The sequence below is a fragment of the Zalophus californianus genome, chromosome 7, assembly GCF_009762305.2.
Source record: "Zalophus californianus isolate mZalCal1 chromosome 7, mZalCal1.pri.v2, whole genome shotgun sequence".
Taxonomy (NCBI): domain Eukaryota; kingdom Metazoa; phylum Chordata; class Mammalia; order Carnivora; family Otariidae; genus Zalophus; species Zalophus californianus.
In genome coordinates this window covers 26,825,449-27,113,806 of record NC_045601.1, presented here as the reverse complement: position 1 = coordinate 27,113,806, position 288,358 = coordinate 26,825,449, and the positions used below count along the sequence as shown (strand labels likewise).

The 288,358-nt window shown below is 41.3% G+C and overlaps 3 protein-coding genes and 2 pseudogenes across 10 annotated transcripts; 1 reads left to right on the top strand and 4 right to left on the bottom strand.

Annotated features, from left to right (window-relative positions):
* Positions 1-17,875: 17,875 nt before the first annotated feature.
* On the bottom strand, positions 17,876-31,420 carry LOC113926916 (p53 apoptosis effector related to PMP22). The gene is made up of 3 exons (XM_027602304.1): positions 31,039-31,420; positions 20,959-21,099; positions 17,876-19,350 (listed from the first exon to the last, which is right to left on the bottom strand). The coding sequence occupies exons 1-3, from the start codon at positions 31,250-31,252 to the stop codon at positions 19,124-19,126; spliced, it is 582 nt and encodes a 193-aa protein (XP_027458105.1). The 5' UTR covers positions 31,253-31,420; the 3' UTR covers positions 17,876-19,123.
* A 43,709-nt stretch (positions 31,421-75,129) lies between these two features.
* On the top strand, positions 75,130-259,095 carry ARFGEF3 (ARFGEF family member 3). 7 transcript variants are annotated; one of them, XM_027602305.2, is made up of 35 exons: positions 75,130-75,349; positions 83,451-83,502; positions 121,415-121,496; positions 124,491-124,622; positions 150,053-150,121; positions 156,278-156,409; positions 159,346-159,468; positions 162,850-162,892; positions 165,142-165,220; positions 173,728-173,832; positions 174,724-175,057; positions 184,772-184,884; positions 185,659-186,569; positions 199,307-199,473; positions 200,494-200,659; positions 202,418-202,525; positions 202,873-203,088; positions 203,226-203,336; positions 205,126-205,276; positions 206,571-206,891; positions 209,015-209,148; positions 211,201-211,346; positions 212,938-213,117; positions 218,977-219,121; positions 220,653-220,775; positions 225,147-225,250; positions 226,959-227,103; positions 231,416-231,544; positions 233,707-233,883; positions 235,199-235,313; positions 236,086-236,188; positions 236,417-236,548; positions 238,702-238,823; positions 249,907-251,125; positions 255,929-259,095. In XM_027602305.2, the coding sequence occupies exons 1-35, from the start codon at positions 75,265-75,267 to the stop codon at positions 256,118-256,120; spliced, it is 6,666 nt and encodes a 2,221-aa protein (XP_027458106.1). In that variant the 5' UTR covers positions 75,130-75,264; the 3' UTR covers positions 256,121-259,095. The 7 variants fall into 7 exon arrangements, with proteins under 7 accessions (XP_027458106.1, XP_027458111.1, XP_027458110.1 ...); XM_027602310.2 differs by lacking the exon at positions 255,929-259,095 and adding an exon at positions 251,382-251,509; XM_027602309.2 differs by lacking the exon at positions 124,491-124,622.
* On the bottom strand, positions 85,303-86,718 carry LOC113926918 (annotated as a pseudogene). Its single transcript, XR_003521449.2, has one exon. The product of XR_003521449.2 is annotated as a 26S proteasome regulatory subunit 7-like (transcript).
* PBOV1 (prostate and breast cancer overexpressed 1) lies at positions 139,571-140,517 on the bottom strand. Its single transcript, XM_035728537.1, is given in 5 exon segments — positions 139,571-139,677; positions 139,680-139,770; positions 139,772-139,962; positions 139,965-140,051; positions 140,451-140,517. Coding segments are annotated over 5 exon segments (543 nt in total).
* LOC113926919 lies at positions 181,932-182,409 on the bottom strand (annotated as a pseudogene).
* Positions 259,096-288,358: the final 29,263 nt, after the last annotated feature.

Here is a 288,358-nt window from a genome sequence, read left to right as displayed (position 1 = left end):
TGTACTATGGTGAGCACTGTAAATTGTATAAGACTGATGAACCACAGACCTGTACCCCTGAAACAAATAATACATTATATGTTAATAAAAAATAAATAAAATAAAAGATTAAAAAATAAATAATGAAAGTCATACCCCACTCAATCCAGTTCTCAGAATTAACAATTGTTAAGACTGGTATGTATTGGGATGCCTGGGTGGCTCTGTCAGTTAAGCATCCGCCTTCAGCTCAGGTCATGATCCCGGGGTCCTGGGACTGAGTCCCGCATCGGGCTCCTTGCTCAGCAGGGAGCCTGCTTCTCCCTCTGCTACTCCCTCTGCTTGTTCTCTCTCGCGCACACGCTCTCTCTCTCTCTCTCTCACACACACACACACAAATAAATAAGCAAAATCTTTTTAAGAAAAGGATTGGTATGTATTATTCCATGGTTCTTTCTTTGTCTATTAAACATACACACAAATACACACACTATACATATATGTTATATAACATATCATATATATGTATATATGCATGTGCAACTATATATGTATATATATTTATATATGGGGAAATAAGATCACAAAAATCAAATTTGCCTTTTGTATTTCAGAATATATTGAGATCTTCCCTTGTCAGCACATGTTGAAATTTTTTAGGGCTTTTTGATCTTTAAAATGGCTGCAGGGTAGGGAGAGAGGTAAGCCAACAAGAGGCAAGCTGATTCCTGCTTCAGAGAGATTCAGGAATTAAAGACAAACCCTATCCCTGAAGGCAAGGGCTCAGCATGTGGTTGAACACAGGAGGATAGATTCAGTGTTTTACAAGAAGCATATTGAAGCCCAGTTTCCCTTCTCGACTACACAGCTAAAATCCTCAACCTTGGCAGGAGACTAGAAATGTGCCCAGAGAGTATTGAGAACAAAGCATAGCTGAGAGCAAAATAAGGCACATGCTGAAAATAGGTGGATTAAAGTCTACATATTCAGTGGTGAAAGTTCCAGCTCATTCTCCCACTGACTCCTCAAATAATACCAACCAGGCTCTGTCTTCTAGGCAAGAGATAGGAAAATTCTGCTGTAGGAAAACTGACCTGCCCAAGAAATAAGACTTATGTATATTGGCAATTAGGAGTCTTTCAAACCAGATTCACCCCTTTAACCAATGGTGAGTCCCAACAGTTGAGCCCAATCAACATTCAAGGAGCTTTCAAACTAAAATGTTTTGTGTCTTACTCTGAAATATAAATGAATAACCAAGGATCATCAAACATCCAAGAAAAGCCTCAAAATTGAAAAATAGAGACCAAAACATATGCATAAGCAATCAAAAAGTGGAGCTCAAAGGAAAAAGAGACACGGATGGGACCAGAAAAAACTTCAAAAACTTATTAATATGGGAAATGAGAGATTTTGCTTCCACAAAATAAGTCAGAATAATTATTTTTTAGAAGAAGAGAAATAATTAAAGAATAAGAAAAAGCTCTTGGAAGTTAGATATATGTTAGAAGAAAATTTTTTAGATTCCAGGAAGATTGAAAGATTAATACTGAGAAAATCCCTGCAAAGGAAGCATAAAAAACAGATTGGAAGAGAAAGTAAAGTAAAGAGAAGAGATGGAACAATGAAAAGAAAATGAGAGAAAATTAGAAGATGTAACAAAGAGGTCCAACAAATGACTAATAGGAGCTACAGAAAGTGAGAACAGAGACGTGAAGCATGACAAGTGGCTACAAACCAACAGTAAGGGACATCATAGATTTCAGAACATGGAAATAAAAAGAAAATGCTAAAATCTGCCAGAGATGAAAAAATGAGTTACAAGCAAAGGAAATCAGAACGGCATCTGACTTCTCAAGAACAATATAGAATCTAGAAGGAATGCCTTCAAATCCTGAGAGAAATTATTTCCAACTTAAAATTCGCAGCAAATGAAAAATGAGTCGAGAATTCATTACAAGAAAAACAAAAAGTTGTAGGAGGAAATGAAATCATTTACTATGAGACTTGGCTGAGAACTACACTTACATAACCATAATAATATGAAATCTGAACATTGATATAACCAAAATAGTGACATAACATCACCAGGAACTTGGGAAGAAAAGGGTCTGTATGTGTACATACGTGCCTGTGTGTGTGTGTGTGTGTGCACGCGTGCACGCGTGTGCATGCACGTGTAGGGGTGAGTGAGATGGATGTAAAATATGGATGGATATATCCTTATCTTCCATGGTAAAATGTCAATATAAAATTAAAAACTCAAGGAAAAAGGCACATTATTTGAAAGATGGAGGGAAATATCAGAAGAAACAACTAAAACAGTTTTCTGTGGTTATTGCTTTAGGAGCCTGGACATGAAGGGCAAGGAGAGAATGGGTAGGGCCCGCTGTTTTCATAAGTTTTTTGAGTTGTATGACTTTTAAACTCAGCATAGGTATCATTTTGACTTGTCTTTTTAAAGGGCACAAAAACTTGGGAAAATATTTGCAGTGTCTCTGGATAGGATAAATGTTTCTTAATAGGCATTAAGTTTCAAAAATAAATGATACTAATATGTTTGCCCTTACAAAGCTGTCATGGAAAGGCTTTCACAATTTTTGAAAAGTGAGAATGTTTGCAAACTGTAACAAAATTTCAATTTTGTCTATTATAAAACCCATTTTTGTTTTTGTTTGTTGGCTTTTTTAAGATTTTATTTATTTGAGAGAGAAAGAGAGAAAGAGAGAGCACAAGTGGGGGGAGGGGCTGGGGGGGAGGGAGAGGGAGAGAATCTTCAGCAGACTCTGTGCTGAGTGCAGAGCAAAGGGCGAGGCTCCATCTTAACGACCCTGAGATCAGGACCTGAGCTGAAACCAAGAACCAGACGTTTAACCAACTGAGCCACCCAGGTGCCCCTGTGACTGCATTTTCTACAAAAAACTCCTTAAATTTGTCTATGTTGATACACATAGATTTAGGTCACTAGTTTTAACTGCTAGATAGTATTCCATTGCTCAAGATTCATTTATCTAAAATGTACTTATCCATTCCCCTATTGACAGACATTTAGGTTGTTTCCAGTCTTTCAATATCACAAAAATTTTTTCAATGAGTTTCTAGATGTGTCTGGTATGCACAGCTGAGAGTTTTTCTGGGGTTAAACCCAAAAGTTGAATTTCTGGTTACAGAATATTCACATCTTCAGCTTTTCTCAATATTACAAAATTGTGCTTCCAAATCACTGAGGCCATGTGCACTTGCACCAGCAGTTTATGAGCAGTCTAAGTAAGACCATGGAGTTATTTAAACCTGGCATTGCCAAGATTTCTGATCTTGCCAGTCCAGCGGGGGTGAAATAGTGTATCATTGATTTGATTGTCATTTTTCTGAAAATGAGGGAAGTTAACCAACCATCTTATGTTTCTTGGCCATTCAGTTTCTCAATTTCTGAATTACCTATTCACATTCTTTGCCTGTTTTTCTCTTGGGTTATTTTCTTATTGTAATTCATTTGTAGACATTTTTTAAAGTATATTCTGGATAATACTAATAATATTTATGTACATTTATATAATACCTTGTTTTTTTTAATGACTGTATGACAAAGAGGAAATTTGACTAATATCTAGAACTGGTAGTACCAGAAGGCCTTGGAAAACAATATGGCAGTATATTTCAGAAATGATAAGCACTTTGAGTATTTATTACATGGTAGGTACTGGAATATCTCAATTAATCATTTTAGCAAACCTATGACATTGGCATATCTTTCCACTCTGCATGCACACAAACTAAAGGTCAGCAAGTCCAACCAATTGCTTGGGCCATGCCAATAACTAGTGAAAGAGGTAGGATTTTATTTGATGACAAGGGCTGTACGTTTCCACAGCACTACCCTAGCTCTCATTAAAATACAATCCACTCCTAACAGCCTATACCCAAAGAAATAAATCTAGCAGATAAAAGCAAATACAAAAAAAAGTTTATTGCAGCATTTATTGATAGTGGCAAAATATTATAAAAACCTAGGCTCCAGTATAAGGGAATAATTTCCTAAGCCTTCCCCCATAATGCAAGCGACTGACAAATGAACAACCATGTCCTCTCAAGGAGATTCCCCGCTAAAGCTGCTGCCGAGGAACAAGAAACTAGTTCTTTAGTGAATGAAGACAATCTACGGTGATGGCTAAGAAGTTGCTTAGAGTAACTTTTTGTGGACGGAAGAGGCAAATGCTGTAAGGGATTCATTTGTTAATTCATCTGTTCATTCATTCATTTGTTCAGGAGGCACGAGTGAAGCCCTCTGTGCACCAGACATTATGTTCTGTGTCAGTAATGAAAACCAAGGCATGCTCTCTGCATTTAGGGGGCTGGGAGTTTAGCGATGATGAAATGGAAGCATAGAGACAGAGGAGTCAACATTTGCACGCTGCGAGGGATACAAGTGTGCCACACAAATAAAACTTAGCTCTTGTGCTTTCCATAACTGATCTCGCTTTGCCCCTTGGTGATGGGAGGAGATGGGAGGAGGGAGAAGTGGACCTAAAGTTCCCCGGAAAGGTCACTTACCTTGTTCTGGTTTAAAGTCTGTCTTAGGTGACCTTCGCTCCTTTAGAGTAAACACTTAGTTATCCAAAGTTCACACTTCTTTGTTTCAGCCTATCCTCAAACATCTTTCATCCATCCATCTCCCCTTTCATAGGAAGACAACAGGGAGCATTTACCTCTTTGTGGGAAGGTGAGGACTTCACAATGAATTAATCCTAATCTTCCCCACTGAGTCCAGTTTGCCTCCGTCTCCCCTGGCAAAGGCTCATCCCTGGAGTGATGAACTGTCTGTTTCTTTGGTTCTAACAAGGCACAGAGGCAATTTCTCAGGGACGGCAGCCATCAGCTGCTGCTGACAGGGTCCCTTCTTGGCTTCAGCAGGTGTTGTGGATACCTGGAGCCCTTATATGGCCATGTGACAGACAGCCTAAAAGCATAGGCTCTCTTGCCAGATGACCTGAGGTGGAGTCCCAGTCCGGCCAATTACTAGCTTTGTGATTTTAGGCAAGTTCTTTCACTTCACTATGCCTCAGTTTCTTCATCTGTAACATGGGGCTAGGAAAAAAGATTATCTATCTTGCGGGGTGGTCAGGAAGATGAAATGAAGTAATGCATTTAGAGGCGCCTAGAACAGCGTCTGGGGTTCTGGGACTGTTCCGGCACTACTGTCTGTTGGCAGGATCGTGCATCAGCTCTCCTCAGCAAACAGAGCCTGGAAACTCTGGATCTGGGCCAGAGTATCTTGGGGCAGAGTGAAATGATGGTGCTCTCTGAGGCTTTAAAACAAAATAATGACTCCTTAAAGACTTTGCGGGTTGAAGACGGATGGATCTAGTGTGGAAATCCAGAAGCTGTTAAAGGATGTGAAAGACCGCAATCCAAAACTGACAGCCAAATGCAAAGATGCGAGAAGAGCCAGATCCTCATGTTGTCACTTCTGTTTCCTGGACATGCTGAGCTCGTTTTCTAGTAATTACAAGTCTCAAAGAGGGTGCCCTGATATCTCTAAGACACCTCATTAATGAAGACCGGAGGGTCAAAGGTTAATTCCTGGTCGAAATGTAGAATTTAGACCTGGCTTTCACTCTCTGGTTTCTAGTAAATTCTGTACAAGTCACGTGCCCACTTTATGTCAAAATGTTTGTTATCTCTCACAAGGATACAAGGGTAATAAAAGGCAAGCACTTTGTTTGAAAAACAAATGTTCAATGAATGTGAGCCGTTTTTCTAGCCTCTGACCTCATCAGATCATCAGATGGCCCTTTATCCCCTCCTTGGCACTGCCCAGTACAGGGTGGGAATGCGGGGGGGGGGGGGGGGGATTTGGATCACTTCCATACCTGGCGAGTTGAGAGAGAGGGCTTCCTTCTAAAGTTTTCCTCGGGAAGCTGGGCACATGATCCTACACACACACCCCCATGTGTGTTAGCTTTCCTCTCTACTTCTCTGTGACTTCTATTCCTCTTTGATTCCTCTTTTCAACCCAGAGTTTTATCCTAAGAAGAGAAGCAGGATGTTTAAGCTAGGCTCTTCTTCTACCCATCATTCTTCTTTTGTAGCAAGAGGCTCTCTTGTTCTTTCGGTTTAGTGGGAACTTGGCATGAATCATATCCTGAGTTCTGTCTACCTAAGGCTTAGAGTAAGACTTTGTAATCAGGCCTCCCCACTTTGCTCTTCATATGTAGGGGAACTTTTAGTATAGAGAAATTCCTTTTCTCTTTCAAGTCGGCTGATTTCACAACTAGGAGAGGCTCAAGAAAGTCAGCCTGGAGATTCAAAGCTGGCCAACTACTTCCTTATTTTGTGTTTCTTATCCTCTCTCTAAAGGGGTGAATACCGCATCCACCCCTACACATTATTAGCTTCCCTATTTTTCTCTGATTTCTATCCCTCCTTGATTCCTATTCTCAACCTAAGGAAGAGCCCCCATAAAACAAGGTGGATGGGGGGAAAGCAATGTTAGAAAGTGTTCCCCAAAATCATCCCATATATATATATATATATATATATATATATATATATATATACACACACACAAATAACAGTAGCTCCAATTTCTTAAATACTTAGTATGTGTCAGGCATTGTGCTGGGCTCTTTTCATATAGTCTTTCAATTCATTCTCGCAGCAACTACAACTAACCCCCTTTTAACAGATAAATGAACAGAATCTTAAAGATACTATTTGCTGAATGTCACACAGCTAGTAATGAGAAAAGATGTCTGACGCCAGAGTCTACTCACAATCACTGTGCTATTTGGCTCCGTAAATATGCAATGCTGTGGCCTAAGAAGGATTTGGTGAGCCTAGAGGCGCCAGAGCCTGGTGGCTAGTTAGTGTCAGGGCTTCAGAGAAAAGGAGAAACGATTTAGATACTAGGAAAGAATTCAGATCTCTGGGGAGAATCCAAAAGGGAGAGAATGAGGAAAGATAAAGACAGTGGTTAAGAGAGGAATTTCTTTCAAGATAGAAAAGCAGACAGAGCCAGAGTATGGAGGGTTTTGTGAGCCATGATACTTAGTTGCAACGTAATCCTATGGGCTATGGGAAGCAATGGGAGTGATGGGGGTAAATAACCCAGAGATGGATTTCTCAGCCAGATTTCTGCTAAATGACGATAGGGCTGTGTAACAGATGCGGTTGATGCCCGCCTTGGAAGCCTGTTGACCCGCTGCTGAGTTCACCCCGCAGCTGTGGTGGACCGTTCCTCGGTACATCCCAAGCAGCAGTGTCTCTCTGCCTCTTTGCCCGAGGGATTTGACCAGCTTGTTAGCTCCAGCAGAGGACTCCTCCGAAGTGCTGAGGACTTAATCCTCTACCATTCAGGGACAGAGGTCAGTTGATAAAAATTCCGGCTTCTGCATCTGTCATGGGACAGTCCTGTGTGGTTGCTCAGAGGGTCCGTAGCAGGATCAAGCCCCAGCTGCCTACAGCAATAACCAGGAGCGGTAACATTAACACGCACTTTGCAGGCTTTTCTCCCTTCTCTGTATTACTTTCCTCACTTCCTCACTTGAGATTCCTGGGATCACCTCCCAAATACTACGTATATACCTCAATTCTTGTCTCATGTTTTACTTTGGGGAAAAACCAGCCTAAGACAAGTGGTTCTGGGAGTGGCCTCAAGATGGAGCCTGCCATTGGCTCGCTCCAGTCAGTGGGCTGACAGAATGGCCCAGCTGGTGGTATGTGCCCCTGCAGTGACTCCTGACAGCCTGGAGCGCCACAATTACTAAGACGCTTTCTGTGATTGTTGGGCGGAAGAGCATGTGCTGGCTTCTGTGCTCTCTGAAGCCCTTGAAAGAGACGGGGGCAGCAGTAATGACAAGGATAGTGGGACTGTTAACTGGAGAGAGGGAATTAAAGGCTCAGGTCAACCAAGCATCAGTTCACTGTGGCACCGTGTGAAAGCCAGAGATCCTCCCGGAAAACATTTAAAGAGATTCTGTGGGAAGAACCGAGGTGCCCTCCCACAGACGAATGGATAAAGAAGATGTGGCCCATATATACAGTGGAATATGACTCAGCCATCAGAAAGGATGAATACCCAACTTTCGGATCGACACGGATGGGACTGGAGGAGATGATGCTCAGTGAGATAAGTCAAGCAGAGAACGTCAATTATCGTATGGTTTCACTTATTTGTGGAACATAAGGAACAGCAGGGAGGACATTCGGAGAAGGAAGGGAAACATGAAGGGGGGAGAATCGGAGGGGGAGACGAACCACGAGAGACGATGGACTCCGAGAAACAAACTGAGGGTTCTAGAGGGGAGGGGGTGGGGGGATGGGTTAGCCTGGTGATGGGTATGAAGGAGGGCACGGACTGCATGGAGCACTGGGTGTTATACGCAAACAATGGATCGTGGATCACCGCATCCAAAATTAAGGATGTACTGTATGGTGACTAACATAACATAATAAAATGAAATTAAAAAAAATAAAAATAAAATAAATCTTTGGTAGAATTCCCCTGTGGGGAAAACAAAAATAAAAAAGAGGTCCTTATCTCCTATATCTGTAGGGCAAGCTGTGTTGAAAAATCCAGCCTAGGATTTGCTGTAAGGATGACAGAAATACAAAGGAGACTGAAAGCACAGTCCTAGGTCTTCCCTGTTAAAAATCAGGCTCTTGCAGGGAATGAGTTGGACTCTAAGACCTGGGTTGGGGGCACTGGTGGAAAGCTCCACACTAACAGAGAAAAGCTACCTCCCACTGCCTAGAACCACACAAAGTTCCTTACTTGACGCAGATGCCTCATGAGGTAATAGTGTCCTTATTGTGTTCCCTCCCTCATTGCTTCTAGACCAAAAGCTGGGGCGAGGTTTTAGGATATCCTCAATGGGAGCGTAAAGTTCATGCCACAGAAAGAGATGGCCTATCCCAGCAAAAGAACTACAAGACCTGGTTGATCTATCCAGTCAGTATCGAGGGAACGCACATGGGAATGGATGTTAGATTGAGAGACAGGTTGGTGGAATGAAGCACCCCTCAAAAAAATCCACCACCCACTTAGAGACTCAGACCTTTCCATCCTGGAGGAGGCAGTAAATCATCCTACCAGGTTGATGTCTACTTCTGTTTCCCTTCCCTGCCTACAGGGCCCCTACCAGCCCCATTATCCAAGGACTTAGGGAGTTGTTGAGTTATTGACATGAGATCCTGTCTCACATTTCCTTAAACTAAGGCAGCCAGAGGGACCAAGAGGTCCACTGGTCTTTCCGTATACTATCTCTCCCAGAAGCTGCCAGACTGATAAAATATTAAAACAGCCTTTTACAGTCTCAGCTAAGATACCAGCTCACAGACCTTTCAGGGCTGGGATCAGCCCCTTGAATCTTTACTCCCAGTGTCTTATTTGGGGGAATTTGTGACCCCCTCTAACAGAAAATTTGGGCTCTACAGAATTAGAGGGCTAGGTCTCCAAGAGGGGATGAGCCTCAACCAGGGGGCATAATAAGGATCCCCCTGAACCTAAAGCTACTGCCACTGGTCCCTTGGGGTTCCTCATGCAGGTAGACCAACAGGGCAATAAGCCAAGTTAATATACTGGTGTTAATTGACCTTCATCATCACAAGGGGATATAGTCGTTGTTATGAAATATCAGTGAAAGCCTCAGCCCGAGTTGCAATTATGGGGACTATAATTGATTTCACTAATCCTCCCATTTTAAATTCTGCTTAGAGCCCATGGCCCACAACTACCTTGAAGCATTAATACCGGAGTCTACCCAATGCAGGGCAGGGATGATCTAAACAAAGCCAGGAGTGAGTGACTATTGCAGACAAAGCAGAGGCCCACCTGCATCTCCCTGACTCGTCTCCTCTCTGATTTAGACTTACACAGTTGCCTTACACACTGACAGCTTCCCACCCACCCCAGCGTCCGTCTTTCTGTCTGTTGGCCCAAGCGCTTTACCTGGCACCTTGAAAGCTTACTCAACCTGCACATAGGGCCAGCCCAGACGTGCCAGGATGTAAATCCCAGGAGCGAATCTCAACAGTGAAAGACAGAGTCATGAGATAAATAGCCAGGGTGGCTTGGCCTTCAGTACAACTATTTTGAGAGGCATTGTACAGGCTCCTCGGCAATATTGAGCCCCAGTTGCAGTGATCTGATTACACACACACTTGTCTTTTTTCCTAAGCTGTTTCTCCTCATCCCTTCATTTGTGCTTCCTGGGATCACTTCCTAAATAAACTCTGTATCCCCAAGACCTTGTCTCAGGAATCCAAATTGAGGCCATGTGCCATGAAAAAAAAGGAAGTGTTCTGATTTCAAAACCTCTTGATGACTTATAATTCATTTTAGCCCATTAATAGTTCCAAAATTTACATGATAATACAAAACAAAAAGCAAAAAAAATTACTTTTTTAATTTTTTAATTATTTTAAAGATTTTATTTATTTATTTGACAGAGAAAGAAAGAGCACTAGTAGGCAGAGCGGCAGGCAGAGGGAGAGGGAGAAGCAGGCTACCTGCTGAGCAAGGAGCCCGATGCGGGGCTCGATGTGGGGCTCGATCCCAGGACCTGAGCCGAAGGCAGACGCTTAACTAACTGAGACACCCAGGCGCCCCTAAAACATAATTCTTTAAACCTTATTTACCTCTGTATTTCCCAAATATATTTGTGTGTGGTTAAGAGAATGGGCTTAGGAATCGAATGCACCTGGCTTGAATGATGGCTCCATTATTTCCTTTGGAAGGCACTAACCTCCCTAAATCTCAGTATCCCAAACTCTGACATGGATGTGATCATGTGTCTACCTAATGGGATTGCTGCTATGGTCAAATAAGAGCCTGGCACACAGTAAGGAAGTGATACAAGGTAGATATCGTTGCAATTACTTGACTGTAGAATCCTTTTTAGTAACATCTGCTAATATCCAGAACAAGAATAGTTTTTGGAACTTTCTATATGCATTTCTCTTGTGAAAATCTGACCTCTCATCTTGTGCAGAGCGTATTAGGTCAATTCTACATGGGGACTTCTCTTTCATATAGAATTGACCTAATATTCTCTGCACAAGATGAGAGTCTTAAATGCATTTGTAAAACTCAAAAGAAAAAGAGCATTCTTACTAGTTAATTCCTGCAATTGAGAAACCTATGTTTAACATGCCAGTTTGGCACAGAATATAAGCCCGCCAATGCCGCTTTGAGGATTCTCATTTTGCCTGGTTTTGTTTTTTTTTTTTTTTCAACCTCCTTTGTTCAGTGGAAAAGGTGTTTCAAGAGAAAGCTGTGTTTTAGAATGTAGAAGTTGCCTACACTTTCCCACCAGTCCTAACTCATGCTGTGATGACTTGTGGGACAGGTTGAGGGACAGATTGGGCTGCTCTGTTATGAGAACAAACATAGGTCCCCAAACGGTGCCTTCCCCATCGAGGACCAACTAAGAGAAAGACCACAGCAACAGGCTGCTTCATGTTTAATAGTCTGCCACTCTTCGTGTAGTTCCCAAAGTGGCCTTAGGACTGCACAGCCATCAGTTCTGAACACTTTTCTTACCTCTTCTTAGAACAAAAATCTGTTGTGTAAAAGCATGTGAACAGCTAGGCATGTTTTATACAGAAGCTACTGAGGACCAGACCAGCTACACTGAAGTGACTCAGGTGGGAGGTTAGCAGCAGACTCTGTGCTTGAAATGGCTTTTCCTTCAACAACTTGGCTCTCCCAAGGTCCCAGGACAGCGCCCCCTTATGCATGCGTGACAGACAGCTCATGCAGGGGTTCCCAGAGAGCCCCACTTCGACAATTAGGCTAAAAATCAGCCAGTTGTCACTGGAAGCTTCTTGTTAGCCTGCTCAATCAGGAAGTGTACAGGTGGTGTTCCGAGCTGAGGAAGATCACTGGGGTATTTCTTACTTTTTAACATAGAGTTCAATGTGTAGTTTCCCTTAAGGTCTGTGTATCTGCAGCACGTGTGAATAGAAAATGACAAACATCACTTGACTTAGCTTCGACTTTAATTGGTGATGTTTCTGAATGTTGCATTTACCCTCTATTGGAGGACGGGGAGTGTGTGCACGCTGCTAGTAAGTGCTCGATGTCGATGGTGAAAGCTGTCTCTGTTTCTGAGCCCCCCAGAAGAAAATCTGGGGAGGCAAGTGGGGTTGGGGTGTGCAGGGAGAGATGGAAGAAGACTTGACTAACTTCTCAAAACAATCCTGGTAGCAATTTTCATTCCTACTGGATCTTTCAGTCCTCCTCCTTGAAGTGAGGACTGTTCCACTGTGGTATCTGGATGCCCTGATCCCACAGTCAGGGCTGCTCAGTGGAGCTCCTCCCAAGGGATGGCGTGCCGCCCACCCAGAGAACCACCCCAGAGGGCAGGCTGGGAGGTGTCCTGTGTGGTCAATATGCTGCTCTGAGCCAAAGGCATTTGTATTTGTTTGGAGCCTGCCGAGAATTCATTTTTTTTCACAGTGATGTCTCTAGTCTTGTATCCAACTTCTGACCACCTAGACATCTTCAGAAGAGGTGATTATTCTAATGGTAAATTCTGTCAACATGAAAGTCATCATGGCCAATGCCAGCCTCCTATATGTACTTCAGTTTTTCAATCTTCTCTGTCTGGACTGAAATCAGTTTTTCTTTTTGTTGTGTTTGTTGGCTTGTTTGTTTGTTTTTTCAAGGAAAAAACATTTAGGCATTGTGGTGTTACTTAACTAGAAATTGGGTGGGGTGGCATTTGGAAATACGCCTTGTCAATGAAGCATTTCAACTGAAGAAGATCCACTGAGTCACCCGAAAAGAAAGCATAGAACAGACAGAGGATTCACCTATGGAACTTGCTTTCGAAGTCTCCCTAAATTGACTTGTAGTGATTTAGTTCGGTTTCTGTTTCAAATCGAAGTGTTCCCTCTTAAAAGTAACTAATCCAAAAACAGTTGACAATCGCAGGCTAATTACCTTGAATCTTCGTACTGGAAAAACTGGCTGAGCAAACCATTATGCAACTATCATTATTATTTGGTGACTCATTATCACTAAGACAGCCTTATTCCAGTTAAATCAACCAGGTTCCATTTCTTCGCCAGAGAGCTATGTTTACACACCACACACACAGACACACACAACTTCGGAGTTTTCCTTTATCTCCACAGCTAAGGAGACTACATTCCTAGATCAACAGTGAAGTGCAGAAGAATACAAGTGGAACATCTTTAATATGGCAGGGTCTGAACCTCTTCTAACTTCCCTTTTCGGCTGTCTTTGCCCACACCTGAGGTGTGTTATCCTCCCGCTGCCACACCCAGAAAATACACCCAGCCACTTAGCAGACTTGTGGAATCCAGGAACAATGAGCTGTGCAAGCGACAAGGCAAGCCCAGCTTCCGAAGAATGGTCTCAAACAACAAAAGACTCTGAACATCGACTGACGGTCCCAATCTCAGTCTGTCCTCAGGAGTTTTAAAACCTGAAACCATATCCACAGGGGTGAGATAAAGCAATCTTTTGACCTCGGTAGATCTGTTGTTAACACTCCGTTGCAAAACAAAACAAACCAAACAAACTAAAACAGTTGCGGAAGGCGGAGGAAATGGGGGAATTCAAAAGAAGGAGCAGGAAGTCAGTCTCTTCACCCCCAGTTCCCTGAGCAAAGTGTTCTTGCCCCTGGAGGAGACGTGGGCATCCTTACTGCATGAGTGTACGAAATATTCTTGTTCAGAGTCATCCCTCTTTCACGGCAATTTAGATTTCAAAGTTGCTGGAATTTCTGTTACGGTTTTCCTGGTAATACTGTGAATTTCTTTCTACAGAAGGGAATTAAGTACTAGAGGACTACTACAAACATTTACTTGTCTCTTCCGCCTAAATCAGAGTCAAGGTACTGGAAGTTCAGACAATGGCTTCTAAGGAGACAATGATGTCCCCAAATAGGTCGAGCTTCGTTCACATCTGCTCCATTTTATTTGAAGATTTGGGAAAGGGAGGTGGAGAGTTAAGTAACTGTGATTTAAGATATTTTTATACTAAAAGAAGCATGGCTCTATTTCAAATTAAACAGTTGCATAGAAAATCAGGTGAAACTGGGAGCTCTGCCTCACCTTCCTCTGCTGAGAGTCCTTGGGTGAAAAAGGTTTACACACAATGAGGCAGGAAAGTGAAAAGGAGCCCTTTTTCTATTTGTTTCTATTACTGATGAGGAATACTCTAGAGCATAACAAAAACTGAAAGGACGAGATATGGTCTGTCTGTATCTAGGTACTCTACAGTTTATGAGAATACCATGTGTTCAGTACATACTTCAAGGTAGTCTATAAACAGTAATGAAGACTCACGACATTCTGTAGTGTATGGATGGTTCTAATGTCTAAAAAAAGTTACGACCAGTCATCTGCAATATCAAAAGCAGTACATGTTAAAAAGCCTAAAAATAAGTGCTTCTGAAAGATGGTCCTGGGTTTTTATTCATGAGGCCTTCCCCATCAAGCCACCAAACCAAGACTGGACCCTCTCATTTCAACCACACCCCTGGGATAATCTGGAAAATGGCTTATACCTGCAACACTTGCAAAGTGATGACTCACATGGTCCAATCACAGAGAAGTGATCCAAAAGAAGAGAGCATGATCATGAAAATTCAAAGCAGTGTGAACTGCATTTCTCCAACTCCATGCAGGGAGATACACAGACCCTAGAAATCTATTTTTAAATCTCTTTTTTTCCTTTCTCCCATTTATTTCCTTTAGCTGCCCCCACCAGGCCTAGCCCTTTATACTTCTGGCCCTCCACCTTCTCCTTTACTCCTCCCCATTATACAATACCCCCCCCCCCCGCCGCCAATCCCCCAAACACACTGCGAAGGCACACCCTTCCCTAGAGTATGGAAGTGGAAGAGGTTGAGGGCCCCACACCTACACAATGGGAGGCGAGGGACACCCACAAATACTCGTCCAGTAATATTACCCACTGTACTATTATTCCCCACTGCACCAAATACCATAACACTGTATTTTGCACTTATCATTCCTGTTATTTACTAGCTGTCTGACCTTGAGAGAGTTACTTCACGTTCCTATGTTTTCATTCTTCCTTTGAACAATTAAGAATAAACTAAACCCATATCAGAGGGTCGAGATAAAGTTTGTATGGGTTAGTACCTGGGAAGCCCTTAGAACAGAGCATGCTATTTAATAAGCGTGACCATCATCTCTGGGTTGTGCCTACAGGTCAACTGTTCCCTTCTGTAAGTGTAGGAGTCTGGCAGGAGGAAGGGGACCAGACCAACTGGCAAACTCTTCATGGAGCAGACCATTTCCCCTGATTTACACCCTCCCCCCTTTCTCAGTGTTACTCTTTTCTCTGCCAACTCCAAGCTCGGCACCTCTTTGCCACTTATCAAACAATATAGCTGTTAATTCCCCAACAGCCACCTTGAGTTTATTCTGGGTGGTGGCTTTACTCCACTGTTGACGATGTCACTCATTTTTCATCTTCTCAAATTTGATAAAGCCTCTGGTTAGCTAATGGACCCTTATCTTGTTATGGATTTAATCCCTCTAGTAGTTGTTTATTTTTCTACATTTTTTCCCATATTGGTCAGAAATATGGATTTAATGGAGTCCGCTCCACCATCTTGAATCAGAAGCTCCCTGGAATACACATAAAGCTTTTCTTCTAAGCTTTAGAGTTACCTAAGCTCATGATAGAGTTCACATTCACTTATTTAGTGGTTCTTTCAACTATAGGAATCTTCCTTCATTTTCAATTAAAGAAAAAATTCCATCACAGTATTAAGATTTTGGTCATTGTCTCTAGCTGTGAAAGTCTGTTTGAAAAAAGACGCATAAAAAAATAGCGTCACTTTACCCTATTTCCTTTTTCCCAAAAATATTTAAGTAAGTTAACAAATGAGCAGATACACATACAAACACACCGAATCAAAGAATTTTGAAGGAAAAAAGGATCATTGGGGCGCCTGGGTGGCTCAGTCATTAAGTGTCTGCCTTCGGCTCAGGTCATGATCCCAGGGTCCTGGGATCGAGCCCCGCTTCGGTCTCCCTGCTCGGCTGGAAGCCTGCTTCTCCCTCCCCCACTCTCCCTGCTTGTGTTCCCTCTCTCGCTGTGTCTCTGTCAAATAAATAAATAAAATCTTAAAAAAAAAAAAAAGGATCATTTGCAACCATTTTATGAATGGGGTTATAAGGTGGGGGGCAGTGGGGGGGAGTAAACTGCCCCAAGCCTGCACAGCCAGCAAGAGCCGAAGTTGGATGAGGTTCAAATATGGCTTTTTCGGGTATGCCTAGAAACACAAGCTGATTCAGCACTCGTGTTTATTATATGAATAGGACTATCTTTCATCAGGAGTTTGTAGCAAAAATGAAGATATTAGGACTATATTCTCCCATCGTTTTCATTTTCTTAGAAAAGGAAAGCCTATGAAACTTTATCGTCAGTCCTGCAGTATATGCTTTTGAAGCTAAAAGTAATTACAATCCATAGTTACCTTGTATGACAACTGAAAGACCTTGCCATATTACTTCTTTGTTACATTCAACAGTAGATGGTACCGAGCATATCTGACTACTTATAGTGTGAGCGTGAGATAATTGTTCGGGAACCTACAACTGCTTATTTAAAGGGTGGGGACTCTTAATATAATTACAGAGCCAAAAGCCACCCAGCTTTACTAGGGGAAATATCACACAATGTATTGTTAGTCTTCAGATGGTTTCTTAGTCAAATTCTTCATTACTCTCCAGAATGCTCGGGAATTCTCCAGCTCCGTTCATGACATAAAGGTATACCGTCCTGGTGAATACGAATCAACAAGGAACGGAGGATCTCTGTGCCTGAACAAGGCTGAAAGAAGTAGAACATTTTAGCCAAAGTAACAATGCTCAGTGTGTCTTTGTCACAAACATTTCAAATTGAAATGCTTCTGTTAATATAGACCATCGGTCCCAGGAAGCCATATTTTTTCTAAATGTGCATCATTAGAATCTAGTGTGTAACTTATTAAGGAGGGGAAGGAGAAAGTTGGACAGGGAAAAATCCGAAGATAGGAGGGCTTGCTTTAGAGAAACTTGTATCTGAGACTTGTTTTCAGGTATAATGGGAGCTCTAGTTGTTTAATGTCTAGCTACTCATTACCTTTTTGAGTTACCTGTGCTATTATTTTCGAAGACGACATTTTTGGCATGGTCAATTATCACTTTGAGTCCTCTACCTGTCACAAAATTTTAAAAAATTTTTGGTGTAATCACCCAGGTGACATTCTTCTAAATTTATGATGAGAAACATTCACCTCATATTTTGAAAAACACAGGAAAAAAAATTGACTGCCAAGAGCCAACTGGTCAAAAGAGGCACTAAGAAGAAGTATCTCCAATCTCCCACCATGCCACTCGACAACCCGTCTTCACATTTCCACACACACTAGGGGAGAATTAACCTACAAACCATGCTGGAAAACCATGATCAGATGGGAATGTGGACAAGGGGAAAAGAAGAAACCTGAGTGGAAGAAGATCCCATCTCAGGCGGGAAGATGAGAGAAGAATGAATCTTCAGCTAAACCACACAAATATTCCGTGGCATCTGGACCTATGAGAAGCCTCTTAGTCCATTTCCCTCTGGAGGCAGCACTGGATAGAGGCTGAATGGGATCTGTGTGCTGGGTAGTGGTCATTGAGGAAGCAGTCCAGGGAGCAGACTACTAGAATCCATGAAAGTCCCTTCAAACATTGTTATCGGAAATGTAAAATCAGCAAGACCCTTCAAACTAAGAAAAAGCTACTTTTCATTTTATCCGATGTTCTTACTATTTTGCCCGACTCAAAGCATCTTTTAAAAATTCCCTTCCCCAGAGTGGAAAAAGGAAAAAAAGCAAGACCAAAAACTACAAACTAGAAACAAGATTAGAACACCTGGTTTATTGGGGGAAAATTCATAATGAAAACTGCAATTGTTTATTCTGCAACTTATAAAATAATAATTTGATATATAAAATGAATTGGTTTTCATTATGTAAGTACAAATGGTAAAAAAAAAAAAAAAAATCATAGCGCGATATATCCTCTATTTGCCATTCAGAGAAATCCCACATCCCTGAATTCTCCTGTTGTATGTCTTATATCAGATATTTTATATCTCTTTTTCCAAGGAAGACCAGGTTTGTAACTACATTTAAGGTGTTGTTTACAATTGCAATCTACCAGAAGCTGTGTCTATATGATTAGAGCCCAGTCAAATGTGAGATGAACAATTCAAGCCAATTCCTCTCCTTTGGCTGTTTTAATGTCACTTTCTGAGAGGAATGGAGCTCCTAACGCTTTACTAAACCACCAACTCATGCCTATCAGTCGTGATGAATTAGACCCAGCCCATCTTTCAATCCATCTACTGTGTTCCTGACCACATAGACACAAAAGAGTACAGATTCATTAATACAGCATTTTCCCACACCCCAACCCTATAAACCACTTTAAAAGAAAAAAATTCCTCTTAACCTTTCACTACATAAGGAGGCCTTACAACTGCAGCAGGCTTTGGCTATGAAAGAATACTTTCCTACATGCCATATCAAGTAGACGTGAAGCTTCGCAAAACAAATCAGGATATTAGTGAGAAATTCTCACAAACGATACGCATTTAGGAAACTATTTCACTTCTTTAAATAGGTGAAGGCTTGGAAAATATTTTTTGCAATTCTTTTAGGATATTGGGTCACGGACAATTTTTACTAATATCTCTCTCTTCTCGTCGGCTCTTAATAGACCCAGTCCATTCCATCTGGGAAAACCAGAAACTTGATCAGGTCAGTCCAATCTTTGAAGCCTTCTCATTTTTGCCTTATACAGTGGTTAAGCTTCATATTCATATTCTTTTACAAATGTCATATAAATGGTATGAATAGATATTAGGGGATATTGGCATATTAGAGGTCATTAGTTAAAGAAGTTTTGTTTACAAAACATATATAAAAGATGAATATGAAACTATAACACCATGTAAGTAATATTTTCTCCCAAATTATTTTAGCATTGACTAGTTTAATGATAGGAACACCGCCCACAAAATGGGTTCAAAGGATGCTGGAGAAGACAGTTTCTTGCTCTGGGATCCATCTTGGCAGCAGCGATCTTCTGCTCACTCCCCACCTTAGGCGGATGTGTAGAAGTACCTGGGCTTGGCATTGCCCAAAAGGTCATCTTCGTAGTTGGGAAGGCAACAGAAGAAGAAGGCACAGCCAATCAGGATAATCGTGGCCGCCCACCCAAAACCATAGGCCCAGTTATAGATGTAAGTGACACCGGGGTTGGCATGAAGGTTGAAGGTCTGCGTGTACTTCACAGGGTAAATTACCAGGGAGATGATCTGGAATACAGCTAAAGGGAAGAAAAACATCCCAAAGTGAATATGGACACATGAATGAATGCACAGGGACAACAGATTAACTCCGTCTTCCACAGCTGGTTTTTGCCATTAAATCAGTGTTAAATCTACTTCCGGCTAATGAAAGAGACTGGCGGGGGATCTATTCATCATGAGCCAAAACAAGTTATTGACTCTTGTATGTCAGAGAGACCTGGCACTGAGCAGAATGCTGAATATATGAAACACGGACAGAAAGCAATTAGAGAATCCCTCTTTAGGACATGTGTGAGCATTGTATTTACTTAAGGTCAAAGTGCAAAACGGTGGTGTACAGCCGAAAACAGGGTGGTACAAAAGAGTATCTTTTCTTCTTGGTATTTCCTGTGCCAAACACAGTTAATATTTTCAGGGCTAGCAAAAATAATATATACACCTACACGTGTGTACACGCACACATGTACATATATTTGACAATATTGATATTTAACAGCACACCACCGGAATATTCATTTAATAAATGAGTAACTAAATGACACAACAAGCCAGTGATGTGAATGATCAACGTAGAGAAACACCAGAAAAGCCTGAAGAGGAGGTGGGACTCTGAGGAATAAATGGAAATGGAGAGATGGAGGTCAGAGGGAACAGCATTCCAGGCTGGGGGAACAGAAACAGGAGGGGAATAGTCCTCCTGCCACGGGGAAGTGTAAGGAGGAGATAAGCAAGAAAACACAGGTCGAGAAGACTTCTAAACTCTTTGGTATAAGAGTCACCTTCTTACAATTACTATTAATCATGTTAACATTTTAAGCAACTTAAAAAAATAAGAACTTGATTTAATCGAATTTTGTATTCTTTTTCAATGAACATGCATAACTCCGTGAAGCTATAATGACATACACATGCTATGTTGTGTTCTGCATTCTTTTCACATAATATTTCCCATGTCTGTTGTCACGTCATAGGGCGGGAACACATTTTCACTCTGTAACATTAAGACTCTAGTCTACACCAAGCGGTACCTGCCGGCTGTGCTCCTAGATCCCTAGTTCTTGCATTCCATTAATAAATGTACACTCTGACCACACCCGCCTGCATCACTAAATCCCCCATCCCGCAGAATCAGCTCTGTGATGCAAAAAGGCAGTTCCGGAGCTGGCCCCTCCTAGGGTTTCCTGTCACACTGCAGAAAACCTTTCTATGACCCGCCACATCATAAGACTGTAACACTCCTTCCGTAAGTAAAATGGCTCAGGGGCATTCCAGCCCCCTCAGCAAGGGGGCTCACAGGAGGCCAGCACTGGGGCTACTATGGAAACAGTGCACTGAGTCAGCCCTGTCTCAGCCCTGGTCCCTCAAAGTTGGGGTGTCGCTGGACGTGGGGGGTCACCTCTAAGAGAGAGCAGCATGCAGCATGGATGGGAGGCACGAGGTACCATCTGAGACACAGGAGGAAAGGGACCTAGACCTCAAAGCACATGTCTCTGTTACCTCTGCCTGTGGTGACACGTTTTCGGACAATAGATCCGGAAGTGTAATTATCAAGGATCGTGGGTTGGACAGGGCTATCGTGAGGTCTACTGAAGGGTACAAATGAAGAGCCGCTGACTTAGTCTTACCAGCCAGGGCCAGGAGGCCTCCAATCACTCTCAGAAAGACGAGCATCTGGGGTCCGCAGAGGGCAAAGAAGGACAAGATGAAACAGATCACCAGGATGATAAAGCCACAGAAGAGCATGGCGGCCGCTGCCCTTCCCCACGCTGCAAGAGAAAAGAAAGTAAGAAGACACACGGGCCAAATTTTAAAATCACCTATCAAAGTATCAATAGGAGTTTTTTTTTTTTTTTTAATTGTCTACTACTTTATTTGGGTGGAAGGACAGTCTTTTTGACAGAACCTCAGCACCTCCATATGTCAAGGGAGGAATAGGCAATTCACAAGGAGGGCATGGATATATTCCTTGTAGTAATGCCCTCTCCCCTCAGACTTGGGGCAAAGGTTTCTATCTCTGACATGAAAGTTAAAATCCATTCAACTGTTCCTCATATAATAAAGAAGCCATACAAACAGGTACATTTAAAAGGTTCTCTCCCTCTGTCCCTCCCCCTGCTCATGCTCCCTCTCGCTCTCTTGCTCTCGCACGCACTCTCTCAAATAAATAAATAAAATCTTTTAAAAAATAAATAAAATAAAATAGAAGGTTCACTCAAGTTCAACATAAAACAACCATAACAAACAACACTTTTGCTATTGAACAATTAAGTTATAATCCCTTTAGGAAATGGTTCAAATACCTTTAAAAAGATCTTTGGTTCGTATTAATGTTTGGTGCTGTGCCAAAATAATCTTGGAAAACGTACTTATGACTAGGCAGAGAGGTGCACTAAAACAATTTAAAGAAGCTGTGACTTTTATAACAAGCTTAGGTACAAACATATGCCATTGTTTGTCTAAATTTTCACTTCTGAAGTATTCAGAATTGATAGCACAAGACTTCTTAATAATGGGTATGGGCCTTAAAAGCAATCAGGATGAAGTGAAAACTGAGTTCTGGGTTTGAAAGTCCGCATGGGCACCTCCAGCCCTGTCTCGTTCTACCTTGAGCCTGTGGACATAGGGAGAGCCAAGATACCCAGGCTAACAATTCTAGTCAGTAATTCCCGGTGTGCAACCGGCACTGATTTCAAAAATCTCTTCCAAGATAACCTGCTTTCTAGAGGGCATAACTAACACTGATGATGGAATTACTCTTGCCAGGCACTGCGCTAAGAACTTGACATGCATTCGTTCACTAAATCTTCACACTAACTTTTAATGTTCTCTTCTTTTTTTTTTTTTTTTCTTTTAAGAGAGGGAGGTGGGGGAGGAGCAGATGGAGGAGGGGAGAGAGAATCTTAAGCAGGTTCCACGCCCACTGCGGAGCTTGAAGCAGGGCTCCATCTCACGACCCTGAGATCATGACCTGAGCCTAAATCAAGGGTCGGATGCTTAACCAACTGAGTCACCCAGACGCCCCACAATACATTTTAAAGGTTCATACTATCATCATTTCTTTAGTGGGGCACCCGGCTGGCTCAGTAGGTAGAGCATGGGACTTCTGATCTCAGGGTTGTAAGTTCAAGCCCCATGTTGGGTGTAGAGATAACTTAAAAATAAAAAAAAAAAAACTTTATCATCATTTCTTTAGAAATGAGGATATACTAAGGCTTTGAAAGTTCAGATGACCTGCCCATAGCCACACAGTTGGTAGGTGGTTCAGGCAGAGTTTGATTTCCAGCCTGGTTAAACCCAAAACAGGATTCTTTCCAGATACATAATTTACATAAAATTCACTCTTTCAAAGTGTACAATTCAGGGGTCTCTACTATATCCACAGGGTGGTGCAACCATCACCTCTTACAATTCCAAAATTTTCATCACCCCCAGAAGAAGCCCCACATCCATTAGCTGTCACTTGCCATTCTCCCTTTCCTCCAGCTTCCGGCAACCATTAATCTAGTTTCTGTCTCTACCAATTTGCTTATTCTGGACATTTCCAATAAATGGGATCCATACTGCGTGGCCTTTCGTGACTGTCTCCTCTCACCTAGCATAATGGCTTCAAGGCTCACCCATATTTGCAGGTACCAGTACTCCATCTCTTTTTATAACCAAAAAATATTCTGTTGTACAGATCTTCCACATTTATTTTAACCATTCATTCATTCATTGATGGACGAACATGCGCTCTTGACCTATTCCTCTGTATTGCACTCGAAAAAAGTAAAAAGCAAACTGCTCTGGTTTTACTCCTTCTCCAACACAGCTTGGCTGACACCTGCACCCTCCCTTCTGGATAGGTCATTTGGCTGGTCCAAGTAAAAGATATCAGAGAGCAGAGGTGGCCTGGGCTCTGAAGCCAGCCGGACCTCATTTCTACCCTGCCTCTGCCACTAAGTAGCCACTGTCGTCTGCACAGCTGTTAACCGGGGCAAAAAATGCCTTCTTTCAAGACAAGTGTGAGCACGACAGCCCTTGTGTGAAAAGTCAGGGAGCTAGAAATTCTCCAGCCTTCACCGTTCAAGAAGTTACTTGTGTATGCCTATGAACTTTTCTCTGGGATCTCGAGTTTTTCCGTTTTCTTCCTATATTTGCAAAGTTCTGCGCTATCACATCCTTGTTCCTCAGTTACCCACCACATGTTTACATCTTCATCTGTTATAGACAAACCTGAACTAAGTTCCCCTGTTGCTTTCTCCAATCCCCAAGCTCCTCCCAGATCTTCCTCTAGGTTTATGAATGACTGGGGCATGATAGGTTATTAAGGAGAAGACACATTTTTTAATATGCCTCAGAAATACCATGTTTCCCCACAAATGATGCCTTAGTATCCCTGCAGGACAAGGCTGAGAGTGCATGAATGGGCCTGATTTGATATTTATAATTTTCATTACTTCCCTCCAGATCTTTTTGTGCTTTCTGGAGATCAATAAGAGACCTTAGGGCCAAGATAAAATAGAAATGTTTTATTTTAAAATAGAAATGAATAAAGCCAGAATGTGAAACATTCTCACTTTTGCCTTGTCCTTCAAGTAAGGGAACTTGCAAGAGAAGCGGGACCATGCTTTGGAAAGAACGTTAATCAGATCATCTCAAAGCCGAGCCCAAAGACCATGGTGTCAAAATCATCAGTGGTGCTTATCAAAAATATAGATTCCTGTGGTTCCCTCCCAACCCACTGAATCAGAACTCAAGAGGTAGTACCCAGGAATCTGCACCTTACTGACATTTCTTACATCCATGCTAAAGTTTGAGAACTAAGAGAGACGGTTAATCTCCTTATAAAAACAGATGCAGCACTGCCAAAAACAAGAGCATATAATTTTCTGGATGTGACCCACTGTCAATTACAGTCACATTTCTATAGATGTTTCTGGTTACTGCCAATGATTATATTCAATTAAATCCAATTATTAATTCAAAGAAGCAGATACTGATTTTTCCTTTTGAGTTCATAGGTTCAAAACTGCATGCAAAGGAATGCAAACGTAGGGGAAAACTGCATGGCCGAATGTGAATTTTCGATAATAAAATCTCCTAACAAAGAATATATTTTGATAACCAAATTGACAGTCACAGATTAAGGTTTTATAAGTAGAGCTAAATAAGTCATGTATGATGTAGCTATGGAGAGTAACATTATTCTTATTTATTTGAGGAAGATGAATACAGATTATTGCTATTACTACTTCCTCTAACATGATAGCTGAGGTGTAATTTACACTGAGTTTCAAGTATTTGAAAGGAATTAAGAAAACGGCAAGCCAGTTCACCTAACCTGAAGCCAACCAGTGAGCACAAATATAAACACAGCCCATTTTAAGCACTTGGCCTATGCTATGTGAAATAATTCAGTCACGGATTGTTTGCTTAAAATGCTGAGTCTAAAGAAAATCAAAATGGCAAATTAAGTGGCATCTTGTCCAGAGAAAGGCTTCTCTGGAAGTAGAACATGTGTAACCTGCTCCTACAGCATGGAAACGCCCACACTGAATCACTTAACTACTACTGAAGACCCAAACCTTGGCACGGCTTTGAAGATCTGGCTGATGAATAATGAGTAAGCCAAACTGCCTTCTCATATCAATGACTATGTTGCTATAAAATGATGAGATGGACCCTCCTGGGTCTTAGCAGGGTCAGCCCAGCCCTATATTCTGTCCGAGAAGGGGACCGAAAGCCATGTAGACTTATAAGATGGCAAATCTCCATGATATACATTTTGAAAAGTTAAGGTAAATCTGTACCCCAAGTACCTGTGGTCTCACCTAATTAGCCAGAATGAGCCTAACACCTACAAATTTACCCAACCCTTTGGGGAACTATTCATATTTTTATACGATACCATGGTCTAAATTATACCATATCTACCAACCCCAATAGAAAAACACCAATTTTTTAAAAACTTATCCTACTACTTCTTCCATGATTGAACAGATAGATGGTCCTTGGCTCTTCACAGGCAATATGTACATCTTTATTGTGAAGACAAGTCTGTCCTCCATTATTATTTTATACGCAAAATTGTATTGCCTTTTCTAATTGTGGTTTGTGATAGGGAGCAGGGAGGATTCTCGCTGTCAGTTAGCACTCTCTGAACCGAGAACACAAATCATGCAGTACTCCAGGTAAACAGACGCCGTGTTTCTGAGCGGGAATGGTTTCTGTTCGTTCTGTCTCCTTAAGGGAAGATGAATTTGGTGTTATATATGATCTACTATGCCCTAAATTTATTTTCTAAGTGCCATTTGGAGAAGTTCCTATTATCAAAGAAAACAGCAGCCTTATAAATCCACTTGTAAACAAGATTCATTGAAGATCCATTTGGATGAAGAACAGCTTACCTAATTTTGCCATCACTTGCAAAGATGCAACATTAAATCAACACAAATGGTCACTAATGAAATTCTGAGTTTTTCCTAGGAAATGCTTTTAAGTTATTTTGTATGAGAAAAATGCTGTATCTTTTTTCCAGTGACGACATGTGAAAATAGAATGTTACAAGGCAAATACAGCTAGGAAAAGACCAGTGAGGTCAACTGATAAGAAAGGAGCAAAATAGATGATAGATGATAGATAGATAGATAGATAGATAATAGATAGATGATAGCAGAAATAAATAAATACCTTGAATGCCAAGCGAGAAACCATAAAGCAAACTGAAGCTTGTGGAAAAAAGAAAACATCTTTCTAAGACGAGAGCACTACTCATATTTTTAGTATTGTGGGTAATGTTTTGCAGACTGTCACTAACTATTCCTCTAAAGTTAGTTTTTCTTTCACTGGATATGCTGCATTCTTCAGTAGTTTTACATGTGGGCCCCAAATACCGACCAAAACAGGCTGGCCTAGCCCCTTACTCAGTGCCCTGCAGACACCAACCTGCCACCCAATTCAAGTAGGGTCCCTTTCCAGAACAACAGATTCATCTATTAATAGTACGAAGGCCTTAGCTAGTAAATCTGAGATTTTGTCAGATCTCATACTGTTTGTGTAGTGTTCTTTATGTCAGACAGAATCTTTATGTCATAGAACTGAAAACTGGATAAAATCATGGCTGAAAAAATTAAAAAGATCGTATCTACAAATAAAGATACACATGGGTGGAATACATATTCAAAAAGACTGGGGCATGTCCAATGAGGAGGTGATCCGCAGGAACACAGGCCAATGCCTCTGAAACCAGAAAGCGCTTACAAATCACCTGGCGATCTTGCGAAAATGCAGATTCTGCTTCAGCAGGTGGGGCCTGAGACACCGAGTGTCCAATAACCTTCCAGACAAGGCGGATGCTGCTGGTCTGGACATGTTGAGTAGCAAAAATCTAGAGGACAACTTGTCACAGGCCTCCAAAAAACTCTACGTCGGAAGAAGTGATTTTGCAGAAGCGTTAGAAGGCAGTAAAGCAAGGTCAGGATCACATGGGATGGCATCCAATCGGTGTGAGATTCTTTACATACTCTACATTTTCTCCTGAAACTGAGCCTGATGGTAACTACTTACCGCTGGGTTTTTATAGAACCCTGACACATTACCTCTTTACAGTCTTGTTTTAAAGTCTCAGTGGGGAAAAACCATCCCACCCAGGAAGATGTGGACATGGGGATTTGTACCCTGAATTTAGATAACTAGCAGGGAATCGGGGAGCTATCCTCACAGACTTGAAAATCTGTCAGATGAAAAAGGCAGGGAAATTGAATTTACATGGAAGCATACTTGCTCTCCATCAGTATAAGACAAGTACTTTTAGACAAATAGCAGCATCCAGGGAACCGAATTAAGATGCAGAACAAAGGGAAGAGGCTTAGCTCGTCACGGGGGTGTTGATGAGCACAGGCTTTGGTGAAAGCCCTTCTATTATAGCCTCCCTATTATGGGAGTCTGTGTCCACTAGCAGGGAGAAAACAAGTTAGGTCACTTAAAAGGGAGTGAGGTTCCCAGGCAGTTCCTGCTAAGCCCAGCAAGGGGGCCAATCACTGGTTCCGGAAACACGTCTGGATTTTATAAATCAATACACACATATATATATTTTTAGCTATGACCAATTGAGTGGCCAACTTTTTATTTTGCTAGGTAAAACCATGAACACCCACCCACAAAGAATAATCTATACATGTTTCCATAAAACAATGACATTGCAATACCTCTCCCCGCCTCCCCTCGGAAGAGCCTCAAGAGCCTAATCTCAACATGAAGTCCTTTGAGTTGAATTTTCTGATGTAAACCTATTCACTTGGTACTTATCTTTCTCATTTTCTGTACAGTTAAGAACCATAGGGCTAAATGATCTAAAAACATTTCATATAATACTCTGATTCCTGGACTTACCCGAGACTGATTTCATGTAAAAACAAAACAAAACAAAAAAACAAAAAACAAAAACAAAAACAACACATTCAATGCACTGTGCGGTATTCAGAGGCATCTGGTAAAAAGGAAGCTCTGTATTTCTAAGTTCAGAGCTGAGGCAGGCACTCTGATTTGGCTGCACTGGGTCCCCACTGCCATTCCTGGCGCATAAACTCATTACAATTAGTTTCCACCCTGACAAGTAGGCACCTGCTTGGGATTTGAAATCTCCATCATTGATATTTAAAATATCCTTCTGATGTATTTTTTTTCCTAAAACTGGGGAAGAAAGGGTGCCGGCAGAACAAAAACAGTATGCGTGAACATGCACGCAAATGCAATTTTGCATTTTATTTATAGGTGAAATTTGACCGATCATTTCAATGTTCTCTTCCTGTTTGGACAAATATAAATGTGAGATTCTCTCCATGCTCTACATGCTCATGATTTTGTTTAAAAATCAAATGAGTATTTGTGAAGCTGGGTATTTCTTTAGTTGTTAATATCATGTAAAAGCAAATATTCAGTGTATAATTTAGTTCATTTATAAGGAAAAATGAGGTGATGCAGCAGTCTGAAATTCTTTAAAAAACCATCGATAACCATGGGGAATATAATATTCTGCATTTTACATAGTTCTAATGGGTAGTATAATCTGCATTTTACATAGTTTTAAGGAACTATTTCCCTTTATAAAAACGTCTCTCTTATTAGCGTTATTGCCAAGACTTGCCAGGAATAATCTGTGTTTTTAATATCAAAATGAACATACTAATGTTATGAGTATTAATTAATAGAAAGAGATGGTCAAGCACTTTGTAATAAGAAGGTATACTTTCTTAATAGTTACAATGTAAATCACAACGTTTACACTCTAGAACATAGAAAGAAGTTTTTAAAGAGGGATATACACTCTCAATCCCCTATGTTAAGGTATCATTTTAATTAGAGTCATCCACCTTACCCCTTGTTGGGTTTGTACATATGTGGGAGTGTGTGTAAACTGCTTACCCTTTAGAGAGACCTCCTGTAAACATATTGTTTTCCACAAAGCCTTACTGAGCTTATCTGAAAATCTCCAGAGCTAGAGATGCCTAGAAAATCACCCTACAGTGTAGGAATCCACAATTTCAATATTTGTGAAGCAAAACTAGCCAACAGTCCATGGCACAAAATGAAGTGAAAGTATAATAAACACTCCAACTTATCTCTGACCACAGAAGCCTGAGATGGACCTCTCTTCGGGGAGCTCACATCTATATTCTTCTTCCCATGGACACCTAATGACAGTGGATCCTGGATTCATGATTTGATTCTAGGTCTTGCGCAAAAGCTGCATCTAACACATTATTGGCACTTACTTATCTTTGCAAAGGTCATAGGAATAACTTAACTGAGATGATAAAGCCCACTTACGAAAGTTCAGTCTTGCTGCATCATAAAGGTAGTAACAGATTTTTTTTTTACTTGGAAAACTGAACTTTACCAAAGACCAATTTCTACATCAACTTGAAACATAGTTTATACACCGGATCAGTGGTGTCTTTACAATTAAAAGAGTTTATGCTTTAGACTTCTAATTAAAAAATTAAACCAACAAAACCTGCTTATTCCCTTCCAGATACAAAGCACTATAGCATTGTGAGGCTGGAGGCACCACACCCTCCTACGAAGGTGAGCTCACCTTGCAAGTCAAGAAAAATAAAAACTGCATTGTGTGAGTTTCCCAAGAGAGCTGTAGTCACAGCCAGAGCCTTGCAGGCCAGCTCATGTCCCAGGGATAGTGCTGCTGCTGGAGGTTCTACCAGCACCTCTCCTCCCGTGCTGCACTAACCTGACTGCACATGAGGGGGACTGCAGACTGCTCTTTGGGTCTGTACTAGCCTTTGTTCTGAGTATGATAATCAAGTCTGTTTAAAGACACACCTGTTTAAGCAGTCCTATTAAGTTCCCCTACAATAAACTGAGCTCCAATGCATTTTAACTAAAAGATACAGATACATTACTTCAAAGAAATTAATTCCCTTTTAAGACCTAAAAGATCTGAGATAGAAATGCTGGCAGGCGCTCTGTTTGTTTTAAGAGAGGAAAAACACAGACTTTAAGGAAAGCAGGAATTCCACGCAGTCTTTACAATTTATTAGCTGCTAATGAGGACCATGCCTCCCTTTGCGGGGAAAGCTCATGGTGGGAATTTCCAAACAGTTCCACAGTAGATAAGATACAGCACCAAGCTCTGGATAGGGGCCCCCAGAACCACAAATAAACAGTGTGCTTGGAAGACATGGGCCACTTCGGAGTGAAAAATCAAGTCAATGGTCCAGGCAGGGAATGAAAAAAAAGGCAGGGTAGCCTTCTTTCTGAGTTTAAAACTATTGAACTCAGTTGCTAAAGCGTCATTCAGGAGCATTTAGCTTTAAGTTTCGGATTATGCTCATACTTAACCCCTCCTCTCCCGCACCCCAGGCACACACTGCTAATCACAATAGATCCCCGCTATTCTTCAGGACTACCCTAAGCAGGGGTGGCCCCCGACAGGACTGGGCTCCTCTCCAGTCCCGCGTATTAAGTAAAACACCCGGGCTGCCTCCATGCTGGAAAAATAAAATATTCCATCAGCAATATATTAAATTTGTCAACTCTGCTTCATTTTGCTGGGGTAGAAGATGAGTTTGCTGCGTAGATTTCAAATCAGATTAGAATAAGTAAGTTTTCTAAACAACAATGCCGGATTTAAGTCAAAAAGACAGCCCCTAAAACAAAAGCTAACAAAACTAGCCCGCTGCTTAAAAAATACTGCAGTCCCTATTGAAATCATAACTGCTAAAACTTTGATGGAAAGGGTTTTTTTAATGGAAGAAGAGTTGCTTTCACTTAGTTCCAGTTAAACGAATACACCGACCTTGGGGAAGGCACATATTTGAATATTTATATTTTAATCTTACCAAGAATCACAGGAGGAGGGGCAATGGTAAGAGATTTCAGTAGGTCTCCAATGAACACTTTGTTCATTATATTTCCTCATCTAAACCTTTTCAGTGGCTGAAAATCACCTTTTGCATGTAACTGACAAACCCTACACGAAACATAGTTTAAACTAGGTCCGTTTTCGACCAGTGTTGGGCCTGGTTCTGGCCACTCCAAAGCAGCTACTGCTTTCTTTTGTTCAGGTCGGATGCTTAACAGACTCCCCCCTACCCCCATCACTCACTACCTCTGCCCCAGTTCAGTCCCTTCACGTAGGGCGGTTTCCGAAGGCCGTGCACGCCCAGCCGTAGCCCAGAGGGCTTCCCGGAGGCGGCGGCACTCACCGTAGTCCATGAGGCTCTGGCAGCCATCCTCGTAGGACCCGCTGCCGCCGCCCTCATGGAAGCATCGCCACCACAGAGAGGACGTCTGGATGTGGTCACTCGACTGCAGCCAGCCGCGGCCGGCCAGCGCGATAATGTCGAAGGCGATGGCGCTGAGCAGCAGCAGGGGCAGGATCCACCTGCAGCGCTCGCAGGCCAGGCCGCAGCGCAGCATCTCGACGGTGGCGGCGCGGAGGAGAGGAGCGCGCGGGGCTCGGACGCCGCGGAGAGTGGCCCGCGAGCGCGGGCAGCGCGACAAAAGGGAAGAGGCCGCGGGGAGGCGGCTCCCGGGAGGACGCGGCTCCAGGCGCCCGGGCCCCACCTAGATTCCGGTGACTCACGGCGCGCCGCCCCGACCTGCCCGGCCAGCCCCGGGGAGCGCGCGGGGAGAGGCGGGGCCGGGCTTAGGTTACACGGGGCGTGGGCGAGCCTAACCCGCCCGCCCCGGGCCTGGAGCCGAGTGGGGGCCGGCGCCCGGCCTGGGAAGGGGGCCCGGGGGCCCGGCTGCAGCCACGCGCGCCTCCTCGCCTCGCCACTGCCTCCTTTCCCGCTTCCTGGAGCCTCTCACGCTGCATATGGTTCTCAGTGCCTCACCGGGTGCAGGTTTTAATCTGCGCAGACCTGCTAAATATTTAATCCCTGCTGTCCGATAATGGTTTGACTTTCAACAATCCCATATTTGAGTTTCAAGCAGTTTGGGATGAGTGTTCACGTTGTACCTGTGGATCAATGCTGCGCTGCGTTTGAACGTGTGTGCACAACCCAGGAGCCCGTCCCTGACCCTCCTAGGCAGAGGTGGCCACTTCTTCCTGGGCTCCACCTTTGTACCTTGTACCGTGGCACACTTCATACTCTTCTCTGCTTCAGTACCCGCCTATCCTGCTGGGTCTGGAGCTCTTCGACGGCAGAGGCCGTATTTTGTTTATCTGTGTATCCCTGGTGTCTAGCACTGTGTCTGGGTCTTGGGGGAGAGCTCAATACACATTTAATGCATGAACACACTGAATTTAGCAGATGCTCACTTCGGTCTTGGGAGAGCTTCATCTGGCTTCCCGGATACCTTCAGGTCCCGTGTGCGGCAGTCCACCCCCTGTCACAAATCTGTCCCAATTTAAGCCCACGTAATCTACTCTTTTCATTTACTGTTTTGAGGTTTCTCCAAATAAAAACCGTATGTCAACATGCAACCAGCACCTAAAATCCCACCTCCAGTGTCCTGGCCCTGCTTCTGTCACCACCATGACTCAAGTGGGGGGAGGGGTGGCAGCTGGGAGTGGCACCGAGGAGAAACAAATTCCCAGCATCAGGCTCCAGGATGGCCTTGGGCAAATCATGAAAAACATTCAATAAGGGACACATCTTTTTTTTTTTTTAATGGGGGGGGTCACATCTTACCTTGTACCTTCACAGATCTCCTTTGAATCCCTTGCTTTTCCCACCAATTTAATATAAAAGAAGGGGGGAATATTTAGCAATGTTTAAAATTTAGTTCTCTGTAATTCCGTTTGGTACTCTCAATAGAAAAAGAATACTATTTTGTCTTATGCAGTTCTCTGGCAATTTTGGGGAACTAATACAATAAAAGTGCTGAGAAAGTTAATGTTTGAAGCCACATGAAAAAATATCTCCAGCCTTAATTTTGCATAAACCACGTTCACATATTTTCCTTAGAGGCAAATATTTTCACTTTGAAAGAATAGATTGGGTGGGGGGCGGCTTCTGCCAAGAGTTAACTGCATACAGTGTAGATTGTGTAAAGAAAATATGCTCTCAGGGTTTTCAATAGTAACGTAAATACTTGTTTAATTAGCTGTGTGTGTAATATATTTGTGAGAGAAAAAAATCACATTCTTACAAATAAATAGAGTACTGATCAGGAGCAAAGTGGTTTCAGACAAAAATCAGAGTTTCATGGGTCTTAATATCTCTAAAGGATTTTGGACTAGATATACCTTCTTTTTCTTGTTCCAATAGATTTAAGGAAGAGAGCTCATTCATGTTGAGGTGAAAGCAAGGAAAGTAGCTCTTCAGAATTTCTGGAAGAGACTAAACCCACCCTGGTTGGGTTCCAATGAGAATGTGCCTAATATATATCTCACAGACTGTAGAACCAGATAGCTCGGGTTCAGATCCTTTCTCATACCAGCTGTGTAACATTGGGATGCTTAGCTTCTTTGTGCCTCAGTTTCCTTATGTCTAAAATGGGTAATGCTCACCCCTTAGTGTTGTAATGAGTATTAAAAGAGCTAATATGTGTAAAGCATGCAGAATAGCACTGGCACATAGTAAACCACAATAAAAGGGTGATGGTGACGATTTTCACACGAGTTTCCCGCTTTACTAAGATTAGAAAGGGGGATTTGCATGTTCATACGGAACAGATTCTTTCAAGAATACCAACTGTAGATCATTAAGTTTTCTCAGACAACGCAATCATTCCACCTTGCCTTATTAGTGAAATGATGGATTAGAGTGGCGAGTAGGCAACTCAGTAGTTCCTCCTGCTGGATAATCTAGGGATCACAGAGTGCCTGATGATGTAAAGTGTATCAGAAAAAGGTTTTTATTTATATAAATTTGGATTTTTATGGTTATAAAAGCAATAGATATCACAAATGAGGTATATACTATTATCATCTTCATATAGACGAGAAGACTGGGCCATAAAGTTCAGTAATTTGCTCAAAACCACACGGTCCCTGAGTGGCAATCCCACACACATCACACAAAAGCCTGGGCCGTTTGTCACCAGAGCCAGTGCTATTCACCATAATAACCATTTGTCAGACTTTGGAAAATATTCCTCCAAAAGTTTCCTTCTTTCTTCCCTTTTCTCTGCCTTTGTAAACATCCAACCCACTGCCAATTCTCTCCTGAACTGTAATGAAACGGTCCCATTTAGGCTGCCATGCTCTCACTAGTAAACCGAAGCAATCACTGTGCAGGTAGAATGAGCACGGGACAGGAAATCAGGCAGTCGGAAGTTGACTTCTCACCAACCCTGTGTTTTACCGCTAATTCTTGTGGCAGCTCTCTCCTCCCCTGTTCCTGCAAACGTCTAATTGCCTCTACTCTCTCCCCTCCCATTCCTTCCAGTCTAGTCTACCCAGTGGTGTGATGGTAAATGTTTACCAGCTTCCTGACCCTCCAAAATCCTTGATTTGTAGCATTTGCCAATTTCTACCGTGTAAAACTCTCCCAAGGCTGATTTCCAGCTGCCACCTGAGGTCACTGCATGGAATTGGAAAGAAATATGCATAATTATTTCCATCAAGCTAGTAAAAGCACACCCCTGCATCTACCCCCACTATCCTACCAAAGCTGTTCTCACAAAGGTCTAAGCTCATATTTGCCAAATTCAATGGACATCATTGGCCTCTTCATTCCACTAGATACTGTGATGTCTTCCTCCATAAAACTTTCTACTCTTTTGGCTTCTATAAAGTTGTTAAAGCCCAGTGCTCAAAGGTCATCAGAAACACACCTATCCTGGGGCACCTGGGTGGCTCAGTCAGTTAAGCGGCTGCCTTCGGCTCAAGTCATGATCTCAGGGTCCTGGGATTGAGCCCCATGTGGGGCTCCCTGCTCTGTGGGGAGCCTGCTTCTCCCTCTCCCTCTGTCTGCAGCTCCCCCTGCTTGTGCTCTCTCTCTGTCAAATAAGTAATTAAATATTTTTTTTTAAAAGAAACACACCTATAGTCAAATAAAGTTAGATTTATTCACTCTGCAGCATGGCACCTGGCACACCACGGGTAACTCTGGGGATTTCCCAGAGAGAGAATGTTAGGAGAGCCTAGTCACAAGATTAGGGTTATGTCAGGTGATTTTAGAAAGGGTTCAGGGATGTGGGTATTTTGTTCCGAGCTATATCAGGAAGGATGATATCTTATTTTGTGGTTACATGGTGGGTTGTTTCTTTTTTTTTTTTCTTTCTGTGTTTAGATATGATTACGGAGTGGTCTTGTTTTTGTTCTGTTCTATCACAATGACACAGTGACCTTGTCTGATGTTAATATTCTGTGAAGTTACTCATGCTCAGCATTGGATTATCATGGCCTAGCTATTGGCTGCCAAAACAGTAACCAACTGCAAGGGACTGGCTTTTTCTTTCTCTTTCACTGGGTCTCCATGAACCTCTGCACCCACTCCATAACGTGCTCGCCCTCCTCTGACCCCCGCCCTCACCCAGTGGTGGATTCTCTGGAATTCTTTCCCATATCACTCTTCTGTTCATTTTCTTTGTGTTGCATCATCCACTTTGATGATTTCAACCCCTATCTATATATTCATGACTTGCAAATATACACACTTTTCCTCTGTGCTTCAGAATGTTGCATCCAGCCACCAAAGTTGGTGCCACCTAGATTCTCCCCCAACCACTTTAGCATCAACCCGGACAGACTTCAAGCTGCTCTCTCTTCTACACCGTTATCTTCTTCCCATAGCCCCCATACCACCTCCATCATCTTGGCCACCAAAATTAAAACTTCAGGATCATCCTTTTTATCCAATTTAAATCCGGCAATTTAAAGTTTTGCCAGTTACCTTAGCTCCCAGGTATTTCTGCCATGCACACTCTGCCACTCCTCCGCCTGCCCCAGGTCATTGGCCTTCACTGCCACAGCTGCCCTCACTGCTCTCCCCCCTCCAGTCTGAACACTCCCCTCTCCCTAATCCATCTTCCACAAGACCACTAAAGTGATCCAGCTAGATGCGGATCTGAATCTGACACTCTCCATGATGCACCCCTTACTGATTCTTCATTGCCTCTACTCTCAAGAATGAGAGTCCTAAAAGTGACACACAAATTCTTCTGTGGCCTGGCCCATTTGCCTCTCCAACCTCATCCGTCCCCTCTGCTTTCCTTCTCATCTTTTAGGTTCTCCCCAACCTATCACAGTCTGATTCTGCTCATGCCACTCCATTAAAACAGCTCTTAATAAAAATATCCGAGTGATGACTCTGATAACAGATGATGACTTCCTCCTGGAAACCCACACCTCCCGCTGCCATGGTGCTCTCACCTCTTACTTTTCTGACTGTCTTTCTCATTCTCTTCCACTGTTCACATTCTCCTTGGGTGATTTAGTCCAGTCTTCTTCTTCCTCACATTCATGATACCATATTTGCCTTTATTCCTGATGTTATTTCTGGAATATCTTTCTTCCTAGCCCCCTCTCCATTCCCCTAGTTATTTCCTACTGATCTTTAAAGATCTGCTTCAGACCCCATGGCCCCCAGAAAACTTCCCTGAATCTTGGCATATTCCCTCTAGCCCCACCTCCAACCTAAGGTAACTATGTGCTCTTTCTCTATGCTCCGAGAACACGTGAACCATGTGTAGTAATCACGTCATTTTATAGTAATCTGTTTTGTGTTTCCATTAGACAGTGAGATCCTTGAAGAAAGTAACCATGCCTTATTTGTCTTTGTATCCCCAGCACCTTTTCTAATGCAGGTGCTAATTAATTGAAAAATACATGAATGGATGAATGGATGGAGGGAGGGAGGGATGGTTTTGTCAGTAGCTATGAGACTCAGCTTCTCTGAACTTTAGTATATTCATTTATTTGTTAAAGTGGCTAAAAAATAAACTTCAAGGAAACCTGTAGCTCTAAAATGTTACGAAAGTATAGATAAATGAAAAAACTCGAACTCAAAATTGAAAAATATATACTTATTTGGAACAGTAGATGGCAGTAGAATACTGTTTCTAGCATAAGCATTTGCAAGACAAAATTGATCAAATATCCATAGAAAAACTAATAGCCATATAGTATGGTTTTTTAAAATGTTTCTATACTTTAGACATAATAACATAATAACAACGTGTCCATATCGGTTTCCTAACTACAGAAATGTACTATACTAGTGTAAGATGTCAACAATAGGGTACGCTAGGTACAGGGGTTTAAGGGAACTCTGTACTATCACAAGTTTTCTATAACTCTGAAACCATCCTAAAAAATAATTTTTAAACGCCTCTATATTGTTTAGTATATCATTTTTCTCATACAAAAACCCCAATATCAGTCGATTCCTCATAAAAAATTAAATGCAAAATCCCCATAATCAATCATTAATCTTTAAGTTTTAAAAAATAAGTTTTTGATATTCAGAAATAAAGCCTATTTATTTATTTAAAATGTTATTTGTTCTGTTGTGATTATAAATGTATTATTTTAGAAAATCTGAGGGAGACAGAAAGTATAAAGAATACATCACCCATAGACAATTGCTTCTTTCTTTTCAATCAGAGTCAATTGCTGCTAACATTTTGACCTTTTGTTTTAGACTTTTTCCCTGTGTACTCCGATAGTTGAGATCCTCCCTTGGCTCCTACCAGCGCATATTCTTCTGGTTTCTTCCCACCCTGTCACAGGCTTCTTCCCTAGCACCTGTGGTTGACCCAGTGGGGTTCATCAGGATTCGGTCCCGGCACCTTCTTCTCCCTCTGCATTCTCTCTTTAGATGACCTCAGCTACTTCTGACTTAGATACTATGCTGGAAACTTCCGAGTTTATTTCTGGGCCAGACTTCTCTTCTGAACTTCAAGTTGAATGTCTCACAGATAACATCAAACATAAAACAACCCAAACTGAGCTCTTTCATCCCCAAAGTGTCTTCCACCTCCTTCTTTGTCTTACCCATATTAATAAATGGTACCAGCATCTTCTAGCCTCTTAGAAGCCATCCTCTATCTACTTGCTCCACATCCAACCCATCAGAAAATCTTCAGCTGCCACCTGCAAAAATGTACCTCAAATCCATGCGGCTTTTGCAAGTTCATTATCACTACCCTACTCCAAGCCACCACCCTTTCTCACCTGGACTACTGTAATAGCTTCCTCATTGATTTTCTGATGTCCATTCTTATCCTCTTAGAGCAGCCAGAGAGATGTTGAAAGATACAGATCACTTTGCTCCATAAGGTTTTAACAAAACAGCGATGCCCATGGCACTTGGAATGAAACGTGCCCTGCTTGCAGGGGCCTTCAGCAGCTGGTTGGCCCCTGCCTGCACCTGTTAGAAGAATTGGAGTGCCTCCCTCTTCTGCTCAAACTCTGATACAATTTTTAATTATTGAAAATGAAAGAAAAATGTTGAATCCTCCTAGCGCTGTCACCTACTCAGAGAGAAACACAGTTAATATTTTTATACATTTCTTTCTACTTCTACTCTTTTTTTCTACATGGATACACTCCTACATATACATGCATATACAGTATATTACATATACATATGTTTTTAGAAGATTAGGATTCCACACTATAACTTTCTATCCTGGCTTTTTTTTTTCACTCGATAGGTAAAATATGAGTATTCTGCTAACACACATTGACATTTACACTGGCCACTAACAAGCACTTAATACCTGACCTGTCTTCCCTTTGCTACTTTTGATTATTTCCCCATTTGGATTTTTTTATTCCTGCATTGCACTGCTTATCACATTCGTTTCTCCAGGAAGCGTTTATTGAGTTTCTCTCAGGCACACAGCACTGTGCCGGGAAATAGTATAGGAACACGGAGGACAGGCCCCATAGCCACCTGCTCAGTGCTCAGGGTTTGGGGAAGATTCTGCCGGCAAGTGATGCTGATGCCCGCGCAGACTGTCCTGTTAATGGGGGCTGTGCCTGGGGCTGTGGGAACAGAGAGGGGAGGCGGCACTCTGGGCCCTGGAGTGGTTGCTGTGTTTATTAAGAGTGGGAGACGGGGCTGGTTTCAGGCCCAGGGCTCTCTTTCACCTCATTCTACCTAAATTCCAATGCCACACCCCTCCCTAGGGCCAGTGTGGCAACTTCCCAAAAGGGACTCGTTGATAGCCTTCCAGTGGGTAGGAGCAACTAACATTTGTTCAAAATTGCTGTGACCCAAGGACTCCCGTGAGTTACATGTGATATCTCTTTGAATTCTCCTGACTATCTGCAAGTTAAATACTATTATGCCCATTGCGAGGTGAAAAAAACTGAAACTGAGCTAGTAAGTAAATCGTCTTAGCCACTATTCTCATGGCTTAGATACTACCCTGGAAATTTCCAAATTTGTTTCTGGTCCAGACTTCTTTAGTAAATAAGGGGACTCAAGCCCCAGTCTACTTGCACCACATCTGTGCTATGTCCCTTCCAGGATCAGTGATTTCTTAGGTAAGCACAGTATTTGGAACAAACAAGGAAATAGAGTTAATGAAGGGTTAGCCTAAACATACACTCTTTATAGAAAGTGGTTACATCTCAACATCACTTCCAAGCTTTGAACATCATTGAATAGGTAGAGAATGAAATACTGAGCTCAAATCATGTCATCTGGAGCACAAGACTTAATTAGAGATAATAAACGCTAACATTTATTGAGTACTCCAGGGTGTGTGGCACTGTTCTTTGTACATGATATGTATGAATTACTTTATTCTCAGAACAATCCTATGAGGTGGATACAATGATTACATCTACGTAGCAAATACAGGTATTGAAACAGAGAGTTTGAATTGTTTAAAATCACCCAGCAAGTTGGGTTAGCTGGGATTAAAGCCCAAGCCAACTCTCTTGACCTAAGGTCTCAGCACCTAACCACCGTGCGAATAATAATAATGGCAACTAACCGTGCGAGTAATAATCATAGCAACCAACCCTTACCATGTACCAGTGCCTGCTTCAAGCACCCATGAATTTCTCTTATCTTCACAGTCCCATGAGCAATGGACAACTATTGCTGCTATATCACAGATGAGGAAACTGAGGCACAGAGAAGTTAAGTGACTTTTCCTGGACAACTCAGCTAGGAAGTGGCAGAACCGGCCTCAAACCCGGACATTGGGCTGCAGAGTCTGCCCAATTAACACCTAAAACTCACATTTAGTGTGCACATTCTTAATCTATTGGGGTACATATGAAATTTGTAGAGCATATCCCGTCACTGGTCTATATTTGAAGACTACTTATCTTTCCAAACCAACCGCAGAGTAGGCTCCGTTTCTCCTTCTCCCCGCCCACACTCCAGTACAAAGACGATTATTGTGCCCCTGGGACGATCACTAAAATGCACGTTGTATATTCTAGGGTTATTTCAGCCTGGAAAATTTCCAATAAATCTTCAGCAAAGACCTCAATGTGTCAGATGTGCTCTTAAAATACACTTTTTTAAAAATACACTCGCAAGATAGGGAAAGGGTTGAAAAGCCTGAACCCAGGCTGCACAAAATTGTATTTAAAACCACACAGACTTCTTTCTTTAACAAATTGAAGGGACCATCAAGGTTTGGGAGAGATTTTTTTGTATTTAAAATTCACACATTTCAATCCGTTGCTGATGTGGACATTTCGTCTTATTTGGAGATTTCTGTGAGTTCTTTCCCGTTTACGACTGAGCCACTGTGTGAGACAACCTCAGCCCAGCCCCTACTGGCTTCTCAGAGACCACTTGGTCTTGTCTCTGGCTTCCATACAGGTCCCTGTGTTATCTCTCCAACTGACTGGCAAAACCTCCGGGGGAAGCATTGTACTTCTCTGTATTCCTACAGTGTCCACTTAACCTGTTAGACTCTGTAGCTCTTCATTTCTGGAAATATGACTGCCAAATAATAAACTGGATTGCCATAAGGATAGAGATTAGAAAGAAAAATATATTCTTAAATATATGAATATTAGGTAATATTTAGTATCTCTATTGAGGACAAAACAGTCATTCTTCAGCTCAGGGAATCAGCACCTGACTCAGCTCTCTCTGTGATGCAGAGAGAGATGGCATGGAGCAGCAGTCCAAGGTTATTCATTTATTCACTGATTATTTAATTATTAATTAATTATTATTTATTATTCATTTATTAGCGTTGAATTAGAGAGTGTTGAAAGAAGCCTGTTGGCTCTTAGAACTCACATAGAATATTAAATAGAATACAAGGGTAACTTCAAATTGTTCTGACAAATTTGCAGATTGATTTTTCTGGGGATGAGCTTAGCAAAATGACTTTTCTTGTCCATTATTGTATTGTTGTCGCTGTTTCCATTCACTGGACTCACATGAAGATGTCTCTTCTCTTCATTCTTTCTTTCATCCTGTTGCCCTATACATACACCTATGCATCACACACAATATATGAAATAGAAATGCTCTGTTTTAGTAAGCCAGTGACAGATTTCTGGTTTGAGAAATTTAATAAATTCGTGATTATGTCATTTGCAAAACTTACAGAAATATATCACATATCCTATATGATCTTGGCATATAGCTGGAGAATCCTAGAGGACTTAAAAAATCATTGAGATCTCAAATGGTAAAAATTAATTATGGGTTCTTCTGGATTTGTTTGGTGCTTCCAAACTACTTTATGAGTTACAAAATAGTTTACAAATGATGCGGCAATTTGCAGTTCAATTTCTTTTAAGAGGGTTGCTATTTTACTTTTCCCAAGATGTAAAGCAGTGTTTCTTTTAAAATAGCTATGAGTTGGTCAAGCACTTTATCAGTTGGATTTGTGGCAACTAGAAAGAAATATAGACCCTCACCTCTGTTTCCTTTGAGTTTACAATTTAATTTGGAGAACAGCACATACTGGAATATACGTGAAAACAAGTAGCATTAAAAAGTATTTATGACTAAGTGCTCAGTGGAGACCTATTGAGTAGGCATTCAGAGAAGAGCTGGAAAGAGAATTATGGGTAAGCAGGCATATGAGTTTTCTGTTGCTGTATAACAAATTACCACAAACTTAGTGATTTTAAACAACAAATCTGAAGCTCTGAAGTCCTGGAGGGCTCACACTAATATTCAGACTTTTCTCTACTTAGGGTCTCCCAAGGTGAAATCAGGGAGTCAGCCCAGTCCAACCAGGCTTGTATATGGAGCTTGGGGGAAGAGCGGACTGCCAAGCTCATTCACCTTGTCGGCAGAATTTGGTTCTTTGTGACTGTACCTTTGAGGTTCTCATTCTCTTGCTGGTTGTCAGCCAGGCCCCTCGCTATTCCCGGGGCTTCTCTATTTTCAAAGCCATCTTCAAAGCCACACTGCATGGAGACCTTCTTAACCCTGGAGTCTCTCTGACTTCTTCTGCGGCCAGCTGGAGAAAACTCGGGTTTTAATGGGCTCCCCTGATTAGATTGCACCCACCCAGATCACCTGTCCTTGGCCATATGAGGTGACACGATCACAGATCACAGGTTCCACCCACACTCAAAGGGGAGGATTATCCAAAGGTGAGGGTTATTGGGAGCCACTCTTAGAATTTAGGAAACAGTTCACGAAGAAAGTGGGACCAAAATGCACCTTAAAAGAAAGATAGGTTCTAGATAAATAAACGTACTAAAAGGTTTATTCCAGAGAAAGGAACTGTTTATTCATTCAATAGATACTTATGTAATACATTGGTATCTGATGATTGGGATATAAATGATGAGCAAAGCCCAGTGGCTTTTGAAAGGAAGAAATAGAGACACCTAACCTTTCTTCTAGAGACCTAAGCTGTTAAAAGCGCCGGGGTGAGCTGGACTCCCCTACCCCAGTCCACTGGCAAGGATGACCAACAAAACCCAAAATTTGCAAACACCATGAAGACAAAAAATGATGGCTCAGCAGGCTGGTCCCCACACTGAATTGCAGGGTCAGAGGCAGAAGTGGCTCTGGGCACATGTGGTGATGGCACCCAGCTCACATCCCACCCCCGCCTCCTGGTTGGCAAACAGGTGCCCAGGGACAAGGTGATGTGAGCCAGGAGTGTGGGAGCCTGGCTTAATTTGGTGTGGAGCCTATGTGATTGAGCTGGACACTGAGGGGGAAAGCGGTCCTTGATGAAGCTCCGCGGCGAGGATGGAGGTCTGCAGAAGGGGGTGAAGGGGTTCTCAATGGGCGTTCCATCCCAGCTGTGGTCGCTGCCTGCTGAGAATGTTCTTAGACATCAAGTTCCAGCAACTTGTTCTGGCAGATAATGACACTTCTCTAGCTTCAAAAGAATACAAGTTTAGGCAAATATGCTTAGCATCTATTTCAAAATTTCCCTGGGGCACTACAAAGTATAAGGAAGGAGATGATGACCTCATAAGAAGCACACTTAATGAGTATCCACGGTGAGTCAGGAGTTATGACAAGCAATTCTCATGCATAGTCTGCACTCCTTCCTTCTCCAAACCCTAACACACAGATACCAGAACTCTCACACTGCAGATAAGAACACTGAGGCTCAGAGAGGTTCAACAACATGCCCAAGGTCTCACAGAGAAGAATTGGTAGCCAGGACTCTGCTCAGTCCATTTAGTAAAGCCTGTGGTCTTTTAACTTAAGCATCACGGCCTCTTGAGATCATGTTCTAAAAAGAATGAAATGTGCTTTTTATGATTCCTAATGTTTCAGCTATCTAAAAACTCATGAAACAGCATATGACCTATGTTATTAGTTGCCTTAATGGCAATGTTGGAGATGAATTTACTGATCAAAGCATAATATAAGTAATTTGGGGTGAAAAGGATAATTCCAACTATCAAGAATGTCATGAAGACATCACTAAAGAAATTCTGGGGCTTCGCCCATATTGCATCTTGCAAACACCAGGACCAAAGCATTGGATTACTTAGGGAATCTAGGATATAACCCAGTTGGGGTTCTAATATGCTGGCTATTGGCTCTCCCGGCCAGAGTATTTGGGAAGTTCTGGGACCTGAAGGACAGCTACCCCATGGTGGAGTGAGGACTAGAATGGGTCCAGACTAGCAGTCTTCTGAGAAACCCGCCCTTCTGAGAGATCAGAGAGTGAAGATAATCCGAGAGGAGAAGGTGGGGAGGAGATACTTTCTCAGTGTGCCTCGTTAAGTAATGGTCTAATGGATTTATAGTCCCCTTCTTGGGCACCTGGGTGGTGCAGTCAGTTAAGCGCCCGACTCTTGGTTTCGGCTCAGGATCATGAGATTGAGCCCCGCATTGGGCTCTGCACTCAGCACAGGGTCTGCTTGGGTTTCTCTCCCTCTCCTTCTGCCCCTCACCCTCAACCCCTCTCCCCCCATCCCCCAACCTCCGCCACTTGCGAGCGTGCAGGCTCTCTCTCTAAAATAAATAAATAAATCCTAAAAAAAAAAAAATAAAGTCCCCTTCTAAGGGTCCGGATGGTACCATCCCCTTAAATGCAGATTCTACAAGGTATTTAGCTCTGTCCCAAAGTCTCAGAGCAGTAGGCCAGATTTCAGCCCTCTCGATTGATCTCTGAGGCAACATTTTGGAGAGAGAATTGGACCAGGAAGTAGCTGGACTTTCAGTCTTGATTTTGCAACTAATTCTATGTCTTTGGAAAACACACTAAGTCTCTCTGCCATTCATTTTGCTCATCTGTAAAACACGTCACTAACACATAGTTATAAAAATGGAATATAAGGTGAAATCAATTATCCAGATAATCTTAAGCTGAAATAGTTTTCCCCTGAGATATCAAAAAAAAAAAAAAAATAGAGCAAACATGTTGGAGATGATTCCTGAGATTCTTCTAGATAATTACATAAATTTACCTCCTTATCTTATATGTTTATATACAGTCAATATACAGTAAAATTTTGTTGATGGAAAAAATAAACATGACACCCAACAGACCTATACCTGAATATTTGGAGAGCCTGTGATGAGACTAGGAATGGAGGCCAAATAACACATTCTAAATATGTAAAAGTTATAAATCAAGGCAACAAACTGAAATAATATCTTTTCTATCCTATTTCGCCAAATATAGCTTCCTAACAATCTGGAAGGACAGGTTTGAATTTAGAAACCATGGAATGTTGATTCCCAACCCACCCCCATCCTTTCCCACCTCTGGCTCCTTCCTGTATTGCCAACACCTTGTGCAACCCCATGTGCACACCTCATCCCACACGCCAAGCTCTGGCCTGAGCCCTGGCAAACAGCTGGCCCTGGCTACCATGTAGACCTAACAGTACACATTGGGATCTTGGGAGGATGTACCCAAGCTCAGGCTGATTGGACAGGGAATTTATGGAACATGGTGGTCCAGAGAAGTCGCAATGGGTGGTCATGTGCCCTTAGCCTTGTGGATTCTTTATCCCAGGTGGAAGGCACAGTCAGGGGATGGGCAGTGTATGGCCCTTGAAAGCCAGGCCAGGGCAGGGACCTCAGGTGCCCTACATCAAGGTTTTGCAACAGACCCGACACATCTGTCTTAAAGACTGACATCCAAGCACATCTATCTCCTGTGGACCTGGTGAGAGCTTCTGGCCACACTCTATAAAAGCCCCACTGCTCTCAAGAGGAAAATCATCTGAGAGACTGATGACCCCTGAGGCTTGCATGCATCTCTCCATCTTCTCTGATCAAGCTTGGGGAGGGGCGGCGTTACCCACCTGTCCCTTCCCTGTTTCAGGAAGTCTGTTCTGCCACCATTACCTAATTATAGCTTTTTTTTTTTTTTAAGATTTATTTATTTAGTTCAGAGAGAGAGAGAGAGAGTGCAAGTGACAGGGAGGGGCAGAGGGAGAGGGAGAGAGAGTATCTCAGGCAAACCCCCTCTGAGGGCAGAGCCTGACACGGGGCTCAATCTCATGATCCTGAGATCATGACCTTAGCCGAATTCAAGAGTCCGACACCCAACCAACTGAGCCACCCACGGACCCTTTATTGAATCTTTTAATTGAGTCTGGTGAAGTTTTCTGAATTTTGTTTTAAAATTTTTTTTTAAAGATTTATTTATTTATTTGAGAGAGGTGGAGGGGAGGGGCAGAGGTAGATGGAGAGAGAGAGAATCCCAAGCAGACTCCACACTGAGCTTGGAACCCAACCCCAGGCTCAATCCCAGGACTCTGAGATCATGACCTGAACCAAAAATCAAGAGTCAGATGCTCAATCAACTAAGCCACCCAGGCGCACCTTGTTTTAAAATTTAAAGCAGTATCTTTGTATGCCTGAGAAAGGACTGGAAGGATATAAGATATATGTTAACAGTGGTTATTTATGAGTGGAAAATACAGGTATCAAGAAATTTCTTAATTTTTAAAATGGTTTTTATTTTCCACTTTTAAATTTATCTATATTTTCTGCGGTGAATGTATTAATTTTAAGAGAAAGAAGCACAAGTTATATGATTCCTTCCGCAGATCATTTAGGCACATAGAAGTATATGACACACAAATGGTGTGATATGATACATAAGGCTCAGCTTTTGTGACTTAATTCTTTTGATACTTGTAGACACAGTTCTCATTCTCTTTTCATTGTATAACAGAATTCCATGATATAAAATAGCCATAATTAAAGCAACCATTCTTCTATTGATGAATAGTTTTAGTTGTTAGCAGCTTCTTACTTATTATAGGCAATGCCACAACAAACATCCTCTTGTGTATTTCTGCAAGTATTCCCTTGGGATGAATCTCTAGCAGTGGAAAAAACAGATTAAAGATGATATGCCAATTGATTGATATTAACAAATTGCCCTTCAAAAGGTGGCACCCATTTCCATTTCCACTAAGAGTGTATGAAAGTTCTGACGAGTGCTTGCCAACATTGCATTTTATAAATGTTAATCATTTTTGCAAGTCTGGTAAGTAAAAAAAAAAAAAATATGGCATCTCCTTGATTTGATTTTCAGCTCATTTTGAGTAAGGTGGAATGTAGGTATGGGGCATTTGTATTTCTTAATAATTTAAAATTGGGATTCTGTCCAGCACTGAGCTTAGGGTGACCACTACTCAGAGTAGAAAATATGGGGAAAGAATAATGTCTGCCTTCTCTGAATGCATATTCAGTGCCCAAGGGCTCACTTTATTTGGTGATTATTTCTTGTAAGATTTGCATGCCTCTGCAACAGGACTGTGAGCCCCTTGGTAAAAATGACTTCACGTATCTGAAGTTTATGTGTAGTAAAATTAGCAGAAACAGAACTGGGTGTAACCTCACCAGGTAAGATTCATTTGCTTATAATAAAACCTAAACTCTTTTCTGAGACCTAAAAGCCTCTTCTGACCTGGCCCTTGTTAATCCTGCCAACCCCATCCCACGCCACATTGCTTCCCCTCAGCAGGCTCCGTCCTGGCCTCCTACTGTCCCTCCAACGCACCGACTACTTCGCTGTCCCCAAGCCTTCATAGTTATTATTCCCTCCACCTGGAACACACCTCCCTATGCTCTTCACATGCTTGGCACATTCTCATCCCTCAGGCTCCAATCCATTCCCCATCTTAACGAGGCACCTTCCCTCAGTTAGTCTAACACATCACCCTGTTTATTTCATCGAATATGGTCATGGTCAGACCCAGCGATTTGCTGGAAGGAATCATGGGCCTCAAAGAGTTGTTTTATTCATGGTTGTGCTCTATTTTCTTTTTTTTATTTTTATCTTTTAAAGATTTTATTTATTTATTTATTTGAGGGAGAGAGAATGAGAGAGAGCACATGAGAGGGGTTAGGGTCAGAGGGAGAAGCAGACTCCCTGGCGAGCAGGGAGCCCGATGGGGAACTCGACCCAGGGACTCCAGGATCATGACCTGAGCCAAAGGCAGTTGCTTAACCAACTGAGCCACCCAGGCGCCCATGGTTGTGGTTTATTACAGAGAAAGGATACAGATCAAAATCGGCAGAGGGAGAAGGTGGATGGGCAAATTCAAAGAGAAACCAGGGGCATGCTTGCAGGTGTGCATCCCAGTGGAGACGCATGGAAATGCCCTTAATTCTCCCAGCAACAGTGTATGCCAGCCAACATGTGTGGGTATTGCCAACCAGGGAAGTGTACTGAGCCCTGGTGTCCAGGGTTTTTACTATAGATCAGTGATGTAGGCTTGTAGTACCCATGTGACTGACCTTATTACTCAGTCTTCCAGTCGCACAGAGATCAAACAGATATAGCATGGCCCAACTAAAAACACTGTTATCAGGCAGGATATTCTAAGGGCTCAGGGGTTATCTCCCAGGAGCCTGTCAAGGGTCAGTCTCCCTGAAGACACGCCTTTTTTGGCGGGGAGGGGAATGTGCAGGGTTTGAACAACCTGGGCCTGCTGAGCTGGGCCTTTACTGTCCGGTCTGAAATGTCTTGTTTATTCATTCATTGCTTGAGGATTGAGCATTTCCCTCCCTAGAAGATGGCTCCCTGAGGGCAGAAAGACCTTGTCAGTATGCTCCAATGCTGCTCACCTGGAAATTAGCCCAGTGCCAGACACTCAGATAGTTGGTGAAGGAATAAATGAATGAGTAAATGAAACACTTAAGTATTTACAATAAGCTCCTCTTACCTCTGCTTCTTAGAAGAATTTTGTCACACTTGTACACCTTGAGAGCTTAGAAGAAATTTATAAAACATAACATGTTCACAGAAAAAAAACACTCCTCTAAAGCAAAGTCTTTATTATTTATTTATTATATTTATATTTAATATAAAATTCCAAGCATTCCTTCAAGCAATTTTTAATTTCATAATTATTTGACTTGGCATGAGATTCTATCTAAATATGTCAGAGGCTTGAAAAATAATTTTGGCTTTGTAATGAATCTCACTTTATTACAGAGCCTGCCTTCTCTCAAATGATAGTAATAATTCTGCTATAATGTTTTCTGAAACATTTATGAATTCCTTTAACTTACACTTCAGTGCCATCTTAATCTTTTGAACTCCTGATGTGGAAATATCTTTTTATCTAATGTCATAACTTCTCGCAATGTATGCCAGTGGAATAAAAAAATTCCTTCAATAAGTGAAATAAGTTTTCAATATAGAACATTTCTACTTTTTTGAGGGGTGGGGAGAGTGTTTTATGATGACATTACCTGATGCTTAGCTCTTGCCATCTGCTCTGCCCACAAATTATAAATGACGGGAGAATAAGTCACAAACATATAAGAGATAAAAATGATTTAAAATCCCTGTATCTGTTTCTTTCATTAAAAAATGCTGCTAAGAAGACATTATTATTCATGATTATTCATGATTCAGGCACAAATTATAAAGTGAACTAGTCATACACGACAGACCAATTTATTTCCTGGACTAAAGATTTCTCCATGCTCACAGGATGCTGGAGAATGCACTGAACACTCATAGCATCTTCTGCATTAAGGCACAACAGAAAGTGAATTATTTAAGAGCTGTTGCTAATGCAGGGTTGATGACACAGAGATAAATAGTTTTGGCTGCATTCATTTTGTGGTAATCTGTGTTTTGAGATGAAAGAGAGTATTAAAAAAAAAGGAGAATGGGAAGTGAGGATGTATATAAGGAGATTTGCATAATCAGAATAATAATAAATCCTGCTGTAGTAAAATAAATCCTCCAGTGGCAATGGCTCTAAGCCCTAACTGATAAAGCCAAGTCTCATGATAGCCACACTGCTCTTGTTTAGGCAGGTGTAGGCCCGTTGCTTTTGGAAAAATCATTGCTCTACCTTGGTAGGTCAAATATAGATAGAATAGGCTCTATGCTAACCCTATACTTTGGTAATAATAAGAATCACCTGGGTGCTTATTACAATCATGACTTCCTAGGCTCCATGCCTATAGAATATATTTCTGTAGTAAGGGAGGGGTGTGTAGAATTTATCTTCCAAATGGTATGCTGAGCCAACAGGAAATGTCTGGACAAACCAGGCCATATGGTTATTAACAGTAGGTCTGGGTGTATATTTACCAAGAACTCCACGTGATTCGTGTGAAGAGGGAATGGGAATCCTCCTGAGGGAATAAATCTCCTTCTATCCCTCAGGACCTATAGCACTTCTAGGAAGGCTTCTGCCTGGAGGGAACCATCTGCTATGTAACAAGGAGGGGCCTTTCAGATAGAGTCACCAAATGTCCCACTTTGCCTGGGGCCGAAAGGATTCCTGGGACTCAGGACTTTTAGTGCTAAAACCACATCCTGGGCAAACGGGGATGTGTTGGTCACTCTATCACAGGGAACCAGGCAAAGTAGCAAAGGAGCTTTTCCAGAGCCTGGGAACAAGAGACATCGATGAGAGAAAAAGTCAGAAAGAGAACTGAGAACTCTCACAGGAGTAGACTATCATTTCTATCCAAAGGTATAGGGAGAAAAGTATGCGAGCATCCCTTCCTTCCTGACTGTTTATATTAATTTCCTGGGGCTATCATAACAAAGTACCACAAAACTGGGTGGCTTAAAATAACAGAAATCCCCTTGCAGTTCTGGAAGCTGAAAATCTGAAATCAAGGTGTTGGCAGGGCTCCAGAAGGCTCCAGGGAAGCACTGGGTGTTACACAAAAACAACGAATCGTGGATCACTACTTCAAAAACTAATGATGTATTGTATGGTGACTAACATAACATAATAAAATAAAAAATAAATAAATAAAGGCTTCAAGGGGGAAAAAAGATTCTTCTTTGCCTCTTCCCAGCGTCTGGTGGCCACAAAATGTCTAGGATTGCAGATAACCATGAGAAGCTAGGAACTCTGCACTCATTATCACATGACCATCTCCCTTGTGGAGTGTGTATGTATGTCTCCAAATATCCCTCTCTTTTATAAAGACACCAATCCTTAGATTTAGGACCCGCTGGAATCCAGTATGACCTCACCTTAACTGCAAAGACCCTATTTTTCAAATAAGGGCTCATTCTGGTTTCTAGTGAATGTGAATGGTGGGGCAGAGGGTGGGGAAACGATTTAACTCCCGTCTAGGGTGTAAGCTACATTAATGAGAAAAGAACTAATGATTTTCAAAGATGGTTCCTGCAGTCCCTTTTGTTTGGAGACCCCACTACCTAGGGTTCCTCCTTGAAGAGATTTCCGTACCTACCCAGAGGTCCACACTTAACATCCCCGTTGCACAAGCTCAAAACCCTGAAAAGACAAACACCACTCCCAACACACAAAGAATGGAGGCAACTTGGTGGCAGTGACACCATCTGAAACATTGAATTATGTTTCTCGGCAACACTGTGCCCTTACAGAATTTTGCCGCTGGGTCCTCAAACATGAACTAAGAAGTGTATACTGAACAAGAAGGCAACTAGGTTTTTTCACATATACCTTTGGAGTTTGAGAGGGGAAAAATAGAATGGAACTAGCCTTTATTACGCATTCAACTCTACTAAGTACTTCTCATCTCTTATTTCATTTATTTTCACAATAACTGTGTGACAGGCATTATTAGATCTCTGTTCTTTCCTCAGGGTTGTTTAACAGTTCTTATGAACTCATTTATTCCCAAGACCTCTTCGGAGGTCAGCAGGGATTGGTTACTATCTGCTCGGAAGCTTAGAGGAAGAAAGCTCAGTAAAACACAGAAGTTCAGGTATCTGTTAGACTTGTTTTCCTAAGTAGTAACGAAGCTGTCGTCCCTTCATTATTCAAAACACTATACTCGTACTGCAAGCCTCAGTGAGTCTGTAGCTCTCCTCTCGCGTTGGGCCATCAGTTGTCTGTGAACAAGTCTGTCCCCAGAGAGGTGTGAAAATGGGATGTAGAGGCTAAGGAGGGGAGAGGTCAGCGGAGAGAAAATTGGGCGGGAAGGCAGGAGTACACCTGCGCAAGCTTGAGCCCCCCCCCCCGGGGGGGGGCGGTGCGCATGCGCCTGAGAAAAGAGCTGTGGCCTGCCGGACTCTGGTGGAAGATGCCGCGGGGCTGTGGTTAGAGCCCCTTAGCCTGGGGTTCCAGGTGCGGTGGCCTCGCTCAGCCGCTGCAGACTGCAGAAGCAGGGATTTCAGCTCCCGCCTGCCTCCCAAGTGGCAAGAGCAGTAGCCGTCAGCATCCGCAATGGTGGTACGTGATGGATGGCAACAGCGCGGCGTCTTCACAGAATGTGGCACTTCACAAAGCTTACTGAACGAAGTAGTGCATACTTTCTTTTAAACTTTCAAACAGTTTTTCTGTATTTTTTCCAAGATTTCAAAAGATACTTTCTTTAATGTATGGAATGAGAATGTTCACTAAATCACAGCCGATTTAACTTCTTATAAGGACATCGTAATACCTCATTCTGACATATCTTTACGTGACCGACTGGAAAAACAGATCAAGTCTGAGGAAATTGTAATCACTTTTTACTATATATATGAACCAAGCCATGGTTTTTTCAGGATTCAGTTTAAGATAGTTTAAGTTGAAGGTAAGAGAGTTTCAAATATACCTAAGAAATAGGCATGTAATGTCTTAAGGAGTTTTCTGTTTTCTTATATATAGCAATAACTTTCCTCTGCAAATATTTTTTTGAAGGAAGGACAAGTGCACACCGGCGAATTTCATAAACTTTGGCTCCCATGTACAGTGTGTTAACTATTTGAGAAATGACAGGTTAAGGGCACTGGTTCAAAAAGTCAAGATTTCTGGGTTCTCACTCAAAGTCTCTTGGAACTAACCATGTAAACTCAAACTTCTCTAATATCTTTGTGCCTTACAAATCTTTTCTGTAAAATAAATATATTCAGCAAAGCTAGTCATTTTCAAAGTGTGCCTCCCTGCCCCCACACCCCAGCTAAGCTTTCGTCCTGACTTCTCACTCATTCTCACTAGGAATTGCAAGAGGTTAATAAACAACCCTACCTTCATCCCTTTCTGTGTTTGTAAACAATTGAGTGATCAATGCAGGAACCAGACAGATGGAGGGCAAAATCAGGTTTTGGTTACTGATAGGAGCTGGACCAGTAGAAGGGAGCTCACGTGTGCTATAGAGGGCCACCTTGTATACTTATCAACACGGGCTACCGAGCCACCTCAGGCCTTATCAGATGGAGGGACAGAGAATGTATGTGTCCCGCAGAAGGGCTGGTTCCAAAAGGAACAGAAGCCCAGACAAGGCTGAGCCGAAATAGTCCCTTTTTCTAAGTGTACCAATCGCTTAGGTCATCCTCTTGCCGTGGGATGGGGAAATAAGTAGACAGAAGCTGGGCAGTTGCCACCCATAATTCTCCCTCCTGGGAGTTTGTAGTAATGATGGTATAACCCTGTGAACATCTGAAAAATCAGTAAATTTTACAGGTTAAATGGGTGAATTGTGTGGTATATGAGTTGAATCTCAATAAAGCTATTATTTTTTTTTAAAAGATTTGTTTATTTATTTTAGAGAGAGAGAGCACAAGCAGGAGGGGCAGAGGGAGAGGGAGAGAGACTCTCAAGCCAACTCTGCACTGAGCTCAGAACCCGACACTGGGCTCCATCTCATGCCCCTGAGATCATGACCTGAGCTGAAACCAAGAGTCTGACGCTTAACTCAATGAGCCACCCAGGTGCCACAGTTCTTACCATTTTATGTGTTCAGTTTTGAACATGCAGCTTAAACACCTTTTCAAAGGTTTGTTGGTCATTTGTATTTCTTCTTATGTCATCTCCTTTTTCTCCTTTCTCATTCAATTTTCTCTGGTGGTATAACACCCCATTATTAGAGATATTAAGCCTTTGTTGTATATATTGTAAATGTTTTTCTCAATTTGTCATTCATTTTTGGTCATTTTGTTTTTATATTTATTATTTTCTATAGAAGGAAACATTTTATGAAGTCTAAATGTTATAAATTCTTTCCTGAACTTCAAAATTTGGAAATGAAGCCATAGACATCACAGAAGATTTCACTGTGGTTACCAATCAGACTCTTTATCCCAGGAATTCATATTTTTAAAATCTTCTCTGCATAGGTAGAAAAAAAAAGAGTTCACTTCCATGAAGGTGTGGATAACCTTGTATACAAGAAGGTCAAGAAGTTGAATTTTCATGGGAAACATCAACTTTGTCATTTCTTCACATGGTATTTAATATAGATGGGTAATAACTTTCCAATAAACAAGTTAGAACTCTCCCATTCCTCCAAATCGGATACTTACCAAAGTCCTCAGAGTCAAATTATCTGCTCTACAGCACCTGTCAAATGCTGATATTCAAGAGAAGTGGTATACATCCCTCAGTAGAGGGGGTGGGGGGATGGGTAAAATAAGTGAAGGAGATCAAGAGGTACAGACGTCCAGGTATAAAGTCAGTAAGTCACAGAAATGAAAAGTACAGCTTACAGACTACAGCGAGTAATATTGTAGCAATTTTGTACGGTGATAGACATTTTAAAAAGAATGAAATATTTAAAAACTACTATATGTACAGACATCTTCTGACTTGCAATAATACTTACAAATGAATGACCACTACCACGTACCCACAAGTCCTCTCCTGTGACTGATATCCTCTTCTCCAGAAATCTTCCTCAACCATTGACACCCTCATCCAGGAGTCCTTCCCCACCATTGCTGGGGAGACCACCAGGCATGACTATCTGGGGCCTCTCCAGCCCCTGGCATCTCCCTTCATTCTTCCCTATGGACAAAATCATCAGGGATCTAGAGGTCTCATGACTCACGAGTCTTAGGGCTTAGGATTCAGAGTATGAGGTGGTAGTCAGGTCTCTCTTTCTGGGACTACTAAACTACACTTAGGAATATTTCATCTTCATGATGGATTAAATAAGATTTTTGTGAGTTTGAGAATGTAGCCATATTTATAACATTTCCAAGCATAGACCTAACAAAATATTTTGGGGTTTATAAGCCATTCATAAGTTGGTGTTACCTGTACAGTGAAGATTAATAGTTATAATAATTTGATTTTTATTTTCACTTGATAAAGTATTAAATCAAGTGTACATATTATCTTCAATATTAAACCCCAGTCCAATTGTAAAAATAAAAAGGAGTGTTCCTTTTTGGGCATGCCTGCAGCTAACTCAAGGGACCTCCCAGCCAGAAAAGCAAGCAGAATTTCTTTCCCCTTCAAACATTGCTTGTTCCTTCCCTTCTACATTTGTTTGTGTAGTAAACCCATAAGCTTCTGAGGGACATGACCTATGCTTAAAAAGCATGTTCCCCCTAAATCAAAAAAATTAGTCACAGAGGAGAAATATTCAGCCTCCTCTCCTCTGAATTTCTTTAAAAATCTCTTCAAGGTTTTTAAAAACAGAACATTTCTGCAGCATAAAATTTTTTCTTTTTTTTTTTTAAGATTTTACTTATTTGACAGAGAGAGAGAGCACAAGCAGGGGGGAGCGGCAGGCAGAGGGAGAAGAAGGAGCAGACTCCCCGCTCAGCAGGGAGCCTGATGTGGGGCTCGATCCCAGGACCCCCGGGATCATGACCTGAGCTGAAGGCAGACACTTAACCCACTGAGCCACCCAGGCGCCCCATCTGCTGCATAAATTTCTAAGTGTGACAGAGGCAGGTCAGAGGATTGCTCTAGAGGACATCCTTGCACAGTTTCCGGGCCTAACACGCAATTTTCATTTCCTCCTACTCCTAGGACCAAAAGTGTCTCCTTTAAAAAGCAGGCCCAGTGGGGTGCCTGGATCACTCAGTCGGTTGACCTTCCGACTCTTGATTGCAGTTCAGGTCGTGATCTCAGGGTCATGTTCTCAGGGTCATGGGATGAAGCCCTGAGTCAGGCTCTGCACTCAGCTCGGAGTCTGCTTGAGATTCTCTCTCTCTCCCCCTCTGTCCCTCCGCCACTAGCGCTATCTCTTGCTAAAATAAATAAATAAATAAATAAATAAATAAATAAATAAATAAATAAATAAAATCTTTAAAAAAAAGCAGGCCCAGGATTCAGACTTTGTTTTCAGAACCTGTCCTACCCCCAAGCCAGTCAGTTCCTACAGCCACTTAGAGTGCACACCATGTTTCACCATCAGTCAGGGACCCCCCCCAGAGCCTAAGCCGCACCCAGCAGAGCTGTCCTCTGGAGTAGCACCTTGCTGCCCAAGTTCCTACCAGTCAGGTATGCCTGACTGATTCTAGTTCTCTTTCCCAGCCTCCCTGAGGGACCCCTCCAGGTTAGAACCATTGGAGATTGGAGAAGTGAGGTCCATTTTGCTTGGTTCTTTTTTTATTATTATTTAGTTTTCAATTTTAATTCCAGTGTAGTTAACATGTAGTGTTAAATTAGTGTCAGGTGTACAACATAGTGATTCAGCAATTCTCTACATTACTCAGTGCTCATCACGATAAGGGTACTCTTAATCCCCATCACTTATTTTGCCCAACCCCCCACCCACCTCCCCTCTGATAACCATCAGTTTTTTCCTCTAAAATTAGGAGTCCATGTCTATTTCTTGGTTTGTTGCTCTCTCTTTTTTTCTTTGCTCATTTGTTTTGTGTCTTAAATTCCACATATGAGTGAAATTATATGAGTGTGTGTCTTTCTCTGACTGACTTATTTCACCTAGCATTATATTCTCTAGCTTCCTCCATGTTGTTGCAAATGGCAAGATTTCATTCTTTTTTATGGCTGAATAATATTTCATCATATATATGTACCACACCTTCTTTATTCATTCATCTGTTGATGGACACTTGGGCTGCATCCATAATTTGGCTATTGTAAATAATACTGCAATAAACACAGAGGTTGAGGTATCCCTTTGAATTAGTGTTTTCATTTTCTTTGGGTAAATACCCAGTAGCTGTGGAATTACTGGGTGCTGTGGTAGCTCTATCTTTAACTTTTTGAGCAAACTCCATCCTGTTTTCCACAGTGGCTACACCAGTTTGCGTTCCCACCAACAGTGCACAAGCTTTCTTTTTTCTCCACATTCTCGCCGACACTTGTTGTTTCTTTTGTTTTCTATTTTAGTCATTCTGACTGGTGTGAGGTGACATCTCACTGTAGTTTTGATTTGCATTTCCCCGACATTGAGTGATGTTGAGCATCTTTTCATGTGTCTGTTGGCCATCTTTTGTCTTCTTTGGAGAAATGCCTGTTCATGTCTTCTGCCCATTTTTTAATTGGATTATTATTTTTTTAGGTGTTGAGTTGTATCATTTCTTTATATATCTTGGATACTAACCCTTTATCAGATATGTCATTTGCAAATAATCTTCTCCCATTCAAGAGGTTGCCTTTTAGTTTAATTGATTATTTCCTTCACTATGCAGAAGTTTTTATTTTGTTGTAGTCCCAATAGTTTATTTTTGCTTTTATTTCCCTTGCTTCAGGAGACTTATTTAGAAAAATGTTGCTACAGCCGATGTCAGAGAAATTATTGCCGGTGTTGTCTTCTAGGATTTTTAGGTCTCAGGTCTCACATTTATGTCTTTAATTCATTTAGAGTTTATTTTTGTGTATGGTGTAAGAAAGTGGTCCAGTTTCATTCTTTTGCATGTTGCTATCTAGTTAAATACATTTGATCCAGTGTGTCATCGGAAGCCACTCTTGCCTTATTCATTTTCTGTCCATTGATGTAAATGGGGTGTTAAAGTCCCATACTATTGCTGTACTACTATTGATTATTTCCTTTTTGTTTGTTTTTAACTGTTTTATGTATTTGGATATGCCCATGTTGGGGTACATAAATATTTACAATTGTTATATCTTCTTGTTGGAGTGTCCCCTTTCTTATTATATAGTGTTCTTCTTTGTCTCTTATTACAGTCTTTCCTTTAAAGTCTCTTTTGTCCAATGTAAGTATTGCTACCCCAGCTTTCTTTTGACAACGACTTGCTTGATAAATATTTCTCCATCCCCTCACTTTCAAGCTACTTCAGGTCCAAAATGAGTCTCTTGTAGGCAGCATATAGGTGGGTCTTATATTTTATCCACTCTGTCACCTTATGTCTTTTGACTGGAGCATTTAGTCCATTTACTTTCAAAGTAATTATTGATAGATACATATTTATTGTGAATTTGTTACTTATTTTGTGGTTGTTTTTGTAGTTTTCCTCTGATCCTTTCTTTTCTTGCTCTTTCATGGTTTGTTCACTTTCTTTAGTGATAAACTTGGATTCCTTTTTCTTTATTCTTTGCATATCTATTACCAGTTTTTAATTTGTGGCTACCTTAGATTTGTATACAACATCTTCTGCATGTAACAGTCTATATGAAGTGACGGTCATTTACGTTTGAACTCATTCTTTACTCCTCTCCTCTCCATGTTTTAGCTATATGGGTGGAGGGTGCAGTTTTTTAAACAAGATTTTTTTATTTATTTGAGAGAGAGAGAAAGAGAGAACAGGAGGAGGGGCAGAGGGAGAGAGAATTCTTAAGCAGACTCCCTGCTGAGCATGGACCCCCCCCCCCCAACATGGGGGACTGATCCCAGGACCCTGAGATCATGACCTGAGCTGAAATCAAGAGTTGACTGAGCCACTCAGGTGCCCCATCAGAGGGTAGTTTTAACAAGGTGCTAGTGTCCTCTGCAGGAGGTTGGGAGATGCAGTTTTGGCAAGGTTTGCACCAGTCTTCCTGCAGAGGGGACCTGTAGCACCAGGACTGAGGCAGGTCCAGCTGGAGAGGGCAGGGCGCAGTGCAAGCAAGTTAGATAGTGAATGCCTGTGCAGGGCTGGTTCCTGCAGGAGGCTGTAAGATTATGCTGGGGGAAGCGGGAGGGAAGTGATGCCCACCAGCTCCTTTGTTCCTGGAGAGGTCCCTCAGTGAACTCTGAGATTAGTAACTAACTCTCTTTCCCATATGCTCCAGGAGTTTTTGAAACTACTGCTTCTAAGCTGTATCTCTGAGGGCTGTTTGTTGTACTGTCTTTTTAAGGGCAGGGACTCAGCTTCCTATCGCCCTCTGGGCTCTCCCAGAGCCAAGCCTGTTGATTTTCAAAGTTCCAGACTTTACGTCCCACTGGTTATAAGTACTCATGAAATTTGGCCCTCTGATTTTCAAAGTCAAATGCTATGGGGATTTGTATTCCCTGTGCAGCCTCCTGGTGTGAAAGTCTGATTCTCATCACTCTCTGCACCCGCGGCTCCCTGTGTCTAGTGGCCAGATCCATGGGGTTTAGCTCCCTACCCCATCTCTGCCCTTCCTATGCTCTTCAGTGTGGCCTCTTATCTACATTTAGTTGTGGAGTTTGTTCTGCCAGTCTTCATTTTTTCTGGGTAATTTGCATGGATGTGAGCGTTATAGAGTTGTTATCTGTGGCACAAGGTGAGCTTAGGGTCCTCCTACTCCACCATCTTCCCTGAAAGTTCATTTTATTTGCTTTTGTATTCACTCCTTAGTTCCAAGAGAAAATTGCTTTTCTTCCAACCACTAATTAGTGACTCATTGAGTCTCTCAGAGTTTGCTAACCAAATGCAATCCTTTATCTAAAAGATGGACTTCAACATATGAACAGATGAAGAAGATGTGATATATATATATATATATATATACAATGGAATATTACTCAGCCATCAGAAAGGATGAAATCTTACCATTTACATTGATGTGGATGGAACTGGAGGGAATTATGCTAGGTGAAATAAGTCAATCAGAGAAAGACAATTATATAGTTTCACTCATATGTGGAATATAAGAAATAGTGCAGAGGATCATAAGGGAAGGGAGAGAAAACTGAATGGGAAGTCATCAGAGAGGGAGACAAACCATGAAAGACTCTTCACTATAAGAAATAAACTGAGGGTTGCTGGAGGGGAGGTGGGTGGGGGGATGCGGTAACTAGGTGATGGGCATTAAAGAGGGCACATGATGTGATGAGCACTGGGTGTTATATGAAACTGATGAATTATTGAACATTACATCAAAAACTAATGATGTACTATATGTTGGCCAATTGAATTTAAATTAAAAAAAAAAGAATGTTCAGCCATTAAAAAAAATAAAAAATAAAAGTATACCTACCTCCAAAAAGATTTCCTATAGTTTATTTGTTCCCATAGTAAATGGACAGTTAAAGTTTCAATATAAGCCATAACATCTAATAGAAACATAAAGATAGATGTTTCCAGACACCTGAAGTAATGTAAGTATAATGATTCACTCAAACATTTATATATATTTGAATTGAACAACCATCATGGACCAGGCACCATATTAGGTATTGGGCATTTAACAGTGAGCAAAACAGACATGGTTACCTCCTCCTTGACTCTTAATAAACTTCTTGCACCCAGAAGAGATACCTGAGATGGAAAGTGATCAGGTACAGTGATATCAGCACAGTGAAAGCTTTAAAAGCTCTGAGAAGAGGGGCACCTGGGTGGCTCAGTTGGTTAAGCAACCAACTCTTGATTTCAGCTTAGGTCATGATCTCAGGGTCCTGGGATTGAACCCTGAGTTGGGCTCTGTGCCATCATGGAGTCTCCTTGTCCCTCTCCCTGTGCTGCTCCTCTCTCTCTCTCTCAAATAAATACATAAAATCTTTTTTTTTTTAAAGAGAAGAGATGTGATAGCCTATGGGGGGGCGGGAGGGGGAGATAAAAAAGAGAAGGGGCAGAAAAGAGGGAAAGAGAAAGAGAGAGAGAAGCGGAGAAAACCATGAGAAAAAGAAAGCTAGGATTGAGGTGTGAGGTTGCTCTCATGAGAGTCAGTAAAGAAGATAATTAGAAGTACACTTAGAAACTACAGTCAGAAAACTTGCAAGAAAACAAGGGAAATGTGGTTTCACGGAATGCAATAGAGGAGTGTGTTTCAAGAAAAGATGGGTCATGATATCAAATGCTACCGGGAGATACCATAAAATGGAGGGCTTATCTAAGGTATCTAAAGAAAAGAGACCTACCAGGAGGGGAGGGGCAGGGCAGGGATGGCAGTCAAACAAACCACATGGCAAGGGAGGCATTGGAAGAGGCTTAACATGAGGAGCCTGGAACCCCTGTCTTCCACTCTAGTCTCCTGGTTCTCTTCTACCTATCCTTCAGGTCAGGCTCCCAACCCCATCTTGGCGAAGTGCCCCCCTGGATCCTCAGGTAAGCACTGTTTACTTCCTTTCATGGCCATGACCATATTTCTTTACTGATTTAAACAGCAGCAACCAATTCTGATAATGGAATTTCTCTGGTTAAGGAGAAAGACAATTTTTTGGAAGGATATCTGGTAGTTCACAGCATTTTAATGGAAAGGCAGAAGAACTTAGGCTTAGAAAACAGGCCAAATCCAAAGGAGACCAAGTGAAGAGGTTTCCAGGTCAAGTCTCCAGGTAGGGGGTGGGTTAACCAGCCTCGCCACACCCATCTCCATCTGGCTATTGCCACCAGATGCTGTGGGAATCACTGCATATCAGTGCGGAAATGAATTCCAAACTGTCCCTTGCTCCTTCACTTTGTTAAGTTGTAGGGGAAAATCATAACCCCCCAAAAGAGGGGATATAACATTTTTGAACAGTTTAAAGAATAATAAAGTGAACGATTTTGTAGCTACTGCTAAATCATGATTTTGAAGCTCCTTGAGTACTTCTCTAATAACTTCCCTTATCTTGGAGGTAACTGAAATCCTGGATTTTTTATATAGTTTTATTACATATTTGTGTCCCCAAACTCTATACAGCTTGTTAGTGCTACCTTTTTTTTTTTTTAACGTTATATAAGTGAAATCACACTTATATGTTCCTCTGTGACATGTTGTGAGATTGTAATTTATAAAAAGAAATATATATATATATATATGGTCCTCCTCCCATTTCTAGGATAGAGCTCTTAAAACTCTTAGAATTTCCTAAGTGGTGAGAGCCCTAAAGGTGTCTTTTGTTACATTAATGCATTAATGCATGACTTCTGGCCCCTATCTCAGGATGAGGGCTGGTTGCCAGGAGACCTAACCATGTGACTGGAGGATGGGAATTTGCAGTCTTCCCACCCTCACCTAAGCAAATGAGCCAGGAAATCCTCCCCCCTCCCTTGGTCATCTGGTCATCTAGAATTGGAATCAATTGCCAATGGCCAATGATTTAATCAACTGTGCCTATATAATGAAGCTTTCATAAAACCCCAAAAGGACAGGGTTCAGAGGACATCCGGGCTGGTGAACACGTGCAGATTTGGAAAAACTGGCTTGCCTACAGATGGCATGGGAGCTCAGCACCCCTTCCCACCTACCTTGTCCTATGCAGCTCTCCATCTGGATGCTCCAGAGCTATATCTTTTTACAATAAACTGGTGATCTGGTGAGAAAGATGTTTCTCTGAGTTCTGTGAGCCACTGTAGCAAATTAACTGAACCTGAGGAGGTACTCCTGGGAACCTCTGATTTATAGCCAGGCAGTCAGAAGTACAAGTAACAACCTAGACTTATGATTGCCTTCCTGAGTTGGAGAGAGTCACTGGAAGCTCCATCTGTAGCTGGTCAGAAACACAGATAATGACCTGAGCTTGGGACTGACGTCTGAAGTGGGGTGGATCAGGGAGGGCAGTCTTGCTGGACTGAACCTTTGTTCGGGTGGGATCTGATGTTTCCAGGTAGATGGTGTCAGAATTGAGTTGAATTCTCAGACACCACCTGGGTGTCTGAGAATTGCTTGTTGTATGTGTGAGAATCATCAAAAGTGTTGTGGGTTTTAAGACCTTTGGTTTTTACAGCAACATGCATAGCTAATTAAATTTGAGAAAATATTTTCCTTTAATTTGATCACATGATCTCACAAACTGTTTTTACTTAAAAATTTTTTTTTTATTTTTAAGTTTTTTTTACCCATTTCTCCCACCTCCAACCACCTGTCTCTGGCAATCGCCAATCTGTTCTCCATATCTATGAGTTTGGGTTTGTTTGTTTGAGATTCACTTGTAAGAGAGATCATATGGTATTCATCTTTCTCTGATTTATTTCACTTAACATAATGCATTCATGATCCATCCATGTTGCAAGTAGCAAGATTTCATTCTTTTTTATGGCTGAACAATATTCCATTGCATGTATATACCACAATTCTTTATTTATTCAACCATTGATGGGCACTTGGGTTGTTTTCATATCTTGGCTATTGTAGATAAAGTTGCAATGAACATGGGGTGTATATTACCTTTTTTTGAGTTAGTGTTTTCATTTTCTTTGGGTAAATGCCCAAAAGTGGAATTACTGAGTCATATGGTAGCTTTGGTTTTAATTTTTTACAGAAACTCCAAACTATTTTCTGTAGTGGCTGCCCTGATTTACATTCCCACCAACAGTGTACAAGGGTTCCCTTTTCTCCACATCCTCGTCAACATTTGTTATGTCTTTTTTATAATAACCCTTCAAACAGGCATGAGGTGATTTCTCCTTGTGGTTTTGACTTGTATTTCCCTGATAGTTAATGATGTCCAGCATCTTTTTATGTATCTGTCAGCCATCTCTATGTCTTCTTTGGAAAAATGTCTATTTAGATCTTCTGTCAATTTTTTTTTTTAAAGTAGGCTCCATGCCCAGCGTGGAGCCCAATATAGGATTTGAACTCATGACCCTGAGATCAAGACCTGAGCTGAGATCAAGAGTCAGATGCTCAATTGACAGAGCCACGCAGATGCCCCAACTTCTGCCAATTTTTAAATCAGATTCCTTGTTTTTGCTATTGAGTTGTATGAGGTATTTCTACATTTTGGATATTAACCCCTTATCAAATATATTATTTGCAAATATTTTCTTCCATTTAGTAGGTTGCCTTTTCATTTTGTTGGTGCCTTCTTTGTTATGCAGAAGCTTTTTAGTTTGATGTGGTCCCATGTGTTTATTTTTGCTTTTGTTGCTGTGTTTTCAGTGTCAGACTCAAAAAATTATTGTTAAGACCTATGTCAAGGAGCTTACCACCTGTGTTTTCTTCTAGGAGTTTATGGTTTCAAGTATTTAATGCATTTTGAGTTAATTTTTGTGTATAGTGTAATATAGTGGTCAAGTTTCATTCTTTCGCATGTGGATGTCCAGTTTTCCCAGCATCATTTATTGAAGAGACCCCATTGTATATTCTCGGCTATCCTACATTGGCTATATAACAAAACTAAGGTAGTTAAAGCAGTGTGATATTGGCATGAAAACAGACAAATGGATTAATGGAACATTATAGAATGACCAGAAATAAACCCATGCGTATATGGTCAATTAATTTACACAAAGGAGCCAAATGAATTTTAAATTGAGCCTTTTGTGCTCCATGAAAATACCCGTTGGGAATTTTACTAGAATTGTTCGCTGTCAAATATTTTGTCTTTATAGAAGCAAGATATATCTCTCCATTTACTTGATTCTTCTTAAAATGTTTCAATAAAGATATAATATTCTGTACAAAGGACCTGAGCATATTTTCTTATATTTATTCCTAGATGCTTTATGTTATTTTATGCTACTAAAACTCTGTTTGTTTTTGCTAATGAGTAGAAATGCAGTTGTCTTTTTATATTGATACTGCATCTAGAAATCTTACTAAACTCTTATTCTGACAATTTTTTCTGTACATTCTTTTAAATTTTCCATGTAGGTAATTATATCATCCATAAGTAATGGCTGTTTTATTTATTCCTTTCTTAACTCATGTACTTTCTTTCTTGTTTCATTGTATTGCCTATAATCTTTAGTCAGTCCACTGTTGAATAGAAGTGGTGACAGGAACATTCTTGTCATGGACCTATGTCTTTTCCTTCTTTTTGGTGTTCGCTTCAGAATCAGAATCTCAAATGGTCTCATTGATAAGGAAAAAATTGATGCCATACATTAGCATCCACAGGATGACAGGGCTCTTTCTCTAAACTTCTGAGGAAATGCTCCCAAATTGGAAGAATATTCAGATGTCAAACAAAGCAAAGTAACCTGTAAGTGTCTGGATGCTTGTCTTTATCACAGTGTTTCCACCTATAAGAATGTGCCTGTAGGAGAATATATTCTTTATTTCAAATTGAAACTCTGAGAGCACATCTCCTTTTGCTGCACACATGATATCAGAATTAGGGTTTCTTCCCCTTCTAGATCATTAATGGAAGCTGCTGTGACCTACTACAGGATCTATTTAAGAAGCTAAGACTTGGAATGGATGAGAGTGAAGTATGGAGCATTCTAAAGAACTGGAATTTCCTATTAGTATAAAGCCTCAGAGGAGACTTTACAAAGTCACATCTTCAGTAATTCCCTTTCTCTTCTCCCATGGATTTATCTATTTCTGTCATCACCACATTGCCTATAGTAGCTCCCATGTTTTCTTCTGCCTTTTGTGCTGAATTACTGATGAATTCAACACACTCTCCTTTGTTTTCACATCTGTGAAGAAGTTCATGTTTCTTCACGGTTTTCTAGAAGATTACTGCTGGCAACAATGAGAAAGAGACTTAATAAAGAGGATTCCGCTACCAAATTCTCTCTCTCTCTCACACACACACACACACACACACACTAACGATTTAAAATGTCTATGTAGTGAATCATAAACAAAGTGAAAAAACAAATTACAAGTTTAAGAAATACATTTGCATTCTATGTGACAAAATTACTCTCCCTGATATAAAATCAGCTCTTACAAATTAATAAAAAGAGGTAATATCTTAACTTTTTAAATGGGCAAAAGACATGAACAGGCAGAGATGAAACAATAAAAATAAGATGTTCAACTTCATCTTGTAGGTTTAGTTATAAACTAAAACAAAAATTAGATATGACTTTTTCACCACTTCAGTTGGCAAAAGGGGAAAATATTTTCAATATGTTGTGATGCTGAAGAGTAGAAATACAGGTTCTCCTGTGCACTGTTGGTGGAAGCAAACATCCGTGTTCCTTGAATCTCGTTTGCCAATATGTTGTCAAACACTTTAACTGTGTGTTCCTTTTGACTCAGTATTTCCACTTCTAGAGGTTTACTCTAGGAAGATATTCTAATAGGGAAGTAATATAATAACCACAGAAATGTTCACTGAAGACTTCTCTATAATAGTAAAAGGTGGAACCAACAAATGGATTGATTAAGGTTTGCTAAAATAAACAGCCATTTAAAAAGAAAACTTGTCTGTCACATACCACTGAGTGAAAAGAAGCAGAATGTATAAGAGCATATATAATATTACTTCACTTACATAGAAGTATATGAACATGTGCATATACATATACATATCCACATACATATCACAACTATGAGAAAGGCTATTCATTAAATTTTTTTAAATGAGCAGATGTCAAGCCTTTGAATCATTTACTTTATTGTTTATAATGTTATCTATAACTTTATATAGCCTTAACTCTATGTGCTTCCCTTTTCCCTGGCACCTTGGTTCCTCAAGTTCTAATTGCCTTAATAACTCAGAACTCCAAGTTTTGTTTTCCCAGACTTTGGGAACTCTGACCCCTCTAGGCCACCATTTTTTACTTGGCTTCTATGCACTGTGATGTACCGGCGAGTGCTCCAAGGGGAAAAAGAGAACATCTGGTCCTCCTCTATGCATTCCCCTTCTCTCCAGGAACTTGACCCTTAAGTCCTGGCTGCCCTGGTTGTTTCTGATGCCTTCAAACAACCAATCTTAATTTTTTAAATTCAGTTTTATAATTTCTTTCAATAGTAAGTTTGTTCTGATACAAGGTGCTGAATCATAGCCAGAAGCAAAAGTTCAATTGTATCATATTTAAGTACACAGATACATTAATTTTTACTAAAATAGAAACTTCTTTGCAAATAAAGGAATCATTTTTCAATGTTAATAATTGTTAATGTTATCTATTTGGGGGGTATTTAAAATTTTTCGCTAAAAAAGTACGCTATATTTTATTCAAATTAGTTAAAATGTATTACAAATAATCACTTGCTTTTTTAAATATTCAAGATCACAAATGATTTTATAAGCCATCTTCAAATTAAATGCTATTTTCCTAGGCTGAAAACAAAACTGAATTTAATCCAAAATCATGCTTATTTTACTTTTAGATTATACTGGTGCATATTTGGGTTAAACAATATTGCCAACAAGTTTCTTCAGTATACTGTGAGTTAGGTACCAGAATAAGGGAAAAGATCAATGATTTGCATATTAGGCAGAATAAACTTGAAAGGGAAATTTGAGCTGGAAATTTGGATTTAGCATCATCAATGTGGGTGGTCAGCATCTGAAGCAATAATAGCACATTTACTAGATATCACCAGACTTGGAAATTTTGCTGAATTGGGGCTGCTCCATAAATATTTATAAACAGGGTATTTCCAGGGCCCTCGTCACTTGAAGGAAGCTTCCTATGCATCCTCGGTCACCTCTCTTTCCCATTTCCATACTTTTGGTCCTCTATTTACATCTCCTACATTCACCAAATGTCTTCCTGTTTCATAAGGAAAACAAGCTATCAGGTGTAAGTCCCACAAATCCCTAAACACACCAAAACCCAGTCTTCAATCTTCCCCTCCTTATTCAGAGATTGGCCTTCAGACCCTCACTAGACTGATGACTATCTGTACACTAAATGCTATCTTTCCCATCTTCTAATGATGCCTATTTCACCTGTTAGGCTGGCTGTCCCCTACCTATTCAACTTCTACCTTTAAGTCTCTTTTCTTTCACTGTATAAATATAGTTCCCACCAAAAGACTCTTTAAATCTCCCACTGGTCTAGCGTTTTCCAAACTTCAGTTCCACCCATTAATGGGTTGTGAAATCAATTAGTCTGTTTCACCAGAATGTGTTCTTTTTAGAAATGAAGTAGTATGGAATCTTCAATATTGGAATGTGACTGTTATATTCTAAGTCATGCTGTCCACATTGTAGCAAATACTGGGGTCAACTGAGTTGAGTGACAGCTGATGGAGAGGATGTAATGACTATGTGCATTGGCTGGGAGCCAGCCAGCCATTTGCTCTTCTGTTCACTGGTGTTTCATTTGATTTTCTGGATTTGATCATAATGGTATCAGGAGAGTTAATGTTTTATAGTTTAATTTGTGTCAATGTAATTTGCAGTTAATTATGAAGTGAGGTTTAGAAGAATTTATCCACTGTTGGCAAGGGCAGCAAGAGTTCCTATTAACTTTTGGTTGTGAGTTAATAATTTTCGGTGTGAATTTTTGGAATAGGCATAATCATTAGGGATTTTTTGACTTTGCAAATAATTGTACATTTTAATCAAACTTGCATAAATTCTTCTTAAGATAGTTTATTTTATTATTAGAAGAAATAAGAATGATGATGTGAAAAAACACAGAAGCATGTTTTGGTTGAACTGCCAGATTTGGACTTATGAAGAGTGACAACATTAGGAAAAATATTTCTTCTCTTCAATACATTTTTTTTATTTGAGCTTAGTCCCCCTCCAAAAAAATAAGCCTTTTAAGAAAGGTTTAAGTATAGCTTTTCAAATGCTCAAAACCACTAAAAATGTATTATTTACAGTGATATTCTTTTTTAAGAGATCATTAGGTTATGTAAACTTTATCAGATAGTTGAAGGTATTAACAATATTAATAACCCAATATTAGCTGATTAAAATATATACTAATATATTAAGTAGTATTTTTAGAATTTATTTTTATTGAAGTATAATTGACAATACCATATTAGTTTCAGGTGCAACATCATGATTTGATGTTTGTACACATTGCAAAATGATCACCACAATAAGTCTAGTTACCATCCATCACCATACAAAGTTTGTGATGGGAACATTTAAGATATACTTTCTTAGCATCTTAGCATCTTTCATATTCGTAATACAATATTATTGACTATAGTCACCATGTTGTACATTACATCTCATGACATTTATTTTGTAACTGGAAATTTGTACTTCTTGATCCCCTTCACCCATTTTGTCCACCTCTCAACTCCCCTCCCCTCTGTCAATCACTAATCTGTTTTCTGTATCTATGAGTACTGTTTTATTTGTTCATTGGTTTTGTTTTTTAGATTCCACTTAGAAGTGAAATCATATGGCACTCATCTTTTTCTGTCTGACTTATTTCACTTAACATAATACTCTCAGTGTCCTTCCATGGTGTCACAAATGGCAAGATTTAATTCTGTTGTATGGCTGAGTAGTATTCCATTGTGTAAATGTAAATACCACATCTTTATCCATTCATCAGCTGATGGACACTTAGGTTGCTTCCATATCTTGACTATTGTAGATAGGTAATGCTGCAGTGAACATGGGGTGCCTGTATCTTTTCCAATTAATGTTTTCATTTTCTTCAGCTAAATACCTGAAAGTGGAATTGTTGGATCATATGGTAGTTCTATTTTTAATTTTTTGAGGAAACTCCATACCATTTTCCATAGTGGCTGCACCAATTTACATTTCCACCAATAATGCATTAAGATTTCCTTTTCTCCCTATCTTCACCAGCACTTGTTATTTCTTGTTCTTTTGATAAGAGCCATTCTAACAGGTATAAGGTGACATTTCATTATGGTTTTGATTTGCATTTCCTTGATGATTAACAATGTTATGCATATTTTTACGTGTCTGTTGGCCACCTGTATGTGTTTAGAAAAATGTCTATTCATATCTTCTGTCCATTTTTAATTGGATTGTTTAGTTTTTATTTGTTTGTTATTGAGTTGTATGAGTTCTTTATATATTTTGAATATTAACCCATAATTGGATATATGATTTGCAAATATATATCTTCCTTCTCCCATTCAATAGTGGCTTTTTTATTTTACTGATGGTTTCTTTTGCTGTGCAGAAGCCTTTTAGTCTGATGTAGTCTCATTTGTTTATTTTTGCTCTTGCTGCCATTGCCATGGGAGTTAGGCCCCCCAAAATATTCCCAAGACCAGTGTCAAGGAGCCTACTGCCTATGTTTTCTTCTAGGAGTTTTATAATTTCTGGTCTTACATCAAAGTTTTTAATTGGTTTTGAGTTTATTTTTGTGTATGGTGTAAGCCAGTGGTCCAGTTTCATTCTTTTGCTTGTGCCTGTCCAGTTTTTCCAGCACAATCTATTGAAGAAACTGTCCTTTCCGCATTGTACATTCTTGCCGCCTTTGCTGTAAATGAATTGACTATATATGCAAGGATTTATTTCTGGGCTCTCTATTCTGTTCCATTAATCTATGTGTCTGTTTTCATGCCAATACCATCCTGTTTTAATTACTATAGCTTTGTGATATAGTTTGAAATCAGGAAGTGTGATGCCTCCAGCTTTGTTCTTCTTTCCCAAGATGCAATGATATTATTGCAAATGAAAATTTAAAATCTTACAAAAAAGGAAAAAACAAACTTGGATATTTAAAAAAAAAAGACAAATTTGTCAACACATTTCACCATTTACATTGGTTAATGAGAAAGTGTTACTATCATATTTAGTTGTATATGTGTGGCCAAAGAGAAAATTACTCACATAGTTGCGGAGAAAATTTTTTTTCTTGGCATGCATGGTCATGGTGAATATGATTCTTGATGATAAATCAGCTGAGAAATTTAAAACTGTACTGTTAAGTGATAATACAGTCCATATGGAGTTCCCTAGAATATACAGAATAGAATTAATACTTATTAGCCAGGTATGAGCAGACATAGGTTGTATAATTCTACCTAATGAGAGCACTAATACTTCAAGTTATTATACATTCAGTTTATGTCAAATATATATGATAATTTTTATGAAGGATTTATTGTGTTGTTTAAATTTAAGCTAACATATAACTGGTTTGAGTAATTTGATAGAATTGGGAAAATACTGTTTGAAAAATATAAATTAAACTGGCAAATTGTAATAGAATTGCAAGTGATTCAGAAGTAAATATGACCAGGAAACATAGCAGAGTAATTTAAAATATTATTAGGAATTACCTTCTACACTGCCACTTGAAATCACTGTTCACACATGTTCATACATTTGGCATCCTAACAATTCTGCTGAATCTCTGGAAAACAATTATAGCAATGGTTGTTTAATTTCATTAAGAGAACTGTTACTTTTTGATACATTTTGTTCAAATTGGAGCTGTCACTGATATTGATGGTCATCCACCAAATCCTTTTCCTTTGCCACAGGAAGAGATCTGTGGTGGGGGCCCTGAGGTCCCAGATAAACTATATTGTATCCAAGTGTGTCTCTGCAACTGTCCTCACCAATGGAATATAGGAGATTTGGGATCTCCTATGTGTAAGAAAGGGAATGGAAGAAGATGGAAGAAATGGAATAAAGGGATTTGCAAGACTTCTACATCTGAGGCCTGGGCTCATATACTCTCTCTTCCTCTCCCTGTCAGCTAGAATGCAACCTGCCTAGGACCCATGTTGGGAGAACAACTCCTTCCAGGATGGTGGAGCAATAAGATGTGAGGTACATGGTCTTTGAATGATCTCCTGGAACTGCTATACTAACACGCACCCCTGGCTCAGGACTTAAACGATAAATAAAAGTCTATGTTCTGGAAACCACTGTATCATTGGGTCATTGTTGAAGCAGCTTAGCCTTTCCATTAGCTGATATTTGCATATGTTATGTCATACTGGAGTTACTGGTTGTTGTGAGGAAAATATTAAGTGATATGAACTCAGAATTGGGATTCATGTTTTTCTGTTTAAAAGCAATCTCATTTGGCTAACATTTTTGGAGATCGCATTTTAGCAACAAAATTGGCACATATAACTCATATTTTTAACATTTTTTAATAACTGGATTTGGAAACTTAGGGAAAAAAGTAACACTATATTTCAAGATGCTGAATATATGCAACAGTTACAAAATACATTTTAAGTAATCACCATGGTTACCCTATGTCCTCAACATTTTGTGACACAGAAAGAGAACATTATTAGTAAAGACACTCTGAATGGAATAAAATTAAAGATATTAGTGATATTGCAAGTCTCTGTTTCAAACTTTAAACATTTCCAATAAGGAAATTTGAAATATCAAGAAAAAACATTTGGATAAAAGAATCCATTTGTTTTACAAAATCCTGAATCCATATTTGCATTAAAGTTGATGCCCAAAGAAGAAAACTACTTACTAATGTTTTGTTATTCAAATACATTGAAGAATGATTATAAGTTCATCACCATTTTGGATTAAGTTAAAGAAGAATCTGCTGAAATTTGTAATTTCAGTTGCTAATTAGAGTATATTGTTATTAATAGAATACACAGCGACGTGTTTGTGTGAACCAGAATTTTTAACCAAAATAACTGAGAATAGTGGGAAGGAATAGATATCAAGCACAAAGCACCTGGGTTGTGCATGTAGCATTTTCCTCCTGTCTCTAGCCTGGAAAGAATTTTAAGAACAGGCAAGCATGCCTGTAACAATGAATCAAATCCTATTTAATAGTAACTCTATTCTATTTAACAGTAAGTATTGTTTTATAAGCAAAAAATTTTGTTTCAGGGGGCCCTGCTGGCTCAGTCCGTAGAGCTTGCGACTCTTGACATCGGGGTTCTGAGTTCCAGCCCCACGTTGGACGTGGAGATTACTCAAAAAAATCTTTTGTTTCAGTTTCTAAATCTATCTAAATGTGTATTTCTGGGTACTCTGGGTGGTGATGCAAAGGGCATTTTCTACTGAGTGGATGTTTAAAAAAAGAAAGTGTTTTGACTATTTTACTCTTTATTTTTTAAGATTTTATTTATTTGACAGAGACACAGCGAGAGAGAGGGAACACCAGCAGGAGGAGCGAGAGAGGGAGAAGCAGGCTCCCTGCTGAGCAAGGAGCCCGATCCGGGGCTCGATCCCAGGACCCTGAGATCATGACCTAAGCTGAAAGCAGACGCTTAATGACTGAGCCACCCAGGCACCCCATTGATTATTTTACTCTTAAGTTCCTTCATAGCCAACAGTTTGAGTGGGTTATTTACACATGTAGTTCTACGGCTCTTCATCTACTGCAACCAGGCTCTGCCTTCATTATTCTTCTCAGGCAGGCTACCTAGCTAAACTCTTGCATCCATTTGATCCATTTCTGTATTTATCTTTGTCCTCTCTGTAGCCATTGTCTGTATACTACTTTTATTTCTTTTTTCTACCACTTAAACAAAATAACACTTTGCAATTGTAAAAAGAAAAATGTTTATTTTCCTGTGTGTGCATGTGTATTTTTTAAAAAAACTTGTATGTACATCCACATCAAATATTTAAATAATAAAATTGGGATCATTTAGTGCATGGATGTATGTAGTAGCATTTTACAACCTTCTTACTTCATTTAACTATGTAGTAGCAACCTCTTTTCATGTTATTCAATATTCCTCTCCTACAGTATTCTTAAAGGCAATTATATAATATGCTGCTTTATGGATACATCATGGATTTTTTTTGTCCATTTCTCTACTGTTGGACATGTGGATAGTTTTCAATTTTTTTAAAAATGATTGAACAGCACATTGAAATCCTTGTAGAAAAATCTTTATCCACTTCTTTTTTTTTTTAATGTGAATATCCACTTCTATAATCACTTGCTTAGGATGAATTCCTAAGAGTAAGATTGCTAAATTGTAGCCATATCTATGCTGTCAACACATCCAGAATCCTCCAGGATTATCCTTCCACCAGTACCCATGACATGGGAGGATCCAGTAGGCCAGCTCTTAGCCAGTTTGATTGATTTTTTAAAAATCATTTTTTATTGGAGCGCCTGGGTGGCTCAGTCGGTTAAGCGTCTGCCTTCGGCTCAGGTCATGATCCTGGGGTCCTGGGATCGAGCCCCGCATGGGGCTCCCTGCTCAGCGGGGAGCCTGCTTCTCCCTCTCCCTCTACCTGTCCCTCCCCCTGCTTGTGCTCTCTCTCTCTGTCAAATAAATAAAATCTTTTTAAAAACATTTTATTTAAATGCTTGTGTTCTTTTGGTAAGTAGGTGCTTGAACATTTCTCATAGGTTGTGTAAGTTATTTGTATTTCTTTGTGGACTGACTTCATAATCATTGCCCATTTTTTTTTTTTAGACTGTGCAAATACACCTGTTCTTTAGTACTCTGTAAAAGTTTTATTACAAAGCTATTTAAACTTTATATCTCTAAAATTACTATTTTTTTAGTTTGTAGCATAATTTGTTTTTAATCATAAAGTAATAATAAATACTCTTAAAAAGAATAAGGGGACCCCAACTTCCTTCCTGGTATCCTGCTCTGCCCATTCCATCCACTGCCTCCTACAACCTTTGCCAAACCCCAGGCATCAATAACTCAATACCTGAAGGCTTTCAGATCCTCATTTCTATCACACAGCACTGCCCTGGGTTCCTGCCCATAAGTGAAACACGCTGTGGGTTATCTCATTATCATTTTCCACCTGAGTATGTTCAAAACTGAACTCGTATACTCCCCAGATTCCAAACCCTCTCCTTCTCTTCTTTAACTTGGAAGATGGGGCCCACCATCCTCCCCTTTTCCCAATGGAGAAACACGGAAGTCACCCCAGATGCTAACCACCCCAATCGGTCAGTAAATCCTACGGCTTCGACTCCTTAAATATCTCTTGCTATATTTTCCTCTATTCCTTTCCACCTACTATTGGCTTAACTTATTTCTAGATGACTGCGGAATCTCCTTACTGTTCTCCCAGCTGCCAGTTACTCTTCTGCAATTTTTTTTTCATTACCACTACAGTGACATTTCTAAAGAAAAACGAATATGCTTAAAATCCCTTCTTAGCTCCTAGTCACGGTTTTCACAACAGGGAAACAATGAGATGCCAAATGAGATGCCTGCTTTCCTCTCCCTCCTTCCTTCAACAACCATCCCGGGGCCTCCATCAGCGAAGGCCGTTAAGTTGCGGAAGCACAGCGCACGCTCTCTCAGGACCTGAGGCCCCGGCTAACGCTGCCTTCCTCCCGCATCACCCACAGTCTGTTTCCCAAGTTCAGCCTAAGGGTGCGAGAGAGGAAGGAAAAAGGGGTTTGGATTCAGGAATGCGTTTTGAGGCTAACTCTGGTAGGTGTGGGAAGCAACTTAGCCTCTCCGGCCTGGTTTCCTCGTGTGTCTAATGGGGCTATGAACCCTCTCCCCCGGGCCCCCTCCACGAGATCGTGTTGGTACACGGTGGAGCAGAGTCAGTCTATTCACAGGTAGCGCCCGAGCCTGTCACAGAAGAGTGGCCCAGAAGGGCTGTTAACTGAATAGTGAGCGGCGGACAACAGGACGCAAGGGCGCGCCGCCACACCGCTCCCGGCGCTCCGCGAACCCGGCGGGGCCTCCCCCACCCCGCACCGCGCGGCGCAGGGGGGTCGCGGGTCGGGGATCGGGGTGGGGGGCGTACGGGGGGGCAGCGGCTAGGCCCCTCCCCGCCGGCTGCCCGCCGCCGACCAGAAGCTTCCTCGGGCCGCGCCCGGCCAACGTCCTGCCGGCGAGCCAGCTCCGGACATCCGCTTCCACCTTCCCGCGGAGCCTCGTGGCCCCGGGGCCTGCCTCGGCTGCGGGTCCGGGCCTCGGCCTCCGGGCTCCAACCCGCTGCCGCCGCGCGCCGAGCGCACCTGACCCTGGCGGGCGGGGCGGCGGACGGGGCGGGGCGGCAGGGCTGACGTGGCCCGCGGCATGGAGCGGGCGTGATTCATCAGTCGCCGCGCGGGGCAGACGGGGGGCGAGCGCAGCGGCCGCCTAGGCGCCCGGGGCCCGGGAGTGGCGACAGCGACGGCGACAGCGGCGTCCCCGGCCCGGCCTCGCGCGCGCTCATCTCGCTGTCGGTGGCCGAGCCCCTGCGAAGGTCAAGATGGAAGAGATCCTGAGGAAGCTGCAGAAGGAAGCGTCCGGGAGCAAGTACAAAGCCATCAAGGAGAGCTGCACCTGGGCCCTGGGTAAGCGCGGGGCGCGGGGCGCCGGGCACCTGCCGGCCGGTCGGGCTCCCGCGCCGCTGCTCGGCGCCGCGGGAGGGCCGCGCGGGCTGGGGCTGAGCCGGCCCTGATGCGTGGGGAGGCTTCCGCTGAGCTGCTGTTATGGATGCATTTCGAGCGATTGCGAGAGTTGCCTCGGTGAATTGATGTGGGATATGAGAATTTTGGTTCGGGCTTTAACATCCATCCTCCTCCTCTCTGGTCTCTGTCTTCTCCCAAACCTTAATGGGGAACCGCCGTCCTCCCCGCCAGGAGGCCCCCTTTTCCAGATTCCCAGCAAGGTGGACGATGGTCACCCATCTCCGAGTTAGACAGGACCACCAGCCGGTGCAAATCCAGGGGCCCGATTCCAAGCGCCTGTGGGAATAAAGGAAGTTGAACCATCAACCCGAACTCGAAACATTGGCGAATGTGACCAGGAAGGAATGGCTTCTTTAATTCGATTTTTCGGATAGAGGCCAGCTTGTTAAGTATTAACTTCCATGGTTATTGTACCTGAAACATTACATACGGGTGGGATTGCGTTACCTCTACAATTCTGCAGTGGTGTACCCTTCAGACAGGTGGGATTTTAAATTTGTGAGCTGTGCAAGTATTGAAATAAGTCCCAGGTGGCACATTTGTGTTTCCCATCAGACTCGGGTTTGCAGAACTCCACCTCAAAGAAGACTGAAAGACATTCATTCCAGTTCGGCCCGAATTTGGGCAATCAGAATCGTCTGGATGGGAATGCAGAGGGATCAGGAGCATACTTTGGGTGATAGTGATAGAAACAAGGAAAGGCGGAGGAGAAACCAAGGCAGCCTTGGGTGCCCCTGGCCTGGCCCAAGCCTGCATGCGATTCCTCATTTGCCATTCAATTACAAAATACAATTGAATCTTTTTCTCTCTTAATCAGAGAGCAATCAGTGCTTGTTATGACACCCCTGTGGTACAATCTGAAAAGAGTTAAGTGCCATTAGCAGGTTTTCCACTAAATGTGGAATCTGGTGGTGTTTTAGGTGACTCAATATTTAGAAGATCGGAATTCACATATATTGGGTGTATGTGCACAGACAATCCTAGCAACATCATTTTTCTTTGACATCTGCATATGTCAAGGAAGTTTATCTTGTAGGCAGAACTTGACCATTGTTTACTGTTACAGGAATACTGGACCAGATATAAATGAGCAGCTAGGCTCTTAAAGCCACAGTACTATTTTTGCATTGCCATTGTCATTCAGCAGAGCGATTCAGAGCTAGATTCCCAAATGCCTCTAATGAAGGGTCACAGATGGCTGAGTAACACAATAAAGCGGGGCCTGACTGTGCTTTAAACATGCCATTCCTGTGTTCATTATTATTTTGCTGTAAGTTAAGCAGATTGAGATAACAGGGAGGAGAAGAGTAATGGAGTATTTTTTAATGTTTAAATTTTGATACTCAACATTTTGTTAGGTTAAACAGCCGTGTTGCTGAGTTTAGATCCTTGAAGCTACCTGGGAAGCCCAGAGGTGAGACAGGTACCTGAGCCAAGCCTGGAGTCGGACCTGATCGCATGAGTGGCTGTGATTCCTTTCCCAGTGACTGTTCTTCTCTCGTTACCAAGGGGAGACAAAGTGCATGAAATAGTTAAGTAACAGTACCTGACACTGATTGTGCAGGTTGGAGTGCGTAAATCAGGAAAACAGATCTAAGAAGAGGGCATAAAGTATGGGGTCAGGGGTGGGGTGGGGAGGAAATTGGTGTGAGCTGGTGGGGCTTTTAAAGTAGATTTGCCATGAAGAATGGGTACGCTGTGGATTTATGAAGGCCTCCCCTGTTCTGAGCATGGGGTTATGAGGATGAGTACAGTGCTTCCTCCCTATAAGGAGTGTGTTAGGAGGGCATGCAGAGGGAGAAGGCAGCAGGAACAAAGGCTATGTGGTTTCCTGCTCTTTTCCACTCCAGTCCATTTTCCACCATTCCATCATTTTTTTTTTTTTACTATAAAACACTTCCCCCCCAGCCCCCGTAATTTCTTTCTAGATTAAAGTGTAAATTCCTTAGAACACTCTTCAGAATCTACCCCCCTTTGTTGCTTAGTGCACCCCAAGGGTTCCATAAGCTACAGCTGTTGGGGAAGCACACCGCGCACGAGCACACTGCTCTGCCTTTACTTATGCTGGGAATTCCCTTCCTAGACTCCTAAGGCCTAACTCACACAGGAAGTGTTCCCTGAGCTCTTCAGTCATATCCGTTCCTCCTCTGCATTCAGAGCCCTGCCCTCATGACTGTCTTAGAGCACCTGAGACTTTGGATTATTTGGCCATAGCTATTCTTCTAGGGGCAGGATAATTGAGAAATATTGTATTCAGGAGACCAAACCCTCCCGCCCCCGAAGCGACAGCAACAACAAAAAACCCTAATTCAAGCTGACTTCAGCAAAACAGAATTTACTCACTGTATTCACTAAATACCCCCTGTAAGGCTAGCTGTAGGTTGAATTTGGCTCAGGAATTATACACTATTCAAGGACCTTGCTCTACTCTTTTTGGGGGAGATTAACACACTCTGCATGAGTCTCCACAGCTTTGGGCTTGTGAATCATCACGTTGAGACCATCTCATGAGAAAGAAGCATCAGCACACTTAGACCATCTGAGGGGAGAGGGATCATTTCTCACTAAAACCATCATGGGAAGGAAAAGTCATTTCCACACTTAGTCCATCTGAGGAGAAAGGGGTTATCTCCCACTTGGACCAATATAGGGGAGAGGGGTTACCATGACATCACAGGAGAGAGGAGTCATTTCCCACTGAAACCATCACAGGAGATGGGGGTGGTCATTGCCACACGTAGGCCATCACAGGAGCAAGGGGTCATCTCCTACTTGGCCCATTATAGGGGAGAGGGGTTATCATGACATCACAGGAGAGAGGAGTCATTTCCCACTAAAACCATCATAGGAGATTGGGGGCGGGGGGCGGTCACTGCCATACATAGGCCATCACAGGAGAAAGGGGTCATCTCCCACTTGGCCCATCATCAGATCATCTCAAGAGAGTGGAGCTCTTCCAGTCCACTCTCCCCAGGCTTTGGTGTCACTTGTTCTCTCTTGGTCCTGATAGGTCATGTGTGTACCTGAACCAGTCTTCTAGCTAAGGACTAAAATGAACTAACTGGCTTAGATCTAGGCCACAAGGCTTACTGAAATCCCTGACTCACAAAGGGATGGTTTCCTCAAAACAAATTTAGGATTCTCTTTCCGGAGGCTGGTCAGCCAAAACAGCAAATGTTGACAGTGTAGACACGTGCTTCTTGAACGTAGGGACTGTCCCTTATGCTTCTTTGTGGTTTCTGCAACTACCATAAGAGGGGCAGATATGTATAAACAGATCAGCCCATTAATGACTTGCTTGGGTTTTAAGTGATACCATCTTTTTTCTATTTATAAAAGTTATATACACTCATTTTAGAATACTGAAAAATATTCGGACAGTATAAAGAAAAAAATAAACATCACCTGTAATCTCAACACCCAGAAAGAACACTAATCACTTTTGGAGTATATTTCTCTTCTGCAAAGGGTTATACTCTCTATGGCAGACTGTCATTTGGTTTTGTTTGTTTGTTTGTTTGTTTTTAGCTTTAGCATCTTCTATGTTGTCATTGATACTTCTCTGAAAATCGGTTTTCTTAATGGCTGCATGATAACTGGCAAGGGGTATATATGTATCTTCCTTCTATTTTGTGCGATCTAGGTTGTTAGATATTTTTCTTGTCAGTGAGGAAATGGTCTGACAAGGAGATAGAAAGAATAAGGGAAGGGGTCAGTTTGTGGAGAGCGAAGACCATAGCATTTTCCTTCGAGAACCTGTGATCTTGGAGGCATGTGAGCTCTTCGGCTGGATGACATAGAATGTCAGAATGTTAGAACGGTGAGGGACCATGTCTTCATTTGAGAAACTTGTGGTGTTTTACATATATCAGGGGACTTGTGTGAAATGGAGGAGAGGAGAAAAACAACTAGAGGCTGGAACGCCAGGTAGGGGAAGAAGAATAGTCTACCCCCCACCCTCCTTCGCTCTACCTTCCCGCCTACTTTTCCTTCCAGCCAGTTTCTGTTCTGTTTACAGCTGGAGTTCTCAAAAAGTCTGTAGTGCTTGTGGCCACAACCCCACTTTCCAGTCCCCCTTCCACTCACCGCTGTCTATCTGCCTCCTCCATCGTGCCGCCAGCTGGCGGTGAAGAATGAGGTACACAGACCTCCATCCAGCAGGGCATCCTCAGCCGTACGGAACGGTCCCAGTGCCCGTCTTTCCCTGGCCTCCAGGACCACGCCTTGCCCGTTGTTATCATGCCTCCGAAGCAGCTCCTTCTCCTCTGCCAGCTTCAGCACTTCTCCCTCACCCAAAGGCTTGAGTTCCTCAAGAGTCAGCCCTGAGCCCTCTTCTCTTACTCCCAGCCCCACTGGAGTCGACCACACCCATCCCCCAGCTTCAGTTCAGTTTCTGAGAAGGTGATGCACCCATTTACATCACTAGGCTGCGCCTGGGCTCCACCATGCAGACCCCAGGGCAGATACCTACTCAGCGTCTCTACCTGAGCAGGATGGGCTCAGTATGGCTGCTCTGCAATTTTCCTTTGTCCTTTTACTTTCTTCGGGTTCTTGGTTAGCAGTTGTAGGGTTGGGCGCTATTGAACATCCTGAGTTGAATATAAACACGCCTCTGTCTGATGAGGAAAACTGCAATGATTTGGTTGCTTTGTGTCAGCACCTCCCCTTGGAGAACGGCTTATTGTCCTGGGCGCTGGCTCCTGCCCTGCAAAGAGCTGGGCCACGCCGGCCCGAGTGGCCTTTGATCTGCTCCCCAGCCCTGCATCTCAGGGCTTTACTTTAGGGTTATCCTGTCTCCTCTTAACGACTGACCTCAGTTCTTCCACTTCGGCCACAGCATCACTGACCCTACTGATCCCATCTTTCTGTTTTGCAGATTGCCTTTTCTTTTTTTTTAAGATTTTATATATTTATTTGACAGAGAGAGAGAGAGCACGAGCAGGGGGATTGGCAGGCAGAGGGAGAGGGAGAAGCAGGCTCCCTACTGAGCAAGGGGCCTGACACGGGGCTCGATCCCAGGACCCTGGGATCATGACCTGAGCCGAAGGCAGACACCCAACCGACTGAGCCGCCCAGGCACCCCAGCGGGTTGTCTTGCTTACACCCACTATTTGCCCCATTGGCCACAACATGCCCAGATCCTATCATCATGTTTTGGACTGTTCTTACTCCAGAGTCTCAGGGATACATCTGGTGTGCATTTTCCCTTCTGATCTTTTAGCAGACGGGGAGAAATATTTCTCCTTCTCCAGTGAAAATGGTTCACATTGACAGGGCTTATGGATTCTAAGCAATGAAGAAAGGAGTCAACACAGTTTGAGCTGAAAACCTGGGAACAAATCGGAGCTTGTGATATTGGGATTTCTAATAAGAAATATGTATTTGTTCTTTGTCCTTGTTTCTGGCACAGAGCCCCTAAAATCCTTGAATTTCCCAGGTGAAGAGGACCAGAAAGTGTTTTTGTCATGTTAATGATGCAACCTAAGGATGAGGGCCATTGCTAAGAGGACCAATCCTGTGTTTAGAGAGTTGGAATTTTCAATCCCACCCCAGGCCTCCAGGGAAGGAAGAGGGGCTGGAGATTGAGTTCAGTCTCGAATGGCTGATGATTTAATTAATCATTCCTATGTAGTGAAGCCTCCATAAAAAAACCAAAAGGATGGGGTTTGGAGAGCTTCTGGCTTGGTAAACCCATGGAAACTTGGGGAGAATGGCACCCTCAGAGACGTGGAAGCTCCTTGCCTTTTCCCCATACCTTGGCACATGCATCACTTCCATCTGGCCCTTCCTGAGTTTTGTCCTTTTATAATAAACCAGTAATGTAGTAAGTGAAATGTTTCTCTTCTAGCAAATTAACTGAACCCAAGGAGGGGGCTCATTAGAACCTTCAATCTATAGCTGGTCGGTCAGAAGCCCAGGCGACACCTTGGATTTGGGATTGGGGTCTGAAGAGGGGGTGCAGTCCTGTAGGACTGAGCCATTAACCTGTGGGATCTGATGCTATTTCCTAATCTATGGTGTCAGAACTGAATTAAATGGTAGGATAGCCAGCTGGTGTCAGAGAATTGCTTGTTCATGTGGGGAAGCCTCCCCCAACCACACATGTTGGAACTGGGTACAGAATTGTTAGCACGATTGAAATAGAACAGCTTTTCCGTGGGGGTTGGGGGGAGAGACTAATGTTTCATTATCTTTACGATTGGAGGCAGCAGCCACGTGAATAATCCCCAAAAATGGTAGAGTATTGAACATCCAGGTTGGGTTAATGAGATTTGAGGGTGAGCCTCCTTTCAGTATTCCTAACTATAGGACGATTAAGAAAAAAAGTTTAATCTACCGTGTCTTAAATGTATGTGAGCATAATGAGATGTTGCATAAAGTGCTTTGTGAACATCAAGTCTCTCACAATTATAAATTATTATTTAAGGGTATTGAAACAGTATTTCAAGGAAATAGCTTTCCCTTCTATATTTATTATTTTTTAAATTGAAGTTTAGTTGACATACAATACTATATTAATTTCAGGAGCACAACTTAGTGTTTTGACCATTATATACATTACAAAATGCTCACAGTAAGTGTAGTTACCATCTGTCACCAAGCAAAGTTGTTAAAATATTATTGATGATATTCCCTATGCTGTACTTTTCATCCCTGTGACTTATTTATTTTGTAACTGGAAGTTTGTACCTCTTAATCCCTTTCACCTATTTAACCCATCCCCCGCACACCCCCCTCTGGTAGTCATCAGTTTGTTCTCTGTACATATTCATGAGTCTGTTTTTGGTTTTTCTTTATCTGTTTTTGTTTTTTAAGTTCCACATGTAAGTGAAATCATATGGTATTTGCCTTTCTCTGCCTGACTTATTTCACTTAGTATAATATACTCGAGGTCCATCTACCCTCTCACAAATGATGAGATTTCATTCTTTTTCTTATTGCTGAGTAATATTCCCTTATATATATTATACCCCATCTTCTTTATCCATTCATTTATTGAGAGACACTTAGGTTGCTTTCATATCTTGGCTATTATAAATAATGCTGCAATAAAGACAAGGGTGCATATGTCTTTTTTAATTACTGGGTTTTTTTCTTCTTCAAGTAAATACCCAGCAGGAGTGGAATTATTGGATGCTATGGTAGTTCTATTTTTAATTTTTTGAGGAACCGCCATACTGTTTTCCACAGTGGCTGTACCAGTTTACATTTCCACCAATAGTGCATGAGGTTTCTCTTTTCTGACATCCTTGCCAACACTTATTTCTTATCTTTTTGATTTTAGCCATTCTGACAGGTGTCAGGTAATATCTCATAGTGGTTTTGATTTGCATTTTCCTGATGAGGAGTGATGTTAAGCATCTTTTCATCTGTCTGTTGGCCATCTGTATGTCTTCTCTGAAAAAAATGCCTATTCAGGTCCTCTGCCCATTTTTTAATTGGATTATTTGGGGTGGGTTTTTTTTTTTTTGGTGATGAGTTGTATAAGTTCTTCATATATTTTAGATATTAATCCCTTATTAGATTAGATATATGATTTGCAAATATTTTGTCCATTCAGTAGGTTGCCTTTTGTTTTTGTTCGTTGTTTTCTTTGCTCTGCAAAAGCTTTTTAGTTTGATGTAATCCCAAGAGTTTATTTTTGCTTTTGTTTCCCTTGTCCTTTGTCTATTTTTATTGCAAGAATATAGCATTTTAGCCAGTTGTAGCTAGATTAAATTGGCATTTTGGTTCAGGTTAAAAAATTAGCTACTCATTCTGTGTTTCTGTAGGGAAATGTATCCTAATTTTGTCTCCTCCAAGGAAGTCTTTTGAGCTATCAAGGGAGGATTTTTAAGTATGAGTGACTTGCATGCAGATAATTGAGAACTGACTAATTTGTAATTATAGGAATTTCCAGGGAAAAAAGAAACTAATGGAAATTTATCTGCAGATTCTCAGTCTATACATATTTATTTTTAACTTTGGAATTTTCCTTTTGCAGAAACCCTGGGTGGTGTGGATACCATTGTCAAGATCCCTCCACACTTGCTAAGGTAAGGAGACTGGAGTTGTAAAATATAGTGGGAGTAAAAATCACCCACTGTGTTTTCCTGAAGGCCCAGATAACCTCATTGGCATATAGCATCTTGTTGACTGAACGCTCTTTTTAAATCCATGAACTGGGATAGTTCATGAGGTTAGCATGATGGGAACCTGACTGCAATGATTTCTAGGCATTCGTGGAATGAGTGAAGTCAGTTATCCAAACAAAGCAGCTGAAGAATAAGGTGAAAGTATAAAATTGGTCAAGGAGAGAAATGACCAAACCTAACGCAGAGTGTACACAGATGACAAGATCTTCTACTGCAGACTAGGAAATGGCGCCCCCGCTGGGAAGAAGCAGTCCTACACCCTGTCAGGGGGCTTTAAACTCCCACTGGTCCCTTGGCTGGACACCATCTCTCACAAACTCGATAGCCACATAAAACAGCCTGGAGATAGTGAGCCTGTTTCCCCACCTTCCTCACCATTCCCCATCCCCCTTTACCATGAGAGAAATGCCTTGTGTGGGACATTTGGAAAGAACAAATAAGAAAGTTGTCCATAATTACACTACCTAAGGATAACCGCTGAGAACCATTTAACAGATTTTCTTAACAGACTTTTTCCTACATATACACATTTTTACAAATTATTGTGAATTTTATTTATGTTTGTTTCCTGCTTATTGTTTCAGGCCACATCATATGAAGAACATTTTCTAATGTCAATATATGTTCTTCAAATTAAAATATCGTATATTCTTCCATTATATGGCTGCTGTAATGTTTATTTAGTAACTTTTTTATTATTAAACATTTGGATGATTTCCACATTTTTTGACATTATTAAAAATATTGAACTTATGGTCTTTTGTTGAAGAAAGTTCTATACTGTCAGGATATTATGATTTATTAGGTGTTTTTCATCTCTACAAGTAGAATGAACAAGAATTATGATCCTGTGTTTTTAAAAAATTTATTGCCTCTCCTATAGTACCTGCTGCAAGCTGATATATTGTAAGGAAATTCATGTATTAATCAAACCAAATGTACTTTTATGTATATAAAGCTAAATGGACAGAATGCCTGACAATAACACTCTTGCCTGGGGGGGGGGGGGGAGGGCGGTATCCCAGCTAGGGAATCCGTGCTCACAGGAGAACATGAAGACTGTCCAAGACATATGAAAGTATAGATGGTTTAAGGGAGATGGTTTCATGGTCCCCAATGTCTATAGGTACTCTTTCTGAAAACTGATTTTGCTACATGTCTTTTTCTATCTTACCTATTATAATCCCTCTTCTTGACCAAGGAAAGCACCGCTCTTCCCCATCCCATTCCGAATCTTACTGTGGTGTGTTGTCCTGGGGTACAAAGATCTCGTCCCACCAACAAAGGACTATGAAAATGCTAGTGTTTGTGTCGGTAAAGGGGATGAATATAATGACCAGACCACACATCTTTTTGTAAGTTAGTTTTTACTTCTTGGCTTTCAACAAAATTGAAGGAGGACTTAATCTAATTATAGGATAATAAACAAAAAGATGTTTTGATGATAAGTCTCCTTTATTATCTTGTTTATATAAATAAGTGTTCTTACTGCTTACATCTAGGAAAGTGAAAAGGTATGGAAATAATGTTAAATTCCCACCTGAGCAATAAGGAATACTTCATCCATGGGTATATTCTTGAAGTAATTGAGAAGAATAAACAAGGCTTATTTGTTTCTTTAGAAATGCATTTCTAAAGAAACAGAGAAAAATAAAATAAGAAAATAAAATTATATTTTTCATGTTAACTACATTAACATTCTTTTTTTTTTATAATTTTGAAGTGCTTTATTTTTGTGTGTGTGATGGTTATTAACAAGTCTATTTAATAAAGTTAGGATTCCAATGAAAAGAGGTGTTTTCATGAAAGCCTTCGGGGATCAGTTGTATGTCATATAGCGGGCAGTAGCACTGAATTTGGCATAAGACTTAATGACCTTATTTACAGCCTCCAAGAAATCCTTTTAAGTAGCAATTTTTCGCCGTGCTCTGATGGCAAACATACCAGCTTCTGTGCAGACGCTTCTAATCTCGGCACCAGTGCTATTTGGACACAGTCGTGCTAACAACTCAAATCTGATATCTCTTTCAACACTCATTGAACGAGCATGAATCTTAAAAATGTGAGTCCGACCCTCTAGATCAGGTAAGCTAAATTCAATCTTTCTGTCCAATCTCCCTGGCCTCATCAGTGCTGGATCCAAAGTATCAGGTCTGTTAGTGGCCATCAGCACTTTAATGTTACCTTGAGGATCAAAACTGTCCAACTGATTGATCAGTTCCAGCATCGTTCTCTGCACTTTGTTGTCTCCTCCAGCACCATCATCAAAATGAGCCCCTCCAATAGCATCAATTTCATCAAAGCAGATAAGGCAGGCTTTTTTTGTTCTGGCCATTTCAAAGAGCTCATGAACCATTCAAGCCCCCTCACCGACATACTTCTGTACAAGTTCAGATCCAATAACTCGAATGAAGCAAGCGTCAGTCCTGTTGGCAACTGCCCGAGCACAGAGGGTCTTGCCTGTACCCGGTGGACCAAAGAGCAGCACACCCTTGGGAGGCTCAATGCCAAGGTTAACAAACCTCTCTGGATGAAGTAATGGGGTTTCTACTACTCGAAGTTTCTCAATCTGTTCCTTACAGCCACCCACATCACTGTATGTGACATCAGGTTTTTCTTCCACCTGCATCATGGTAACTGTTGGGTCAATCTTGGGAGGCAGCAGAATGTGAATCTGATACTTACTTCTGTCCACCCCAACTCTCATCCCTTCTTCAATGTCAGTAGGTGCTACCTGATCACTGAGGTCCACCACAAACTTGGCAAACTGCTTCACATTGATAATGTACCTCGGGTCCTCCGAATCAGCATTGATTATCTTCGTACACCTCGCAACCTGGAAAGGCTGTTCACTCTGCAGTGTTTGCTTGTCTGCAGCCAAATCCCAGAGTGCTGGTGGGGCCAGGCCAGTATCAGGTTCTTTAATACCAGTGAGCTCATTAATTTTCTTGAGAAGTTGCTGAATGTCATCTTCAACCTGCTTTATCTGCCTAGAATAAGTGCTTTGACCATAAGTTTTCAGCAAGGCAATATCCCCCTCATCCAGAGCTCAGATGGGCTTGTCGTCCTTCTCATCCTCTTTAGTTTTCCGCTTATCGGCACGAGGTAATCCGGCATTTTAGATGCTCCGAGTGCCTCAACACCTTACTGATTACACAACACCTCTGTCCTACATTAACATTCTTATAAATATTCATTAATGCTGTTTGGATCAGTTGGGTCCATTAGTAGTCACACCTCAAACCAGAAGAAAATTGAACACTTTCAAGCCTTATGGCCACAGGAAATTTTTTAAAAATGACTTTATATACCTTTTGTTACACAGAAATATAGTAGGGAGATTAATGAAAGCCTCTCAAGAGTTAAAACATATTATATTGAGAGAAAATTAAGTTGGGGAAGTAGAATGAAAATATAAGTTCAAGGAGAAAAGAGAACAATGTAGCATTTTTTACTGTTAAAGAAGAGTTTGCTCAAAGATTTTTTTGTTGGGTGAAGGTGATTTTCCAAATTGGTGTGGTATTTAGATTTCATTAGATATATTTAAATAACTGATATGTTTTAATTAAAAAATTGTAGTATTTCCAATATTCCAGAATCATAACCTTTTCCATTAATTAAAATTATGATGAAGAAATGTAAATGTCAATTTAAAATACGTGAAAAACAGAACTTTAATGTTTTCTTAGTGGCTGTTTGAACGAAAAAACGTTTGGTAACAGCGCCTTAAAGGCTAGTTCCTAATCCAGAGCGTTGTTGAACCTGACAGCTGGGCTTCTTGTGGTTCTGGGTCTGTGATGAAAGTTCTGCCTGTAGTGTTAGGGGTGAGAAGCTGGCAATGATACTGGAGGAACCTCCTGGTTAAGAACGTTCATCAAAAGACAACTGGCATTCTCCAACTCTTGGTGTGTATGTTGGGGGGGGTGGACAGATGAGTTAGATAATGCAGCGTTAATGGGACCTAAACATGGCTGGTCCCCATTTAGCCATGCCATTTAGCTTTCCTTTCACCCGTGGCCTTGAGATTTCCCCAGAGCCAGCTTGCCATCTTGTACCACCTGTAGAAGGAGGGTCACCAAACTGGTGGGAAGGATGCTGGATCCGGAGCTGTGGATGGATATATATCGGTGTCATTTCATGTCTTCACCCCTGTTAGCAGATAATTTGGAGTGTTTATCCTAATGAGAAAGAGCTGGTGAGGTCATCTTGTGTATGTGTATTGTGTTCTTGGTGTGCAGTGAGGTCTATCAAACATCTTTGTAGAGAGAACTAAACCGTATGAATGAGATAAAGCAGATGGGAGCATTGCTTTCAAGGTTTTATATTCAGAGGGAGGAGAATAAAGACATGCATAGCTGGAAAACAGTGTTTATGGTAGAACTTTATACATATAAGGTTTCAGTTTGACCATGATTCACAATAGTTGGGAGGCTTTTCACGCCTCTTTTAGGGAATGGGAATAAGCCATAATTAGAACAAAAAGAGCTCTTGAATCAATATTTATCTTATTTATTATTTCTTTTTATTGTAAAAGAAGTGATATAATGAATTATGCTGTAGTGGGCTGTTCTCTCTGTTTTGAAGTCAGTCTTCCTTTATCCTTTGATTCCGCTGCTAGGAACTTTTAAACCCAGAGAGTACTTAACTCTGTCCAGTCACTGTGTTTACCAGGGCATCCTTCTATTGTTTGAGTACCTGCTCAAAAAAAAAAAAAAAAAAAAATCTAGTCACTGTAAATATCTGTACCCAAGAAAGAGTTTGGATATGTTAATTATTTTTCTTCAATTATATTTTAATTATTTTTCTTCAGTTACACTTCTATGTAGTACATGAGACAGAAACCAGATTCATTAACTATGTCTTGCATTCTTCTGATTTTGTATTCAGATTCAGTTTCCATTTCTGATAATCACTTAGAAGTGATTATTTACAGATTTTTTTGTTGTTTCAGAAAGGGCAATAGGGAATAGTTCAAATCTCAAATACTTTTGCTGTGCTGTTTCTCTTAATTTTTCTTTTGCCCCTGACTGATTGCCTTTTACATTAAATATATTAACGTTCTGATAAATACATTGTTTTGCTCAATTGTGTACATTAATAATGATAGATCAGAAGAAAACTGAAACCTTGAGAGACATGTGGTTACATTATCCTCTGCTTTTCTTTTACCACTGATTGCTCTGTGGACTTCTTGTATGAACTGAAGTTAGACCAGGTGACACATGAAAGATTTTCATCATTCTAGTGACTGGGCTCAGTCATGCATAGGGGCCTTGCAGGGGAGAACCCCACGGTAAAACATTTGAGGTGAAGATAAGGAGTGTTCGGAGGCATTGCCTGTTCTACCCCAGGCTTTCAGCAAGCAAAGGTTCGTGGTTGGTAAGTGAGCCGCTGTAGCACCAGGGTAGGGATTCACGCAGAATGCTGGTGAGATTCCATGTCAGCAATGGAGGAAGGTCCAGGGATTCTGTCCTGTGGAATATTTCTGAATTTGTTAGTAGAGAGTTACATGAAAGTCATTCTACCTTCTTGCCCTAAGTCTTGCTCTTGAGCTTGGCAGTGAGTTTAAGAGTTCTTACCTTCCACCATGAGGAGCCTGTTCCCTCACTGCCTTTGCTCCTCTTTTCCTTCTTCTTCTTAAATTTCAGGCCTTCCATGTCTTCCCAGGGTTGAAAACCTGTGAATGAGTGGGCCGTCGCAGTGTTCCTAGACTCAAGAAGGAGGTCTTCGATAGCTCAGGCTCTTCCTTTGATTGGGGTTATCATTTCCATATCCTACTTGTTTCATAAGCAGAAGGCAACTGAGGGTGCTCCCTAATTGTGACACACTTGGTGAACCATCTCTGACCAAGTCAAGTGAGCAGGAAAAGTCATTGACTTCATTTGTTGTTAGCCACGCGTTTTTCAACCAAGTGATAAATAAGACCAGGAAGCTACTGGTCAAGAAGTATTAGTAGTTAATGACGTGAAATGTTTTCTGTTCTCGGACATTTTTCTACTTTATCCTCTCACCCCCTCTACCTCCCTGCTTTTTCCCTGTGGTTTGGGAATCAATGACAGAAGCAAAATAACCTGGTCATTTCTGGAATCTTCAGGGCTGTGGTCGTTTTTGTTATGAATACTTAGGGCTGCTGTCGGTGTTTTGTGAAGCTGTCGCCAGCCTTGCTTGGCATGGAGCAGCTGGCTTAAGCCTACCTGGACTTAACCACAACATCTGGAATATTTAGCTTCTTACAAATTGACTCATTGGCCATCCCCCACCATGCCCCCACTGTCCTTGTGATGGCTTGGTTATGATGATAACCTGGTTCTGTCTGATCATCTTTCTCTCAGAAACGTTGAAGGGTTTATATTATATCCAACCCTAATTGTGAAAAAGACAAGGGCTCTTCTGTGGACCCTTGTTGTATGCAGTCACTGCCTCTTCCAGATCATTCTTGACCTGCTGGCACATTCCCCAAAAATGTTCTTCCCTGTCTAATGGAGTTTTGCAGTGTTCTTCTGCTTCTGAGTCTCGGTTGGGTGTGGTCAGTCTCTCTGCTGGCATCTCGGCCAGAATGGCTTGCCTGCTGCCTTCTCCAGTGGATTTGAAACTCCAAATTTTGGTGACTGTGGATCTGGATACTGGATATCCTCACATAGCTCTACATAAATCTGTAAGAAAGATACTTTTCACCCCATGCGAAGGCCCAGAGACCTTAGGCCACTACCAGTTTGCTGTCATAGTTGAGCTGCCTGGCTCTCTGACATGCTACTCTGTCTTTCCTGTCAGATTTCCAAGAGGTTCACTCCCCTTCGACTGGGACCAGTGGGGTGAGTGAGGCGGAGTCAGGCAAGTACAGGGTCAGATCTCGTCTTTATTTAAAGTTTGGTATTTTTTTCATCTTGGAATTTTGGCATTCATTTTGAGTTTTTTAAAATGTGGCATTAAAACACCTCACACCCATCAGAATGGCTAAAATCAAGAAACATGAGAGACAAGTGTTGGTGAGGACGTGGAGAAAAAGGAACCCTTGTGCACTATTGGCAGGAATGCAAACTGGGGCAGCCACTGGGGAATATAGTTGAGAGGCTCCTCAAAAAATTAAGGAGAATTACCATATGATCCAGTAATTCCACTACTGGGTATTTACCCAAAGAATATGAAATCACTAATTCAAAAAGATCTATGTACCCCTGTGTTTATCACAGCATTATTTATGATAGTCAAATTATGGAAACAACACACATGTCCATCAATAGATGAATGGATAAAAGAAGATGTGGTATATATGTATACAATGGGATATCACTCAGCCATAGAAAAGAATGAAATCTTGCCATCTGCAACAACATGGATGGATCTAGACGGTATAATCCTAAGCAAAATCAGAGAAAGACAAACACCGTATGATTTCACTCATGTGGAATTTAAGAAACAAAATAAATGAACAAGAAGAAAAGAGACAAACAAAAAACCTGACTCTTAACTACAGAGAACAAACTGATGGTTATGAGAGGGGAGGTGGGGAGGGGGAATGGGTGAAATAGGTGATGGCGATTAAGAGAGGCACTTACAACAAGCATTGAATCACTGCCTTGTACGCCTGAAACTAATATAATCCTGTTAATTATACTGGAATTCAAAAAAGAAAAAAGTGTGGCATTAAAATATTATTTATCTTGCTGACTGAGTTTTTTAATACTCCCTAAAATTCTGTGCCCAAGACCAGTGCCTCAGTCACCTCACCTGAGTTCCAGCCTTGTACTCCCTGTGCTCTCAGAAAGTTCTCATGGCTGCTGGGGTCATTCACATTCAAGTCAAGCTTTATTCTGCCCCCTCCAGATTCCACAGACTGTTTTTTACTAAGGACGTTGGTTTCTGTCCTGCCTTGAGTGGAACCTCAGTGGCAAGCACCATCAGGGACACAAGCTCTTTCCCACGATGAAGGCTGTGATTAGTAAGAACCCCACTTCTGGGATACCCTGTTCCACGTGTACTCGTGTTTTACTGAAGGCATTTCCCAGCCCCCATTCCTCCTCCCTCCTGGGCCCATCTCAGAAGCTGAAATAAAGCATGCTGTTAGAAATCTTCTTCCTTCCTCATGCCAAAACTTAGACCCAAATGGCAGGTCTGTGGTGTTTGGTTACCAGTCCCAAACTCCCCTAAATGGGGCATTAAAACACGAGGTGGGTATTTTCTGAGCTGCTCATTTCATCAAGATTGTCCACGGGGTGTCTCATAACATGCAGCCTTTCCCACTTCGTCATCCCGCTTATCCTTGAAGACGGGGCTGTGTTTGCTAAAAGAGCTCCTTCTCTCTTCTGTGCCCTCACGATACGCTGCATAAATCTCTCATGGTGCTTATCCATCAGGTTGGCATTTGTCTAGGGGTTCTGTTCTGAGACCCTCTCTTCAAGGAGTTCATATATATAAATTATTCATCTTTTTAAGATTTTATTTATTTGAGAGTAAGAGTGAGAGAGAGAGATCACGAGCAGGGGGGAAGGGTAGAGGGAGAAGCTGACCCCCGCTGAGCAGGGAGTCTAAGGAGGGACTCGATCCCAGAGCCCTGGGATCATGACCAGAGCCGAAGGCAGATGTTTAACCAACTGAGCCACCCAGGCGCCCAAATTATTCATCTTTTCATCCTCTTTGGTGCTTTGTAAATGTTTGCAGGATGAAACTCCTTCTCCAAATTGCACTGCCTTTCCCAGGGAACCTGTGCCTCATCTCCTGGATTCTTAGAAAACACAGTGTTTGGAAGAACCCATGCCAGAATGGCATCTCAGCTTTGGCAATAGGACTTCTCACATCTCACTGACTGAAGGGGGAAGTCCCAAAGACCAGGACCAGAAGCCCAGTGCCCAATCCATTGACCTCACCTAGTATAGGCTGAGATTCCTCACTCTCTCCTCAACCAAAGCCCTGACTAGCCTGGTGTGTATTAGACCAGGGGTTAGGAGTTGGTGTAGTTATTGGGACCCTGATTAATGTTCGTGCCAAAGGACATTGACTACGCAAGGGTTCCAGCTCTCATTGGCCCACCTGGAAGAGGCAAGCTGCCTCCCCTCCCACACTCCCCACATGAACTCCACTTGGAGTATTTATGTTCTAAAGAACTAAAGAACCTTCACCCCCATCCTGCTCCAATCCAGGATTTGCCCCTTCTCTTAGCCCAGGTTATTTACAACAGGAGTGGTATAGATGAGATAAAAATGTCAAGGGAATCCTCGAGCTGTCTTGTTAAAAGGCAGCCATTGGCAATGAACCTCTTGTTGGCATTTCTCAGCGCCCCTTTGGGAACAATGCCAGACATGACTCCAGCCACGGCCCAGCTGCCTTTCGCTTACCTTCTCTGTAGTTGTTCAGAGCCAGCCTCAGCCTAATTGCTTTTCTCCTGCCAGTTGTTCCCAGAAAGACGCTAACCGCACTTCTTCCCACTTCCTTGTCTGTGTCCCCCACACCACTCCTCCCCCCGCCCCCCCCCCCCAAGCCTCTGCTCGGCCTTCTGCCTGGTCCACATACTTTTTTCAGCTCAGATGCTGGCACGGTCATCCCTTTCTTGACTGGGGGACCTACTGATCTTTCATACAGGATGGGAGCACATTCATCAGCATTTATGCTTTGAGAGAACCTTCCACAGTAGCTTCCTACTCTTTGTATGGTGTTTTCTGTTTTGTTTTTCTTTTGTGTAGTATAACCCTATTTTTTAATAATTTTTTATTATATTAGTCACCATACAGTACATCATTAGTTTTTGATGTAGTGTTCCATGGTTCATTATTTGCATATAACACCCAGTGCTCCATGCAGTCCGTGCCCTCCTTAATACCCATCACCGGGCTAACCCATCCCCCCACCCCCTCCCCTCTAGAACCCCCAGTTTGTTTCTCAGAGTCCATAGTCTCTCATGGTTCGTCTCCCCCTCCGATTCCCTCCCCCATTTTTCCCTTCCTTCTCCTGATGTCCTCCGTACTATTCCTTATGTTCCACAAAGAAGGGAAACCATATGGTAATTGTCTTTCTCTATTTGACTTATTTCACTTAGCATCATCTCCTCCAGTTCCATCCATCTTTATGTGGTTGTATTTTAATTGCTTTTCTGCTGCTTTTATCTGTTTCAGTGTTTCAGTTCAATGCTTTGAACCCTGGAGCAACATCTACAAGATGTGCAAAATTTTTATTTTTTCATTGAAATAAACATATTCACATAAACTGGGAAAGACTGTGATTTAAAATGGATGAGACCAGCAAATACCTCAATAGTGGCGTTTAGCAGACAGTTTCAACCTCAGCGTTGTTGTTTCTGCCTTTCTTGTATCATGGAGAAGGGTTGGGCTCCCCTTGCTAGCTCCTGCGGTCAAGAGGAGGAAGCAAAGGATGCTCATGTAGAATTCCCAGGTCCTGTCTTCAGCTGTACTAACTGAACGGAGGCTGTTAGCATAAGCGCCAGACAGGTGCTTCTAATGAGGCTTCCACATTATTCCAGGTGAATTGCAAGCATCTGTGCTTCTCATGGATTTAAGCTCATCTTGAGGTCTTATTTCTTTCTGGTTTCTACCTTTCATCCGGAGTACAGCTGACCTCCCTTTGCAGAGGTAGGCAAATGTAAGTCAATTTTGGCTCTGTAGATCTTTTGCTGGTTCTGCAATAGGAAAATAATAAGAATAAGAATAAGAATAAGATGTTTAAGGCCCTTTGGTTAATCTACGCCTGGCTCATTTTCAATTATAGAGAATTCTTTATGTCAGTGAGTCATGAAAGAAAGGAGGGAGACTCTGGCAACCTTGCTGGAGGTAGATAGGGACCATTTAAGTGAACAAGGACTTGCCCTGGAGTTGACCTGATGTTGCATCTTCCTGAGATCAGGCTTGCCCTAAACAGGTGAGCAGAATGACGTTTCCGTTTTGGCCACAAAAACCCACTGGCAAGAAGAACGAAGCCTTTAGCAGTGGGGATGCTGAAATCCATGTTCCAAATCAAGGTGCCTCTAAGATCTAATTTCTCTTTTTCCTTTTCCTGCTGCTAGGGAAGACAAAGAGTATTCCCGTCACCTTGTAACATAGCATAAGTAACAATACCATACTATTTCCCAGCTTAGAAAACAGCTTCTTCTTTGTGTTATCTGCCAGCCCGTAGGCCAGTCCTAATGGTTTTCTTGTTCTATTCCCTTTGATAAGGAAGACCTACAATTAGCTCTCAATTGTAAGTCTCCTCCTTGTTAATAGCCCCTGACCTAAAAGCACTTTTAAATGATCAGTCAATTAAAGAAGTGCATAACCCACCCAAACTAGGGTGCAGGGAATATTGGGCTTGATTGATATTTTGGGATGTGAGCAAGATATTAATGTTCAAGAATAGCCATGGCCACTCATCATTCCTTTATGACAAGTGGTTGATGTCTTTATTTTATAGCCCTTAGTTCTAAAGGGAAATGTTGGAAGGAAACATAAAACTCCATTTTGAAAAAAAAAAATGTAACTATCCAATCATGAATTTTCTTTCTTAAGCCTCTTTATTCTTTTTGAATGGAATGAAGGTAGGCTTTTTATTCTGTGTTTAGTTTCTATAATTAAACTGTGCCTTACAGGCAATTTAGGTCCAAATTTCCTACTTTATTTCAAATATGCCTCTGAGAAATTGTTTCTATTGATGGATTATAACCGTGGATTCCAAGAGATAGGTAGGGACTGCAGCTTATTGATTCCATGATATAAATGGTTCAGTGAGTTGTTTGTATCTCTCTTGTTCACACTGTAGGGCTTTTTTTTTTCCTACTGGGGAAGGCATGGTGCAAAGACTAAAATCATATTTAGTTTCTTTGGACATCTTCACTTATTAAATAGTTTATATTTTTTTCTGTTTTCATTTTACTGCATATTTATGTGTAGTTGAACTGTATAAATTAGTACAATTATGTAATTAGGCAATAATACCCTGGTGTGTCTTTTTCAAGTTGAGGTTCAGTAACTTTGACACAGGAGATCTCCTTTACCTGCTCATAGTCCAGTACTCTGTTAATATGATGCCTCATAGCGTGCTTGATAACCTTCTGATTCATATTTTCTCAACTAATTTTGGGACGCTTAAGAAGACAAGTTAACATTTTGAAAACCTTTCTTATGTGACAGGGCCTCTCCTGTGCATCCCGGGCTCCATCCTGACAGCCTTTCCGTGAGGCAAGGGAACCACTGAGGTTTGGAGAGACCATGTAGCCGGCCACACTCCTCAAGCCGGCCTGGGGCAGTGTCAGGACCGCTGGTCTCTAGACTTTACTGTCTTAACCCACTATGGGGTATGCCCCCCACCAGTATTGATTCATCACAGAGGTTTATTATTTCTTCTTTGTGACTTCTGTGAAAAGCTGAGATATAGAATACTAAATTTCATGCGGTTAGATTATTTGATGAAGCACCAGCATTGAAAAGAGCTCTTGGGAAATCTGTATTTAGCCACTGCTCATTCATGAGAGCAACTTAAAAACCTAGGAGTAGGTACTGAAACGACTTTAAATGCAATTTCCAAGGAGCTAGAGGTTTTAAAAGAGAGGGTGTCATATATTCAGGCTAAGGGAAGAGCCGTGAATTATTAGAACTGTTGAGATTAGTGCGTATACAGAACTTTGCCAGGAAATGACCTAAATTGACTTTTCCTCTTTGTAAGGCAGAAGGAGACCTTAAGATAAAAGATGCTGGTCTGGAATTGATGTTGAGTACCCACTAGGGAGGCCTGAGTGATTATGGAATCAACTAACCCTTACCTGTCTGAGCTTCTGCTCACCTGAGTGAGCAAGAAGCTAAGCAGCAGCTAAGGTGGTCTTTTTTTTTTTTTTTTTTTTTTTTTTAGGGAGGGTTACAATGAGCGAGCTTGCAGAATTCCTGAGAGGGGATTTAGCATAGGCCTGATTTTTACTGAGTTAGGCCTAAACCAAACAAACGCATCCAGTATAGATCATATTCTGAGTGGGAGCAGACCTGGGCTAACTTTTAATTTAATGAAGTCCAGAGAGAACTGTTGTATTTTAAAGATTTTTTTTTTCTCTCTGAAACCATAACTTCCCCATTGCTTGCTTTATTTTGTAAGCCTCATTTTGTTTTTCTGTATTTACCAGCTGGGAGAAAAATCTTTCAAAGACAAAAGGGGTTTTGTATGTTTATTTCAGAGTCTGTTGGTAGAGAAGAAGCCAGGAAACTGTGTCCAGCTGGGGTTGGCAGGGAGGGGCTGAGCACAGAGGCCACCTGTGTTGACCTGGGGAGGGTGACTGTATTTATCCTATGAGATTTTAACTCCTATTCTGAAATAAGGCTGGATGTGGAAAACAGGGCCCGTAACATGACATTGGTGAAAGCGGGGAGGAAAGCGCTCATGTGTCTCGGACATAGTAAAAATATAGCTGTAATTTTAAAGTCAAATTTGATTAAGAAAGAAAGTGATGGTTAGTTTAAAGTGTGTGCACCCAAGCACCCAGTACAGTGGACGCCTTCATGAGTATTTGCTTGTGATGACGCCTTGCAGCTCTGTCTTGAACGCCAGCATCTCTATTGGAGGCGCCTGGAGCTGTGATCAGTAGTAGGAGGACAGTGTGCGGGGCTCTGGGCTGTGGTGGGAGAGGCAGTAGCAGTGGGGGGCAGGCATCCTGGGTTCGGAGTCAGCCAAGCAAGCCACATTCTGTGGGCTGGGAGTAAAACACAGACCACCGCCCCTCTGAGAGCACACCACTTGAGGGGAAAGGAAACAGGGAATGGTATAATACAGTAGGTCCTGAGTCCAATCCTGGTTCTTCTGCGTATGACTGTTGGGACCCTGGGCTGGTCATCTTGCCCGTCGGCTTCTATAACTGAAGATGGACACTGAAAGGTGGTACGGTGCCTCTGTTCCCCCACTGTGAGCATTGCCCAACCAGGAGATGCAGAGACCCTGTTGCAGACCACAGAAACAGACTCAGTCTCCCCGAGAAGGGCTTAGCGTGCTTGCATGTCCCCTCCCGTCGGGGCAAAGAGCCGATTTACTGCCTCCTTTCTTCTCTCTTCTCAGCATCTGAGCAGGAAAGCAGGTTCTAGCCCATAGGGCTTGTCGCAGGTTCCTCCATGTCGCAGGTATATATTGTTTCCAGCTTTATTGAGATATAATTGACATAACATTGTGTAAGTTTAAGGTGTACAACAGGATGATTTATGTTTACATTGTAAAGTGATTACGACATAAGGGTACTTAATATCCATCCCCTCACATAGCTACCGTTTTGTGTGTGTGTATGATAACTTTTAAGGAAGATCATACAGTATTTGTCTTTCTCTGACTTATTTCACTTAGCATAATGTTCTCAAGGCTCATCCGTGTTGCTGCCAATGGCAGGATTTCCTTCTTTTTCATGGTTGAGTAATAAATATCCCATCATGTGCACATTCACCACATTTTCCCAATCCATTCATCTGTCCCATCAATGCAGCAATTCTCAAACTTTTGGTTTGAAAGTGCTATATACTTTTCAAAGTTATTGAGGACCCCAAAGGGCTTTTCAGGAAAAATATTGAATTGTATCTATCAATATTTACCACATTAAAAGTTAAAACAGAAAGCTAAAAAAATTAATTCATTAAAAGTAACAAGAAACCTATTACATGTTAATATGAATGACATTTTTTATGAAAAGTACTTTAAGAAAATTTAGCAAGAAGAATTTTATATTTTTTGCATATCTTTAATATGTGGTGATGTAGAAGGAAAATAGCTGGAATCTCAGCTCTGCTGTGCGTTCAATCTGTTCCAATATGTTTCTTTGGTTGAAGGAGATAAAGAAAATCCTGCCTCATACAGATAAGCGGTTTAAAATGGGAAAGGAATCTTAATCGCCTTTTCAGATAATGGTGGATATTCTTTTTTGAAAGAGTCCACCATATACTCCTGAGAGATTGAGAGTGAAAATAGTTGTGAGCTCGTGGGCCCTCTGATAGGGTTTTGGGCATCTAGGTTACCCTTTGAGAACCACTTCTTCCCCCATTTTATTTATATATATATTTTTTTATATTTTTAAAGATTATTTATTTGAGAAAGCAAGAAAGAGGGAGAGAGAGAGTGCATGCAGAGGTGGGGGAGGGGCCGAGGGAGCGAGAACCTCAAGCCGACTCCCTGCTGAGTGCAGAGCCTGACATGGGGCTTGATCTCACGATGCTGAGATCATGATCTGAGCCAAAACCAAGAGTCAGATGCTTAACGGACTGAGCCACTCAGGCGCCCCTCTTCCCCATTTTAGATGTCAGAATCTTGAATCCTTCATTCTTAAGATTCACCAACCCGGTGCAGTTGGGGTCACTCCCAGCATCAGGCTCTATGCTGGGTGGGGAGTCTGCTTGAGCTTCTCTGCCTCTCCCTCCGTCCCTCCCCCTGCTTACATGCTCTCTCTCTCTCTCTCTCTCTCTCTCAAATTAATTACTTTAAAAAAAGAAGCCACCAACGCTTCCTCTTACCTGGGATTAGGCACTTCTCCCAACCCTGCCCTTTCCAGGCCTGTCCTTGGGCTCCAAGCTTTAGACCTGCACAGCCATCAGGTTATAATGCTTTGTAGGGAGGTGGGCCTGTGTTGTGCCACCCAGGCCTGTGGAACTGTCACCTGGGTCACACTGTTACACTTCTGTTATCCCCTGAAGCTGTGGAAATTGCCCCGGAATAGCACTGCAAATAATACTCCTTACTGGGGTCTAATGAAGATTACTGAAGATTTTAAATAAGGTGGTACTCTGCAGAATGTACATGAAATAATAAGTGAAACCTCACCTGATAAAATAGGCTCCTGGTGTTTCGGCAGTTTGCAGCATGATTCAAGGTTTTGGGTTTGTTTTTCCCCCACCTTCAGTGCTGAGTTTCAAAGTGTGATTTCTAATAGAAGAACAGATTTCAGGTACAAAGGAGCAGATACGAATCTGAACTGAAGTAATGTTATTCTGATTCCTCCAGATCCGGAGAGGCCTAACTGGTCCTTGGGGACTAGAGACAAAGGAGCCCCAGCACGCACGATCAGCGAAACTTCACTGTGGCAGTTTCAAGTGTTGTTTCATAAATTCTAGCATCTGAAATAAGGAAGCTGAAATCTAATGCCTCCTTGTCTTCCTCTTCCATTTTTGCTTCTAGACTCAAGCAATGTCTTTTAGTTCTCTTTTCTGGCAGTCCATGATGAAGGTGGCTGTTCACGGAATTATGGGGGCAGGGGGGAGGACCCAAGTTTCCAGTAGTACTGCACCTCATACCTGCCTAAAGGTAATGGTTTGGTTTGGTTTTGAACCAGAAGACATGCAGCAGGGGTTTTCCTAGTTTAGGAGGTAATTGTCCGCATGTGTAAATTCTCTGCGCCTTCCATCACTCTCCCCCAGAACAGAGACCTCTGGTGCCTTACCCAACATCCATTCACCCCCTACCTTAACCAAGAGGACCTGACTGGGTGTCAGGATCTGCTTTTATTGTCAGCCCTGTGCTTCAGAGGAGCCTGCCCCATCGCAGGTGCGACTTTCTCGCCTTGCCATGGGCGTGCCCTATGGCAGGTGTATCAGAATGGAATGCGAGAGGGATGCTATCTCAGACTCGTGAAGGGAGAGTTCTTTCTTCCCTGAAAGTTCTCATCTTCAAATGATGCTTCCAACGGCCACAGCTTGCTTTGCAGCTGCGAGGGGAACCAGTGGAGGGTGGAATGGGGTCAGAGGTGGGGTGGGGTATGTGGGGGGGATGACACTTAAAGGGTAGATCACTGGAAAAATGGAAAGAACCTGGGTTCTTGGCTGTGTCATCGGAGCACTGAATCACCTAAAATTGGGGCCAACCTGCCTCCATGTTTAAGCCACTTAGGGAGTTGATTTCCTGTCACTTCCTGTCACCTGCAGCTGAAAGTGTTCTCCCTGATACACCCACTTTAAAGGCATCCACATGACCCCCAGGGACCCAGGGGGGAGGGAGCCCAGGCCAATGTGGCAGCCTGGAACATCTCTAGGTGGAGTCCCCTTCCTGTTGTCTGGCTGCATTTTGACCATTTTGCTGACCTTTTAATTTCTTCTGCAGGATAAGGGTAAGGAAATTCTAAATTAAGTATTTGGTAACTCCCGTGCAATAATAAGGGCATTTACATCTGTGGCATTTACAAGGTCTGGGGGCCTGGAGATGGGGCTTTGGCACCCTCTCCCACACCCTGGGCATGCTGGTGCATAATATAGCCTTGTTCTTCTGCCACAAATAACTGATTTACTCGTATGCTTCCCTGCAGCTAGACTCTAAACTCTGTCATCCTTATTCCTGGACCTGTGGTGTAATGTGCCTCCCCACAATATTGAAAGTGACCAAGTATGAAGCATCGACCTATGCCAGGAATTGTGCTGATGACTTTATACATTATCTTACTAAATTTTACAATAAGTACAATAAGTACAAATATAATTTATATTTGAATAAGAAAACTGAGGCTGGAGTGATCAAATCATTTGCCTGAAGTCACACAGCTAATAGTATGGGATAGGTAGAGGTTCAAATACAGGTTTGACTTAAAAGTTGTTCTTTTAACTCATATAATCTATGTCTTCAATGGATATTTGCTGAATACCCATCACTTAGATATGTTACTGTTTTCCCTTTCTATCCCTTGATTTCCCCTTTCACCTTTGGGAAATGTATTGGGACAGAAGGCACACGTGATTACTTGAATATTGGCTTTTCTCTAAAAATTGGTTTTAGGGGGTGTCTGTAATCAGTTCGTTAAGCGTCTGCCTTCGGCTCAGGCCATGATCCTGGTGTCCTGGAATCAAGCCCTGCCTTGGGCTCCCTGCTCAGTGGGGAGCCTGCTTCTCCCTTTCCCCGCCCCTGCTTATGTTCTCTCTCATTCTCTCTCTTCCAAATAAATAAAATCTTAAAAAAAAAAAAAGAAATCGGCTTTAGTAGTATATAAGTTACGAATGCATTCAGCTATAAGTAATGGAAAGCCTAACTATGGTTTAAACAAGATGGGGCTTATTTTCCTCCTGTAATAGGCAATCTGGTATGTCTAGGATACTGCCGACCTTCCATTATATTTGGCTTTCTGAACCACAAAATGCCTCTTGCAGCTGTAGTCAGCACGCCCCCACCCAACATGGAAGGCAGAAGGGCAGTGCCAACTGAACCGGTCCTGCCCTTTCCATCAGGAAAGCCAAAGTACGTCAAGAGCCACAAGGGAGGCAGAAAAAGTAGGAAACAGGTTGGTCGGGAACAACTTAGACCAATCTTGATTTACCACTTGAGGCTGACCATGCTGTCAGCCAAAGGCAAAGTTGCAGTCAAGTTGCTAAGAAGAAGGCCACTAAACCTGCAAGCCACACATCTCAAAGAAGCAGAGGCTACGAGAACTTGAAAAGGTGATAGAGCTACCCCATCTTGCTGATAAGATGACTGAGATGTACAGAGACCAAGAACTGGTTTCCTTAGACTCTGCTGTTCTTCTCGGTGTGCTTCCCTCCTATTTCCCATAAAATGTTTGCTTTCAAAGCTCTTTCGTATCCCTACTCAGGTGATCCTTCCCATCCTTTCAAAGGAGTCTAGGAAGCTTCTGTGCTTGTCTTGTGAACAGAAATTGCACACCAGAGAGACCAAAGTAATATACTTAGGATTATCCCTGACATTTGTTAGCCAAAACGAAATCACCGATTTCCAGGTTGGGCCAACGATGTTCTTTTAACAGACTCCATTGCCTTCCCTGACACTGTGATCTTCCCCGATAGCTTTATACTTAATCCAGAGCAGGGGGCCTTCCTGCCCAGATACCCTGGGCTTTCCAATGGGCAGGCCCAGCTACCCTGGCTCCCCAGCATGGATGGCTTTGACTTTTCAGGGACAACTGGGTGGAGCCCAGCCTGCATAGAGATCTCAGGTCCCTCGGAGTCTCCAGGGAGAAAGGACAGCCAGCTAGTGCCCACAAACTGGAGTATGAACGTTTTTCCAAGGTTGATTTAACGCTGTCTTTCAACAGCGGGGTTCTTGGTCATTTTGAGCCTGGTCCACTTGTTCTTGCCTTCCCAGGCTAGAACTGAGAGCGTCCTGGTGCCTTCTGACACACGGGGAAGAACAAACACTGTGATGCAAACGCTGTGTTGAGTCACCCTAGTGACAAGGCATCTGAGTAGCTGGAAAGGTGTTTCGGGGATAGAGTGTTAATCTCAGCTTTCCATAGCGGGGACCTCTCCCATCAATATTAGGCTAGAAAATGAATGGGGGTCCCTTTTTTACCTTCTAGAAGGAAAGACCCCTTTTCTTAGCCAGGGGTTTCTACGTAGGGAGATTTTGCCAATACAAATAACAATTATAGGAGAATTTTAATTATAGTGTTTAAAATACTTGAATACTCTGTAGATTTATCTACAAATTTCCCTTTCTTCCATGTGAACATCTTTATGAGCCTGCAGGATCTCAGCTTGTTTTCCCAGATTTTGTGAGTACCCATATATATACTTTTGCAAACTAGGTCTCTATTTAGCTGTAGGCCATTTAGAGCCAAACCTGTAGCCACTGGCTGTGTGGCATTCGCTCTCCATGATCTCTGGTGGCTGTGGCTGGTGACAGAAACACCAGGCTGACTCATGTTTACACCCGTGAGGCGGAGGAGCGCCACCATGGCCCTCCTGGCTTGGCCAAGCCTTCAGTCCCTTGATGTCCCATGTTCATGCCCTGGGCTGGGATTGTTGTCAGGCAGCGTTTGCTGTCTTGCTCTTCAATCATCTCGTTAAGAGAGCAGTCCGCTGCCGCTTTTTCTCTTCAGTACATAAAAAAAAAAAAAAAAAAAAAAAATAGGGGGCATATTTGTTTTTCATCCAGTACGTGTTTCATTTAGGAAGGTCATGTGGGTGTGTAATAGATTCAACACCACCCAGAGCGGAGTAAAGCAGCCCCTTATTACAAACACAGCCGTTTTCAGGATGACTGGGCTCTGAGGCCGTTTAGCAAGGCTGAAGGGTAACTAGCATGCAGACCCAATGCCAACCTTTAAAATTAAATACATCCCGAGAAACAGTCTTGTCTGCACATCAGATCGTGCCAGACCTGAGGCTGCTGAGTGGCCGATTAATGTGGATTTTATCCAGCTGAGTCTACGGGTAGGGCGAGGGGAGGTATAAAATCTATAATATGTTTAAAGCAGACAGCTAATAAGGAACCTTTTTGGCTCTCACCCAAGGCCTGTTTTTAGAGAGTGCTTACAGAGCAGAATCTTTTGGGATATTCAGTGGTTGAAACACCACACACACACACACGCACGACTGTTGGGAGAAGTTGCTATTTGTGGGAATATAAAATTTTACATCATTGTTCTCTGTCTGATGCTTATTGCCAAAATGTATTGCTTAAGGGATGTGATCTTTGTACGCGGATGGCCGAACGTGATTTTTGATGCCTATGGGGACCGAGGGGGAGACAAACCATGAGAGACTATGGACTCTGAAAAACAAACTGAGGGTTCTAGAGGGGAGGGGGCTGGGGGGATGGGTTAGCCTGGTGATGGGTATTAAGGAGGGCACATTCTGCCTGGAGCACTGGGTGTTATACGCAAACAATGAGTCATGGAACGCTACATCAAAAACTAATGATGTAATGTATGGTGATTAACATAATAAAAAAAATAAAATAATTACTGATGCATATGGGGAAAAAACTGTGGGGCGTTTAACGGGACACAGGCTATAACTTCAAAATATAAAAAGGCATTCAGTTTCTTTTCCCAGCTTTACTGACAAATTTGTATCTATTTCAGGCGTATAGCATGATGATTTGAGATATGTATACATTGTGAAATGATGACCACAATCAAGTTAATGGACATATCCATCACCTCCATAGTTACAATTTTTTGAACACTTAAGATCTACTGTCTTAGCAAATTTCAAGTATATGATAAAATATTACTGACTATTGTCACCATGTTGTACATTACATCCCCAGAATTTATTCATCTTACAATTGAAAGTTTGTACCCTCTGACCAACATCTCCCTATTCCTCCACCTTTTAGCCCCTGGCGACCACCATTCTACATTCTTTGAGTTTGACTTTTTTAGATTCCACGTATAAGTGAGATCATGCAGTGTTTGTCTTTCTGACTCTGGCTTATTTCACTTAGCATAATGTCCTCAGGTTCATCGATGTTGCACAACTGGCAGGATTTCCTTCTTTCTACAGCTGAGTACTATTCCATTGTGTGTTTGTGTATTTATGCTAAGTATCTGAAGTACAGGTATCTAGGTATATCTGATATATATGTAGATATCTATATAAATATGGATATCTAGGTAGATAGATATCACATTTGCTTTATCCATTCATCTGTTGATGGACACTTAGTTCGTTTCCATACCTTGGCTATTACGAATAATGCTGCAGCGCATATAGGAACACAGATACTTCTTTGAGATACTGGTTTCATTTCCTTTGGTTATATGCCCAGGGATTGTTGGGCCATATAGAAATTCCATATTTAATTTTTTGAGGAAGCTCCATACTATTTTTCATAATGGCTGTGCCAATTTACATTCTCACCAGCAGTGCACAGGGCTCCCTTTACTCCAGATCCTCCCCAACACTTGTTATCTCTTGTCTTTTTGAAAATAGCCATCCTAATAGGTGTGGGGTGATGTCTCATTGTAGTTTTGAATTTGCATTTCCCTGATGATTAATGATTTTGAACAACCTTTTAATGTACCTGTTGGAAATTCATATGTCTTCTTTGGAAAAATGTCTTTTCCATTTCTTTGCCCATTTTTAATAGGATTATTTATTATTATTAATATATTATTGCTATTGAGTTATATGCATTTCTTACATATTTTAGATATTAACCTCTATCAGGTAGATGATTTGCAAATATCTTCTCCCATTCTGTAGGTTGCATTTTCATTTTGTTGATTGTTTCCTTTGCTGTGAAAAACCTTTTTAGTTTGATACCCCAATTGTTTGTTTTTGCTTTTGTTGTCTGTGCCTTTGGTTGTTATCCAATAAATTGTTGCTAAGGCCAATGTCAAGGAGCTTTTTTTTTTATTCTAGGAGTTTTGTGGTTTCAGGTCTTACATTTAAGTCTTTAATCCATTTTGAGTTAATTTTTGTGAGTGGCATAAGAGAGGGTGTTTAAAGGAATCCTTTGTGTCCTACAGTATGAAATAGACATGTTTTAAATTATCTAGAAAGTAAGAGAATACACAAATGACACACTTGTGGGGGGAAAATGAATGTTTTTAGGTTGTGAAGTATGTTCATACTGTAGAAAATTCAAAAGCCTAGAAAATGTAATTCTTGACATACAGTGCCATGTTACTTGAACTATTCATAGGTTTCATTACATCCATAGTTTATAGATGAGGACACTGAGGCATGCAACAGCTAGGACTTGCCTAGGGTTACCCAGTAATAACTTGTAGTCTGGACTCCCACCTTTGACAGTTGGATGCAAAAGCCAGATCATCTAGAGATAATAAATCTTAACATTGGTTTATTTTCTTTTGAATGTATGTCATGACAGTTAGGTCACAAGGTATGTAATGTTTTGCAACTTGCTACTTTCACTTAGTATTGAACACAATTTTCAAGTGCCACTAGGAGTTCTTTAAAAACATTTTGAAGGCTATTAAAATTCCATCCAATTGATGTACCGTAGGAAAAATCATTTTAATATTTCCCTCATTGTTCTAACAATTGATCAAAAATTGGCATAAAATGCTGGAGACCTCCTCTTCTTTGAAGGTATAGTCTCGGTTTTAAAATTTAGTATGCCATTGTAATATTAGTAAGGCAGTTCACTTGCTTAGTAGCTTTCACCACCTTCATTACCAGTTGATTGTGAGCCAAGAAAGGTGAATACGTTCCCCCCCACAGTTATTTAACAATATCCCTAACCACCTGTGTCACCAGCTACAATATCCTGTAGGGTGGGGGAGGCCCTAACCCTGCCAGGAGGGGCTCTAGAAATGCGAGTAGGGTCGAGCAGAAGCATGGAGGAGGGTAGCGTTTGTAAAGATGGATGGATGTGTAAATAGAGAGGACATGAGGTTTAAAAGCACTGAGCGTGCCTTTGATGAACAATTGTTAGACTTGAATGGTACAGTCTGTCTTGACACCGGAGATTAAGCTTTAATGTATTGTTCTTGGCCTTTGCCTGTATTCAAGCTAGCCAGATGCTTAGCTTTTACATCTTGGACTAAAGTTGACAGTTTAATGCTGAAAATTTTATTGCTGTAGATAAAAAGTCAAAGGAATAGAGGATACAGATTTTTCTATTTTCTGTGACCTATAGGCCTATACATTTTATATCTGAGTGTGCCACTCAGATGGAACCAGTTCTCAGATGTACCTGTCCTGAGAAAAGTGGGGATTATTGCACTGGCTTTCCATGTGCTGGGTTGTTTGGGGGGAGAACATAGGTCAGCTGGAAAATAAAAAATTTTTATTACTTTGGTTAATTTGCAGGGATGCCTGTGCTTGTCTCCATATTGTAGATGCCTTTCTCCTCTGCTTTTAGCTTTTGCTTCCTCATGATGGAGAGGTAGTACGCTGCTAGGAAAGAGAGAAGACTTTTGTGTCACGTAGTCCTTACATTTGAATCTGGACTCATCCATTTACCAGTTCTGTGAATGGGTACATGACTTTGGGAGCCTCCATGACTTGAACTGAAAAATGAACTCAATAATGCCCACCATCCAAAGTTCTCACAAGGATTAAATGAGTTCTAACATAATGGGGAAGTTCCCAGCTCATAGCCTCCTCTGATGGATGGGCTTACCACTTCTTCTTTCCACATCTCCTCCTCTAGAGCCATGACCCAAGTGTTCCTTGTTTTTCCTGTTTTAACAGTAGGGTTAAGCTTCTAATGGGACCTAATGTTGTATAGTAGCTGGGTGACATAGGACAAAGTACTTACCGTCTCTGAGTCTGTTAGCTCATTGATCACGAGGAAATAATCAGTTTTGTAAGTACTCAATTAAATGAGATCATGTATGTATGACCAGTCCTTATGCCTGGTGCAGAGCGGGCACTCAGTGACTGGTAGGTACTAGTACTGAATGGACATGTCTCTGAAAGACAGCTTTCCTTCTGCCATCTTTCTATGCATCACAGCTTCTGTGACTTCTTTGCTAGCATCCTTTCTTCTCCTCATTCACTGGCTGGAGGGATTTTTCTGAGCTCTGTCCTTCTGCTGTCCTTCTTCTTGTACTTTGCCTTAGAAGTTTCAAGCACTTCCAAGACTTCAGCTACCACTTGAAGATGGCTAGCTTCTAATTCCTGAGCTCCAAACCAGTACATCCAGTTTTCTACTTACCAACACTTAGATGCCCAAAGGAAACTGAAACTCAAAATATATAAAAATACAGTTATTATCCTTCCCATTTCCATCCTCAAAACTGTTCTTTCAGTAGGTCCTCTCTACTCCACTTCTGTGCTATCTCTAGGTTCCATTTCTTCCTTTCCATTCCTGAAGATGGCCTAACTGCATTGTATTTTTAGCACTGGGCCCTTATAACAGTGTAGTCCCTTCCTCCAGGCTTTGCTGCCTCCGGTAAATAATGATGACAACAACAAAACTATAGTAACAAGACAGGGTGACAGTGAGAAAAAGTACCATGAAAATAATAATTTGTTGAGTATGTGCAACATGCTAAACGCTATCATACCACCCTAAGTCCTGGAAGAAGTGGTACCCTTCTCTGGGCTCATGTTGTAGAGGCCCCATTCTTGTCCTCTCCCACGTAGAGGGAATATTCCCACACAGAGCCCACCCCATCCCCTCAGCTCTTGCTCTGGGCACTTGAGACCTCAGACTTCCCTACTTAGACTACGCTGAGCCTCCTTCCAAAAACTGCACGTGGACCTCTTTCCTGGCTTTATCTTTCAGAAAGCAGATAGATGGTGCCATTGATGTCTACATATCTAGGCCCAAGGGCTGACTAAACAGCAGCTATTTGCATAGCTTGTAGTCTGAGACCCATGCCATGAGACCCTGGTGGGGTAGGACTGAGCCAGAGGTAGGAAGAGAAGGGGGTTGGGCCAGGAATCTTCAGGAGTGCTGTAAATGTTAGAATGGGAAATCAAGAACTTTTCTAATGTAGCTTTTTATCGAATAATTTTAATACTTCTCCAGGTAGGTAATATTAGATCCATATATAAAGTGAGAGTTGCAGAGGTTAAATACTTAGTGTACAGATTGTAATTGGCAGAGTCTGAATTTGATGCAGATTAGTTGGACTCCAGAATTTTATTCCATGATTGTCTATCCATTCCCTACATTGTAGCCAGAGTTCCATTTTGTAGAAAATGTCTGGGGTCACATTGTTCCCTGGATTAAAAATCTTCCATTAGCTCCTCATTTTCAACTGGCCTAAAGCCAGTTTCTCTGGGATAACATGCAAAGACCCTTCAAAAGCTGCCTCGAATCTACCTTGCCAAACTCCTTTCTCATCAGTCTTCCCACTGGGACTTATCTGGTCATAATGAACCCACTCCGTCCCTTTGTACCTACAACCTCAGCTGGGTATGTCTTTCCCACTTCTTCCCTGGCTTACCAAGTCCAATACTACACTCCCAATTTCAAGGCCAAATGAATATCACCTTGTCCATGAAGACACTTGAATTTTTCTAGACAGGATCTCTCCTATTCCTGTTATACGGTCATAGTTGATTATTTATACCTTAATAAAGTGTGCATTGCTTTATTACCTATGTCTTTATATTGTCCCGTGTCTGTTACTTCCCTGAGGCTGTGGCTTCCACGTGGACATGAACTTATCATTATAGGCCTATGTTTTCATACAAAGTCTGGACATATATAGTAGGCTAGATATTTATTTTTTTTTAAGAAAGACCCTTTTATTACTAAGAATCTTATGTACTTTTCACAAGTGCATTATTAACAATTGAGGAATACAAATTTTAGTTCTGACAGTTGTGCTGATCTGCTAATGCCTGGTTTTTTAAGGCATTTTGACATCACAACTGGCAATTTCTATTTAACTTTAGAAAATGCTACTTTACTTTTAGCCCTACAATTTCACTATCATGGCATTTAAGTGATGAGAAGTCATAATTAAAAAAAATGTGTGTATCTATATTACTTGTGAACTTTAACAGGCCAGTGAGTTCTGAATAAAGCATAAATCACAGTTTTGTCTCAATGTGACTAGTTTAGTTTTGCCTTTTTAAGTTACCTGTGTTTAGTTACATAGACTTTTCTGAAAGATATTTATACCATTAATTGTTATTTTTCAAGAGGTAGCTACCTGTTTGCATAAAGTTGTCAGCACATAAAAAAGATTATGTTGTGGTATTGTCCAGATACCTTTTCTTCTTCCCTAAGATTTGAATATTTGAGTTAGAAATCCTTTCTGTTTTGGTGGTGTATTGCTTTTTGCCTCTTCATGACAGAGATTCTGGGCAGAGTCCTACCTCTTGATTGCCAGCTGGAACACTTCCATCGTAAAAAACCATTAAGTAACAAAATGCATGAGGTTCCATGTTATGGCACAGGGCAGAACCATTCCCATAGGCAGGTTTCATGCTATTGGTATATTTACATGCTAAGCCTGAAAGTTTAATTGTGGGGAAAACCTGCCCTAGAAAGAAGCAAAATGAAATTAAGCATACTTATTTTAGATTACATGACTAAGGTAATTATATTTTAGGGTCATAAGCAAGCCTATTTTCAGTCAAAAAGGCTTTAGGGCGAAGAAAGAATTCACGAAGTGTTTGAAGGATAGTAAAGGAATGTCTTAGAGGAAAGGAGAAGAGAAACTATTGCAGGAATATGGCCTAGTTTTTGATAAAGAGGGAAGGGTGGTGACTTGACAGAGTATGAGAAGTTGGCACAGCAGAAGGTCAGGAAGGATTAGATGAAAGCTGTTTCGGGAAACATGGCCGTTCAGAGTTCCAGGCCAAAACTTTGAAGGAAAATAAGAGGGTGTTTTTCCTTGGGGTAGTTTCCCTTTTATTTCTAAAGGTAATATATTCTTGAAAATTTTTTAAATGTAGAAACATATAATAATAAATCCAAGATCATCTGTATTCCCAAAAGGCAGAGAGAAATTCTGGATATGTTCTGAGGAATTTCTTACCAGCCTCTCTCTCTCCTCCACCCATTCTGTAATTGTATGTAATGGTTTATTTAAGAGGGGGGCCATGACATGGTATATATATTCTCCATTGCATTTTCATTTTTAGATTTTTTGGCATAAGATTTCAAAGCACTTTCCTGTGTCAATGAAAACTATTCCAGAATACTTTTAATTATTGTCTATTATTCCCTTCTATAAATGTGCCATGATTTCTTTAACCTTATTTATATTATAAATAAATAAAATGACAATAAAAAGTCTTTGCATTGTGTATAATGATTTCTTTAGAAAGGTTTCATGGAGTAGAAAACCCTCGGCGAAACATACTCACGTTTGTAACCTCTTGATAGCTATTGACAAATTATTTTTTATGGAAGTCTTGAAGAATAAACCTTTATGTGGTGCCACAAGAAAGGTTATATGAGGAATTGCTAAGCGTGTTGATGGAGGTGAGAAAGAGTTTGCAGTGTTTCACAGTGGAAAAATGTACAAGTCATTGGGTAAATTGTTGACGTGGGAGATAATGTGAGGAAATGTAAGGTTGGATTGACAATGGACAAGAAGAAAGAAGGCTGGGCTGTTTGTTTGTTTCTTTGTTTGTTTTTCCCAAAAGATCCTTCACAGGCTTACTGGGTGTAAAATGCTTAACCCAGTCTTGGAACAGGGTTTGAGAGCAACAAAATGGTAGCCGTTAAGGTCATCTGCTGCGGAGGAGCTTGGGTTCACGGCTCCCGTTGCTGCTCAGCCTCTTTTCCAGGACTGAGGTTTCCTCTCTTATCCCCTTGTCCTTCATCGATAAATGCCCATACTTTTTGTCCCTCGTAATTGGGCTGGCATGAAGCTTAAAGTGTAGATCATGTGTCTGAGCTCTTGAAGTGGTGCCTGGCACACTGAAGGCTTTAATAAATGGCGTTTCTATACTTGCGTGGCTCCTCTCCCGTGTATCAATCAGGCATCATCTGGTTGACAGTGACAGAACACTCAAGCCAAAGAAGAAAGCCAATATGTTGTGTCCAAAACAACGTTTGTGTCCGATGGAAGGAGAAGGCCACTTGCTTTGATCTTTTCATTGGACTCGCTCATCTTGATAGGCTCAGCTGACCTTAATAGCCCTGATGCTAACAGTTCTCAGGTATTTTCCTTCTTTTTGATGATCGGAAGGTGAATTGACACTTGCCCCTATCTTGGACAGGAATGATGGCTGCTTTTCCCTCTGTAATGCCCTGAACATAATAAATGCTCAATAGTTATAGAACAAATGAATTCCAGAGCAGCCTCCCTTATGATTAGCATGGACTTCATGTCTCTTTTTCTCAGAAATTAAAAAAAAAAACTTTAGTGTTTTTCTACTGAATTATACAGAATGTATATCTTATGGCAGAAGTATTAATACTGATAAACCCAGATTGTAGGGAAAATATCAAGCCATGATGTGTCTTTAATTTTTTTCCAAAGATAAATAAGGTCTGAGATGTCATGTACAGCATGGTGACTACAGTTAACAACACTGTTGTATATTTGAAAGTTGCTAAGAGAGTCCTCTTCCAAATTCTCATCACAAGACAAAAAATGTAACTATGTGAGGTGTTAGATGTTAACTTATTGTGGCAATCATTTTGCAGTATACACATATATCAAATCATGTCATACACCTAAAACTAATATAGGTCATTAAGTCTCAGTAAAACTGGAAAATGGTATTTTCAGAATGAATAAAAATGCACTCTCCTTTATGAACTGTTTTCTTGATATTTAATGTTCTTTATTTTTTAAATACTGTAAGAATATTAGATGAAACTGAAATGAAAAAGGTAAATGGGTTTACCATTGTCTCCTCACAAGAATGGAACAAGATATTTTTTGTGTTTATGTTACTTTTTTTTTAAATTTTATTTTATTATGTTATGTTAATCACCATATATTCCATCATTAGTTGTTGATGTAGTGTTCCATGATTCATTGCATGTAACACCCAGTGCTCCATTCAATACACATTATGTGTTATTATTTATTTTTAATCTTTTATTTATTTTTTTAACATATAATGTATTATTTGTTTCAGAGGTACAGGTCTGTGATTCATCAGTCTTACACAATTCACAGTGCTCACCACAGCACATACCCTCCCCAATGTCTATCACCCAGCCACCCCATCCCTCCCACCCCCCACCACTCTAGCAACCCTCAATTTGTTTCCTGAGATTAAGAATTCCTCATATCATACCATACAATCCAGCAATTGCACTACTGGGTATTTACCACAAAGATACAAATGTAGGGACCCGAAGGGGTACGTGCACCCCAATGTTTATAGCAGCAGTGTCCACAATAGCCAAACTGTGGAAAGAGCCAAGATGTCCATCGACAGATGAATGGATAAAGAAGATGTGGTATATATATACACAATGGAATATTATGCAGCCATCAAAAGGAATGAGATCTTGCCATTTGCAACGACGTGGATGGAACTGGTGGGTGTTATGCTGAGTGAAATAAGTCAATCAGAGAAAGACATGTATCATATGACCTCACTGATAGGAGGAATTCTTAATCTCAGGAAACAAACTGAGGGTTGCTGGAGTGGTCGGGGGTGGGCGGGATGGGGTGGCTGGGTGATAGACATTGGGTAGGGTATTTGCTATGGTGAGCGCTGTGAATTGTGCAAGACTGTTGAATCACAGATCTGTACTTCTGAAACAAATAATGCAATATATGTCAAGAAAAAAAAAAGAAGAAGAAGATAGCAGGAGGGGAAGAATGAAGGGGAGTGAGTCGGAGGGGGAGACGAACCATGAGAGACGATGGACTCTGAAAAACAAACTGAGGGTTCTAGAGGGGAGGGGGGTGGGGATGGGTTAGCCTGGTGATGGGTATTAAAGAGGGCACGTTCTGCGTGGAGCACTGGGTGTTATGCACAAACAATGAATCATGGAACACTACATCAAAAACTAATGATGTAATGTATAGTGATTAATATAACAATAAAAAATTAAAAAAAAAAGAATTCCTCATATCAGTGAGATCATATGATACATGTCTTTCTCTGATTGACTTATTTCACTTAACATAATACTCTCTAGTTCCATCCACATTGTTGCAAATGGCAAGATTTGGGGGTTTTTTGATGGCTGCATAATATTCCATTGTATATATGTACCACATCTTCTTTATCCATTCATCTGTTGATGGACATCTTGGCTCTTTCCATAGTTTGGCTATTGTGGACATTGCTCCTATAAACTTTGGGGTACATGTACCCCTTCAGATCACTACATTTGTATCTTCGGGGTAAATACCCAGTAGTGCAATTGCTGGGTCATAGGGTAGCTCTATTTTCAACTTTTTGAAGAACCTCCATACTGTTTTCCAGAGTTGAATTGCCTTCTTTTATTAAAAAAAAAATGTGAAGAAAATAAACTTGTCTCTTAGAAAAATATGATTTTCAAGGTAAATTCTAGAGTTTGAACAAATTTAACCTACCTCCATACATATACCCATCTACTATAGAGTAGGAGCCATTAGACCTATCAGATAGCAAAGGTAAAATCCAGATAGTAATATAGCTTAAAGTCAGGCATCGTGATGCCCCCAGCTTTGGTTTTCTTTTTCAACATTCCCCTGGCAATTTGGGGTCTTTTCTGGTTCCATACAAATTTTAGGATTGTTTGTTCCAGCTCTGTGAAAAATGCCAATGGTATTTTGATAGGGAAGGCATGGAAAGTGTAGATTGCTCTGGGCAGCATAGACGTTTTAACAATGTTTATTCTTCCGATCCATGAGCTTGGAACGTTTTTCCATCTCTTTGTGTCTTCCTCAATTTCTTTCATAAGTGTTCTGTAGTTTGTAGAGTATAGATCCTTTACCTCTTTGGTTAGGTTTATTCCTAGGTATCTTATGGTTTTTGGTGCTATTGTAAATGGAATAGAACCCAGCAATTGCCCTACTAGGTATTTACCCCAAAGATACAGATGTAGTGAAAAGAAGGGGCACATGCACCCCAATATTCATAGCAGGAATGGAATATTACTCAGCCCTCAGAGAAGATGAATACCTAACCATTTGCATCGACATGGATGGAACCGGAGGGGATTATGCTAAGTGAAATAAGTCAAGCAGAGAAAGACAATTATCATATGGTCTCACTCCTATGTGGAACGTAAGGAATAGCGAGGAGGACCACAGGGGAAGGGAGGGAAAACTGAAGGGGAAGAAATCAGAGAGGGAGACGAACCCTGAGAGACTCTGGACTCCAAATTGAGGATTACAGAAGGGAGGGGGGTGGGGGGATGGGGTAGCTGGGTGATGGGTATTGAGGAGAGCACGTGCTGTGATGAGCACAGGGTGTTATACGCAGCTAATGGATCATTGAACATTGCATCAAAAACTAATGATGTACTCTGTGTTGCCTAACTGAACATAATAAAAAAATTAAAAAAAAATAAAAAAAAATCCAGATAGTATTTACAAGTTTTCAGATGATTGTTAAGCCTACTTAATTGCCTGTAGCTGTCCTTTCACTGCAAAAACAAATCAATTAGCATAGTGTGGCCCATCATGTAAACGGAGGCTTTCCTTATGGACAAGAAGACAGCAGGTATCATTGCCGTAAAGAATACACGGACCATAATGGGGCACCCGGGTGGCTTAGTCAGTTACACGTCCAACTCTTGAATTTGGCTCAGGTTATGATCTCAGGGTCATGAGATCAAGACCTGCGTTGGGCTCCATGCTGGGCATGGAGCCTGCTGAAGATTCTCTCTCTCCCTCTCCCTCTGCCAACCTCCCTCCTCTCCCCCCCACCCCGCCCACTGCCAGCCACCCCTGTGTGTGTGTGTGTGTGCGCACACTCTCTGTCTCAAAAAAATAAAACAAGAATACATGGACTGTCAAAGTGAGTACCAGGAAGAAATGGGAGGAAATTAGTTCCATGTTTAATATTTTGCCTGTATACAAGCAAAGGCACTCACCTTTTTGGGCTGAACAGAAGGAAACAAAATGATGGTTATTTTGATAAGGAGCCAATGGCTTTATGGCTTTAAAAAATATTTTGTTCAGACTATGCAAGTATATTCTAGAGTTATTTTATAAAAATTGATACAAATAGAAAGTATAAAAAACAAAAGATTCCCCCATGCCACGGTCTGAAAACACCCATCGTCAACATTCAGCTCACTCTGTCAGAGAGTACCCTAATTGACTTTCATTGCTATCTATCCCTCTGTACTATTTGAATGTTTTTAGGTACATGTAAATCTTTTATAATAAAATGATAGTGAAAATATATATTTTGAGAGAAAATATAAACATAACCATCTTATTTGGGATTTTAAAAATAGATTAAATCATATAAAATCGCTGATATTCAACCCTTTCCAACCTGCAAAAATGGCAATTTCATGTGCTCAACTTAACAATTGCAGTGGGCTTGCTAGGAAATCTTGAAAGCCTGCAGGAGAGAAGGAATTTTATGTTGTTCATAGTTGCATTCGTAGAGCCTAAAAAATTTCCTGGAAGGTGAATCTAATCTTTATTATGAAATATAAAAGGATTGATACTGATAAAAATAATTTTATGAAAGTAGAAATAAAAATCATAACACAATGGAAACCTTTTTAACACCACAGGGAAAGTCAATTAAGGAACCAATTCAATTCCAGTTGGTTCAATAGAATTGGCTCTGGCGAAGCTTAGTCAATGAAAATTCATCAGTGTTGGTACAAACTGTTTACAGCCTCAGTCTTCATAAACACGAATAATAAAGTCCCAAGTGTCACACAAGGGGGGAGGGGAAGCGGTGAAAAACCTCCTGAACTCAAATTAGGAAGGTCTGTGGCTACTAGGAAAAGTAGATGGCTGTAGCTTAAACTCAGCAACTGGGTTTTAAAGCCACATTTTCCCATTCATCCAAACTGTCTATACCTTTTCATAACTACATACCCTCTGTCAATATAATGCATTGCTTCATCAGTGGTCACTCAAAATAAGATAATTTACATTACTTGTTTGATGCCTGTCCCTAGTCTTTTAACCTGGGAGACATTTGAACTGCTGTTTTTTAAAGTCATGTGTCTGTCACAGTTGGTGGGGAGCTGTCTGCTGGTGAAGACATGGTGGAGGCCTAGGCTACGGGTTTTGAAGACCCATATGGTCCAAGTTTAAATCACAGCTGTTTCATTTACAAACATGAGACCTTGGGCAAGTAATCTAATATTTCTTTGTCTTGTCGACAATTCAATCTCTACTTTCAAAAGTTGTAATTAAATAAAATAGGAAAGATGAATGTGTGATCATGTACGTTTGCACATAGGTGCCTCTGATTTTCAACCAGAGCCATGGTTATTATATGAAGCATTTCAGACCATTATTGAATAAATGGCTCAGATCCTAGAATCCTAGAATTGGAGAGTGTCGGCAGACCTTACAGATCTAGAGTGTCTCTGTGTGCTTTCCCATGTGGTTCATCAAAGAGTAATCAGCCCAACATTCAGGAATTGATTTGGTTTTACTTGAAGTTCATATTGAAGTTGGTATTGAAAGCTAGTTTTTGGTAAATCCTAACTTTCCCCCATTCACCTATTTTCATTTCCCTGTGTTCATTGCTATCTTCTAGCCCAGTAAAGTTGGTCTTGCAACACAGTAAAGGAAATAGGTTTAGTCTCCTTGACACAACCAGACACAGTGTCACGGGATGATGTCCTCCTCATGCATATGCAACACTGCCGATTCTTCTTCTTTAAGAAATAATCGCATGTCAGGACATGAAACCTGAGGCCACTGCCCTTATTTAATTAGGCAAGAGGGAACTTGCACATATGTGCCTGTGCATAAAAAATAATCACTTAATGTAACTGAATATTGATATCTGGTATGCCCTTTTCCCAATGAGGCAGCATCTAGAAAGATCAAAAGATGATTTATTCTAATATGTTATGTGCAAAGGGGACTGGTGTGTGCCACCTTGCAACTTCATTATAAATGTCATCCTGAGACCCAATTAACAGGCCTGTTATTCTCTTTTATTAAAATCTCTTAAAAAGGAAAAAAAAGTAAGGCAGCAGAGTTTTTATGATACCACAGAGCAAGCAATGAAATCAGTTGTGCCTATGAGCTTCTTTCATTTCCCATGTGTTCATTTCCTGTTGAAGTCAGGAGCTGAGGCTTGTGATGCTAATCTAGGGCACCGCTAGGTCTGAGGGGAGCAGAGACCTTGGATCCTGAAGAGTCATCACACACACACACACACACACACACACACACACACACACAGAGAGAGAGAGAGAGAGAGAGAGAGAGAGAGACAGCTCCCTCTCTGCCCCAGGGCTCAGCGTAACATCAGTTCAGAACCTATCCTTCTGGAACTTAAGCCCAGTCAGGGAACATGTCCCTCTTCTCTGACCCATCAAAATTTCCACCATGTTGGGCAAGGTCCTTTCCCTTGAGGTCAGGGGCTTTTAACTTGGGATCCATATGAAGTTGGCATTTGGGGAGTCATGAGTCCCCTGAAATGATTTCTGTACTTCCCTAGGAAGAGGGTCGTATGCCAGGTATTTTATGTTCGTGGTCCAGAAAAGCTTAAGAAATAGATCTATCCTAATTTTGCTTTGATCTTTTGAGACCAAAGGGTGTTGGAAGGAACTTGGTCTTGGGGGTCAGATGGATTTCCACTTGGATTGTCTTCAGCAGATTTTAGCTATGTAGCCTTGGGCGGGCTACAGAACCTCTCTGAACCTCCAGTTTCTCAAATGTAAAACGGTAAAAATGCCTATTTTAAGGTTGAAGTGACAGGTACACTAAACAGAGAAATAAGTGCTAATTTTATTTTTTTCTTTCTTTCCTTGAATGAAATGAAAGCAAGTATCTGTTCAGTTGTGTTTTTGGCCAGATTTTTCTGAGCATCCGTGACGGTGTCTTGCTGGTGCTCAAGTGTTGGTTGAATAGATGGTTGGATGGATGGAGTGCTTGGCTTAGATGAAATCTAGATGAAATCTCTGTCAGCTTTCTGAAAACACTTATTTTCCTAAGAGAGATCTTGGTTCTGTAAGATCTCCCTCTAGGAGAGAGCCTGGTTTTGTCAAAACCCTCCCAGGACAGTTAGCTCCATGTCCTGTCCAAAATCTTTCTACATATTCTGACAAGATTAGATCTTATTATCCTGTGGAGCAAATCATGATCTGTGCTGCCTTTGTCTGTATCAGGACTGGGCATACTATAGCCTGTAGGCCAAATCTGGCTTATTGCCTGTTTTTGTAAATACAGTTTTATTGGGACATAGCCATGCTTATTGATTTATGTATTGTCTATAACTGCTCTTGAGCTATGGCAGAGTTGAGTACTTAGGACAGAGACAATGTGGACAGAAAACCTAAAATATTTATTACCTGCCTCTCTATGGAAAAAGTTTGCCAACCCTTGATATATTATCTGTACTCCTTCCTGCAACCCTGCAGGATTGGTCATCAGAAGCCCTTTTTATGGATTGGGAAGTAAGACCCAACAAAGTTAAGTATCTTGACTGAGATCATCATACAATTTATAGTAAGGGTTTGAATCCAGGTCTATGTGGTTCCATAGCCCATGTTCTTTCCACTAAACACTGATACCTTTCTATTCAGCCCACATTTAGCTGAACCACTTACATGTTTCAGTCCTGTCCGTGACCATGACTAGCACAGGGAGCAGGCCATTCAGTGGTGTCCCCTAGAATCCTGGTGCAACCTGGTGGCCCTGGCATTTGTCCCCAACCTGGCTGAGGTCTGCAGTACAAATTGTGTGAATGTGGAAGTAGATGAGAAAATAGAATGAGGATTTCAAGGACTCTTTCTGAAGACAGCAGGGCGATATGAGTCTGCAGTTGTTTATATGCAAACATAATACTGCTTCCCAAGGGTCGGGAGGTTCAGCATTTCCAGAGTATCCTTGTGGCTGCTGAATGTGGCCTCCACTCTTGTTTGGTGCCCTTGGTGGGTAATGTGTGCTCCCTGTGCATTTTCAGCACAGGGCCATTTAGCAGAGACTTTCCTTCCTCCAGGCTGTAAGACCGTGAGGGTTTTGGACCTCCATACTTGCTCATTGGTACTGCGCCTTCATTGGCAGATCTGACCTCAAATGTGAGCTGAAAGTTCTTTCCCAATGAATGAATCCTGTTGGAAATTTGATGGTTTCAAGGGTTTACAGATGAGATTCTATGGTTCTTCTGTTAATACTCCATCTGCCTGTTATTTCTACTGCTCAACATTCACCCTTCCAGTTAATTTTTCTGGCTTATATACTGGTTCTGATTAAAACAAAAGAAAAAAAAAAAAAAAAACTTGGCAACAATCAGCAACTCCTGCTTTAATGGACTGCATAGCCGTGTTTGCCTTGTAATGGAAGTTAAGCTGCCAGTAACAGTATGGTGACAAAATTTCAGCCCCCCCCCAGCTGGAAGGAACACAGTTGGGTAATTTATCCATCTGTCACAGGATGTGTCTAATGAAAAATGGCTGCAGTGTTAATCGATTGTCATGTAAAAATGGCCACTGTAGCATTGGGTTGGTGAGGGGAGAGGTGAGAAGGACTGGGAAGGCTAATGTTCTCTCTGATGGAGTCTGTCTTTGTTCTGTCTTTGTGGCCAGCATGAGAGAGGGCCTGTGACTCTTGCTTCATCTATCGTGGAGCTGCTGTGGAGGATCCAAAGAAAAGCAGCAGAGCTACAGGGTGGATAGGAAGGACTCAGAGCTATAATTAACTTTCTGTTTCATTGTGTTCTACAACAGTGACCCTTATTTCTCCAAAGACGAAGTCCTGTAGTCTCACCCTGTAGCTTTCAGTTTATGCTGAAAATATAAAATAGATAAAAATGAGGTTGCTGTGGTTTAAATGGGGGGGGGGCGGGAACCTGGTAAAATTAAGTAACATTCCATTTGTTGTGCCAGTGTAGTTCCATGGGGAAATAATAGGTTGATTAAAATTCTTGGATATTGTTTAATTATTTAGAGTGAATGTTCTAACAGAAAGATGATTTTTATAGCTCTTTTGGTTTATTCCTAACATATTTTAGTGCCCAGTTATTTTTTTAAGCTTTACAATATCCAGGTACCTCCCCACATATTTCTTTTTCACCTCTCCCATGGTACCACGTACTTCTCATTGGTGAAAGCTGCTGATATTTATATTTCTGTCTTGGAAGCATGTTTATTAGGAACCCATCACAAAACTCAGCTCTACCTGATGGGGAATAAAAAAAGAATTTAAAAATTATAAATGATTGTTGAACATTTTGAATTGGAGAGAAATTGACAAGTTAATAGAATTTCGATTTATATTGATGAGGTAGAGTAGTGGTAGTGATGCATTCCCTTTGTAGGTGAGAGAGAGGTATGAACAAGGCATTGAAATCTATATAAATGGTGCTTTCTAGAGTAGCTCACCCCAGATGTACTGGGTACAACAATTGTATTTAGGAAAGAGCAAGGCACGTGCGTGCATGGACTGCTGAGAGTCCCACCATGTAATAATTTGTGCATCAACACAATTGGTTGAGGCTGGCTCTTCCTGTGGCCAAGGCAGGTGCTGATATGCTGTCATTTCAGCACAGATTTTTTTGCTGTGTTTTTTTTCAAGTCCATGTGCATTTTTATTACTGGCTATAGTTTTTATGTATGTGTGTCACAGCATTTGGGAGTGGGTGTGCATAAGGCTTGTTATCACTTGACTGTCAGCTTTGCTGAGCTCATATGTTGTCCTTATTTATGTGTTTGCCAGGGAGAAATGCTTGCTTCCTCTCCAGTTGGCTTTGGAATCCAGGAATGTGAAACTGGCCCAACATGCCTTGGCAGGAATACAGGTATGGCTCTCACTGGGCGCAACCAGGTGACAGAAATTGATGGGCTACTTTGGCACTGAAAGAGCAAATAGTTAACATTTTTAAATACTAGCTGTTTAAAGACTGGACCGCAATTTGGTTGAACTAGGTGATAACCATAGAGGATAACAGAATTTTCTTGTATTTACCAGCATTTCTCTGGGCATAGCATTAGCTTGTTGAGCGTTTGTCATCTGACACTGATTTCCAGCTAAGCTCACACAGAAATTAAGTATTTGGAGGAATGTCCAACTTTAGGAGGGCAAAGGATCCCAAGAGAGACACCTCAAGTTCTGTACCAATCAAAATCTTGTATACACCCAACATCTTTGGTTCTGTGTAGGAGAATTAATAGTAAACTGGAAAGATTTTGTCTTATTTTCTATTTTACAGCTAGGCGGGTGAATGAATTCATGTGTTTTGTTTCCAGAGCAAGGATGGGAGGAAAAAAAAATCGGCCTAATGAGAGAAGCGAGACTGCTTGAACACTTTCTTCTCTGAGCATTTGTTCATTTGTATTTTACACCATATAGAATAGGTCTAATTCCAACAGTGCAAAGGTGATGACTGTATAATATATTGACTTTTAAGTGGCTTAGTTTCTAAGTGACAAGCCTGTGGGGTTTATTCAGGGTGGCCATGGATTGGTGGCATTTGTCAGATGTCTTTTCACATTAGCGTGTACTATTTCATCCTTTAAGTGTCTTTCTCATACATATGAAAGAGTGAGAAGACTATGGCAATATTCTTTCTCCAGTGTATTGAAATTAGATAATGTACATTTTAATATGCTTTAACATTAGACCTTTTTAAACATTGTCAGTGTTGTTAAAAACTCTTTGCTTTCTCCAAGGTGATTGGGCTGACTGTGACTGTGAATGGGAGTTTTTTTGACCTGCTATGTATGTTCCCTTTTCTCTAGTATTGTACAGAGTTCCCATTTATTTTTTTTGAGATTTATTTATTTTAGAGAGGGAGAGAGAGTGTGCAAGAGTGGGGGAAGGGGGAGGGGAGAGGGAGAAAGAGAATCTTGAGCAGACTCCCCGCTGAGCATGGAGCCCAATGCGGGACTTAATCCCAGGACCCTGAGATCATGACCTGAGCCGAAATCAAGAGTCAGCCGTTTAACTGACTGAGCCACCCAGGTGCCCCCCATTTACTTTTTTAACTCCCAAACACTCTAAGCTTACAGAACCATGTTTTCAATGGCTTGCTTTATCGTGTTAACTCCAGTGACTTGGTGGACCATGAGTCTTCCTCTTGCCACCCTGTTATTTCCTCTGAACTTTCGCATTATTATAGGGCTTTCCAGTCCTTATCACTTCAAGTAAAAGCAAGTTTGTATATAAACTTAACTCTAGGGTGCCCGGCATGCACTGCATGATGGTGAAAAAAAAATCTCTTTTGAGAGGATGTGGACAAAATGTCAGGGAGTCCTAAGAAGGTTTGAAATACTTCTTTTCTGGATCTGCAGTGACATTCCACTAAGAGAGGAAGTCCTTACACTCTCTTTGTAGAGAGTTCAGAATTCCAAAAGTTCTTCATGGCTGCAACTCTACGCTGAAGGGGACGAGGAGAGATTTAACAGGGATAAATATAAAATCTTACACGAAGCTCTCAAAAATGGACAGGATGAGAAGAATAGCTTAATTGCAGCCCTTGTGAATGAGAATTAGGGATTTCAGGGTGAGTCAGCATAGAATGTACTGTGACTTACAACTAAGCTCATTTGATCTGAGAATATAATTAAAGTTATGCATTGCTGTTTTTTGGCTTTTGGTTTTAGGCAATGAACACATTTAATTATCTCACATAACTAGAATTCTAGAGGCAGGCAGTTCTAGGTTTGGTGTGACAGCTCAATGGTGCCACCAAAGACCCCATTTCTTTTTGTCTTTCCCTTCTGCCATCTTAAACATTTTTAAGACATTTTTTGTTTAAGAGCAGTGTTAGATTTACAATAAAATTGAGAAGAAGGTATGGAAATTTCCCATATGCCCCCTACACCCACCCATGCCTAGCCTCCTCCATTATCACTCACCAGAATGGTACATTTTTTACCAAGGATCAACCTACAGTGACCTATCTTAATCACCCAGAGTTCAGAGTGTACCTTAGGGAGCGCTCTTGGTTGCACTATTCTTTAATATCAGACCACCCCTTAAAGTGTGACAGTCACTCTGGAGGCCACATTTTAAGCAGGAGAGGATCTGTGAAGCCATCTCACACCAGGAACATTTGAAGATGCCCAAGAAGAAGAAAAGACTTAGGTGGACTTCACAGCTGACTTCTGATATTTTAGCTTAGTCCTTGTGGCTCCAGGAAAAGATGAAGGAGTAGGAGTTCTAGGGAGGGTTTTGGTACAATCTAAGACAGAATTTTATGAAAAATGAGAGTTGTCCCCTCACAGAAAAGAACTGTGAGGTGTAATATCTCCTGAGAGACCTCATGAAAGTGAACATCTTCTCATTCTGGTTTTTGTGGGGTTCATTTTCTAATGAAAAGTGCATTAAGACTTGTGAGTTCATGACTACTTCTTGGGTAAATGACAGTTCATGTTAGGAAGTAAAAAGGTAAATAAATATCTGAAAAATGAACTTGTTGTCTACAAGATCTTCTCCTTTCCTGTGACAAAGCTATGCTCAGAAAGGGTATGTGTGAATGTACCTTTGCTAAGGTGCTAGATTCCCCTGAGCACAGTCATCCTCCATCCCCACCAACCACACAACCTATATGGTCGCCATGTTATTTAGAGTGAATTATCAATAGCAGCAAAAAGTCTTTGCCCACACTGTTTGCAAAAGGTTTGATGCATTTTTCCTTGTTTGTTGGCACATAACATGAATTCTTTCTGAATGGCTTCCACCTCCATGGCTCCTGAGTATGAAAAATTATCATCAGTACGTACTAAGGTACAACAGACTAAGGCAGCAGGGGAAAGCCTGTCTGTGATCATTGCCTTGTGCCTCTCTACAGAAGCTTCTGTCAGAAGAGAGGTTTGTATCCATGGAAACAGACTCTGATGAGAAGCAGCTGCTCAATCAGATCCTGAATGCTGTGAAAGTGACGCCTTCCCTCAATGAAGACCTGCAGGTGGAAGTGATGAAGGTTGGTTTGACATGGCTGCCAGTTTGCCTCACTGGGACAGGAGCAGACTGACCCCCACCCCCACCCCCAGCCCCTCCTTGTTATCTTGGAAGCGCCTCTGCATCGTGGCCCTGCTAGCTCCCCCTTCATTTGGAATGCATGGTTATTCTTGCGTGTGGTCCCCCAGGATTACCTGGACTGTTGAATAGAAATGACAACTAAGTAAAAAGACAGAATTTCAGTAAATCTGTATGATTTTTGGCCTGATCCCGCATATCCAATGTTGTTGGGTAACGTATTTATCACACTTTGAGAGAATGCACGTGAGCAGGTCCAGCTTAGGGTAGATCTGGTCATTCTGGGTATTCTGCTGCCTGTTTATGTTAAAATAAAGCAGTGACCTAATGATGTTTTCACATATACTAAGGCTTTAGACATAGTCAGTGTAGGGTCAGGAAGACCATCCTTGGGAACCACATCAGAATCACATCTTTCTTGTCTATCCTCAAATTACGGGAACCTTATCTCCCACATTTCAGTTAACCACTTTGGGGGATGGCATCTCTCCCTCCCCTTTCCCTTTGCTCTCCCTTTGAGGATCGCCATGATTGGGAGCCCTTTATGCCGACTCTGGAATGTGTCCTATCCTGTGAATGAACAGTGAGTTGAGCCAAGAGGATGGAAATCTCTGCCCCAGAACAGCAGAGCAACACAGCAGGAACCACTGGGCTGGCTTTTAATAATGCCATCTAGTCATTTTCTCCCTGGAGGAATAAGTATAGAGAACTATTTAAGAACAGTTGGTGTCCTATAATGGTTGATTTCTTCCTGGAAATGCACTGAAGGATTTCTGTCTTGGATAAGAGACTTCATTCCTCTGGGTTTCGGTTTCTCCATTCAGAAAAGCTGATTTCAGTCATGACATTTTCTTAATGCCCTGGGCCTCACCATAGCCCGTTGTTGGTGGGTAATTTCAGTGCAGTGATGACGAGCTGAGACTCTGAAGCTCAGCTGATTCACTCCCTAGTTGGTTGTCCTCGGGCAGATTCCTTAACCATTCTGTGCCTTGGTCTCCTCATCTGTAAAATGGGGGAAATAGTAGCACCTACCCAACAGGATTGTTGCAAGGATTAAATAAGTGATATTTGTAAAGAACTTAGCATGGTATCTGGCATAAGGCAAGTGCTTTGGAAGTGTTAACATATGCCTACTACTTCTTACCTGCTGCTGCTGAGTCATACTCTCAGTGGGTGCGTCTAGGAATATTCTATATTTTTTTGAAAGATTCTTTATTTGAGAAAGTGAGAAAGAGCATGAGTGGGGGGAAGGGCAGAGGCAGAGGGAGAAGCAGACTCCCCGCTGAGGAGGGAGCCCAACTCAGGGCTCGATCCCAGAACCCCAGGATCATGACCTGAGCCTAAAGCACATGCTTAACTGTCTGAGCCACCCAGGCGCCCCTAGCAATATTCTTAAAGTAAACGTTGAGAATCCCCGAGCCAACTGATCTTGAAGATCTCATTCGTCTTTAACTCTCTTCGATTCTGTAATGCACAGTTTTGCCTTGTCCTCTGACATACGTTTGGCAGCTGTGCATTCAGAGGAACCGAAGAGTAATCCCTTCTAGAGCCTATTTTACTTTCCACTTCCTCCGTGCCACCGTTGAGGGAGAGAGACAAGGCCAGCTGCCACGTTAACCACTTCTGTGGCTTCCAAAACCAGTTTGTTGAGTCGTCCTGGTATTACTAGGCCTCCATATCCTGGAGGGTGAGCTGTGGTGTCACACGGAGACTCACACCTCACAGACTCACATTCTTCGGAATTTCTCCTAGGAATATACTTTTTTGTGGAATACAGGAATTTGTATTAAAAATTAAAAGGAGATGACGGCTTTGTAATAGAGCTTAAAGTCCAGAACTGTGATGCCGCCAGCTTTGCTTTTCTTTTTCAACATTCCTCTGGCTATTCGAGGTCATTTCTGGTTCCATACAAATTTTAGGATTATTTGTTCCATTTTTTGAAAAAAGTTGATGGTATTTTGATGGTGATTAAAAAATAATAATAGGGGGCGGAGCAAGATGGCGGAGGAGTAGGAGACCTAGATTTTGTCTGGTCTCAGGAATTCAGCTGAATAGGGATCAAACCATTCTGAACATCTACGAACTCAACAGGAGATCGAACAGGAGAGTAGCAACAACTCTCTGAACAGAGAAGCGACCACTTACTGGAAGGTAGGGCGTGCGGAGAAGTGAATCCGAGGCGATATTCGGGAGGATAGACGGCGGGGGAGGGGCCTCCGCCGGCCGCTTCTGGCAAGTGCTAGAGCCGCGGAGCACAAAATCGGACCTTTTAAAAGTTGGCTCGGCGGAGGGACGTCGCTGCAGTGGCTAAGCGGGGGGTGGAATCCTCCCGGGACAGTGTGGTCTCAGGACCCTTGGGGTCACAGAGAGACCGGGGGTGCCTGAGTGCGGCAGAGCTCCCAGGTATCGGAGCGGGGAAGCCGGCTGCAGAGACGGAGCAGAGTCGCGGGCTCTCAGCTCTGGGTTGCCACAAACTGTGATCTGCGGCCCAGTCGGGGCACGGCTCCCCCAGCAGGGACCCAACAAGCAGCAGATCCGGGGAGACTCCCCTTCCTTCCCGGGGAGGAGCGGTGCGGGAACGCACTGCAGGGATCTGCTGGGTTTGGAGACTCCGAGCGGGGTCAGGTGCCAGAGATAGCAACGCTTGATCACAGGCCGGGTGAGCACGGAGTGCGGCCAGAGACCGGGGACACGGGAGTGACTGCTTTTCTCTGGGGGCGCACTGAGGAGTGGGGCCCCGAGTTCTCGGCTCCTCCGGGCGGAGACTGGGAGGCCGCCATTTTCGCCCTGGTCCTCCAAAGCTGTACCGAGAGCTTGCAGGGAACAAAAGCTCCTGAGAGCAAACTGGAGCAGCTTCCTTAGCCCGGACCGACAAGGGCGGGGCAATTCCGCCTCCGGCAAAGACATTTGGAAACCACAGCAACAGGCCCCTCCCCCAGAAGATCAGCACAAACAGCCAGCAAGCCAAGACCAAGCTGATCGATCAAGGAGAATAGGAGAACTCCAGCGCTAGGGGAATACTGCACATAGGTTCATGGCTTCTTTTTTTTTTTTTTTTTTTTTTTTTACCATGATTCATTATTTCATCAAAGTTAATTTTTGTTGACTTTTTTTATTTTTCTTTTTCCCTTTTTCAACCAACATCTTATAAATCCCTTTTTTAAAAAAAAAAAAAACATTTTTTATTTTTTTTTTCATTTTTAGAGTCATATTTTATCCCTTCATAGTAGTTATCCTTGTTTTTGGCATATATTTATAAGTTGTTCTCTCTTTAAAATTTTGAGGTACAGTTTCTTCTAACAGATCAAAATATACCCTAAACCACTAGTGTATGGCTTTGTTCTAGTCTCCTGCCTGATCACATTCTCTCCCTTTTTCCTTTTTTTTTTTTTCCTTAAATCTTCTTTCTTTTTTCAAACAACTTATCTTACCAAGTCCTTTTATAAAATCTTTTATAATTTTCATCTTTACAGTCATCTTCCATCCCTTCATTGTATCAACCCTTATTTTGTACATATATGTCTTTCTTCCTTTAAAATTTTAGGAGGCACTTTTTTCTAACAGACCAAAATACGCCCAAAATCTAGTGTGTGGCACTGATCTATGCACTAGCCTGATCATATTTGATCATATTCTGCCTTTTTTGAATTGTTTTGTTTTTGTTTTTATCTTTTTTTCTTTTTTTTTCTTTTTCTCTTTCTTTTTTCTTTCTTTCCCTTTCCTTTCCCCTGGTTTCAGGTCTTTTCTGATTTGTATACAGTATATTTGCTGGGGACGTTGTAAACCTGTTAGCCTTTTGTTCTCTCATTCATCTATTCTCCTCTGGACAAAATGACAAGACGAAAGAAATCACCTCAGCAAAAAGAACAAGAGGTAGTACCGTCTGCCAGGGACCTACTCAATACGGACATTAGTACGATGTCAGACCTAGAGTTCAGAATCATGACTTTAAAGATACTAGCTGGGCTTGAAAAAAGCGTGGAAGTTATTAGAGAAACCCTTTCTGGAGAAATAAAAGAACTAAAATCTAACCAAATCGAAATCAAAAAGGCTATTGATGAGGTGCAATCAAAAATGGGGGCACTGAATGCTAGGATAAATGAGGCAGAAGAGAGAATCAGCGATATAGAAGACCAAATGATGGAAAATAAAGAGGCTGAGAAAAAGAGAGAGAAACAACTACAGGATCACGAGGGCAGAATTCGAGAGATAAGTGATACGATAAGACGAAACAACATTAGAATAATTGGGATCCCAGAAGAAGAAGAGAGAGAGAGAGGGGCAGAAGGTATATTGGAGCAAATTATAGCAGAGAACTTCCCTAATGTGAGGAAGGAAACAGGCATCAAAATCCAGGAGGCACAGAGAACCCCTCTCAAAATCAATAAAAATAGGTCAACACCCCGACATCTAATAGTAAAACTTACGAGTCTCAGAGACAAAGAGAAAATCCTGAAAGCAGCTCGGGAGAAGAGATATGTAACCTACAATGGTAGAAACATTAGATTGGCAACAGACCTATCCACAGAGACCTGGCAGGCCAGAAAGGACTGGCAAGATATCTTCAGAGCACTAAACGAGAAAAATATGCAGCCAAGAATACTATATCCAGCTAGGCTATCATTGAAAATAGAAGGAGAGATCAAAAGCTTCCAGAACAAACAAAAACTAAAGGAATTTGCAAACACGAAACCAGCCCTCCAAGAAATATTGAGAGGGGTCCTCTAAGCAAAGAGAGAACCTAAAAGCAGCAAAGAGCAGAAACGAACACAGACAACAGACAGTTAACAGTCACCTTACAGGTAATACAATGGCACTAAATTCATACCTTTCAATAGTTACCCTGAATGTAAATGGGCTCAATGCCCCAATCAAAAGACACAGGCTATCAGATTGGATTAAAAAACAAGACCCATCCATATGCTGTCTGCAAGAGACTCATTTTACACCCAAAGACACCCCCAGATTGAAAGTGAGGGGGTGGAAAACCATTTACCATGCTAATGGACACCAAAAGAAAGCTGGGGTGGCAATCCTTATATCAGACAAACTAGATTTTAAAACAAAGACTGTAATAAGAGATGAGGAAGGACACTATATCCTACTTAAAGGGTCTATCCAACAAGAAGATCTAACAATTGTAAATATCTATGCCCCTAACATGGGAGCAGCCAATTATATAAGGCAATTAATAACAAAAGCAAAGAAACACATTGACAACAATACAATAATAGTGGGGGACTTTAACACCCCCCTGACTGAAATGGACAGATCATCTAAGCAAAAGATCAACAAGGAAATAAAGACTTTAAATGACACACTGGACCAAATGGACTTCACAGACATATTCAGAACATTCCATCCCAAAGCAACGGAATACACATTCTTCTCTAGTGCCCATGGAACATTCTCCAGAATTGATCACATCCTAGGTCACAAATCAGGTCTCAATCGGTACCAAAAGATTGGGATCACTCCCTGCATATTTTCAGACCACAATGCTTTGAAACTAGAACTCAACCACAAGAGGAAAGTCGGAAAGAACTCAAATACATGGAGGCTAAAGAGCATCCTACTAAAGAATGAATGGGTCAACCAAGAAATTAAAGAAGAATTAAAAAAATTCATGGAAACCAATGAAAATGAAAACACAACTGTTCAAAATCTTTGGGATACAGCAAAGGCAGTCCTGAGAGGAAAGTATGTAGCAATACAAGCCTTTCTCAAGAAACAAGAAAGGTCTCGAATACACAACCTAACCCTACACCTAAAGGAGCTGGAGAAAGAACAACAAAGAAAGCCTAAACCCAGCAGGAGAAGAGAAATCATAAAGATCAGAGCAGAAATCAATGAACTAGAAACCAAAAGAACAGTAGAACAGATCAACGAAACTAGGAGCTGGTTCTTTGAAAGAATTAACAAGATTGATAAACCCCTGGCCAGACTGATCAAAAAGAAAAGAGAAATGACCCAAATCAACAAAATCATGAATGAAAGAGGAGAGATCACAAGCAACACCAAAGAAATACAAACAATTATAAGAACATATTATGAGCAACTCTATGCCAGCAAATTAGATAACCTGGAAGAAATGGGTGCATTCCTAGAGAAGTATCAACTACCAAAATTGAACCAGGAAGAAATAGAAAACCTGAACAGACCTATAACCACTAAGGAAATTGAAACAGTCATAAAAAATCTCCCAAGAAACAAAAGCCCAGGGCCAGATGGCTTCCCAGGGGAATTCTATCAGACATTTCAAGAAGAATTAATACCTATTCTCCTGAAACTGTTCCAAAAAATAGAAATGGAAGGGAAACTTCCAAACTCATTTTATGAGGCCAGCATTACCTTGATCCCAAAACCAGACAAAGACCCCATCAAAAAAGAGAATTACAGACCAATATCCTTGATGAACATGGATGCAAAAATTCTCACCAAAATACTAGCCAATAGGATCCAACAGTACATTAAAAGGATTATTCACCACGACCAAGTGGGATTTATCCCTGGGCTGCAAGGCTGGTTCAACATCCGCAAATCAATCAACGTGATACAATACATTAACAAAAGAAAGAACAAGAATCATATGATCCTCTCAATAGATGCAGAAAAAGCATTTGACAAAGTACAACATCCTTTCTTGATCAAAACTCTTCAGAGTATAGGGATAGAGGGTACATACCTCAATATCATAAAAGCCATCTACGAAAAACCTACAGCGAATATCATTCTCAATGGGGAAAGGCTGAGAGCTTTTCCCCTAAGGTCAGGAACGCGGCAGGGATGTCCACTCTCACCACTGCTATTCAACATAGTATTAGAAGTCCTAGCCACAGCAATCAGACAACAAAAAGAAATCAAAGGCATCCAAATCGGCAAAGAGGAAGTCAAACTCTCACTCTTTGCAGATGATATGATACTGTATGTGGAAAACCCAAAAGACTCCACCCCAAAACTGCTAGAACTCATACAGGAATTCAGTAAAGTAGCAGGATATAAAATCAATGCACAGAAATCAGTGGCATTCCTATACACCAACAACAAGACAGAAGAGAGACAAATCAAGGAGTCGATCCCATTTACAATTGCACCCAAAACCATTAGATACCTAGGAATAAATCTAACCAAAGAGGCAAAGGATCTGTACTCAGAAAACTATAAAATACTGAGGAAAGAAATTGAAGAAGACACAAAGAAATGGAAAAACGTTCCATGCTCATGGATTGGGAGAATCAACATTGTGAAGATGTCAATGCTACCTAGAGCAATCTACACATTCAATGCAATCCCCATCAAAATACCATCCACTTTTTTCAAAGAAATGGAACAAATAATCCTAAAATTTGTATGGAACCAGAAGAGACCCAGAATAGCCAGAGGAATACTGAAAAAGAAAAGCAAAGCTGGCGGCATCACAATTCCGGACTTCCAGCTCTATTACAAAGCTGTCATCATCAAGACAGTATGGTACTGGCACAAAAACAGACACATAGATCAATGGAACAGAATTGAGAGCCCAGAAATGGACCCTCAACTCTATGGTCAACTTATTTTTGACAAAGCAGGAAAGAATGTCCAATGGCAAAAAGACAGTCTCTTCAACAAATGGTGTTGGGAAAATTGGACAGCCACATGCAGAAGAATGAAACTGGACCATTTCCTTACACCACACACAAAAATAGACTCCAAATGGTTGAAAGACCTAAACGTGAGACAGGAGTCCATCCAAATCCTAAAGGAGAACACAGGTAGCAACCTTTTCGACCTTAGCCGCAGCAACTTCTTCCTAGAAACATCGCCAAAGGCACGGGAAGCCAGGGCAAAAATGAACTATTGGGATTTCATCAAGATAAAAAGCTTCTGCACAGCAAAAGAAACAGTCCACAAAACCAAAAGACAACCGACAGAATGGGAGAAAATATTTGCAAATGACATATCAGATAAAGGGCTAGTATCCAAAATCTATAAAGAACTTATCAAACTCAACACCCAAAGAACAAATAATCCAATCAAGAAATGGGCAGAAGACATGAACAGACATTTCTCCAAAGAAGACATCCAAATGGCCAACAGGCACATGAAAAAGTGCTCAACATCGCTTGGCATCAGGGAAATCCAAATCAAAACCTCCATGAGATACCACCTCACACCCGTCAGAATGGCTAAAATTAACAAGTCAGGGAACGACAGATGTTGGCGGGGATGTGGAGAAAGGGGAACCCTCCTACACTGTTGGTGGGAATGCAAGCTGGTGCGACCCCTCTGGAAAACAGTATGGAGGTTCCTCAAACAGTTGAAATTAGAGCTACCGTTCGATCCAGCAATAGCACTACTGGGTATTTACCACAAAGATACAAATGTAGGGACCCGAAGGGGTACGTGTACCCCAATGTTTATAGCAGCAATGTCCACCATAGCCAAACTGTGGAAAGAGCCAAGATGCCCATCGACAGATGAATGGATAAAGAAGATGTGGTATATATACACAATGGAATATTATGCAGCCATCAAAAGGAATGAGATCTTGCCATTTGCAACGACGTGGATGGAACTGGAGGGTGTTATGCTGAGTGAAATAAGTCAATCAGAGAAAGACATGTATCACATGACCTCACTGATATGAGGAATTCTTAATCTCAGGAAACAAACTGAGTGTTACTGGAGTGGTCGGGGGTGGGAGGGATGGGGTGGCTGGGTGATAGATATTGGGGAGGGTATGTGCTACGGTGAGCGCTGTGAATTGTGCAAGACTGTTGAATCACAGATCTGTACTTCTGAAACAAATAACGCAACATATTTTAAGAAAAAAGAAAAAGAAGAAGATAACAGAAGAGGAAGAAAAGGGGAGTATGTCAGAGGGGGAGACGAACCATGAGAGATGATGGACTCTGAAAAAGAAACTGAGGGTTCTAGAGGGGAGGGGGGTAGGGGGATGGGTTAGCCTGGTGATGGGTATTGAGGAGGGCACGTTCTGCATGGAGCACTGGGTGTTATGAACAAACAATGAATCATGGAACACTGCACCAAAAACTAATGATGTAATATATGGTGATTAACATAACAATAAAAATTAAAAAAAAAAAAAAAGAAGATGTGGTATATATACACAATGGAATATTATGCAGCCATCAAAAGGAATGAGATCTTGCCATTTGCAACGACGTGGATGGAACTGGAGGGTGTTATGCTGAGTGAAATAAGTCAATCAGAGAAAGACATGTATCACATGACCTCACTGATATGAGGAATTCTTAATCTCAGGAAAGAAACTGAGTGTTACTGGAGTGGTTGGGGGTGGGAGGGATGGGGTGGCTGGGTGATAGACATTGGGGAGGGTATGTGCTACGGTGAGCGCTGTGAATTGTGCAAGACTGTTGAATCACAGATCTGTACTTCTGAAACAAATAATGCAACATATTTTAAGAAAAAAGAAAAAGAAGATAACAGGAGAGGAAGAAAAGGGGAGTATGTCAGAGGGGGAGACGAACCATGAGAGATGATGGACTCTGAAAAACAAACTGAGGGTTCTAGAGGGGAGGGGGGGTGGGGGGATGGGTTAGCCTGGTGATGGGTATTGAGGAGGGCACGTTCTGCATGGAGCACTGGGTGTTATGAACAAACAATGAATCATGGAACACTGCACCAAAAACTAATGATGTAATATATGGTGATTAACATAACAATAAAAAATTAAAAAAAAAAAAAATAATAATAATTTGGTGAGTGAATTTCTAATTAACAGTAAAAAAAGCAAATTACAACAATAAAACCTATATAGTTGAACTTTCAAAAAAAAATTAAAAGGAGAAAGTACCTATTCTTCTAAAAGTCCTGGAGAAGCAGGATGTTTAATGGTTATGTCAACAGTTAACACCTGTTTTGAAGACTTATGCCTGCTTCCTAGTTCGAGCCCAGCAGTGCCTTCTGCTAGCCTTGCGGAGGACAGGAGTCAACACATGTTAACTCTACTGGAGAGCCTGGAAAGCCTATCTTAATGGACTTTCTAATGACCCCATGATAGGCCATTGGTATTCGTCGTTAATGTCCTGGAAGAAATCAGACATTGTCAGAAAAAAAGAAAACAGTAATTTGGGCTGCCATTCTTTAAAATTAGATTTCCAAAATGCTTAAAAAGAGAAGGGCCTTTGCCCTATGCTATTATTTTTAACCATTTAGACATTGGGATTGGGAAAAAATATTCAGTTAACAACAAACCTAGCCTTCAACTAATTTTTTTATAGTATACATTTATTTTATTTTATTTTTAATATTTATTTATTTATTTGACACAGAGAGAGAGACAGTGAGAGAGGGAACACAGCAGGGGGAGTGGGAGAGGGAGAAGCAGGCTTCCCGTGGAGCAGGGAGCCCGATGTGGGGCTCGATCCCAGGACCCTGGGATCATGACCTGAGCCGAAGGCAGACGCTTAACGACTGAGCCACCCAGGCGCCCCTATAGTAGACTTCTATTTTAGACAAACATTTTTAGCCAAGCAGCTAAAAGATGAATGACGAGATAACTAACCATAGCTGAGTGATATTATTATTATTATTAGCATCAAGGGAACTTCAGAGCTGGTGGTCCAACTGTGAGAGCCCACAGAGGAGGGCTCCATGATCATCTCTTATTTCTGACATTTAGATTATTTGGGTATAAAGACATATCCAAATTAGAGCATTTCTGGCTTGGAAATAATAATAATGTTTATACCATTTCTCTATGCAGGAAGAATTTCTGTGGTAACTTTAGTCACCTTCAAAAGCGTGTGCCCTTTTCTCTTGGATGCTATAATACTTATAATGGGCCAACTAAAAACTCCCAAATACATCCTTGTTTTGCTGATATCATTACCATATTAAGATGTTTTTGCCACTTGTTCTCCCAAAATGATATTTAACAAAGAGAGAATTGGATGAGCCCTCAAGGAAAGGCTGGGTTCCCATTACAAATGAAGGGTATATTTATTCTCGATGCTTCTATGTAACTCATCCTCATGATAAATGATCTAAACCAGGCATCTCCTGTAAAAATCCATTTTATATAAATATTTTGTAGGTACTAGAAAATCTTTTAAAGTGAGATATGGTAGGCATTTTCAAATATCTGTACGCTATTCAGGAGCGATAAAGCCTCACCATGCAATATAAAACCTTTAGTTTTTATTTATGCCGGTTCAACCACAGCATAGCACGTTTTTATGACAAACCCCAGGTGCTGTTTTTTAAGAAGCTATGCCATGCATCTTACATATTGCTATCTGGTAGTGATTATAAACACGAGAAATTGAACACTGTCACACTCTTAAGAGTATGTAGTGGTTGTATTAAATTCCTGGAGAGAAAATAATATGGTTTCCTCTTTTAGAGCTTTCCCTAAGATTAAACAAACTAACTAATAATGAAACTCAGGATTCTGAGGGAAATATTCTCATTTCGAAAGAAGGCCCTGGACTTTCAACTGGAGGGTTAAAGAAAAAAAAATCCATGATGCTCACTCCTGACAAATTAAATAGGAATGAGGTTAGATCACTTAGTCTAAGATCTGTTCTACATGGTTTTACTATTTCACAGGAGGGGGAGAAAAGGCCATTTTGATTTATGGGAATGACCATGGAATCCAAATAAAAATTTTATAGCTTGAGCAAATCCAGTATCAGGACTGTAGAATCAGAAAGAAGTTTCCTCTAAAGATAAATTACCTTAGTAAGGGATTAGTAGACAGCAGGGAGCTACTTAATATTTAGGTTAAACACTTGTCTGCTTTGGTAACATTTTCCCATGGTGGGTGCCATTTCTGTAAATGCCAGGCAGACTCCATAGGAGCCGGGTACATAACTAATGACATCTCTGACTAGAGCAATTAGGACTTTTTTTTCTCCTTCTTCCTGATAGATGACCTTTAGAGAGGTTATTAGCTGATACAGCTGGCTGAGTCTTTAAAACTGAAGGGAATTGTGGCTGGCCTTCTGCCTCCATAAGTGTGTCGGAGATGTGAGCATCCTATCTGAGGAGGGCAGCCGGCTTTGTGGATAAGGAAGGATGTGATACTGGATACCGAGAAAGCATTTGATGAATGTTCTGTTATTGGATGTTTTACTTTGTGTGCATCTTTTGGTAATAGAAATTATATTGGTGGGATACTTTACAATTTTTAAAGGAGAAATGACAGGGGCTAATAATTTAATATTTATCATGTATCAGATTCTCTAGTAAGTACTTTACATTCATACTCAGATCATACATCTAGTAAAATGGCAGGGCCAATATTTGAACTGTAATTCAGCTGGAGACCAAACATATGCTCTTAACCAACGGTTAGGTTGCTTGCCTTCTGAGTCTATTCTAAAAGGCACGTGACTGGTAGTCATTACTATCCCTATTCAAAAGATAATTGAATAGAAAAGTTAAGTCACAGGCTGATAAGGGGCAAAGCTAAAAGTGGCTCAGAATCCTGTGTGTTTTGGGCATCTTCTGTGACCATGCGTTTTCTCACTAGTTTCAAGACCTAGATTCAAATTTGAAGGAAGAATCAATGTCTCTTTCCCACCAAATTAGCTAATGGCTCTGTGTGTGTGTGTGTGTGTGTGTGTGTGTGTGTGTGTGTGTGTGTGAGAGAGAGAGAGAGAGAGAGAGAGAGACAGAGAGACAGAGAGACAGAGAGAGACAGAGAGAGACAGAGAGAGACAGAGAGAGAGAGAGCAGGATCGAGATTGAGATCAGGTTGGGGGAAGGAAAAGAGAATGTCATTTAATGTTGAGTTATTTTTATATTTTACAACAAAAGCGAAGCAAACACCTACAGAAAATACAAAGATGGGTGACCTATGGACAAAGAGCTGATGGCTATAGAGCTGACAGCCCAAAGCTTTGGGGTGGCCGGTTAGAACTCAGGTCTTAGAGTGAAAAGGAGACAGTGCTTTTAAATTATGTACTAACAATGCGGTCAGTGCCTTGGTCTGGGAGAAAGAAACAGGCCAGATGTAAGGACTGTTTCTAAATCCTCCCCACCCCCCATCATGTCTTAATGGAGGAGTCTCATATTGACTCTTTATCCAGATGGTTAGTTTTGATGCTCATAACTCTGGGCATTTGGTCTCCCAGAGTGCCTCATGCAAGGAATGATCATTAGTGAAGCTTCAGAATGAAATGATTAAATTGCCTTGCCTTCTCATAACAAGGAGAAATCCCTTCTTAGTCTAAAGCTACTGAGACACTTTAGAAGATCTGCAGTAATCTCTAGTATTAAGGAAAAATCCAGTGTTTGATGAAAAATATTTAATTTTAATGTATCATTGTTAGAGATTGATCTGACTTGTTTGCAAACATATTTCTGTAATTAATGAAGTGTCTAAAATGTGTGGATCTGCTAAGTAAATGGTTCTTAAACCACCCATTTTCCTGTTGCTAAGATTGAATGATGATCTTTTCCTACTTTGTATACACATTGATAAAATTCTTACTAAGTTTTTCTCCCATGTTTCTTTACCCTTTGCTATGACTGCCTTAGAGAGACAATAAAAATATATGAAGTAAGGAGCCAACATCAAAAACCTAGAAATGCAATTTTCCTTTAAATCATATGCATTATTTTTGAGATGAAGATATTTTCACATTATCTATTTTTTTAAGCGTCACGATTTCCAAGTGCCATGCCATTTGAATACATTTGAGAACAATTCTGCTAAGTGTTTTACAAATTTTCCTCATAATTTTTATTAAGCAGGTATAAATGGAGAGGTCTTCACTGTTTACTATGGATGTTCTAAATAACATCTAAGGTGATGTGATGAGCACTGGGTGGTATAAGCAACTGATAAATTATTGAACACTACATCTAAAACTAATGATGTACTACATGTTGGCTAATTGAATTTAAATTAAGATAAATAGATAAGTAAATAAATAATATCTAAAGCATAAGAATCAGACAAGAGGATAAGGCTGGAGAAAGAAAAGGTTGTTATATTAATTAGAATTCATTTCAGTTGAAACAAGGCAGAAGTTAATTTTCATTTTTCATAGACTTAGGTCAGTATCGGCTGGACTATGTGATCTGAAATCCTTGTTTCTGGAATTTTGTTTCTCCACCTTGTGGTCCATGATGTTGCCATATTCCAGGCACCTGGCGAGGGGACACTTCTGTTCACATCCCACTGGCCAGAATTCAGCTGTATGGCAACTTTCCATTGTAAGGAAGGCTGGGAAGTGTAGTCTTTATTTGGGCAGCCATGTGCCCAGAGTTCCATTCTTGAAAACAAAGGGTATAATGTTGAACAATAACTGGCAGTCTTCCACAATCACTTGTCACATGGGGATCACAGTCTGGTGTATTTTCCCCCAGCAAGAGGCAGCTGGCCATCATCCCCTCCACTACCTTTCTTCTGTCGGGGGCAGAGGGTGGCCTTCGGTTAGGAGAGTTAGGACTTTAGCTAAGGCCCGGAGGACTACCTGCAGTGGACCCTTTTGGGAAAGTGCACATTATAATCTCTCCAAATTGTTAATCCTTAACTATTGGTCCAGGCATGACTGGAAAATTTCACTAGTTAGTGAAAACTAATTACATGTTGTAGTATTGTTTTTTTCCCTTTAGTGCCAACCAGAGCATCTGGCACATGGCTTACTAATTGCTTGTTGATTTAGTTATTGACTGATGGAGAGGAGAAGTTTCAGTGGACCACCAGGATAAGCAACAAGCAAAAGGAACTAAACTTGTGATGACAGATAATAATCTGTGTGAGTTCACAGGTGAGAAGGATTAACACAGATTTACACTTTAGAATGGAAGTAACCTCATATATTATTGGATCCTTCTTTTTATAAGTAAATTAAAGCTGTAATGGTCCAGTTACTTGGCTGGGCTTACACAGTGGTTGGTAGCAGGGTTACTTTTTCAACCATTTATATTTTTCTGGAAAGCCTTTATAACAAGACTAGGAGTTGATCTGGTCTCTGGATGTGTGATATTAGATAGGTGGAGAAGAAAACTTTTCAGACTTGTGTTTAAGTTAACTGCAAGGTCAATGTGAATTATATGGCTTCTGAAAAATAATGAAACCTAATGAGAGAAGAGCAATCTCTTGCAGTAGATAGAACTCACTGAGGAACCTTTAAGTGGCGAAGTATGTCTATGGGAGTAGGAGATGGCATAGGGTAACTGTTCTGTGAAGCAATCATTAGACTCTATTGTTTTTAAACTTCTTGTTACTTTTTCTTCGTTTCAAAATATCTGGTAGCAGAGTGGTAAGGGCACAGCTTCTGGAGCTAGAATGCCTGGTGACCTTGAGAGAGTTATTTAACTTACCTGTGCCTCAATTTTCTGATCTGTAAAATGTGAATAATGATAATGCATACCCCTCCTAGAGTTGTTGTGCCTTAAATGAGTTAATATGAAAGAAGCGCTTACAACAATACAGAGCATGGGGTTGGTGTAAGCTTTCATTTTTGTTACAGTTATTAGAAAAGAATATGTGTGGCATAATAATAAAATGAATACCTCTAAACTCATTCAAATTATGAACCAGAACATTAGAAATTGCTTTGCTTTAAGAGTTTCTTCTTCCTGTCTCTTTTCTTCCTCTGTAGTCCTGCCCTCTATACAGCCTATAATGGTAATTTTCTTCTGTAGTAATGGAAGGGTGTGTATTTCACCATATATTTCTGATTCCTAAAAAAGGGCTTCATCATATTTACTATTGAATTGTAGCTTAAAAGAAGAATTCTGTAAATTCTGATTTATCAGCTGTCCACCTAGATATATTTAGGGTCCTAACCATTAGCCATGATTCCACAGTCTACAGAAAACATTCCACCATTTACGCCAATAAATTTCCGTTCCATCCTACTAGGCAGAATTCATATGATTTGGATATTCTAGAAGAACTTTATAATTATTAAATGTTTAACATATGGGGAATCAAGTTGGCTTTAGCCCTTTAAATACTATCTTGAGGAACTTGGTTGGTCATGTCTATAAGCGTTGATTCTAAAATTATCAAAAGCCTCATGTATATATGAGCAGAGACTCTCTGAGATGAGGCGCCCATTGTGAGGAGAGTCTGAGAGGGAAAGAGAAGGAAGGAGTAAAGGTATTATCTGGGACATACTGATGAAATTTACTTCTTAAAATGTCAGCTGTGAGATTAGGTCAAAATAAGTTTGTTACAGACTAACCTAGAAGAAGACAAGTAATTCACTGAACTTTTTTATTTGTTTTCTTTTAGACTTATTCTCATTGGTTTGTTCAGTGAATATATTTTTGTTACCAGCAATATATAAAACTTTGTAGGATTAAAAGCAATACTTCCAAAGGCAAGTGTTCGTAATCTAATAGGAAAGAGATAATGATGTACCCATTTACCATAATTCAAGGTAGTTGTCTATGTTGTCGCAGAAGTGAAGTTGGATAAATTCAGAAGGAGAAACCAAAATGAGTTGGGAAATCAGCATTTCAAGGAGAGGATACTGTTTGAGTTGGAGTTTGAAAGGTGTATGGAATTCAGACAATTATATTGGGAGGGTGGGCATTCTTGGTAGAGAAGAAAAACCCCACAGATGGGAAAGCACGGGCTTACACTGGGATTACTGAAGCGGGGTGAGCCATGAGGCTGGAGGGGAGGTTGAGGGAGATTCTGTAGGGCCCGGTCAGAGGAAGCAGGAAAGGGACACTTCCAGAGCTGGGGGTTAGATGTCGAAGGGGCGGGGGAAGAAGGAAATGCTTTGCAGGATGGTCTGAAGTTAGCAGGACCGAGTCAGAGGCACCGGTGAACCGGCTAATTGTTAGAGCCTAAGCGAGAAGTCCTGAGGACGTGAATCATGTTGGTGGTAATAGGAAGTGTCCTGTGCAACACTGTGCACAAAGGTGCACCCCCCTGCACCGAGCTGATCTGCAGGGAGAGAAGCGGGGGCAACGGTGACTGGCAGTGGAGTAGGTGGTAAGTAGGCAGGGAAGGAAAAATCCAAGATGATTACGGGACAAGGAGCCAGAGTTCCTGACTGAATGGTGGATTTTAAGGGGCCAATTTAAGAGAGAGATAGTGAGTTTACATTGTCAGATATGAAAGAATTATAATATTTTTAAAGGATAATTTAAAGAAATACAAGTAGTTTAGCACTAGAGGCTTTCCAAAATGGAAGAAAGTTCACCGTAAATCCCATAAGCATGTCTGATTTTTGTATATTTGTTTCTAATCATATCTATTTATATGTTCACAATTATATTCATTGTGTATATAGGATTTTATTTTCACTTTAGATTATAAATATTTCCCACATGGCTATATTTATTCCTTCAAGTATCATTTTAATGGTTGTATAATTAGGAATTTGAGAGGTGGGGGAAGTGTTGGTTGTTTACCATATTAGAGAATTGATGCAGTTGGCATGATTTTCATGGAATTGCATATATTCATTGGTGATGTTGAGAAGCTGAAATTAGGGATGGAAACTTGGAGGAAATGTTGGCTCCAATGATACATTTGTGAGGCCCTAGTTAGAGGGAAGAGTTACAAGGACTTGCCAAGGGAGAGAGTTTGGAGCGAAGAATAAGAATGGTTTATTTATTTGTTCAAGTGAATTAGCCAAGTTCATTATAATCTAATATGCACAAAAAAATTTTTTACAGCTATCACTGGTACAGTATTTCCTAGAATTAGGTGCTAAGGGCATATTGATAAATATGAATGAATATCAGACTTACTACTAGTGGTAACAAATCAAGGCCAGAAAAGACATGACCATATGCCAGTGAATAATTAGAAATGTTTTCCAAACTGGGTACTCAGGAACGCTAGCAAAATATTCTACGGACTGAAAAAATATCTCAGAAGAGCCATTTGCCAGAATGTGGGCAAGATGAACCAAAAAGTGATTTCTCAAATTTTCTGACACCTCAGCCTATGGTAAGTCAATTTAAGTCCTAAGGGGTAGAGGCTTCATGAGATACAATAATTTCGTTTATTTTCTTTGAATCAAAATAAAGATTGGGGTTGTAGCTCAACTACCTCTTGTTACCTTCAGTCCGGGATCTCTGAAGCATGGTGAAGGATCAGTGCATCATCCCAGATGCCCTCTGAAAGTCCTGGATTCTAGCTCCGTGACTTTTGCAAGCAGAGTAACGTTATAGGGGTTCTCCGCTATATTCACAGGGCGTGTGGGGTATAAGTGATCTAAAACCGTGATTCTCAAATGGGAACTAGTTTGTCCCCCAGAGAACATTTGGCAATGTCTGGAGACATTTTCGCTTGTCACAACTGGGACTGCCACCGTCATCTGGAGGGGAGAGGCCAGGGATGCTGCTAAACATCCTACAATGCACAGGACAACCCCCCCCCCCGCCAAAAAGAATGATTCAAAATGTCCGTAGTATTGAGGTTGAGACACTTTGATCAAAATAAGGGAAAAAAATGCTTATTTTCGGCATCCACATTTTAAATTTAGATAAGAAAATGTGCCCTGACGTTCTGTATGTACTTTGTCACTGCCCCCATCCCCACTCTGAAGATCCACATTCTACTGTTCTGCCCATCTCCAGAAGACAGATTCTGCTTTGTTGCTTGTGCATGGACCCTGAGGGAGTGCGTTTCTAGTTCATGGCCAAGGTATACTGTCAGCAGTGCACACCCCGTGAGGCTGCATGGGCAGAGGTGGGGCACGCCCTGCACTGAATGGAAAGGCATTTGGTGGCTCAGAATTCCCATGCTCAACCCTGAAGTTTCCATCCTTGCTTTTGCCATATTTGACAGAGTAAAAAAAGAACTGGAATGTTTCTAAAGAGAAGGAATTATGCAATCATTTTTAATTTGATGAAGTTTCATGCCAAGATATAGGAAAGGCCAGAAGGAAATGTGCATTAAGGAACAAAGTTAGATTTTCAGCCAGAAGCAGAGCCAGGGTTGAAAATGTGCTTGGCATTAAGAATTTGAAGAGAGTCTGCCCCTCTTCATGCACCAGGAAAGGCAAGGCCTTCTGTGGGGTGTACTCAAGGTTTTAGTTACTTTTTTGAGCTCTAGTGGATTTTGTTTGGTTTGATTTATAAATAACATCTGGTATGTGGAAAAATGAAACTACAGTCACTTCAAAATGCACTCATATGAAAATTAAGATAATTTTATAGTTGAAGAAAAAGGAAAAGAAGAATTCCTTATTCATTCAGTATGCCCCTGTGTCCTCAATGTGACTTGACTCCCCCAAATCAGCTCACTTCTTGATGGAACCCGTGTCTTCTTCCCTAGGATTAATTTATTAATGGTATGTGTTACAACGTGTTAAATTTAACGATCCATGAAAAGATGAAAGCAGTATTACAGCTAGTATGCTCTGAGTTAGACCCTGAGAGGCTTGCCCAGAGTACAGTGTATTTTCCCAGCCACGGTGCCCATCACAATTTATTGCAACCTGTTATTTTATGATGGTCTTTAACATCAGGTGTTAACCCCACAAGATCACAGATCTGGGTGTCTTTTTGGTTCAGTACTATATGCCCAACACCAACATTAGATCGGATCCCTAGTGACACACCCATAAATATTTGTTGAATACATGACTGGGAGCCTGAGTAACAAAGCACATGGTTAGACATAAAGCAGACATGCAGTTGCTATCTATGAAGGTCAAGAATCACTTCTTCATTCTAGTCATTGCAGACATGGTCCTGGGAAGTACTCATTTGGAACCTTGGCAGAAATGAGATCTTTGAATCCTAAATCTGAGGCAAGTTACCATTTACTACGTTGAGTGCAAAAGGTAGGTTCTCAGTGGAGCGGAGTGGGAGATCTCAGGAAGGAGAACTCTTCCATAAGTCTCATGGGAGGTGCCCTCTGGTTAGTAGCAATGATTTTCTCCCTGTCCAGAGTGAGGTCCTGCCAAGTGGCTGGACATCCCAAAAGGAGGCTTACAAAATTCTGGTCACCCTAACCAAGTCATCAGAAACTCTAGGATTCTTACCTTATGTGGTTGCAAAATCTGCCTTTAGCCAATCATACCAACCTGATTCTGGCGCTCAGATTCCCAGGATGATTTTCTTCTGTATGACTGGGCTGTCTTAACACGTTGTCTACACATTTTACAATAATGACCAGGCACGAAGGTGCATAGTCTCACTAAAACTCTGTGAGGGTCATCACTCATGTGGACAGTGCATCAGAGGGGGTGAGCATGGGCCAGGACGCCACACCTCCCAGGGCCTGGCAAGGTGCCTTAAACATGGTGAGCATCAAAAAGTCAGACTTTACTCCTAAGAAGCTTATAAATCTAATGAGGCATAGAGAGGGCACACAGGTTTAAGTGATATGTCTAAGCTGCTCCAAGGAAATGCTATAGAGTAAGCTGTTTGCTCTTTCTGCCCATTCTGATGGTCACATCTGTAATAGTAATATATTATACATTTTGAACAAAGTATATCACTGTTCTCTGAAATATGTTCCTATATTAATACCTAAATATAAAGCCTTGTAAAAAAAATATGGGAATGGGGGAGATAGGAGAGACATCAGTGCGATCCACTAGAGTGGTAGCAAGTAGGTGGAGAGAACAGCGGTGGGATGATACAAGGTTTCCCGTATGGGTGACTGCTGCCTAGTGTGGGAATTCCCTGCATCCCTTCGCCAAATGTACCCCAGTCAATTCATTGTCACTGGAATGACTAGGATCTGTCTTTAACTTCCTCTACATCTGAAGTGTCTGCTTTCATCAATCCTATTTACAGTTTGCCTTAGCACCTCTTTAGCTGTGATTTATTGGCCTAACCAGCCTAAAACAATGCATGCAAAACACTTAACATGGGGCAGTTCAACTGATGTGCAGCAAGGTTCCAGTCTACCTCTCTAGCACCATCTCTAGCCTCTACCTTCACGTGTGACATTTCCTGTGCTTATGCCTTTCCCTCCCTGTCCTCTCCTGCATCAGCGCTTTGCCCACATGTCATCTCATCTGCGAAGTCTCTCTTCTCCAAGTTACGATGTCTTCTAGACTTCAGAATTGTTCTGTCCCTCGCAACTGCAATGGCATTTACTGCCGTAGCTCTCAAATGCAGTACGCCCAGTTTCTCCAGGAGAGGAGCTTTCTTGATGTCTGAGATTGTGCTTGCTTCTTCTATCTGTGACTCCACAGCCGTTAGACTCTGAGTGAATCATGCCTTGAACTGATGTGAAGCTTGAAAGGGAGACCGTCAAGGAGGGAGAAAGTCGAGGTGCATCGGAATGATGAGGACTTTGAGCAGTAGGAATCCGGGGCAGTGATAAGTAGTAGAATACAGATCCCAACAGATTTATGCTTTTGAACGTGGGTAATCTGATTGATTTTTTTTTGAACTTAAAATGTTCCTAATTATTTATGTTAGAATGGCCACCATGAGTCACATCAAATGGAGACTTGTTTAACCTTTGTGAGAACACAGGCCTGGACATGCCCCAATGTACGCTATTGTTCTAAACTGTCATTTAGCGTATTCGTTCCTCTAAATATCCTCATGAGGTGGGGTGGGAATTCTACAGGTAAGGGGATAGAGGATGATGTCACACAGCAATTAGGCGCTGAATCACATGCCACGGTCATGTGACTGAAACAGTAGGGTTTTAGCTCTGACATCACAGCACCTGCTCTGTCATGATACGGGCCCAGGGCCAGGTCTGCCTGATGGAGAAACCCCAATCACGGCCATGAGAAGCTCTTGGGGGAGGGCCAATCCAGGGTATTCGCGATCAGAAGAGCACACCTGTGACCTTATGCTCCTCATCATTATCTGTCCACATCTGTCCCCCTCTGTTCCTGATGTGACCATGTTTTCCAGACTCTTATCACTTGTGCCCAGTTCTTACAGTAAATCAGCTTCACTTTCTCCTTTCTGGTACCATCTTTTTTTATTCAAGGTTTCTATACCTATTTTATTTTATTTTTTAGGGATTTTATTTATTTCAGAGAGAGTGGCACACAAATTGGGGTGGGGCAGAGAGGGAGGGAGAAACAGACTCCCCACTGAGGGCAGAGCCCAACATGGACTTGATCCCAGGACCCTGAGACTGTGACCTGAGTCGAAGTCAGACACTTAACCGACTGAGCCACCCAGGTGCCCCTGTTTCTATACATATTTTAAATTGAGGGGTTGCTTCTTGTAACAGTACCTATTTGATTGTTTTTTTAATGATTGGGATTTTTCTTTGTCTTTGGAATGATTTTTCCCATTTCTTGGAAGACTTTGTGCCTGTTTTCCCTATCTTTGTAGCTCATTGATGGAGGCTGTGCCAGCAAGCTGGATTGCGAAATGCTGCGGATCACTCAAGTTCCTGCTGTTCAGTGATGATGTAGTCAATAAGCTTTAATGACCCTTTGAGGGGTCTATTTTTAATGGAATCGCCCTCAGGGTTTAGTTGGTCCTGTTTTCCTTGAGGTCAATGTGCTCAGAATATGAACCTGAACTTTCTGCCCTCTCATGATGCAACAGAAGTCAGATAAATTTCCTACACCCAATCTTTGTTTTAATCCGGTGAATTAATGCTTGCTAGGCATTGGGCACATCAACCATTTCTCCACTGATTGTTTTCGATAAGTCATGTCTGTCTACTGAATCATCCTTGCTGGACACTGTGCTCTTTATAGAGACCGTGTGAGTCATAGGGGCCCATGAGCACTGTTCTCCCTATATTTAAAACCTGCTATGTTTCCAACACAAGAAACTCTACCTCAGCTTAAGGAGCTAGCTTCCCCTTCATTATTTTTTGTTGTTCTTAGTTTTTGCAAATAGCTAAGTGAGTCTTTGGATATTGTTGGCCAGACATTAGGTGTGGAGAGTCTTTTTTCAAAGATCTTTTGAACTCTATCAGAATTGGCTGGGTGCAGAGATCCTCAGCTTCCTTCAAACTGTTGCTGGGAGGCCTCATTCTGTATTTACTGGCTTCCCTGTGGCAGAGGGAGTTGATCCTCTGTTCCCCAGAGAACCTTGATTACCAACTACCACCAACTCAGTGCCCTTCATGAAGACATCCCCATTGGTATTGGTCCCACTGCCCCCTTCTTCCCGAAAGCATCTCTTGCTCACAGAAAACTGGTTTGGTTTTTGGAAGCATCTTTCCAGATCTACTCTTGTGCACCTTATATGAACGTACAGAGTAATGGAAGGCAGAAAGCCGATCACCAATCTTATAAGTAACATTAATAATTAACCAGTTCAGACAGATATTTGCCATTATTTTCATATTGTAAAGTATTGCCAGTTGCCAGTCTTTATTGTAAATACTTAAAAACCCAGGAGCCCAGATGAACAAGCTATCTCCCATCTCTGCAGACCACCATCTCCACCAGTCTCTCATAACCTCCCACCCACTGGCCAGGAATCATGGTGGGGGAAAAAAATTCAAGAAAGGGTAGCTTTGTGAGGTAGCAAAAACTCAAAGTAAGAAGGCGCACCATATGAGAAAGCCTTGAGGGTCTTTCAGGTGTCTAATGGATGTTATAGTCTAACAGGAAGATTATAAATAAGTAAATAAGTCCATTGTTTATGAGACTGGCGCATGTTCTGAAGTCATGAAACAAAGGGCTGTGACAAGCCATTCAGAGAGGGTTGTTGTCAGAGGAGGCCATGTGCCTCTCTGAGAGGGTTACATTTAAGTTGAGACCTAAAAGAAGCCAATCAATTGAGCCACATGAGGAACAAATGACCAAGTACAGAGGCATTAGAAGACATGGCCTCCCCCCAAGTCCAGTTAGGTCCTGGTGACACTGCTGTCTCTCTCTCCTCAGCTTTCATCACTTCTTGTCCGCCAAGCCCCAACCCCCAAAGATAGTCATTAAACGTGAGGACTTAGGGCAGCTCTTTCCACAATCTCTCTCTGTCAGGCTGCTTGGCATGGGACGATTTTTATCCGGAGTTGACTCTTGGGGGTCAGGCACCTTAAGGATCAAAAGACTGAGGAACAGACCCACAATGAACTTATCTAAACTCGTGACTAAAATTGGCCCAAATCCCCTTTTCCTTCTTTAATCACATGCATATTTGCTGTCCCTGAAGGAGCAGCTGTTCCTAGGGTGGCCTGGCCAATAACTAAGACTGAGGGCTTAGGAGAGATTCCTCAGCCCATCTGGCAATTGCACTTTTTGCTCTGCTGATTAGGTGCATATCCTGAATTAGGTACATTTTCAAGGCTTCAGCGTTCTTTCATGAATTGGGCAGAACCAGATGAGAAGCATCCGCAGGCACCCCCACTGACAGACCAAGCTGCTGGTGGGACACGGGTGTTGGGTTTGAGATCAAGGAGCAGACACCAGCACTGTTCTATCTCGGACTAGCAGGGAGAAAAGTCACATGGTCAGAAGCCAAAGCACGGGACAGGGAGAGTGTCGCCTCTTCTCTACAAAATTAGAAACAATTTTTTAAATGCCACAGACTTTTGTCAATCTGTTCTGTGATAGCTCTACAAGTACAAAGTGAAATTTTTAGTGGTCGTTAAAGATCTTGCAAATGTCGCCAACTCATTGTCTATCTGTCTTGTAGAATAAGGGTCACCTGAGACGAATAGATAAGTAAACGCTGGGCAGCATCTGGGGGGATGTTATAGGAGGGAAGGGGAAAGTGCCTATTAAAGACTTTCTAATCCCTTGGGGACCTGGGAAGGGGACAGGAACAGAAAGTACAGTGACGCCTGGGTCTAGGAAAAGGACGGGACAGATCGCACGGTGGTTCAGGGCATGGAGTCAGATCACTTGGGTTCAAATCTCAGCTGTACAGCTTGTTACTTGTGTGGTCTTAGTGGCTTGTTAATCTTTCTGAGCATCGGTTTCTTTATCAGGGAAATAAGAACAATAATATCACACTTAGTAGAAGTATCAACCTAGATAATTCACACACCGTGTGTAACACTGAGCCTGTTATTATTGGACGGACCTCCTAGAGTTGCTGAGGAATGCTCTTTCTGGACCCAGTCTTGCAGTGTCCCTTCCCTGGAGGGAGAGGGTAGCTCCTTTAGTTATTACAGTATTAGCCTCTGTTTTATTGGGCAATGTGTGGCCACTCGTTAGCAGTGAGTAGCATGGGAAGAAACATTAGATAAAGCAAAGAGCAGGGTCGCCTGGGTGGCTCAGTCAGTTAAGCATCTGCCTTTGGCTCAGGTCATGATCTCAGGGTCCTGGGATCGAGCCCCGCATCGGGCTCCCCGCTCAGCAAGAGAGTCTGCTTCTCCCTTTCCCTCTGCCTGCCACTCCTCCTGCTTGTGCTTTCTCTTTCTCTCTCTCTGTCAAATAAATAAATAAAATCTTTAAAAAAAAAATAAAGAGCAAAGGAGTCATAAAAACAGGGTTACCCAAATGATATGTGAAACCATATTTCTGTTTATTTCTAAATTTTTAACCCTTTCTCCCTTCCTCCCTCACCTCCTGACTGCTAAAGGTTTTACTCTGCATCACCTACACCCCAACATTTGACCTGAACGGGAGTGCAGTGCTGAAGATTGCAGAGGTGAGTGCCAGTCCTCCCCAGCATGCACATGCTCTGCTCCTTTCCTGCCTGCTCACAGCTGCCTCCCCCCAGGCTGGGAGAAGTCCCGGGGCGGGGGGGGGGGGGGGGGGGGGGGGGGGGGGGGGTTGGGGTGGTGTGGAGCTGAGGCCCAGGAGTGAGGTGAGCCCTTATCTGATCATTACCTTGGGGAGTTTCCACTAAGGAATTGATCTGTAGGAAGCAGGCTGTGGGCTCCGCCATCCTTGGTCATAATGCTCTGCATGCTTTGGTTTGCTTCATTTGAGGTTTTAAAATGGAAATAACAGTACTGGTTCTCCCAATGCTGCTACACCTAGGTGCTGTGCCTCGTTTTGCTTTCTGAGTCTATTTTTATTAAGAATAATTGAAAAGCATTTGATTTTTAAAAATGGTTTTTAAGAAACCAGGTATGAGAGTGAGAGAGACATTTACTGATGAAATTCCAGGCCTGTCTCCTAAAGCCCGATGAACACATTTTGTAACTATCATTGGAAAGCCTTCTCTTTCCCATCTGTGTTGCAGGCTAGGGAACTGTGCACCTTCCAGCACTCCCAAGAGTATGTCCAACAGAATTCTTGGCTTCTCCAATGCCTGGCAGATGCCTCTGGTTTTTGGAAACGTTAGCATTCCAAAGCTATACTTTAATACGCTTAGAATAATTTTCCTTCCATTTCTTGAAAAGAGTATCTTCAGAATTCATGTGTTTTGACAGGAGTACATGTGCAGACCTCTAAGAGGCAATGATATTCTGAATTCCGAAATTAGGAAGAAAAAGAAAGCTTAACCATCAGCACTCATGGGTATTATTTTTTATAGTAATGATCATTTCTTGAGTATACCAGGTAGATACTTAGCATCTTGCACATATTTTCTTTTTTTCTTTTTCTCATTGTTGAGATATAATAGACAAACAAAAATTCTATATATTTTAAGTCTACAACTCGATGTTTTGATATACATACACATTGTGAAATAACTACCACAATGAAACTAATTAAAATATCCATCAACTCACATAGTTAACCTTATCATGAGTAGTATTTATATTGGCTTCTACATGTGCCTTTTATGGTATTGTGTGGCATTAAAGAGTGAAGATTAGGAGAAAATCATTTGGCTTAACTCTAACTACAATATAAATTCCCAAATGTGTATTTATATAGGTAGAAAGAACACTTTTCTTTAACCTATTTATATGTTTTACTCCATATAAGTGAAGAAATAGGATAGCTAGTGGCAATTTTTTTCAGTTGATTTTTCAGGGACACCTGTGTGTGTTCTTATTATTTGCAGGTTCCCTTTTTTGTTGTGTGTGTGGTGAGAACACTTAACCCGAAATCTACCTTAACACATTTCTAAGTGTACAATGCGGTAATGTTACCTACAGGCACCACGTTGCTCAGCAGGTGTCTAGAACTTATTCATTTCGTGTAACTGAAACTTTAGACCCACTGAAGAGTGACCCCCTACTCTGCCCTCCCCTCAGCCCCTGGCAATTACCAGCTTACTCTGTGGATGAATTGGACTATTTTAGGTACCCCATGTCAGTTTGCTTTTAAAATGACAAATGCAGTTTCTGATTAGAGCAAGGAAACATGTTGGCATCTGCGTGGCCTGTTAGCCCTTTGCCATGTGAAAGGCAAGAAGGGAAGTGCAGCTGTTCCTGCCTAGCCAGTCCCCCATCCCCACTGCTGATGGAGCTTGGGGGGTGGGGGGGTACCGGTTGTTTCAGGACCTTCAAGAGGGGAGGAGGGCTACCAGGAGTTCCCACGCTGCCTCCCGGAGGAGGAGGACGAGGTTGCCTTTACCATCCTCCCAGGAACCAGTCTGTGAATGAGAATCTGATCAAGATGTCATTCCTGAGCAGTGGACACACACTACCGTGACCTGCCCAAGTTCAGGCTGTTTAAGGAGGGTAGCTAGAAACCAGAGTAGAGACTCAGCAGGCCCTTCCAGATAGAATAAAACATCAAAACGCAGCGGTCTCTACCAAAACCTATAAAGGAAAAACAAAGCTTTTTTGCGTTTTTTGGAAAAAAAAAAAAACAAAACAAAACAACTCAGCCCCAAAGCAATATAGAGCTTAGCGGCGAGAAGCCTGGCTCTGAGCTCTGGGGGAGCACTGTTTGGGTGTAAATCCCAGCTCTGCCACCTCCCACCCACCTGCAGTGTTGCCGTGGCTACCTCCCTGGACCAGCAGTTTGTTCTCTGTGAAAGCAGTGTTAGCAGTGTGCTTGTGCCATTTGGACAAGGGAGATAGAATCCATGGGAAAAGCTGTTGGTGCCGACCCATCCTCACAGTAAGTTCATGCCACTGCCATTGGGAGCTGCAGGTTGATGATGATGTCCACATTGCACTAGACTGTGCCGATCTGGCCAGGACCCCGAAAGGGTCACCATTATGTAATCTGGCACAGGATGAGCAGATCTATTTATAGGAAAAGCATAGCAACAATTTATAACTATAAGCATATGGATCCGTAGTTACAAATACTAGATTATTAGATGAATCATATATAGATAATTTAAGAAAGAATAGTAGTAGAACCATCTGAAATCATTGTTTACATTAGCTCCACAAGAGAGGAATAAACATTTTTCTCACTGGCCTACATAGTTCCTCAAATTTGCAAAACAGCTCAGAGTCTTTCAGTTCTCACCATAGAAATCACTTAAGAAATGATTTTTCATCAACAAAAAGAATTAACTATGTAAGAAAGTTACACTGCCACAAAAAATAACAGCATTCTGTAGACTGAAAGCGCAATAATTTTGGAGGTTCTCAAGTGCTTCTCACCTGCTCAGTTAGCCTTTGAAGGGCTGCATCTCGTTTTGAAAGCAGGACCTCTCAGCCTAAAACCACCACTTAGCTCTTGGGAGCCTTCTTAGTTGTATCTGAACTTTTCATAAAAATAAGTCTTTAACTTAATGAAAAAAGAATGTTCTGTTGTCACTTCTGCTATAGCTTGGGAAACAATTTATAAAAACACCTTAAAATCAACCATTTGAAACTCCTGTGGAAATGTTGAGGAAGAATCCAGACATTGTCTTCTTTTTTACCCTGATGCACAGTGACTATTACTCGAGAACAGTGTTTACCCTGAAACCTGTTGATCAGGAAATGGGGATGTGTACTTAACTATGAAAAATGAGGCCATTTCCCCAAGGCACTGTTGAAACTATTAAAGGATCATTAAACACTCAAAAGGTAAATAAAGCCTTCATTTGTATGTCTAACTTTAACTTGCTCAAGTAAACTGTAATAATGAAAGTTTTTCAGATCACAGTTTTTCATGATACAGGAGGAATAAGACATATCATCAGACTTAGAAGTGGGTAATTATAAAATATGCCATATGTGTTTTCTGTTCAATTTCATGAATAATCAGAAATAAAAACTCCCTAAGGGTACATAATCTTTCTCGTCATTGGTTGAAAGCTAGACCAAGATTTCTCTTAGTATGATGCCCAAATTAGCAGATCTGCTGTTGAGTTTTCTAAGGGTGGTTACCTTAATACTGGAAAAAGCTGTGGGAGTAAAAATTGCCAAAGTCTTTAGGTAAGGGAGGAAGAGAAGCCACAGCCAGAAGCTCTGTGGAGCTCTGTGGAAATGGTTAATGTTGTTCCATTGGGAAGATTCCGGGTGTATTCTCATGGCTGCTCAAGGCTCCTCTGTGGGATTTTTCAAAGTGAGAAAGCCTTGTTTATAAATATATATTTGCTGGTTTGATCTAATTGACTCATAGGAAACTTCCAGTCTTTGATCCTTGTCAAGTTCAAGCAAAGTCTGTCTCAAAGACCATTCTTTCTTTTTCTTTAAGATCCTTAGTTTTAGGGTCCTCCCTCTTTCACTCCATCTATCCATCCATCCCTCAATTGCAAAACACTGGTTAATAATAGCAACCAGGTAATAATGGTAGTTACTAGCCTTTGAGTCCCTAGAGTGTGTCAATAAGTTGTGTTTTTTGTACATTCTCCTCTCATCTTTACCCCAACGAGGACAGATAAAGAATCCCAAGAAAAGTGAGGAGAATTTGCTTGTCCAAGTTTCTACAGTGAGACATTCAAATTCAGACTTTTTATATTTCAAATATGGGCTGTTAACCACCATGGTATATTGCTTCCTCACCACTATCAGTCTTTGAAAATGTTAGTAGGATCTTGCCATAATAATATTGGCAACCAACTGAAATTCTTAGGAGTCTCGTCCACCTTGGATCTTTACCACGGTGCTTACTTAAAAAATGGCTGTATGGTGTTTTCACATGTGAAGCAGCAGTATTGATAAATTTTACTTGTTTGTGACCATAGATTCAAGTGACTGTCAGGCAGGTGCCGCTTTCTTGGGTATCTTTATGTATCAATACTCAGTTTATCTTTTCTGAGCCTTATGGTAGCATCAGACGATCTGATGTTTATGTGTTTATAGTTTTGTTTAGTGTCACTTGTTACCCCAGGGAGTTTAAAACCATTAACGCTGAAGACCTGCTACCAATTCAATGATTCTAGATGTCACTAAAGTATTTTTTTTTAATTGGGCTGACTTCTACCTCCTGAATGTTCAATGAGACTTTTTTTTTTTTTTTAGTTTAATGTAGTAGCATTATTCCTGAGACATACAGCAAATAAAATATTCTTCAGTTAAGGAGCAGATTAGTCTGCAGATAAAATCCAGAAGAAAAGTACCCAGGTGACCCAGTCAGTTTTTCTTAGAAGCATCTTGTTTGTTATGTTCTTTCTAAAAATGGGAGGAGTAACCCCACCTCCTGGCAAGAAAACTGGTCAAGGGATCCCAGACTGTTGTCTCAAATTGGCTGAGGCCACTGAAGTAAGGAAATCCTGTTCTAAGGAGCGTCTCCACTTTCCCTTCTGGAAACCCTTTCTTTTCTTCATTCTGGGCCTGTCTCTTCACTGACTCTGATTTGACTCCTTGAAGTGTCTGTTCTTTGGTTGTTTGCTGCCGGACAGGCTTTGAGGAAACAAGACCTTTTGCAAAGACTTTCCACACTTCCCGGTAACGTCTGACTTACACAGCTCTTGAAGAACTTATATGGAGTTAGAAGACACACAGAACAGTGCAGAGATCCTCTCTACTTCATTTTGAGGTAATTCATAGGGCAGAGGCTAGAGTTCAATAGACCTTCTGTAGACCAAGGTGCAGGAATTAAAGGGTTGAGGTGTCTTAAGCCATTTTAATATGCCACCTTAAGCCAAGAAGAATATGGAGGAGGAAGAGGGAAGTCACAATCAGAGGTGTCCATGTATGCTTGGGCACTTTAAAAATTTCCAAAAGGAAAACCAGCAAATTTCCCCACCCAGCATTGTGGTCCAACTTACTTACACACGTATTTCTTAGGAATAATAAAATAACTTCAGTTCACTCTGTGTGTGGGGTGGGGGGGGGGGAGGGGTGTACGCACACACACCCGTGTGCATCAGCAGGAACCATTTGCTGAGGTGCCTTCTGTCACATACCCACCTGTTACAGCTGTTCACCTGGAAACAGCCTGGCCACCGAGTTGTCATCATGATTCAATGTAGAGTTTAGACTTGTAGTAATAACGAAAACTGTCTATGGTTCTAATGTGATCGACAAGCTTTCATAGGCTTCCCTATATAAAAACACATTTCTTCGGCTTTCTTGTAGCTTAATCTTTGATCTTTCTATTTTTTATCACCATAAATTATTTTTCATCTCCATAAAAATTTTTCCATTGAAAACATACTAGCTCTTCTGTTTATGGAACTTGTTACTCAGTATCATGCACGGTTTTAACGAAGATTTGCCAGGATCCCCATTCAGATAGGAAAGAGAAGGCAAATGCACAGTTCAACAAAGTGAAGGTCATATGTATTTTGCAAAGCTAAACAGATTTCTCTTGTGGCGGCTGCTTTAAAATTTGTTATCACTTTGGCCAGTGTTGAATATCGACTACATCCTATTATGCTGCTTCATATGAAATAACAATGATTCTGCCCTGGGTTTAACCTCGTACTGTTATTTATCAGTCTTCTTACTTGAAGATACTGCTTACTTTTGTTGCCTGTGTATGGCTTGCAGACTTGTGTTTTCTTGTTCTTTTTCCTTCTTCCTTCGGCGTTTGTTTTGCCTTATTAACTCTGTGGTTTTGCCCTCAGCTGTGTGTCGCATGCCATAAAGCTGGACGTCCACAAATGCATGAAATGATTAAAAGGTCCATTACGAAACTCCTCACTGCCCTGTGTCTTCGTGCGCTCCCTGGCCACCAGGGGCCTGTGGCTTTTCACAAGGTATTTGACTTGGCCCTTTGAGCCTCTGGCAGAGAAACAGGACTGGGGCTCTTAAGTGTCAACTCTGCACTACGAAAGCAAAGGGCACGGGGAGGTAGAAGTGCCATTGGAAATACTACACGAGGAAATTGATGAGCCTTTTCCCAGAAACTCAGCCTGCCTTTGGACTTGCTATTCTCTCAACTTCTCTGATTCAGTGCGCTCATTTTAGCACTACTCCAAGGTAGAGGCAGAAAAACATTTACGAAGTGAAAAAGCATTGGCTTTGAATATAGTGATCAAGTTTATCATGAAAACCCTCATTCTAGGACCCTTCCTGGTTTACCAGTTTATTGTGATTATAGAAAGTATGAGAACCTTTTTTTTTTTTTTTTAGAAGATGTCAAGATAGCTGATAGAGCATTTCTTTCTGTGGGCTTAAAGATAGTGATATTATCAGGTACAGGGTCATTTTTATATTTAAAAGGATACCCTTTTATCATAGTTAAGTACTTTACACCTCCAACTTTAGCAGGTTGAGCTTCTTAGATTAACCCTTTTTTTTTTTTAATTTATTTAATTAGGCTCCACACCCAGCACGGAGCCCAGCGCGGGGCTTGAACTCACAACCCTGAGATCAAGACCTGAGCTGAGATCAACAGTGGGATGCTTAACCAACTGAGCCACCCAGGCGCCCCAGATTAACACTTTTTTTTTTTTTAAAGCAGCGTAAACATGCAATGAGTCATTCCCAGTATTTTACCCCTGGGATTAGCAACTAGCCACTAGAAGTGGTAGTGACGTTAAAACTCAAAGAAATGCATTTGGTATTTAGGAAGTTCTTGCCCAGATAATGTACCGTATGCATTACATAAACTCCAGTTCCTCATCTGTGCTTTCTTTCATGGGTCTAAAGTGACCGATAAAATTTTTGAAGGGAGGTTGTAGAGCTGGTATCACTGTCCAAACAAAACAATCATGCTTAGAGTATGAGTTCAGCTCTCAAAATAGCTACTCTTTCATCTTTAATGCTCCTGCAGCTTCAAGATCCCCCCCCTCAATTTATGTCAGAGCTCAGAGATCTTAAAGATCAACAGCTATAAAGATTTCTGGGGAGAATGTAGGATTTAAAGAAAACTGTTAAATTTTGAGGCACGAGTAGTCCTGCTGTGCCTAATGACACTATTGAGAATTTGTTGCATCAAAGTGAAGCGCCGCACTCATTTGTGTGTATTTCCCGGGTTTGTGCATCATTTCACGATGTGCCAAGTAAACGCCTTCAGGGATTAAGACACCTTTTTTCTACATATGTATAATTTGTGCCTTCACTTACGTTATAATCCATGATCATTGGAGAAAATGAATTTAAAACTGACGTGCCCTTCAATGGTAATTTGAAAAATAAATTATTTTGGAAATTACTTTTCTTTTTTAGCTAAAAATGAATTAATCTAAGCCAACTTCCTATTAAATGTATGAGTTTTAAATGCTCACTTGGACTATTAAGCATTCAATAGATAAATTTAACTGTTGGAAAATATTCACTTTTACATCATTATTTTACCGAAAAGGTTATGACAGTGAGGCCTGACAGAAAGTTCCAGCATAAGCAGTAGTGGCCACAAAGGTTAACACTTAGTATCTCTTCCATCTGACTTCTCATCCATCAAATTAAGTTTGTCATCGAGGTGAGAACACTTTGTTTTTATTGTAGACAATCTCAGAGTTATTCCTAAAAAAATAATTTTGGTACATTAAATCTCTTTCTTTTTGTGGGTCTAAATATACTTAGTAAACAGGAAAGGATGACCTAACTGATAGACAGAAAACAGCCCGTATATTTAAAGCACACATTTTTTGTTATGCCCATCCCTATAGCTTCCGGAAGACTTAGAGGCAATAAAATCTGAAAAGTCATAACATTAAACATCATCATCATCCAATAAGGGATTTTTTTTTTTTTCCAAATTGGGATTTCTTCATGCTTGCAGCCCTCACGGGGTCTTCTCAGGTCCGAGTAGACATTCAGATTTACAAGACCCAAATAGGCTACAATTGGCATTATTATCTGCTTCGTAGATACATACCAGGGAAGAGAAGCAGGGCCCTGGCAGGCATTTCTGTCTCCCAGGAAGGAGTCCTTGCAGCAGTCCAGCGGCTAGTCTGTGGCTCTCAAATGTCAGCCTCAGAGCAAGAAGATGGGAGCCACCTCGGTGGGTGCAGTCACCTTGGCTTAGGAGCCCCCATGTTTCCACTATGGAGGAACCCAAACTTCTGTACCAACTCCATGAGCAGAGCTGGCCAACATCCCTCAGAGGACGTGAGCAACGACAAGATTCACCCAGGGAACCCAAACCTGTGCCTTCTCACCAAGTTTTTAAAGTCCATCCACAGTTTTCCCAATTCAGATGCAGTTTAGTAATTGAGAGACACTTTCACTCTAAGCCATGCTGCTTAGTAACCCAGCCAATGGTCCACCTTTATTGGGTTTCCAGAAGAACACAGCTAGGGAGTTAATCCAAGATCAAACTTGTTTATAGTGCAGGAGAAAGGGATTCACTAGCCCTTTCCCCATGCTTGATAACTCAGGAGTGAGTAAATTCTGTTCCCAGTTGGCCATGGAAGGAGCTTTTCCTGACTAATTTCCAACCATCTGAGTTTGCTCCCAGTAGAATTATTTGGCATATCTAAAAATCACTAATTTGCGTTCTCCTATGATGCTCAGAATAATAAGTTCTGAGAGTGATAATCTTTAGGAAAATGTTACTTGCCTATAGGCTTAAAAACAAATTTTTCAAGGATTTTAAATATTTATAGTGCTCATCGATAATTAGTCCTAAATCAGGCTGACTTTCTATTCAAGAGGGATTTAATATCCTCTCTGGTAATTCCAAAGCATGTTGGTAATGAACTGATATCTACAGAGCGTATATATTGCTATCTTATCTCTTTACCAGGTGTGCATTGAGACATACATATGTAGCTGTCACCAGCGTAGTATAAACACTGCTGTGCGGGCAACTCTCAGTCAAATGCTGAGTGACTTGACTTTACAGTTACGACAAAGGCAGGAAAACACGGTGAGCAGGCTTGCCGGCGTCCCTGTGTAACTAACTGCATGCTGTGTGTCCCACATCCTAGATGCTCCGTCCCCCACCTGCTGCCAGGGAGGCTTCCTCCTGAAACAGTAGGAGGGGCTTGCTTGGTTTAGAAGAACATTTATTTATATAAATTAAGCTCTTTATATTTTTGCCTGTTTAAAGTCTTGAGAGTCGTTTTTCCTTATGGTTCCTATCATTTTTTAGTCATTATTTTATAATTAACTTTTGTTTTTTTAAACTCAGATTGAAAACTTTTTTATAAAAACATTGTATTAATTAGCTAACAGATACCAGAAGTAAGTTCAAGATTAGGAAAAATTAATAGCAATTAATTATCTGCTTTGAGGTTTGGTGTCAGTTTCTCTTTGTTAACTAAAAGATTGTGCCAGGAGATCTTCCTTCACCTGCTGGGGCCATCAGGGTAAAGCTCAATTTGCCTTCTCTCTGTCACCAAAGCCCGTTGGAGCTTATTGATCTAAACTTGAACAGATTGTCTGAAATTGAGCGTTCCCGGGAAAAAATGTAAATGTAATTGGCTTCTCATATATTTTATCCTTGGGGAATGTTAATGAAGAGATGATTCTTCTTTAAAATAAGTATGTGGGGTTTTTTTATCTGCTTCTGAATAATTCAGATTAGAATTCCTTAAAAATCTGCAAGAAGTATTCTGAAATGAACACTTTATTCTCTAGAATAGGAAATCTCAGTGGCAGTCCGAAATATCTCTGAAACATAACTTTACAGAAATGAAGATCCCGTGTTTAACTTAAATCATTTCTAATTTTTACCTTCAATTATTTTCTAATTTTTAGTTGAGTGGAACCTTAGGGTTTGTCTAATCAAATTCTTTTATCCCTCATTTTACAGATGAGGAAGATGAAGCCCAGAGATGTGAAATTGAAATCTAAAATGAATGAGCTTATCAGTGAAAGAGCCAGAACTAAGCCCCTGGGCTCCTAACTGCTGCCGTGGCAGCCAAGGTTGAGAAAGCAATACTAGTCTGAAAAAGCAAATACTGATCTTTTTTTTTTTTTTTATGTTCGCTATGTCCACAGCCCAAGTTTCTAATAAAAAAATTGTTTTATCTCGAGATATTATTACCTTAGGTTACCCTTTGTTAAAAACTACTTCATTTAAACTAGGATCTTGAATCTGATAGCGTGGGACTAGTAGTTAAAAAGAAATTCATATTATAAATAGAAAACATGCTGAAGAAAAAACACTTAAGAAAAAGCGTTAAAAACACATTTTAATAGAAGTAAACCTGAGACGTTGAAAATCTTACATTAATCATACACTCATAGTTCATCCTTGCTAAATGGCAACGTGATGAAATAATTTAATACTAATGGTGTCTTAATGTTTTAAGATGAAACATTTAAATGAAACTTTGTAGTTTCAAATTGATTTCAGTTGTATCCCTTCACTTAATCTTATTTTTAAATTTTAAGGAGGAGAATATTAGGTTTCAAGTAAAATGACTCAGCCTTTTATCTCACGTTGCTCTTCTGTAAAAAGGGTGACAGGTAGACTACAGAGGTCTGGGTAAAACCCAGAGCGTGCGACTCTTGATCACGGGGTTATGAATTTGAGCCCCATGTTGGGTGTAGAGATTGCTTAAAAATGAAATCTTAAAAAAAAAATCTTAGAGGGTTATCTGCCTCTGCTTGTGGTATTATATGTCTAATCAGCCCTTTGGTTCTGCTCATCACTGACCATCTGGACTTATCCAACCTGAGGCAAGATCCCAAATTAGGTGGAAAATTAGTATTTCCTGTCATTTCCTTTCTATTACTCATGCAGTCCCCAGAGATGTTTCCATGTCCCAGAAGAATAATTCTCAGGATGCTAATATTTGAAGCAATGGGATATCTACTAGAGGGAGACCTAAGTTTTGTCAGCTAAGAACTGTGATTTTTAAAAAGCTAATAAAGGGAAGTGGTCTATAGGAGTGGCAAAGTTCATTCAAAGGAGACTGTGTCTTCTCCCGCAGCATACTTAGCCTTACCTGGGGAAGATGTGTAGTGTGTAGCACGACCCGTCACAGGAAGGAATCCTGGGCCACCTCAGAATTAGGAAGACTTAAATACAATAGAAAATAAATCTAGTATGGAATGTACATTTGATCCTGGAACAACATGGGTTTGAACTGTGCAGGTCCACTAATATATAGATTTTCTTCATAAATATAGTACTGTACTTTTTCTTACAATATTCTTAATAACACTTTCTTTTTTCTCTCTTTATTATAAGAATACAGACTATATTACATATAGCATATAAAGTATGTGTTAATTAACTTGTTTATGTTATTGGTAAGGTTTCTAATCAACACAAGCCTCTTAGTAGTCATGTTTTAGGGGAGTCCAAAATGACACACAGATTTTTGGCTATATGGGGTGATCGGTTCCCCCAACCCCCACATTGTTCATGGGTCAACTGCATCTTCAACCTCATGTCCATCCCTACTCCCAGGACAGATTATGCAATTTGATTTTGTACCATCAGGATCTCAGAGTTATTATCAAGTTTTATTGTTGAATTATTTAGATGATGAAAGCCTTTGTTAAATTGTAAGTTACTAATTTCAAAAAGCAGAATGCCACATGTAAATACTTAGGGAGTAGGTGGTAGTGTTTCTCCTGTCCTTTAAAAATGATTCGAATGTATTTCCTCCAGAAAATGTTCTACACTCAGTATTTAGCCACTGCTGAGCTGTAGACATTGACATAGCCTTTCACGATGAATGCTATGGAAGCAGCTGAGCTTGCAAACTGATGAACAAAGAATAGTAAAAATATGTGCCCGTAACAAGTTTAAAAGACAAAGCGGTGCCCTGGGATGATTTCTATGCCTGGCAGTTGATCAGCCTGAAAATGCCCTCTTCTCTCCCAGTGCTGAGGTAGGGAGACTGAAGAACCTTTCTATATAGACCTGTATTTTAAAATTCAGGAACCTGATCCTTCTTATTACTAAGAGTCATATTCAGTAGGTGCCAATCAAAGTGTAGTCTGTGACCTTGGAGCAAACTCTCTAGCTGTTTACACAGAGCTAGCTCCAAGCCCTAGCTCAGCAGCCTGGAATCATATAGTGCATAAAGGGCTTAAAGCTTGTTGAAGATTGTGGAGTCTGGAATGAATTATTTTAGGAACTGGTGAGCTCAGTTCCAGACATCAGAGTCTTCTCCTAAATACTATGAGTAATGAAATGCTGTCAAGACTTGGAGGGTGCACTTAGGAAAGTTAGTTGAGCCCAGAGCACTCAGAATGACATTTGTTCCCTAGAATTTTCCATTGTCTAAGAGTCAGGAATTTTTGTGCCTGAATCTCCTAATTGTCCTGTGTATGTCTCCCTTCCTAGATAATTGAAAACCCGGATGTCCCGCAGGAATTCAGGAATCCAGGTATTGGATTTGATTTTTGCTAGTTCAGTTTAAAAAGTGAATCTAAGAATGCCTACTGTGTGCTTGGTGCTGGGAGTGTAGAGGTGAGTGGGGCTGTCTCAAGGAGCTCTTGGGAGCTTCTGCTTAGCTTTGCCTCACCAGCTAGTACTTCGTCAGCCGTTCCTTAACCTTTCTTCTGGCCCTGCACCCTGCCACCTGTGCCTGTTTCTGTTCCAACCCTGTGAAGGAGAGTCACTTTTCCATATACCTTCCTGTTGGAGCCTGGGAGTTTTCTGTGGCTTTGGTTTTTTCGGTTTGTTTTTTTTCTTTTTTGTCATTGTTTTGTTTTTGTTTTGTTTTGTTCTCCATGAAGTCACGTTTATAATTGTTAAAATGAGAATTGGCTAGAGGGCTGTGGAAACCTGATCAGCATAGAGCTATTGTACCAAAGTAAGTTTGTGAAATGCCATTTTTTTCATATGAAAAAAATGAATCTCACAGGGAATCTCACAGCAGAACACTCACAGTGTAAGTGGCAGATGAAATCAAGGTAAGGAATTTCATTCTGACCCAGAGGAAGAGGAAAAACAAAGGTCTACCGATAACTGACAAGCAGTTTGGTTTTTGTTTTTTTGGGTCTTTTGTCTTGTGTTTTAGTTTGGTAGTATTGTTTTCTGAAAGAAAAATGAAAAATTCAAACCATCTAATTTAAAAAAATGGAAATATGTTTTATCTCAGATTTTATTCAATAATTTAAAAAATACTGGAAAATCTGCTTTTCTTTGATATTTTTGCATGTTCATAATAAGAAATGGCAGGGGTGAGGGGGGGAAGGTGGTTACAGAGAGGATGAAAGGGGGAATGAAAGGGGAGGAGAAAAACAGCCAGTCACAATTAGGAGACACAGAGTGAAGGAAAGAAATGAGAAAGGCATTAAGTCATCTCTGAAGGCACTGCTGGAGCATATGGTTTTAATTGCCCCTTGCTCCCCTCTTGGGCTGCAGACCGGAATGGGCTTCACCACCTTGCCACCTGTGGAAGCTCCCAATGTCACGCTCCACCTGTCTTTTCCTCTCTTGGGCCACCACGGTTCCATAAAACCTTCACTTTGGTTTTATAAACCAAAGAGAAGGCCCAAGTCCTCTTGGCCAAAGGTTTATCTTTAAAAATACAATATTAGTAAAAACTGGATGGGCTTACTGACATTTATCTAAAATGGACTTTAAGGACTACTTATGGGTTTTATTTATTTTTAGTGGTGTCTTATTGTACCTTGTCATTTCTCAGGTTTGTTTCTACATGGAAGGTAATAAATTCTCAGGATTAGCCATTTCTCTTTCCTGCCCTCCTTTGACTTTACTGTCATTTTCTGTCTTTCACTCTTGCCATTTTTTTCTCCATCTACCTTGACCTCATGGTCATTTTTTTTTATCTCTACATTCATCAAATACTCAGCCACAATTGTATAGATCTTTAAAGGTGTTTTAAATGCTTCCACTTTTTACTTCACTGGGCCCAACAATTCTGTGAGATTGAGATTATTTGTCCCCATTCCACCAAAGGAAGAACTGAAGCTTACCCACTTACGCAGTCAGCAAGTTGTGGACCAGTACCTGAACTAAATTTCACCCTTTCTCCAATACGTTCAGTGCTTCTGTGGGAGTTTTGTTGCTAGCTTCTGGACATGAACATGTTTGGAGGGAAAATTCTTTCTTCTGGCATTGGTCCCTGCTCTGTTAGCAACTGTGTGCCCTGAGGATGCTGGGCAAATAGGTAAAGTAGTGCAGATGGGGACTGAGTTATTTTGCCCTCTTTCCCTATTTCCATAGTTTGAGAAGCCCATCTTTCTTCCACGCTGCCACGTTTTATCTCTTTGATATAACTCAAATCTGCTTAAGAGATCCAGAAACTCCAAAGGTCAGAATAAGGGATACATTTGTATTCTGCCAGCCTAGATATTGAGAAAATTGTTGTCAGTTGTGTTGTTTCTTAAATTAATCAAATCTCCTTTTGTTAAGTGTGAATGAGTTTTATTCATAATAGTCAACAATGGATCATTTTCTTTCTGAACTGTATTTTTGAAGTGTTTTACTTCAGAAACAAATAATTATGTTTTCTATGATCATTTTAGTGGCCTAAGGAAGGCTCAGCATCTGAAAACCTTCTTTTCAGTTCTGAAAACATCAAAAGCAGAGGATAGGAAAGACTGTTGAGGGAGCTTCTGGTGCCCTCTGCCAATGTCTAATGCTTGTAACCTCTTCTGTTTGAAGGGTCGACAGTTGAGTCCCTCTGTGATGACCTTGTCTCCGTGCTCACTGTTCTGTGTGAGAAGCTGCAAGCCGCCATCAAGTAAGTGCCTTCGACTGGTGTTCTTATTCACCAATGGTCTATTTCCGAGATAACTTTTGCCTACAGCATCACTTACAGTTGCAGATTATAGGGACAGTGGTTACCCCCATTGGTATTTACCTGTCATTCCTGAGAAGTCTATTCAGTGACTTTGGGCAAGCCCACATTACCAAATACCACGACTGAAGGATATAATTTTCTCATGAAACATGGGAAAACAATAGCCTAAAAGAAGACTTACTCCCTCTAGCATGAAGCTGAGTGAGACGAATGTTGGGTAAGAGGTAGTTGACAAAGCTAGTTGATGTAACCTGGGCACATCCCAGCTGTGTGACTCTAAATGAGTCTTCTCATTGACCTCTGTTAATGGCAAGGATGGGCTCTGTGGTCTTTCTATATTTCTTCTAACATTTCCCGAGCCTGTGCGTTCACATGCATATTTTTGAAAAGACACATTGCTCTGACTTTTATATACTCATTTTTTTGCACGCCGGTTTAATCCTTGATATTAGATCATATAGATGATATCCAATGCTCCAACTCTCCATGCAGTAAGTTAACTTATTAATTTATGCATCTATGTCATAAAAGGACTAGACTTTCCAAGATGAGATGAAAAGTCTTTACCAGCTACATATATAGTTAATTGCAAAATCTACAACACAATAAGATTCTGAAATGCCCTTTGAGTTATGAAAGACGCTATCATTTGCTAGTAACTAGAATATTTGGTAATTCAGAAAACTTTACTCATAGAATTTTCTATATAGTAATGAGTTGGGAGACATAGTCTAGTTGAAACATTAGTGAGGCCTTTCACTTTGCTGGAAAAGTTGCAGAAACTTGTAGGGTTTTGGTTTTTGTTTTCATTCCTTTTTTAGTAACCTTAGGATATTTTGAAAGCTAAGCTTGGATTGACTCTTCAGGGTTTTTGCCCAGTGGTTTCTATATCAGTGTATCTATCATTCCTCTAAGTCACCTGCACATTTTGACCAAATTAAGCTCCAGCTCCCTTCATATTAGGCACTTAAACAATGAAGAGACCCATTTAATCCATCGGTAGTACAAGCGAAAAAGAAAAGCGCTTCTTCCACAGCACTTCTCCCACTGCACGTTTCTCTCACCCTGGACCCTAGGCAGAACATTTTTCCTCAGAGGGGATACGTCTAAAAGCAGATGCTGGGTGCAGTTGGTTTCTCCTGTACTCTGCTCAAGTCCCCATCTCCCCTGACCATAGAGTGTTAGGGCAGTAGGCCTGAGACTCAGACTGTGATCCTAACCTCAAGACTCTAACACCAACTACAGTGACCCCATCTGTAGAGTCTTCATGTGACCTGATTACCTTGGGACAGACAGTTCCAGGTTATGCCTGTTCTGTATGATTGTCATCACCCTCCTTCACTCTTAACAGTGTCCTGGCTGGGATCAGTTATATATTCACTGTACCCATCCATGACCAGGGTTGAGGTTTCTTCTAGTGCTCACTCCTCCCCACCCCTGCCTAGTTCCTCTCCCTCATAGCAGAGCCAGCTGTTACATCAGAGCTGGGGGATGTTTCTCCTTGGCTTGTTTTCTCCTAAGATATAAACGTATATGGTGTTTAATCACTATTGGCTCAACTGCATTATCTTTGTTGCACTAGCTGGTGCAACAAAGTCTTTGTAAGACCCCTGTTTGGCCCCTTATTTCCTCTTGACTTTGGGCAGAGCTCCCAACCACCGTAAGCTTATGTATCCCATAAAATAATGAATATATTATTTATTATTGTTTGTATGTAATATAACATCAGTGATATAAAATATATTAGGGTTTTTGTAAGAATCAAATGAGAAAATTTACTTAAAAGATAGTTGATTCCCAATAGCCAAAGATTACCTGAGGCTAAGAGAATTTGGCTTATCAACTTGTAATAGTGAGGGAGTCTGTACGCTCTGGGGAGCCTAAGGTATCCAGGCAAAGGATATTAGGAGGGACTGTTATAGATTTGAACCAGGGCTAGGTGATTTGGAGCGAGTGAAAGGAACTGACGGTCTGTTCAAAGATTGGGTGCTATCAGAAAGCAGGGGCATCCCTGGATGGGACATCTTCCATTTTTGTTTAGCTGATGGGAGGAACAGATAAGGAGATGTCATAGGAGAAGAAACAGGAGTCATTCACAGGGGAGAATGATACTTGGTCATTTTTGTGGTTGTACAGGATTCCTTTTTTAAACTTCTGTTCAGGCCAGTTTGTAGATTGGCTTTCATCTTGTTCTGTCACCGTTGTGGAGAGTCCTCATCTGATATTAACATCCTGTGAAGTTGTTTGTGTTCACCAAGGGGGACACCCCAGCTAGCTGGTAGCACCTAGGCAGTCACCAGCTGTCCAAGATGCTTCTTCTCCATTCCCCACCCCCTCAGGTCTTAGCATCATCAGGGAATAAAACAAAGACCGTCAAAACTTTGAAAAATATAAAGGCTTTGTTCATTACCTTTCAGGCAAAGAAAAAAAAATTACATACTTTTTTTTTCCCTGATAGTGTGCTAAGAGAAAACTAAGGTTTTCAGTACTAGAAAAGCTCAAGGTAGTTATGCTATTAATAATTGAAAACTAGGCACCAAGATAAATCAGAACAAATCTGTAGGTCTATGAATGATAGACATAAAACATAATGTTATTTGTTGGTCAAGAAAGTCTTCAGTTAGGTCCAGTAAGGGCTTCAAGTTCATGGCTCTTTAAAACCTGGATGTCTCTAACATCAGCTGTAGGGGCTGCCATCTGTAGAGTGACCATATGACCTAGTGTACCTGGGACAGTCCAAGGTGATGCCTGTTGTAATTATTATAGACATTCAGTATGGGTATCTTCTAGGCAGTTTTGGGATAAATGGAATTTTTTAACTGCATAGTGCCTAACATGTAATAAATATTTGATATATATTAGTTCTGAAATTGTTTACTTATAGAATTGTCAGTGCTAATTCTGGTTTATGATGTAGTGTGGGACATGGAACTTCTTACCTCAGACATTTGTAGATAAGAAAATACATTGCACAAACATACATTGCAAATGCATACATACACATATTACAAGCTAAAGGGCATGGATACTTGGTCACTGAAAAAAAAATGAGGGGTGCCTGGGTGGCTCAGTCGTTAAGCGTCTGCCTTTGGCTCAGGTCGTGATCCCAGGGTCCTGGGATCGAGCCCCGCATCCGGCTCCCTGCTCGCCGGGAAGCCTGCTTCTCCCTTTCCCACTCCCCCTGCTTGTGTTCCTGTTCTCGCTTTCTCTCTCTGTGTGTCAAATAAATAAGTAAAGCCTTCTTAAAAAAATAAAAATATTTCTGAACCATATGACTTTCCGGGAATAGGTTTTAAATGGGAAAAATATTCACGTGACACATACATGTTGTTCTAAGATTTCTCGTTGGACGTTAGCTCAACGATGGCTTTAGGCATGTTGTTATAAAGCTTAATGGTTTTTATAGGATTCCCATGGTCTTGCTTGGTTTTTCAGTGCAATTCCCCAGTTATCATTCTGCCTCTGGAGACCGCTCACTGTGTTTGAGTATGGTCTTTCCGGTCATGATTCCATTACCCTAAGAGGAGAGTTCTGTTGCTAAGGAAGATGGGGTGCAGCATGCTTAAGCATTAGCTTAAACCAGAAACCTGTAAGGGCACCTGGTCAGATGGTACCATACTCTTAGCTGCTTTCAATCTGGTGATTCTCTTTATTCTTCCTGTTAAGTTTTCACACCTTTTACAATTTCTTCTGAATTTGCTACCCGAACTCCTTTTATTTCTATTAGCTAACTTGACACTTCTCCCACCTTCTAAATACCGTCTTCCTCTGAAATCACACTATGGTCTGTACGTCCCCTCAACAGCCATTTCCAAAAATCAGTGCCCACGTACCTCATGGAGCTTTCACTCTGTAAGGGTATGTAGTCATGATATGTTCAATCTCCCGGGAGGATTTACAAAATGCATCCAGGTACGCAGAACAACGCCCATGCCTTAGAGGTGTGTTATTAATAGAACTCCATATTAGGCATGTTGAGTTACATGATGCTTTTAAATCTGAGTTTTGGGAAGGATAATTGGCTTAGAAAGATATTCATTCTCTGCCTGTTGGTCTCCTGTCAGCCTCTCTCCACTTCCCTCTAGTCCCAGTGCTGAATGTCAGAGAGGAACGGACACCAAAGCGTTCTCAGAAGCAATGAGGCAAGGCCAGGTGTTCCTGTCACATGTTAAATTTCATTCCACTTCTTACACAGTTACTTAAGTCCCTCTCTCCCTTTCTACCTAAATTTGAATGGTCTCAAAGGGAGGTATGATCCAAATGATTCATCATCAAACAAGATTCTAAGAACTCCAGAGATCCAGGACGTGCTGCCAGATTACCCTTGCAGTCACCTTGTCGGGATGGGGGCTCCTCAGCTTTCACGGCCCACACTGGTCCCCTCACGAGAGTCGCTCTCCATGGATCTTTAGCCTGGGGAGAAGTTCAGAGATGGGCAGAGAATGAGACCAGCAGCTACACAACCTGCCAGCCATGAAATGCACAAACAGAAGACCAGGCCAAGGGGCTCGCAACCCTCCATGTTGGCAGATTTTTCCTCATGTGTTTTGGAAGAGTTGGCTGGTTTCTTGGCTTCTCACCGCCCTGTGCTTTTCACATATGTGTCTGTCTACAGTCAGACAAATAAGAACCACGCATACATGGTGCACATGCATATGTGTATCTCGTGAGGGGCATGTGTGGAAGTTGCTCACATTTCACACAGCTCTTTTAGTGCCATGACTCACGCAAGGCCATGAGCACCCGTTTTTTGCAGACTGCTGCAGCCCACAGGAAAGCTGCCGTGTTTGGTCTCCAAGGAGACTTCCAGGCCAGTTACCTTGGCAATGCATCCTCTCTGTCATCAGGTCTGACGACTTGGGGTTGCAGTATTGCTGTGGCGTACTCTGCAGATATTCAGAGGAACTTTGACTGCTCATAGCTTTTCTGTGCGTTTAGTTCCAGTTTCAGAAACTGAGAATCTTTATCATCTATAGATCTTTTAGTTTTGTGATGCGAGACTGACCGTTTGAAAGACTTTTTTTGAGAGAGAGAAAAACACACAAACTTTTATTTATATTTAATTTTATCTCATACATGTTAATTTCTTTCTTTATGGGTGTGGATGTATAATGTGAAATATTAGTGAAGTAGAATAAATGTGAAATTAATACATAAATACAGGAGTTTTTTTATTAGCATATAATGTATTATTTGTACAGGGGTACAGGTACAGGTCCGTGATTCATCAGTCTTACACAATTCACAGCGCTCACCATAGCACATACCCTCCCCAATGTCCATCACCCAGCCGCCCCACCCCTGCCACCCCCCACCACTCCAGCAACCTTCAGTTTGTTTCCTGAGATTAAGAGTCTCTTGTGGTTTGTCTCCCTCTCTGGTTTCATCTTGTTTCATTTTTCCCTCCCTTCCCCTATGATCCTCTGTCTTGTTTCTCAAATTCCTCATATGATCTCACTGATAGGAGGAAGACAGACATTTTTGAATTGGGGCATTTAATAATTATTTGTCTTAATGAGTCCGGTGATTGGTCAGAAAGATTAGCCTGAGACTATAGCAGAGATGGTCCTTTCGGAACTTTTTCAAAATGTGGCTTATTTGGTTTATGACTCTTCTGTTTCGCTTCTCCAATCCGTTCATTTCTACAGCATCCAGAATGATTGTTCTAAAATGTAAATTTGGTCTTGTCACTCTCCTACCTGCAGAATAAAGTCTGGACAAGTCCTCCCAAACCCTTCCTGATCTGGCCCCTGCCACTTCCCCAGGCCCACCTCTTGCCGATGGTATCTTCACACCCTGCTCCAACCACAGACCACCACCACCCTCTCCCCAACACCGTCATGCAAGACTCCTACTTGAGCTTTAGGTTTCCATGAAGATGTCTTTTCCTTTAGAAATTCTTTCTGGATCCTTCTGAGGATTAGGTGCCACTCCCTTATACTGTCATAGAACCCTGCGTTAAATTATTCATTTGTAGCAGTTCCTACACAATGCTTTACCTACTTGCTTCCTTGTTTCTTTAGTCCCTTAAGGGTGAAGAATGTGCTGTTTCTGGTCAGGAACGATGTCTTGCGCAGAAGCGTAGGGAAGCTTGTGGGTGTAGGAGTAGAGAAACGTAAAGTCCTTACCTGGCCCCCGAATGGCTAAGTATGTCTTACCTTTCTTATTCTTCCTCCAACCACCACCTTCCTCTTGGCAAATAGTAATAATTTTTGTGGAAACGCAGTCTTTACCCACCTCTTTTTCCCCCATCAGCAGGTGTGGTAGAGTACATCCAAATATAAGCAGAATTCCCCTTTTCTTTTTTCATAGACTGTATTTATTTATTTGCCAGAGAGAGCGCACAAGCAGGGGGAGCGGCAGGCAGAGGGAGAAGCAGGCTCCCCACTGAGCAGGGAGCCCCACCCAGGCTGGATCCCAGGACCCCAGGATCATGACCTGAGCTGAAGGCAGATGCTTAACCAACGGAGCCACCCAGATGCCCCATGGAATTCCCTTTTTCAGAATAATGACATTATTTGACTGATTAGACAGTTCTCTTTGGACAAGGGAGATCATCGCAGAGTATGAGCAAACTTTTTCTGTGAAGGGCCACATACTGCCTCTGTTCCCTGTTCATTTCTGTTATTGTTCTACAACCCCTTAAAAACATAAAAATCATTTTTAGTTCATGGGGCCATGGGCAGGATTTTGCCCTTGGGCTGTAGCTTGCCAACCAGTTTTAGAGCTTGAGGTCAATTTTACAGAGCCCTATTGCCAAGGAATCTAACATAGCACTTAAACGAGGGACCTGCAGCCCCCCTTTCTTGCAATCCTTCATCTTGCATCCATGCAACCTTTCTCAGCTGGGCAGTGGTATGCGTATTACCTTCTGGGCTTTGGGACGGTCTGGTGTTAACTTTGCTCTTCTTCCGTGCTACCTCCTTCAGTTTCTTGTCTTCCCATCACTGGTCTTGCCTGTCCCATTCACCCTCTTCTCCTGGGAGTTATTTGAGCTGTTAAGGGCATTAACCTTCCTTTGGGCATTTATTTAAGTTAGGAGAAAAGAGACACAACCAAAAATGATTTTTTCAAAGCAAGTTCCTCCTTTTTTGGAACATACAGGACTCCTGAATGAATTCTCTTAGAAGTGTTTATTATATATTTGTCATAAATATGCACTCAAACATTAAATTCTTCCTTATTCCTGTTGGTCACTTACTACCCACCTGGAGTTTAATACTTTCTGGTGGGTTCGGCAGAAAATAGCCTGGGCATAAGAATATGCATTCCATGAAATTTTTTTTTAATCTGGCTCTATGGATTAATCTCATCATAATAACTCCGAGAAAAATAATTTGTCCATTGAAAAACCATGTTGCCTTCAAAAAAGAAATTCAGGGGCACCTGGGTGGCTCAGTCGTTAAGTGTCTGCCTTCGGCTCAGGTCATGATCCCAGGGTCCTGGGATCGAGCCCCGCATCAGGCTCCATGCTCTGCAGGAAGCCTGCTTCTCCCTCTCCCACTCCCACTGCTTGTGTTCCCTCTCTCTGTCAAATAAATAAATAAAATCTTTAAAAAAGAGAGATTAAAAAAAAGAAATTCAGACACAAGCTAGTAAAGTGTTGACCATTTAAAAGATAATGTGATCAGTGGTCTTTTGAAAAGTTTAGACAATTGAACACATTAAGAGTTTGAACATTTCTGGAATAAACTGTGGAATTTAATTGATAATGATTTTTCAGTGTTGGTGCTTTAGTTGTAGCAAATGTGCCATCCTAATGTAAGCTGTTAATACCAGGATGAACCATGTGCCGGGTAGAACACAGTAACTCCATTCCATACTCAGTTTTTCTATACATCTGAAACTGTTCTAAAAAACAAAGTCCGTTAATTAAAAAACAACAACAAAAAAATCCCCCAAACTGTATTAGTTTGCTCGGGCTGCCATAACCAAGTGCCATAGACTGGGTGGCTTACAGAACAGACATGTATTGCCTCCCAGTTCTGGAGCCTAGAAGTCCCAGACCAGGATGTGAGCAGAGCTGGTTCCTTCCCGGGGCTTCAGGAAAGGATCCGTTCCACACCGCTCTCCTTGGTTTGCAGATGACCGTCTTCTCAGGTCTTTCCCATTGTCCTCCGTCTGTGCGTGTCTCTGTTTCCAGTGTTCCCCATTTTATGTGGACATCGGTCATATTGGGTTAGGACCTCTTCCCCAAATGACCTCACTTTAACTTGATTACCTGTGTCAGAGACCCGAGCTCCCATCAGGGCACATTCTGAGGTACCAAGGGTTCGGTCTTCAACAGAGAAATTTTCGGGGGTGCAATTCAACCCATCATGCTAACCGCCCCCCCAAAATGAATGCTTCTCTCACGCCTAGCATTTTTCCAATGTGTTTCCCATGCATCCCCTCTTTTAATTTTGCGCTCACTTCGCACGCATCCATGTGTTGGTTTTGTCCTGCAGTGACCAGCAGCAGCTGCAGCTCCTGTACTTGGAATGTGTCCTGTCCGTGCTCAGCAGCTCCTCCTCCTCCATGCGCCTGCACAGAGGCTTCACAGACCTGATCTGGTGAGTGCCCACCCACACACACCCCGCACGGTGACCCGATGCTTCTCTCCTTCCAGCTCCATGCTCAGGTGCCTGCCCATGGCATCCATGACCTACCGGTCACCTCATCCGTGTGCGAATGCTTTAGCGAGAAAGTCGGGAAATTGCTTCGCTCACATGCACTGGATCAAAATACAGAGAGAAGCTTATGACGATCTTAAAATAGGACTCCAAGGGCCTCTAGCATTTTGTTGACACCATAGGCTCATGGGACTCAGGAACCAGGAGAGTGTTTTCCAGGTTTCTAGTTTATCCTAAAAGCATACAAAGGCACAGAAAGTCACACAGGGGGGCAAGAGCTATTGAATGTTATTCTTAGCCCTTCCCCGGTACGTTCTCCATCTCAACCTGAAGATTCATCACTTAATTATAGCCAGGGAGTCCCACAGGTGTCCGGGCCCTCAAGCAGCCAGTTAGCTGCTCTGGGTTCCTGGGCTTTTCCACGGGGAGGAAGTCGAATTGTATGTGACAATATACATGTCAGAATTTTAAATTAAGTTCTCCCATTAGAAGCAGAAAGAATTTTGTTATTTATCGTAAAATGAGACTTTCTAACTAAGCCATTTAGCATTTGGAGTTGGTTCCTTTACATAAGAGGGTTTCTTAATACTTGGTATTTTTATTTAGCTATTTCTGCCTTGAGCTATGAGAAAAAGCGTTCTGTTCATGTACCTAGAAGTGATGGAAAGACATGGAAAACGGGGGCAGGATGTCGCCAAAAAGAGGAGCAGGAAAGAACCCAACTCTTATTAGTCATTTTTGTGGCATCTGGTATTTACCCGCAGGATTGTATTCACATTTTATCCTTTTGCCTTGTTAGCCAAACATATTTTTCCTCCTGTGTCTTGCCAGGAAAAACCTGTGCCCTGCTCTCATCGTGATCCTGGGGAACCCAATTCATGATAAAAGCATCACCTCTGCTCACAGTAGCAGTGCTGCTTCTGGCATCGAGTCAGACTCTGCATCTCCGGGAGTTTCTGACCATGGCCGGGGGTCAGGCTGCTCGTCCACTGCGCCAGCCCTGAGTGGGCCAGTGGCTCGGACCATTTATTACATCGCAGCTGAGCTGGTCCGGCTGGTAGGGTCGGTGGACTCCATGAAGCCCGTGCTCCAGTCCCTCTATCACCGTGTGCTGCTTTATCCCCCACCCCAGCACCGGGTGGAAGCCATCAAAATAATGAAAGAGGTAGGAAGGCATGAAGAACGCCACCGTGCTTGCCAGGAGTTGGGGGGCAGTATCTGAACACAGTGTCTTGCCTACAAGAAGCACTCAGAAAATGTTTGCCAATCACCTGCTAACACTTACTTGTTACCACTTGGTATCCAGTAATCGACAGTATTTTTAGGGCATGTGTTGGGAGCCTGGGTGAGGACGGGTTGATCGGTGCTCACTAATGCAAAGTCATTGATAATATAAGCGGCAGGCATCTGACTGAGCCCTAGGCTGACTTCATTCTGCTCCCTTAGGTACTGTTTGTGCAGATATATGTGTTTGTTCCCCTTTGCCAAAATTGGATTTCAAAATATTTTGTACTCAGGTTGTACATTATCCCCCCCCACAAAAAACATCATTACTAATCTCTGACTAGTGAAAGGAATCCCTTTGCCCCATTCCTACTTAGGCCTCATATCCCAAACATCATGACTCCTGCGAGAAGGTAAAGTTGTCCAGCTTATAACAGCCATTCCAGTGTGCTCTTTCATGGTTTTGAGGAGGTACTCCAAATAAGAATTTCTCTGCTTTCTTCCAAATAACCAGAAAGAAAAGTGATCAACATTTTTGTATTTATGAACTTGTTCATTGCCTTTGTTTTTGGTGCCTATGCCCAAACAACAACAAACCCAGTGTAACAAAATTCCTTTGTTGCTGCTCATCAGTTTCTCAAAAGCTTAATTTGAAATGCCTCTTGGTGTTGTTTTAAAAAGATTTCACTGTAATGAACAATGGAAAATTCTGACTCAACATTTCTAGAAATGAAGGAATGATCCAGATTCAATTGCTGGTTAAGAAAATCTATGAGCACACAATAATAATCTTTTTTTTTTCTTACCTTCTATATGTCCAGCACTTCACATATATTATCTTTAATATTCTTAATATCTCTTTGATGTTGTATATCAACTTTTACTAGTGAAGAATGTTATTTCTTTTCTCCATCACAGATTCAGGCAATGAGAACAAAGGGTCAGCTTTAATAACTGGTCACTCCTAGGTTGGTGAACCCACTGTAGCTTTGGAGGCAAGTGAGACTAGTCTAGTTTGTCACCACTCAGACAGCAGTGGCTCTACCCTTGTTAAGTGTATAACCAGGGATGCAGGATGGGCTTTCTCTGAACAGGCAGATCTTCAAGGGGAAGAAAGAGGAAGAGACTGGCTACACATGCTCAGCTCCTTCTAAATCCACCGGTCAGGTCAGACTCCCCCTCCATCAGAAGGAAGGGAGAGAAAGAGAGGAGAGAGGTCCAGAATTTTTTTTTTAAGATTTTGTTTATTTATTCATGAGAGAGAGAGAGAGAGAGGCAGAGGGAGAAGCAGTCTCCCAAGAAGCAGGGAGCCTGATGCGGGACTCGATCCCAGGATCCTGGGATCATGACCTGAGCCAAAGGCAGACGCTTAACCATCTGAGCCACCCAGGCGCCCGAGAGGTCCAGAATTTTATTCCACTGGATGTTCCTCCCCATAGAGATATGATGCCAGGAAAAAGGAAGTTTCCCTTTCACAAAGAAACTAAGGTTCCAAAGGGTCAAATGATTTGCCTAAGGTCACAGAGAAAGAGAAAGGGTGTACAGCCTGGTCCATCTGACCCGAAACCCATAACCTTTCCTACAACATGCTTGTTAACCATACTTGACTTTGATATTGCAATGCAGATGAATCTAGGAGCCCCTTTCCATGCTGACTCATCTACCCCTTCATGAACCTGAGCTGAAGAGTCAGGGTCTGGATCCTCTCTGCCACTCCGCAGCAAGGCTGTAGTAGCTAACTCATTTAACTCTGAACTTACAATTTTTTTTTTTATCTCTACATGGTAGTAATATTCCAAAGGTTCAAAATGCAATAAGGTTTGTATAAATACCCTGTAAGTATAAAGGGCTAGACAAATACTTGGCATGCTTATTGCTATCCTAAGGAAAAGAAGAACTATGTGCAGGCTGAAAAGAGCTGGTCCACATGACCTCCTGCCCTGAGTAGTGCACCAGTTCTCACTCAGCTCCTTGTCTGCTGCCTGCCTGTTTTCTTTCTTTCATCTTTCTGAATTTAGGCTCATAAATCACCACTGTTAACAGTTTTTTTCAGGCTCTAATGGCTCCTGTTGCATCTCTCATCAAGTCTGAATTACTCTGCCCAGTTTCTAGATCCTTCTCTCACCATTCTCATTCCCCATCATTTCCCAGGATCCCTCATTCCATCTGACTGGCCCTGCTCTGCTCGGCTTGCCACTTGCCTGCCTCTATCCACGGGCCATTCCCCTTAGCAGAGTCGAGCAGTGATTCCAATATGCCAGGCGCAGCTGGCTCTTCATGTTAGTTTATTTATCAACTTTCTTGGGAAGAGAATACCATGGCCAGTTTCCAGACGGGGAAGCTGAGGCCCCATGGGAAGTTACTTGCCCAAAGTCCTTGTGGGTAGCAGGGCTACTGCGTGAGCCCAGACATTGTAAGGAGAGCTGCCTCTGCTGTCAAAAGCCTCCTCCTTTACAGTTGGGCTTCCTTAAACCATGAAATCCTCTAAATTCCATCATTTAGCAACTAATTATATGTCCCATCCCACTGATTGTTTCACAGTCCAACTTGGTACAGACTTCTTGTCCCCTCAAGTCTGTGTCTGTATATATTGCTCTTGTGTGCCCCCCACCCCACCCCCACCCCCAGTATCTAGCCCTGCAGTGCTTGCATCAGAATAAGTGCTCAATGAATTCTGACTGAATGACAGGTGGACCTGAAGATAGAATATCTGCGAAGAGGGTGTTTTGTGAGCAGTGGCCACCTTTCTTTCCCACCCACTCAGACTTGACTGGCCCTGGGCTTGTGGCTGCCCATGGCAGATCCACTCGCCACCTGAATGCTAAGTAAATACATTGCTTATGGGGCACATAGGTGTCTAAATGTATTTTCAATAAGAATTTTATTTACCACTATGCAGGAAATTTGGTATGTTTTCCCCCTTTTCATAGATTGGTCTAGCTTCCCCCGGATGATTTCACAGGGCAAGGCTGGAGTTAGACATCAGCACGTGAGTAGCAGGTCCAGGCAGTGCTGCCCTGTGGAGCACAGTCGATGGATGGGGGCCAGGTTACTCCAGTCACTATGACAACCAATCATTTGGGAAGGTTGGTAACCTGGAGACCAACATGCGCCATCTATGCACACAAGGAAAACCGCTGGGCACCCAGCATGTTTGTTTAGCCTTTCAGAGTTTGAACGCTTGGTGTGTTATCTCCCTGTTCTCTTTGTGATTTGTCGCTGCCCCATAGGTGCTGTGTGCCTGTTCATCAAAGATAGGACATTTTGTTTTTCAAACGACAATTCTCTTTTCTGTTTCCGCTTTCCGAGAAAATGAACAGTAATCAAAAGTTCACCTTGCTTCCTTTCCTCTCTCCCATGGTTTGGCTTCAGAAGGAGTTCCCTAATCTTTTTTTTTTTTAAGATTTTATTTATTTATATGAGAGGGAGAGAGAGAGAGAGAGAGAGAGAGAGTGCGCACAAGAGCAGGGGGAGGGAGAAGCAGACTCCCCGCTAAGCAGGGACTGGGATCATGACCTGAGCTGAAGGCAGACGCTTAACTGACTGAGCCACCCAGGCGCCCAGGGGTTCCCTAATCTTTATCAGACTGTGACACCCCAGCCCCTGACAGCACATCCCTCACTCCCACTGGAAGAAGCTGAGATTCAGCATGCCTTGCCTTTTTTCAAGTAGTTGTTAAGGGTTCTTCAGAAGCGTAATCACTGAATGTCCTTTCCTTCCAGATTTGGAAATAACTGAGAAATAAACCCAAGATCAATGTGGGAATTCAGATATGTCATCTAATTTATTACTGGTAAAGTTAGTGGTAAAGTTAATTATTACTGGAGATTGTAATGAGATCCCAAGAGAAAGTGAGGTTCCCCACAGCCAACCCTCTGAAATGCACCTACGCTTCTAGCAAGAGATGGGGCAGCTGGAGGCACTTAGACTCAGCCACTTCACTTGGATGCAGGGCAGGCTGGTGGCAAGAGAGAGGGTGGGGGGAGGAGAGAGATGAGGAGGGCAGGAGAGAGAGGAAAAGAGGAGGGGAAGGGGAAGGCAGAGAGAGCAGAGAGGGAGACTTGACTCTTTCAATGTCAAAAGATACAATGTGGAGAGAAAAGTAGAAGCTTCATGGCTGTACCTCCAAGAGAGGAGTTCCCAATTTCTGGGGTATGAAAGAAGTGCGGTAGGAGGGAGGGAAAGAAGAGTGCCCCTTAAGATATAACTTTTTCTAGTTAATATGCCTTTTCCTGTGAGTATAAATTACTTTGAAAATAATGGACATAGTGACAGGAAGTCTGTTCCAATACACTTAACCCAGTCTTTTCCTGAAGTCATTAGCCTCAAATTGAAATTTTCTTTAAAGATTTCTACCACATGGAAATAAAAATTAGGACTGAGCAGTTATGAAACTTCTATACCTGAAAACTTGTAAGATGTAGCCAAAGCAGTACATAGAAGGGTATTTATAGCTTAAAATGATTATATTTAAAAAATTGGAAGCCTAAAATTAATATTCTAATTTTCTGAGTTAGGTAGCTAGGAAAAGAAGAGCAAATTAAATTCAAATATAGTAAAAAGGAGGAAAAATAAGGATGAAAGCAGAAAGTAATGTGATAAAAAGCAAATATAGTAAATCAATAAAGTAAAAAGTACCAGGGCTCTGAAAAGACTAAGAAAGTTGAAAAACTCTTGGTAAAAACAATAAAAAAATTCCAGAATAGGTAAAAACAAGTAAGTAGAAATAAGAATGAAAGATGTTACAAACATTAAAGAAATTAAAGAACGTATTAAGGCCACTGAGGCCAGTAAATTTGAAAACTTAGATAAAATAGATAAATCCCTGGGAAATAATACAGCCTTTAACAGGCTGGCTCAAGAAGAAATTGAGAACCTACATAGTTCTAGAATCTTTAAAGAAATTGAATCAATAGTTAAAAATCTTTCCATTAAAAAACAACAACAACAACAACCCCACTGGCCCCATACAACATTAAAAACAAGTTATACCAACATTTGAGGAATGGATAATTCTAATAATATATGCACTTTTCCAGAGTATAGAAAGAGGCAATACTTCTCAACACATGTTTTTTCAATTTTTAAAAATTGTCTTACCTTTTGACCCCCTTCATTTTTTTTTACCATCCTCCCATCCCTCACCTCTGGCAACCACCAATCCATTTTCTATAACTATGAGCTTGTTTTTATGTTTGTTTTTTTGTCTTTTTTTTTTTTTTAAGATTCTACCTATAGGAGAGATCACATAGTATTTGTCTTTCTCTGTCTGACTTATTTCACTTAGCATAATACCCTCTAGGTTCATCCATGTTGTCACAAATGGCAATATTTCATTCTTTTTTGTAGATGAGTAATATTCCCTTGTGTGTGTGTGTGTGTGTGTGTGTGTCTGTGTGTGTGCACACAACACATCTTCTTTATCTATTTATCCATTTATCCATTGAGAGGCACTTAAGTTGTTTCCATATTTTAGGTATTGTAAATAATGCTTCAGTGAACATGGGGGTGCATGTATCTTTTTGACTTAGTGTTTTTTTTCTTCAGATAAATATCCAGAAGTGGAATTGATGGATCATATGGCAATCTATTTTAAATTTTTCGAGGAACCTCCATACTGTTTTCCATAGTGGCTGCACCAATTTCCCATCAACTGTGCAAGATGGTCCTTTTTACTCCACACATCCTTGCCAATACTTGTTTTTTTAGTCTTTTGATAATAGCTCTTCTAACAAGTGTGAGGTATATCTCATGTGGTTTTGATTTGCATTTCCTGGATGATTATTAATGAACATATTTTCATGTGTCTGTTGGCCATCTATATGTCTTCTTTAGAAAAATGTCTATTCAGGTCCTCTGCCCATTTTTAAAATCAGATTATTTGGTTTTTTGCTTTTTTATTGAGTTGTATGAGTTCTTTATGGATTTTGGATATTAACCCCTTACCAGTTACATGACATGCAAATACTTTCAGTAGGTGACCTTTTCATTTTGTCAGCGGTTCCTTTGCTGTGCAGAAGCTTTTTAGTTTGATGTAGCCCCACATGATTATTTTTGCTTTTGGTGTCAGATTAAAAAAATCCTTTCCAAGACTCATGTCAAGGAGCCTACTGCCTGTGTTTTCTTCTAGGAGTTTTAAGGTTTCAGGTCTTACATTCAAGTCTTCAATCCATCTTGAGTTCATTTTTGTGTATGGTATAGGGGTCCGTTTCCATTCTTTTGCTTGTGGCTGTCCAGTTTTTCAAGCACCATTTGTTGAAGAGACTGTCCTTTCCCTAATGTATATTCTTGCCTCCTTTATTGTATTAATTAATTTAATTAATTGACGTATACATATAGGTTTATTTCTAGGATCTCTATTCTGTACTTTGTGATCTGTATGTCTGTTTTTAGGATAGTGCCATGCTGTTTTAATTACTGTAGCTTTGTAATATAATTTTAAATCAGGGAGTGTGATGCCTCCTGCTTTGTTCTTCTTTCTCAAGATTGAGTTGGCTACTCCAGGTCTTTTGAGGTTCCATACAAATTTCAGGTTTATTTGTGCTATTTCTGTGAAAAATACATTGAAAATTTGATAGAGACTGCATTAAATCTGTAGATTGCTTTGGGTAGTATGGGCATTTTAACAATATTAATTCTCCCAGTCCATGAGCCCAGGGTATCTTTCCACTTATTTGTGTCATCTTCAATTTCTTTTATTAATGTCTTGTAATTTTCAGTATTCCAGTCTTTCACCTCCTTGATTAAATTTATTCCTAGGCATTTTATTATTCTTTTTAAATGGTAGTTCATGTCTTTTATTAACCCATATATAATTACTTGTCTTCTGGTTTGTTGAAGCAATAGGTCAGACAACATTTGCCATAATAATATCTGTCGAAGTGGCTAGCCATGAAAACTCCAGCACCACATTCATCTAAAGGGCACTCCTGAAGAAGGAGACTGATTTTGCCATTCTAATCCACCTTATAGTATTTCAGAATGGCCAGTTTAACTAGCCAGTTCTCTTATGCTTATTCTTCTTGGGAGTAGTGTAAGACTTATTCTTCCTTCCTTCTTCTTAGCACCACCACCAAGTCTCAACACAAGATGAAGAGTGGACTCCTTTTGAATGTTGTAGTCGGACAAAGTACGTTCATCTCCCACTTGCTTGCCGGCAAAGATCAGCCCCTGCTGATCACAAGGAATTTCTTCCTTATCCTGAATCTTGACCTTTACATTTTCGGTTGTAGCCGAGGGTTCAACCTCAAGAGTGATAGTCTTCCCAGTAAGGGTTTTCACGAAAATCTGCATCTTGACAGTGGTTCCATGGCAGATGGCGGGTTGGAAAGGCATTGTTTTATTTTTGATGCTTTGTAAATAGGATTATTTTCTTGATTTCTCTTTCTGATAGTTTATTTGTGTATAGAAATATGACAGATTTTTGTATGTTGATTTTGTATTCTGCAACTTCACTGAATTCAGTTGTTCGTTCTAACAGTTTTTTTTATAAAGTCTGTAGGGTTTTCTATATATAATATCATGCCATCTGCGAATAGTGACAGTTTTACATCTTCCTTTCCAACTTGGATGCCTTTTATTTCTTTTCTTGCCTGATTGCTGTAACTAGGACTGACAATACTATATTGAATAAAAGCGGCAAGATTGACATCCTTGTCTTGTTCCTGATCTTAAAGGAAAAGCTTTTAGCTTTTTCCTGTTGAATATGATGCTAGCTGTGGGTTTGTAATATGTGGCCTTTATTATGTTGAGGTATGTTCCCTCTATGACCACCTTTTTGAGAATTTTTATTATAAGTAGTTGTGGAATTTCGTCAAAATACTTTTTCTGCGAGGCACCTGGGTGGCTCAGTCGTTAAGCGTCTGCCTTCAGCTCAGGTCATGATCCCAGGGTTCTGGGATCGAGCCCTACATCGGGCTCCTGGCTTGGCAGGAAGCCTGCTTCTCCCTCTCCCTCTGCCCCTGCTTGTGTTCTCTCTCTCTCTCTCTCTCTCTCTCTGTGTCAAATAAATAAAATCTTTTTAAAAAATATTTTTCTGCATCTATTGAAATGATCTTTCCATTTTTTTCCTTCATTTTGTTATGTTGTGTATCACTTCACTAATTTGTGGACATTGAGCCATCTTTGAATCCCTGGAATAAATCCCAGTTGTTTATGGTGTATGATCCTTTTAATATGTCATTAAATTTAGTTTGATCACATTTTGTTGAAGATTTTTGCATCTATGTTCATCAGAGATATTGGCTCATAATTTTCTTTTCTTGTGGTATCCTTGTCAGGTTTTGGTATCAGGGTAATGCTAGCCTTATAAAGTGAGTTTGGAGAGTTCCCTCCTCTTCTCTTTTTTTGGAAGAGTTTAAGGATTGATATTAATTCTTCTTTGAATGTTTGATAGAATTCACTGGTGAAGACATCTGGTCCTGGACTTTTGTTGTTGGGAGGTTTTTGATTAGTGATTCAATCTCTTTACTCGTTATTGGTCAGTTTGGATATTCTTTTTCTTCATGATTCAGTCTTTGTAGGTCAAATATATCTAGAAATGTATTCATTTCTTCTAGGTTGTCCAATTTGTTGCCATATAATTGTTTATAGGATTCTCTTATGATCTTTTGTATTTCTGTGGCATCAGTTGTAATATCTCTTTCATTTCTGATTTTATTTATTTAAATCTTCTGGGTTTTTCTCTTGGTGAGTCTAGCCAAAGGTGTGTCAATTTTATCTTCCCAAGAACCAACTCTTAGTTTCATTGATCTTTTCTATTATTTTTTAGTCTGTTTCATTTATTTCTGCTGTAATCTTTCTTATTTACTTCTACTAACTTTGGGCTTTACTTGTTCTTCTTTTTCTAGTTCCTGAAAGTGTATTGTTAGATTATTTATTTGAGACTTTTCTTACTTTTTGAGGTAGGCATTTGCTGCTTTGAACTTTTCTCTTAAAACTGCTTTTGCTGCATCCCATAAATTTTGGGTTGTTATACTTCCTTTTTTTTTTTTTTTTTTTTTTTTTTTTGGTCTCAGGGTATTTTTTCATTTCTCTTTTGACTTCTTTTTTGACCCATTAGTTGTTTGGTAACATGTTGTTTAATCTCCACATATTTTTGAATTTTCCAGTTTTCTTCATGTAATTAATTTCTAGTTTCATGCCAATGTGGTTAGAAAAGATGTTGGATATGATTTCAGTTATCTTAAATTTAAGATTTGTTTTGTGCCCTAACATATGATCTATCCTGGAGAATGTTCCATGTACACTTGATCAGTCCAGTTTTTGAAGCTAACCAGTTCTGATAGCAAAATGAGACAGAGTACAGGGAAGTTAAATTATAGGCCATTCTCAGTAAAGAACATAGATGTAAGTGCTTTATAGTTCTGTGCTATTAAATTTTTTGAAATAATCCCTCAGAGAATTTGCTTTGTCTAAGCTAGTCCTGAATTGGGGAGCTGGGAACCCAACTGGGGAGCTGGGAACCCCTCTATGACAAGAGGAATACCAAATCAGTTTTATTAAGATTTGTAGTTCCAAAGACTTGCGTTTTTTTCCTTAGATTGTATCACTCACTTTCTCTAAAGTTCATGTTTATTTGAGCCCACAATTTTAAAACCTTGTGCTTTTTTATGATATTCACTATACTGTTATTTTTTCCCTCTTTTTCTTAAAGCTACTTGGGAGCCCACAGCGTCTCTGTGATTTGGCAGGACCCAGCTCCACTGAACCAGAATCTAGAAAAAGATCAATTTCAAAAAGAAAGTCTCATCTGGATCTTCTCAAACTGTATGCTACATTCCCCTTTTCCATCTATTATTGCTTGGCAAAGACTTTCTCTGAATACATTTGACCTTGTTTTTAATCCCTGAAATTTTTTATGAATCTGCATTATGTGGAATTTTATTGTTTAATAATCTTCCCACAAGCCATATGAGAAATCTTATTTCAATATATTATGATCATGTTCTCCATATTTTCATATTGGCTTAAAGTGAACCCAATGTGCAAAATGAAATGTACAACAATTATCCATTGGAGTTATTTTAGGGAAAAACTTTCTGAATCACAGTATTATAAGGTTCCTTTACAGGTAGCCCCCCCCCCCCAGAAAACTAAATATTGTCTGATTTGTAATAGCTGTATTCACATGCATGTGTTCAAGAACATGATTGTTTTATAGAGGATGTCCTCATTATCATATAGCCATTGTAACTACTTTCTTTTTGAAAAACTGAACATAATACAAAAGTGAGCTTATTCAATGCCTGTCCTCTGTCCTTGTGGAGATTATAAATGCCCATCTGGAATTTTTGTGCGTACCCAAATAAACCAGCCAACAAGAGAGAATGTGATTCAAAGTGGGCCACTTTTCCTGGACGTTTTCCTCTACCAGCCTGAGCATGTTTGCTTCATTTACTCCTTGGCCCAGACCACTGAATTCCGTGCAGGTCGGAGGATCTGTTTTGAATACTGTGCTGTTCACCAGACGAACACGTCTTGTTCATCTTGGAGCACTCTCCCATGTTTCTTACACTGTTGTTTTCTCCTTTGGACCCTTAGCATCATGGACGGCATGACGGAAGCGTGCATCAAGGGCGGCATCGAAGCGTGCTACGCCGCCGTGTCCTGCGTCTGCACCTTGCTCGGGGCCTTGGACGAGCTCAGCCAGGGCAAGGGCTTGAGCGAAGGCCAGGTCCAGCTGCTGCTGCAGCGCCTGGAGGAGCTGAAGGACGGCGCCGAGTGGAGCCGGGACTCCATGGAGATCAACGAGGCCGACTTCCGCTGGCAGCGGCGTGTCCTGTCCTCGGAGCACACGTCGTGGGAGTTGGGGAACGAGAGGAGCCCCGACATCAGCATCAGCGTGACCACCGACACGGGCCAGACCACGCTGGAGGGCGAGATGGGCCAGACGACGCCCGAGGAGCACTCGGACCACCACAAGAGCAGCCTCAAGTCGCCAGCCGCGCCCGAGAGGAAGGAGATTCTGAGCAAGGTGCCGGAGCCCGAAGCCGTTGACCAACCAGACGTGGTGCAGAGAAGCCACACGGTTGCTTTCCCCGACATAACTAACTTCCTGTCAGTGGACTGCAGGATGAGGTCGTACGGCTCCAGATACAGCGAGAGCAATTTCAGCGTGGATGACCAAGACCTTTCGCGGACCGAATTTGATTCCTGTGATCAGTACTCGATGGCGGCCGAGAAGGACTCGGGGAGGTCAGACGTGTCGGACATTGGGTCAGACAACGGCTCGCTGGCGGACGAAGAGCAGACCCCTCGGGACTGCCTGGGCCACCGGTCCCTGCGGACTGCCGCTCTGTCCCTGAAACTGTTGAAGAACCAGGAGGCGGACCAGCACAGCGCCAGGCTGTTCCTGCAGTCCCTGGAAAGCCTCCTCCCCCGCCTGCTGGCTCTGCCCAGCGTGGAGGAGGTGGACTCGGCCCTCCAGAACTTCGCCTCTACCTTCTGCTCAGGTGTGTACACGGCCTCGGCTATAGAGTCAGTAAGGGTGTTCAGGGCATTTTGCTGAAATGGGAAATGACCGTCCTGCCTGTAGTTTGAAGTGCTCCAAACATCTTAGTTGTGCCTGGGATTCCTTATATTTGAAGAGAACAAAGGAATGTAAGACTTACTGGCGTGGTTGGAATTGTAGGCAGTTGGTGCCTGGGATATTCTTAGGTTGATAGATGGATAAGGTGCAGAGTAAAGAGTAAGAGCTTACTGCCTTCTAGAAAGCTGCTGCTGACAAACAAAATGACAATCTCCGACTCTCAAAACATTGAGTTCTCAGTATGCTTCTACACCTCCGTGTCTAAAAATCACAAAGCAGTGCACTTTTGGTATATCAGTATGTAAACTATTTTAAATGAGGTCTTGAATCAGATGCAGGCTGTGTGAATTCCCCTGAACTTCCGGTGTGGGGTATTCCAGCGTCTGGTCATCACGGGGGCTTTCTGGTGGCCAGTCCCCAGCCAGAGCCCACCCAGAGTCGCCTCTTTAGAACAAAAGGTGTTCCTAGAGCTCTTCACTTAGGCATTTACAAGGGTTTTAGGAGTCAGGATGAGGTCAAAGACAAGAGATGCTTCTAGTGTCCATATCACTTAGGACATTGTAAGGATTTTAGGAGCTCTGTGCCAGGAAAGGGGCAGAAACCAATATGAATATTTTCTATTACCTCACAGTACTGCAGAAAGAAAGCAATTTATGGGTACAAAATATTTATGGCAGGAATAACTGAGTGTCTGACTCCTAGGAAGTCAGTCACCTGTGCCTTCCCCTGACATTCATAGGTCTCTTGACCACAAACTACTGAGGCAGATGGACCTTGCTGGGCTTGTGCTCACATAAAAAGGACTAACCCTGAGAATGAACACAGAACTGTTAAAAGTCAAGATCACCATTTGCTCTTCCCGCCTCTAAGTCTTGAGCATGTGTTTGTCGTTGCACTTACCACATCTATTATAGTGATTTGTGAATGCCTCCACCCTCCCTCCTGTGTACTTTCAGCTCCGGTGTGGTCCAGCCATGTCTAACACATATTCGATCTTCAAACAAAGAACACATCACACAGATATACAAAAAAAAAAAAAAAAAAAAAAAAAAATTGTAGCCCAGTTACTGAAACTTGGTAGAAGCTAACTGCTGTACTGTTAAGAGGCAGCTTAATAAGTATGTTTAAGAAACTGACCAGATTGTCCTTTGTCAAAAGGACACAAAAAAGACACTTAAATTGAGGTATATTTAAGGAAGGACATTTTTTAATATGAGAATGATCCAAAGTTGTAAGCACCAGCAGAGATAAAGAACTTTCAGTCCTGGACTAATACTCCTGGACTTCTCAACCTATCTAGAAATTGGAAAGAGATGCATATAATTTCTCAGCTTTCCTAACTGCACTGTGATTCTTTTCGAGACATAAAAATGCCTATTTTTAAGGCTACCCAACATTTTTTTTCTCAATACTTTACCTTTTGGAATTAAATACAAAAATAAAGTTGGGATATTTGATTTGTGTGAAGGAACACACACACATGTGCAAAATTCATGTTTCATTGACAGACTAAGATAATGTATAAATACTCTTCTTAAAAATTCTATTTCTCCTTAATATCTTTTATGCTACCATCATTAAATTTATTATCTTACTAAACATTGCTAGTATATGCTTTTTGTATGTATCTCTTCCTTTCTCTCTCTCTCTCTCTCACACACACACACACCCAGTGACGCTTCATCAGTCAACATTTATAGAGAAGCTTCCATGTGCTCTGAACTAGGGGACTCAAGATATGCATGCCTTATTCTCAATAAATGTGTATTGACTGTAGATTCATGAGCCTGCTCTTTGGTCCCTTAACATGTGAAATAGGTCATGGGCTGAAGAAGTAAGTCATGGGTAAAGCCTGAGTTGAAAGGAATGTTCACTCCCCTTTGGAGGGGGTTTGGTAGAGCCTCTGAGCCTGTGCTTATTCTCGCTGGTAATATTCATGGGGAGAGGAGCTCAGCGGCCTGCTCTGACCAGCTTCCCTGGTCAGACAGGCTGGCAAACATCAGTGATGCCAAGGAACAGCCGTATATCTGACTGTAGCACTGCCACTGGCTGGCATCATCATCAGGGATGAGTCAGTGGTGGCCTTGACTCATCAAGAAATGGGAAAATTATATTTAGGACCTTCTATTTAAAATAAAAATAATCTTGGGGCACCTGGGTGGCTCAGTCAGTTAAGTGTTCAACTCTTGGTTTCAATTCAGGTCATGATCTCAGGGTTGTGAGATCGAGCCCCAAGTCGGGCTCCACACCAGGCGTGGAGTCTGCTTAAGATTCTTTTTCTCCCTCTCCTTCTGCCCCCCAAATACATACATAAAATTATAATAATCCATACAAAACAACGCAGCTGCAGAAATTTCAGCATTTAAATATGTAAGATCTAACATTCAGATTACTTCATATTTATCAACAACATCCCCAAGTAATTCCAGATAAATGAGTTGTTGTAGTGGTAAAGACCGACTCTCAAAGGCCCTGCTTCATTTCCTTTGAGAATTAGGAAATATAATCCTAGCAAAGTCTTTTGTAAAATTTGAAGCTAAATTAAATCTTAACAGTTGTTTTTGTACCTTTCAAATCAATACTTATTTACAGTACAAGCTGAACAGAGCTTGAGTGAATTTGTTCACTCAATTTTTTCCAGAATGTGGCCCCACGTATGTTGCAAACTGCTCAAATTTCAGAGGTCAGTAAAATGTCCCATCAGACCCAATACGTTATGACATTAATTTTTACGTGTATGAATCAATACATTGAAAAAAGGATCCAAATCTTTTGGTTGTTTCCAAATATAATTTTTAGTAAATGTCTGTAACTGAATTAGTCATTTGTCTTTTTAGTTCTAGTGACCTCCACAATATTTTTACCAATTAGGAGTTGGTCTGTCTTTACAGATTACAGACCCATCACGCTGTGGTCCTGCTAACAATAGATATAGGACTGTACCTCAGTCACATCTGTGGCTTAATGGATCACATTGACCATTGCTGTGGGTCAGCCAAAGCTGCTAGATGCTGGCCTAGGTCCACTTCTGCACTGAGCCTGTGCGCTCTCTCCCCCTGCAAGCATCACCGCCAAGATGAAAGACTAGTAAAAGAAAAACATCTGTACCCTGCAGGGGCAAGAGAGAAGGCAGATGGCCTTTGTTCATCCAAGACAACGTTTAAAAGGAAACAATAGGAAATGAGAAGAGAGAGTCTCCCTGAGTGATAACCCAGATATTTTGCTCACTATTTACTTCGATGTCAAAAGCTTTAAACCTTATTTTGTCAAAAACTCCCATTGAACATTTGCCTCTGACTTGTTATCAGGGTCTGCTCTGCTGGCTGAGACCAGATTCGCTCAGCGTTTCTCAGGGACCCCTGTCCTCAGACAACTAACATCCAGTTGAAATGAGCCCCCTTAATTCCACATGATTCAAGGGAGCCTTTCCTTTGAAACCAATGAAAGTTTTTTTACAGTGGGGGAGTTTGAAAACGTCCGAACAAAATGGATTTTATAAATAATTTTTTTTAAAGATTTATTTGAGAGAGAGAGAGAAAAAACATGAGTGGGTGAAGGACAGAGGGAAAAGTAGACTCCCTGCTGAGCAGGGAGCCTGATACAGGGCTTGATTCCAAGAGTCCAGGATCATGACCTGAGCCGAAGGCAGACGCTTAACCAAATGAGCCACCCCAAAATGGGTTTTATAAAGATGGGAGTGGACATGAACTGTGACAACTGCAGAAATTCCTTCCTCATCCTGCACTGAACAGAGTAGCATCCATGTGAAGTGGCTCCTCGGGGACGAAAAAGCAAGAGCCAGCCTCACACAGCAACGAATGGAGGGGCACAGGTACTTACTTGGCTTTGGGATCACTGTTCCTTAGATTAGTGGTGTTCAGTTACAATCTTGAGATTCACTGTGACCACATATAAGGCTTATTACAAGCAATTTGATGTTTATAAAGTACCAAATTTCATAAAAGATAGTACAGCAAGTATGAATCTCAGTTATGCAAGAAATATCTATTTCTTTGAATTAAAACAAACCTGACTCTAGATCCCCAGCCAGCCGGGCCGGCCACACATTTGAGGCTAGCCCTCAGATCCCCATTCCAGGGAAAACCAGAAGCCGGGGCTTATGTCGGATCTGGACAGGGAGGCCTCTCACCTCTCACATGGCCAAGGAGCTCCCACTGTGCACTTCACAGGCTCCCTGATGTCCTGTGATTTTGCTACCCCTCTGCCAACATGGCACCTGGACTGCTCTGGCAAGGCTGGGAGCCCCTGGCCACCATCATATGTTCTCTGAGACCCCAGCAGTTGCCCCCACACTGCCAGGCAGCAGGAAGCCACAGACCTCAACCGCCGCCCATTCAGGACTCTCCCTTCTCTGCCTCGCTGCGTCCTCTCTCCTCTCATTGCCTTCTGGGAATGGGCCACAGTCTCTGGAAGGGGCTCTGGCTTTGTGGATACCAAACCAGGAAGGCAAGGATGCGCTTGCCGGCTTCAGTTTTTTGCCCTGGGATTTAAACATTCCAGAAGATGGTAATACAAATTTAACTCGATATCTCTGTGGAATACAAAGTGTTAAATACAAAAAGAAAACCTCAAATAAGTCAATGTGTTACCCTGCCTCTACCAATTAGGATAAGGTTTGTTTGCCTTTGGTGGAAAATTCAAGTGTTTTAAGATTCAGTTTCTTTCCCCTAAATTACACCTGAGGTAGGCTGTCCAGCGCTCTGTGATGACTCTCCTGTCTTCCTGCCCTACCATTGTTAACATGGGATTTTCATCCTCAGGGTTCCTCATTTACCAAGATGACTGCTGCTGGTGGAGTTGTTCGTTTGCTTTAACAAAGGGAGGAAGAGAAGTATTCTGGAAGCAGGGTTAGGGAATAAGTAGTCTCACAAAATCCTCCTCCAATACCCTGGCATTTGTGGAATATGAAATTTGGAGAATATAATAATATAAAGACCAAAAAAAACCCCATAATTATACACCACCCAGAGATTGCCTCTGAAATATCTTGGTGTCTTCCCTTGGAGTCGTTTTCCAGCATTTATATGTGTCTGCGAGGATAATAATAATGAACACGAACATAGCACTTCCTAAGTGCCCTGCATTGACTAAGGGTTTTACCTATATTAATTCATTTAATACTCATAATAACCCCAAAGGGTAGGGAGTATTATTATCCTCATTTTATAGGTGAGAAAACTGAGGCACAGAGAGGTCAAATAAGTCAAACAAGGTGCACAGCTACAAAGTGGTGATGCCAGGGTACAAACCTCCACAGTCTGGCTCCAGAGACCTGTTCCTAGTACCACCCTGTGCCTGCTTGGGGGTGGGGGGGCGGCGGATGGAGGGATGACGAATGCATGGGCAAATCAGAGGCTCTGTTCAAGAACACAAAATCCCCTGGAGTTGATTGGCCGTGATTAAAAAAAACAGCCACAGACTGTAGCCCAGCAAAAGTGGGACAGTTTTCCAAGTCCTGACAGATGCACACCCATGGAAGCCCATCATCCCATTGGATCCTGAGAGAACCTCAGGAATTTATACTAAGGGAGCAGAAACTCAAGCAGAGATTTCTATATCAAAATGTATATGAAAGCAGAAATATTAGAAATAACCTAAATGCCCCAAAATAAGGGGAAAGTTAAATGAGTCCTACTAAATCCATTTATGACACTATGTAGCTATTTAAAATGATGTTTTCAAGTGATATTTAATGATACGGTTAATGGTCACAATGTAATTTTAAAAAGGATTCAAAATTAACTTCAAATGTTAATACTTACCTCAGGATGATATAATTACAGATTATTTTCATTTTCTTCTTTGTACCTTTTTCGAAACCCCTTAAAAATTTTTTCTTATGACTTCTATCATCAGAAAAGAAAACAGTAATGTTATTTAAAAATTAGAACCATAGAACTTAATTAAAGAAATATATTACCAAGTAAAATAGTGTAATCTTTTTGTTTTAATTGAAGTATAGTTGACACACAATGTTACAGCAATTTCAGGTGTGCAACATTGTGATTGGACAGGTCTATACATTATCCTGTGCTCCCCACAAGTGTAGGGTATCTGTCACCACACAACACTATTAAAATACCATTGACCATACTCCCTGTGCTGTACCTTTTATTCCCATGACTTACTCATTCCATAACTGGAAGCCTGTTATCTCCCACTCCCCTTCACCCATTTTTCTTACCCCCCGCCCCTCCCCTCTGGCAACCATCAGTTTGTTCTCTGTACTTACAAGTCTGTTTCTGCTTTTTGTTTATTTGTTTTGCATTTTAGATTCCACATGTAAGTGAAATCATACGGTGTTTGTCTTTCTCTGTCTGACGTATTTCACTTAGCATAATACCCCCAAGGTCCATCCATATTGTTGCAAATGACAGGATCTCATTTTTCTAATGGCTGAATCATATTCCATTACGTGTGTGTATGTATATTTACATACACACACACACACACACACACACACACACACACCACATCTTCTTTACCCATTCATCTATGGATGGACACTTGGGTTGCTTCCATACTTGGTTATTATAAATAATGCCATGATAAACATAGAGGTGCATATTTTTCACCCCTGTCATTTTCTTTGAGTAAATACTCAGTAGTGGAATTACTAGATCATAGGATATTTCTATTTTTTATTTTTTAAGGGACCTCCATACTGTTTCCCACAGTAGCTGTACCAATTTACATTCCCACCAACAGGGCATGAGGGTTCCTTTTTCTCCACATCCTCACCAACACTTGTTATTTCTTGTCTTTTTGATTCTAGCCACTCTGACAGGCGTAAGATGATATATCATTGTGGTTTTGGTTTGCACTTCCCTGATGATTAGTGCTGTGGAACATCTTTTTGTGCGTGTGTTTGCCATCTGTACGTGTTCTGTGGGAAAATGTGTATTCAGGTCCTCTGCCCATTTTTTAATCAGATTATTTGATTTTTTGGTGTCGTATAAGTTGTATAAGTTCTTCATATATTTTGGATTTCCACCCCTTATTGGATATGTAATTCACAGATATCTTCTCCTATTCAGTAGGTTGCTTTTTTGTTTTGTTGATGGTTTCCATTGCTGTGTAAAAAGCTTTTTATTTTGTTGTAGTCCCAATAGTTTATTTTCGCTTTTGTTTCCTTTGCCTAAGGAGACATATTTTAAAAAATGTTGTTAAGACCAATGTCAAAGAAATTACTGCCTATTTTTCTTCTGGGAGTTTTATGGTTTCATGTCTCACATTTAGGTCCTTAATCCAGTTGGAGTTAGTGTAAGAAAGTGATCCAATTTTATTCTGAGTGTAGCTGTCTAGTTTTCTAGTTTTCTAGCATCATTTACTGAAGAAACTATCTTTTCCCCGTTGTGTATTCTTAGAGCCTCTTCTCTTGTATATTAATAGACTATGTAAGCATGGGTTTATTTCTGGGATCTCTGTTCTGTGCTATTGATCTGTATGTCTGTTTATGTGCCAGTACCATACTGTTTTGGTTACTACAGCTTTATAGTAAATTCTTGAAATCTGCGATTGTGATGCCTTTCTGAAGATTGCTTTGGCCATTTGAGGTTCTTTTGAGGTTCCATGCAAATTATAGGATTCTTCTAGTTCTGTGAAAAATACTATTGGTATTTTGATAGAGATTGCATTGAATCTGTAGAGTGCTTTGGTAGCGTGGACATTTTATCAATATGAATGCTTCCAATCCATCCAGGGTATCTTTCCATTTATTTGTGTCATCTTCAGTTTCTTTTATCCATGTTGCATGATTTTCAGAGTATAGGTCTTTTACTTCCTTGGTTAAGTTTATTGCAGGGTATTTCATTCTTTTGCAGGCAATTATAAATGGAATTGTTTTCTTAATTTCTCTTTCTGCGACTTTGTTATTAGTATAAAGAAATGCAACCAAAAAATCATATGCTATTATTACAAAGGTTTAGAAAGTCAATAATGCCCAGTATTGCTGAGTGGGTATAACAGTGTTCTTATGCACCATTGGTGGGAAGAAAAATTGGTATAAAACTGTTTGGAAGATAGATTTGGGCTGTATCTGTCAAACTTTATATATGTCTTTAGTCTGCCTTAAGGAATTTATCCCACAGATGCACTTGCATTAAGTGCTAAAAGTCATTTCATCATTTCAGCTTTTTATCATAATTTATCATAATTGAGACTACATAAATGTCTACCAAGAGAGCATTAGTTAAATAAATCACACTCCAACCATGCATTGGTATATGCATAGTTATTTGAAAAGAATGATATATAGATCTGTAAGTGCTAATATCAATAGATATCTAAGGGCACCTGGGTGGGTCAGTTGGTTAAGCATCTGACTCTTGATTTCAGCTCAGGTCATGATCTCAGGGTCATGAGATCAAGATCTGCATCAGGTGTCACACAGAGCATGGAGCCTGCTTAAGATTCTCTCTCTCTCTCCCCCCCACCACTTGCACACACTATCTCTCTAAAAAAATAAAATAAAGAGATATCTAACATATATTGCTAAGAAAACACCAAGTCTCATAGTACAATGTATGTAGTATGATCTCATTTGTGATTATATTTCCACACAATATGTACAAGGAAGTAAGTCTACTGGGGTGGTTATCACTGGGGCTTGGGAGAAGCAGGGACTAATTACCCTTATTTTTTATATTTTTTTAGTATGGTTAAATGACAAAAGCATTTAATGTTTATTTTAAAAGACACATTAAATTAAGACATGGAGGAGATGTTTCAAGGTCACTTATGCTAATCTTGTATCCAGTCTTTCAGTGGTAGCCAATCAAGCAAATGACCCATCCTTCTGTTCCTGACAGTAAAGAACATCTTAATTATAGAGGGAGAGAATGAACTTTAGTTACAGAACACTGGAAAAAATAAATAGACAGAATGTGTTAAAGGTCAGAGCTCCTGTAGTTTGTCATTCCAAATTTATAACACTTCAATGAACCCAATCAGAGGATGAATTTAAAATAGAGTATCTGTTTGAGAGGGACATGATAGAGTACCATCTTTTCACGACATTAGAAACAAGTACAGCATGGCATCATTCAAAAAGCCTGGGGTTTGAGCCCAAAAAACCTTTGCCAATTTCTAGCTATATAACTTTAGGCAAATTACTTTAATATTTCTGAGGCACTTTCCTCACTGATAAAATAAAGGAAAGCAATCAATATAGACTTTATATGTCAAATGAAATAAAGTATGAGAAGAGATTGGTTCTAAAAATTAGAAAGCACTTAATAAATTATAGCTATTGTATTCGTTCCATTATTAACATCACCAGTGAACTCTATCTTGTATGGCAAGAAAATGAGTGTCTTCCTTAAGTTGATAGATTATACATCCGTTTGGCGGGGGGGGGGGGGGGGGGGGTTGTTTGTTTTTTTTAATTTTCTCTTCCTTATGATTTTCTTCTTTTCTTTTTTTTATTATTATTATGTTAATCACCATACATTACATCATTAGTTTTTGATGTAGTGTTCCATGATTCATTGTTCATCCTTTTGTTTTATTCTCAAATTTGCCAGCTCCTTGTAATGTAAGAAATTAGCCTGCCTGGGGTGGGGGGGGGCAGTACCAGATTGCTCCAACAAGTCTGACAAATCATTTCAGAACTCCACATATCCGCTGGTCCTTCTGGGACATTGTCACACCTCTACTGGTCTCTGTGTCAGCAGACACATCAGGGCTTCTTCCTTTGCAGCATCTGAGTATGTGCTCAGTTTTCCAAAACATATTCCAAGATAAATAGTAGTTGGTTTTAAAATTTAAAAGAAATTATTGCTGATGCCTGAGATCAAAGCCATTTGCAAGTACTGTTTTCTTGGTTCATAGACTCAAATATTCTTTTCATCTCTGATCCTGGATAGTTAAATACCCAACAATGCTGCATCCTGCTTTCTGTTTACCATGGAAGGAGACCCCTCATGTCTCCTTTATCTTCTCCAGAGACTGGAACCAACCCCACCAGGACCTTAAGAGTGTGGAGTGTTCCTCTGGACCATCATGGCAGAAACACACTGCCCATGTCCTGACCAAGGATGTCATTTTTTTAAAAGATTATTTATTTTAGAGAAAGAGCTTGTGTGTCGTGGGTAGAGGCAAAGGCAGAGGGAGAGAGAGAATCCTCAGACTCCCTGTTGAGCATGGAGCCCAACACAGGCCCAATCCCAGGACCCCAAGATTATGATCTGAGCAGAAACCAAGAGTCAGCTGCCTAACCCACTGAGGCACCCAGGTGCCCCAAGGATGTCATTTTCAAATCCCACTCTTGACCTTCCTTTGATAAATGCACCTCCACCTGTGATCACAAAGTGCCTTCAGTAAAAAATCTCTCATAACAGCTGCAAAGTTCTTGAAGGTAGGGGAGATGCCTAACATTTGACTAAATAAAGTGGTTTTCTTGGAATAACATATATACTTAACTCCCACTAAAGAATGTTTATACCATTCTCAAATATAGCAAAAGTCTTGAAGATTTGTCAGCTTCAAAAGCTGCTTCTGGCCCATATCCTCTTGCTAGCACATTAATTAAGAAATCCAGAGATATAAGTATCAATCCAGTTACAAATTTGTATTTCCAATGTGTTTGACTGTTAGTTTTGAAAACTCTTGCATTTCAGAGAAAAGGTACATTTTTGACCAAAAGATAATTTTAAGCATGTGAAGATTATATGGACATGTGTCGTTTGCGTGCGTCTGTTTTGGATGGTCTGTTTCAGCCACACTTCTAAATCTAGCATCGGAGTATGTGTAGGACCAAGCGGAGCACTGAGGCTGACATAGGACCAGATGAAGAGACGCCAACCTGAGAAATGTTTGTCTCCCCACGTTGTCTGTGAAAAATTTGAACAAGGCACTAATCCCCTCTGGCTGAACAAGCCCATCTTTAAAGCCCATCAATGAGCTATAGTTGTTTGTTTTCCTTCAGTTAATTTATATAAAGCACATGGAGCCCTTCAAAATGAAAACCTTATTAAGCTTAAAATGGTGTTTAGAAAAAATAATGAGGGAAGAACCAGTAGCTATTCCTTTATATACATTTTTGAAACTCTGTTTCCTCATTTAAGAGATTTATTGAAATAAAATTTATTGAGATAAAATTCACATACCATACTATTCACCTATTTAGAGTGTGCAATTCAGTGGTTTTGATATATTACATTATTTGTTTTAATTGGGATAAAAAATCTATAAAACTTAAAAATTGCCCCTTTTACCATTTTTATGTGTACAATTCGGTGGCACTCCCTACATCCACAATGTTGTACAACCGTCACCACTACTTTCAGAAATTTTATTTATCATCCCAAAGAGAAAACCTTCTCCGCCAGCCCCTGGTAACTTCTCACCTACTTCCTGTCTCTCTACATTTGCCTGCTCTTGCCTGTACCTCATCTACGTGGGTCATACAATATTTGTCATTTTATGCCTGGCTTATTTCACTCCGCACGTTCGCAGGGTTCAGCCATGGTGTAACACTGATCAGAACTCCGTGGTATGTGTGTACCGTACTCTGTCGATACACTCATCTCTGATGGACACTTCAGGTGTCTCCATGTTTGGCAATTGTGAATAACGCTGCAGTGAAATTGGCATACAAGGATCTGCTCAAATCCCTGCTTTTAATTCTTTGGGGCATACTGTATACCTAAGAGTGTAATCACTGGGTTATATGGGAATTCTGCTTTGCTTTTTGAGGAACATTCTTACTTTTTTGAAAGTATGTACTCATGGGTTACTGCACTAAGCATCTTACATGCATTATCACATCTAGTTCTCATAACAAACGTGTTCATTCATTCTTAGCAACTGTTTTTTAAGGGTCTCCTGTATGCCAAGCACTGTTCTAGGCACTGGGGATTCTGTAGGGAACAAAACTAACAAAGTCCCGCCCTCTCATAGATTTTACATAATAGTAGATAATAGCAGTGACAGCAGACAACAAATAGATGTTAATACAATGCTGGGTAGAATAAATGATATTGAAGCAATGAAAACAATGCAGGGTGAGCAGGAGGAATATTGCAGGAGTGGTGGTAGTGGTGGGAGGCTGTCTGAGGTGGAGTTGAAAGGGAAGGCCTCTGTAAAGCTGATACTTGAGCAGAGACCTGAAAGAAGGAAGCACCTCCTCCAGAGATCTTGAGAGATCATTCTGGGGACTGGTAAGGACAAATGCAAAGGCCCTGAGGCAAGCTCAGTCTCGGTGTGGTCTAAGGAGCACACAGATCCAGGTGGCTGTGGGGAGTGAGAAAGAGAGAGGAGGGGAAGTCCAGGTTTTATTATATTGTGATGGCAAGTTGTCGGAGACTTTGAGCAGGAGATGGACACAGTTGATTATTCTGCCTATGTATAGGTGAAGAAGCTGAGACTTAGGGGGTCTGAGTGATTTTACCAAATTAGCTGGTGAGTAGCTCATCCAGATTTGCCCAGGGAGAGTCACTCCAGAGTGCCTGCTCCTCCCCACCAGGCTAGGGCATGTGTGGCACCCTCACGATACTCCTTGCTGGCTGTAGATGCTTTACAGGAGTGTCCTACAAGATGCATGTTCCCGTCACGAGGATCGGGTCAGGGCTCTCCATAAGCCAGGCTTGCCGGGCGCCTTGTTTGCAACCGCAGAGGTGTCTTGACTCTCCCCCATAGGCATGATGCACTCCCCCGGATTTGATGGGAGCGGCAGCCTCAGCTTGCAGATGCTGATGAACGCGGACAGCCTGTACACGGCAGCGCACTGCGCCCTGCTGCTCAACCTGAAGCTCTCCCACAGCGACTACTACCGCAAGCGGCCCACCCTGGCCCCAGGCGTGATGGTGAGCCTGTGGTCCCCGTTCGGACCCTCCAAGGACAGGTGGCTGCAGAGCCATGCACCAGGGTCCTGGGACGAACGGCTCAGTGTGCTCTGTTCCCCACTAGTGTGGAGTGGGTGACGTCGGCAGGGCTGTGGAGGGTGGACAGGGATGCGGGGTGGTTTACATAGTGCGATGGGCCACACAGCTGCCCACCTCACTGCAGAGAGGCAAGGACCCAGTGCCTGCCAGTGGCCTAGTATTGTCACCCAGTGGCACCGTTAATCACACGTGTGTGAGCCACAGTACAAAACAGGTGATCAGAGTGTTCAAACATCAGAAGATGGGCAGGGAATGGTCCCCTTTACTGAAAATCAAGGCATGCTTTACACTCTTCATTGTCTTCCAGAATGTACTCAGATCTACCCGTAACCCACAGCCAAGCTTACTAGTTAGTTGTCAGTAATAGAGCACCTCGTGTAAGCTGCAGAATGAGAATGATGGTGATTATGCTGTGGTCGCTCCACACTCTCCCCTAGTATCAGCTCGTGAGCCTCAGTCCATGGAGCTGCACGAGGGCATCAGCAATCGTTTGTTTGCCTGATAAATTATAAATTCCCAAGGGCAATTGGGAATCAAGTAGCTCTCGAGCCATGTAGGCTTTTTCAGGGAACACATTCCATCTCTGCTGCTCTTGGGGCAGCGAGAAGGAGCTCTTCTGTTCGTATTTCTGCACCGTTTCTAATCCCCCCCCCACCCCCGCCACACGTCAGAGAGGGAAGTATTCCTAATCCTTCTTCAGAGTTTATTAAAAAGATAGCAAAAGTAAAAGGGACTTCATAAAGTTTAGGACTTCTCCATCTTGGTTCCCCCTTCCCTTAACCACCCCCCTGCCCCCCTGCCACAGCCCCGATCAATAAGGTTTTATTTTTCCTGGAAGCCTTGACTCGGGTAGGGGAGCTGTGAAGGGAAGAGGCAGCAGAGGAACGTGTTCATTTGCAAGGGATCCTATCTGGTCACCTTCTCATGTGATCCTCTCCGTAGAAAGAGTTTATGAAGCAGGTCCAGACCAGCGGGGTGCTGATGGTTTTCTCCCAGGCCTGGATTGAGGAGCTCTACCATCAGGTGCTCGACAGAAACATGCTTGGAGAAGCTGGCTACTGGGGCAGCCCGGAGGATAACAGCCTGCCCCTCATCACCATGCTGACCGGTCAGTGGCTCCTCACACAGCTCCGTGGCACTCGGCGGGGGGGAGGGCGGGGACACTCCAAAGCCCCTTTCAGAGAAGGCAGCCTTGAGACTACACCCACAGAGCCTCCCTGGCAATTGGTAACAGTTCCAGGGAAGTGTCATGAATTCACCTCATAGGAATGTTCTGTTTGTTTTTCACATGAGACCCTGGAGGGCTCACTGTGCCCCATTAGATACGGACTACTTAGCACCTGTGTCTGTCAGGGTAAAACTACAGGCCTCTTAGGAGAATATGAAGTACTTTCTGGGCATAAAGCCCAGAATTATTCCTGGAAACTCTCACATGCTAATAGATAACCCTATATCATTTAGTGCTCCTGAATTTGCCAGAAATGTAAAATGCTTGATTTTAAACTTGGCTTTCTTCCCATCTCCTATCCTCATCAGAGGTCCTCTCTTCCCTTCCTGGCTATACAAGAATTTGAAATGATGCCAAGAGGTTGCTCAGCATCTTTGTCTTCAGTGTCCAGAGTTTTTAAAATCCTGTTTATTAGAAATTTTACATGTGACCATAGAGAGCTCTATGGGGTATGGTCATGAAGCAGTGTTTTTTTGTTCTTGTTCTAGTTTTTGGGGTGTGTGTGTGTGTGTGTGTGTGAGAGAGAGAGAGAGAGAGAGAGAGAAAGAGAGAGAAAGCAGTCATTCATGGCTTCTCATGGCTTAACTACAGTGTCAGGTAGACCAGGGAGTGCTCAAGACCTTGGCCGTCAGTAAGCTTCATGTATTAGATCCAGGCTCATCTTGTGTTTGATCTGAGTTCCCAGACTGGTTTCTCATCCAAGTTATCGTCTCATGGCCCCAGCTGACAGGCTATGTAGGGAAGAGCCCTAGGCCAGATACCTCCCCTGCCCTCGCTGTCCTTCCATATGTCCACGCCCAGCTCAGCATGGCTCTGCTCCAGGAAGGACATGTGGGCAGGAGCACAACTGGGCCAGGGCAGGACAGTCCAGGGAGAGGGCAGAATCTGTTGTCCAAAGGCTGTGTTATGTTACCTACAGCCAGTACTGTGGGGCTCTTACAAAGGTGGCAGAGTAGACTACTGGCAAGTAGAACCCAACAATGCGGGATTTGGGCTGAGGTGCTCTTTAGGAATCAGGCAGGGAGTCAAGACACATAGTGAGGTCTGTTCACAGCATTGGTCATTGGCTGGCATTTGTAGTCTTGGTTCTAGAACTGGGATGCAACTGGGAGAAATAAGGCCAAGATCCCCCTAACTGTAGGGATCAGGATCGCTGGACAGGTGACCAATTTTTATTTGATTAATCATGATAACTTTCACATCCATTTGAAATCTAACAGAAGAATGTCCTAGCAATGAAAGAAAACTGGACTATAAGAATAAAACAAGGGGCGTCTGGGTGGCTCAGACGGTTAAGCATCTGCCTTCGGCTCAGGTCATGATCCCGGGGTCCTGGGATGGAGCCCCGCATCGGGCTCCCTGCTCAGCAGGAAGCCTGCTTCTCCCTCTCCCTCTGCCTGCTGCTCCCCCTGCTTATACTCTCTCTCTCTCTCTCTCTCTCCCCCCCCCTGTCAAATAAAAAATCCTTTAAAAAAAGGAATGAAACAAAAATTTAGCATTCTGATAAAAGATTGTTATGTTCTTGCTACGTAATAGGTCCAGTGGCTGTTTGTTTGGGAAAAAATGAATATTGTGGTGGCCATTTGTTTTTGACTGGAGTGTTCTAATCAGGGAAAACCTTGTCTTTTTCCTTGACAGACATTGATGGCTTAGAGAGCAGTGCGATTGGGGGCCAGCTGATGGCCTCGGCTGCCACCGAGTCTCCTTTCACCCAGGGCAGGAGAATTGATGACTCCACAGTGGCAGGTAATGACTTGGGTCTTGAGTTTATGAATATACATACATCACATATGTTACCAGCAATTAAGTCATTAAGTGACAGCTTTCTGTGCTGATGTAAATGAATTACCATCTTGTCCTGTCAGAAAAAGAGAGCCTGATGGAAGTCACTTTGCAACATCCAGCTGATGATGCAACATTCATTATTTATACACACAAAGTAAAATGCAATCCAATATCCATTAAATTACATTTCCGGTAGTAGAATCACTTACAACTCAGTGTTGCTACTTGGATGGTCAGAAGATCGCATGCCATTCTCTGCCGGGTTGTTTCTTCCTCCGGAAAGTGATGCATGCCCCTTCATGTTCTAGGTGTGGCATTTGCTCGCTATATTCTGGTAGGCTGCTGGAAGAACCTGATCGATACTTTATCAACCCCGCTGACTGGCCGAATGGCGGGAAGCTCCAAAGGATTGGCCTTCATTCTGGGAGCTGAAGGCATCAAAGAGCAGAACCAAAAGGAACGGGACGCCATCTGCATGAGCCTCGATGGGCTGCGGAAAGCGGCGCGGCTGAGCTGTGCTCTAGGTACCGGGGGAGTGACGTCCCCTGACCCGTGGCCTGAGGGGCGTCCCTAGTGGGAAACAAGTCTTCTGGAAGGGCCCTGCTTGGTAAATGGTTAGAGAATAGACTCAGTGAGGGGTGATTGTTTGTTGTCTCTAAAGGAGTTGCGGCTAACTGCGCCTCAGCCCTTGCCCAGATGGCGGCGGCCTCCTGTGTCCAGGAAGAAAAAGAGGAGAAGGAAGTCCAAGAGCCTAGTGATGCCATAGCACAAGGTAACAGCTGAAGGTCCAGAATCCACCTGGCGCCTTATGTGCCGTCTGCACACACCCGCACACGTGATCAGACACCCATCCCCGTTCCCAGTGTGAGGCACAACATAGGTTTACTGCTGATCGCACAGTCCCAGGCTGGATCACAGTCTGGATCCCAGGCGTGGCTCTCTTTTACATGGCTGGCCCTGCAGAGCGCCTCCCATACATCCCTCTGGAGACGAGAGACATCCTGGCCCCCGGTGACTAAAGGAAAGTGCTCTTGGCTGCTAACAGGAGTCCTGTGGGACCCCAGAGGCCCACCTGGCTGAGCTATTCATACTTCTTTTTTTTTTATCAGAAATAGGGAGATAATTTTATTTATTATTTTTTAATTTTTTTCCTTTAAATTTTTTATTGTTATGTTAATCCCCATACGTTACCTCATTAGTTTTTGATGTAGTGTTCCATGATTCATTGTTTGTGCATAACACCCAGTGCCCCACGCAGAACGTGCTCTCTTTAATACCCATCACCAGGCTAACCCATCCCCCCACCCCCCTCCCCTCTAGAACCCCCAGTTTGTCTTTCAGAGTCCATCATACTTCTGTCTTCATCTGGCCACTTGCTTTGGCACTTCACAGAGTACACATCTGAAGATCCCTCAGGTGATAGTGAGAAAAGGCCAGAATAGCCAGTTTTCTGAAGAGGGAAATCAAATGGAGGAAATCCCTGAGGGAAGCTTCAGAAAAAACTTTGTTCTTGTAAGAGAAAAACCTGAGCTTTGTGAACTCTGGAAAGAGTTGGTTTTTAACTTGTGAAGATCAGTTAGCCAACGAAGGGGTTGATGATCTAGTATATACACTTAATATGCACAACCATAAATTACATAAAAATCCCTACATTTAAAGTTCTTAAAAAATTATAAAACCAGAATTGATGTTCAAATGATGTACAAATAAAAAATAAAATCAGTATCACATCCATGAGACAAATGAAGCTTTGCTAAAACTCAATTTGCCTCTTACAGCAGGAATGTGGTTTGGCTTCCTCTGAAGTGAGTGTGCTGTGTTTCTAGGTTCTGGACCATCATTCACTTATCCCACCAGACCCATCTTCTGATGACTTGACACCTTTATTCATGGAGGATGTTGTCATTTGGCCTTACCTTGGCATTTTGCAAAATTGACATATTAGGTTACCTTCTGCATCCTTTCTCATTAGTCATCTATAATTTAAAAAGTATTATTTGAAGATCACAAATCTAAACGTAAACTCAGGGAGTGAAACGATCTGATGATTTTCAGTTATAAAGCAGTCATCATGTGCTCAGGGAATACCTACATATGTTTTAGATGATCATCATCATGAACATATGACATTAAATAAACCTCAGAGAACTCGCAGATTGCCAGGAATTCTGTCTTATCAGTGTGAGCACACAGGTGGAGGGAGTGCTCGGGCACAAACAGCTTTAGCTGGCGTTGGCACACGGAGCCCATCCTCACTGCTGTCACTGACTTAGAACCCACAGGTGGGTCTGGAAGACCTACACCTACCAGCCGAGGATCCACCCAACTTGTGAAGCTGCCGAGGTGGGCTCACCAGTGTCCGTGGGGCCCGAGGGCTGGGTGGCTTACACGCTGAACCCCAGGGACCTGCTATTGAGGAGCTTGCTGCCAGTGACACCGAGTGACATCTGCTGTTTCCCTTTTGCTCTTGCACGGCAGCCCTTCTGTCCCTTTCATCCCTTCTCTCTCCTTTTCTGGCTCCTTCTTGAACCATTACGTTAATGAATGTCTTTCTGGCACAGTGAAACTGAAAGTGGAGCAGAAACTGGAGCAGATCGGGAAGCTGCAGGGGGTCTGGCTGCACACCGCCCACGTCTTGTGCATGGATGCCATCCTCAGCGTAGGCCTGGAGATGGGAAGCCACAACCCAGACTGCTGGCCGCACGTGTTCAGGTGTGTGACAAGAGCTCCCAACCCCGATCAGTTACCGAGTTCACAGCACCTGTAGGACAGTAGCAGGGATAGCTCCCTAGTCCTTGCACGACTGAAACAAAAAGCATGTCTTCTGGGCATTGGCTTTGGGCGGACCTGGGATGGAGAAGCAGCACCCGCGGTGCAGGCATGGGTCGGGCACCAGGCCGTTTCCTCGCCGCCTCCTCGGCACCCGCCCGATGCCTCGCACCGAGCTCAGTTCTGGAAGAGCAGAGTGGGGCGGTCAGGGGCAGGGCTCAGGCACCTGGATCTCGCCCAGAGCATCAGCCAGATCTAGGTTCAGTTTGATGCCCTCAAAGCAAATCCAGCTGTAAGTGTCTGTTGGGTTTCAAAGAAAGAGGCATGCAGATGATTCAAAGATTGAAAAACCTATCTTGGGAGGAACAGGCGAAAGAGCCAGTATGAATCAGCCTGGAGCAAAGTGGGTTTCAACGTGGAGGCTGGTGTCCTGCTGGTCCTCATTGCTCTCACAGGCAAAACAGGAAAAAGAAAATGACTATAAGGAATCAAAAAAATGCCTGCTTAAAGAACACGAGAGCAGGTTATCTGGACGGTCTTTACTGGACCAACTGGGCTTCTTCGGGGACACTGGGCCTCTTACGAACCATCTTAGTCCCAGGGTCTGTTGGGCACAAACAATTTGGAAGTTGGCAGTTATACCCTACATTGTGATACTTCTCTGTGTTTGCTGTGGTTAGGGCACCCCCGCCCCCAGTGCTAGTTGTAGGAGCTGTTGAGGCCAGTCAGCACACGGCTGTGGCTAGAGGGCCTGCCAGCCACATGCACACTCAGGCTGGGATCGTCAAGAAGCGCTTCCTGAGTCCTCATCAGGGCATAATGTTCGTCACTGTTCTTTTACTAGGAATGAGAGAGAAGAAATGGTTAGAGAGGGGGAGAGGGCCCCTGGGGAAAAATTCCCTCAGGCATCCAAAGTCCAAATAAGCCAATAAGCTGGACAGGATGGAACTGGGTGAACAGGGCTTTTGTTACCCACCTTACTCCCAGCGCAGAGGAAGACAATCTGAGGATCCTTACCCCACTTCCAGGTCATCTAGTCCAAATCAAAAAATAATAATAATAATACGGATAGTGAAGGGGGAGAGAGAAGGGTGGCCCTGACAAGAAAGGAAATTGGCGGCGGGGGGGGCGGGGTTCTGCAAAGCAGGCTGGGGTTTCTTTCCCTTACTGTGGGATTTACAGAGCTGGCCTGCTGAGCGACGAGGCCTAACAGCTGCTTGTCTGTGCCTGTGTCTAGGGTCTGTGAATACGTGGGCACACTGGAGCACACGCATTTCAGCGACGGCGCCTCTCAGCCCCCTCTGACCATCAGCCAGCCCCAGAAGGCACCAGGGGGCTCCGGACTCCTTGGGGACCCAGAGTGCGAGGGCTCGGCCCCAGAGCAGAGCCTAGAGCCAGAGAGCTCCCTGAGCGCGGCCCCCGTCATCCAGCCGCTCTCCATCCAAGAGCTGGTCAGGGAAGGCAGCCGAGGCCGGGCCTCGGACTTCCGTGGGGGCAGCCTCATGACTGGGAGCAGCGCTGCCAAGGCCGTGCTCACACTGTCCACCCAGGCTGACAGGTAGGAGCGCACCATGGTCCCCACACCCCGGAGGTACTGCTCCCGCAGAGCACCAGTGTCTCTTGTCTCAGATCACTCCCAGGACCACTAGATGGGTTGGCCAGTCATTTACGCCTCTTTTTTATTTTTTTCAAATACACCTCTGTCTCCCGTCATGCCCCACACTTAGAATGAACTGCTGTCTGTTGACTAAGACCGGTGGCTCTGGAGGCAGGCTCCCTGGGGCTGGCGCTCTGCACTTACCCTGTGACCTTGGGCAGGTTCACCTCCCTGGGCCCTGATTGCCTCACATCAGATAAGGCCATAAAGTCAGCCTCTCACAGGGTGGCCGTGAGGTTAAATCAATTACTACACTTGAAGCACTTAGGACAGGGCTTGATAAATGATAAAAATCCATTATTTTTTTTAAAAAGATTTTATTTATTTGACAGAGAAAGCACATGCAGGGGGAGTGGCAGGCAGAGGGAGAGGGAGAAGCAGGCTCCCCGCCGAGCGGGGACCCCTGATGAGGGACTCGATCCCAGGACGCTGGAGATCATGACCGGAACCGAAGGCAGACGCTTAACCATCCGAGCTACCCGGCGCCACCAAAAATCCATTATTTTTATGATAGTTACTATCTATATTCCCACACCCAGAGTGTGATATATTCTTTAACCATTGTTAAGGTTAAACTCAACAATAACCCCAACCCCAAGTGGTGACACTTTCTGATGTTGAGACTGCTGTTGGTCACCAGTCACATGTAGTCTCACCTCACTGCACTGTCCACGCTGGGTCATTGTGCCCTCAGCCCCGGTTCAGTGAAGTTTATACAGGGAGCCGACAGCCAGGGTGTGGGAAAGCAGAACACCACTCACGGGGGCTCAGAATACCTGAGTTCTTTCCTGGCTTTGACCCTAACCAACTGCAAGGTCATGTCTGTATAAATAGTTATGCTGAGACTCAGTTTCTCCATCTACTAACTTAGTACAGTACTCTCTTTTCCCGGTGTATCCAACAAGGTGGCTGGGAGAGTGTTTGGCATCTGGAAAGTAGTATACAAGCGTCAGGTGGGACATAATGTTCATCGCTGTTCTTTTACTAAGAACGAGAGAGAAGAAACGGTTAATAGGACCCAGACACTAAGTGATATTAAAATTGGAACAAGAAAAAAGTCTTTGTTTCAATCATTTGTGAATGCTTAATCCACTAATTCCCATCTTATAAACCTGTACATCTCATATAACCTCTTCAAAAGGGACTCCGTATTCAATTTCTGTTGGAGACCCTCTCCTTGCCCAGCCTGTGACAGCCCACCGGGCTGCTTGCCCTTCTGGTGTGAGCACAGGTTTGGAGAGCAGGCAACAGATGACCCAAGAGTGGCGGAAGGCTGGCCATAGAAACCCACGTCGGATGCCAACCTTCTGAATTCCAGTGAGCCTCGGATCCTTCCCTAAGCCCTGCTACCTGTGCTCCCCTCTTCCTTCCCAGCTGCTTCTGCTAGAAATGTTTGCACCCAGTGGAGTAGGAAACAAAAGGAACTTGTGAGGTCCATTATGTTAGGGAGTGTTTGTTCTTTTAGCAGATACTTGAGCTCCCACAATGTCCAGGGCGTGGGGTGTATGAGTCAGAGGCAGTAATAAAGGTAGCCCCACCCCCAGGGGGCTTACAGGTTTGGGTGTACTTTGGTTTTGTATCCTTCTCAAGACCAAGCCCAGCATTAGACTCATTGATCGTAGCCCAGCAAAAGCCTTGATTCACTTAGTGGATTTTTTTATCATAAAGCTTATGAAACTAAAGCTAATTCTAAGGATTCCATTCCCAGTGACTCAGTTTCAGGGGGGTGATGCTTTGCCAGTTTTCAACTTCTTGCCAAACATTTTATGAGTGCCGAGCATGGCTGAGCTAAGCCATGGGGAAACAAGGATTTTTTTTTTTTTTTTAAAGATCTGTACCCTTTAGATTAAAATCTCCTAGTTAGAGCAGACTTATACACAGTAAAAATAGAGAAGTATAATGTGCATTTCTTTACAGTGTTTACACATTTATATTACTCACAGTAAATGAAATTACCATCATCATTCTACCACAAAGACTTCACAGAATTGTTCCCAAGTAACCAATCTATTTGTTTCATGCAGGCTCTTTGAAGATGCTACGGACAAGTTGAACCTGATGGCTTTGGGAGGGTTCCTTTACCAGCTGAAGAAAGCGTCGCAGTCCCAGCTCTTCCATTCTGTCACGGATACAGTGGATTACTCCCTGGCAATGCCAGGTAATTCCTTCCCCGAAGAGACCGTGCCGCCAGATCAGCAGGAGGTGGCCCAGATCTCTGAAAGCAGCGGCCTACCTGAAGACTTGAATCCACATCCCTGTCCCACACAGTCACCCTGGCTAAGGTCTAGCGCAGCTTTGTCACCAGTTTTCAGGCATGCTGGGGACTGTGTGAGCGGAAATGCTGTGGCCACTGCTGCACCTGTCCCCACCGGAGCTGTGCCGGCTGGTTCTGCCAAGCTCTGGGCTTGAGACAGAGAAAATCATGTGGCTGCTCAGGGTGCAGGTAGCATCCCGTGAGGATGGGACTCCATCTCCGTGTCATGAGCCACGTCTCTTGCTTCTTTCAGTTCAGCCGCTTGCAGAAGCAGCTCCTGTTTCCACCCAGGGCTGGTGGGAGAGAAGAGTGGAAGGGGGAGAAGCCTCCTGCTACTCTTAGAAAAACTGCTATCGAGGCATATCCCTAATGATAGGTCAGTGTCACCGTCTCCACTGATGAGGACCACGAAGGGAGCCGTATCGTAAGGAGCTGCCCAAGGGTCCCAGACGGGTGGCAGGCTGCTCACAGTGGTCCATCCATAGCCAAGGTTGTCGTGCCAAAACAGTGAGCCTCTGTCCCGATGGGTCTGGGCAGAGCCACGGAGCTATGTGCTGGGGACGCACGGTGCTGGCAGGTTGGATTGTACAGCCTCTTGTGGTCCCATCTTTAGGGATCTGAAGTTCTCAGTGTATATATTTGGCCTTTGGATCCTTACTGCAGATTCTGATTTGAGAAGCACCGTCCCTTCCCTGCTGGTTTTTAATAGACTTTAAAAGCTTAGCTATATAAAGCCAACCTCCCAGACCCATCGGACTTCCAGAGCATCCCTGGACCTAGGGGCCACCTTCAAAGTGTTTGGGGTTGGAGAAACCAGCAAGCTCTCAGCTTACAAAAAAGTGAGGAGCAGAGTCAGGAAGAGGCAGCAGACCTAGGAGGAGGCGGAGGGGGCATTTGCCTTTGGAATGAATCAGACAGGAGTTAAAATGCTGCCTCCGCCATTCACCCGCTACACTGTCTTAGGTGAGTCAGTTTACCTTTCTGGCATTTAATTTTCTAATCTGTAAAATGGCAGCAATCACATTTGTTTAAGGTTTAATTTAAAAACTAAAGTGATTAAAGACACACCAACACAGCATTTGATGCAGAATAAACATCCAGTAAATGTCAGTGACTATTATTACTGTCATTTTGAAGTTTATTTGATATGGCAAGACTAATTAGAAAGGAGCCTTCTGCCTGGAAGAGCATGATAATGATCAGCATTTTGTGGGCAAACTAGGAGAAACAGTAGGACCTGAGCAAGAAGAAAGTGATGGAAAGGGAGAAGACCAAGGGCACAGGGCAAAGAAGGAGCAAATGACCCGAGGAGGCAAGGAGTACACCGAGGCAAGACAGAGCAGGTTCAAAAAGCATGTTACTGGGCCGAAAGGGGCCTGACCTGCTTGGCAAGCTCTTCGGAGGTGCCATTAAGGATTGGCAAAGTGGATGGCGGGTGACAACAGTAACGTTAATGGCTAACAGTGGGGGGCGTTTAGTATGTGCCAGGCCCTGTGATAGGCCACTTTGTATCTGCATATTTCATCCTTAAAGTAACTTTAAGAGGTAAGTGCTGTTAGCCCTACTTTGACGACGAGAAACGTAGCTTAGAGAGAGAAATCTCTGGTCCAGCATAACCAGCTACTGAACGGTGCAGCCAGGAGTTGAGCCCAGGCAGTCTGGCTCCCCACCCCTCCTACTTAACCACCATGCCGTTCCCCCTTATCCACGAGCAGTGCTCACACTTGTCGCGGCAGGCTCTGGGGATATGGCGGCCGATAGGAGAGGTGTTGAGTGAACCGCCTCGTCTCCCTTGAATCCAGGGTCCTCTCCTCCCTCAGTTGGCCTGCATTGACTAATCCTACCACCCTGAGTATTTTTCATCCCCATTGATTTTCATCCTCCTCCTCTGCTTGAACAGGTCAAACTATTCCTGTGTTTGGGCTTCATGGCTTTTGTGGTCTTGCCTTCTTCCAGGAGAGGTTAAATCCACCCAAGACCGAAAAAGCGCCCTCCACCTATTCCGCCTCGGGGATGCCATGCTGAGGATCGTGCGGAGCAAGTCGCGGCCACTGCTCCACGTGATGCGCTGCTGGAGCCTTGTGGCCCCACACCTGGTGGAGGTGAGCCCCTGAAAGCAGGAAGCGAAGCTCAGGGAGGTCCTGCAGCAGAGCCAGCACAGGGCTTTCGAGGCGGTGCGTGGGCGAAGAGCAAGGCTGTTTCCCATCACCTGGGCACAAACATCATAGGTCACTGATGGCACATCATGGCGTCTAGAGAATCACCCCCAAAGGGTAGTCCCACCCTGGTGTCACCCTGACCCTCTTTCTTTACATTCTCATGACTTGGCTAGGTACCTCCCACAGCCTGCTTTCTGTTTATGCTTTACTTTCAGCCTGAAGCTGGAGTTTCACTTTTACACATGATTATAACAATGCCTTTTGTTCCTGCCAGTCTTTCTTTTCTGATAGCTAAATGTACTCTGGAAGTACTCTGTAATTAGGCAAATCATACGCCCTAGTTTTCCCAACAAAATTAATACAGGACCCCTTTCACTCTCATACAAAGTGGTGTATGTGATAAATTATATCCTATGAACCAAGCACTTCAGTGCATGACGACTGGCTACTTCTCAGTTGATGGGAAAATTGTTGCCTTGTTTTTCAGTGATAGTGATGCTTACTACTTCTTTAGCATTAATCTGGTAGAGCTACTTCATCAAATAAAGACTTGTGGAACTAGTTCACTAAACTGAGAACATTCTAGTAAAGAAAAGGTAGAAAATAACAAACTTGGTCATGGAAAAACAGTGTGTATCAGTTATCTGTTACGCTATAATCAACCACCCCCAAAATCTGGCAACATAAAACAACAACCATTTATTTAGCTCCTGATTCTGTGGGTCAGAAATCTGAGCTGGGTTGAACCAGGCTTGGCTGAGCTCAGCTTGCCTCACTTGTGCACCTGGGGTCAGCTGGTTCATGACAGCCTTGATTAGGAGGGCTGGACACAGGGGCCTCTCCCCATGGTCTCTCCGCCTTCAGCAGACTAGCTCTGGCTCATTCACATGGAATTCTTAGGGTTTCCAAGGAAAGCAAGAGGGCAAACCCCAAATCAGAGCTACTTTCCAATTCTCTACTGATACAATGTTTGGTATTATTCCATTGTCCAAAGCAGATCACACATCCAAGCCCAGCGTCAACGTGAGAGAGGGCTCCTCGAGGGCATGCATACAAAGATGTGAGCCAATTAGATCATCTCTGGGGCAACTGGCCCACTTCCTTGAGGGACAGGTGACACATCTGATCATATTCAGAACATGGCTAAAATGAGACCATAGGCAGGTCCCAGACTAGGTTCCGGTGTCTTTATAGTCCATGTGTTCTTTACCACCCAAGAAAACTGTCATGTTACAAGAAAAAAAAGAAAAGAAAAGAAAAGAAATTACTAGAAACTCTTATTTTTCCAGAAATATTAAAGTGAAACTGGAGTTGTGTGTGATCTTTGGTTAAATTATTAAAAATTCAACTTTAGTGTGCTGTTCATCTATACTTATCCCTTGGAGATTTTTTTTTAATTAAAATTTTTTTTTTTTTTACTTCAACGGAATTGCTGCTTCTACCTCCCCACACGAAATGGGTTAGGAACTTAAGAGACCGTTTTCTTACTTGTGTAAAGTCCTGATGGTGTTCTACTCTCCCCTGAATTTTGCAGGCTGCCTGCCATAAGGAAAGGCATGTGTCTCAGAAGGCCGTTTCCTTCATCCATGATATACTGACAGAGGTTCTCACTGACTGGAATGAGCCGCCTCATTTTCACTTTAATGAAGCACTTTTCCGACCTTTTGAGCGTATCATGCAGCTGGAGTTGTGTGATGAGGATGTCCAAGACCAGGTCAGTGTGCCGTGGGAGTCAGCATCACCAACGTCTCAGGCAGCCCTTCCTTAGTGTCCTGGCCAGTGCTGCCTTATGGCCTTTGCATATTTCGTCTTTCCAGTCATCCTTTCAGAATCTGTGACCAGAGGGTTAAGCAATTTAGCTGATACATGGTTAATGATTAGTGGAACTGGGGTTTGAACCTAGGCAATCTAGCTGTACCAGTCTATACTTAGACATACCTAGCCTAGACTCTTAATCACTACATTACCCTCTGCTGGGAGACAGATGGTAAGGAAATTAACTGTCCACTTCTTCTCCAGCATGATGGTGGGCTACGAACACAGATAGATCCTCCTCTCTCTCTCTCTAAAATCTACCAAAAAGGTTGAATAAAGGTTTAAAAATTCCTGGCGAGAAAGGTAATACTAAGATGTCCAAAACTAAGTAACAATGGGAAGCCAGAGCACTAAGTAGAGTCCTAAGCCTGGTTTTGCCGTGAGGGTATTTGCCATCAGGTGAAGCAGAGTCCTGCTTATCACATTCTTGAGGCCACAGGAACAGGAGATAAATCTCAAGGCAGACCGTGTAAGACTGGTGTTCACTCAGGCCAAAGTTGAATTAGAAATGAACCCAATACCACCCTCCTGAGGATAGTAGCAGCCTCTCTCTAACATCGGCTCTTGGTAGAGGTAAACAAACAAACAAACAAAACTCTACAGGATTTAAAATTACAAGCTAGCCCTTCTAGCAGGTCAGCTTATGAAATTACACCACCTTGGTAGTCTAAGAAGCTTTGTACAGGTATGGTACAAAAAAACCAACAGAAATTCCCCCAGAGGAACTCATTTCAACTCGAGCCATATAAGAATCCCACTAATAAAGTTCCCAGATATGTGAGTTCACAGTATTTCCAAAATATTACAAAACACACAGGGAAACAAGGCAATAGTCAGAGTAAGCTGCTGAAACAACAGATGGCACAGTCAGGACTGAAGAGAATTGAAGTGTTGGTATCCTTCCCGCAAAATATTAAATAGGAATGTCATATTTTAATGAAACAAAAGAAAGCCATGAAAATATGAGTTAATGCCTAAAGACTAAGTTGGAGGATTTCAATCATAGTGAACTAAGTAGTTCAGATCAACTTTCCACAGGGAACAACCAGGAAAAGTTGGATTAAAAAAATGTTTTTAATCACTGGAAGGTATTGGAACACAACAAGGCAGTGAGTAACTATGAGGCCAATATCTAGGAGAAAGAGAATAGCCAGAGGCTGTGCCTGGTGTTGGAGGCTACTTTTCCTAAAAATGGAATCAACTAATTTCAGAAAAGGAAGTTGGAAGATTGAGAAACTAACCAAAACTGGAATCTGGGACCCACCAAGTCTGGTAACTTCCTGACATCTTGGTACAGAGCCATGACGAGAAAGGGACATATTAGGAGGCAGAGTGAAACTTAAACTAGTCATAACAGGAAATAATCCCCAACTTCAAATCATCCCAATCTCTACCATGAGATTAGACAATTTGCTAGTTCTAGTGCCTGCCATAGCACAAAACGGCCCTCTGGCAGAAGATGACATCATCCCGAGGATTCAGATTATTTCTTGATTTACATGTGTGGTGTCTACATACAATCAAAAGTAATCAGACTCATTAGGAAATAACATGTCACTGACAACAAAAAGAAAAACAATAAAAATAGGCACACACACACACACACACACCTATATATGCACATGCTCAGCGAGGGATCCAGAGTTATCAGAGATAGACTGTAAAATAACTGTGCTTAAATGTGTTCAGAAAGATTTAGAACAGAAGGGATTTGGGCTATGGTGGCATGAAAAAGTTAATGAAGCTTCCTCACAAAAATCAAGTATTAAAGAGGACAAATTTGTCAAAAGCAACAGTTTCAGGTTTCTGGAAATTGACCAAGGACAGACAACAAATTGAGTAGCATTCATGCTTAGAAATACTTCTTGCTAGAACTTTGGTTAAGAACAGTGGAAGTCTTAACACCCAGCATAACACCCTCCAGTTCCATCCACGTCATTGCAAATGGCAAGATCTCATTCCTTTTGATGGCTGCATAATATTCCATTGTTATGCTGAGTGAAATAAGTCAATCAGAGAAAGACATGTATCATATGACCTCACTGATATGAGGAATTCTTAATCTCAGGAAACAAACTGAGGGTTGCTGGAGTGGTGGGGGGTGGGAGGGATGGGGTAGCTGGGTGATAGACATTGGGGAGGGTATGTGCTATGGTGAGTGCTGTGAATTGTGCAAGACTGTTGAATCACAGATCTGGACCTCTGAAACAAATAATGCAATATATTTTAAGAAAAAAAAAGATAGCAGGAGGGGAAGAAAGAAGGGGGGGAATTGGAGGGGGAGACGAACCATGAGAGACGATGGACTCTGAGAAACAAACTGAGGGTTTTAGAGGGGAGGGGGGTGGGGGGGTGGGTTAGCCTGGTGATGGGTATTAAAGGGGGCACATACTGCATGGAGCACTGGGTGTCATACACAAACAATGAATCATGGAACACTACATCAAGAACTAATGATGTAATGTAGGGTGATTAACATAACAATAAAAATTTAAAGTTAAAAAAAAAAAAGAACAGTGGAAGTCTGTGACTTGCCCAAGACTGTCCCATCACCTTTACTATCAAGCTATTGGCAAGAATAGTGTGGAGCTAAGTTGGAAAATCAGCAGCTTTTCTACTATACGGGACAGATTTGACTTAAAGAAGACTTAGAGGGGCGCCTGGGTGGCTCAGTCGGTCAAGCGTCTGCCTTCAGCTCAGGTCATGATCCTGGGGTCCTGGGATCCAGCCCCACATCAGGCTCTGTGCTCAGCGGGGAATCTGCTTCTCCCTCTCTCACGACCGCTCCCCTTGCTTGTGCTCTTTCACTCTCTCAAATAAATGAATAAAATCTTTTAAAAATAAAATAAAGGAGACTTAGAAAAAAAGACCACTGGTTTGGCAACTAAAAGTGGCAAATTCATTAAAAGTGAACAGGGAAGGGCGCCTGGGTGGCTCAGTCGTTAAGCGTCTGCCTTCAGCTCAGGTCATGATCCCAGAGTCCTGGGATCGAGTCCCACATCGGGCTCCTTGCTCAGCGGGAAGTCTGGTTCTCCCTCTCCCACTCCCCCTGCTTGTGTCCCCTCTCTCGTTGTGTCTCTCTCTGTCGAATAAATAAATAAAATCTTAAAAAAAAAAAAGATTGGAGAGGATTGTTTGAACAGAAATAAAGCCTTAGAGACCTGTGATAAAATGTCAAGCTTACGTGTAATGGGAGTTTAGACAAAGATGAGAAACAGAAAGAATCAGAAAATATATTTAGAAAAATAATGGAACCCCAATTAGCATCAAAACAAAAATAGCCACAGTAGATGCATTATATAGTCAAACTGCTCAAAGACAAAAACGAAACCTCCAGAGCATCAAGAGAGAAACAGTTCATTACTACAATAGGATTAATTGCTGCTTTTCCAGATAGAATGAAGGCCAGAAGGCAATGCAATGACATATTGAAAGTGAATAATTTAGAATAATTTAACTACCCTTCAAAAATGAAGATGAAGTAAAAGCATTCTCAGATAAACAAAAATCAATAGAATTTCTTGCCAACAGACCTATCCTATAAGAAGTACTAAAGGAATTCCTTCAGACTAAAAGGAGATGAAACAACAGAGTAAGTCAGTTTCACAAGAAGAAATGGTGTCTGGGTAAATATAAAAAGATTGTGTATTTTTTTTCCCTTTTTATTTTAAAAAAACAATGTTTAAAGCACTAACTCTAACACTGTGTTTTTGGATTTATTAAATATAAAGATATAAATAACCATAGCAGAAAGAAGGGGGAGAAAATGAAACTATTTAGAAGCAAAGTTGCCATCTTTTGCTAGAATTAAATCATTATTAACTTGAATATTGTGATAAATCAAAGATGCATATTATAATCCCTAGGGCAAATTCCATGAGAATAACACATAAAATAAATTAAAAAGAGACAAAGGAATTAAAATGATACACTAAAAATATGTTTAACACAAAAGAAGGCAGTAAAGGAGGAACAGAGAAACAAAAAAAAACACATTATATGTGGAAAACAAATAGTAAAATGACAGATGTAAATAAGACCATATTAATAGTATTAAATATGTATTTGTGAAAAGATGCGCCACATCTTTAGTCATTAAGGAAATGCAAATCAAAACCACAATGAGATATCGCTTCAGACCAACTAGGATAACTTCAATAAAAAAAGATAAGTTTTGACGAGGATGTGGAGAAGTTGGAATTTCCCTATGCTACTGACAGGAAGGTTAAATGCACTGCCATGGAAAATAGTCTGGCAGTTCCTCAGAAGGTACATACCCAAGAAAAAGGAAAACATATATGCATACAAATCTAGACACAAACACTCAGAGCAGCATTATTCATAACAGCTAGAATGTTGGAAACAACCTAAATTCCATCTGCTGATAAATGGATAAATGTGGTATTTCCACACAATAAAATATTATTCAGCAATAAAAATCAGTACTGATTTGTGCTACAATATGAATGAACCTTGGAAACATTGCACTAAATGAAAAAAGCCAGTCACAGTTTATAGGATTTCATTTATGTAAAATGTCCATAATAAGCAAATCTATAGAGAGAAAAAGTAAGTTAGTGATTGCCTAGGGCAGAGAGTAGGGTTGTGTGGAGGGAATGACTGCTAGCACTTGCTGGCTTTGGGAGCACAGGCAGGTCATGAAACTGTTCTAAAATTAGATTAGTGATGGTTGCACAACTCTCTGAATATGCTAAAAAAACAACAAATTGTACAATATAAATGGGTAAATCTTATTGTATGGGATTTATATCTCAAAGATGTTAAACATGAATTGACTAAACTATCAGAAAGCAGAATTGTAAGGGTGGCTGTAACAATAAGATATTACAATATGCAGTCTACAAGAGACAGATTTTACATTCAAAGGCACAAAGAGATTGAAAGTAAAAGTACTGAGAATGATATGCTGTGCAAACAGTAACCACAAAAGAGCTAGGGAGGCCGTATTAACATCAGGCAAAATGGACACCAATATGGTAAATATTACTAGAAATCATCTTTGAGCCCTTGGGTTAGACAAAGATTTCTTAGGAATGACACAAACATGATCCATAAAAAGAGAAATTGATGAATTAGGCTTCATCAGAATTAAAAACTCGTTCTTCAAAAGGCACCATTAAAAAAATAAAAAGACAAAGTCAAAGTTGTAAAAAAAATATAAATCATGTATCTGAGGAAAGACTTGAACCTAGAATGTGTAAAGAACTCCAACAACTCATTAATAAAAAGACAATAATGAGGGGCTCCTGGGTGGCGCAGTCAGTTAAGCATCCAACTCTTGGTTTTGGCTCAGGTCATGATCTTGAGGTCCTGAGATTGAGCCCCATGTTGGACTCCGCGCTCAGCGTGGAGTCTGCTTGAGATTCTCTCCCTCTCCTTATGCCCCTCCCCACCTACGTTCACATTCTCTCTCTCTAAAATAGATAAATCTTTCTTTTAAAAAAGACAATAATGAGAAGACAAAAACCAAGTTTTTAAAAAACAGCAAAACATTTGCAGATGGCAAATCAGGTGAAAAGTTGCTCAACAACATTAGTCATTAGCAAAATGCAAATTAATGCGATATGGCTACTTATTTAGAAGGGTTTTGAGTGGGTTTGGCTGAACTCTGTTTTTTTTTTTTTTCACTGAAATTAACCCAGAAATAGGAAGCAGAGAAGTATATCACCCTTCCCAGAAATTTTCCTGCTTCTTTTTAGGGAAAGGTTTTAAGTGCCATCTCCTTTGCCTCTGCCAGGTTGTCACATCCATTGGCGAGCTAGTTGAAGTTTGTTCCACGCAAATCCAGTCAGGATGGAGGCCCTTGTTCAGTGCGCTGGAAACTGTGCACAGTGGGAACAAGTCTGAGGTGAAGGAGTATCTGGTTGGTGATTATTCCATGGGTAAGAACATGTGTTGATTTTATATCCTGAAACTTCACTGAATGCATTTATTCGTTATAAAGTTTTGGGTGATGTCTTTAGATTTTCTAAGTAAAATAGATCATGTGATCTACAAAGAGGCAATTTTACTCCTTCTTTTCTGATTTGGATGTGTTTTATTTTATTTTTTTTCCCTGCCTAGTTGCTCTGGGGAGTATTTCCAGTACTATGTTAAATATGGGTGGTGAGAGGGAAGAATGTGTAGATGATTTTTGTCATAAAGTATGAATTCTTGATGCCAATTTTCATGCTATCAAAAGAAACTGAACAACAGGGAAGGCTATTATTCAGCCATGTTTTCTTGGCGGGAAATGATCTGGTGTAGCAGAGACACACATTCTGAGTTCTCTTGGCGGACCAAGAACCCTGAGCGTTATCAGGCCCTGCTCTTACTGACAGATTAGACAAAATGCTGACACTTCTGTTGTTTCAGTTATATATATCTGTGTTGAGTTAATACCTAAAGCCACAAAGGAAAACTTTATTGGCTTATGCATAAGAAGCAGAAAAGCATCATAACACAGTTGAACCCCAGTTAGGAAAATTGGGGTTAGCTGGAAATGAATGGGGACCCATAAAGCATGTCCAGAGACCCACCAGGGAACTCACAGGACCCAGCATACAGGTATGCTAAGTCTTATTGCATGGTTCAGATTTATTACATGGTTCACCACTAAGATTATCATGGCAACATAGTAAGGACAAGTCAGATTCTAAGGGCAGAAGACACAGAATCAGGGCTAATCCCTGTGCAGGCTTCCATGTGCTCTCAGCCTCCCCTGAGGGTCCCACAGAGCATACTCTGATCCAGGAGTGAAAAATGCAGCAACATGAGTATGATGTTTCTCCCCAGCAAAGCCCATTGGAGACCCAACTAAGAGCCGGCCACGTAGGTATCCTCTGCCTAGCACCTACCAAAATCTCAGACTCCCCAAAGGAAAGCACGTGTTCAGAATAACCCATGTTGTTTGCATAACCTAGGCACAGTGAATCACTCTTCATCAGTTAACTGTTGCCTGGGAATATTCTGAGAGCCAAGTTCCCAGATGTCGGCCAAGGGCTGATCTCTTAAGCAGGCCTTTCTAAGGCAATCTCGAGCCTGTTAACTCTCTTCTGCACAGTTATGAAGCAATTAGTATATGCCATCAGGGCTTATCTAAACCTTCCCTTCCCTATAATTATGTGTTCAGAATCCCAGAGGCCTGCATGTTTCAATACCCTGGAGACCCATCCATTACCGCAGCGCTGCATTCAGCGGGCTTTGCCCTCATCTCTCTCTGGAGCTCTTTTCGCATTTGTAACCTTCCTGCAGCTCCCCCTTCAGGCAAAGCTGAGGACAGCATTGCAGCCCCGCCCCCGTCCCGTCAAAAGGCCAGGGATTTCCTCCAGTAGTAGGTCTTTTCCCAAAACCCCATGGAAGGTGCTGGGAGTATGGGCAACCTGAAGGGTAGAGACTTGATGTTCTTAAAATTCTACAACCTTCCTCCCTTAGGAAAAGGCCAGGCTCCAGTGTTTGATGTATTTGAAGCGTTTCTCAATACCGACAACATCCAGGTCTTTGCTAATGCAGCCACAAGTTACATCATGTGCCTTATGAAGTTTGTCAAAGGACTGGGTGAGTGGAGTCTTCTTTTCATCCCTCGTGACAGCCGGGGGCCCTCTCCTAGATGACTTTGTGTGGAAAGCCCTGGAGACAGGCCCATTGCCCGCCTGGAGCAAGGAAGCCAGTCACCCGGGCTTTAAGCAGATGGCAGTGTGTGTTGTGTATTCAGAAGCAGAAAGCTTACTGTAAAAGCAGCTTGGATTCTGTCCAGGGTTGCTATTTTTCATCATGTGCCTGGAATACTCTTGTAATGTAGCATATTTTCAATCTATATGTTACTTTACTCCAACTTCATTTTGAATCTTAAAATATTCAGCATTATTTTCGATAATCGCCCCTATGCAGGAGCCGCTGTAGTCGGTGTCACATAATTAGCAGCCTGAGCTGGAGTTTCCCGCTCCTCCTAAACAAAAATTAAGGATGCCTCCCCCTGGGCCTTATTAGTTGTAACATTTCTTTGGAGGGTAAAAGTCCCCCTTCTTCGAGGCCTTGTGTGTTTCACAGACTACCAAGCTGATTTTCCACTTAATTTAGCAATGCTTGAACAAAGTAGAGTCTTGCTATACAACATGACCTGCTGTAGCAGATTTTTTATAGAGCACAAGTTTATCTGGGGTGAAATGGAAGGGAGGGCAGTTAGTGAAACCAAAAATTTTAGAAGCCACTTAAGTCTTAAAGTTTTGAGAACCTCACCATGGAGTGCTCTTAGACCCTGAGGCTAAGAACAATTGGAAGAAGGACAATATATGGTTCATAATTTTTTTTTAAGTTTTGCTAAATAATCAACAGTTCATTTGCAGAAAAAGACCGGACACAAAGAAGCTAGATGACTTCATTCACGTTCCCCTTTTTGGGGAGCAGGAGCAAAATGCAAGTTTCAGGATAGAGGCAACAAGTGTGATCTGTACACCATGGTTGTTCTAGTCTATCACTTATTCCATGTGCCCCATTCTGTTGTCATGTACACCCCGGGAAACGGAGGACTGAGCGGAAGGACAACCATGGCCACTTGCTAATCAATTTTACAAACTAGGCTTCGGAGGAAGATTTCTTGTGAACAACATCAGATTTTATTTATTTTTTTAACTCTGCTCTACATTAAATAGAAACCAAAAAATTTAGTATCTCCATCATAAGAAGACCTTAAAGTATGATCTTTGTGTCAGGTAGTAGAAAATTCAGTTCTTGTATAGGAAAAGCTCACTCCTGGGTATCTCCTTTCTTCTTCCCCAGCCGCCACACTCATAGTCCTCTGACACTGGATGGTGGGGGGGGGGGTCTCACACCGTGCAGTATTCTGCGACACCAGCTGGGTGTCCCATAACTCAATTCAATTCTGACACTCCCTGGAGTTAGCTCAGACTCTACAGCTTAGCGGCTCAGTCCCACAAGACTGCCCCCTCCACTTCACATGCCAAAACAAAGGTAGGTCCCCAGTTTACCCACAACTCTGACATGGCTACACTTCGGAGGTTCCATGACCCCCACCCGTTGGATTTGGTTAGTTGTTGGAACAACTCACAGAACTCAGGGGACATGTTTACCAGTTTCTTATATAATGAAGGATATAAGGGATACAAATGAACAGCCAGATAGAGATACATTGGGCGAGGTCCATAGGGTCCCAAACACAGGAGCTTTTGTCCCCATGGAGTGGGGGCGTGCCACCCTCCCAGCATGGAGTTGTGTTCACCAACCCAGAAGCTCTCTGCACCCCGTACTTTTGGAATTTTTATGGAGGCTTCATCATGTGGGCAGGATAGATCTTTAACTCTGTTTCTAGGCACTTTCCCTTAGGACACGGATAGGGGCTGAACACTTCAAGCTTCTAGTCGTGGCTTGGTCTTTCTGGTGACCAGTCCACATCCAACAGCCCACCACGTGTTGCCTTGATTAGAAGACCCTCCTATCATCCAGGAAATCCCAAGGATTTAGGAGCTCTGTGTCAGGAATTGGAGTCAAAGACCAAACATTAGAAGGCAAGATGCTTCTAGTACTCTTATTGCTTGGGAAATTACAAGGGTTTTAGAAGCTCTGTGCCAGGAACCGGGAGCAGAGACCAGTATATGCGTTTGCTATTGTGTCACAGCCTTATATTTCATTTCAGAATCATTACTGGCATTCTCTCATTCAGTGAACTGTTGAGTGCCTGCCATGTGGGTACGGCAGCCTGCAGGTACTCTGAAGGTAAAAAGATGAATAAAACACGCTTCCTGCCTATGAGAGGCTCACAGCCTCTTCTCAGAAACACACATAAATCAATAATTACAATTCAGTAAGATGAATACTTCCGTGGAGGCTAGTAAAAAGAAAAAAAAAAAAAAAAGACATTTAAGCAGAAATAAAGAAGCAGCTGAGAGAGATGTTTGATAGTGGGGGCCGGTGCAGGCTTCAAAGAGGAAGTGACATTTGAACTTTGTGGAGTAAGCTATAGGTTTGCTTTTCTAAAAACAGGGTACATTGGAGGTACCCACAAAGTGAGTGATGATTTGGAAAGAAAGGAAGGGGGCAGTTGGGAAGGGTTCTGTGTGCCACATCAAGGATCTAGAATGTGTGGGGAAGGACGCTAAGAGTGGTACAGTCACATGCAGTGTTAGAAACTGAACTCTGGCAGCCTCGTGTCCCCATACATGGCGATGGGGGGCTGTAGGCAGAGAGAGAGTAGAGAGGGTGGGATTGGCTCCGGCTCGTGGTGGAGGTGGGATCTGTGGGGCTTGGCACTGCTCCAGTGGGGGCTAGGCGAGGAGGAACTGAGCATGGCTCCCTGCTCCCCCTACAAGGACTGGTGTTACCCAGAAATAAGGCGTTCAAAAGGAGAGCAGGTTAGGTGTGGAGGAGAGGAAAAAGTAATGAATTCTATCTTTGGACATTTGGATAGGTTGAGCTTCTGTGAAATTCCATTCAAGTGGAGGTGCCTAGGAGCAAGTTACAAATTTGAGATTTTATCTTAGGGAGGGAGTTGGAGGCAGCAAATAGAGAGGCAGAATAATCGGTATGCACATGGAGGATGGTTTTTTCTGTGAATTATAAGGTGGAGTTACTTGTATGGGGCGTGGAGTCTGTGGGAACTGTTGAGTCCCAGTAGCCATGCTGGCTGTGTCCCGCCCCGGCCCCCAGGGGGCGCCATTTGTATAGACTTTGATGTGTAACGCAGCAGCCTTGGTTTAAAAAAACAAAAAAGAAAAAAAACTGGGATGCTCACTTTGACCAACAGGCTAAGAAATGAATTTATTTTTAATTCCCACCTGGTTATTTCAACATGAATTTGACCTGGTCTGTGTTTTTATATTGTAAAATATGTTAATCCAGACCAGGAGCTGGCAAACAATGGCCTGCAGGCCAGATCCAACCCATTGGTAGTTTTTATAAATAAAGTTTATTGGAACACAGCCATGGTCATTTGTCTATAACTAGTTTCGGGTTACAACGGTAGATTTGAGAAGCTGTAACAAAAACAGGGTGACCCGCAAAGCCTAAAGTATTTACTGTCTGGCCCTGTACACAAGAAGTTTGCCAATCCCTGATCTGAAATACAAATGTTTATCTTTTCTTTCTTAAGGAGAAATATGCCTCTCTGTCTGAATTTTAACTAATGCCTAGTAATTAGGTCTGTTTACCCACAGGGGAGGGTGCCTAGTGGCTACGACTGTAGACAATTAGAAACAATTACAGTACCATGGAATGATTTTATTAAAAGTACAGGAATAGATTCATTACATGAGAAGAAAAATGGTAATCCTCAACTACTATTTACCTATAGAAAATCGAGATGCCCTCTACAGACCTGCGAAATCTCTAGATATGTACCACAAAAAAATAGAAATCATTTCAATTCAATTCCGTAGTCTCCATCCCCAAGCCCCAGATGTTTAGACTCTACCCAGGGGCTTTATTTATCATCACCATTTAGTGCAGAGCACTGGCAGCAAAAGGGTCCTTTTCCAGAGAGAGGCCTAGTGCTTCATTCCAGCCCAGTGCATGGCTTGTTGCCAGGATCGTCCTTGCTCATCTAGCTTCAAAGTCACACCATCCGCAGCAGGGGCGCGATGAAGGGAGTTACGGTGTGCCCAGGTCCAAAAGAATACCAGCCAGCCACTGAAGGAATTGTGGTAGAATACGGGAAAAGTGTGGTTTAGTGAAAAGGGGAGTTACAAAATGGGATAATCCCAACAAAATAAGATGCACGGTATGATTCCCAACTGTATTTAACATGTACACATGCATATGGGAAAAAATGACTGAAAGGATTCTTCTCGGGGTTGCAAAGTTTGGGGTCATTTTTTTTTCTATTTTAGTCAACATTTAATGAATGAATGCTGTGTGAATAAATAGGTCTTCCATTGAAGGGGAACGCAAGAGTAATTTTGTCTGTCTGTCTTCCAGGGGAGGTGGACTGTAAGGAAATAGGAGACTGTATCCCGGGACCCGGAGCCACGGCCCCAGACCTGTGCCTCCCGGCCCTGGATTACCTCAGGCGCTGCTCTCAGGTACCCTGAGCTCCAGGCCCTGAAACCCGCCTCGGATGATGCTCGCAAAATGGGCACGGATGTCTTTTGTCGAAGCCCAAGAGAAACACTTTCTGCTGACTCTGAGGAGATTGGGGGCTTAGATCTGGAGTAGGAATTTTTGTCCCCACCCCTTCCGTGAAGGAGAGAAAGAAAGGAACAAACATGTGCTAGAACACACAATTAAATTGAAATCTCTGAAACTTCTCACGTATACTCCGACACGGGAACTGCCATAATCTCTCTATTTGTGTCAGGCTGTAGGGAGAGGGGTCATGAGGCCCTGGACGTCTTCGTGATAGGACGTGGACGGTGGGGATGCCACCATCGAAGAGAGACAAAAACAAAAGAGGGGCACATTCAGTCAAGATCCGGTGAAGAAAGGCCATGAAACCACACTTATCGAAGGGAACAGCAACCTTCGTTGTGCTAAATCCAGTAATTGCCATTATCCCGAGAGGATGCTCCCTCCTGAAGCCCTTTCTCCCCCAGGCTTCAGTAATGCTCTCAGGAGTTGCCCTCCTATCCGTGCAGGTCATGTCCCCAGGCCTCTTCCTGTCTGTGGAAGCTCCCCCTCGGTGATAGCAGCGCTAGTGTGAAATCCCAGGGCTTTAGAAAGGATAACCCAGCCCCAGCTTCTTCCCCCCAGCTGCCTCCATTAGGCCCCACATGACGGGACCCCAGCTCCCTTGCCACCCTCAGATCCTTCCCTCTCACTCTGTGTTCCAACCGCACCGACTTTCTTCCCCCTCAGATACATGGCGCCTTACTGCTCAGGGCCTTTGCTGTTCCCTCTGCCCGGAATGTCCTCTCCCCGCATCTCCTTGCGACATTCCTTATCTTCCTGGATCTCATCTGAAACATCACCTCCTCAGAGAGACCAGAGCTTAAGTATCTACCAGCTCACAGCCAACGCTCCCACATACCCTGGTCACTCTGGTATCACCTAATTTTTTCTATAGCCTTTATGTCCAAAATTTTATTTATTCTTTGTGAAAGGATCATCGTAAGACCCCCGCAGACAGGACTTTTGTCTGCCGCACCCACAGCTCTTTCCCTAGCACAGCAAGCACAATTCTAAGCCATGAAGATCCTGGGGAGTTTGGCCCACTAATGAGGATTCCTGGGGGACTGGGCTCTTGCAGTGAGGGGAACAAAGAACCCAGGGCAGGCTGTCATGTCTGCTGCTGATACCTTCATCTGTCCCCCTGCTGGCCCACAGATGCCTCCCTTTCCCCACTTACTGTTGGCCTCATTGCCTTGGTGTTGAAGCAAGGGAAGGGGAAGTCAGTCTGGTGCCCCATTTACCTATAGACCCTCTTCTCAGTAATCCCCATAGAATACTTTCCTATAGGCAAAAACTCGACATGTTTTGTGGTTCCCTGGGTCGGTTTACAAAAGGCTATAAAACTCATAGGTAATTGAGATGCTGAAAAAGTATCCCTAGAGCCTTTTTCCTCTACCTTTTTGTTTCCACTAAATGCTGTTTCATCTGCTCCCTGGGATAGATGCCTCTCATGAGCTATACCATATGAATCCAAATCACAAACAACCTCAAAACTTGCATACATTGGGAGCTTTTCTGCTTTTCCCTAACCCCAGTATTGCTGGAATACAATTTTATTCTTCTTTAACTCCCCAAGTGCAGCTTTTCCGATATATAATTGCAATTTGGTATTTCGTTATTTAGTTACTGGCCAAAATCTACAAAATGCCCCTGAAGCCAATATTCCTTAGTGGGCGACTCGCTAGCTTGCCTCGGAGACTTCAGGAGCAGTCGGCGAGCAGTGAGGATGGAATGGAGTCGGTCCTGTCTGATTTTGATGACGACACCGGTGAGTTAAATTGACTGAACTAGGTTATTTGCTATGTTCATATTCCGAGATGCTTAAGCCATGAGTTCAGTAGCTTATAGGTCATAAGACTGATCATCCATTTATGTTGCTACCGTTTTTAATTTTAATAGCACAGGCCTACCTAAAGTTGCCATGGACTGCTTAGGAACATCATTTGATGTCTTGTCTCCAAACCCATCCTTTTTAGATGGATGCCTCCATCCAAGCTCAGTGCAGATCTGCAGACTCCACTAAATATAGTTTCTAACTCTGAATTCTCTATAATTTAGCAAATTGGAATGCGGTTGCATTGGTACTTAAATTGGCTGGTAATTGTCTTTAATACCTTCTAGGAAACACAATCATTATATAATTACTTCCTGCAGGACTATTTAGTTAGAGACTGGGGAAATTAAGCCACTACTGAAGAGAATCTATTTGTGACTGGTGGAACTGAAGGCTCATTAAAAGAATAATTTTATAGAATGTGTTTCAAATTAGTTCCCATGTAATTTCCTGTGGATTGGAGCTCAGTCTAGTAACTTTGGGAAATTTTCAGATGGTTAACTCACGCTCATGCTTGTCTTCTGATTCAGTCGACCCTGCCCTGTTCTAGATCTAGAAGTGGAAATTATATCCTTAAAGGGGACCAAAAACTGGCATAGGTTGATTCAAATCCTTGCAAAAGGAGTTTTGGGGAAGGTTTTTTTTTTTAATTTGCTTTTTTATTCGTTTTTAATTTTTTTATTTTTCTGTTATAAATTCACTTAGAGTAGCAAGAGGATTTACAGTTTTCCATAGGGATTATAAACAGTAAAGCCTCACTAGTTGAGACTAATTTTAAGGAAGAACCATAGGAAAGAATAGCTAATGTAGAGAACAATTAAAGTGGAAATTGGCTAGATGTTGCCTAATAGAGGTTTCATTTAATGATTAGTTAAGAATAATTTTTACTTAGCCTCTTAAACCACCAACCCAGACAACTATAAACAGAAGCTAATGTTGTTTATCTATAATACAGTCTTTAAAACAGTTGTAAATGGTTTGTGCGCGTAGCAGTCAGCAATCCTCTTTCCACTGCGCAAATCATTAATCCATTGTTTTTTTCTAGGCAGCCCATCTTCTTATGGATAAAGTTCAGCCAAGACCTATGTCACGTTGTCCACATTATCATTCATTGAGACCTTTCAATTATAATTGAAATTATAATCTTCATAATTATGTATGAAGCATAGCTCAGAGAAAAGAATGGAAAGCAAAGGCTTCAACTTAGTATTAAAAATTGATACGCTCTTAGATGTTACTCTTCTTGTTTCCAAAAGCAAATAAATTTTTTCCCTATTGAAATTTCAAACATGGATAAACCTAGACAGAATGGTATAATGAACCTTCATGTACCCATCACCCAGCTTTATGTCCACCCGTATTAACTTACGGCCAATCTATTGTGTATATTTACACACACACCCTCACTGTCTCCTCCCTCCACTCACATCCTCTATTTTAAATCAGATCCCAGACATGATAGCATTTCATCCGTAAATGTTTCAGTATGTGTTCTTTAAACGTAACAAACATGACCATAATTCCATTATCACACCTAAAAGTTAACAGTAATTATTGAGTATCGAATATCCATTCAGTGTTAACATTTCCCATTTTCTTATGTCAGTGAATTTTTGGGATTCACATAAGATCTGCACTCTGTGTTTGGCTGATAGGTCTCTGAAGTCCTTTTCAAACTCTAGATTTTCCTCTTCAATTCTTTCTCACTCCTTTGCACTTCATTTATCGAAGAAGTGAGGTCCCGGGGCCCGTGGAGTTTTCCACGTGGACTTTATTGGTTGTACCCCATAGAGTGGTGCATTACATGTGATCCTGGCTTCTGCATTTCCTATAAAAATTAGCTTGTTCACACCTGCTTATATTTTGAGGTTCATGAGGCTTTGTCCCCTAGTTTTATTATATTTGTGGGTTCATGTGGGTTTAGCTTCCTATAAATGGGGATGTTCAAAATTGTGGAAGTAGGTTTTTTAATGGGAATGTTCATTTTTTTTAAGATTTTATTTATTTGTTTGAGAGAACGTGAGCATAGGGAAGGGACAGAGGGAGAGGGAGAAGCAGGCTCCCCGCAGAGCAGGGAGCCCAACGCGGGGCTCCGTCCCAGGACCCCGGGATCATGACCTGAGCCGAAGGCGGACGCTTAACCAGCTGAGCCACCCGGGCTCCCCAGTGATTAATGGGAATACTTAAAAGCTGCCATCTTTTGACAGTTATCTTTCACAGGAAAATGAGAAGTATTAGAATTAAAATGTGGGGTGAGCTATTTTTTTTTTACTCTATTCTAGGCACTTTAGGATGAAGCTAGAGAAGTCGAGTCCTTTCTCTGAGGCACTTATCTGAGTGGCAGGTTCACAGATTTCCAAAGGCAGGGGTGAGCAGGAATGTTGGCTCAGACAGGGCTTCTGTAAATGGCAAAACTAAAATTGTTCAGATCTAATAAAAAGCATCTCATGCTTTTTCCCTTCCCTAGTAATGAGCAACACTAAAAGTGAGTATGTTATTTTATTTTTTTATTTTAATTTTTTATTTTATTTATTTATTTGACAGAGACACAGCAAGAGCAGGAACACAAGCAGGGGGAGTGGGAGAGGGAGAAGCGGGCTTCCCGCCGAGCAGGGAGCCCGATGAGTATGTTATTTTAAAAATGAAACTCTGAAGGGGAGGAGGAGAGAGGTGTGTACCGGGAGGTGTGCCGCCCTGGGCGTGCGATTCTGTCAATGCGCGGGCACCGCTCCCCATCCGTGAGCAGTGCATGAAGTGATTCGCAGGTACCCGGGCAGAGAGAGCGCCAGCAGTGCCAATGGCAAGGTGGCAGGTAAATTCAAAATAGTGTGTAGATTGAAAAAAAAGAGAGAGAGAGAGAGAGAGAGAGAGACATGGACCTTTGAAAAAAATGGGGCACGAAGAAGAGCAAAGAAAACAGACTAGCACACACGAGCAACAAAAGAAAAACTGGATGACTCGGACTTCATCAAAATTATAGACTTTTGTGCATCAAAGGACATTACCAAGAAAGTGAAAGGACAATCGAAAGGAGAACATGTTTGGAAATCCTATTTCTCATAAGGTTTTAATATCCATAATATATAAAGAATCCCTAAAACTCAATAAGACAATTTAAAAATGGGCAAGGGACATGAATAGATATTTCTCAAAAGATCAACAAATAGCCGATGAGCACATGAAAAGATGCTCCACATAATTAGTCATCAGGGAACTGTAAATCAAAACCACAATGCACTGCCACTTCACACCTACTAGGATGGCTCTGGTTAAACAAACAAGTGTTGGCAAGGATGTGGAGAAATTGGAACGCTCACAGGAATATAAAACGGTGCAGCCTCTATAGAAAACAGTTTGGTATTTCTTTAAAAAGCTAAAAAGAACTACTAGATGACTCAGAAATCCCTCTCCTGGGCCTATACCCTAAGGACTTGAGAGACTGAAACAGATACTTACACTCCTATGTTCATTGCAGCCTTATTCACCACAGCCAAAGGTGGAAACAACGCAAGTGCCCATCAACAGATGGATGAACAAACAGAACGTGGTACAACATACAAGGGAATATTACTCATCCGATAACACAGTACAACACGGATGGACCCGGAAAACATTACGCTAAATGATATAGGCCAGACACGGAAACACAAATACTGCATGATTCCACTTATATGAAATATCCAGAATGGGCAACTTCATAAAGACAGAAAGTAGATGAGAGGTTCCCAGGGGATGGAGTGAGGGGAGAATAGAAGGTTACTGGTTGCAGGACTTCTGTTTGAGATGATTTAAAAAAAAATTTGGAATTAGGGAGTGGTGATGGTTGCACAAAACCGTGCATGTAATGAATACCACTGAATTGTATATGTGAAAAGGGTTAAAGTGGCAAATTTGTGTTATATATTTACAATAAAATAATTTTTAAAAAAAAGATATACTAAGATGATACAAAAGGATATTTCATTATTTTGGTATTGTCAGCTCCCAAGAAATCTGACAGTTATTTCAATATAGTAGAATTTACCACATCATCTTCTTGCTGTAGGAGGATGAGAAGAAATTTTGGGGCTTTTTTCCCCTTTGACTTTGTTAGAGCATGTAAATCATCATCTGCCCATGCTTGTAGACACTCAGGGCTACCACACCATATAGCACACTTCTACACTAACAGTGTTCAGTTTGAGCTTATGATGACTCCGTATCGTGTTTGACTGGATTTCACTGAGATCTGCTTCTTGGGTTCCAGGGCTGATAGAAGTCTGGATCATCCTCCTGGAGCAGCTGACAGCAGCTGTGTCCAACTGTCCACGTCAGCACCAACCGCCAACCTTGGATTTACTCTTTGAGCTGTTGAGAGATGTGACCAGAACACCTGGTAAGAATTGCTATGTCTATCTTTTGTGGGGAGTTGTGATACATACAGCTTTTTTCAGGAAGGTATATCCATGTGTCTCCCCGTTTCACAGCTCTAACCCTAGACTTGGTACAGAGTTTCATGCATAGTAGATGCTCAGTAAATACTTGTTGAATGGCAATGATGCAGTGATGGTTAAGATATGTCCTGTTATTGTTGACATGTCTTCCCACCAGTCCATTTACAGATAATGTATGCTATCCAGTTAGTTTGGGTGTGTTGGATCCCTACAATAACCAGGCCAAGGTTATTGGCTTTGTTCCATGATTACAGCCTTCCTCTTTAGCTGGATCTCACATGCTCTTGGCCCCAGGGCTGTCAGTAGGGCTCGCTGAGTCTCCAGTGACATAAACAAACCACTCAAAAGTATATACCATATTAAGACAGCAAGATCTTGAATGTACAAAGGTCATAGATCATTAGACTGAGAAAGGGACATGTAGGGGCGCCTGGGTGGCTCAGTCAGTGGAGCATCCGACTCTTAATTTCAGCTCAGGTCATGATCTCAGGGTGGAGCCTGCTTAAGATTGTCTCTCTCTCTCCCTCTCCCTCTGCCCCTCCCTCTGCTCGTTGCTCGCTCTCTCTTTCTCTCAAAAAAAGAAAAAGACAGGTAATGATCACCTAGTACCTTGATAGTACAGGAAAAGAATGGCCCTGAGGAATTTATTTCTTCTTCTGAATTAATCAAATTTAGCATGTACACTTAACACATGCAAATTTTCCCAAGATCCAAGCAACTATAGAAATTTTAGTTTTCCACAGTCAGAACCACAAATGAACCCACTAGTTAATTCCATAGTAATGAGTTTTGTATTTATCATAAACTGATGAAGACTTGATAATTGATACTGTTTTAAGATCCATTGCAAAGTTTATAGCAGAATTTTTTTCAGAAAAGCCAGCATAGCTACTCCCATATGTCAAAAAGTTATGTCTTTTATCCAAAAATAAGCAGGTATTTTATAGGATTAATTATATGCCTCTCCTTCACTAGTCAGTACCAATTTCTATTTTCACATTGCCATTAAATGTGTGTGAGAGGCACTTAACCTAATTAATTCTACTAGAAATCTATCCTCAAAGGAACTTAATAGTGATGAAGACAAAATGGGTATATAATGAGTGCTGAAATATATTGAATACCAAAAAAAATTATGAACACCCTAAATGGTAAGAGCATATAAATATTCCACAGACGTTAAAATGAGTATTTGTGAATAGTATTTAAAGTATATATACTATGGAGTGCAATCACAACATTATGAAATTTTGTGCACCTGTAAATAAACATGTACATTCAAAAAGACTAGAAGTCAAACGTGAAAAGGTGATTATCTCTGTGGGTAAGGTTTCTTCTTTGTATTCTCATGTTGTTTTCTGTGTTTATTAGAAAAAGGATGCCTACTTTTGTAATCAGAACTTTAAAAATCCATCACTTTCACAAGGAGTTTCATTATAGCATTGTCCATAAAGCAAAAAATTACAACACCTTAAATGTCTATCAGTAAGGGAACAGATAAGTGACTGTTGTGTATACATACAATGGAATTACGGTATGTGGCAGTAAAAATGAGGAATATCTAAATCCGCTGACACAATGATCTCTAACACATGTTAACGTGTTTCTTGAGGTTTCATATAGATATTTGTACGTAAACTTTAGGGGATATTTTCTTATATGTGTATATGCATCTGTATGTTTCCATCTGGGAACTGGAGTTAATCAGATGATACTTTAGCTTTATTAGTAGTAAATGAATTTTTTTATGAATTCATGTATCATTTGCATAACTAAATTCATACAGAAACAAAAAAGAGGGAGATTGAACCCCACGTCCGGCTCTGCGCTCAGCGGGGAGTCTGCTTGAGATTCTCTCCTCCCTCTGCTCCTCCCCCAACTCACGTGCTCTCTAAAAAAGATCTTAAAAAAAAAAAAAAGAAAAAGAAAAATGCCACTGAAGACCATGTATTCCCCAATCAGTAGTAAATTCTCAGCCAGGGCGGGGCAGGGCGGGGGCCCTCCTGTGAAAGAGCTGGGCCATGCCAAGCCATGATGGTAACTTCTGTTTCCCTACAGGAGAGCTGCTGTGATCACAGTTCTGATGCTGACTTTTCTTTTTCAGGACCAGGATTTGGTATCTATGCGGTTGTTCACCTCCTCCTCCCTGTGATGTCCGTTTGGCTCCGCCGTAGCCACAAAGACCATTCATACTGGGATGCGGCTTCTGCTAATTTCAAGCATGCCATTGGCCTGTCTTGTGAGCTGGTAGTGGAGCACATTCAAAGCTTTATACACTCAGGTACCAATGCTCCCACAGCAGTCCTTGCTGAGTATTTTTTTCATGGGAAGCATCACTGTCTAAAAGTGCTTATAAATACCAGTGTGTGATTTTTGTCCGGAAATTAGTAAAAGAGAATTATGTGGTCAATGCCAACCTTCTCCTGGATTATCAAAATGCAAATTGATACTTAAAATACATATGTGACTAAAAATATAATGCCATCTAGTAGATCTATGCATGAGAAGAGGGGAGGCAAGTTCAAGTATATAATCAATTAAAGAATTAGCCCTGTAGTCTGGAAGTGAGAGGGGGGTGTATCCTGCTGCTTCCTCTGAGAGGCTAAATGGAGGAGATAAGATTTTAGCAAAGGCTTCAATTATAGGCAAGAAGTTGCTTAAGAGGTTGGGGTGAAGTGTCTTAACATCTGTGGCATTTTGAAAAAGATCTGAAAGTATGTGGTGGATAGTATCCTGAAGTCAGAAAAAAAGAAATCACTGTTAACCTTAGATGTTATAATTCTATATGCCTTTGGCTTTTTTTTTATAAGGAGGTAAGGGACTCCCTTGTTGGAGAGGTTAGAAAAACTCGTGAGATGTTCACCCCGAGGGAGATTCAAAAAGCAAAGAAATGGGTAGCTCTACTAAATTTAATAAGGACAACTTGCCTCCACAAAAAAAGAACATTAATTGAGAAGGAAAACAAGTGGGTGTTTCTACATGTAAGCAATTATTGTCCTTAGGGATAGATGTTCTCAACTGGATCATTGCTTTGCACAGCACAATACCATTGAGGATTCCACTGAAAATTGGATCTGTGTCATCACAAGGACTTCAAGGAAAAGAATACACAAGTATTCCTTGAATTGGGAAAATAGAACGTTATTTGGGGAAGTCTCATTTTCTTTGGGGATGGTGTACAGACTGAAGCCAGACTGAGAAGTTCAAGATAATGAGAGAGGATTTGTTTGCCAAGAGCATTTAATTAGTCTATCAGGCATAAGGAAAGTATAATTTCATTTTTCTCTTTTCTTTTTAAGAAGTTAAATTTTTTTTTCCTAGCTACTATTGAGGCTGTATGTGTTCTAGTCTGTGTAAGTAGATGAATTATATGCATAACATCGAGAAATGTACATCAACACATCAAAGTAAACCACATATTTCATCATGAAATGATTAATACAGGCTGAAATCAAGTTTAAGAAAATTACTTTTTCCACCCAGATATTTATATGTCTTTTTATCACTCAGACTTTCTCCTTTTGCTATAGATGCCATTTCAACCCCCTCCTTTACAACAGAGTTGAGTGACATCTTGGTTTTACTTTTCCATGTAGACATCAGGTATGAGAGCATGATCAACACAATGCTGAAGGACCTGTTTGAGTTACTGGTAGCGTGTGTGGCCAAGCCCACAGAAACCATCTCCAGAGTGGGCTGCTCCTGTATTAGGTAAGGAAAAAAATTCCCTAGCTCTCCACAGGATTTTTTTATTATGAAATCTAAGGCAATTAAGTTCTTTTATTGTAGCAGTCCACTTTTTGGATCACTTTCTAGAAGTAAAAATATCTGTATGTATATGCCAATAATTCCTCATTTCAGTCTTTAATCAACAAGTATTTATTGTGTAAGGCATTATAGGAGAGGTCCTCGGCTGCATGGAAAGTCAGCCAAGGTCCCTGCCCTCAAGAGGCTAATAGCCTTTTCTAAAGGACATAACAGAGAGAGAGAGACGCATAGAAAATAACAGGAAGGAGTTACTATACATGCCAAAGAGGGCAGGAGAGCAGATGGTCAGGAAGATCTTTTTCTATTAATGACACTTGGCCAGATCCCCCGAGGTGGGCAAGATTTTGCTAGGTGGGGACTTGCAAGCAAAACATCACAGACCTAATTATGGAGATCAGAGTCACAAGTAACAAGAGGGTTTTGGTTATTTTGGTTATTTGTCTAGGAGTAGTAGAAAATGGGGCTAGAATGGAAAATCTTGCATTCGAGCCTCAGTTGAAACATTGCCGTATTTGTCATGGGGACCCATTGATGTTTTTGTAGTGAAATGCCTTAGGAAATAGTGTTGGGACAATGGAACACCAGTTGGTTTGAAGACAAGAGTAGTAAGAGGCAGCAAGGCTTGTGTGGAAGCTTTGGAATAAATCTGTGCATGCTTCTGTAAGGGCAACAACACGTACAGATTCAAGACTCCTTTCCTTGTCTCTTGGAGCAGGTACGTCCTCGTCACCGCGGGCCCCGTGTTCACTGAAGAAATGTGGAGGCTTGCCTGCTGTGCCCTGCAGGACGCCTTCTCCGCCACCCTCAAGCCCGTGAAGGTAAATTGCTTGCAGAAAGAGCCAGAGCAGGTTCCCATCTTCATGCCTGTCAAGTGGGGTATCTGGATACTGCCTTCCTCCTCTTAGCAGGCAGTCTCCCTTGAACTCCTACAGAGGGGGGAGAAAGAAGCTGTCAGATCAGTGCTTTTGGCCCAGACACAGGGATGATGGCAGCTCCAGGACGGGGCCCGGAGGCACCCAGGGAACCTCTGCTGTGTTTCTCCCCAGGATCTGCTGGGCTGCTTCCACAGCGGCACCGAGAGCTTCAGTGGGGAAGGCTGCCAGGTGAGGGTGGCGGCCCCCTCCTCCTCCCCCAGTGCCGAGGCCGAGTACTGGCGCATTCAAGCCATGGCTCAGCAGGTAAGGACTGGGGACTTCTAGAAGATTCTTCCTGTCAGTCTTGTATCACCAGACTGCCTTTCATTCCCTTAGGGAGATACCCCTCCTGGCTCTGACATCTTATCAGTACTGTTCTTGATGAGGAATGACTAACCCAGTCAACAGCATTATAATCCTCTCCACCATCTCTTTCTCAGTGCGTCCTCCAGCACCCAGATCAGTTAAAGTCCTTTCTCTGCCTGGCCACTACACTTCACACACCACCTGACTTGCTTGGACTCCTTATATTATCCGTATTTGCTTGAATATTGATGTTACTTACAGTCTACGAATGCCTAAGGATGGAAAACCTCTTTGGGTTTTTTTCTTGTATCTCCCATACAGAGCTTAACATTTATAAGCTGCTTAATTTCAGTGGAATGTAACTCATAAGTAAAATTAAAATATACGTACCCATGCAGGGATCACCATGTACCAATGACTTTTTTTTCTTCTGGCAGATGTCAGAAGTCAGAAAAGTTGGTTGTAATCTCCTGAGTAGCAGAGAACATATTCTTACCTTGGTGTTCCTAGAGCAAGGCATATGGAAGACACTTAGTAAATGTCTGTTGAGTCAGAGAGTTACTAAATCACAAAAGGCCTTCCAGCATTAGCACTAGCTACAGACATGCCCCCAAATACTTAAGTGACATGTCAATCTGTCTCTAAGACTGCATGGGGCTTCCAGCAGCAGGATTAAGCACTATCCCTAAATTTACACATATTCATAATCGTGAGTGGTTGTTGAGAATTCAGTCTATTATGTATTGGCAACAGACATATTTGAAGTATGTCTTCATATGCAGAAGATATTTTGCAAATGTGTGTGGTATGTTTAAAACATGAAGCAATTTTTATAAATGTATATGCAGTGTTGGACTGAATTATTGGATAAGTATTCTAATTCTTTAGAAAAATAAAGTGAATTGGGGATTATATTCAAAGGCGCCCTTTCTCTAGAAGATCTGTTTAAGTCCTTAATAAAAATCTCTCCTTAGTACATAAATAATCCAGGATATCCTGATTATCAGTTGAGAAGTTTCCTGGCTAGGTCCAGTTTCTAAAGGACTTTCCCTAACACCCCTCACATAGTGGATCAAGAACCTTCCACCTTCAGCTTCTCCCATCATCTACTGTCCACATTCATGACACCCCAGGACATGATGGCTCTTCTGTTCAGAAGGGAGACAGCACATACCACGGACGCATCCATGGCCAGTCCGCAGAGGTTGGAAGGGAAGGAATGTCATAAAGCTGCAGTGAAGACCCACTTCCATCCACACGGCTGTGGGGGACAGCTGTAGCAGAAGGGCACCAGAACAAGAGGTGGTCCTCTGACAGGATAGCTTCCCTAATGGGAATCCATTACACTGCTAAAGATTTTCAGCATGAGCTTACAGTGGGCTTCCAAACTCATCCCACCGCACAGCAAGAACATGGAAACTTCTTCTGAAACAATAGATCATTAATAGAGAAGAAAGGCAGAGGCCATTGAGTGAAGATTTTACTTTGTAGTATTTTCTCTTCCTCAGTCCCCAACCTTTCTCTTCTATCCACCTTTCAGATAACCCAGATAATTTGATAATTCTTACAAAATTTGGAAAGAAAACATTCTAAGCAGACTTCTATTTTCAAAGGGAAGAATCAAGAAGTGTTTACTGTTTTCTTAGTCACTTCTCCCACAGTCCCGTAGAGTAGCATGGCCACATCTGTAGTCCCAACAGGAGGTCCTAATTAATTTCTTATTCCTGTGTTGGATGGAATATAATACCACAGAGATGTCAAAACCAGAGATTTTTTACAAACACAACCCCTCTTTATTTACTCTCAATATTAAATATCAGTGCTTGCTAGTTCGAGTGTAATGAGTTATCACGTGATAAAATTAGTCATGTTATTAGTATTAGTGTCAGCTGCTAACTTCTGAATATTTATTCTTCTGTTGTAATGCTATGCGTATGTAATACACACATATTAACTCTCTCAACAAACACACCAGGTAAGAAACCATTATCAACCTCACTTCATAGGTGAGGAAATGAGTAGGAAGAGTAAGCAACTTACCCAAGGCCACTCAGCTAATCCCTGGTGGAGTCAGGTTGAGGATGATGGAGCTCTGAACTATACCTTTGCAGGTGTTTATGTTGGACACCCAGTGCTCACCAAAGACTCCAAACAACTTCGATCATGCTCAGTCCTGTCAGCTCATTATTGAGCTGCCTCCTGATGAGAAGCCAAATGGACACACTAAGAAAAGGTAAGCAGCTCATAAGCTTAAACATGTGGGCAACTTAGAACAAGGGAAGTCCATTTATTTTCAGTTGTGGCTCCTTGTAATCCAAGCTTTGGCTAAGAATACTGAAAACATTTATAGAGTCATTTAGCAAAGGTTTTTACAGAAAATTGTTCACTTTTTAAGCAGAGCTTCCACGTTTCACATGTACGAGTTTGCCATAACAGAGTACTATCCACTGGGTGGCTCAAACAACAGAAATGTATTTGCTCACAGTTCTGGAGCCTAGAAGTCCAAGATCCAGGGGGCAGCAGGGTTGGTTTCTTCTGAGGCCTCTGTCCTTGGCCTCTGGATGGATGCTTTCTCCCTGTGTCTTCACATGGTCTTTCTTCTGTACATGTCTGTGTCCTAATCTCTCCTTATAAGGACACCAGTGACAGTGGATCAGGGCCCCACCCTATTTTTCAAGACCTTATCTCCAGATACACGGTCACGCTGTGGTACCGTGGGTTCGGACTCCCACATATGAATCTGGAGGGGGACACAACTGAGTGTGTCTATAGTATTATCCATAGCATGCTTTTTTAAAAAAAAATTTGTAGTGTGAGGCTTGATTCATGTTGTTTTGGGGGAGAAATACATCAACTTCTCCTGAGCAGTCCAGCTGTCAGGAGACAAAAAGATCTGTGCCCTGCCACATGAATCTTGCCCTTTTTAGATTTATTTATTTATTATTTTAGAGAGAGTAGGGGGGAGAGGCAGAGGGAGAGAGACAGAACCTGAAGGAGACTCCCCACTGAATGCGGAGCCCAATGCAGCCTGATCCCCGACTCTGAGATCATGACCTGAGCCGAAATCAAGAGTCGACGCTTAACTGACTAAGCCACCCAGGTGCCCCTAATCTTGCCCTTTTTAAATACGACCATTTTGCCTAAAAAAACGATTGTTCCTAGACTTGACGATAATCGCCATGACTGACATTTCCCATTTTTAAAATTCCAGCACACAAATAGTAATGTTGATAAGTATTTGAGCACTATACATGAGATACAGTGGCTAGATATCTCCCCTCCCATTTTATCCATGGGGAAACATTCAGGGAGGCTAGGCCATCTATCCAGAGACACACAAACACAAAGGCATGGAGCCACTTGGCATTCTTGGATTTGACTCATTACAGAACAATTCTTAACTTAGCACAGGATGTAGCACAAGATGGGTTAGACCTAAGGAAGGATCATGTATATACCGTCAGGCGCATCCTCAAAGGTCCATGCTGAAGTCACCCATGGAAAAAAAGACCTAAATCAAATTGATTATAATATTAATAAAGAGAAACCTGGGGGGGGGGGGGGCGGAGCAAGGTGGCGGAGGAGTAGGAGACCTAGATTTCGTCTGGTCTCAGGAATTCAGCTGAATAGGGATCAAACCATTCTGAACACCTACGAACTCAACAGGAGATCGAAGAGGAGAGTAGCAACAACTCTCTGAACAGAGAAGCGACCACTTACTGGAAGGTAGGACGTGCGGAGAAGTGAATCCGAGGTGATATTCGGGAGGATAGACGGCGGGGGAGGGGGCCTCCATCAGCCGCTTCTGGCAAGTGATAGAGCCGCGGGGCACAAAATCCGACCTTTTAGAAGTCGGCTCCGCTGAGGGACGTCGCTGCAGTGGCTAAGCGGGGGGTGGAATCCTCCCAGGACAGTGTGGTCTCAGGACCCTTGGGGTCACAGAAAGACCGGGGGTGCCTGAGTGCAGCAGAGCTCCCAGGTATCGGAGTGGGGAAGCCGGCTGCAGAGACGGAGCCGAGGCGCGGGCTCTCAGCTCAGGGTTGCCATAAACTGTGATCCGCGGCCCAGTCGGGCCACTGCTCCTCCAGCAGGGACCCAACAAGCGGCAGAGCCGGGGAGACTCCCCTTCCTCCCCGGGGAGGAGCGGCACGGGAACACACCGCAGGGATCTGCTGGGTTTGGAGATTCCACACGGGGTCGGGTGCCAGAGATACAACCGCTCGGTCACAGGCCGGGTGAGCACAGACTGTGGCCGGAGACCAGGGAGACAGGAGTGACTGCTTTTCTCTGGGGGCGCACTGAGGAGCGGGGCCCCGAGTTCTCAGCTCCGACGGGTGGAGATTGGGAGGCCACCATTTCCGCCGTGGTCCTCCAAAGCTGTACCAAGAGCTTGCAGGGAACAAAAGCTCCTGAGAGCAAACCCGAGCAGCTTGCTTAGCCCAGACCGACAAGGGCGGGACAATTCAGCATCCGGCAAAGACATTTGGAAACATGGCAACAGGCCCCTCCCCCAGAAGATCAGCACGAACAGCCAGCAAGCCAAGACCAAGTTTACCAATCAAGGAGAACGGGAGAACTCCAGCGCTAGGGGAATACTGCACATAGAATTCATGGCTTTTTTTTTTACCATGATTCATTAGTTCATCAAAGTTAATTTTTTTAACTGTTTTTTTAAAATTTTTCTTTTTCCCTTTTTCAACCATCTTGTCAATCCCTTTTTTAAAAAAAACACTTTTTATTTTTCATTTTTAGAGTCATATTTTATCCCTTCATAGTAATTACCCTTATTTTTGGCATATGTATATAAGTTGTTCTCTCTTTAAAATTTTGAGATACAGTTTCTTCTAACAGAGCAAAATATACCCTAAATCACTAGTGTATGGCTTTGTTCTAGTCTCCTGCCTGATCACATTCTCTCCCTTTTTTCTTTTTTTTTAATCTTCTTCTTTCTTTTTCCAAACATCTTATCAATTCCTTTTATAAAATCTTTTATAATTTTCATCTTTACAGTCATCTTCCATCCCTTCATTGTATCAACCCTTATTTTGTACATATATGTCTTTCTTCCTTTAAAATTTTAGGAGGCACTTTTTTCTAACATACGCCCAAAATCTAGTGTGTGGCACTGATCTATGCACTAGCCTGATCATATTTGATCATATTCTGCTTTTTTTGTATTGTTGTTTTTGTTTTTATCTTTTTTTTTCTTTTTTTCTTTCTTTCCCTTTCTTTTCCCCTGGTTTCAGGTCTTTTCTGATTTGTATACAGTATATTTGCTGGGGACATTGTTAACCTGTTAGCATTTTGTTCTCTCATTCATCTATTCTCTGGACAAAATGACAAGATGAAAAAAATCACCTCAGCAAAAAGAACAAGAGGTAGTACCATCAGCCAGGGACCTACTCAATACGGACATTAGTATGATGTCGGACCTAGAGTTCAGAATCATGACTTTAAAGATACTAGCTGGGCTTGAAAAAAGCGTGGAAGTTATTAGAGAAACCCTTTCTGGAGAAATAAAAGAACTAAAATCTAACCAAGTCGAAATCAAAAAGGCTATTGATGAGGTGCAATCAAAAATGGGGGCACTAACTGCTAGGATAAATGAGGCAGAAGAGAGGATCAGCGATATAGAAGACCAAATGATGGAAAATAAAGAGGCTGAGAAAAAGAGAGAGAAACAACTACAGGATCACGAGGGCAGAATTCGAGAGATAAGCGATACGATAAGACGAAACAACATTAGAATAATTGGGATCCCAGAAGAAGAAGAAAGAGAGAGAGGGGCAGAAGGTATATTGGAGCAAATAATAGCAGAGAACTTCCCTAATGTGAGGAAGGAAACAGGCATCAAAATCCAGGAGGCACAGAGAACCCCTCTCAAAATCAGTAAAAATAGGTCAACACCCCAACATCTAATAGTAAAACTTACAAGTCTCAGAGACAAAGAGAAAATCCTGAAAGCAGCTCGGGAGAAGAGATATGTAACCTACAATGGTAGAAATATTAGATTGGCAACAGACCTATCCACAGAGACCTGGCAGGCCAGAAAGGACTGGCAAGATATCTTCAGAGCACTAAACGAGAAAAATATGCAGCCAAGAATACTATATCCAGCTCAGCTGTCGTTGAAAATAGAAGGAGAGATAAAAAGCTTCCAGGACAAACAAAAACTGAAGGAATTTGCAAACACGAAACCAGCCCTCCAAGAAATATTGAAAGGGGTCCTCTAAGCAAAGAGAGAGCCTAAAAGCAGCATAGATCAGAAAGGAACACAGACAATATACAGTAACAGTCACCTTACAGGCCATACAATGGCACTAAATTCATACCTTTCAATAGTTACCCTGAATGTAAATGGGCTAAATGCCCCAATCAAAAGACACAGGCTATCAGATTGGATTAAAAAACAAGACCCATCAATATACTGTCTGCAAGAGACTCATTTTAGACCCAAAGACACCCCCAGATTGAAAGTGAGGGGGTGGAAAACCATTTACCATGCTAATGGACACCAAAAGAAAGCTGGGGTGGCAATCCTTATATCAGACAAATTAGATTTTAAAACAAAGACTGTAATAAGAGATGAGGAAGGACACTATATCCTACTTAAAGGGTCTATCCAACAAGAAGATCTAACAATTGTAAATATCTATGCCCCTAACATGGGAGCAGCCAATTATATAAGGCAATTAATAACAATATCAAAGAAACAAATTGACAATACAATAATAGTGGGGGACTTTAACACCCCCCCCTCACTGAAATGGACAGATCATGTAAGCAAAAGATCAACAAGGAAGTAAAGACTTTAAATGACACACTGGACCAAATGGACTTCACAGACATATTCAGAACATTCCATCCCAAAGCAACGGAATACACATTCTTCTCTAGTGCCCATGGAACATTCTCCAGAATTGATCACATCCTAGGTCACAAATCAGGTCTCAACCGGTACCAAAAGACTGGGATTATTCCCTGCATATTTTCAGACCACAATGCTTTGAAACTAGAACTCAATCACAAGAGGAAAGTCGGAAAGAACTCAAATACATGGAGGCCAAAGAGCATCCTACTAAAGAATGAATGGGTCAACCAGGAAATTAAAGAAGAATTAAAAAAATTCATGGAAACCAATGAAAATGAAAACACAACTGTTCAAAATCTTTGGGATGCAGCAAAGGCAGTCCTGAGAGGAAAGTATATAGCAATACAAGCCTTTCTCAAGAAACAAGAAAGGTCTCAAATACACAACCTAACCCTACACCTAAAGGAGCTGGAGAAAGAACAGCAAATAAAGCCTAAACCCAGCAGGAGAAGAGAAATAATAAAGATCAGAGCAGAAATCAATGAACTAGAAACCAAAAGAACAGTAGAACAGATCAACGAAACTAGGAGCTGGTTCTTTGAAAGAATTAACAAGATTGATAAACCCCTGGCCAGACTTATCAAAAAGAAAAGAGAAATGACCCAAATCCACAAAATCATGAATGAAAGAGGAGAGGTCACAACCAACACCAAAGAAATACAATTATAAGAACATATTATGAGCAACTCTATGCCAGCAAATTAGATAACCTGGAAGAAATGGGTGCATTCCTAGAGATGTATCAACTACCAAAATTGAACCAGGAAGAAATAGAAAACCTGAACAGACCTATAGCCACTAAGGAAATTGAAGCAGTGATCAAAAATCTCCCAAGAAACAAAAGCCCAGGGCCAGATGGCTTCCCAGGGGAATTCTATCAGACATTTAAAGAAGAATTAATACCTATTCTCCTGAAACTGTTCCAAAAAATAGAAATGGAAGGAAAACTTCCAAACTCGTTTTATGAGGCCAGCATTACCTTGATCCCAAAACCAAAGACCCCATCAAAAAGGAGAATTACAGACCAATATCCTTGATGAACATGGATGCAAAAATTCTCACCAAAATACTAGCCAATAGGATCCAACAGTACATTAAAAGGATTATTCACCACGACCAAGTGGGATTTATCCCTGGGCTGCAAGGATGGTTCAACATCCGCAAATCAATCAACGTGATACAATACATTAACAAAAGAAAGAACAAGAATCATATGATCCTCTCAATAGATGCAGAAAAAGCATTTGACAAAGTACAGCATCCTTTCTTGATCAAAACTCTTCAGCGTATAGGGATAGAGGGTACATACCTCAATATCATAAAAGCCATCTATGAAAAACCTACAGCCAATATCATTCTCAATGGGGAAAAGCTGAGAGCTTTTCCCCTAAGGTCAGGAACACGGCAGGGATGTCCACTATCACCACTGCTATTCAACATAGTATTAGAAGTCCTAGCCACAGCAATCAGACAACAAAAAGAAATCAAAGGCATCCAAATCGGCAAAGAGGAAGTCAAACTCTCACTCTTTGCAGATGATATGATACTCTATGTGGAAAACCCAAAAGACTCCACCCCAAAACTGCTAGAACTCATACAGGAATTCAGTAAAGTAGCGGATATAAAATCAATGGACAGAAATCAGTGGCATTCCTATACACCAACAACAAGACAGAAGAGAGACAAATCAAGGAGTCAGTCCCATCTACAATTGCACCCAAAACCATAAGATATCTAGGAATAAACTTAACCAAAGAGGCAAAGGATCTGTACTCAGAAAACTATAAAATACTCATGAAAGAAATTGAAGAAGACACAAAGAAATGGAAAAACGTTCCATGCTCATGGATTGGGAGAAACAACATTGTGAAGATGTCAATGCTACCTAGGGCAATCTACACATTCAATGTAATCCCCATCAAAATACCATCCACTTTTTTCAAAGAAATGGAACAAATAATCCTAAAATCTGTATGGAACCAGAAGAGACCCCTAATAGCCAGAGGAATATTGAAAAAGAAAAGCAAAGCTGGCAGCATCACAATTCCGGACTTCCAGCTCTATTACAAAGCTGTCATCATCAAGACAGTATGGTACTGGCACAAAAACAGACACATAGATCAATGGAACAGAATAGAGAGCCCAGAAATGGACCCTCAACTCTATGGTCAACTCATCTGTGACAAAGCAGGAAAGAATGTCCAATGGCAAAAAGACAGTCTCTTCAACAAATGGTGTTGGGAAAATTGGACAGCCACATGCAGAAGAATGAAACTGGACCATTTCCTTACACCACACACAAAAATAGACTCCAAATGGTTGAAAGACCTAAACAGGAGACAGGAGTCCATCAAAATCCTAAAGGAGAACACAGGCAGCAACCTCTTCGACCTCAGCCACAGCAACTTCTTCCTAGAAACATCGCCAAAGGCAAGGGAAGCAAGGGCAAAAATGAACTATTGGGATTTCATCAAGACAAAAAGCTTTTGCACAGCAAAAGGAACAGTCCACAAAACCAAAAGACAACCAACAGAATGGGAGAAAATATTTGCATATGACATATCAGATAAAGGGCTAGTATCCAAAATCTATAAAGAACTTATCAAACTCAGCACCCAAAGAACAAATAATCCAATCAAGAAATGGGCAGAAGACACGAACAGACATTTTTCCAAAGAAGACATCCAAATGGCCAACAGACACATGAAAAAGTGCTCAACATCGCTCGGCATCAGGGAAATCCAAATCAAAACCTCAATGAGATACCACCTCACACCAGTCAGAATGGCTAAAATTAACAAGTCAGGAAATGACAGATGTTGGCGGGGATGCGTAGAAAGGGGAACTCTCCTACACTGTTGGTGGGAATGCAAGTTGGTGCAGCCACTCTGGAAAACAGTATGGAGGTTCTTCAAACAATTGAAAATAGAGCTACCATACGATCCAGCAATTGCCCTACTGGGTATTTACCACAAAGATACAAATGTAGGGATCCGAAGGGGTACGTGCACCCCAATGTTTATAGCAGCAATGTCCACAATAGCCAAACTGTGGAAAGAGCCAAGATGTCCATCGACAGATGAATGGATAAAGAAGAGGTGGTATATATACACAATGGAATATTACGCAGCCATCAAAAGGAATGAGATCTTGCCATTTGCAACGACGTGGATGGAACTGGAGGGTGTTATGCTGAGTGAAATAAGTCAATCAGAGAAAGACATGTATCATATGACCTCACTGATATGAGGAATTCTTAATCTCAGGAAACAAACTGAGGGTTGCTGGAGTGGGGGTTGGGAGGGATGGGGTGGCTGGGTGATAGACATTGGGTAGGGTATGTGCTATGGTGAGCGCTGTGAATTGTGCAAGACTGTTGAATCACAGATCTGTACTTCTGAAACAAATAATGCAACATATGTTAAGAAGAAAGAAAAAGAAGAAGATAGCAGGAGGGGAAGAATGAAGGGGAGTAAGTCAGAGGGAGAGACAAACCATGAGAGACGATGGACTTTGAAAAACAAACTGAGGGTTCTAGAGGGGAGGAGGGTGGGGGGATGGGTCAGCCTGGTGATGGGTATTAAGGAGGGCACGTACTGCATGGAGCACTGGGTGTTATGCACAAACAATGAATCATGGAACACTACATCAAAAACTAATGATGTAATGTATGGTGATTAACATAACAATAAAAAATAAAAATAAATAAATAAAATAAAGAGAAACCTGGGTGTGATTTTAAATCGCCGTGGCATTGATAGCCCAGAGCTTTATACAAACCACTGAGTATGAGAGCTTTAAGATGTAGTACTTGAAATTCTGAATGTTTCTGTCTGAAACTGGCATTAGCCTGTCTTGTTGGGCAATTAACTCTCCAGGAGGAGAGCTTTCCTTTGCACTTGGCCTCAGAAGCATGCACAGTCCCCTTCATAATGGGTGTGCGGAGAAAAAGGTTGAAACACTTGGGTACAACAAATCGAAAAATTATCTGTTGATTTTTGTTTGCTCCAGGTTTTTTTTTTTAATCTCCTATCAGCATAGGTGATTAAGAATTGCACGTCTGTAACCAGTTGTTTCACTTTTTCTGTACCTTTCTGAAATTTTTATCTCACCATTGCTCCCGGTGCTTCCCTTTGTTTTCTTATTGTGCAGCATGTAGCTTGAACCGAAAGCAAAAGGAATTTTCTGCCCTTTTCACATGCACACTTAGCAATTTTATCACCTAAAGCATCAAAGGGACTATCTCGGGTTGATAAAGATACTCCATATTTCACACATGGCCTTGCATCCACCGTCCTTTCAAATGTTTTCTGGGAAAGGACGTTCCAGCTCTCAGGGAAGATGATAGATCATGTCCTGTGGGCTAGGGTGTTTATACCTTCCAAAGGTTGATCAGACTCACCTCTCTGGCTGCGGTTCCTGCTTCAGGAGCCCAGGCTGCCAGGGGCACGGGGTTGAGGTGTTTGAGCCATTTCTCAAGGAGAACATTTCCTCCAGGTGGCAATCTGTTCAGGCACCTGCGCTTAGAACAAATCTGTTCGTGTTACTCCATTTGTCTTAGACACTCACTGAGTACTACTCTCACCAGACATCTTCCCAGGCCCTGGGGACAAAGATGAATAAGATACTGCCCTGGCCCTTGAAGACTTTATAGTTCAGTGGGGCAGACAAGGGTGATGGGCGACAGGATTTCCCTTTAGTTAGCGTCCTATGACTGTAGACATGAAGCGCTAGACCAACTTGGTGGCTTTTAGAGCCCTTGTCTTCAGAAGAATGCATATTCAGGGTTCCTAGTACCTTAAATAACTTATCAGAAGGAGGGGAGAATGGGGAGTTATTGTTCAAGGGGTATTGAATTTGGGATGAAAAGGCTCTAGAAATAGTCGTGACAGTTACCCAAAATTGTGCAGGTACTTAATGCCACTGAATTGTACTTTTAAAAATGGCTCAGATAGCAACTTTGTATCATGTATATTTTACCGCCAAAAAAAAAAATCACTTCAGTGATTTTTTAGAAAGGGTTAGAGTCTGTAAATGACAGATCTGTGCTGAGCCTTCTATGTTCCCTCAGTGTAGGGGGCAAGGTCAGCCTTTAAATGTACAGAAGCAATTGTGTTCTTTTCTGTTAAAAGAGTCATTTTTAAATGCAAGGTCACAGCTAGACATATTAACATAATAGTTGGATCTTTGAAATAAACAATTAATAAGAGTTGTCATACTTTTATAATTACCCTGTTAAGGGAATTAGTTTGCAACATAATGGCATAAGCTATTTTCATGCAGTTCCAAGAGCAGTGAAAGTAAAGTGAAACCATAAACCACAAACCACAAGGGTGAATTAAAATATTCAGTAAAGGTAGTACCTAGAATTGAAACTGTTTTCTTAGTATAAGAATCCAACCAAACAGAAGAGGCCAAATCACCAAGGGGCATTTGTAAGGCTTCCTTATGTAGGCTATGCCCACTTCTCAACCACGAGTCCTGGCCAGGTGTCTATTTACCCCACACACCGCCCCCCATGCCACATAGCTGACCTGAGGGGCATCTCAGTGGATCCAAAAGAGCATTCAAGGCCCACAGAGGAGTCCTGTGACCATGATGGCAGTAAAGGATGCAGAAGAGAATTGTAGGTGTTGAGTGAACACGGCTTTTTCTCTCCTAGGTTTGGTTTAGAAAGCTTGAGTTATCTATTTCTTAATTTTGTGAATGTTTGGCCCTCATCCATCTCACGTGCTGGAAGCCCTGAAGTTTTTACATCTGTGCACCTAAAGCATTAACAGTTAATCCTAGTAAACTGGTTTGGTCCCTAGAAAGATAGACTTCAGTGAGACTGCTCACAACTTTGAGTTTGAGAAAAAAGTCCAAAGGGTAGAGAAGAGAGCCAATTCAGATTCACAGAACTGACCAGACATTGTTACTTTCTGATTTCATAGTTGCAAGTAATAAAATGTCAAATGTTGTATCCCTTTACTGTGTCTGTACTGAAAAGTTTTTATAAAACAGTAATATTACATGGCTCATAGGTTTGAGAAAGTATTGGCAATTCCATTAATCATGATTAAAATGGTGATCATGTAATGCCCCAAGAAGTTGGCCTTTTATTTTTTTTTTAAGGATTTTATTTATCTAATTGAGAGAGACAGAGAGTGCGCTTAAGGCGGGTGGCAGGGGGGAGCGGCAGGCAGAGGGAAAAGCAGACTCCCAGCTGAGCAGGGAGCCCGACGTGGGACTCGATCCCAGGACCCTGAACCAAAGGCAGACACTTGACCGACTGAGCCATCCAGGCACCCCGAAGTTTGCCCTTTTTAAAGGAAAGCATTGAAATAAAGCAGTTTAGTGTATAATTTTGCCTATGTCATTCTATAGTGCGTAACATCGGAATCACTTTAAAGTAACCCACATGGGGCAGAAGGCTACTAATCAATCCCCTTCTTTTCATTTGAAGTGTGTCTTTCAGGGAAATTGTGGTGAGCTTGCTGTCTCATCAGGTGTTACTCCAGAACCTGTATGACATCTTGCTAGAAGAGTTCGTCAAGGGCCCCTCTCCCGGAGAGGAGAAGACGGTGCAAGTCCCGGAGGCCAAGCTGGCCGGCTTCCTCAGGTACATCTCCATGCAGAACTTGGCAGTCATATTTGACCTGCTGCTGGACTCGTACAGGACGGCAAGGGAGTTCGACACGAGCCCTGGGCTGAAGTGCCTGCTGAAGAAGGTGTCTGGCATTGGAGGCGCAGCCAACCTCTACCGCCAGTCGGCCATGAGCTTTAATATTTATTTCCACGCACTGGTCTGTGCCGTCCTCACCAACCAGGAAACCATCACTGCTGAGCAAGTGAAGAAAGTGCTTTTTGAGGACGAGGAGAGAAGCACAGATTCGTCCCAGCAGTGCTCGTCAGAGGACGAAGACATTTTTGAGGAGACGGCCCAGGTGAGCCCCCCGAGGGGCAAGGAGAAGCGGCAGTGGAGGGCCCGGCTGCCCTCCCTGAGCGTGCAGCCCATCAGCAACGCCGACTGGGTGTGGCTGGTCAAGCGGCTGCACAAGCTGTGCATGGAGCTGTGCAACCACTACATCCAGATGCACCTGGACCTGGAGAGCGGCATGGAGGAAGCGCCCGTCTTCAAGAGTGACCCGTTCTTCATCCTTCCCTCCTTCCAGTCGGAGTCATCCACCCCATCAACTGGCGGGTTCTCGGGGAAAGACACCCCTTCTGAGGACGACCGGAGCCAGACCCGGGATCACGCCGGTGAGCCCGGCAGCCTGAGGGGGGGTGGCGGGGACCTGCTGCTGCTGCCCCCAAGCCCCAAGGTGGAGAAGAAGGACCCCGGCCGGAAGAAGGAATGGTGGGAGAACGCGGGCAACAAAATCTACACCATGGCGGCCGACAAAACCATTTCCAAGTTGATGACGGAGTACAAAAAGAGGAAGCAGCAGCATAACCTGCCCACGTTCCCCAAGGAGGTCAAAGTGGAGAAGAAGGGCGAGCCACTGGGTCCGAGGGGCCAGGACTCCCCGCTGCTTCAGCGTCCCCAGCACTTGATAGACCAGGGGCAGATGCGCCATTCGTTCAGCGCGGGCCCTGAGCTGCTGCGCCAGAAGAGGCCCCGCTCTGGCTCCACTGGGAGCTCCCTGAGTGTGTCCGTGAGGGATGCCGAAGCACAGATCCAGGTGGGTTCCCACCAGCCCGGGGGGAGCTGGGAAGCACACCTGGCAGTGGGGGGGGGGCTTCCGGGGACAGAGGTGTCCCCCTTAGGGAACACTCACACATTCTACAAGTTGATAGACACCAGTAGGAGACAGAACCCAGTTCCCCTCCAAAGTCAGAGGGTCACCTGAGCCTAATACATAGCATCTGCCTGGGTCAATATATCCCGTGTGAAACTGACATTTTACTCTTACATAACTTCAGGAATTATTTTTACAGGTTATAAGAGATACTGAGAGCTCGGAACTCATCGAATAAATGAAGCTGAAGCTTCTAAAGTGGATGTGCTTTCACTGGCATTGAGTCCTGAGTTTATCATTGGAAGATACACTGAAGAAATGTGTAAAGGAAAAAAAAAAGCAAAGTGCCTATTATTATATGGTTATACCAATGACTATCAGTGTTTTCATCTCGAGTTTTTCTAACCCATTAGGAGCACATAACAATTTTCATCATTAGAGGGCTTTGAGTGCTCCTGTTCCCTCATATGTTTAAAATGAATAATTCCATGGTACATCAAAAACTCAGCTTGAGAAGAAAACTGTGTTGGTACTGTTTGTTCAGTTTAAAAATAGATGAGATGGTAAAAGAGAAATTGAGGGATCTAGAGTCATAGGGAGCCCTTTAAAAATAATCCAGGGGTTTAAATTGTGGGCCTAGGATCTTAGATCCTAGGATTCTGTGAACCTACACAAGAACATATTCTCAGAATAAACATAAATTTGGACTTAACATGAATCTTGCAAGATGCCTTATTTTCCTCTAAAATACTGGAACATAGAACCAAACTTCAAAATCCACAGAAGTCAGACTAGATTTGCAAAAGTCCAGTAAAAGGGAGATGTATGGTCATTCTGTAATAGATGACCTTCTTGATAAATGTCTTAATTTTTTTCATGTTTTGGAGATTTGCTTACGATTTTAAAAGTTATCCTGAGTGAAGGTAGTCCTATTCCAGTTTGCTAGGCATTATAGAGACTGATAATTAAAAATGTCCTATGTCCTATGGAAATTTCATTATGAGAAGGCAGGAGAGTTTTTAAAAATCTGAGGAATAAGTAAGATTTTTGTGCAGGCATACCTTGGAGATATTGCGGGTTTGGCTCCAGACCACTGCAATAAAGCAAATATCAAAGCAAGTCAAATGAATTTTTTGGTTTCCCAGTGCATGTAAAAGTTATATTTACACTATAGTCTATGAAGTGTGCAATAGCATATCTAGAAATATATATACATACCTTAATTTTAAAAATACTTTATTGCTAAAAAATGCTAACCATCCTCTGAAGTTTTCAGCGAGTCAGTCTTTCTGCCAGTGGAGGGTCTTGCCTCACTGTTGATGGTTGCTGACTGATCAGGGTGGTGGTTGCTGAAGGCTGGAACAGCTGTGGCAATTTCTTAAAATAAGGCAACAATAAAGTTTGCTGTGTTGACTCACGAATGATTTCTCTGTAGCACGCAATGAGATTTGGTAACGTTTACCCTCAGAACTTCTTTCAAAATGGGAATCAGTCCTCTCAAACCCTGCCACTGCTTTATCATCTAAGTTTATATAATATTCTAAATCCTTAGTTGTCACTTCAACAATCTTCATGGTATCTTCACCAGGAGTAGATTCCATCTCAGGAAACCACTTTCTTTACTCATGCATAAGCAGCAGCTCCTCATGTGTTCAAGTTTGATCAGGAGATCGCAGCAATTCAGTCCCATCTTCAGGCTCCACTGCTAATTCTAGTTCTCCTAGAACTAGCTTCTTCCAAACTCCTGTTCATGTTGACGTTTTGATCTCTTCCCATGAATCACAAATGTTCTTTTTTTTATTATTATGTTAGTCACCACACAGTATCTCATTAGTTTTTGATGCAGTCATCCACGATTCATTGTTTTTGTATAACACTCAGTGCTCCATGCAGTACGTCCCTCCTTAATACCCATCACCGGGCTAACACATCCCCCCTCCCTGCTCCCCTCTAAAACCCTGTTTGTTTCTCAGAGTCCATAGTCTCTCATGGTACGTCTCCCCCTCTGATGTCCCCCCCTTCATTTTTCCCTTCCTTCTCCTAATGTCCTCCTTGCTATTCCTTATGTTCCACAAATAAGTGAAACCATATGATAATGGACTTTTTCTGCTTGACTTATTTCACTGAGCATCATCTCCTCCGGTCCCATCCATGTTGATGTAAAAGTTGGGTATTCATCCTTTCTGATGGCTGAGTCATATTCCACTGTATATATGGACCACATCTTCTTTATCCATTCATCTGTTGAAGGGCATCTTGGCTCTTTCCGCAGTTTGGCTATTGTGGACATTGCTGCTATGAATGAATGTTCTTAATGGCATCTAGAATAGTGAATACTTTTCCAGGTTTTCAATATGCTTTGCTCAGATCCATCAGAAGAATCACTATCTATGGCAGCTACAGCTTTACAAAATGGGTTTCTTATATAATGACTTGAAAGTAGAAATTACTCTTTGATCCATGGGCTGCAGAATAGATGTGTTAGCAGGCATGAAGATAGCAGTAATCTCATTGTATATCGCCATCAGAACTCTTGGGTAACCAGGACATTGTCCATAAGCATATTATTATTTATTTTTTAAAATTTCAATTAGCCAACATATAGTACATCATTAGTTTTGATGCAGTGTTCAATGATCCATTAGTTGCGTATAACACCCCATGCTCATCAGATCATGTGCCCTCCTCAATACCCATCACCCAGTTACCCCATCCCTCCACCACCGTCTCTTCTGCAGCCTTCAGTTTGTTTTCCTGAGTCAAGAATCTCTCATGGTTTTTCTCCCTCTGATTTCTTCCCATTCAATTTTCTCTCCCTTCCCCTATGGTCCTCTGCGCCATTCTTTATATTCCACATATAAGTGGAAACCATATGACAAAATTGTCTTTCTCTGATTGACTTATTTTACTTAGGATAATACCCTCCAGTTCCATCCGTGTAAATGCAAATGGTAGGTATTCATCCTTTCTGTTGGCTGAGTAGTATTCCCATGTATATATGTACCACGTCTTCTTTATCCTTTCATCTGCTGAAGGACATCTTCGCTCCTTCCACAGTTTGGATCGTGTGGACATTGTTGCTATGAACACTGGGGTGCATGTGCCCCTTTTTTTCACTACATCTCTATCTTTGATGTAAATATCCAATAGTGTGATTGCTGGGTCATAGGGTAGCTCTATTTTTAACTTCTTGAGGAGCCTCTATACTGTTTTCAATAAGCAGTATTTTAAAAGGACTCTTCTGAGTAGTAGTTCTCAACAGTGGGCTTAAAATATTCAGTTAACCATGTTATAAACAGATGTGCTGTCATCCAGGCTTTGTTCTTCCATTTATAGAACACAGGCAGAGTAGATTTAGCATAATTCTTAAGGATTCTAGAATTTTCAGAATGGTAAATGAGCACTGGCTTCAATTGAAAGTCCCCAGCTGCATTAGCCCCTAACTAGAGAGTCAGCCTGTTCTTTGAAGCCAGGCATTGACTTCTCTCTAGCTATGAAGTCCTGGATGGCATCTTCCCATAGAAGGCTACTCATCTACACTGAAAATCTGCTGTCTAGTGTAGCCAGCTTCATGAATGATCTGAGCCAGACCTTCTGGAGAACTTGCTGCAGCTTCTACATCAACACTTGCTGCTTTACCTTGCAACTTTCCGTTATGGAAATGGCTTCTTCCCTTAAGCCTCATGAACCCACTTCTGCGAGGTTCAGACTTTTCTTCTACAGCTTCCTCACCTCTCCAGCCTTCACAGAATTGAAGAGAGTTGGGGCCTTGCTCAGGATTAGGCTTTGGCTGAAGGGAATGTTGTGGCTGCCCTTGATCTTCTATCCAGACCACTCAGACTTTCTCCATAATAGCCCTTAGGTGTTTCTCTTTATCATTTGTGTCCTCACTGGAGTAGCACTTTTAATTTCCTTCAGGAACTTTCCCTTCGCATTCACAACTTGGCTAACCTAGGTTAGAAGCTAGGTTCTTGTGCCAGTCTCGGCTTTCAACATGCCTTCCCTTAGTAATCATTTCTAGCTTTTGATTTAAAGGGAGAGACCTAGGACTGTTCCTTTCATTTGAATACTTAGAGGCCATTGTGAAGTTATTAATTGGCCTAGCTTCAGTATTGTTGTGTCTCAGGGAGTAGGAAGACCTGAGGAGCAGGAGAGAGATGGAGGAACTGGTGAGTGGAGCAGTCAGAACACACACATTTATCGATTAAGTTTACCATTTTATATGGGCACGATTCATGGCATCCCAAAACAAGCAGTAGTAACATCAAAGATCACTGATCACAGATCACCATAACAAATATAATAATAATGCAAAAGTGTGAAATATTGTGGGAATTACTAAAGTGTGACACAGAGATACCAAGTGAGCAAATGCTATTGGAAAAATGGTGCTGGCGATGGACTTGCTCCACACAGGGCTGTGCAGATGTTCAGTTTGAAAAAAAAAAAGAAAAAGCAGTACCTAGGAAGCACAGTGAAGCAAAGCACAATAAAACAAGATATTCCTGTAGTTCATGAAACCTGAAAATAAGGTATTCCTAATGGTAGAGGAAACTCTGCTACTCCTTGTATATATGAACTTAAAATGACAATTTCTAGCCCCATTAAATTAATAAAGACTGATTTTTTGCGACCTAAAGCCTGAGAAAACTCACTTGCCAATTGGCTGGGCTTAGCCACACCTGAGAGTTCAAATGAACCCAGAGGAGAAAACTGCTAATCATTCTCCTCAATCCTTTCTCTTAGGCATGGACCAACATGGTGCTAACAGTTCTCAATCAGATTCAGATCCTTCCAGACCAGACCTTCACGGCCCTGCAGCCAGCGGTGTTCCCATGCATCAGCCAGCTGACCTGCCACGTGACGGACATCAGAGTGCGCCAGGCTGTGAGGGAATGGCTGGGCAGAGTGGGCCGGGTCTATGACATCATCGTGTAGAAGACTCACATTAACGAAATACAATAGTGGAGGTTAGAGAATGCCTCCTGGTCCAACAGATAGCATTTTCCCCACCACCAGCCCCACTGAAACCAGTGTCTCGGAGAACAGTCTGCCCCTCCCTCGCTAATCAGCACAGGGGCCATTCTGGACACTCACCTTGTATCTAGAGGACACAAACGATACTTTGATTTTGCACATTATTTCAGAAAAGTCTCCATTCTTTGACATATTTCTAAATCTTGATGTTTATTTCCCAGTGCTTTTGCCTGCAATGTTATTCCCAAAAGGGTCCCTTTCAAGGACTACTCCTTTGAAAACACTACACTCATCCATCTGATTTTTTTTTCTTTTAAATGCAATTGTTAAGGAAATATCTGCTGGTAAGTCAAGCTGATGTATAAGCACTCAGGCATCTGGTAGCAGACATTCTCCATCAGAGGAAGATTTTCATTATGATTGTGGGCTTAGCAGGGAAGAAAACAGTTGGAAAAACATATTCTTGGCTGTCATAATCAAGGGGATGACTTCCTCTGTAAAATGTTCCAGAACGTTTCAAAGTTGTCCTAAATTGTCAAGATTTTCTGGTTGGTATGCACCAACTTCTTTTAAGGTACTGTTGTGCCTTTATTTCCCTATTTCTAAAGGAAGAAAATGCTTTCCTGGCAGGGTTTTAAGTCTATGTCCTGGCAGCTTTTGGCACACAGCTCCCAGTGATAGTGGCCAATAGAGATCTTGTCAAGAGACGTTAAGACTGACCCGCCACCCTGGCTTCCCATCAGCCTTTGCTTTTGCTCCCAAAGCAAAACAGGAAAGGGAAAGAAAAAATGGTGCCTTAGTTTCTTGTTGCACAGACATTTCTTTGCTCCAACTATCTGAACATAAGGCAGAACATCAGGTTTTTAAGAAAACAAAATGTTAAACTGCAACTCATTTTGTATCAGCATCCTTGGAGGAAAGGACTCAGTTCTCCATCCAGTGAGCCGACTTCTCAGGGAATGGGGCAGGAAGTGTGGGGTGGTAGGAAGACAACTGGAAGGGGTAAGAAAGGAGATTGGGATGAAGTCATTTTCAACCTTAAAATATTATGCAACCGTCACATGAAATTATAGTGTCAGGCGTACAAGCTCTAGTCTCAGAAGAAAATAAAACTAAAGAAGGGGGCACAGTGAAATTTAGGAAATTAAGTTTCTCAATTTAAAATATTTGTCCTCTCTGGCAAGTAAATTTACCCTATGTCTGAGGTCTTTCTAAATGGCTATTTTACATGGATATTTCTTTTAGATAGAACTAGAAAATTAATTTGGAAACTTTATCTTCTTTACAATATACTTAGTAGTTCTTATAATGACTGAAACTCCTCAACCAGGCCCACTCATATACATTCTAGAAAGTAGAGTTAGTTGCTAAGACCTACATTATCATTCTCCCAGCCCCTTAAAATGTGTTCATAATTGAGTGTCATTCTTTAAAAATAAAACATCAACTCTTCAGTATAGAAGTAAGGATTTAAAACTAACAACTTTACTCAGTGCTGGTATTGGTAAACTTTGTCTTCCTTGAGAAAAAGGTAACTATCTACAAGGTTAAGATGAAGACAGGGTTCCCTGATTTATTTAGGCAATCTAAAAGAACCCCATCATTCCATGTACCATCCAGAGATCACCACAGAGTCCAGAAGACGCCTTTCCAGTTCCACAGCACCCTCTCTTTGCCTTCAAGACAAAAAAGCTTAGAAACAGATCAACTATTTTATCTTGACAAGCAATGAATGTTGGGGATAGCAATTAGCTATAGTCTATACTTTTAAATCTTTATATTTTGAAAGTAGACGAGAGTCAGGTACTTTTTTGTTTTAACAAAAGCTACAAAAAGAAACAGAACCACCATGATGTACTGCGAATCTGAGGTTTAGTTCCCCTTTGTGAGCCCATGAGGACCCCAAAATTCACTTTGGGGGTGGGGAAGGAGCTTCAGTAGAGCAGAGTATCAAATCAGAGTGATTATAAAATGTTTATATGTAGCAACTTTTTATAAAGTGTAAAAATTCGAGGGAAGCCAGTCTCAATGTAGAATGTCACGTCCCGGAGTATGTTAGTTAACTTTAGAAATCAGAATCCATTCTCCCATAGATGCTCTCTTATGAGATCCAAGGCTAATTTATGAAAATAAACTGCTTGTAGGTTCCAAGAATTAAAAAGTGAGAAAATGTACATAGTTCTTTACCTACAGTTTTTAAGAGGGTTTTGGCCCCTTCCCATCATCTATTCTGCAGCCTACCCCAAAGCCCACATTGGTCTCCAGCCACCTCCACTCCCAGCATACCCTGTGCTCCACATCCACATCAGATTTCAACCAGAAAGTTAGCTAAACGACCATAATGCTTCCCAGAGGTATCTATGGTTGTCAAAAAGGATATTGCCTGAGGCAAATAATCTCCAATGAATAGGACGTCAGGTCACAGTGAAGTGACCACGCCCTGGTCAGCCCCTCACACTTTCCTGGTGTCTTGGTTTCTGCCTTTCCACATCTCTTCCTTCACTCCCTCTCTCCCAAGGTCTTTGAAAGACCAAGGTCAAGACAGCCTTGGTGGTTAAAACAGTATTACCATATATTTACTGATCTAAGCAGAATAAGATTTTGCACGTTGCTTTCAGTTGCCTGTATTTACTGCCAAAAGTGTGTTACCCTAAGGTTGAGATTTACTCTTTTTAATATTTTGGTAAAGGATGCATTAGGAAAGCACCTAAAAAATTCAGAGTGTTTAGGAATTCCTGACAGCCAAGTAGACCACACTTATCATCAGATTTCTCCTTGCCATAAGGGCAGAGGTTTGATGGAGGGCCAGAATCTCTCCTAGCTCTTGCCTCTCCTGATTAGCTTTTGAAGATTTTTTTTTTAAATTTATTTGGCAGAGAGAGACACAGCAAAAGAGGGAACACAAGCAGGAGGAGTGGGAGAGGGAGAAGCAGGCTTCCCGCCGAGCAAGAAGCCCAATGCGGGACTCGATCCCGGGACTCCAGGATCATGACCTGAGCAGAAGGCAGCCGCTTAACAACTGAGCCACCCAGGCACCCCTCTCCTGATTAGCTTTTAAAAACGCTTGGGCTGGGTGCCTGGGTGGCTCAGTTGGTTAAGCGACTGCCTTCGGCTCAGGTCATGATCCTGGAGTCCTGGGATCGAGTCCCGCATCGGGCTTCCTGCTCAGCGGGCAGTCTGCTTCTCCCTCTGACCCTCTTCCCTCTCGTACTTTCTATCTCTCATTCTCTCTCTCTCTCAAATAAATAAATAAAATCTTAAAAAAAAAAAAACGCTTGGGCTGCCTCTTTACACAATCTTATTATCTCTCCCCTTTGATTATTTTCTAGCCTTCTCCATCAATACAAAATGAGGACATTTTCTACCATCTTTATGCTATTTGGTGACTGACCAAGGCAGATGCTAACATACATAACAGCTCAGATTAAAATATTTGCAATCAAATGTGACAAAATATTAACATAATTCAAAAGTACCTTTAAATGGAAACTTCCTGGTACAATATCACCAGGCTTTTAGTTCTTGCTCTTTTAAGAAGGCAGCTTATACAGAGTCAATGGAGAAAGTCAAATGGTCTTAACCATAAGAAGGTAATGCGATTGTATAATAAATATCCCAGACTGTCTCCAAATACATCACAAGACTGCTTAGGTAGAAGAGTTTTTTTCTCAGAAAAGAAAATCCATTTGTGTTCCACCCATCAAACTAAGCAGAATAAAGACCTTTATTTGGAGCTGATTTCCGCAGCAAGAGTTTGCAAACAGCAGGAAGGAGGTGACATTTGTCAAGGGCCACTGTGAATGTAGACCTTACCTACATTAGCATTTTATTCTCACAATAACCTTGTCAAACGGGCATAGATTTCCTCATTTTTTTTTTAGATGAGGATACAGACCCAGAGAGGTTAAGAAACTGGCCTGAGATAGCCAGTAAATGGCGAAGCTGGTTGCAAAAGAGGTGTTCCTGAATTCAAAGGCCATGCACTCTCTACAACACCGTGCTCTTAAGTACACGGAGTAAACACTTGAGTGTTTCCAGGAATTAAACAGTTAAAATGAGTTGAAAATATCTGATTAATGTCCCAGATCTGCTATGTTATAGGGATTTTTCAAATAGGGTTAAAAAAAAAAAAGAAAAAACTAGTGTTTATACATAGAAAGATCATATATAACATAATATTTTGAGTGAAAATAAATAAGGTCTGAACTTTAATCTTAAAGCAGGCCTTCAGTACTAATTTAGAAAACTTGCCAAATTAGTTGGAAATGATGGAATAATATTGTTCTCGGCCAGTTGCTATGCGGAAAAGAGTGGCAGTCTGTGTCCAGTATGACATGCACAATTGGTAAACTTTTTTCAATTGCCATTTAACCACTCAGAATAAAGTGCCCTGTAGCCAACAGTGCCTCTCTACTTGCTTCCCTGGGAAGTATCCAGTAGTAAATACATGAGTCATCATCGAAGTTTGGGAATATGCAAAACAAATTATAACCAGTTTTCAAATGCAGTCTCTCCAAAGAGGAAGCAACGGCTAAGACAAGATGGTTTAGAGACCCAGGTCCTGGGGGCATCAGGTCAGTATCCACGGTAACCATGTGCCATATGCCTCAGTATTTCTCCATACTCTGCGGACAAGGAAACAGAAGGAGAATCCAACATATTGCATTAAGCAGCTGACGGAACTTGGATACACATGGGTACCACTTAGGTGATCCTAGTGACATTTAGTGTGGCCTTAAGCAAGAGATTCTTTTTAAGCACTTTTTATTGGAAATGTGAACTTGCTATTGAGCAAGATTTAGGAAACTAGTAAAGAACTCATAATTATGCTTCATCAAAAAAATTGTGTTCTCTTCCCTCGTAGTGGAACAATCTAGAAAATCGTCTCTCCTTTCGTGAGATCCTCTTCCTCTGCTTGTAATGTTTGTATGTGATGTGGAAGTAAGAAATAGTTTAATACAAAGTTTTGGACTAGAACACCACTTAGATTTCCAAAACTCAATTATTGCTGCAGGGAAAACAGACCAAAAAAAAAAAAAAAAATTATCCCCGGGGATAATTTATGAAAAACTCAGTCGAGAACAACACTCAATTTCCTTATAAACAATGGCACCACTTACTAAGTGAAGAAAACTCAATACCACACCACTAGCACCATACAAAACCTTTCCCGTCTATCTTTGTGTGATAATACATGAGTGCTCCAGGGAGGAGAGACTGGCTGACCATCTTAGTGACAAAACTGTAGTCAGCTGCTGGTTAATCCTATCCAGGTGTGATCCTCCCAGCCTTTCAACCACCAAGAACTGTTTGTACTATTAGTTCCTATCCTGAAGGTTAAGTAGTGGTTGTGTAGTATCTTTTGACTTTGTTCTAAAGTGGTTCTCAAACGTTAGCACACATCAGGATCACCTGGAGGGCTTGCTAAAACACTGGTTGTTGGGCCCACACCCAGGGTTTCGGATTCAGTAGGTCTGGAAACTTGCATTTCTAACAAGAACCCAGGTGAGGCCAATGCTGCTGGTCTGGGGACCACACTCTGAGAACTGCCTTGAAAAAATTTCCAACTACTAACTTTAAGATCAGCCTGACTTATCAAGCTCTAGAGAAACACCAAACTGAACCTTGGGCAGACAACTTGGGATTGAATTCTCTACAGCATTCCTGTTCCATCTTCCCAGTTTCTAGATTTATTAGACCAACAATTTGGTTTTTTACAAGCTAAAAGACAATGAATGTATCCATTCAATGGAACAGTGAGATCTGTGTAAGCTTCTCGTCTTTGTATTTAGAAACACTGGTTCTGTGGATGATCAGTTGCATCATGTTGACCCTTCGACTTGTACTGATGTGATTTTAAATTTAAATATGTAGTGTTTGAGTTTCTTCTGTCATTATGGTTTTACTATGCCCATCTCAACTCTGTTACCACCTTGGCTCCTGGCTTCCAGAGGTTTTTGAGTAGTTGCTTGCTTGCCAATAGGTTTCTCTCATTAGCCACCCAAACAGCGACACTTCAAAATGATATTACACTACTTGATGTACCTTCATCTTTCACTTAACTGTCTGGTGTAAATTAATATTTTAATTTCCCGTGTACCTGTAAAGAGTCTACCAAGTGGTTTCATGGAAATTTGCAAACTGAACAACTCCCTTTTGAGCAGTATATGTGCCTGTTTTAGGGACTTTTCAGTAAATGTGTTTGTTTTCATATCTGCACGGTGGAGACCGTATTCTCTCATCTTCCAGTGATGGGAGAAATGTACACATGCATCCATATGCTTTGGGAACACAGTGAAATGATGTTAACTCACATATCAGGGGGGCCTTAGTTTATCTCCTAACACTTTGATTAATTAGCTTTGGAAATGCTTTTTGCATTAAAAATAATAAGGATCACCGAATAATTCAAGAGAAAAAAATTAAGTACCTTAAAATTATCACGTACATGTAAGCTATATTAGTTACATATCATTCTTATTAATTTTCTCTAAAGCCTTCTGCTTGAATACCCTGACATCATTTAAATTACTTTGGATTGTTGTATGAATAGAAAATAATGGACAGTATTTACTAGAATTAGTGAGATCAGAAAGCATATCAAAGTGTTAATGGTACTAAAGAGTCAAGTTCTTGCCTCTGTGGATGGAAATAATTGTTTTATTTCACTTTTATTTTCCATAATCTGTTTTGGAAATTAGGTGTGCTTTTTGTTCTTCTAATAGTAATTGATTTTGAAATTAAAATATTAATCTCTAGGAATAATTTATTTCAACTTATGTTACCAACTGGTGCCAAAAAAGGGAGGGGGGTATCTAAAAGCCAATCTTTCGAGCTACCACGTAAAATATGTTCTCAAGTTAGGGAATCTCGGGCCTTGCCACCAGTGGCCACCCATGGCTACCTCATGATCACGTGCGGGCTACTCTGTATTCCTCCCTTGGCAGTTCTTTTGTTGGAAGTGGTTCTCTGTAATAAAAATCGGTTTCCTGCTAAATAGGCAAAACTGGACAAAGATTAATGCTGTTGACGTTTTGGGTTTCACTTCAATGGAAACCATGTGGTAGGATATCCAGGTATGGCATGATAGGGGCAGGAGCAGGTGCCTAGAGGGAAAGAGTAATTTCACTTATTTTTGTTGATTTTATTTCAGTGGATGGGTGGGGGTGGGAGGAAGGGAGCTAAGAATAAGACGTTTATTGCCCTAATCATGCCAAAAGACTATTATTCAAGACTATTGTCCTGCTTTTCTAAGAGAAATAAATTACACTATAAACAGTTCCCCAACTACCATCTCCCACTCTAAAGTCAGTGGGTAGTAAGGGTTCTTTTATCCCTTCTTGTATTATGCCAAAGAATTGATTTGTTTCCATTAAAAATTATAAATAAATGAAGTGTGGTATAGCCATAATGCTTTGAGTCAGTATACCATTTTAGCTATAAAATGCAGAATTCATCCTTGCAATCCCATTCACCAGGAGCCTTGAAGCATTTTGTTTACTCCAAAGGATTTGTCAAGGAAGTACAATTTTTATTTTGCCTTCTTATTTCGTCAGTTTGCTCACATTAATAATAAAAAAGAAACGGAAACAACCCTCCTTTATATGTTGATAAACTGATTTGATAGAATCTGTCTGTTCATTGTTTAACAGGTCCCTGTAAGCAAGCTTGCAAGTGTATTTTGTGTACATTTTATCTGAGGTGAAAATGAAAATTCTAAAGAGAAGATATTTTAAGAGATACTGTATTTATGTTGCCTGTGTTGTAGAATAAAAATTCAAATGCATTTAAAAAGCTATGTGAAACAATTTTCTTTACCTAATAAATATATCAAAATAATTTATGTAAATATCTTATGTTTATAGAATTCGGCCAAAAGAATCAGGTTCCTTTTTCCATGGCAGTTCACAATTGAATGAAGAGGCCCCTTCCAGTTCCATAACACAGGGATGGTCACTGTTAACAATTTGGTACATGCCTAGAAAGTACATTTGAAGAAATATATATATATTACATATATATAATTTATTTAATATTTTATTTATTTATTTAAAGCAGGCCCCACACCCAGTGTGAGGTTTGAGCTCAGAGAGGGCAACAACATAATTAAATCCCCGAGATCAAGAGCCCCATGCTCCACTGACTGAGCCAGCCAGGCACCCCTATAATTTTTTTTAAATAAATTCATATTTTCAGTAGATAGTGATAGAATTTATTCATTACAAAAATTGTTACCTTTTCTTCATAAACAAATCCCTCAATTAATAAAAATAATATTATTAGAAGGTAATATTGAAAAGAAAATATAGCCACTTTTAACATCATGGTCTTATTAGATTGCAGCTTTAAAACTGTTTCAAAAGCCTACAACAGTATAAACCTCGGAATCATCATGCCCAAATCGTGGAAAACTGGCCATTAGAAGGATAAAAGAAGTACAAGATGCCATAGAGATGCAATCTGTGTACATGACCTTAAACCATGATTCTCATTCTATCATACACTGGTAATCTCACAGTTGTACTACTAAGACACAGTCACTTCCCTCTTATGGATGAAATAAAACTAAAATAGATACACACTTTGCATACAGACATCACAAACATAAGTGACCAACCATGTTCATGGATGGAGAAGAGCAGAGCCAAGATGGCCCTGGACTTTAGCCAGAAAAGCAGAGTTCACATCCCAAAGCTTTGCCCCTTCCTGGGAGTGGGAAAACCATACAACATTTGAGTACAGAGCTCAAGGTTCCCATGCCGTAAAATGAATATAAACTCTAACCTCAGGGCTGCTTCGAGATACCATGAAAGCCCCAACGTTGCAGTGCTTTGTAAAAGCTAATGACTACTAAATGCAGTACTGCTATGTGCTGGAGGATAACCCATCTCATAAATAGCACCACTATTTTGCAAGATGATTTATACTTGAGACTCATGTGTACATATCCTTGACATTCATACCCATGAATGCACTCCCAACACAGAAAGCTTAACATTTTGTGCCAATCTTATATGAGGAGGTTGGCAGCTCAGATGCAGATCTCTTTAATCAAACATTTTGGAAATAAATTCCAGGTCAATAGCCAGTTCTTCTATTATTAATATCCAGCAATGAATATAATATGTACATAAATCTATATGTATTTCTTTAAAGTAAGACTTGATATGCTTCAACTATTTGGCTTATGATCAAAACTTGTATAATTTAGCTTTGATAAATATTTCATCTCACTCATTAGAAAATTCACTTTCCCATCTGGCTTAAAGGTAGGTCCAATAAGCAAGTGAAAATAAAATTGAAGCATGATGTAATATTGTGGCTTTCACGTATTGACCAACATTCCTGTTATCTCAAGCCTTTGAAAGAATACTCTAAGCATGTTTTTTATCTCTTCCTTGTTTGTTTTTATTTATAGATTCCTAGTTACAACATCAAGTCATGGGTGCCCTGAATCTGCCCCACTAACTTAATCTGCTTGCTCAAAATGTTTTGTTGTCAGAGAAACAAACTGTCCAGCTTAATGATCTCATGCAAACTGAGAGAGGGCAACAGCATAATTAAATCCCAGAGAAGTTTATAAGCAGTTTCTAAATCCAAAAAAAAGAAAGGGATTATCTCAACCTGAAGGGATCAAATTCACAACAGTTTAGAGCTGGGAACTCAAACATTGAAATTCAGTTGACTTTGACATGGTTTCCCAGTCTCTTGCAGAGAATAACCTTTAAGAAGCTAAATTAGATGACAAATGTTGTGATGCAGAAGGCTCCATTATAACTCAACTTGAAAAAATTAGTATCGAAGTTAATTTACCAATTATAAAGGAGAAGATACTGATGGCTATATTATAGTTTAAAATTTAATATTCCATTGAATCAGTAAATATTCAATGGGTTTTCTAAGATGACAATAGGTTATAAAAGTAACAGTCTAAAAGCCTAGAATAGATTTTTCTCTCAAGTGGGAGGAATATGTATTATTACAGACCTGTCAGGTCAAACCATTTGGAAATAGGCTTCTTGGAAAACCGAGCATAGTTCTAAGCCTTATTGACTAAAGACACTGGCAGTGTTTACATTAGTACAAATTTAGGGAGTTAAATTTTACATTATTAAATTGGTAAATTTAATTTAACTTGCTCTTATTCCAGTGGGAGGGAGAAAGCCTGTAAAACCCTTGGGGATTAGAGCGTGGCCTAGGGGTAAAAATGGTACCTCCTGTCAGCAGGTCTCCCTCAGCCCCCCACTAGGTCTGGCTGGTGGTGTTGGAGGGCGTGAGGGAGACCCTACAAGCCCCACCCCACACACACAGCTGAGCATGCCTGTGCACTGCCTCCTTCCCTCTCATGCCACTCCAAAGAATCAAATGGCAAGAAGTTAACATAACGATAGGATGCACAGGATTCATTACTTATCAGAATAACTAGGATTGTGTCTTTCGTAAAACTGTTGACTGGCCGATACTCAGGAATGGGCATAGATATGGATTTACAGGACCAGATCTTTGCTCCAAAGATCATAGATGAATCTACCAGGTCACCTTTCTTCAATATAAGTTTTTCCTCAAAAGCATTAAGTAGAATCCTGTGACTAAAAAGTATTTGAGATACTAATCTATGTTCTTTTTTCTCCCAGTATTCAAATAGGTAATTGGCTCAGGGGTTCATTGTTTCAGGAAAGGGATATAATGGGGCAGAATGACAAAAAATTGCTTGGGACATTCTCTGGCTCTTATATTCCAAAAGCCTAAGCCATACACATACATATACATATACATGTGTGTATACACACATGGTTTGGGTTTTTTTAATATGGGTTTTGAGGGAAGAGTGCCATAGAAAGGGAGATTGTAGGCAAACTCTCTAGGGTAGAAACATAAGGAGAAAGAATTTCTTTGTCCTTGACTAGAAGTGAATTCCCAGGGCTGTAAGGAAGAGGGAGAAGAGGCTCAGTAGCAGAAAGGCTGCAGGTCAGGGAGGACCCTTGCAATGACAAGACTGTAAGAGCCCGGAGAGGGCTGGCCTGCATGGAGCTCCTGCTGCAGGTTGGCTAGCAAGCCTGGGAGAAAGTCCCAATCCCTGACCGTGGCACAGGGTAGCAGAAAGATCTCCACACCTCACAGTGTAGAAGCAGCAGAGTGAGCAGCCACCTTGACAGAATGGAAGCTCAGAATCCTTCTTTTCATTGAGTCAGAGAAAAATAAAAGAAGATCAAAATGTGATACATGAAGTTGTGGGCTGAGATTTATACCTGATTTTGTAATGAATAATCTAAAAATCACGGTATGTCCGGTTTTGTAAGGCGATTGGAATGGGGGGTAGGTGGGGGAGCAATTGCCCCTACAAATGCAAAGTTATTTCTGAGGAAAGCCAACTGAGTTGGCAATTGACAAGATCCCCCAAGTTCAATGTCAGTGGCCCTCAATGTCAAAAAGCTGTCTGCCCCCTTTGGGAGTAAGTCTGTCTCATCAGATCATCTTCCATCAGGCTTCCAAACTCTCTCCTTGGGTATGAGGTATTTTGACAGAGTGCAGTTTCGTTCCTCCCAATGGGCAGGGTTCCACTGCTGCAGATAAACCCAATCAGTGTCCTCCATCCCGATTCCATAGCCTTCGTCCTCCTCGCTTCTGGGTGAACTTAAGCAGCTCACGGCCTCTTCTGCCAGCAGCTGCAATAATCCCACTTCAGGTTTACCTAACCAGTAAAAGACACCACCCACTCCATGTGCAATATAGACAAATGCAGACTTAGAACAGGTTTCTTTATGTAATCATCATAAGAAATATAACAGGACAACAGCTTATAGAGGGACTTCAACCTCTACCAAAAACACACCTCCCCCACCTATAAGCCATTCTCCCACCTAGCTCATTTATGCCCATTACTAGCTCAGCTACCCTAGACAGTCCCAAGTTGGGATGTATATAACAACCACTTGACTGACTGTTGAACTTGCAGGTGTCCAGACCTTGCCTCAGAAATTCTGACCCAGGAAAAATGACGCAGGGCTCAGGAATCTGCAATGCAACAAGCTTTCAAAAGTACTCTGATACAGAAAACCTATGGATCACTCTTCGAAAATTATTCTAAGAAGCTTAGTCTTATTCCAAGATTCTTACTCTAAGACTCTGGTTCTAAGAATCTGATGTATGATCTGACCTAAAATGAAAAGCTGTTAAGTTTGGTCCTTAAATACAAGAGTTTAGGTGGAGGCCCAGAAATATTGTAGTTGTTCAAGCCTTTACCTGCCCAGATAGCTTCACTTCAGAGCAGAGGCTTGTAACTTGGGATTCACAAGAAATTAAGGGGTCTATGAACAAGAAAAGGAAAAAGTATAGTTTTATTTTCCCTGACTTCTTTTTTTAAGTAATCTGTACACCCAACTTGTGGCTCAAACTTACAACCCCAAGATCAAGAGTCACATAATCTACCGACTGAGCCAGCCAGTCACCCCTTTTTTCACTAACTTCTAACTGAAATTTAACATGTCCCTCAATTTTGATTATAGGCAACAAACCACCATGATGATGGCAGCCTGTGACTCATTGCCCACAAAGGCCACAGATCTTTCCCTATTGCAGATCCCTCAAAATTCCCGTCCTTGGGAAGCACTGAAGTTGCTATTAGAGCCACTGCTAGATCTTGTTATCTAACGTGTTAATGAGGAAGAATACATGTATAATACTCTTTCAAAGTTGAATATTTTGATAACTACATTGGTTTAGTTTCCTTTTTTAATAAACTATATTTTACCATGTGCATTTAAAAGTATTTAAAATAAATTATTCTGAAAAAGGATTCATAGACTTCCCCAAACTGCAAGAATCTATGGCACAATAATCAGTTAAAGAAATTCTGTCCAGGATTATCATAAGGAAGGATGGCTGTAAATCTGGGGTAAATGCATCAAATTACATTTGGGACAAGAGCATTTTCTGTCTCATATCACCTTATATTCTAGTGTGATCACCTGGAAATCAGGAGCCCTAATTCCAGTCCTAGATTAGCACTGTCAGCAAATTACCTCTGAGTCTCATTCTCTCACCTGCCATGTGACAGGGCTGGTCACACAATGGCCCTTAAAACATAAACCATTCTGTTTTCCTGACCAAAATTCTGATACCAAGATTTTACTGAGGAAATCTGATGCATTAGTGGTCAAACCCAATTATTATCACAATCTCACATTATCAGCCAGTAGACTATGAAATAAATTGAGGGGAATTTTACTTATAGCACTAACAATGTAGTTCCTGTAAATCCTCACAAAGACTCCTGCTTTGGAGGCATTCAAAAGAGGACAGTGCACAGATTTTTTCCAACTAAGAAGAAATGTCTCCCTGCTATAGAGTAAAGCTTACTAAAAATATAACTCTGTACGTATTCATGAATTTTATACACTTTTTAAAATTCCAGTTGGTTTGAATTTTTAAAGCACTGTAGGAAAAAAATAGAATGGCCTAAAATCCCCCCTCTGCTCACATTTTGAAAAATGGAAAAATTCACTGTTTTTATGTCAGATTGGCCCTTCAAATTAAAAAAAAGAGAAATTTCATGTAAATTTTAAAAATTGCTTTGAATTAGAAATATTTCAAAAATAAAAATAGAGCTAGCAATGTTTAAAGATGAAATGGGTGACGTACCAAATCAAAAGAATTAATTCTAAATTCTTATTTAGATTCAGCTTCCTATTAATGAATATACCAACCCTTTAGATGTCTAGAATCAATTTGACTACTAAGCACTAAGCTAATATTTATTCTAAAATATTCAATAACTAATATTGGCAATGATTTTACTGAGGAAATCTGATGCATTAGTGGTCAAACCCAATTATTATCACAATCTCACATTATCAGCCAGTAGACTATGAAATAAATTGAGGGGAATTTTACTTATAGCACTAACAATGTAGCAAGAGCAACCAGCCTATTTAATCATATCTTCATTATTTTCATTTTAAAAATGAATTCATAGATGACTGAAGTAGCCATTTCTTAAAAATTTATTTATTTTAGAGAGAGAGAGAGTGCACGCACAAGCGGGGTAGGGGTGAGAGGGAGAGGGAAAGAGAGAAGCCCGAGTAGACTCCACACTGAGCATAGAGCACAACATGGGGCTCGATCTCACCACTCTGAGATCATGACCTGAGCCAAAATCAAGAGTTGGACATTTAACCAACCAAGCCACCCATATGCCCCAGAAGTAGCCATTTTTTAAAGAAAGGCAAGACCGAGAGGATGGACTTTTCAAAGGAACAGGAGTCTCTGATAATCCATGCTTAATTCATCATGGAAAAACTATTTCCTGTCTGAATGAAGCATTAGATTGTTGAGAACCTAAATAAACCCCAAGTCCTACCCTCACTATCTCAAGACTCAGACCTGTGCAGGGCAATTTATGTACAATTGTTCTCAGGAACACTCCCCAGGATGAGTTTCTCAGATACATTTTACAGATGAGGAAAGCAAAGTTTGGGGTTTGAATCCCCCAATCAGTGTGACCCCAAAGCCATGCTCTCTCCATTAGAACATGATACACCTTGAGGTAAAAATTTAAATGAAATTAACAGCCTGGAGGAAGCCTTGCCCCATGCAGTACCTCCAACCTCAATCAAATAAAATCACCCACAAACTTAAATTCAAACATTTTTTAATCAGTATTCTCAAAATAATTATGTTACATTATTAATCCTCACAGTGAGAGACAGTCCAGTGTTATGACCATGGAAAATACAGAATAAATTCATCTGCCATAGGAATAAGCAGCATGAAATTCAACTGATGGTTGTATTCAACCCAACAATCCAGCATTTTGCCAAAGGATAACTTGAGAGAGCTAATATTCACGACAAACTTAAAGGTCATTTTATAAACACACAATTTTTAGAATTTCTAATTTTATTCTTGCATTAGATTATGCTGTTGAGAAGCTGTGAATTCAAACCAAATTATCTCAGCTTCCTTTAGAAATGCCTTCATGAACTAAGATTTAATGTTATGTCCTTGGCTTTTAAAGAAGGTTGATACAAAAATTGCCAAATTTGTCTTTTATAAATCTATATTAATAGTAGGTGCCCATTACATTACTCATTTGTTTTCTTATATAAGAAACCATGAGGAGTTCTTCCTGAATTCAAAGCCAAGGTCTTTAATAACAATTATTTGATCTTATACTAGCTATTGACTTCTTTGTTTTTGCTTTAGCTTCCAGGAAACTCAGAGCTAAATTCAGGCTGAAGAAAAGTGTTGAGGAATAAGAGATGAGCAAACCACAAGCACCATGCTACTTACTGCATCTCCTGACTCTCCTTATTCACTCATTGCAACACTAAAACAAGGTAGATTCAATCATGTCATCTTATGGAAGGAAAGTACACAGAGATCACCTTCCTAAGGAGGTCCAGCTAGAAAACAGTCAGCATTCAAGCCCAGGTCTGAGTCAGAGTTCAAGTCTTCCACGAGGTGAAAAGAATTGTTTCACTTTCACTGCCTAGTAGCACCCACCCCCTTGCTTCTCAGTTTTGTATTGTTTTTATTTATGAACAGCCTAAATCCTTTTTGTGAGTTAGAAATAAGTCACATGTAAATAAAATATTCCCTCAGGAAATATGTGACCTAGCTAACACTATGAAATAACTAGCATAAATGTTTACAAGTTCTCTTAACCACACCAGACACCCAGAATTTCAGGTCCATACTAGCCAGAGATGGATCAGTGGCAAAACTCGGTGGCATAACCCACAGAATCTGAAGCAGGTGACCCTCAATCCCACTTGGGTCCCTCAACATCCATGGGGACAGGGAGGGACTGTGGTTTACCAGTCTCTCTTTAGATCACATTCTTGTCTAAAGAGTTGAGATCAAGAAGTGGGACAGAAAGATGGCAGAGTAGTAGGATCCTGAGCTCACCTCATCCCATGAACACACTGAGATGTCAGCTACATATATGCAACTAACTCTGAAAATGACCTGAAGACCAGCAAAACAGACCTTCCACAGTTAATTGCAAAGAGAAGGCCACATTGAGAAGGCTAGGAGGGGTGAAGACATGGCCAGGAACCAAACCCACAGTGAGACTAACCACAAACGGAAGTACCACAAGCACAAAGAGGTAAGAAGATCAGACACTACACCAGACACCCCTGGCATTGGAGATCCTCACTGGGAAGATGAGTCCCCATAACATCTGTCTTTGAAAATCAGTGGGCTTACTCTGGGATAGCCAGCAGGCAATAGGAAACTGAGTGTCCATCCTTAAAAGCCAACATACTAAATCATGTGGCCAGAGACACAACACAGAAGCAGCAGTTTTGAAAAGTGCCTGGGGCTATACCCGAAGGAGATTTATTGACTAATCTTAAAACTTGGGCCAGAGGAGCAGGGACCTTCAGGAGATTTCACCAGGAAAAAAAGTGCTGTCAGGAGCCATTTCTCTTCCCCTCTCCCAGCCTAGATAGCCAGAGGCTTTTTGGAGCCAGTGCTAACACTCTCCCCATCTTACTATTACCTTATGCCCCATTCCCACATTCCCCTGCCCACTCCTTCCAACCTGCTGACCTTGGCAGGCATCCCCTTCAAAGCAGCTCCTGCTCTGCCACACCCTAGAAGCAGCCCTGGCCAGACCCAGTACCAGTCCAAAGGAACTTCTGGCCTGGGGAGAGGGGGAAAGAACTCCACACACCAGTGACGCCCACAGTTCCAACAGCCCAGGTTCTTAGCTGGCTGCTCAGGGAGTAAGCCCTGACACTCAGTGTACCCACAACTGTGGTGGAAAAGCTAATTGCCAATGTCTAGGCTGACTGCTGGTCCCCCTCACCAGTGAGCCCCTGGTAGCCTCAAACAGTCCTCTCCACAGCAGGGAAACAAAATCCTACCCACTGTGCTCATAGCAGGCAAAGTGGGTCATTGTACCCAGATGCGCAGAAAACAGTTGGGGCTCAGCCACAGCAGTAGGGCCAAGCAGCCCATACAGAGGACACCCCTGAAGCACATGGTCTGGTGACCAGGGGGTACTGCACTACAGGGCGCCACAGAATCTCTTCTATATGAGGCCACTACTTTCAAGACCAGAAGATATGGATGACCTACCCAAAACATAGAAACAAACACAGAGAATTCGACAAAATGAGAAGACAGAAGAGTATGTCCCAAATGAAAGAACAAGACAAAAATCACAAAGAACTAAATGAAACAGAGATAAACAGTATGCCTGATAAAGAATTCAAAGTAATGTTCATAAAGATACTCACTGGATTTAACAAAAGAGTGGAGGAACTCAGTGGGAAGTCCCACAAAGAAATAGAAAACCTGAAAAAGAACTGAAAAATTCAATATCTGAAATTCAAAAATAGACTAAAGGGAATCAATAGCACATTAGAGGTTGTGGAAGAACAAATCAGTGATCTGGAAGACAGAGTAATGGAAAACAACCAAACTAAAGAGAAAAATAAAATAAAAATGAAACCATAAAATTCCTAAAAGAAAACATAGGCAGTAATCTCTTGGACATCATCCTTAGCAACGTATTTATGGATATGTATCCTTGGGCTAGGGAAACAAAAGCAAAAATAAACTATTAGGATTACACTGAAGTAAAAAGTTTTTGCACAGCAAAGGAAACCATCCACAAAACTAAAAGGCAACCTAGTAAATGAGAGAAGATATCTGCAACTGGCATTTCCAATAAGAAGGTTAATATCCAAAATATATAGACATATATAACTCCACACCAAAAAACAGTCCAATTAAAAAACAGGCAGAGGACCTGAATTTTTCCAAAGAAGACATGCAGATGGCAAACAGACACACAAAAAGATGCTCAACATCACTAATCATCGGGGAAATGCAAATCAAAACCACAATGAGATATCACCTCACTCCAGACAGAATGGTAAGTATCCAAAAAGACAAAAAATAAGTTTGGCAAGGATGTGGAGAAATGGGAACATTCATACACTGTTGATGGGAATGTAAATTGGTACAGCCACTGTGGAAAACAGTATGGAGTTTCCTCAAAAACTTAAAAATAGAACCATCATATCATCCAGTAATTTTCACCACTGGGTATTTACCCAGAGAAAACAAAAACACTAATTTGAAAAGATACATGCACCCCTAGATTTATTGCAACATTACTTATAATATCCAAGATGAATGGATAAAGGTTTGGTATAAATATACCACGGGATAGTACATAGCCATAAAAAAAGAATGAGATCTTGTGATTTGCAACAACATAGATGGACCTAAAGGGCATTACGCTAAGTGAAATAAGTCAGAGAAAGACAAATACCATGTCATTTCATTTATACATGGAATCTACAAAACAAAGATGAACAACAACAAAAACAAACTCTTAAATACAGAGAACATACTGGTGGTTACCGAAGGTAGATGGGTGGGGGGACGAATGGAGTAGACAAAGGGGATTAAGAGGTACAAACTTCCAGTTGCAAAATAAATGTCAGGGAGATGAAAAGTACAGTATAAGAAATATAGTCCATAACATAGTAATAATGTTGTATGGTGACTACACTTATTGTGGTGAACACTGAGTACTGTAGGTATAGAATTGTTAGTTAAATCAATATGTTGTATACCTGAAACATAACATTGCGTGTTATTATACCTCAATTAAAAAAAGACTTGAGAAAGAGGATTTTGACCAAAGAGCTCTCAGAGTTAAATTTCTGTTAAGTTTATAATTCTTTTTTAATAATAGAGATAGTATTTCCTATCCTCTCAGCAGCAAACACTGAGAACTTATTAAGTACAAAGCATTTGACATGGATTATTTCATACAATCCTCAGGACAGTTTTGAGCAAGGCATTATCCATGTTTTACAGAAGAACCTAAAGCTTACAGAAATTACCTAATTCACTCAAAGTTATTCTGTTTAAATAGAATTCAAACCAATCAGGCCCCAGAACTTATGCCTTTTACTACTGACCTATAGGCCCATTCCTAAACTCATCAGAGCAAAATAACCTAAAACTAAGTTATAAAGCTTATCAAATAACTGCACCCAAGTAGCATTTATTTGTACACTTTTAAAATTTATAATAATCTAGAATAGGTAAAATTCAATGGGATATATAGTAATTGAATATTTAATTCTCAGAATAGCACTAGATAGTCTAAATATTTTTCAAAACAGCAAGAAATTGAAGTTTTCTATTAGTCTCTTTTATGCTTAGACCCAAATCTACATTTAAAAAAGTGAGTTACCACTCTACACTATTTGTTTCCCCCCAAAATTCATATGTTGAAACCTAATCCCCAACATAATGGTATTAGGAGGTGGGGGTCTTTCAGAGGTGATTCGGTTAGAGGGTGGAGCCCTCATGAATAGGATTAGTGCCCTTATGAGAGAGACCCCAAGAGCTCTCTTGCCCCCTCCCCCATGTGAGGACACAAGAAGACATCCATCTGTGAACCAGGAAGTGGCTTCTCACCAGACACTGAATCTACCAGTTCCTGATCTTGGATTTCCTAGCCTCCAGAACTGTGAGAAATAAATTTCTATTGTTTGTAAGCCACCCAGTTGATGGTGTTCTGTGATAGCGGCCCAAACAGACTGAAGCTGTCATTCTCTAGAATTTCAGCTATATTGCTTTTGATCCAGTTACAGTGGTGATCTTATAACTGCTCTATTATCAATAAACTCCCCTTCCTCACCATTTTTTTTCTCCCTCCACTTCCTTACCTTAACTAAAAATTTATTTTTTCTTGATAATTCCACATTCCTTAAAACTTTTTAGGAATCAGGTTGGAAGAAGTAAAGAACATGTCCAGGCCCCCCACCCTGTTTCAGACCATTGTTGTGACTCTCATATCAACTGTCTCCTTTGAAACATTGACCCACTTTGTTCTCCAGGCTATAGCCATCTTTTTCTCCTCTCATTTAATATTTATTCCATTTTCTGTCCTAGGATGATTGGACAGGTGAACAGCAACTAGATTGTGATCCAATCCTCATGATCCAGTCCATGGCAATGTAAGAAATCCAGAGAACATTCCCCAAGGCCTTATTCAGTCCAGGTCACACTGTCTGATAGGCAGTCCAGTCATTCCACCTGAAAGCAATTACTTGACAAATGCCCTGGCCTATGCCCAAATATGGACCCTAAATCACATTCAGGCATAAGGAGCCGAAGTTTCCAAGTGTATGTAGAAAATACCTTCAAGTGTAAAGGGTAAATCATGTTACCACCAATTATCAATATTTTACTAAATAGAACACAACTCAGACTGAAATTTCTACACTGGGGTCAATTCCCTGGCAACTTGGGACTTCTGCTAGAATGAAGGATATCTCCCAGCACAAAGAGAGGGTCTATCCCAGAAAGTAGAAGCTACTTAAAACCCCCTAAACTGCAGTTTTCCAACTTGAGATTTTTTAATGCAACCTTCATATTTGTTTAAAAAATACACAATCACAAATACACAAATCAGAAGTATACATACTAAAATTTTTAAGTTGATAAACATTAATAGACATGTTAATTTTCTTCTATGTTTAATTTTCTAATCTTTGTGCCACTGATTACTCTGAATAATCAGAAAAATTGTTTTTAAGAGGAAAAGACTTTCTAGGCACAAATCAAAAGTCCACAAAAAGGAAAGGATAAAGTATTTTCAAGACTTTCTTTATGCTCATTTCTACTGCATTTGAACTTTCCTTTGACCCACATGTCCCAACAGCCTCTCAAATGCTCTCCTCCTTAACTCCAGACTTTCTCCTCTCCATTAGTCTTCTATCCACACTGTTACTAGAGGAATTCATGTATCTTTTTCCCTCCTTTAAAATTTAAAATCATGTATTTGTCTGTTTGGTTTTGACAGAACATAGCTCTAATATTACTATCACTAGAGTACAGTTAATACATACAATTGTGGCACTGAGGGCTCCACATAATTGGCTTATTCTACTTTCCTGGCCTCTCCTTGCCAATCTCTGGAAATTCACACAGCTCCCTCTTGGTCCCAATCTTCATTCTTTAACACTTGGAAAGACTATCATTCTTCATTCAATCAATAGGTTTCTACTGAGCATATACCATGTGCTGAGCACAAGGACAGCCCCTGGATACACAGTGATGCACAAGAAAGACACCCTCTTGCCTTCTTGGAGCTCCCACTCAGCTTCTGCTTTTCCAAAAATTCCTTCAAGCCTGCCAACCTATCCACACAACTCCAGGTACACCTCATGTACTGTTCATCCTTATAGCATTCTAAAGAAAATAGTTTTATAGATGTTTAAGTTGCATATAGTGAAATCTAGCAGTTTAAGTGTACAATTTGGTAAGTGTGACAAATATAAAACTGTATAGCCAACACATCAATCACGATATAGAACACTTTCATCACCCAAACTATATCCCCTTATCAGCCAGTCATCCCCTTCCAACCTGGCCTTTGGCAACCACTATTTTGTTTTCTGTCTTTATAGATTTTTTTTCCTACAATTTCATACAAATAGCATCATACAGTGTATACTCTTTTGTGTTTGACTTTTTATACTAAGTGTAATGCTTCAGAGATTCATCCATGTTGATGCATGTGTCAGTAATTTATTTCTTTAAACTGCCAAGTGTTCCACTGTATGGATTCTTACAGTGTGTTGGCATTCTTCACTTGCCGTGCATGTCTTGATTCCATTTAGGGACTTTTATGAATAAAATCACCATAAGCAATCATATGTGTCTGTGTGAAGATATATTTTCATATCTCCTGGGTACATACCTAGTGGTGGCATTGCAGGTTTTAATTTTTTTAACTGAAACATTTTTCCAAAGTGGTGCTATTTTTCATATCCACAGACAGTGTACAAGTTCTAGTTACTCCATATCCCTGCTAAAATCTGTATTATCAGGGAGATTAAAATCTCTTTAATCTCATTCATTCTAGAAAGATATGTGGTGACATCTCATTGTAGTTTCAATTTGCATTTCCCTAATGACTAATGATGTCGAGAATCTTTTTGTGTTGTTTTCCTTTATTGATGGGGGGAATGAAATACTGTTCGAATCCTAAATACATTTTTAAATCACATTGTTTTTTATTATTATAAGAATTCTTTTTGAAAAAGGAATTTTTATTTTTATTTTTTTTTTTAATTTTTTTATTGTTATGTTAATCACCATATATTACATCATTAGTTTTTGGTGCAGTGTTCCATGATTCATTGTTTGTTCATAACACCCAGTGCTCCATGCAGAACGTGCCCTCCTCAATGCCCATCACCAGGCTAACCCATCCCCCTACCCCCCTCCCCTCTAGAACCCTCAGTTTGTTTTTCAGAGTCCATCATCTCTCATGGTTCGTCTCCCCCTCTGACATACTCCCCTTTTCTTCCTCTCCTGTTATCTTCTTCTTTTTCTTTTTTCTTAAAATATGTTGCATTATTTGTTTCAGAAGTACAGATCTGTGATTCAACAGTCTTGCACAATTCACAGCACTCACCGTAGCACATACCCTCCCCAATATCTATCACCCAACCACCCCATCCCTCCCACCCCCAACCACTCCAGTAACACTCAGTTTCTTTCCTGAGATTAAGAATTCCTCATATCAGTGAGGTCATGTGATACATGTCTTTCTCTGATTGACTTATTTCACTCAGCATAACACCCTCCAGTTCCATCCACGTCGTTGCAAATGGCAAGATCTCATTCCTTTTGATGGCTGCATAATATTCCATTGTGTATATATACCACATCTTCTTTATCCATTCATCTGTCGATGGGCATCTTGGCTCTTTCCACAGTTTGACTATGGTGGACATTGCTGCTATAAACATTGGGGTACACGTACCCCTTCGGGTCCCTACATTTGTATCTTTGTGGTAAATACCCAGTAGTGCAATTGCTGGATCGAACGGTAGCTCTAATTTCAACTGTTTGAGGAACCTCCATACTGTTTTCCAGAGGGGTTGCACCAGCTTGCATTCCCACCAACAGTGTAGGAGGGTTGCCCTTTCTCCACATCCCCGCCAACATCTGTCGTTCCCTGACTTGTTAATTTTAGCCATTCTGACGGGTGTGATGAAAAAGGAATTTTTAAAATGAGGATAGCTTAAAGGATCTCTTGGACAATATCAAGCAAAGAAACATTTGTATTATAGGGGTCCTAGAAGAAGAGAGAGAGAAAGGGACAGAAAACTTACTTGAAGAAATAACAGCTGAAAAACTTCCCTATAACCTGGGAAGGAGAAAGACATCCAGGTTCAGGAATCACAGAAAGCTCCAATCAAGATGAATACAAGGAGGTCCATATCATTACACATAATAATTAAAATGGTAAAAATTAAAGAGAGTTTGAAAATCATGGGGGCGGGGCGGGGCAGGCAACTAGTAACATACAAGGGAAACCCCATAAGGCTATCAGCTGATTTTTTCAGCAGAAACTTTTCAGGCCAGAAGAAAGTGGCATGGTATATTCCAAGTGCTAAAAGGAAAACAGCTACAACCAAGAATTCTCTACTGGCAAGGTTATCATTCAGAATTGAAGGAGAGAGAGTTTCCCAGACAAACAAAAGTTAAAGAAGCTCATCAGCACTAATTCAGCCTTATAAAAAATGTTTAAGGGACTTCTTTAAATGGAAAAGTAAAGGTCATAATCAGAAGAAAATTGTTAAAGGAAAAAAATTCACAAGTAAAGAGAAACATACAAAAAAAGTACAGCAATCACTTATAAAGCTAGTACGAAGGTAAAAAGACAAAAGTAGTAAAATCAATTATATCTAAATAATGCGTTAAGGGGACTTACTAAATAAAAACATGTAAAATATGACACATTAGACATAAAACATGGAGGTGGAGAGTAAAAATGAAATTCTTTTAGAATGCATTTGAACTTCAGTGACCATCAGCTTAACAGAGACTGCTGTATAATCAGGAGGTTATATATGAACATCACTGTAATAACAAAAACCTGTAACAGATACACAAAAATAAAGAGAAAACCAAGCATAATAATACAGTCTTCAGCCACAAAAAAGAAAGAGGAAAAAGGAACAGAAAAAGCTACAAAACAACCAGAAAACAATTAACAAAATGACAAAAAGTACATACCTGTCCATAATTAGTTTCAATATAAATGGGTTAAATGCTCCAATCAAGTCATACTATGACTGAATGAAAAAAAAAAAAAGCAAGACCCATCTATAGGCTGCCTGCAAGAGACTCACTTTAGACATAACAACACAGACAGACTGAAACTGAAGAGACAGAAAAAATATACACCATGCAAAAAGAAACAAAAAAATGGGGGGGGGGACATTTTTATCAAGCAAAATAAAATTTAAAACAAAGACTAGCAAGAGACAAAGAAGGGCATTACATAATGACAAAGGGTTAATACAACAAGAGTATATAATAATTGTAATTATCTATGCACCAAACATTGAAGCACCTAAATAGGTAAAACAAATCTTAACAGACAAAGGGAAAAATTGACAGTAATACAATAATGGTAGGGGACTTCAACACCTCACTTACATCAATAGATGGATCACCAAGGCAAATAATCAATAAGGAAATAGTGTCTTTAAATGAAGCATTAGGCCAAATGGACTTAACAGATATATACAGAACATTCCATCCCCAAATAGCAGAACACCCATTCTTTTCAAGTGCACATGGAGTATTCTCCAAGATAGATCACATGTTAGGCATGAAACAAGTCCTAAGAAATTTAAGAAAACTGAAATCATATCAATGTATTTTTTCCAACCACAATGGTATGAAAATACAAATCAGTTACAAGGGCACCTGGATGGTTCAGTCAGTTAAGTATCTGCCTTAGGCTCAGGTCATGATCCCAGGGTCTTGGGATCAAGCCCCACATTGGGCTTCCTGCTCAGCGGGGAGCCTGTCTCTCCCACTCCCACTGCTTGTACTCTCCCTCTCTCTGTCAAATAAATAAATAAAATCTTTAAAAATAAATAAATAGATAGATAGATAAATAAATAAATAATACAGGTAGACAAATGAAAAGAAAAACACAATAGCCCCAAATCTCTGGAACACAGCAAAAGCAAGTCCAGGGAAATTTATAACAATACAGGCCTATCTCAAATGCACAATCTAAACTTACACCTCAAAAAAAAAAAAAAAACTAGAAAAAGAAAAACAAAACCCAAAGTTCATAGAAGGGAGGGTATAATAAAGATCAGAGAAGAAATAAATGAAATAGAGACTAAACAATACAACCGATCAATAAAACCAAAAACTCTTTCTTTGCAAAGATAAAAAATATTGATAAACCTTTAGCCAGACTCATCAAGAAAAAAAGAGGAAAGACTCAGATAAATAAAATCAGAAATGAAAAGGAGAAGTAACAACCAATACCACAGAAATTCAGAGGGTTGGGGCGCCTGGGTGGTTCAGTCAGTTAAGCATCTGACTTTGGCTCAGGTCATGATCTCAAGGTCCTGGGACTGAGCCCTGTGTTAGGCTCCATGCTCATCAGGGAGTCTGCTTGTCCCTCTCCCTCTGGCCCTCCCCCAACTCCTTCCCCCCCTCCTCTCTCTCTCTCTCTCTCTCAAATAAATAAAATCTTTAAAGGGGTACCTGGGTGGCTCACTCAGTTAAGTGTCTGACTCTTGGTTTCAGCTCAGGTCACAATCTCAGAGTTGTGAGAGCAAGCCCCACGTCAAGCTCTACACTCAGCATGGAGTCTGCTTCTTCCTCTCTGTCTCTGCTCCTCCCTCTTCTCTCTCTCTCTCTCAAATAAAATCTTCTTTTAAAAAAGAAGAAATACAGAGGGTTATAAGGCTATGAAAAATTATAGATCAATAAATTGGACAAGAGGGCGCCTGGGTGACTCAGTTGGTTAAGCGACTGCCTTCGGCTCAGGTCATGATCCTGGAGTCCTGGGATCGAGTCCCACATCAGGCTCCCTGCTCAGCAGGGAGTCTGCTTCTCCCTCTGACCCTCTTCCCTCTCATGCTATCTCTCATTCTCTCTCTCTCTCAAATAAATAAATAAAATCTTTAAAAAAAATAAAAATAAATTGGACAACAAATTGGACAACCAAGAAGAAATGGATAAATTCCTAGAAACATACAATCTTCCAAAACTGAACCAAGAAGAAAAAGAATATCTGAACATACCAATATTAGTAATGAAATTGAGTCAGTAAGCAAAAAATTTCCAACAAACAAAAGTCCAGGACCAGATGGATTCATAAGTAAATTCTACCAAACATTTAAAGTATTTATAAGCATTTAATATATTAATAGTCTTCAAACTATTCCAAAAATAAAGGAGGAATAAAAGCTTCCAAATACATTCTATGAGGCCAGCATTACCCTGGTACAAAAAGCAAAGTCAATACAAAAAAAAAAAGAAAACTATGGGCCAATATCCCTGATAAACATTGGTGCAAAAAGCCTCAATAATACATTAGCAAACTGCATTCAACAGCAATTTAAAAGGATCATTCACCATGATCAAGTGGAATTAATTCTGGGGATATAAGGATCGTTCAATATTTGCAAATCAATCAGTGTGATACACTACATTACCAAAATGAAGAATAAAAATCATATGATCATCTCAATAGATGCAGAGAAAGCATTTGACAATATTCGACATCCATTTATGAGAAAAAAACTCTCAAAAAAAGTGGTTTAGAGGGAATATAACTCAACAACATAAAGGCCATATATGAAAAACCCACAGCTAACATTATACTCAATGGTGAAATACTTAGAAATTTCCTCTAAGATCAGGAACAAGACAAAGATGTCCACTCTCACCACTTTTAGTCCATATAGTACTGGAATTCCAAGCCACAGCAATTAGACAAGAAATAAAAGGTCCAAATTGGTAAGGAAGAAGTGATACTGTCACTGTTTGCAGATGACTTCATACTATATATAGAAAACCCTTAAAGACTCCACTAAAAATCTACTAGAACTGATAAATGAATTTGGTAAAGTTGCAGGATACAAAATTGATATATAGAAATCTCTTGCATTTCTATACTAACAACAAAGTAACACAAAGAGAAATTAAGAAAACAGTCCCATTTATAATTACACCAAAAGAATAACATACCTAGGAATAAATTTAACCAAGGAGATGAAAGACCTATACTCTGAAAAGTATAAGACATTGATGAAAGAAATTGGAGACACAAACAAATGGAAAGACATATCATGCTCATGGATTGGAAGAATATTGTTAAAATGTCCATACCACCCAAAGCAATTCAATGCATTTGCTATCAAAACATGAATAGCACTTTTCATAGAACTTAGAGAATTTGAAAATTTGAATGGAACCACAAGAGACCTGAAATAGTCAAAGCAAACTTGGAAAAGAAGAACAAAACTGGAGGTATCACAATCTCAGATTTCAAGACACACTACAAAGCTATAGTAATCAAAACAGTATGCAACTGCCATAAAAACAGACACACAGATCAATGGAACAGGATAGAAAGCCTAGAAATAAACCCACACTTATATGGCCAATTAATCTATAACAAAGGAAGCAAGAATATACAACGAGGGAAAAGAAAGCCTTTCCAATAAATGATGTTAGGAAAATTGGACAGCTACATGCAAAAAAATGAAACTGGACCACTTTCTTACACCATACACAAAAATAAACTCAAAATGGATTAAGGACCTAAATGTGAGACCTGAAATCATAAAATTCCTAAAAGAAAACATAGGGAGTAATCTCTTGGACATTGCCCTTAGCAGCATATTTATGGATATGTCATCTCAGGCAAGGGAAACAAAAGCAAAAATAAACAATTGTGACTACACCAAAATAAAAAGCTTTTGCACAGTGAAAGAAACCATGAACAAAACAAAAAGGCAATTTACTGAATGGAAAAGATATTTTCAAATGATACACCCAATAGGGGGTTAATATCCAAAACATATAAAGAACTTATACAACACTAAAAAAACAAAACAAAAAACCCGAATTCGATTAAAAAATGGGCAGAGGACATAAATAGACATTTTTTCAAAGAAAATATACAGATGACCAACACATACATGCAAAGATGCTCCACGTTACTAATCATCAGGGAAATGCAAATCAAGACCATAGTACAATATCATCTTCCATCTATCAGAATGGCTAGGATCAAAAAGATAAGAAATAAAAAGTGTTGGCAAGGATGTGGAGAAAAAGAAACCCTTACTCACTGTTGAAAATGTGGATTGGTGCAACAACTGTGAGAAACAGTATGTAGGTCCCTCAAAAAATTAAAAGTAAAAATAGCATACAATCGAATAATTCCACTACTGAGCACTTACCCAAATAAAAACACAAATTTGAAAAGATATGTGCACCCCTGTGTTTGTTGCAGCATTATTTACAATAACCAAAATAACCTAAATGTCCACTGATAGATGAATGGATAAATAAGATGTGGTATATATATGCAATGGTATATTACCCAGCCATACAAAAGAATGAGATCTTGCCATTTTCTACAACATGGATAGACCTGGAGGGTATTATACTAAGGGAAATTTTCAAACAGAGAAAGACAAAGACCATATGATTGCACTTAAATGTACACTCAAAAAAACACATGAACATAGAAACAAACAAAAAGGTAGAAACATGTATAAATACAGAGAACTGGTGTTGCCAGAGGATGGGGGTGGAGGATGGGCAAAATGGGTGTGGGGGAGTGGGAGGTACAGGCTTCAGGTTATGGAATAAATAAGTGATGGGGATCAAAGGCACAGCACAGAGAATATAGTTATGGTACAGTAATAGCATCGGACAGGGATGGATGGTAGCTCCACGGTGGTGAGCATAGCATAATGTATGGATTTGTCAAATCACTGTTGTACACCCAAAGTTAATGTAACATTGTGTCGACTATACATGTATATATACACATATATACACACACACTATATATATAAAACAAAAAAGTTATTTTTTTAAAGATTTTATTAGAGAGAGACACAACGAGGGCAGGAATACAAGCGGGGGGAGTGGGAGAGGAAGAGGCAGGCTTCCCGCGGAGCTGGGAGCCCGATGCGGGGCTCGATCCCAGGACCCGGGAATCACGACCTGAGCCGCAGGCAGACGCTTAACGACTGAGCCACCCAGGGGCCCCCCCCCAAAAAGTTATTTTTATATTATGGATAACAGTCCTTTATCAGAAGCAGGTTTTGCAAATCACAGTTTGTGCCTTGTCTTTTCATTTTCTTAACAGTAAATTTGGAAAAGCAAAAGTTTTCATTTTGATGAAATCAAATGTATTACTTTTAATTTTTGATTTTCACAGTTTTCATATCTTACCCAAAAAATCTTTGTCTAGGTTCACAAAAAATATGCCCGGTGTTGGCTTCTAGCTGTGTTTTTGCTATCACTTTTAGTCTAAGTCAAAGATCCACTTTTAGTTGTTTTGTACAGTATGAAAGAAGCTTTGAGTTTTGTTTCATTGCATGTAGATTTCAAAATGTTCCAGCACCATTTGTTGAAAAGATCATCCTTTTCCTATGAATTCACCTTATTACCTTTTCAAAACAACCAATAGACTGTGGATTTATTTCTGGTCTCCATTCTCCTGAAGTGGTCTAGATGCCTGTACCGCACCACACGTTGGTATATCATACCAACATGCTTACTGTACAGCTTTAAAGTCTTGATCTTACATAGTAAATCATTCAGCTTTTTTTTTTTTTCCAAGATGGCTTTGGCTATCCCAAGTCTTTCATTTCTATATAAATTTTAGAAAATCTTATTAATTTCCTAAAAAAAAAATGGGCTGGAATTTGAGTTGAGATTGCATTAGATTTGGATATCAATTCAGGGATGATTGACATCTTTTCTTTAAGGTTGTATTTATTTACTTGACAGAGAGAGAGTGAGACAGACAGAGAGAGAGCACAAGCAGCGTGGCAGCAGAGGGAGAGGGAGAAGCAGGCTCTCCACTGAGCAGGGAGCCCGATGTGGAGCTCTATCCCAGGACCCTGGGATCATGACCTACGCCAAACGCAGATGCTTAATGACTGAGCCACCCCGGAGTCCCCAGGGATCATTGACATCTTAATATTAACTCTTCTGAGCCAGAAATATAGCATATCTCTCCATTTATGAAGTCTTCTTTAATTTTTTCAGTAATATTTTGTAGTTTGTGTATAATTCTTACACATATTTTGTTAAATGTGTCCCTAAGTATTTTATGGTTTTTGCTATTATAATTTATATTTTTCAACTTCGAACAGTTTTGCTAAAATGCAGAAATACAATTGATTTTTCTATATTGACTTTATATCCTGTGACCTTAATAAAAGTCAATTATTTCTAGGAGGGTTTTTGTTTTTGTTTTTGTAAATTCCATAGAATATCTAGACATATCGTCATCTGACAATTAAAATAATTTTACTTCTCTTTTCCAATATACACATCTTTTATTTCTTTCACCAACCTTATTATACTGGATTTAGTTGCAGTAAGACGTTGAATAAGAGTGGTGAGAGAGAACATCTTTGCCTCATTCCTGACCTTAGCAGACAAGCATCAGTCTTTCATCATTAAATATAACATTAGCTGTTCTTCATCAGGTTGAGAAAGGTTTCTTTCACTCCTAGTTTGCTGAAACATTTTTTTTTCCATGAGTGCTTGAAGACTGTCAAATGTTCTTTCTACCTCTGTTGAAGCTATCATATTCTTTTTCTTTTTTTTTTTAAGTCAGTTAATATGGTGAAAAATCTGCTTAATTTTTTAATGTCAATCTAAACTTACATTCCTGGGATATACTCCATTTGGTCATTATGTTAGTCTCCTGGGGCTGCCCTAACAGACTACCACAGACTGAGGGGCTTCAACAATAGAAACTTACTATCTCACCTTTTGGAGTCTGGAAGTCCAAGATCAAGGCACTAGCAGCATTGGTTTCTGGTGAGACCTCTCTTCCTGGCTCGCAGATATCCATGTTTTTGCTGAGTTCTCACATGGCCTTTCCTCTGTGCACATGCAGACAGAAAGATCTCTGGCATCTCTCCCTCTTCTTATAAGGACATCAGTCCTATGGGATTAGGGCCACAGCTTTATGACTTCACTTACCCTTAGTTATCTCTTTAAAGGCCCCATCTCCAACTGTGGTTACGCTGGGGGTTAGGTCTTCAAAATATGAATTTTGAAGGGGACACAATTCAGTCCGTAACAGTCATGATGTATTATTATCATATATTGCTGGACTTAATTTGCTAACATTGTATTAAGGATTTTTACATCTATATTCATTAGTAATATTGGTATGTAGCTTTCTTTTCTTGTCATGCCTTTGATTTTGGTATCAAGGTGATGGTAGCCTCAGAGACTGAATAGTGAAGTGTTTTCTTTCTCTTCTAGTTTTTAGAGGGGTATTTGTAAAACTGATGCTGTTTTTCCTAAAATGTTAAGTAGAATCACCAATGAATACATCTGGGACTGGAGTTTTCTTTTGGGGAAGGTTTTAAATTATGAATTTAACTTCTTTAGTAGATAGTGGCTATTTAGGTTATCTATTTTTTTCTTTATATAACAGCTTTATTGAGCTGTAATTCACATATCATATTATTCACCCATTTAAAGTGTACAATTCAATGTAATTTTTAGATTCAAAAAGTTGCATGACTACCATCCCAGTAAATCTTAGAACATTTCCAGCACCTCAAGCCCCATATACTTTAGCTATCACCCGCCCCCTCACCTGCCCTGAAGCAATCACCAATCTACATTCTGTCTCTCTAGAATTGCCTATTCTGGAGATTTCATATAAATGGGATCATATAATATGTGGTCTTTTATAACCGGTTTCTTTCACTTAGCATGATGTCTTCAAATTTCACCTATATCATAGCATGATGTAGCAGTACTTCATCTCCTTTTATGGCTGAATAATAGTCCATTGGATGGGCAGACCACATTTTATTATTCATCAGTTGACAGACATTTGGGTTATTCCTACATTTTAGTTATTATGAACAATGCTGCTATACATATATGCATACAGGTTTTCATTTCTCTCCCATAGATAATCTAGGGATGTAATTGCTAAACCTGTTTTCGAGTGAGCTTTGGTAGGAATTTATTAATTCATTTAAATTGTCAACTTTATTGACCTGAAGTTGCTCATAACATTTCCTTATTGTTTTTTAAATATCTGAAGTAGTAATGCTCCCCTATCATTTGCAAATTAGCAATTTTTGCCCTCGTTTC

Excerpts from the sequence above, each read along its gene's own strand:
- LOC113926916 (XM_027602304.1), bottom strand. The coding sequence starts at position 31,252 with ATGCTGCGCTGCGGCCTGGCCTGCGAGCGCTGCAGGTGGATCCTGCCC. Across the intron at positions 21,100-31,038 it reads CCAGAGCCTCATGGACTACG|CGTGGGGAAGGGCAGCGGCC; the intron begins GTGAGTGCCGCC and ends TTTCTCTTGCAG. Across the intron at positions 19,351-20,958 it reads AGGCCTCCTGGCCCTGGCTG|CTGTATTCCAGATCATCTCC; the intron begins GTAAGACTAAGT and ends TCTTCCCTTTAG.
- ARFGEF3 (XM_027602305.2), top strand. The coding sequence starts at position 75,265 with ATGGAAGAGATCCTGAGGAAGCTGCAGAAGGAAGCGTCCGGGAGCAAG. Across the intron at positions 220,776-225,146 it reads GAAGTTTGTCAAAGGACTGG|GGGAGGTGGACTGTAAGGAA; the intron begins GTGAGTGGAGTC and ends TCTGTCTTCCAG. Across the intron at positions 225,251-226,958 it reads ACCTCAGGCGCTGCTCTCAG|TTACTGGCCAAAATCTACAA; the intron begins GTACCCTGAGCT and ends TTCGTTATTTAG.